At 39.3% G+C, this 228,279-nt stretch overlaps 9 protein-coding genes, 1 long non-coding RNA gene and 1 other non-coding gene across 23 annotated transcripts; 7 read left to right on the forward strand and 4 right to left on the reverse strand.

Moving 5' to 3' along the window:
- Positions 1-1,660: 1,660 nt before the first annotated feature.
- Trnap-cgg lies at positions 1,661-1,732 on the reverse strand. Its single transcript has one exon. It is a non-coding gene; the product is annotated as a tRNA-Pro (tRNA).
- A 200-nt stretch (positions 1,733-1,932) lies between these two features.
- On the forward strand, positions 1,933-14,427 carry LOC119727611 (anoctamin-4-like). Of its 5 annotated transcripts, none has more exons than XM_038199563.1 (22): positions 1,933-2,010; positions 2,754-3,192; positions 3,487-3,559; positions 3,739-3,839; positions 4,077-4,158; positions 4,582-4,614; positions 5,182-5,339; positions 5,751-5,923; positions 6,173-6,343; positions 6,557-6,651; positions 6,899-7,020; positions 8,593-8,682; positions 9,062-9,214; positions 9,435-9,471; positions 9,821-9,930; positions 10,361-10,512; positions 10,682-10,859; positions 11,055-11,184; positions 11,521-11,654; positions 12,124-12,204; positions 12,685-12,971; positions 13,634-14,427. In XM_038199563.1, exons 2-22 carry the CDS (start codon positions 2,764-2,766, stop codon positions 14,004-14,006), a joined length of 3,162 nt encoding a protein of 1,053 aa, XP_038055491.1. In that variant the 5' UTR covers positions 1,933-2,010; positions 2,754-2,763; the 3' UTR covers positions 14,007-14,427. The 5 variants fall into 5 exon arrangements, with proteins under 5 accessions (XP_038055491.1, XP_038055490.1, XP_038055494.1 ...); XM_038199562.1 differs by having other exon boundaries at positions 1,947-2,045; XM_038199566.1 differs by having other exon boundaries at positions 1,947-2,045; positions 12,685-12,742; positions 13,634-13,815.
- A 1,311-nt stretch (positions 14,428-15,738) lies between these two features.
- Positions 15,739-22,597, forward strand: LOC119727614 (alpha-N-acetylgalactosaminidase-like). Its single transcript, XM_038199570.1, has 8 exons — positions 15,739-16,828; positions 17,890-18,052; positions 18,462-18,636; positions 18,852-19,026; positions 19,335-19,429; positions 20,157-20,318; positions 20,763-20,960; positions 21,402-22,597. The coding sequence occupies exons 2-8, from the start codon at positions 17,892-17,894 to the stop codon at positions 21,651-21,653; spliced, it is 1,218 nt and encodes a 405-aa protein (XP_038055498.1). The 5' UTR covers positions 15,739-16,828; positions 17,890-17,891; the 3' UTR covers positions 21,654-22,597.
- On the reverse strand, positions 22,479-32,716 carry LOC119727615 (alpha-N-acetylgalactosaminidase-like). Of its 4 annotated transcripts, none has more exons than XM_038199571.1 (8): positions 32,604-32,716; positions 32,048-32,206; positions 28,917-29,091; positions 28,300-28,474; positions 28,102-28,196; positions 27,562-27,723; positions 26,660-26,857; positions 22,479-23,091 (listed from the first exon to the last, which is right to left on the reverse strand). In XM_038199571.1, exons 2-8 carry the CDS (start codon positions 32,194-32,196, stop codon positions 22,831-22,833), a joined length of 1,215 nt encoding a protein of 404 aa, XP_038055499.1. In that variant the 5' UTR covers positions 32,197-32,206; positions 32,604-32,716; the 3' UTR covers positions 22,479-22,830. The 4 variants fall into 4 exon arrangements, with proteins under 4 accessions (XP_038055499.1, XP_038055502.1, XP_038055500.1 ...); XM_038199574.1 differs by lacking the exon at positions 22,479-23,091 and adding an exon at positions 23,609-24,018; XM_038199572.1 differs by lacking the exon at positions 22,479-23,091 and adding an exon at positions 25,412-25,772.
- Positions 23,961-37,602, forward strand: LOC119727613 (alpha-N-acetylgalactosaminidase-like). Of its 2 annotated transcripts, none has more exons than XM_038199567.1 (8): positions 23,961-24,046; positions 34,324-34,501; positions 34,654-34,828; positions 35,169-35,343; positions 35,578-35,672; positions 35,960-36,121; positions 36,717-36,914; positions 37,334-37,602. In XM_038199567.1, the coding sequence occupies exons 1-8, from the start codon at positions 24,031-24,033 to the stop codon at positions 37,583-37,585; spliced, it is 1,251 nt and encodes a 416-aa protein (XP_038055495.1). In that variant the 5' UTR covers positions 23,961-24,030; the 3' UTR covers positions 37,586-37,602. The 2 variants fall into 2 exon arrangements, with proteins under 2 accessions (XP_038055495.1, XP_038055496.1); XM_038199568.1 differs by lacking the exon at positions 23,961-24,046 and adding an exon at positions 32,923-32,992.
- Positions 37,603-39,014: 1,412 nt separating this feature from the next.
- LOC119727617 (von Willebrand factor A domain-containing protein 3B-like) lies at positions 39,015-70,825 on the forward strand. Its single transcript, XM_038199576.1, has 31 exons — positions 39,015-39,427; positions 39,961-40,197; positions 42,719-42,816; positions 43,144-43,394; positions 43,756-43,915; positions 44,271-44,440; positions 44,992-45,209; positions 45,827-46,029; positions 46,348-46,502; positions 46,958-47,096; positions 47,386-47,616; positions 47,993-48,336; positions 48,797-49,053; positions 49,288-49,401; positions 49,966-50,020; positions 50,505-50,661; positions 51,083-51,252; positions 51,765-52,242; positions 54,038-54,212; positions 54,887-55,014; positions 56,777-56,911; positions 57,227-57,348; positions 57,755-57,890; positions 60,121-60,219; positions 62,371-62,615; positions 63,954-64,102; positions 65,272-65,520; positions 67,086-67,207; positions 67,635-67,893; positions 68,404-68,638; positions 68,949-70,825. The coding sequence occupies exons 1-31, from the start codon at positions 39,379-39,381 to the stop codon at positions 69,214-69,216; spliced, it is 5,808 nt and encodes a 1,935-aa protein (XP_038055504.1). The 5' UTR covers positions 39,015-39,378; the 3' UTR covers positions 69,217-70,825.
- Positions 70,826-76,378: 5,553 nt separating this feature from the next.
- Positions 76,379-86,662, reverse strand: LOC119727620. The gene is made up of 4 exons (XR_005270990.1): positions 86,558-86,662; positions 85,826-85,979; positions 79,767-79,887; positions 76,379-76,493 (listed from the first exon to the last, which is right to left on the reverse strand). It is a non-coding gene; the product is annotated as an uncharacterized LOC119727620 (long non-coding RNA).
- On the forward strand, positions 82,798-123,955 carry LOC119727618 (guanylate cyclase soluble subunit alpha-2-like). Its single transcript, XM_038199577.1, has 9 exons — positions 82,798-84,304; positions 107,001-107,071; positions 107,367-107,485; positions 112,174-112,352; positions 112,709-113,266; positions 118,494-118,979; positions 120,804-120,947; positions 122,296-122,450; positions 123,633-123,955. Exons 1-9 carry the CDS (start codon positions 84,023-84,025, stop codon positions 123,781-123,783), a joined length of 2,145 nt encoding a protein of 714 aa, XP_038055505.1. The 5' UTR covers positions 82,798-84,022; the 3' UTR covers positions 123,784-123,955.
- Positions 123,956-141,918: 17,963 nt separating this feature from the next.
- On the forward strand, positions 141,919-172,963 carry LOC119728178 (guanylate cyclase soluble subunit beta-1-like). The gene is made up of 8 exons (XM_038200267.1): positions 141,919-142,342; positions 143,458-143,531; positions 154,454-154,554; positions 162,309-163,284; positions 163,619-163,844; positions 165,681-165,821; positions 167,890-168,044; positions 172,083-172,963. Exons 1-8 carry the CDS (start codon positions 142,340-142,342, stop codon positions 172,225-172,227), a joined length of 1,821 nt encoding a protein of 606 aa, XP_038056195.1. The 5' UTR covers positions 141,919-142,339; the 3' UTR covers positions 172,228-172,963.
- A 1,819-nt stretch (positions 172,964-174,782) lies between these two features.
- Positions 174,783-184,323, reverse strand: LOC119728179 (L-aminoadipate-semialdehyde dehydrogenase-phosphopantetheinyl transferase-like). Of its 3 annotated transcripts, none has more exons than XM_038200270.1 (6): positions 184,206-184,323; positions 183,708-183,884; positions 183,044-183,278; positions 182,552-182,673; positions 181,731-181,949; positions 174,783-176,568 (listed from the first exon to the last, which is right to left on the reverse strand). In XM_038200270.1, exons 2-6 carry the CDS (start codon positions 183,852-183,854, stop codon positions 176,413-176,415), a joined length of 879 nt encoding a protein of 292 aa, XP_038056198.1. In that variant the 5' UTR covers positions 183,855-183,884; positions 184,206-184,323; the 3' UTR covers positions 174,783-176,412. The 3 variants fall into 3 exon arrangements, with proteins under 3 accessions (XP_038056198.1, XP_038056197.1, XP_038056196.1); XM_038200269.1 differs by having other exon boundaries at positions 184,166-184,323; XM_038200268.1 differs by lacking the exon at positions 184,206-184,323 and adding an exon at positions 184,020-184,103.
- A 4,234-nt stretch (positions 184,324-188,557) lies between these two features.
- LOC119728218 (sodium- and chloride-dependent glycine transporter 1-like) lies at positions 188,558-224,795 on the forward strand. Of its 3 annotated transcripts, none has more exons than XM_038200368.1 (15): positions 188,558-189,115; positions 209,376-209,448; positions 210,401-210,572; positions 210,990-211,121; positions 215,198-215,468; positions 216,303-216,435; positions 218,572-218,706; positions 219,518-219,621; positions 219,839-219,963; positions 220,403-220,515; positions 221,057-221,188; positions 221,508-221,607; positions 221,834-221,940; positions 222,350-222,520; positions 222,974-224,795. In XM_038200368.1, exons 2-15 carry the CDS (start codon positions 209,437-209,439, stop codon positions 223,115-223,117), a joined length of 1,851 nt encoding a protein of 616 aa, XP_038056296.1. In that variant the 5' UTR covers positions 188,558-189,115; positions 209,376-209,436; the 3' UTR covers positions 223,118-224,795. The 3 variants fall into 3 exon arrangements, with proteins under 3 accessions (XP_038056296.1, XP_038056295.1, XP_038056297.1); XM_038200367.1 differs by lacking the exon at positions 188,558-189,115 and adding an exon at positions 205,459-206,000; XM_038200369.1 differs by lacking the exon at positions 188,558-189,115 and adding an exon at positions 208,845-209,026.
- The last annotated feature ends 3,484 nt before the right edge of the window (positions 224,796-228,279 follow it).

The raw sequence follows: 228,279 nt of genomic DNA on the forward strand, positions 1-228,279 counted from the left end.
GCTAGACTGGTTCCCTGACCTTACAATTCCCCAATGTATGTAAACTGCTGTGTTTCTTCTTAAATGGAGTCAGGGAACCAGACTACAGGAAAATGATTGTTTTTCTTGGTTTTTATAGCATTTTCGAACCCAAAACCTCAAAAAGTCAGTGTAACTATATTTGCTATATATTTTCAACCCCCCAATTCCACCCATTTCTGAAAATTACAGCAAAAGCAAATGATGTATATTCCCTTTAAGTACAGAGTGCACCTACGCAAAGTAGGCCTATCTCTGAAAAAAACCGACTGCATTTTGTGTCTTTGAAAAGTGAAAGGCACTTCAAATTGGGTCCCCCCCCCCCAAAGGGGGTGCGTCTAGGATGGTATTAATAAAAAGGCCAAAACAGCAGAAAAGTATGTACGCAAACTTGGGCCGTTAAACAAGTCCGGAGCCCTGGCCGGCCTGCGGTGCTTGTGGCTCGATCACCTGTTGCGTTCCAGACCGCGCATTCCTGCTGGCTGGCCGTGTACTCCCCCTATAATTCTTCCTCACTAATTGACGGGATATATGAATGAGAGCTGGCAGGGTTCATGGTCGAGTGTGACGGTCATATGATTCAACCACTCCTCTTTAGATTCTACTAGACACCCTGTAACACACTTCAAAATGAACTTGGAGGTCAAATAATTATCAGAGTAGGCGACACAAAGGTGCTTTTTAGCTCTAGAAATAAAATATCAGGTCACCTTTTTCGGTAAAATTGCTCTAAGTATGTACGTTATTATCGAATGAAAAGCAAATTGAAATACTTTTATCGTGAGACTTTTTTTTTCAATTCCCAGTTAGAATACCTCATCTTTTGTATTATTACGTCAGGGGATGATCACTACAAAAGTATCAAATTTACTTACACCGATATAGAGGGCGCTGTTCATTGAGCCGTGCAACGATCATTTAAAATTGTATTGTATCGTCATGCAACAATTTCTTCCAAAAGAGGGCGCGCTACACAAACACTGCTCACCGCGCTCCGTCGTCTGGCCATTTGAGATATTAACACAGTTATTGTGAATACGGGAACTCAAGATAAACACATTGTATTGCAATGAAATTTCCTGTAATATTTTGCCATGATATTTGACACGAAACTGTGGAAAATTGACAGGAACCGCTAAAGAATGAATGTAATAATAATAACACGAACACTGCTCACCGCGCTCCGTTGTCTGGCCATTTGAGATGCTAACACAGTTATTGTGAAAACGGGAACTCAAGATAAACACATTGTATTGCATTGAAATTTCCTGTAATATGGTATTTGACACGAAACTGTGGAAAATTGACAGGAACCGCCAAAGAATGAATGTAATATAATGTAAGGAAATTGCAGTGTGTGTGAAGGACAGTCCATATTTTATCGTCATGCAACAATTATTTCTTACTAAAGAGGGCGCGCTACACAAACACTCCGACTATTGCAATGATGTGCAGCTGTACTGTGTGGGCGCGGCCCGGGATTGTCATTTAAAAATGTAAATGAATGTTTATGAATGGTTTGTAACAAATAAAACTTTTGATCTTTCCATCAATTACAAAAATGGAATCCACTGACAGGATAGTTCGTTAATGGATGAATATTCCGAGGGGAAAAAAGTAAAAATGTGAAAAAAATAAACCTGGGCCCGTCCGGGAATTGAACCCGGGACCTCTCGCACCCGAAGCGAGAATCATACCGCTAGACCAACGAGCCGACGCCGAGACTAGTGGTTTTAGTAAATATGAATAATAAACTTAAAATTTGTCACAGTTGGGGTTAATTGGTTACTTATTAAATAATAATTACAACGTTTTTTCTACATTTATGAAAAAAACGTGTTAGTAAAATCTAACTTATTTTTTATTTTATGATAGGCAAGTAAACGAAATTGTCAAAATAAAACAGATCAATTAACCGTCTCCTAGCAACAAGATTTGATGTCAACGTCACATAATGATTACAATAAAAACAGCGCTTCAGATAGTTGCACGGTAAATAAATTGATTTGCTAAATGATTTTCAGCAGGTATGTTATTGTTAATGATGGCATGATAACCTTTTAATTGGCATTTATCTTCCCTGTGCCCTAAATATTGCTTCTCTTGTTTTAACTGGGCTTTTTTCGGGGTAAAGTTGTACTTGTAAACCATGTAAACTGACTGTGGTTCAACATGTTCAATTTAGGCCTAAAACCCTTTTCCTCGACTCGAGTCACCATATGATAATCGGCGCGGCGCAGGTATAGACCGCTTGCATACGCGTTCGATAATCGACGCGCGAAGGCGCGCGACGCCATGTTGTGGGACAAGCGTATATCTATCCATGCACATTTTGTCCCACAACATGGCGTTTGCACCTTCGCGCGTCAATTATCGATCGTGTCTGCAAGCGGTCTATTAAAGTAACTCTTGCAACGCGCGCGCGTTGTCCAATGCAAATTGAATATTACGCAGGTATTAAACGCTTGCATACGCGCATACATTGTCACATACAAATTGAAGCCTAAATGCGTAGAAAAAGGACTGCGTAGCTTTAGGTCTGATGATATGTTTTTTTCCACGCAGTAAAATTGCATGGGTTTCTGTCTTTAAAGTTTAATTCTGACTTTCTTCCATGACATGTAATGATTAGGCCTAATTACTTTATTCCATAGTCATAGACAACACATTTTTAATAACGATTAACAACAACATTCCTACTAGTACTAGTAATACTTACTACATGTTCTCTTCAGGTAACCAACAATGGATGAATCGTATCCAGATTACGATGACACGTACGGTGGTAAACCACTCAAACTTCGCCCACTGCCTTCATTTGACCAGAACGGCACATCGGAACACAAATCCAAGAAGCGGAAGAAGAAACGCAAGGACAAGAAATCACCCTGCAAAGCCAACACAGCGACGCAAACCATCATCCCCAAGAGAATCGACTATATCCTGGTCTACCCCAAGGAGGACCAAAGTGACTTTAAGGATGATGATGACATTGAGGATTTTAAGAAAAGGAATGAACTGAGGCGGAGATTCCATCATGCAGCCAGGGAACAGGAAGGACTGGAGATTCGTGAGAGAGACATGGGAGAGAAGATTTACGTCTTGATTCACTGTCCGTTCAGTAGAATGTGCCATGAGGCTGAGGACGTTAACTTGGAAATGCCTCTTGAAGGGGTGAGAATAATAATAGACTGTCGGATAACAACCTCATGATTGCGAAGTTGGCGGTATCCTTGAAACGGTCTATTGAGGCCGTATTTGGAATGCTTTTGTTTACAAATTGCGAAAGAAGACAAAAACTAGCCCGTCATGAAGACAGCTTTTAGGCTGACTAATTAGAAACTCTCTTTTCTGAGAATACATGTACATGTATGTAGTTTCTTTTGATTGAAGTTTTAGTCTTATTTTGTTGAATGTTTTCTTCCAACATTTCGTTATAAGTACATGTATCTTATTATTTTCCAACAGGCTGCAATTCCCAAGAAGGAACCCAGCGGATGTTTTGACAAACTCAAGGCACTGTTTATAACAGATAATGAAGGTAGGAATGACTGCGACAATCAAATTTCAAAAACCACAAAACACGTTTTGTTACTTAAAGATAATTTTGCTGATTTCACAGATCGAGGATTAAAATTGTAAATTTTATTCTGTAGACAGAGTGTAAACTTTGAGCAAAGAAAATGTAGATATTTACCACTTTCCTCTCTTTCTTTTCAGTTGACTTTATCAGCGCGCCCTTCGTGGTTCAAAAGAGGGCAGTATTCAAAGGAATTGACAAACCAGACACATTCTTCTCGCCAGCGTTACGTTCACTCCTGGTAGGTTTATGCATACATATATATAAAGCAGTCCATATTTTGGTGTTACCTATCTAACAAAGCTGTAACCAGAGATTTTGAAGAAGAGGTGGCTGACAAATGAATTTTGTCAGTTTTGCTGATTTAGTAGTTAAGACATTTGCACCGCTTGGGGGAAATTTGTGTTCTACCCAAGTAAGGTTGAGATTTTGTTCTCAAATTCAATGCTCTTAACCATTTGATTGTCTTTTCGCCTAGGTTCATAACATCTTGATCAACATTGATGTGCGAGAGAAGGGAGACAAAGACAGTGACTTCAGGGACTCAATGAGAAGAAAAGGTAATCAAGATAAACATCTGCAAACTGTCTTGTGTCTTGTACAGAGCAGCAAGAGATGCTACCATGAGTAGTTATCCAAGGAGAGGCCAACCAACCCAGTGATATTTTGTCGGCATTTATTGAAGTTTAAGCATCACCGAGTCCCAATTGCTCGTGGTTCACGAAGTAGCGTTCTAACTCCATCCATTTCACATACGAGTGAAATGAAGCTGCTTGATATCTGCAGTGTGCTAAATTTGAATTACTTACAAAAGGTGGCTTAGAATAATAAAAATATGAAAAGTATAACTACTATAAGGAGTACTTTAGAACAAGATTTGAAAGAGCTGGACGGAATACTAGTTGGGCTTTGGTAAATAAAGTGACGTTTCCATTAAAAAGATATTTTATGAGGCTAACAATTTAAGTGAATACTTTTGACAGCAAGATCACGTTTGAGGCCAGGACTTAGCAGAGGTAGATATGGCATGCACATTTGTCAAAACAAACTCTGTTCTTTACATGTTTTGAAATTGAATTCATAGGATGTTTGTTTTCAGGCATATTTTAAATGATTCCTCTAATGCAAAGCCTAACAGCAAGCTGTGTAAAGATTATAGAATGGTAATTTTATTCATAAAATATTTCTTATTATTTGCATGACTTTGTTCTAATAATGAATACCGTTAAAATGTTCCCCTGTTTTTATCTAGGTGTTCAACCCAATTGACTTGTTCACAGTTTCAACTAAATCATGTTTTCTTGTGTTTGTTCAGATACAACGGTCGTAAAGTACTTATACATGAATTGTTTAAGTTCATGATTTGATAATGTGTTTGTTTTCTGTTAAATTTATTCATTCCAATTTTTGTTTTGGGGGGGTTGACTTTTAAATAGCTGTTTTGCTAACAACATTGTTGATAATTTTGTTCATATAAAAAGTTCAAACAAGCCTGATCTCAAGAACATTTTGAATGAGGTACTGCAACCCCTGTGTCAGTACATTTTTAAATTAAGCTGATATAACGTTTAATCCCATGACAGGTCTGCCATTCATGCTGATGAAGAAGGTTTACACAGACCGCTTCATCATGCATGAGGAGTCTCCTTACGAACTAGAGGAGGATGATGAGACGAGAGAGATACAAAGAACCCTGAGCAGGGAGAGGGGTGACTTTGACCCCACGGCTGACCCCAGAGAGGTCAGTAACTCATTATCATCTCTTGAATATTCATGGTAATAACCATACTTGAGTATTCATGGTAGTCATCTCTTGAAAATTCATAATGAAAGTGATCTCTTGAATATTCATTGGTCACCTCGTCAATACTGACATAAGTCATTGTCATCTTATGAATGTCATAGAAGTAATTATCTTGTGAATATTCATGACCAACTTTATCTCATCACACCATAGACCTTTTCAACCGAAAGTGATAGTGTATGCAAATGAGGGCCGTGAGGCAAGAAGCGTAAGTGGTCCATTGAAAATGGACTTTTCTGTCAATTTGTCCAGGATTTCTCGCTATTTGTTTTCTTGAGCAGATGTCTTTCTTAAAATTAATGACTTGACTGAAAGTGAAATCAAGAATCTTCTCCATTCCACTTGCAGGCATTACACAGGACCTGGTGCCGATCCTGGAAATTTCAACCTCTGTGGAAGATTCGTAACTACTTTGGAGAGAAGATTGCCTTCTACTTTGGCTGGGCTGGTGAGATGGCTAGCCTCCTGTGGCTACCTATGCTACTAGGCATCGCTATCTGGGCGTATGGTTTATATCTCAGGTTAGATATTCTTCCTTCAAGAATTAATTTTTGTTGGAGAATTGTCTTCGGAACGGTATTTCCAATGAAAGAAATAGAGAGTTTATTGTGCAGCGATTGGTTTGAAAATATTTTTTTTGGTGTTAATTTACGTCAAGAAACTTGAATTTCTTAATTGCTGTAGGAATCCAAATATCCAAGTTTTCCTCTTTTAATTTCTCACATCTATGAATGTTTATTTAACAACGATCGTTTGGTTGTACTTTGTAGCGTCAAGGATAACATAGAATTGAACGAAGGTTTAGCTGATCTGGCCCAGCAGCGAGATGACTTGATTGCTGAACTCAGACAGAACATCACCTTGTATAACAGGACTGAAGATAAGTTACTCTACCAGAACCTGACTGCAGAGGCACAAGAGGAAGATTCCTTGTTTAGTGGGTAAGATATCCAACACCAATTCAAAGGCATCACTATGAGACCCTTAAGTCTTGTCATTGTCTTATTTACCCTTGCTCAGTATTTCTTAAATGATTTCAGCTAATACACCTCTTGGCCCCATCCCAGATTGCCTCTTAACCTTTCAACAGTCCAATTTTTCAATAGACCATAATGGACATCAGTTGAATCAATGCTTATTTCTTTTCCACCCAGCATTGCAGATAAATCTCTTGAGATTCTAGAAGTCTTTCAGACGTCCTTTGACTCAGCTGTCACACCGTACTTTGCTCTCGTCATATGTCTTTGGGGTGAGTAGAAATCTTCACTTTGCTCAAAATTCAAAGTTACACACAATTAGTGTCTTGACAATACAAGATCAAGCAATTTTTGAGCAACATTTATTTATAGACACAAGAAGGAATGAAACTTACAAAGATGAAATTTAGAGTCACTCTAAAATATGTCTTCTAAGGATCATAAATGAGGTAAGTGTATAGTTCGAGTAAGTAACTTTGTTCAATCAATTATCCTTGAATTGTGATTTTACTCCATCAGGAACCATTTTTCAAGAGTCCTGGAAGCGGACGCATGCTCGCTTGGCCTATGAATGGGATGTTGACACCTACCATTTTTCCGAGCCAGATCGCCCGGAATTTTACGGAACAAAAGAACGAGAGGTAATAATTAATTTTTATTTTAAAAGTGTTTTAGCAATTTCTGATATGTTGGGTATAACAGTAACTTGCTTGATTTTCAAGTTGAAATTGTAAGCTGCCGCTTTTGTGGCAGGGCTAAATTTATCTTGTATATTTTTCATGTATTTATAGTGTATTAAATAGGGGTAGCTCCCCTTAGAAAAAAAGAAATCATTTTAGTTGTACTTAAGATCCCCCCCCCCCTTTTTGTTGGTAGTGTTTCCCCCTGGTTGTTTACTTTAGCCCACATGTTCCCCCTATATAAGCTGCCACATGGTCCAGCCACACTTTAGTTCAACCATGGCAACCAGCAGACCAACAGAGACAACTTCATAGTTTAGTATATATACCGGTATTTTATGTTCCTCCTGACTGGAGAGCCTGTCCTGTTTGAGCTCTGTCTGTTCGAGTCATTTGGTGAGTTTTCCATTGTCTCAAATGTGTCCTCTTTTTATCATGTATAATTATTTTTAGAACTTTATTTCAGTTTTCTTTTGAAAGTTTGCTAGTTTTTTATAGTTAAAGTAAAAGTTGACTCTGGTCAGTTTAGATCTTTGGCACTTAGTTTCAGTTTTGAAGTTTATACCTTGTCCTTTTTACCTTATTTTTGCTGAAAACATAAGTTTTTGCTTCTTTTATGATGGTTCAATAGTTGGTTGGTTTATCCTACTTTGAGAAAGATTTAGTTTTTCAACAAGTTGCTTCTTGAGTTCTTAGAGAAAAGTTTTTGTTAGTTCTGTTATTTTTATTAACCTTGGTTTTACTTAAGGATAGATTTTTTGGCCTTGTTTTATTACTAAGAAAGGTTGAAAGTTCATTTGCATTCTAGATTTTCATGTTTTTCTTGTACATTTTCTTAGTATTAGATTTAGAGATTTTCTTAAATTCTTCCAATGTGCTTTAGCTTTTCATAGCATTTTCTTTGTTCTCATTTAACTCACATGGCCTTTCATATGGTGCTACTGGCCTTATTTTATGACATATGTTAATCCTTGAGTTAGGGGATTAGCGTCTCCCACTTCCTTAGTACAAGAGAGATGGTTATTGTGCTGAATATTCATTAGATCATTTTCTTATATGTTTTCTCTTTTTGTATTTTCTTGTTTACAGATTTTCTGCCAAAGTGTATTTTCTAAAGGTTCATTCATTCACACTGTGTTGGTTTTTGGTTTGAGTTTTGGTTTTAGGGTTTAAGTTTCTTTATGTTTCTTTAAGTTGTTGGTTTTAGGGGTTAGTCTTTGCTCTTAGTCTTGATTTTCGTGGTCTTGGTTTTAATTATCTGGTCATTTTGAAAGTTCTTGTAAATAAATCCTTTTTGTCCTTTTTGTTCGAAATCTAGAATTTGTGTCCCTTGTCCCTATTAATTCAATCTCCTCGCAACTTTTCCCTTCAAAGATCCCAAGTTTAGTTTAGTTGTAGTAGTGGCCCCAGGTGTGTCGTTTTTCCAGGTTACATTTGCATTCTACAATAGATTACGGTGAACTGATTTAATCACTTTCTTGTCAAGGAGCGAGGCTATGACTTTTGCTAAATGATATTTTGATTTGTCCGCAGGATCCTGTTTCAGACCTCCCAGATTGGTATTACCCATTCTACAAGCAGTTCCTCAAGTTCATGACGTCTTTCGGCATTCTCATCTTCATGGTAAGATACCCCACTCTATGTCTACATAAAAATCACATGGCTCAGATAAAATACATTCCAAATCTTACATTAATGTCCACATTCAGCCATGAATGTTTATCAGGGATTGATGTTAAGCAGTGTTGAAGTTGAGTCCATTGTAAGTCCATCAAAAGTCCAGTCACAATTAAATCACTTGACAAGTCCAGCCACAAGTAACAGTGGATGAACAGTAAGGAAGGGGTGTCTTTGTCAAGATTCATTTGAATAGCTTGTGAGTTGACTTGGGACTGAATGACTTGCGAGGATTTGTTTGGAATTGCGATGGACACAATAACAACACTGATATTAAGAGATTTACCTGATCTTTCTATTATGACTGTCTTATCTTTGTGACTAGGCCCTATTGGTCATAGCCAGCGTTCTTGGTGTCATCATCTATCGTGTCATCATTGGAGCCTTACTCGCAGACGCCTCTTCTCTGCAGAGAGTCTTATTATCCACGGTAGCAGCCACACTCCTTAACTCCATCTCCATCATGATCTTGGGAAGAGTAAGTGATTGTTTTCTCCATGCATCCATACACAATAATTCAAATGTTAAGTAATATATGTACATGTATGTGTTGGGAAAAATTAAAGATTTGATTGATTGATTGATTGATTGATTGACATTGTTTATCTTCATTATTGTTCAATAAACAACTGGGGTATTCTTAGAGTTGATGGTAAATGCTCATTAATTTTTTACCCATTTATTTATTTTTCTTACAGGTGTATGATTACATTGCATACAAGTTGACAGATTGGGGTAAGTCAATGGACATCTGTCTTTGATTTTGATTTCTTTCAAATTGATATGTTTGAGCCACTAAAAATGGGGGGGAAATGGTTTAAAGTTCACACTTCCTGAGTGGAGAGTGTGTTGCTTTAAGATAACTCTTTAAACATTTCCACCTTGAACTTGTTGAATTGAAGTTACGGCTTTAGGAGTGTCAAGTTTTATTCCAAATATTTCTGAAGGGACTTAATGTGACCGCTTAAAATATGCGGGGAACAGCACCGTATTTGAAACTTGCGATTTATTTTCGGAACACAACAGTTTGTGTATCTTGGATACCATAAATTAATGAAGCATTTATTGGTTGATTCGTCACCAGAGAATCATCGGACCCAGAGCCAGTATGACGACGCTCTAATCCTCAAGCTCTTCGCCTTCCAGTTTGTCAACAGCTACGCCTCTCTCTTCTACATTGCATTCTTCAGAGGAGTAAGTAGAAAATTATTCCCTGAAACGTATTTTGTTTTAGTGGCTCCTTGCAGAAAATGTTGTCATTAACACTGTGTCTTGTTGTTTCTAACAGTCTAACCCACAATATTTCTTGCTGTTTGAAACAACATCTCTTTTGCACAATTCTTAGGATTAAACTTAGCTTAGAAAAAAACTTAAACGGATTATTAAAATAAGAAAGTCATGTGATATATCCTCAGCCACTCAACAGTCATTATTTAAATTTTGAGTTGCAGCCACCCTTCCTTGAACGTCTCAGTTTGATTCCTTGAGTCACTCCAATTTTGTTGTTTGTACAAATTTGTAATTTAAGTGTAGTGGTCCAAATGATCATGCATGTATTTGTATTGAGCAATCATACTGCAGGGATGTGTATTGATTGAGATACCTGCTCATTATTTTTTTGCAGTTGACTGCCAAGGATGGTATCTTATACCTTGGTGAGAAATATGAAGACAGCTGTGGCGATGAAAACGTCTGCATGCCGCTGCTATCACTACAGGTCTTTGTCCTGATGATCGTCAAGCCTTTTCCCAAATTCCTGAAAGACGTCATCCTACCGTAAGTCATTTGTGCAATTTTGTTTTGGAAACTGCGTCTTTAGTTGAATAAAAATGAGTGTACAAGCCGTCTTGTGGGCAGTAATGCTAGATTGCCCAGACCTAGTGTAGTATTGGCTTACTGAATTGTTATAACTTATGTGAGTTCATCATTCTTTTGTATCACTCAGTTGGCTCAAGAAACTATTGAAGAAATGCTGCTGTGGAGGCAAGAACAAAGTGGCAGACGTTGAAGCCAGCAAGATGGAGAAAAGTGACTTCATAAGGAAGGAGGGTAGCAAGCCACAGCTGGGCAACTTCACCCTGGGAGAATTCACTGAGAAGACCATCCAATATGGATTCCTCATGGTACGTTGTGTCCTTCAGCAACACACTTTACCACAAATCCTAATGACACTCATGATCGGTATTTGCAGTTATGATTATCCTGGTTTACAAAACTTATTGATTTCATCCTTCGTTAAAAAACTACCTGATAGGTTAATTTGGTTTTGATTTACTTTGGGACCCCTACACTCATATGTTTGTTTATTTCCATTCCAGCTGTTCTCTTGTGCCTTACCCCTGGCTCCACTCATCGCCATCCTTGTATTGTTAGTGGATATCAGAGTGGATGCACGACGCATGTTGTGGATGAACAGACGACCCATTGCCTTCATAGCAGGTGGAATAGGTGAGCTCAGCTAATTGATAACTACCTGCCATCAAGGGAAATCCCCGAAGCTTCATTTGTATAGTTTGTTATCAGTCTTTATGTAGCAGGCACCCAAACAGACATCCAGCTCTATGAAAACGTAATGAGTATCAGCTTGTTGATCTTGTGTCTGTATGAGAGTGTGAGAATACATATGTAGGGTGAAGATGTGAGTTTGCAAAATGATAAAAGTCTGATACTTTTAGTTTTGTCATTCAGGGGTCAGTATTTTCGACTTTGCATTTAAGTAAGAAAAAGCTAGTTAAGGGGTATTGCAGCCAGCTCTAAATCTGATGTTTTTCTCTGCCCTTGTAGGCATGTGGTTCAGCATTCTAGATTTCCTCAACTTTGCCGGCGTTGTGACCAATGCTTTCCTGATTGCCTTCACTGCTCAATGGTCAAAGGACTTCACTACAGCTGACAGACTCTGGGTCGTCATTTGCTTTGAGGTAAGAAAACAAATTCTTATCCATTCATTCAGAGATGCCACTTTTCCAGTTTTAACCTGAATTCAGGTGTGTGTTTTTTTTTAAATGTGACAAATTAAAAGTGCTGGATTTGGTCTGAAACATCCAGAAAACACATTTTTGAAAGGAGGTAAGGATAGTTTCAGGTTTTTATAGTAGTGTTTCAGGCTTTTTATTGATATATTGGTGGCATCTCTGTTCATTTAAACTTTACCTGTAGGTAGTAAAACAGAAATGAGTGAGATGAATTCTCAGGAATGATCACCAAAAAATTGACAAAAAAACCAAAAATTTAGGAATCAAGGTAATAACCCTCAGTTGCATGGATTAAACTTTTTTTGGCATCTGCCAAAAAGCATGTTGCACAAAAGCAAAAATGTGTATAAGTTATTATCTTTTACTGAGTTGATATTCTTTTTTACACTGACTGTATTCTGTGTTTGATTTGCAGCATATTGTGCTATCAGTCAAGTTCTTCATTGCTTACATCATCCCAGACACTCCTTCAGACATCACCCTTGCAAAGAGAAGAGTGAGTATTGTGATGTTGTAACCCAGAAAAAAAAATTAAGACATACCAATGGAAGAAAATGTGTGTTTGTGATTTATTGTAATAAAGCAATTTTTCATTTCGGTGAAGTTTTGCTTTGAATGCTTTATAACTTTTGTGCTTTCCACTTCCAAAAGTAATACATTGGAAATTGTAGTTTGCAATTTGTGGTTGAATCAATCTACTGTATATACAAGATAGCATGTGAAAGATGTGCCTTATAGTTTATTTTAAAACAATAAAAGACGAATCTTACCAAATGTGCAGTTAATTAACTTTCATATTTCTCTTTTTTTCCCCCCCAATTCATCATTTCCCACCCTACTTATCCCCAACTATCATTTTCATCTCCCTAATCCTGTTTATCTTCACCCTTCTAAATATTCACTCAATACCTCTTCATCCTACTCCCTTCCCATTTGTCCCCCTCCCTCTTCTCTACCCCTCCCCTCTGACTCACAGCAACGCTACCAAATTGCTCAGATCATGGACAAGGCAGAGACCCAAGGCCCCATCCAAAGTAAGGAGGGTGCTAACGTGGTCTTGGCACCCGATTTGAAAGCCTTTAACTATTACGATTGTGCTGTGAAAAACACCGACAGCAACCCTGCCCTTAACTCAGTCATTACTGACGATACGTTCTTAACTGCCGAGAGAAAGACAAGCCTAGACGTTGAAGAGAAACTCGGAAAGTTGGATGATGGTGCAGTGGGGCACACCCAAGATCATTCGGACACCTTGGCACCAAAGTACGCAAAGTTCAATTCAAACAAATGTTGTCTACTCGTTATCCTTTATCCTGCATGCTAATCAATCTGTGCCTTCCGGCTAGATAATTTCCTCCATTGCTGCAATACTAATGATTTCCGGCACTTGTGAATTTGCAATATGAAAACGGGCATTTAATTGTTGTCTGCTGGTCTGGTACAAACTTTAAGTTTGTACCAGACAGTAATACTACATGTCTTCATGCTTTTGAGAATCTAAGAGGAAACGTTACATTTAGTTATTTGCGTTCAGTAGGGTAAAGGCTTGCTTTGGTGTTGGTGTGGGGCCATGTTTTGCAGTTGTCTTTCATGCTTTACCTTCACAGTAGTTTACTGGTGTGATATTCTTTCCGTGAATGTGTCCATGAAATAACACAATTTGTTTAAAAATTTGTATCTGATTCGATGTTGAAATGTGAATTCTAATGTTTGTTATGATTTTGATGCAGTTTTTGTGTCATCAAATTACTCTTAGCAGATGCTTGATGTGTTTTTGAGTTTTGTTCTTGGCTTTCTGTTTGCTACTCTTAGAAATAAATGTCAAGATTCTCATTTCTAACAACTGAAGATATATTAAAAATGAATAAGATGTTTTTCAAATACCAGCTTTGCATAATTAACGTCATCATTTCTTGTTTTGACAGATTGAGTTATGGTGAAGATGGGACCACCTATATCGGACAACCAGAGAAATTTCCCAACGAAACCAAGAAGAAGAAAAAGAAGAAACTTAAAAAGCGCAATTCCGATGAATCACCCCCACAACTTGACCCCGCCTACCCCCCAGCAACAGACGATGTTGCATTGCATAATAGTGGGTACCAGCCACCAAATCAGGCACAACTCTATGGTTTAGACGGTTACCAGAATGATCCAGCGTTATATTCTAATAACGATCATGTTCAGTACACACCTCAGGGGCAAATTGCAGATTTAGCTTATCCACCACAAATGCCCAGTCGTGATATGGCATATCCACCCTCTACATATAATACACAGGATAACATATTTTTCTAGGAATGTAGTATCCCAACTTATAATGTTATTGTAAATAATATATCCTCTTTGTTGTAAATTGTTTGAATAGTGTATTTATGTGCCTTATTTTTTATGAAGAAGATACTTCTTTTGTAAGAACAAAATTCTATATTTCTGTCCTTTTTTAATTGTATGTAAGTATTGCTGCATAGATCAGGGTTTTTCTATTTCTATCATTTGTCTATTTCTAATTAAATTTCTTTAGACTTGTGTTGGTCGAGGCTTAAATACTACAAAAAAGACAACAGCAGCAAATGTATTTTAGTTTGTAAGTTGTTGCTTTGATTAAAGGGAAGATACAACATTTTCAAACATCAAAAACAAAATGATCAAATTATCACGAAATACCATACTGAATTGTTAGGGACTGACAGTCCAAATCATCCTTTAAAATCGTGGCTCCTGGTTTGCTGACATTTTCAAGAAAAACTGTATTTTTCCAACGCTGGTCAGCCGACCAGCGTTGGAGAAAACTGGCTTTTTTTCAAAAACTGTCCCTAAATTTTCATATTTAGTTATTCTGACTTTTCTTTGCAACTGATTACACACCTGTGAAGTGGTACAAGCCTGCTCAACTGATTCTCTGAGACTACAATTCCACAAGTGTATTAATTGCTCTGTTTCATTTTAAGTGGGGTCAGGGAACCAGACTACAAGAACATGATAGGTTTCCTTGGTTTTTCCAGCGTCTACAAGCCCAAAACGTGAAACAAGTCAGTTTAACAATATTTTCTATAACATACTAATCCTCCAAATCCATTTATTTCTGAAAATTTACAGCAAAAGCAAATGTTGTACATTCCCTTTAAAACTACTTCATGTGTTTTGATAAACTTCTGAAATATTTTATACCCGTGATCTTAAATAATTAAACCTCTGAATTATTCATTGTAAACTTGTGAATAGACTGAATAAATAAACCTCTGTTTTATTGATTGTTTTTAACTTGTGAATAGACTAGATTTTAAATTTTCCTGTCAAATTTCAAACTTGTACATTTTTCTCTAGTTGCCTTATACATGTAGTGTGCAATATTGTCTTATTTACAAAAATGTATATAAATAGTTCTGAGTGAAGTATCTTTCTGATTGAATTTGAATGAAATTTTTTTGTGCTGTAGCATCATTGGCAGATGCACTTAGGTTTTTGATTAATATTGTTGTGATCATACATGCCTAAAAATTGTTAAAGGGAATATACATCATTTGCTTTTGCTGTAATTTTCAGAAATGGGTGGAATTGGGGGGTTGGAAATATAAAGCAAATATAGTTACACTAACTTTTTGGAGGTTTTGGGTTCGAAAATGCTATAAAAACCAAGAAAAACGATCATTTTCCTGTAGTCTTGTTCCCTGACTCCATATAAGAAGAAACAGAGCAGTTTACATACATTGGGGGAATTGTAAGGTCAGGGAACCAGTCTAGCTGGCTCGTACCCGTTTATAGGTTTGTAATCGATTGCAAACAAGTGCAATGGTCAATTGGGGCCAGTATTTGAAAAAAAAGCCAGTTGTTTCCAACGCTGATCGGCCGATCAGCGTTGGAAATTGATACAAAAATACCACTTTTCTTGAAAATGACAGTATACCAGGTGCCATAATTTTACAGGATGCTTTAGACTGTCATTTACCAACATCCTGTTAAGGTATTTCGCAAAAACTTGATAGTTTTATTTTTCGATGTTTGCAAATGTTGTATATTCCCTTTAAAGACCAGGTTTTTAGAAAAAATGAAATGATAAAAGTCTAAAACACCCGGTTTGAAAAATGAATTTGATGATGCTCCAAGAAAGGTATTTTCCTCAGTACACAGCTGCTGGATATGGAGGCTGATTTCTTCAGGGTTTTTTTTTCTAGGACCAAAAGGGACTCACACTTAAGAACAAAACTGGATCTTTCTTGTGATTTTTTTCCCAGACACTGGGTGCTGTTTTGTAACTTTATTACGTGTGTAATATGTCAAAGGTTGTATTTTACCCTTTTAGGTGCACGTCAGGTGTAAGTATTCACATGTTATTTGTTTTGTATTCGAGTGAATTGAAGGCTACATCATTTGTCAAAACACTTCTTTGTACAGTACTATAATTAGGGCATACAAAGGTAATAAAGTGCCAGCATTTGTCATTTTATTGCAGTACAGAAGGTCAGTCACTGACCTATATATAGACTGTTAAGGCTTTCAAGGTTTGAGATTCTGCTGATTCTTGTAGTACTAGCAAGACAGTCATTTTCGTATCCTACCCCCATGATCATTGTAAAGCAGTATAGTGGTCTCACAGATATAGTTGTGTATAATTTCAGTTTGGAAAGAATAAAAAAAAATCAGCTAAATAGTCGGCACCAATGCCTTTTCAAAAAGTCTGTTTCATTTGAGCTACTCTTTTGTGATTTTTGTTTTTCAGAAATAATTGGGAGATTTCAGTACGACTATAACTTGTCCTCTAGTGCAGTCATGCTTGATGTAAAAGTGCTGTCAAAACAGAATGCCAAAACACCAGAGCTTGCCTTCCCGTTAAAAGTGCTAGAGAATCTGGGTGACGTTCACATTTGAGAGAAATGTAAAAAAAAATCTAAATGGACAATATATTAACTTGAGCAGATCAATACACCTTGAAACGTAATTTTATTTTAGACATGCCAAACGTTGCACATGACTGGTCACGTGACAATACAATTTAGCACATCACTAGACTGGTTCTCCATCCCCCCATTGTCTTTCGGACAATAAAAGTAGGGACGGGAACCAGTCTGTCGCATCACGCGGGACCTCCAGCTACGTAAGCTGCAAGATCAAGGGCAAATGTGAGTCAAAATGATGAATTTATGCAGAGAGTTTTTCTGTTTTTGTAAATATAATGGAATCTGTATTAAAAACGGAATCAGCAGTTTACATGAGTCAGAATTAGACAGTAAAGAATTCATTGGATTTGGGAGTAATGATGTGCCTCAAAATACTGGACTTCCTGTCACACACTCACACACTACACAGTGAGTGACTGTAAAAGTTGTGTTTCCTGATTTCGATATCTAAATCCTAAGTGTTTTTTTTCTCACCGTGATTGTGATTTTTACCCAAGTAGGCTCAGTGGGTTTGGGGTTTTTCATGCTCATTGATATTAATTAATAAATTATAAATATAATCACCCGTCTGCCCGTGTTGTTTTTATTATGTTCGTGAGCTTGTTTGTGAAAGGTCACCACAGTGCATTTTCCTCATTATTTTTTAGTCCGAGTAACTTGGACCTAACTTATCACCATTTTAACATTCGAGGAGATAAGAATGGGTCCAAGTTACTCGGACTACTTACATATTAATTAAATAAGAATTAGGACCTAATAAATTTTACGAGGCTGCACTTTCAAGGAAGGAGGGATTTTCTTTAGGCAGTAGATATTTATTTGACCGTGATTCTGTGAGCCAGTCCCGTATTGTTTTCGGTATTGAATTGTCACGGCACTGAACATGCAGTTTTATGTAAACTGCAGTGTTATGCAGTTTTATGCAAAACTTGCAAATTTTGGTCATGACAAATCTTTGTCTCTTCTCCGTGCTAGCTGGCATTTTAACATCTAGTGTAGGCCTACAAATATACTTAGGCATAAGGGCGCTATACAATCTGCCGGCTTAAGAACAGATAACATGAGGGACCGGTTCATGGCTATGTATACACTTCGTCTTGGGCAAATTCAAGTTGTGTGGGTCTTCTTTAAATTATAGCCACACTGCTGTATCTTTCCAGTTATCAATCATGCAAGACAAGATAAGTTCCTAAAATGCATGCCTATCTATAATGAAATTTTCCTCCAAAAGGAATCCAGGCATTTTGCAATTGTAGTATTAAATGTCACCTTCTTTTGCACAGAAATGACGAAGATGCTGCACTTAATCTTGTTGGTGGCGTTATGTGCGTTAAGTGCACAGGCGTTGAACAATGGCCTGGCAAGGACGCCCCCTATGGGTTGGATGACATGGGAACGATTCCGCTGTAATATCAATTGTGCTCAAGATCCTGATAATTGTATCAGGTAAGAGAATAGGACAAATCAATGTGAATTTATAGCCCTGGTCAGTGTTGGCTTCAGTTGCACATATTTCTGAGAATTTTGAGATTTTTTTGCCCATTTAAAATCATATCATGATTTTTTTTTGTGCTGTATATGTTGCTGTGGCAACAACAAGTTATGTTTAGAACTAACTCAAGCTATTTGTGCTTTAAAAGTTGCTGTAATTATAATTCTATTAAACATGTTCATAATGGACCCAATAGGAGGCTGCTATTTGGAGAATTCGGTAAAATTGGGGTAAACAAAAGAGTTTGTTGGGGAATGGATAAGTTGGCATTGGAGAAACAGTTAAACATACTATCTGTGGCTGGAGCCAGTCAGTGTGAACAAATACAAAATATCATTATGTGTTCCATTTTTTTTGATACAGTGAGAATCTGATGAAAGTAATGGCAGATCACCTGGTATCTGATGGCTACAAGGACGTTGGATATGAGTACGTCAACGTTGATGATTGTTGGCCAGCTAAGGAGCGAGATGCACAGGGGAGATTGCAGGGCGACCCTGAGCGTTTCCCTAGCGGAATTAAAGCTCTGGCTGATTATGTGAGTAAAACAAAGCAACTAATAATGATATTTTGGGATTTGTTTGTTTTTGATGTACTAGGATAAAACTATTTTGCAATAAAATAGTTGGCCAGAAACAGATTTAGTAATTCATTAGACTGGAGTTGGCTTGGTAAGTAAAAACCAAAGGTTTTATGTTTTTCAACAATTTTAATTAAGAAATTTGACATTATGATTTTAATATTGATTTGCAGATACACAGCAAAGGCTTGCGATTTGGAATCTATGAGGACTACGGCACTAAGACCTGTGGTGGATACCCAGGAAGCTTGGGACATCTACAGACTGACGCTCAGACCTTCGCTGATTGGGGAGTCGATATGCTGAAACTGGATGGATGTTACTCAAACGTCACAATGATGAAGAAAGGTGGGCAGAAAGCAGGGGTGGATCAGCTGTGGCTCAAGGGAGGGGAGGGGGGCATGTCTGGGGGGGGGGGGGGGGGGGTTGTGTATGCCGCAAGCATTTGCTTCTACTTTTTTAATGATTTTCCTAAACCCCCCCCCCCCCAACACCCATCCCCCAGATTCGCGACTGGAAATAAGACTCAATATATTCAAGAATTTACACAACCATATTACAGGAACATATTTCAGCATAATGAATTCATGGAATTCCTGTGCTCTGGATGCAGCAATTAATATTTGTCACTTGTCTGTTTTATTTGTTCTGGTTAGGTTATCCACAGATGTCTAACTACCTGAATGCAACAGGGCGGCCCATACTATTCTCATGCAGTTGGCCCGACTATGAACGAGGAGCAAAAATTCCGGTAATTTTCATTTCTTTGCTTATATGAATATTAAGAGAGAATCTCATTATTAAACTGCTGGTGATAATAGCGGTACCGCTATTCCCCACTAAGCGGTTCTGATACTGAGCTCATTATGGATCACTGCACACAAGATGTTTCGTCACAGCATTATTCATGAGACTCCACAAGCCACGAGCTCCACAGCCTGACAAATGACCCAAGTAACTGGGACAATAATCCTCCACCCTCTAGCCAACCACCTCCAGCTAATCCCTCCTGGCTAGACTTGCCTTCGGCTTATTCCTATTGGCCATTGAAATACCAGTTTCTTTGATAAACCGATGATGCGTGAATCCTCCATGGCCAGAGGTCTGGAGGGGGCGCAATAAAAACCACTGGTCTGTAGAAATACGTATTTCTTTCATCTACCCATGGAGTGTTAATGACTTCCCAGCGCAGGGTTTGACCTCATGCATTATTCAGTTATTCAACAAGTTGAAACTTCCATTCACTTGTCAGAGGCAAAGCTCTCATAGCGGTACCGCTCAAGAAAGTAGCAGTACCGCTATTATCACTGACGGTTTAATAATGAGATCCTTCATAATATGTCACATAGGTGGGGTCAAAGGTAAATAAGAGGAGGAGTCTACTTGCTCCTCCCCCTTTTTATTAGCATTTATACTTAAGATAAAATTACTATTGTTTTGTAAAATTGTTTTTTACTTTGTTATTGTTATTTTAAAAGATTAACTACACCATGGTTGCTGAATACTGCAACATTTGGAGGAACTACATTGACATACAAGACTCCTGGGACTATGTTCTTAAAATCATCGATTATTACGCCGAGAATCAAGACGTACTATCCAATGTCTCTGCTCCTGGTAGCTTCAATGACCCGGATATGGTAAGCCAAATAAAAATCTTTTTGAAAATAAAATGGTTAACCCTCCTGCTATCTGAACAGCCACAGCCAGGAAAAAAATCAATCCTCTTTCCCTGCCATGCCTCTTACACAGGCTAGTCACCAACAGTCAGATCATATTTCTAGAAAGCACTGTGACTTGCCAAATTCAATCAACAGACAAAAGCAGACAAGTTGTGGGCACAGCTGGCTTATCAATCACCTACAGTCAAAGCATAGCTGTACCAAGTTACATAAACAGTCACAGCCAGTCAATCCTGCTTTATGTAGGCTGGGAGCTCTTAACTATTGAAAGCAGTCACTTAATTGATTTTGATTGAAATGACAACTTGGCACAGAATGATTGTTTGTATAGGAAATAAGATTATTTGACATTATTAGATGACAAAACTTGTTTTACTTTCATAAATGTCAATTTCTTTACAGTTAATTCTTGGTGACTTTGCATTGAGTTTGTACCAAGCTAAAGCGCAGTTTGCAATGTGGGCTGTTATGGCCGCTCCACTACTCATGTCCAATGACCTTCGAACTATTGACCCGCGTTACCGTGACATCCTACAGAACAAGCAGGTCATTAAGGTCAACCAGGACCCGCTAGGCATCATGGGAAAGCGAATCTTACAGGTGAGATTCATACTGGGTTCAAACTTGAATATAAAGGAAAAGTAATGATGGGTTTCATTGAGACAACAAAAAAACGAACAACTTGAAGAGTAGGAAAGTATTCATGGATTAGATAAAACAACAAGTGTAAGGCCATTTCTGAATCATGTGGCTACGGCTGGTAATAACACACGAGTCTATGAGAAGTGGCTGGAGCCGCTAGCCAGCGGCTTCCATAGGTGCGTACATTATTCCCAGCCATGGCCAAGTGATTCTGGCAAGGCCTAACGTTACTCCTGTTAAAGTCTGATGGCCATGGTGGTTTAACTTTTTACAAGAGTGAAACTAAAATTTCCAGTTCAGCTTTATGGCAAGGGTATTAATAAACAGTGGCTATGAATTGGATAAATGAAAGAATTTTCTTAATTTTTGTGTTGCTTATTTTTGTATTCTTTTGGGCAGTTGGCAAATGGCATTGAGATCTGGCTCCGGCCTCTCGTGAGCCAATCCTATGCCATGGTGATCCTCAGCAGGAATGACCGTCAACCAATCCGATTTAACACCAGCCTGCAAGCTATGGGTCTGTACAGGAGCGATGGATACGACTTGACGGAATTGTGGGAAGGTACACCGCTAGGACGATTCAAACCGTACGATCTATTGCCCTTATCTGTCAACCCAAATTCAGCCGAGATAATAAGGTTAACACCATAAATTGAATGCTGACAGATTTCTAACTGGCTTAAATGGGTTCCGTGCAGTGGCACAGCCCTGTAAGAAACAATAAGCCTAATAATCTACTTTCAAAAGTCTGCAGCTCAAACAGTACATTCAGTTCATATAATATAGAGGCAGAGAAATTAGGTACGAGGGGAATGGGGCAATATGTCCTTGTTGTACTACCGAGTCCTGTTCATATTTCATGCCAATTTTATATCAAAAAACAAGTTTTATGACATGAATGATTGCTAATTTTGTGTGCTGTCAACATCTCTCCAATGAATTGCTGAAGATTTAGCACATTTTCTATTTTGTGTTATGCTGAAATTTAGGTTTTTGATTTTTGGTTTAAAAGGAGGTTTGTAAATATTCTTTGCAATCAATTGTAATGTACAATTTTGTGTTGTTAGAGTTACATGTGTGTCTATATGTGTTCTCCCTTAGTAAACTTGGATAGTTGGTAGGCATATATTTTCTTATATGTTGCATCCTTTGTCTTGGATAGACAAAAAGCAATGCATTGGAATGCAAGCTTAAGAATGGAATATTGAACACGCTGTTCAACATTGAACACTTGTGATTTTTGCATTTATAGCTGTATGTGCCTTTTGTGTGGCAAATTTGAAGTGTATTATCTATTCTTGATAATACTCTGTGAAAAAAATGTCGATAAAATAATATAGGCCATTCTTTTTTATCGTGAAAGTGAAAAGAATTGAATAGAATAGAATATTCGTTTGGATTTATTTCTTGCAGATTTATCTGTTTAAAAATCTGCCTGTATAATGATACATGTTCAAGAAACAATCAGAATATTTGAAGTTTTGATAAATACTTGTAATTTTATTGATTTTCACCTCTTGAAATACTTTTCTAAACACTGGTTTCAACTTTTAATAGTACTTGTACAATTTAATAAAAAAATTATATCATTGTTACGTTATTGTTTTGTTTTTGTGGTATCTTTTAGGAAATTCTGGTTAAAAAAATGCCTACAAATGTGATTGCATAGTTGTTTCTCCAATTAAACTTCACAGTTTTGAGAGCTGTATGAAGGAAAGCACAACATTCAAATCCACTTTTTAAATTATTACTTTTGTCAAATTTGACTACTTAAAGGGACTAAATGTGAGTAGATACCCAAGTTTAATTGCCCTGAATTACCTAGACTTCAGCTACTAAAATACAAATTGTACAGTAGCGCTCCTGTTGCTTTAATGGTATAATTGTACATCTGGTCCGTATTGAAGACGCCAACAAATCGACCATTGTCAAATGCATCTTCAAACTCAAAGCCAGGTTGATAGGTGAAGCCTAGCTGTCGTAGTGAGACAGTGACTGTGCAGGGTTTGGCGGCTGTATTCAGAAACATCAAGGCAAACTCCAACGGACCTGCTAGCGTGCGGACATATATGTCAACGGTGGAGTTGTACTGTAGGAGAATAAAATAAGGTCAGTAGCACCCTCACATGCAGAAAAGGTCTAGGCTCAAACTCTAAGAAGTTTTTAGCCATTGTCCTGAATATAGAATATGAAACAAAAGCTCGCCTTAATTTTGCCTACGTAGGGTTGCGGAAGGATAAATATTTATTTCACTGGAAAATATCGTGATAAAATGTCCTGCAAGATCAGGTGAACTGAAAGGTTTGCAAAAGTTTATTGAATTGTGCAACAATGTCAACATTGACTGGGCACCTCTCAAATCCTGCTTATGTTTGTTCACACATAGAAATTGCTACTCAAGTTGGAAAGATTTCCATATAAGAAGTTCACTAATTTTCCTCTGTATTGACTAACAAGCCCCCAGATAGCAATTTCATGTCATCAAAGTCAATTTGAGCAGTGAGAAAATACAAGCATTTTCTTTGAAAACACTTAGAATTTTTCAGTCCAATCTCATAGGGTTTGTACACAGGGTGTTGAGTGAACTTCGTATATGGAAATCTTTCCCTCAAGTTTAGTGTAACTTTTAAGTACAATAATTTAAGACCCTGTTTTGTGCTCCAGCCTGGTGTCAGATTCTAGTGAATATTAACATTTGTTAATCTTTTTACAATTCCTTTCCCTTACGTGTAAGATAAACCAATGAAGAGGCTATGATATTTTATGAGCTAGTATAAGCATAAAGCATGGTTGCACCCATTGGTGGTGCGGTGAAGTTAACAGGCAGGTAAATGCCGTAGTGACCAAGCTCAGTGTGTGTCAGCACCTCACGTATCTCATACCCCCAGGCTGTGAACCCTAGCTGACTCAACATGAAGGATACAGTCTGCGGTTTAGTGTCCTTGTTCAGAATGACGACGGCCCATTCCTGGTACTGATGAAGCGGCCGGTGCCAAACTTCAACATTGGATCCAAACTGTGAGCAAAGATGACATGGGTACCGGGTGAGTTGCTCGTAATGAAGTAACAGAACCCATAGACAAATCAAACAAATAGAATCCTGGTGTTACAATCCTAGTAGAATGTTTCTCGAAGGTACAACAAAAACTATAAAAGGCTGACCAATAATAAATTTCTGAAGTAATTGTAAGGAAAGCCTGACATTGTAACATAAACAACCTTTTTTGTAACGGTTTGTGGGATATAAAAACTTTTAAGTGCTGTTTTTCATTGCAAATGTATATTGTGCTGTTGCCAACACTTCTTATTCCTGCTTATGCTTATGCATGATTTATATCACAGACTAATATCTTGGATTGAGGAAAACTTCAAGTATCGTTTTTTGACAGAGACTTCGTTTCTATCTTATTTCTTCTTTCGCAAGAATTTGTTCTCCAGTCTCCACAGTAAATTGCCAGAGAACCCATTATTTAAGCAGCGTTATTGAATCCGATTGGAAAGTACGTCATCAATATTCCTGTAGTTGGTACCTGAACCAGGTCCACGGTGCCCAGATAGTAGCGTCGCAGGTACTTCATGGATATTGCACCAAGCTGGTACGTGAAGCCTTGAGAGACAGTTGTGACACAAACAACAAATACCGCTTTAACACAGAAACCATTCATCGCACTTAATCATGATGTTTAATTTTTTGTACAAAAGAGATATTAAGTTTACAAGAGACTGCTTATTATGATAAAATGCTGATGGTTACATTCTCAAAGTTTTAAGCATGAATTCTTTGTTTCTTGACTCAGTTAACATTACAAATACTGTAATTTAAAAATAAAACATTTCCTTCTCTTCCGTATTATAACAGTATAAATCTCACTCGTGAGTTTAGAATATATATGTGTATTTTAATGTTTTCAAAATCAGCTGACAATTATGCAGCCCTTCTATCAATACAATGATATTTCTTGTCCTTTTTTCCTCGGAACTTAATTTATGATCTTTGGCAAATTAAATTATTGGTTTCAATGATGGAAAACAGCTCATTAGCTGAGTATCTTTTTTAAAGCGTGCAGTCATTCTTATTTTAAAGTATTTCCAATATATATTTTAAACCATATTTTCCATTAAAATATTTGTAGTAAGTTTTCATATACATAATATAATGATCATATCAACTGCATATTCGAATTGAAATTGATAAAAATACATAAAGGATAACAACATATTTCTAATATTTCAATTTGGAACAGGTTTAAAATTAGTAATCAAAGCACATATAATATAAAATACAGAATTCAACAAAATCAGACACAAAAATGCTGGACTATGTATCCTTAAAATCAATTCTTACAGGCAGGAAAATACTAAGTAAAATTTGGCAACTGATAAGAATTTGTAAAGAAGACAATTTTTTTATTTTTGATTAAGTGGCAATAATTTTAGGTGGTAATAATTTTAATAATATGCAATGGTAATAATTTCAGCTCACACAATTGGAAGCTCAGAGTGTTGAGCTGTTTATTCACTGGGATATGCATAATACATAAGCACACCAGTAGCAGGCACAGTGTAGTTATACACTGGATAAATCTCGCGATGGCCGATCTCAACGTGAGACAAAATATCTCGTAGCTCATACCCCAAGCCATATGTGAATCCAATCTCTTTCAGAGACATTGAGATTGTCCCCGGCTTTGCTGCACTGTTGTAAAGAACCAATCCCCACTCGTCCCAAAGGTTGAGTGGCCGTAACCAGACTTCAATACCGGGTCCGCGCTATGTGGGGGAGCAAAACAGAAAGGGAAGGGCATCCTCTAGAATTGTAATTTCTAAAACTAGATTTTGATTATACAAACTAGATAAATACTGGTTAGCTTATGATTTACATAAGTAGCATGACCGAACATAAGCAGGAATTTGAAGTGTTTGCAAAATGTTGCACACAGGCATACAAAGGAGATTTTTAGCATGGTATATATGCATGAACTTTAACCTTTATTACAAGTTAAGAGGAGCCGTACATCATAATTTTTAGGGTCAGTTTGTTGGAGGCACTATTATTGCATACTGGCCCATTTGTAACAGTAATCTCTTTCTGCAATATTTGTGGAGTGCATTCAACTTGATTGCTAGATGATTTGTGAATGATTTCAAAACTTCTACTTTCAGAAACGGTTCTTTCCAATTCTTCTTTTTCTTTTGCTTATTCATTGCCATAAGCATAAATCATCAGCACTCCAGTTGCCGGCATGGTGTAGTTATGAGATTCCCCAGGTGTCCAGTATCCTATGAACTTGTGGTTTATCACATCTCTCAACTGGTACCCAAATCCGTAGGTCAGTCCCAGCTGTTCAAGTTTGAGGGAGACCGTGCGAGGTCTAGTATCCTGACTGAGGAATACGATTGCGTATGTCTCCCATGGATTCAGGTGTCTCAGCCAAACGTCCACCTTAGGCCCCAGCTACGCAAAAGAGGACAAAATGTGGACCTAAATGAATCCCTTCAACTTTCTCTTTTGCCTATCTTATTTCTGTATCTTGCTGCTAAGCCAAGTAGATGGGCTTAGCAGTTTCACCCATATCCAAGTTTCATCTTATTATCTGTCATCCTTAAGAATCTTTGGGGTGATTGTGTTAAGAATCCCAACAAGAAATGCAACCTACCGTCAGCACCCTCTTCCCCATCTTCCCTGCTGGGTCCTGGTTGATTCTGATCACCTCCTTATTCTGTAAGATGTCACGGTAGACAGGCTGGATGTTGCGTAGGTCATTAGACATGAGCAGAGGAGCAGCAAAGATGGACCACATGGCCATCTGGGCATTGGCTTGGTTCACATTGATTCCTTGGTCACCGACAACAATCTGAAAATATAGATTCCTCCATTATTAATTTGATATAAATTGTATCAAACATAGCTTTTCAAAGTTGTAACAAGCATAATCAATTCTGTTTTGTTTTTTTTAATATAATGCAAATTTTAATGGTCCTACCCCTCTCAAAGACTAGTTGTCGTATGAAATGGTGGTGGTTGTTCAGGACTAAATCTGACATGTTCTATATTTTAACCCTTATTACCACCAAATTCCTTCAAAACCAAACACCAGTTTTGCCTGACTTTGAAGGGTTCAGTAGCTGCAGGGCCTATACACCAATGATTGACAATGGTTTGCACAAAGTTTAATTTCAAAGGACGCACTATTGGTTTATTGCACATGGTAGGATTTAGGTTTGATTGCTAGGTGTGGAAGTGTGGCCTGCTAGGGGTTAGGGTTACTTTATGACTCTTGAACAGAGGGCCAGGGGTTCCAATTCAGTTGCTGGCCATATGTTGTGTCCTTGGGCAAGCCACTGAACTCAACTTGCTTCTCCCCACCCAGGAGTATGGGTACCGGCATTAGCTGGGGAGTAACCTGCAATGGACTAGCATCACATCCAGGGGGAAAAAGAAATATTCGCAACCATTTTGTGCCAAGAAAACCGGAGATAATTACCAATAGGACTGGCCTGAATTGGCTTGTGACAGACTTTAATTTTGTTGTCCTTGTGTCTGGAGTGGTCCACCTACCATGTCTGGATCATTGAAGTGTCCCGGCCCAGCAGCCGGTACCAGGGTATCCTGAGTCTTGTCGTAATAATCAATAATGCCGGTGATTGAACCCCAGGAGTCATTGATGTCGTCATAGTTACGCCAGATGTTGCAGTTGTCTGCTACCAGCGTGTAATTGATCTGCCAAATCATTAACAGAAACAAAAATCAATTTAACATGCACATTGAGAAAACGACAAAGGAAACTCTAAGAAAACAAATCAAAGCTACAAATTTATATCATTGTTATTCAACACTTATAAGTAAAATATTTTTGCAAGTGACAGCAATGGTTCCATATGTATTCCTTTAGTTTTCTTTGAGTCTCACATTCAAGTCCAAAAAATTTGCAAAGTACTTTGTAACTTTGGCAAGAGGAAAATGTCTGTCCAAAGAAGATTATTGGGACAAGTTGAGGAAGAGGGCCTAGATGAACTTTCCTTAGGTTGGATCACCTACTACATACTATTGTATTTATGTCTTTTTGTTTTAATGAAGTGAAGATGAAGTAGTTCCTACAGGTATTTTAGCTGCTCTCTCATAGTCAGGCCAGCTGCAGGAGAATAGGATGGGTCTACCGGTGGCATTCAGGTACTTGGTCATCTCTGGATAACCTGGTCAAGAAAATCAAAATATCGAATAATGAAATAATACAAATACCTCACAAAAAACAAAAAACAAAGAAGTCTGTTGAATATTATTTACAAGTTTGTTTACCTTTCTTCATAGTAGTGACATTAGAGTTGCATCCATCCAGCTTCAGCATGTCAATGCCCCAATCTGCAAATGTCTGAGCGTCCGTCTGTAGATGTCCCAAGCTGCCTGGGTAACCTGCACAGGTCTTGGTGCCGTAGTCACCATAGATGCCCATCTTCAACCCTCGACTGTGAATCTTTTTACAAATAATAAATGGGATAAACACGGCTTTTGTAGAGTTTTAGAAACACTGAAGCCAAGAAAGGGAAATGCATATCAGAAGTACTGAACAAAACCTTTTGAACGATTGAAGCTTTACATGCTAGCACATTTTTCTGTTGTAGGAAATGATTATGGAAATAAGCAGTAATTATAAACTAGAGGGTTTTATCTATAAATTCAGATTTGTATGCATTAATCAATACAGAAATAGTTGAATTAAATCTAAAAGCAGAAGAAACTTCAGTTACAAAATCGATTCAATTCAATTCAATAGCATTTATCTCCAGAGAAAACTAAAACAAACAATACAAATTATTTTTAAAAAGAATCATCCACTGGGAATAAATATGATATATCATTTAAGCTTGCTCAAAAATGAGAAAAATGTATATGCATTGATCTAACTTAGATCTCACATAATCAGCCAATGACTTGATGCCACTGGGGAATCGGTCTGGATCTGCCTGCAATCTCCCCTGTGCATCACGTTCCTTATCACTCCAACAATCATCCAGATTGACGTACTCATACCCAACATCCTTGTAGCCATCCTCAACCATACGATCAGCCATTTCCTTCACTAGTTTTTCACTGAGAAGTCACAAAAGTTGTAAACATTAATTTAATTAGTTTGTCACAGATTTATTGAAATAAAAAGTTGCGCATAACCCAAAAACAAAAGAAACAATTCACCAAAAAACTTGATCTCTTACTTTATAACAGTTGATTAATTTTCTACTTCTTTGCAGATAAAACTTCTTTCTGATCAAACAAAGCTGTGAAATTAATTTTATTTTAAACCCAGCCATTTGTTTTAGGGAGGGGGTATTTTGGCCACAATATTTTTTTCTGTCTGTTTTTTATTATTCTATAGGGAAAAGGTAACAGAAAACTTTCATTTTTAATTTCACTTTGCTATCCAAGCAAACTTTATGTTCTTAATATTTAACTGATATGCGTAGTATCCGTACATATTAAAAGTTTCTTTCAATTTTTTTTATTTTCTAAATAGGACTTTCGCAACAATATTTGTCGATTGCTGCACTTTGGCATCCTTGTGGTACAAGTGGACACTAAATAAAATTCTTATCTGCTCACCAAGCAGATTCTGGATAACAGTTTTGATCAGCAGGTGCCTAATACTTGGTTGTAATGTCAAAATGGGTGCAAAGTCCACCTCAATAATCCCTACCATCTACAAAATTACAATGTATTTAGACTAAAGTTTGTTGACACTGACAGTAAAATCCATCTAACCACAGCAGGCAAGCCTACGACACACTAGCCTTGACCAAGGCTATCAGCTTGTTCCCATATGAGCTTGTTCCCGCTACCGCACACCGCGCGCGCAGCAACTCAATGTTATACTGTACCGTTAGCCCCAACGACCCTTGCGTGTGCTTTGTGTGCATGTACGTACGCCCCACCCTCACTTCCGCAAACAGCCGTACAGTAAGTCGAGGCAGAAGATAGCCTTGACGCAACCGTGTATGCTGAATATGATAATTAGTACGCGCTATGGTAATTAGTCTTCTCTCATTGGATAACGGCTGACAAAAATATGAATATTTATTAAATTGCATAATACGACCAAAGGTTTATAAACCAGACAGCCTGTGGTAACAATAATTATTGTAAAACACCCCCTTAAAATCTTAGATAATAGTAGAATAATATTTATAAAGTTACACATAGTTTTGGTCGAAAATGAAATGAAAAGGATGAAAAATTAGACCTTCAAAAAACGGCAAACGGTACAAAACCGCACGCCGGCAAAAACGATGTCACCATGCACAGAGGCCACGTTGGGGCCGTCCACTGTAGGCACCGGCCCGGCTGGCGCCATGCAGTGAGACACGCTGCGCTTTCACGTTCAGCGGCCAAAAAAGCGCTCACACTATTGAGAAAATATCTACCGCTGACTTTTGGGGGGGGGGGGTATCTCTCCTTCAGCAAACTTATTCTGTAAGACTGACTTTAACTTGTATGAACAACTTATAAGTTATATGTCGTATGTACGACTATCGACAGGGTACAACATATTTCGACAGGGTACGACTAATATCATCGACAGGGTACGACATATATGTCGACAGGGTATGACATATCAAACATATGACATAATGTCGACAGGTGCCGGTACGACATATATGTCGTGCATAAGTCGAGTCGACAGGGTACGATATATGTCGCATACGACAAAGTCGTATATATACGTACGACTTAATATCTCGTGTGTACTAAATATGAATTGTAACTCGTATGTTCGACTTGTTTGTCGATTATGTCGTACATACAACATATCTTGTGAGAACGACTTGTATTTCGTGCGATTTACATCTACGACTTACATATGTCGTACGTATGTCGTAGGTACGACACACGATTCATACGTACGCGTTAAAATACATGTGTCGTACGTATGAGATGTACATGTATGTTGCACATGGTACGAATTCAGGGAGAGTTTTTTTTTCATCATGTACCTGACAGTTTCGTATATTTCCATCACAAAGTCAATAGCTCGTTTCTTGCACTTAATTCATACGGGTGCTTATAGATACGAGTTAACCTGCATTCGATTAAATGGGTACGATTTGACCTGGGTCCGAGTTGACCTGTTCCCTACATTCGCTGTCAGAATAGCACGGGCAGGTAGCGGCGTGATAATGTACGCTGTTGCACCTACAAAACGTCGGCGGACTGTCTTGAACTGTCCAATTCGCAATACATTGGAAATAATATCATTTTGAACAATTGTTCACTCATATAGCGGCATACGGTTTGTAATAAAACTGGAGAAATGGTTTAAAATGGGACCATGGTTTGAGTGAACATACATGTACGTGGTGTATACAGTAATTTCCGGGTCATGAATATTATATCGCGGGTCAAAGTTTACGGGCTTTGATTGGATATCGTGTAATATATGCGCATCAGAAATTTTCGGCCGATTTCGGTCGAAACTATAAAGAAACACATAAGTATTCGCCACGGTTGCGTCAAGGCTATCTTCCGCCTCGACTTGCTGTACGTACGGCTGTTTGCGGAAGTGTGTGTGGGGCGTACGTACATGCACACAAAGCACACGCAAGGGTCGTTGAGGCTAACGGTATAGTACAACTAGTGATTGTGTCGCGGCGCGCGCGGTGTGCGGTAGCGGGAACAAGTTCGTATGGGAACAAGCTGATAGCCTTGGTCAAGGCTAACGACACACCTACTTTTATCTTTTAGACCATACTGCTTCTAAGGGAAACATCACACTTTCTTACTGTCAGAAAAAAATGTCAAAATAAACTGTTTTCTAGAAGAAAAAAAATATCTATGCATTAGTGATCATCTGAATCGAAATACAGTATTTATATTATGAACCAACACAAGTCCTCTGAAGTTTGTAAAATGTTTTGATTTTATACCCAGTATCATGAGTTAACAACTCATTTTGCATCAGTAAGAGATTTTTCAGATGAGCCCTAACAGAAGAATGCTACTTAGTATATGAAAGCTCTGCAAAGTCTAAAAGGCTGGAGCAAATTAGGACTGATACCTGACACAGTTATTAGGGTCGAGTTTGCAGTTGGTGTTGCAGCGGAATCGCTCCCAGATGAGCCAGCCCATAGGGGGCGTTCTTGCCAGGCCATTGTCCAATGCCTGGGTGCCCACAGCACACAGTACTAGCAGGGTTATGGCCAACATTGTTGAATCTCTGAAGATGAAGGAATGAAACACAAGAATAACGAAAAAGAAAAATGGAAAAAGGAGAGGAGAATCACCAACACATTGAATGCCAAGATCTTGTGTGTTATTCAAAGATCCGAATGAGAATGTTACTTCGATGATGTGAAAATAAAAACAAAACTTACTTTTCTTAAATGTCAAACCTTCATTAATTATTTTATAAGCTGACAAGGAAAAAATAGGGAGAAAACTCGAAAATTCTCTGAAATACTACTTGTCGTAACCCCCCCCCCTCCGCCCCATTAAAAAGTTGAAACTCAATGAAAGCACACCGCGGTACCGTCTTTGTGTGAACAAGCAGCCGTTTTTGCCTGCCAGCTACAAAAAGTTGTATTTTCTTGACAAAAATCGAGATGTGTCCTTACCTTCGTTTGGTTGAGCAGCCCAGTCACCCCGAACTGTGTCAAATGCAAACTGGCGTGGCGATAAAAACATGAGATAAAACATATTTGACATCGTGATAAAGATCGACCAAGGTCCGACGATCTAGCAAAAGTTTGTTGTGTTCATCAGTCGCGCTTAGGGTCACGTGGATAGGAATTTAAATCACATGATCGATCACATGACTTTTGCATTTTGGTTGAAAAGGATGGTTCCCTGACGTTACCAGTGATTAGCGCACACGAAAATATTCCGAAACCTGTCTGTAATTTATTCCAGTAGCACTAGCAGTAGCACAGTAGTAGCGTATCGTCTCGTTAGCAACCACTGCCAAAGTCGGCGAGGAAGCCCACGAATACTCACGAATAACAGAGTGAAAACAAAATTGCAACTTAGTTTGCAAATCTGTTTATTGTATTTTGTTACCATCGTTTTCGCAAAGAAAATATGCGGCAAATGATTTTTTTGTCGAAGTGGCTATCGTTACGGCAGCCGTTGTTTAGCGCCCTCTACGATACTTTTTTGATACGCACGCAGGTATATAATTAATTGTTTCCCCGCGTTCTAGTGAGCAGTGCGACAGCTCAGTAGATAGAGGGTAGGATTTTGTACCGCGAGGTTGCGGGTTCGCATCTCAGTTTTGCACTCGAATTTTTTTCCTTTTCTAACCTGACTGAGGCTTTGGAGGATTTTTTTTTAAAGGGAAATAAAGTCCGAATTTCATAACGTTCAAATTCACTTTTTTCCTTCTAATTTTATATTTTCTTCTCATGTTTTTATAAAAGTTGCAGTTCTACCGTAACGATAGAAAATGGGAAATGCGTTACGGCTGCCGTAACGATAGCCACTGCGGTTTTTTTTTACAAATCAATTGACATGCATTTTTCTTTGAAGACATCATTTCCTTCACAATGTTGACATTTTTTTGACAACAATATTAATTCTTATTTGGGAAAGATTCCCATATCTGGCCATCACTTATTTTCCCTTCAGTGATCGACCTATTAACCATCAAAAAGTGACAATACGTCCTAAAAAGTCAAATTTAGCAGGGAAAATATTGCAGTAAATACTGAGAAAACACTTAAACATTTCCAGACCAGTCTCATACTCATAGGGTCTGTGCACAGGGTGACATGTGATGGCCAGATATGGCAATCTTTCCCTTATTTGCTGCTACTCATTTCATGAGTTTGTTTTGTGGAAAAGAATGGAGTATCCAGACGCCACTTCTTTTGTTGCGTACAAACTAAGTCTATAGAGTCAAGTGCATTTTCAAAGGGAAAGAATTTTGCAACCTGACGCCACATTTTTCCTTCATATGTTAATTGTTATCATCTCAATGAAACCGTCAGTCATTGCAAAAATGACGATAAGACATGAATCTGGGGCTGAGAAACATTTCCAATTTTGTTAAGAAATACTTAGAAATTTTTTTCTTTCCTTTCAAAGTATTTTCTAACAAAATAAGAAATGTTTCTCAGTCCGAGATTCGTGCCTTTTCAACATTTTTGTTATGACTGACCTTCATTGAGATATGATGGAACAGGATGCGACGTTCTTTCCGTTAAATTGTTTTTTAACTTGCATCTGTTGAAGTCATGAGCTTTCGTTTAGTGTACCACATTATAAATATTAGGGGGACAAAATGTATTGTGTCAAATTTATTATGTTTATACTCTATTGACATCTATTTTTACTTAGTGGTCGTTTTCAGAATGTCACTCAAGCTAGCATTGGCTCTGTTTCTTCTTGGAGCATTTTATCCCATCCTTGAGGCTCTGGACAATGGTCTCGCGAGGACACCTCCCATGGGCTGGTTGACATGGGAACGCTTCAGATGTGACACCAACTGCAAAAAGAACCCCAAAAACTGTATCAGGTATTTCATACAAATTTGCGATTCATAGGAATCACGGCTATATTTCTTTTGTTTTTGGTATGAAATTTACCTCATTTTATTGATTTGTCTTGCCTAGCTGGTATCAGTTTTCTTAATAATATGTTTTGGAGGACATTTTGTTTGTGTTATAGTGAGAACTTGATGATGGAAATGGCAGACCGCATGGCAGAGGATGGCTACAAGGATGCTGGGTATGAGTACGTCAATCTGGATGATTGTTGGAGTGCTAAGGAACGTGATGCACAGGAGAGATTGCAGGGGGATCCTGAGCGCTTCCCTAGCGGAATGAAAGCTCTGGGCAATTATGTTAGTGTAAACTATGAAAGTTAGTTAATGCTCGCTGGTTTACTGAAAAGTTGGGTGTTAATGCTCTACTTCTTATTAACACAGCAAGTGCCACAGATATTGTACCCAACAGCCCTCGTGTCAAACATTTCTGTGGATCCCACATTGTTCATCACAGCAGCTTCAATCTTTAATTGAGTTCAGAAAAAGAAAATTTGAAAGTTGTTCTAGAAAAAATTCTTACATTGGTTTTTCCCCAAATATTGCACCTTAGACTTTGTTGGATTGAATACAAAAGCTAAACCTTTGTCATGAATTAGTGTCTTCCGATATGTTAATATTTACCTTGTCTTCCCCTCAGATTCACAGTCGGGGCCTGAAGTTTGGCATCTATGCAGACTACGGCACCAAGACCTGCTCTGGTTTCCCAGGCAGCTGGGGACATTTTGAGCTGGATGCCCAGACGTTTGCTGACTGGGGAGTCGACATGATGAAGCTAGACAGCTGTAGCTCCAATGTAACCACATACAGTAAAGGTAATGCATGCATGCGTCACGGCCCTCTTGCTGTTGAAGGTCCAATTTACTTGCCTACTCAAATCTTGACTTTATTAAAAAGTTATTTTGATCTGAAATTACATGAACACTTTGCTAAATGAAGTTTCGAGCAGCAAACCTCCTGTTCAGGATAATTGACCATTTAGTAGTTTTAGTGGCTTTCCACTTTCTGAGTTATGTTAAAAACATAAATCTTTGCCTGATCACTTGCAGGTTATCCTGAGATGGCACATGCTCTGAATGCTACCGGACGACCCATTTTATTCAACTGTAAATGGCCTTTTGTATTGCCCCACTATGGTATGAAGGTAAGAGCATGCATTATTTGGGAAATGCTTTCCCTCTGTGAAGAGAAGTTTTCCAATCATTTTAGTCACCAAACTGTAATTGTGAAAAATGATATATCCCAAAATGACAATCTTCTGTCACTCTTTCAAATAAAGAACTCGAGTTAATTCTTCAGCGGTATGTTAAGTGTTTCAACAATCAACAATTACCCATTCTTAAGAAAGGTAAGCCATAAAAGTGAATAATGAAAGATTTTGTACTGTGTTCAGAGTGTAATTCATTGGTTTATTTTGCTTTTGCACTGCAGATAAACTACACCTTGATCGCCGAATACTGCAACACCTGGAGAAACTTCTGGGATATTCGTGAGAAGTGGTCCCTTGTCCTGATGATAGTGGACTACTACGCTCTCAATCAAGATGTCTTGATACCAGCCTCTGGTCCTGGTCATTTCAATGACCCAGACATGGTAGGCGCATGATGATTTACCTTGTCAACTGCAAGGACAATTAGTGTGAAACTGTCTTGCTTGCTTTTAACTTTTACTGGGGTTTGAATTCTGCTGTGGGGCTTTTTTATGACTCAGTCACTGCATGTTGTTGTTAAATTATTAATTATTTCTGGTAATGAACCAAGGATTCCTCAAAAGTGCCCTAGGCATTGTAGCTCGCAAGCCTGAAGAAACCTGTAGAGAGAAGACAATGAGAAGAAGTTACAGTTTTAGAGGTTTTAGAGAAAACCCCAGAAGAATATTGTGGGGAAATCCCACGGAATCAGGCAGGAACTGAAAACCCAATCCACATGTTGGCCCAGCGGGATTCATACCCTGCTCAAGATTTGAATATTTAATAACATAAACAAGATGCTGGTATTATCTTTGTTAAATTCTGAAGTCTCTGTGTTCTTCATCAAAACTTGTTCAGTTTTTCAATATTTAAGAAATTCGTGTGGCTAGTTTTATTTTTACTTGTATTGTATTATTTTATTTTATTTTGCCTCTTTCACATTTCCTTTGAAACTTACAGAGTAACGTCTAATTTAATTTTTGGTCATTTCCCCCTCAGCTTGTTGTAGGAGATAATGGCTTGACAGTGGACCAAGCCCAGGCACACTTTGCCATGTGGTCCATCTTGGCAGCACCCCTCCTGATGGCCAACGACCTACGGAATATCTCCATCCCTCGTCGTAATATCCTGCTGAACAAAGAGGTCATTGCTGTCAACCAGGACCCCCTTGGCATTATGGGAAGACTCGTACTTCAGGTAACTGCCGTGATAGTCCTAGTAGAAATCAACTTGGTCTGAATTGTACCTATCATATGATTGGAGGTATTATAACCATTGAGAAACTCCAAGCATAGACATGATAGAGTGTATAGCTATCCTACGTAGGAATTTGAGATTCTGCTGTATTCCAGTAAAAGAAAGCAAGTAACCAAGTTCTTATGGTTAATCGATGCAATTTATCGCATACTGCTTTCAGCACCTAATAGTTACAGGGAGAATAAATTAAATGTTGTTTTCACTTTGTGATTTCTTGAACACCACTCCTAGAAAATTCAGAGCTGTTAAAATATCACGAGGATTTTGTTTATTCAAGGAACAGCTAGCTCCAACCACAACAGAGGACATCGCTGTGTTCATTATTATAAAGTTAATATTTGTTTTCTTTTAATTCACAGTTCAGCGACAGAGTGAATCTATGGGTCAAGCAGCTTTCCAAACCGCAGGAATGGGCCGTTGTGTTCCTCAACCGGTACCCATCACCACAGACGGTGTCCTTGTCCCTCCAACAGCTGGGTCTGAAGTCACTATCTGGTTATAATTTGCGGGATATCATTACACATAGTGATATAGGGTACAGAGATTCATCGAAAAAGTATAAATACACAATACCTGCAACTGGTGCTTTGATGATGCGTATACACCCGTAGTACACATGCAACAATTGGGTGGGTTTTTTTTGTAAGGCAGCTGAAGGCAATATTTCTTCATATTTTCTTGCATAATAAGGGATGAATATGGGCCAAGTTCGGGCAAGGACCATTAGTCGACTAGTGGTTGATTTGTGACGTACCTTACGCCTGCGCACTGATAGCAATGTGCGAACGTCTCTAGTCAAACGCTGGTCAAAATGTCATCGCAAAACTTCTGGATCCTGGCTCTCTGCTAGCGTTATGAATGCGCGCGGCAATTGGTTACCAGCGAAGCAACCAACCCCAGTAGGCTGGTTCCAAATAGTCGACTAGCGTAGTCAACCACCGTTGACTAGACAGAGTTCGGGCAAACGTTAGTTAACCATTGGTCAACTATAGTCCTTGCGCGAACTTGGCCAAGGCTGATTGTTATGAAATGAAAATTTCGATATTTTTGTACAATGTCAGCAAAATGTTATGCAAGTTTGATTTGATAATTTGACTTTGTTTAATTTTTCACGGTACCTATTTCAAACAACCTGGTTTTTTACAATAAATTGTATATGTCTGCAAAGAATTGTACTTCTAGATATTTTTCCACTCTATATACCAAAGATATCCTTTATTCTTTATACTTGAAACCTATATTGGCATTAGCTAGACTTTCAGTATTAACATATTATGAATTGAAAATAACATTATAATATATTTTACTTTCGAATATAAGTTTTTTCCCTTCAAATTATATGCAGTTTTCTCTAGATAATTTAACACTTAATCAGTGGAGATCCTCAAAATAAATGACTTGTTTTTGAGATGTGTGCTGTACATTGACTATTTCTTTTCATTGGAAGTCTTCATCGAACTGCAATTTTATTACTTAAAATGAGAATGGCAAAATACTCGAGCTCGAAACATCTGGAAGAAAATGATACCCACTTAATATGTCGAACAAGTCCCGCCCACAAAAAAATTATTTTGATAATGTTTTTGATGCTGCTGCAGTTTCACTGAATATTCATTCATTCCTCTCTTTCTGCCTTATTATTTCTAAAGTTGGTCTTATCCGTTTCTACTGAACTACTTTCTACACTTTTAAAAGTTGTATGTAATCTGTTAAATATCGATTTGTCAACAAGATCAGTGAAGCGCAGTGAAGCGTGTTCATCCCTTGCCCCCCCCCCCCCCGCGCCGCCCGCTCCATGATCCCCCACTGGAAAATCAACAGCCCCTGTGGTGGGCAATAAAATATCTTATTATTTGCCGTTCTGTTTGTTTATAAATACAATTATTATCTTCAAACTATGTAAACAAATCAAATAATAAATTTATAATATGCAACTAAGCTTATTAGTCATTATAAGATTTTACTTTCGTAAACGCGTTAAAGAATGTTTTTAAAATAGTGAACGAGGATGTAATTTAACCTTTGATTGATTGGCTGAATTTGTGTACCATAGAGCTAGGCAACTGTCTGGCGGCGCATGACAACAGACGTGTCTGAATGGAAGTCTTGTCGCCTGGAAAATTCAACCTTTTCACCGAATATTCTTAGGATTAGCGCACAAAAAAATTATGCTGTTCATTTAGAAGAGATAATTCTGTATCAGACATTTGATAGTTTTGTGCACGTTAACGCAAGATATACGAGTTGAAAGAAAGGAAAATTTGTCGGATCGTGTCTTGTGTTTTCGTCTGCTCACGGCCACCTGCTCATTGATTTGTACAGGTCAACAGGTGTATTGTTGATTGTGTGCAGTTTACATACAAATAGCGAATGGAAGGTTTTGCCGTAATATCCAGTGCTTACCATGTACGAGATTGACTCTGGAAATGTGAGGTCTTCAACAGAGATGGAGAGTAAGTTGACAAATTTTAAAAAAGTTTTCTCTAAAAAAATCTGGGAATTGAATTTGAAATGAATGACAGAAATAATGTGATAAAATTGAATGTGTCATTGTGTGTCATGCCGTGTGTGTGTTTTTTTTTTTACCTTATTGAAAAATGTTTACAGGTGATAATTGAAGTTTTAGAAATTCACATCACAGTTTTACTCCTTTTGTCATGTTATGTCATTTTATTTGTTGTTTATTATGGCAATTCCAAACGTTTTATTTTAAAAATAATTTAAATGTATTTTCTATTAATTTTAATAGATTTGACATGTTTCTCCATCCTGAATTCTTTTTTTTGGGGGGGGGGGGGGGGGTTGCAGACGATAATTCAGTACTTCAGTATATGATGTACTGTACACAATTTATTTTCAACATTTGGTATTACAAACACTATTTTAGAAGCCAAAAATTAAAAAAAGATTATACTATGTCTTTAAATGCAAATATATTTAAGTTTAATTTTATTAAAACTGATATAATTTCCTTTTTTTTTTACAGACCCAAAGTTTGACCTCGGCCCGCGACATAAAAACAACAACAACAATCAACCACCTGACATCAGCAAAGAGGACATAGCGTCTGTCATTAAACTGAAACCACCTGCTAAGAAGACATGGGAGCCAGACGTGAAAGCGTTGATTTCCACCAAGAAATGGCTGAGCACCTACGGACTCAAGAAGAACCGTTTGACTGTAGATCAGATCTTGGCTACTGTTGGATTCAAGCATAGTGATGGTAGGTTCTTGGTTCTTGGTTGGTTCTTCTCCTAAATACTCCGCGTGGGAGTTTTAACAGGAGGTCGAGTGCCATTGTTAACAAATTGTACAAAACCCACCCTCCCTGGCAGAAAGATTTGGAGGTTATCTGAATTCTCCAACCATGCGTTTGAGAAATTGAGCATTAGTTTTCATACATATTGCTGGGGTAGTCAACAGCTAACAATAGAGTTATTTGTGCATGACAAGGCTATTGCACAATAGCAATCCTGTAAAACAGCCTTCAAAAACTTGTCTATATCTATCTCCCAAAATCTGTCTTTGTAATTCTAATGTATCTCATACCCTTAATTTAGACTTACTCTACGTGCTACTTTGTAGTAGACCCTATCACAGATATCATGTCATTTTTACCTTTTGTCATTTCTGTTTGAAATATCTTGGATGTGTCTCATTTTAATAATCTTATTTTTGTTATCGTTCAATATTACCCAACTTTGTTTTTACATTGGACTCTGCGATTCATCTAAACTTGGTGAACTTTGGTCAAAATATGGAGATTAACAGGGTGTTCCATTGTGTGTTTGTGGGCCACCATTATCTTTGTACACCATTATCTTTGTACATTAAACTTTGTGCCGGCACAAAAAGTTGTGTACATGTTGTCATGGAGAAGAAAAACATGAGTGATAAAATAGCATTATTTATTGAAATCTGTTTGATTTTTTTTCTTGAAGGAATTCGGTTGGTAACTAATCTTTTTTATTGCAATTATGCATCTTTCAAAAAAAAAAAGATTAAAAATATCTTAAGTACACATTCAATTAAAAGGCATTTTTCCATAGAAAGATGTTGCAGTACATTCAAACTAAACGTTTTTTCCTGGATTTCTTCCTGCATGTACGATAAGCTATGTTCCACGTGGAATGTTTAATATTTTCTGATTCAATTTGTATTCCATCTGGTATTTTGTACATTATGTACATGTAGTTGCTTTCTTTGCCAGCTTATTGGAGGTGTGTTGGGAGGTCACAGTTCAGATCACATTGTCTGGCGCCCAGCGTGACACTGGTGTGAACTGACGAGACACACCTTTTCATGTACAATATTTTTTTAGTTCAGTCTATTGATACTGTGGCTTTCTGAGATTAAATTTCAAATCCCCAGGTACACTTTTACCAAACCGATTAAGTGTCAAGGCAACAGTGTACAAAACACCCCACCTCATAACATTTGAATAACAACAGATTGACAATACACGCACCTGTCCCTACTTAAAAGCAAACTCCTGTTCAGGATGACTAAAAAATTAAATACTTATCTTGACAAATGGCGGCTTCAGCGTTAAGTGGTGATCGGGCTGTTGGGTCCAAGAGAAACCCATCAGTGCAACTTCAAACAGAGCTTTTGATTATCAACATTAAAAAAAAGTGGTTTTGGTTAAAAGCGTGTGAAGTCTTTACCTGGGGAAGCATGGCCTTCAATTTCTTTTAGCAAACCACACATATGAAAAAAACTGGGGCTATTGCTCGAGGAAGGATGTTGAAAAGGATTACCAATGCAGCTTTTCTACAACCAGAGCACAACATCAAATTAGGTTTTGCCCTTCAGAGCACAACAAAGAATTTCTGCTTCTCTCTCTAACTCAAGCAGAACACCTTATTTCATTTTTTTCAGTAAACACTTGATTTGTCTTCTCAACCAATAGTGAATCATTTTTTTAAATATGGTGTTGTGGCCATTTTTGACAATGTTATATTTTTCAGACATATCATCAGAAATTGTGTGGATATCTTTTTAAAAAAAATTCAAAGTTTTGCTCAAATTTTTATTTAATTTTTTTCAAATTGAAGATGTTTCAGTTCCGAAAAGCACGCTACACTACCAGAGTCTATTATCATGTTGTAATCAGCTTGTTACTAGGTTACTCATTCATAATTTGGACCTTACTCTTTATTGTGCGTCACCCGTGTACGTATTCAATTACACTCATTTCCTGAAGTGCTGTGTATCGTCATTGATTGCTTGTTCATCAATGATTAATGCATAAAGTGTGGGCTGTCTTGTCATTTGAATAAACTAAAATATCACAAAATGAAACTGAAGATCAGGTATCTGATAATAATTTTAAAAGTGGCCATAATGTAATGGGTTTGACACTTGTAAATGAGTGTAATATTTCACAGGCGTGTACTGCATGTTACACAATACATTGTGTGTAATCATATGAAAATCAAAATATTTTCATTATGGAAAGTCAATAATTTTTTGAGCAATGAAAATGTAAATCTTGAATATTAAAAACAGCATATTTTAAATGGGGCAGACTTCTGAAGAAGCATCCTAAATTATAGTTTATATTGAGTGGGAATATTTAGACAAAATGGTTCATGACATTTTTTTTATTATTTCCTAAAACACAATAAAACCAACATTTTTTCATTTGTTCAATTAAAAATTGGTTCGTGTTTTTTATTTCCCGTTTGCAATGAATAAATTAACTTGAAATTGACATTGCAGAATTTGTTTATTCTTCCCAGAATATGACCGAGCACTTAAGAAACCAATCTGCTCAAGGTACGGAGAAGGATTGTTCACCAGATATCCGGCAAGAAATGGAAAAGTCTACAATGTTAATGTGAGCATAGCATGAAAACCTCTATGTGCCTTTACAGTTGTCAAAAATTGATAAACATAAATATTTTAAGATGATGCACAAAGGGTCAACTTGCATTTCAATCATGTGAAATATAAATGTGAAGTTGCCTTGACAACTGAAAATTGACTCCAAGATGCTACATTGCTTCATTCATTATGCAAAGCTCAAGGGCAGTGAAGAGAAAACGAAAACAGACTGAACTTTAAGCAGTTTTACAATTTACTTTAATAAGATAAGTACAATCTTGATCAAAATTGTATTCTCCCCGTCATTAAGCCCCTCCTTCCATTGTTCCCATCCTTTTAGGTCAAGGTTGGTAGGGAGAAAATCAAGCAGCTAGAGAACAGCCTGCTTGCAGCCATTAATCTATACAAGAGACGCATTGAGTGGTTGACGAGTGAAGCACGACGGCTGTTTGGTGTGATTGAAGATCACTGCATCACCATTGTTCTGGATGTCAAGACTAGCTCTCCTATCCAGTTTGATCATTGCCGTAATGCTATCATTAGGGTCCTGCAGGAACAGGTCTCACAGATCGCAAAGTTTAATCTTATCAGGTGAGGGATATTGTCAGTGAAATTAAAAAAACATTACAAAGATGAAAAGTTGATTTTTTAATCCTTATAAATATATTTGAATCCCATAGAGACTTGTTTTAAAATTCCTTTAATTGTTTTATTATGAAGTTAAATTTGTTATTTCTTAACTTGAAATTCAATTCTTATTTTTTGTCATAAGTACATAATACCATCAAGTTTTGTGGTTTTAGAGTGAATTATAAATTGACTACAACGGAGTCTGAACCTTTGTCATCTAGTTTACCACACCAGTTTTCTACCAAGTTATCTGTAACATTTTGGCTTCAGTTGCTCAACTGTCAGAATTTTAATGATTGATGATTTGATTTTTGTTTTGCAGAGCTGCAGAGGACATGGTGATGTTCCAGCCCAATGCTGTCCCCGTATCCAGAGACAGTCTTCAGAATGCTATTGACTGGCTTCATAACTTGGATAGTGTGGCTGCAACAACCAAGACCAGTGGCTGTGAAGGCATCAGAAAAGCCTTTGAAGACAAGAATGTAAGTGTTTATCTTCCGCTTTTTGACTTGTTGAATAACTGACTGCTCTCTAACAGAGTCCTGTTTTGTATGCGTGCAATGACTTTCAGTTTTGATCTAGAGAGAAATTAATAAGTGTTTTGCTAATTCATCTTAAGATTTTCTCCTAATAATTTTGACTATTTTTAATTATATGATAAAGTTGGTGCCCAGCTAACATACCAAAGAAAAGACCTTTTTAGAATGTTTGATTTACTTCTCATCTATTGTACATTGTCTTAATTGCAATGATGAACTACCCGATAATATCTGATGATAATCTGTCATTGAGTATTTCATGAGTAATGTTGAACTCGTTGTGCATCTTTTTCAACAGATTGAGGCTGTATATCTATTCTCGGAGGGTAGTTCAGCCAGTACCAACATGGAGTTGATGTTACAGAAGGTCCGAGATGCCCCTCTACCTGTACACGTCGTGGCTTTCAACAATACGGACTCCATCACCATCAAATATCTCAAAGATGTATCGAGGTTGACTGGGGGAAGGTACGTTTTCATTTTATTTTTTATAAAATAAAACTTCGGTTAAAGCAAGTATAAGGTGCAAGCACTGTGTGTAATTATGGAATTCGGGCGATTCACAATGCAGTGCACCCAAGAGTTTGCCATGGAGACTCCATTTTTCAAGTTTACGGTCGACAAAACATGGCCCATTTGAATGAGTGTCAGCAGACAACTTGAGCTAATTTGTTACAGATTGGGGCATAGCGTTCTGCTGCCTTATAAAAAACACCATATTGATGAAAAGAAAAGAAAAGGGCAAATTGATCCTTGAATCATACGCTTATGAAACTCCTGACCGGAAAAACTAACAATGTCAAATGTTCCGCACTGCGAATTTGTCGACCATCTCCAACAATGCACTGGGAAAAATGAACTCTCTGTGGCAAACTCTTGGTGGTACACTGCATTGTGAATCACCAGAATTGGCAACCACTTCCTTAAAGCATCAATTGCAAGAATGCAAACAAGTCTCATAGTTGTTCCACAGCTCCCTGTAGTCATCTATTAATTATTGATGTTTTTTTCTTGCATAGATTCCACGCCTTTGCCTTCAACAAGCTCGACTCAGACGTGAGCGGTACCAGTGGCTTCTCTCTAGACAACAAGATCTTGATGGGTGGAGTTCCCCCCGGTGCAGGAGCCAGGGAGGATGTAGTAGCGATGTTTGCTGAGCTGGAGGAGGCTAGACATGCTCTGTCTGATGTGCAGGTGTTGCTGGAGAACACGGTGCCGGATGGCAAACCAGAAAGTGGTAATGACAAATTTATTACACTTTTTCTTTAAGAAATTGTAAAAGACTTCGTTTTAGCACCATTCGATGGGTCAGTAAATATTCCTGATACCTTATGTGCAGGAGGAGGATGTATCGTCTGGACTTAATGTCATGGAGCACCAAGCAAAAACAAAATCCTTATCAATTGTGTGCTAAGCACAAATCTTCATAGAGTCTTTAGCATGCAGGATATTCTATTTGGATTTTAAAGCTGCTAGCTCGCCTTTTTGACAATCAAACATTTTTTGTATTTGTAAGAACACTATTTTACCCTTTAGTTCATTTTGTGCCCCAAAATAGCTATGCTTCGTTCATATTAATAATGAATATGTTCTCTCAATTAGTGTAACAAAATCTATGAATGTACTGGTTTGGTCTTGGCTGAATTTGTAGTAATATTAAATTTGAGCACGGGCAGAGCATTCTTCCAAAATTTTGAGTTTCTCCACAGCCTCACAAACTCACAAAAGAGAGTTGTTACATGGTACAACCGTAAACTTACTCATATCAGCCAGCTTTTTTGAAACGGGGAATATATGTTGTTACCAGGAATAGCAAGTGCTCAATTATCCTCTGAAAACATTTCCTAATTGCAGCTCGTCTGGCCATACAGAATGGTGAGGTGCCAGCTACTGGTGAGCGTAGTGAGCAATACATGGGCTCTAAGGAATGGCTGTACAGACATGGTCTGAAGTCTCGTAAGCTGGACCTGTATGATGCATTGGGTCTATGCTCCTTCAAGCATTGCGATGGCATTGTGGATGTCAAGAGACCACCAGATGATGAGTATACAGATGCGGTGAGTTCTGTCGTGTCTTGTTTATGAAGTCCCTAAAGAATATGTTAACAATTGTAAGAACTTTGGTCTAATAAGGAATCCACAGTATGTCCTTCCAGATTCATCATTTTCCTTGTATAACAAATTGATGATGGTAACTTCTGTAATTTAGTTTTCCAAATGAGGTCCAAATTTGTGAATCATGTATTTGCACGTTCACATAAAAAGAAATTATTTTAACAATTTAAAAAGAAGAAATCATATCAGTGAAAACTCAAACCTGCTTTGAATAACTGTGAATGTATTAATTATGTGAATTTATTCATTAATTTTATTCAGGCCTCCAGAAACAAGCTAGTGAATGCCAAGTATTGTGATAAGTTCTGCCATGTGACATGGAAGGATGGTTCTCTCAAGCATGTGCACGTCACGGCAGACATCCATAGGAACTATGAGAGGAAAACACTTGTTGCACTTGAAGACTTCCAAAGAAGGTAAACAAATCTTATTTTCCAGATTTCTCACAATTATTGATTTCTGAACTGTTCATGCATCCTTATTAGCAGTTTGGTTAATCAGACTTCAGCTCAGACTTTGTTTGGAAATAAGGAAAGTTGTATCAGTTTTGTGGGGGAAAAAAAATTGAAAATAATGTTACAGAGACAGAACACTCCAACCTCATTTAGGGGAGCCTGGTCTGAAATTTACCTTGACGTCATTGTTTCGTTGCTTTGAACTAGTCCTGGCGTGGCTAAGTAAATAGTTATCAGAAATTTTGCAGGATGGAATTGGGAATGTAATATTTTATATTTCAATCCTAGCCCACTGAAAGTCAAGCATAAAAATCTCACTGCCCCACCCTAACTTACAGAATTAAATCTGACATCTGAGTGTATTATTGACTGAAAACAACAATAAGTAATCATCCTTGTTTTGGGTTTTTTTTTAGGGTTGACTGGTTGCAGCAGGGTAGCCGTGAGTTGTTTGGGACGATTATTGAGGATGAAGTCTACATCCTGATAGACACGTCTAACTCAATGGAGAACCACCTAGGACTGGTCAAAGAAAAACTCTACAAGCTCATGCAGGTCAGTCAAAGAGACAAACAATCAACGCAAACTTTTGCTCTAGGTACAAAATGTCTTTTTGGCATTATATTTGATACGATTGACATACCACAGCAAATAGCGATAAATGGCAGGCTGTGTGAACTTGTTTCATCAAGGTTCAGCATGAATTCATGTGTTATAAGTGCACAGACAAACTTAGCAACTGCCACAAGAAATTCTAGTGGCCAAACAACACTGTTCATATTTTTCGAATAAACAGTCAAAATGATTACAACATTAAATTGCCTCGTCTTGCTCTTGACATTAGGAACAACTTCGCCACAAGTCTCGTTTCAACCTGGTGAAGTTTGGTAGCCGGAGCATGTCATGGCGGGATCGTATGGTGGAAGTCAATGAGTCCAGCTTACAGAGCGCATGGCAGTGGGTCCGGAACCTGTCCATTAGTGGATCAACAAACACGCTTGCTGCGTTGAAGACTGCGCTGGGTGATGTCAACACACAGGCTGTGTATCTACTGACCGATGGCAGACCTGATCATGTGAGTGTTCAATTTGAAGTTGAAACATTTTGGGGTATTTGGTGAAGAGTATTTATTAATGGCAGTACAGTGCTTCATTAAAAGAAGTAACGCAGAAATATTTGCAAAATGTGTCGGTGCTGGAATCTGTGAAGTTCACATATTTCATTTTTGTGCCATTGACTTTGAGAAATTGTTGATGTTGGTGCAAATAGCTAGTTCGTTTGTTTTCTTCCTAATTATTTTGCACATTCTGTAAAACAATTATATGGCAGCTGTAAAGTTTTACAAATTTGCAGGATAGTGATTAGCAGCAAATCATTGATTATCATTCCATTCTCAGTCAGTGCAAAATAATTGTTCATTATTCCTTTAATGTTTTTTTGCCCGATTACAGCCATCCAAAACCATCCTGGCTCAAGTTCAGCTTCAGAAGGCCATCCCTATCCACACAATCTCCTTTAACTGCAATGACCGCGAAGCCAACGACTTCCTAGCATTGCTGGCTGCTGACTCTGGGGGGCGCTATCACTACTACTCAGACGAGCTCCTTGGCATCTCTCCAGACATTTCAGGCCCGCAGCCCTACGAGAGCGAGGATGTGAGATTGCTGAAGGAGGAGATGAAGAAAGGAAAAGATGACTTGAAGAAACTGGCTGATCTGAGAGCACAGTGTGCCTTGCTGGACTGGGGGAACTCTAGGAGTGACGAGCTGGGATGTGGACGAGATCATGGTATCAGGTCAGTTTGGCGATCTTTCATCTGTAACAAACGTAACTGTAGAATGTTGTGATACAAATAACTTGCCATACGGCTTCTTTAAATCTCTTTTACCAGATATTTTCTGTGGATCTGATTCTGTTTTCTAGCAATATGTGTTCAATTCAACTACACATGGTTGAATGACTTCTTTAGAGTTGATCAGTGGAATAACCACTCTATAACTCTGGATTAATTCTCCCAATTTTAATGGATTTTTCAAATATTTTTTGCCTCAATGGATACTTGGTACCTTGGTTTTGATTCGGCTGTAGTATGTTTTTTTTCCTTCGAATAGATCAAACATTCTACCAAACTGGCCAGGCATCCACTGCAGTTTTAATACCAAAGTTCCTTTCTTGTAACATTTGGAGTCATTTAAAATACATTTGAATTTCTATTAATCCATATTGGCATATTTCCCCGAATCGTCTATTTTCAGGAAGCGGCCATCGTCAGCCACAGGTCTACGCTCGGCCTCCCAGATCCTCAGCCGGGACTCAGCAAGCCCCGCCCCTCCTCACAACTCCCGACCCGCCAGTGCCCATGGTTACCACACAACAATACGCCGCCCAATGTCATCATTGAGTATGAGCTCAACAACCCACGAGAAATGCAAGCCATCAAGGTCTAGAACGGCAACGTATCCCCCTCGACCAAACTCGGCCATTTCCAGGAAGAACAAGCCAAATGTCACCTGTAAGTTCAAAATACTTTTTTGAAATTAATTTTCAAAATGGAGTATTTTTTGTTTATATGCATCACGGCTGAATTTCTTAAATGAGAACCTCCTTCCAATTTGATAAGGTTCACTCATTAATTCATCAATATCTGAACATTTCTCGCCCTTTTTATGAAAGCCTCAGTTTTTCTTCTTGATTACATCACAAGAATGACCCTGGTTTAACAATTTTATTTGTTTACTTTGTTTAGATCACAACAAGACAAGTTGGTTGAGATTACGTGGCAGCCTTGATGGTTGGGTGGTCCCTGAGACTAGAGGTATGCTCCTTAAACAGCAGGACAGGGTCAGCACAGCACTCCAAGGTATGTACAAGCAATTACCAAGATAGAAACGAAGCTCTCTACTGACAGTAGATGGTTCATTGTTATCACCTTGGAAAGCCTCAGTAGGCAGGACACACCGCGTGCGTGTACTGCGTGCGTTCACACGACAACTTTTATTCTGAATCTGCATAATCCTGTAGCGTCTTCACGTGAGCGTCAGGCACCATTAGCAATGCGTTTGAATGTCTCTCCCAGTGGTCTGCCCCAACTCTCCCGTTGTAACCGTTGAGGGGGTAGTTGTGAATGGACTCCATATTTATCTATGGTTAGCAAGAATGGCACTTACTAGAGATGGAAAGCGGTATATTTCTACTCATTCTTAACCAGGACTTATCTTTAAAAAAATCCGAAGTTGAATTGAGCTTGGTAATGTTAGAGTAGAAGATTTTGATGTTCTAGATGTACCACGTTTGATGTTCTGCAGTAATCTACAAAATTGAAGAACTAGGAAACAGTGCAGATCCAGTGTTAGGCATTATGCTGAATCAGTCTCTTGAAGTGTTAGAATAATGTGATAAATGGTGTGATTTCTTTTTCTCACAGGTCTTGCAAATGCACAACAAAAACCTAAAGCACTAAAGAAGAAGAAAGTTGTGGAGTAAGTGCCAAGTTCAGATGATAGTATAGGACAATTGAATGGAAAATCAAACAAATTTAGGCGACCTAATGTTTCAATCCTAAAAGAATCTTTGCCTTTGAGAAAGATTCTGTTAGGATTGAAACGTTAGGCCCTCTATAAGTTTGTTCAATTGGTATATTTCTGTCAGCAAGCAGTTTGCAGCAGTTTTAGTCATTTTCAAAAAATCCAATTTAATTCACGTCATATTGAGAAATTATGTAAAGTGAGTAACTTTATTTCAAAGTCATTAGTTTGTCAGCCATGCTGCTTAGACGACTTATGGGTGTCTGTACATCAGTCTGAGTTTGTTTGAGTTTTCTTTGTGTGTTTACTATAGTTGAGATAATTAGTTATTGTTTCATGAACTGTGTTAACGCATTCGTATTGCAAAATCAAACTCAGAAAATGTCACTGGAATTTCTATTAACGGATTTCACCACCAATGACTTGATTTTTCCAACAGTCCATTGAAGATGTCCTCCAAACGCTGGCTGCAGAAACACGGTCTGAAGGCTCGGAAGCTGACCATCTATGACGCCTTGGGAAAGGCAGCGGTCAAGCAGCGGTCTAAATATGTACCCATCTTGGACAAACACATCATCTCACAAGTCTTCAATGAGGTAAGAGTGGCTTCAGTGATGCAGACCAATTGTACTGAATAAGAAAGAGTCTTTTTGAGGTTGGAACTTGGAGTTGAAGTGAAAAATATGTCTTTATCAACACCTGGGCCCTATATAAATGTGTTGCCTAATAGTTAGCCTAAATATTTCCATACTTTAAGCATCAGGATGTGTGGCTTTACCTGGCAACTGTTTTTACTTGCTAAGAAATTTCTATATGTGCATTGCTGTTTTAATGACCAATTTCATACACAGTAAGTATGGCTTTGGTTGTGTTTAGTGGACTGCAAAATGATCTAACAGTTACAAGACCAAATCACAACCTCCAATGCCATGGAATCAGGCACAGATCACAGTTCCATCTGGTTTTACTTCCACTGCTGTTTCAGTTATAACAAGTAACTTGTTTCTTATTTGCCAGATCCTGCCTCTGGCTCACGTGACAGACAACAAGCAAGAGATCAGCCTGGTCAACCCCTACGGCATCAACCTGAAAGCTTATGATGAGAAACTAGAGAGAGCAATCAGTGGATTCAACAAGAGACTGGATAGGATTGTATGGGAGGCTCTGACACCAGAGGAACAAGACCAGTAAGTGTCTTGACCAACCATCTGATTGATAACAGATTTGGTTTTCACTAAAAGTTGAACTAAGAAATTGACGTGATTGGGGTTTGAACCTACGATCTTCGGAATGCCGTTCCGGTGCTCTACCAACTGAGCTATCGAGCCCTACGTTGGCAGTTTCCCATTTCGTCAATGTCTTTGTTCAAAGGGAGCTAGTCAGAAGCCATAAACCCGTATATGGCATGTAGCCAGGGATCCTACCCAGAGACATGATGATTTACATTTAGAAATGCTGTAAACCTGGATGTAACCACATGAGTGGATTTCTGACAAGACAACTCTTCAATTTACATAAAACCTCCCCTTATGGTTGCCTAATTTAATTCACTTTAGACTTTAGTTTGTCAAACAAAACTGATGATCCATGTTGGGAATAACGGGTGTGCAAAAAATGATTTTCCAATTCTCTGAGAAGTAGCTTAATCATTTAGTACTTAGTATCATAATAGTATACCTTGATTATTTTCTTGTTCCAGGTTTGACTGCGAAGGTCCAATCTCCTTCCTGGACAATCGTAAGGACTGCCTGGATGCTCTGGATCGGCTCGGCTGGCCCCTCCCGGAGAAAGACATCCTCCTCCTTGAAGATGAGATTGAGATGGGCAACAGGTATCTGAGACACAGCCATGCCATCCAGAGAGCTCTCAAGCAGAAGCTGAATGGGTCTCAGTCAGGTGGATCTACGGCAAGAAGTCTTAGAGAGGAGACACCAAGACGGAAGGAAGGTGATAGGAGGAGGCCGCGCAAGACATCAGAGGATGCCATGGATGATGCTTCAGAGGCTGGTACTAGAAGAAGGAAGGCATCAGAGGATACATCTGAGAGAAGCTATCACAGTGATGATGAGGATGAGGAGCATGATGATAGGAGAAGCCGATCGGAGGACAGCAGCGATTCCAGTGATGAGGAGTTGAAGAACGTCCGTGACAGTGACGATTCCTCCAATGATGATGAGGTACATTTCCAATCACGTATGAAGGATCTAGCCATTTGAATCTTAAGATATGTTAATTTTCCATGCATGCGTTCGTATGGTTCATTTGAAAGATGGTAATCCGTTTCCACTTTTTCTAAATTGAAGAGGAAATGTAACTTCTACTTCTTAATTTTCAAAGATTGTAGGACAGAATTGTGCTTGTGATTGCTTTTACTGTCTTAGACAGCTTTGAAATTGATTTTGCAATGAGTTTGTACAAAGCTTTAAAAAAAAATTGGTTTCACATTTTTGTTTGTGTTTTGTTTTGTGGCATTATTGAATTTGCTGATTTATCGCGCAATATCTTTTATTAAAGTGAAGTAAAGTAAGTAAGTAAAGTCTGTCCCGAGCCAATGTGGCTCATCAGGCCGGCGTTTATCTCCGGTTTCAGTAGCATGAAACGACTGAGAATATTTCTACTCCCCCTGGATGGGATGCTAGTCCATCGCAGGTTACTCCCCAGCTAATGCCGGTACCCATTTATACTCCTGGGTGGAGAGGGGCAAGTGGGGGTGAAGTGCCTTGCCCAAGGACACAATATATGACCAGCGGCTGGATTTGAACCCCGGACCCTCTGATCATGAGTCACGAACCCTAACCACTAGGCCACACACTCCCCTTTTATTAAAGTGAACAAGCAGCATTATGTTAAAGAGGCTTTCGTGTTTGAATTCTGAGTGTAGATATTTTTGGTCATAAGACTGTCTTTGATTTTGCAATAAGATTTTTATTAGCAACATGCATTTAATAATTTGGGTAAGATTCTGTTAATATTAACAGTTGCAATTCAGTGTCTAGTTATGCACATTAGTGGAAAAAATAATTCACTTGATATTTTCTTCACAAAATACCTTGATTAAGTGTCTTTCAATTATTATGTAATTTTACTGCTGAAAAAAAATTATATAGTTATATTGAGTATATTTCCCTTTTCTTTTTCTTTTTAAATTGAAATCCAGTTTTTATGAAACTGTATAGATGCAAAATTGCACAAATAGTAACATTTTAGGTTTAGTCATAGTTGTGAAGAAGGACTTAAAGAAGCATTTCTGGAGTATACAAATGTGATTCTGTTTGTTTAAATGTCCATAAATTTTCTCAAGCCTTAAACAAAATTAAAAAGATTACTGAACAGGGTTACAAATAATCTGGTTCTCAAGTTGCACAAATTGTTTTAAAGGCGTATATTGAAGAAATTGTTGACAGAGTTCTCAATTTTTTAAAACAAAATTAAATGATACAGGGCATTTTGTGTAAATATATGTCAAATTTGCCACTCAGCATTACTTTGTAAATGTTTACAATACGGCGATTTTTGTCTTTTATGTGTGTGCTTTCGTACGTCGGTGCTTGTCAAATGCAATAAAAATCTTTAGCAAATAAACAAATTTTGTTCATAGATTGATGAATATTTGAACTTAGAATTAGCCATATTTCTCGTATTGTTCTGTGTGTTTTGTTTGCCACAAGTGGTTGTGGATGGCTCCAATAAAAGATTCCTCTTTGCAAAGTCCCCCAAAGCCAAATATCTTGCCATTGTCTACTAAGCTTTGGCTAACCTTGTTACCAAAACACTGGAGACATTATTTTGAAATGGTGAAATTCCCACTTCAAATGCCAGAAAGACCTCCTGAAAACTCCAGTATTCTGGAAGCTGGGAAGTTTTGTCTTTGTTACGATCCACCCTCAACCACTCTGTAACGTATTTTGTGAAGAGTATCTGTCTTGAATGTGCAATCTCTAAACTCTTTGGTCAACTTGTGAATCGTTACAGATCAGAAAACCCAGAGTGGTTGTGAAGGGTGGACGAGATACAAAGACAAAACCGAAGAAGAAACCCCCAGGAAGAACGGCCACAACAAAGACGATAAAACAAACCTACCCAGCTAGGTTGCCGATAAGGTCAAAGGTTATTGCTAGGAGCAGCGTCAATGGACTGTATTACCCAGGTGAGTTAGTAAATAAGGAAAGGCTGAGAAACAACAAATACAATGTACATGTACAATTAATCAAATGGATAAAAATTGACTCTTTAAGGTTCTTGGAGACCATGAAAATTTATTAACAAATTGGATAATGTACTTTGGGCTGATTTACAAGTTTGCATGTTTCATAAATAAAGTTTAATAATTGTAAAAACATTCAACCAAATTACATGAGTCATTGTATTATCTTTCTAAAGACAGTTGCTGTACACACTAAAACCAAAAGCCTTCTTCGAATGAAGAAGCTTTAGAAAGATCAAGTTTATTTTTTGAGCTACTTAAGGGAAAATGTTTCAGATCACAAGTAACAGGAAACCAGCAAACAACAAATATTAAAATTGGCAAACAGTTTACATACTTTAACTTCAATAACTTTTTTAAGCAAAGAAAATCGACTGAAACAGGATTCTAACCTGCATCTTGGATATTATGAGTGCTGTACAATGTGATTCAGCTATATACATTGTATTGATAGTTTTTCACACTTTTGTCAATTAAATGGTCAAGTAATATTGCCCACTGGCCATTTTTTTCTTCCTGCAACTGTACTGAATATTTACAGTAAGCCAGCCCACCTTTATGAAAATTACTTTTTCAAACGTCCTATCATCGATTATTATCTCTACCAATTTGCCCAGGCATTGTAAGTGGTATCACTGATGCACGGCATGTTGAGATTCGCTTTGCAGCTGATGAGGATAAGGAAGTCATCCCAAGTAGATTTGTCATCGAGACTCAAGGAGCTAGACCATCTCCTATATTGAGGGTAAGGAGGATAGTGTTTCTTTAAAGGCATATAGGAGCATTTGATTTTCATGCATTTTTTTTCTCATTCCAATAATAATACCACTCAAAATCCAAATAAAAAGTTCGAAACCTAACCTGTTTAAGTTTCAGCTCAGTGGATATGACACTTTTCGAGGAAACAGTGAAATACCATGCACAACCTATTGATCACGAAACACAAGGCATCAATAGCACCCTTTATTCCAAAGATCAGTCATTTGGCTGATCGTTGGAAGTCACCTATTGTTCTTAATTTCTTCTAAATGACAGCGAGCCAGACGGAATAGTTTCATGGGGTGTTCATTACCACTGCCATCTTTAATCCACTAAGCTTTTTGATAATAATTTTGTAGGTTAATTTTTGGATAAATGCAAATGATCCTATATGCCTTTAAATGATCAATTCCATCATTCATCTTTTTTTGGGGGGGGGGAAATAAAAAAGACTGCAGTTTACAGTCTCATCATTTAAAGTTTATTATGACTCATTTTTTTTTCCTTTTAATTGTGGAAGTCCTCAGAACTTTGAAGAGAAAATCTTTTTAGGCAACACTAGTCCTGGTTTACCTTTTAATGACAGGTGACTTTATGCCAAACACTTTTGTATTGAATGTGGAGTTTGCCCTCAAACTATTTCTTGTTTACGACAGATATTATTTCTTTGTGCCAGATTTAAAAAAAAGTTGGAAATGTACTTTTGTGACCATCACTCTATATTATTGACAAGAAGACATTGTTGTTGTTAGATTACAAGTTGCAGAAAAGATGTCCTAGGGTACATCGAGGTAGAAGTGCCTTTCCTTATTTGTGACTCGCGATTGCCTCCGGGTTATTGCAATACCTTGATCCAAAAAGTACATGATGAATTATCCAACCCCCCCCCCCCTGTAAAAAAATAATCCCTCACGCCAACTTTGATCAACAAGGGAAGCTCATTGTAGCAGGTTATTTGGGTTAGGGTCTAGTTTCGGTCTCTGCACTGTTGATTATCTACATGTATATTGAAAGTCCTCCGGGCAGTGTGGATCAGGCTTTGTGCTGAGGAATTTCAGTTCGTTTTTTTTTGTGTCTGGGGGAAAAAAGTGCCTGCAGGAAATACGTCTGCGCTACGTTAAAATGTCAATATGTACTTGCGATGGGATTCAAACCCTAGATGTCTGACATTTGTTCAATGGATTGGAAAAATCTCTCCTCTTCCCTTAAACACACAATTCTTGTTGTACTAGTTGTCTCTCCTGGTACTCTTCTGGATGATATTTTTGACCTGGTTGTTGATTTTGGAAAAACAGTTCTCTGAAATTTGATACAATTGAGGGTTTTTTTAAGGTGTGAGTAGTTTTGCTGCAGGCAGGATTGGTGTTGGGATGATAGAGGATTTTTGTTATGGTTCCAGCTGCAAGTAGAGCAACTATTGGAATAGAAGGAGGTTATTAAAAATAGAAATTAAAACATCAAAAAGTTATTTGACAGTTGCTGTCACTTGTTGTTGTTTTCAGTTTTCTTTCGGCATTCAAAAATTTGAGGTACAATTTGTATATTTAAATAAATCCATGTGATTTACACAAGGATGGTACGTTCTTGTTTCAAAATCTGCATTTTGTCTTGACAATACTTTTGCCATTCTTAACAGTTCTAGAGTTCAAATTGTAATTCATAAATTCTCTTCAGTAAATGAACATTGACAGTGCGTGGTTATCCCTGCTCTTGACTTCTCTATTTGTAAATTCTATTTCTCTTTGCAGACCGGTGACTTTGTGATGGTTTGTTGCCTATCAGCTGGGTCTGAAGTCTGGATGCCTGGTATCCTGCAGTTTGGTCCTAGAGATGAAAGCAGACAAGCCAAGCATTACACAGTCATAACATATGACCACAGATCGGTGGGTACCAGCTAACCATTACTGACTAATCAAAATTGGTTGTTGTTCTAATTTCTCCATGTGTTGTCTTAAGCTCTTAATTAGTATGCCCCGCCCCGTCCTGCCCCACCCCGCACTGCCCGCCCCACCCTGCACTGCCCGCCCCACCCCACACTGTTTTTCAATGAAACCTTTTCTTAGAGCCAAGGGATATCAACTGTGTATCTTCTTTCAAAGTGAACCAAAAATTAAGCGACACTTTTAACATTAATTGCAAAGACTGTTTTAGTTTTCCTTTAGTTTTCATGTTGGTTTTATTTTCCTCTATTGTTTCAGATGGATGTTCCTAGGAAAAGTCTAATCAAGATAGCCCAGGCTCGTTACAATTTCATGGTTCGTTACATCTGGTCATTACGCAAGTCTTCTAGGGTGCCCAATGCTGTCTGGTTGGTGTCAGGGTAAGTAGATCATGAAACTGCATGCAGCTCATTAGGGTGATCAGAAACCATTTAGAGAGTTAGCCTACATCCTTGGGACATACATGTCCATTTGAAAAGTCAGTTTAGAGCTACATTCTAACCCAAATCTTCAAAAGAACTTCTTGCACCTATTAATTGAAATGGTTGCTTCTCTTTCTTTATCCTCCTAAACCAGGGACAATTCTGGAAGATTTAGGGGAGTTTTAGGGTAGCTCTCGCCCTCAAATGTTGGTCTGTTCCCTCTATAAGCTTAGATTTCTTTCCTTGAACACATGAATATTAATCACCTTTATTCAAAAGTTTTGAAAATTGGTGTTGAAAATTGTTCCTTTGCACCTTGGCCAAATGTCTTAACTTACTAATGTAATTTTTTTGGTGCACACAGCGATAATGAAGATAACGAGCAGGTAATCCAAGATCTTGAGGATGAGTCTGGTATGCACCTATCACTGCTTCAAAGGACGCCCTCTGTTGAACAAGAAGCTCAAACCGAACAGCCGCAAACGGCCAGTGAAGAAGTGGTAAGTATATAGTTGAACGTTGCCGTAAAGAAATACCGCTATGCCAAAACATGTGGTTGCCAGAAACAGCCAAGTTGGAATGTGCACAGCATGCCATTGATCAGTATTAGACAGTATAGCAAATTATGTCCTATTAACCCTTTAATCACGGTCGCGCCCGATATCGCCCAATGTGTACTCACTATATCCCTCCAAACTGCCCAAGCACTCAATGGTTTTATTAATTCTTCAGTGAATAAAAAAATGTAACACAATGTTATACAGGTAATAATGAGTTAATACTAATAAAAAAATTGACAGACTTTTTTTGTTGTTGCTGTATGTTACATTAAAAAGTATTAAAAATAAAATTAAAATTTCATTAGAGAATACAATAATTTTTTGTGTAGACATTTCGAGCATGGGTTGGCAGGCCTTAGGGCTACAGTGTTAGGGCTAAACTGTCCACCCTTCCTTCCCTCCCCCTCCCACGACCCATTCCTACTCGCATTCTTCAGTCTTGTCTGGTCTTACTTTTCAATTTCCAATTTTTGTTTACTTTTTAATTTTAATATTTGCTTTGTCATTGTACTTTTGTTCATTTGTTGGCCGAATAAATAATAATAATAATAATAATAATAATAATACACAACTCCACCTTTTCCCAATAAACATCCTAAGTGAAGCTGCAGTGCAGTTTGTTCCACTGCATACTACTGTAGATTCTGTTCAGTGCAAAGCCTGCTAATGCATCTGAATGCAATGCGATCCTTCCCTTAAAGGTAGAGTCCATCATTTGTAATTTGTGCATTTTGTTCGTTTGAAGTAACAAAAGAGTTCAAAATCTAATGAAGGATACTGAGCAACTAACCTGATGAAGTTTCAGCTAAGCTTCAGCTGTACATTCTGAGAAAAACAGCATTCTAAGATCTCAATTTCAAATCAAAAGTTGCTGAATCATGTTTTGAATTGTTTTGAATTGCAACTATACGCGACGTCGCGCACTGATCCGACGAATTATAACAACCGCGCGCGCGTGTGCGTCGTTCGAATACTTGTGCGCGCTTCGCTGAATAACAAAACGAACTACTAATTTAAATTTTCCTACGGTGCTTCTTAAGAATCACCGTTGGAAATGCCTTCTTTCGTTGATTACTTCAAAATGACAGCTTCCCAGAAAGAATAATTTCACAGGGAGTTTAGTCTCCTTACTATCTTTCAACCAAGTTAAATTTTCAACAATAATTACGCCAGTTACTTTTCGGATGGCTGCAAATGATGGACTCTACCTTTAAAACCCCTGCTAGTCCCTGGAGTTTTCAACTTTATCCGAAAACAGCATGAGAGAGAAAGTGTCTTGCATCCTTATCATCTTCTTGACTCCAGGGAGTGGCGCCAGATCGGTTACCCCGTCCTGCCTCTTATCTCTTAAGCTCATCCTTTCTTGGAGATTTTTTCCCGCCGATCTTTGCAGATGTGAAAATCAAGCCTTGCATCTTGCATTTCTCGTTTGAAGCAAGAGATCTCCCATTCCTGTATGTGAATACTGATTTTCTTGAAGAATTCTGCTTATGTGGATTTCAAGCGATGGCGGGATCATTGATGGAGTTCTTCTCCATGAAGAAGCTTTCCCCATGAGCACCAGGCTTTGCTGTGGGAGATCGCTAGAAACTAAGCTTACTGCCCGCATTGTAATGCACAAGGAACAGCCCATCACGTTGAATATTCAGTCAATGAAACACTGTTTTCTCTGGTTGCAATTCTAATAAGCCAAATGTACACAATAGTGTATATAGAAAAGACAGCCACAAAGTTAATTTTAAATTTAATTTTAAATTAATTTTAAATGCCAAATTGACAATAGTTCAAGCAAAGCTTTTATGAACCTATATACAGTTGACTCTCATTAGTTCAAACTCTGTTAATACAAATTCTGGTTATAACAAACATAAAGCCTTGGTTCTGACTGTGCATTTATGTGCACAATGAATGGGACTGATGTTCCTCTTAATACAAAATTGTGATATAACAAACCATTTGGCTAGGTCCGAACGAGTATGTATTAACGAGAGTCGACTGTAAATTACATTTAATGGAGTATTAAAAAAATTTTACTGTAATGTCTGAATTTACTCCTGATTTCTGAGCTTATAAGTATCTTTTGATTCAGTATTCATGGATCAAGAACTGTCAGTAAATATATTATCTATAAGAGTGGCTGTACTACCCTTCATCATTTTGTTCTTAACAGCAAGCGGATGACACAGCTCCTGAAGACATCCGAGAGACATTGTCAGAATTACAGCAACAGATGAGACAGCATCACGAGGAGCATATACAAACACAACAGGTAAACATCACATTGTAATTCACTCTGAAGCACAACCTAAAGAGGGCGCTGTTGTCATTATTGTCAGTCATAGGGGCTTTTTTCAATCTTCGGGATCAACTCCAGCTTCAGTTATGTATTTAGCATCATAATCATTAAGAAGATTTTATTATCGAATCAAATGAAAACGAACTTTAGCTTAATCTACTATTATAGGACTTGATGTTATTGAAGCACATTATCTTTCCATTTTGAGCTAGTTTCCAAGTCTTAACCGATCTCAATTATGGCTTTTTTTATTAATCTGCTCTTCGGAAGTAGTCCGTGCAACTATAAAAAGTGCAGAGACGGTGATTTACATTAACGTGAAGGGGTTTTATGACTTCCATTCAGTCATGTATATGCATGGTCTGTGAGTTAATGAAACGAAATGGAACCATAGAATCTTCAATGGGCTGCTTTTATGACGTGTTCTTAATGCACAAGTGATTTTCTCATTTATCAGATGAGTCATAATCAAGTAAGTTTTGCCTGCGTTGCACATATATATCGATAGTGACTCCACCAAATTTCTGAAAAAGTTAAGAAATTCCCTCAAAACATTTTAAACTGTTACTTCTTGATCTGATGTCATTTTTAAAATGTTTTAACAAATGATTGTGGTTAGTATGGAGGTAATCAAGGATTTGTTTGGCAAGGCGGTGAATTGTCTTGGTCCTCCATTTTATCTTGATTTTGGGCCAAATTGAACTGTTTCTTGACTTTCAAGTGTTTTGCAATTGGATTCATAATAGTTGGACTGATTTGTTGGTGTCAAAGTGATGCAGCCATTGCATACCGCTGGGAATATTTGTGTCGTCATCAAATGTAGTCTAATATCCCAGCGTCACAAAAAAAAAATTCTTGAAGAATTGTAATACACACCCTGCATGACCTTATCAAATAATAACAGCTGTGGTCACGCTAAATTACGACATTAATTTCATCCGGAAAATCCACTTCTTAATATAACGATTCCTAGGCATGCCAGACATATTACTCCTTGATTTTTATGCCTTCAAGTACGCCATCCGATCTTGTGAATCGTGCTTTTGGTTTTTTTTTGGTCATGAAACTGGTTTCCTGATCAGGAGTGTTTATCTCTCAGCACCAGGCAAGCTCATGAAGGTGGGAGGTGGTGTTGTTGTCATACAATACCACCCTTGTTTGTACTTGAAGGCACTCCTGAAAAACGTGACCACAGAACAATTTCTCGACATCCTCGGGCGGAGAAAGAAATAAAGAGCAAAATAACAAGAAATCATTAAGAGGGACACCTGAAACTGTGCTTGAGATAATTCAGGACCAGCTCTTCCTCGATGGATTCCTGCCAGACAGAGATTCGCCAATCATAAACACAAATACCAGTATCGGATGTGTTCCCACGTCGCCGCTGCCTGGTGTAAAACCAAACAGAATTGCAGCAAGCGTTAACATTCAAGCCAGGAATCAGTTTTCAGGCATCTTGTATCCCTAGGGAGGCCAAGCAGTGTGGATTACCCCTAGCATCAGATGGCCACTTCAATTGCTCAGTGTTTTCTTAGTAACACGTTACAGGCTTTTGAAGATGACAAAAAAGCCTGAATTGTCTAGGAGAGCTTGACAAATATGTGTAGAGAGAGAACGCTCTCAGCGTCGATCCAATTATAGCCTGTTATGTCAACATTACTTTAAAAATTTAGACATATTTTCAGAAAGATTCTCAGGCCTGCCACCACTGTTTTTTCTTGGTAAATATAGCAGAAAAGTATTGAAATTGTACCATTTCTGTATCACATCATACTCCATATTTGGGGTGTTTTTTTTGGGGGGGGGGATTTTAAACATGTGTCTTACAGTCATCACGTGTCCAAGTCTGACAACACCAGGCAAAAATCTGTCAAATAAAAAAATTAGAAAATCTTTTTAAAACTCTTAACTCTTTTGATTACAAAGTCTAGGCTCTTTTGATTACAGTTTGAGACTTTGTCAATTTCTAGGTTTTTTTGCATTTGAGAAAAGTCCTGCTTAGGTTCAAAATGTTAGGCCCTTTAATTTTGTTGATTTCTACAAAGTTAGTTTGCAGTTTTCTCAGATGCAGCCCCAACTATTGAGTCGAACAGCAATTATCAAATATTGTCGTGTTATTGACAGGGATTGCAAGAGGAACTGAAGGAGAGTTTCAAGCAGCAGAAACTGTTAGACGAACACCAGAATCAATTGCTGCAGAAACATGACGACCTGCTGCACAAACACTCAGAGCTACAGCGGGAATATGACGCTACAGCAAGGCAACACCAGAAACTGCAGAAACGTCACTCTAAACTGAAGGGCAAACACAGTCTACTGAAAGAGGAGCATGGTGTGCTGGAGAGTACGCACAGGGAACTAGACGACAGGTCAGGTCATCATGTTTGAAACTTAGTCTGGTTCAAGGGATATTGAGAGCACAATTGGCCCAATTGTTACAGATTAAAATTGATTCTGTGAAACAATGACTGTGACTTATTTATGCAGAGAGTTTGACAGTGTTAGATCTTATAACTGATGCAGTCACACAATATTTGCCTTTTCTCCACAGAGAGCTAAATAAAAAAAAGCTGTCTAACTTCATTCTTAACTTAAGGAACTGACGCAGGAAAACAAATTAAGGAAACTAATATTTTGATTCTAATGCAATAAAATATTGAACCAGTATATTAAAAATATCGAATTCAACCAGACAATTCAAATAACAAAATTATTTGAGGAAAAAACAGTCCTGTTCCAGACCCGTCCTAACCACTAGCTACACGTCATACGTTACAGACACTCAAACTCCCCCTCCTCTTAACACCTTCCACTCCACATAAAATAATCATGACCCAAACAGATACTACACAGCTACCCCTTGGTCCTTCCCAAGTTAGGTCAATTAACTCTCAATGATGAGCAGTAAAGACCTGATAATGTGTTAATCGTCACATGCAGTCGTGTCTGCCCTGCAAACCAGACGATACAGAGCAGTGAGGGCCTAAGTGTAAGTCTCGGAGGACATCCTGGACTAAACTAGGCCATCGTTGCTTCATGAATCATGAATGATCTCTCCAGGGTCTGAGGTGTTGGGAGGAATAAGGGAAAGATGGGAAGGGCATGTCAAAGACCTTTTTTTTAAATTACATCTAGAGCTGTCAAATAGTTCGGGCTGACATGCATGAGATTTTTCAGACTTTTGTCTGAAATCAGACTTTTTGAATCTGAGATAAAGACATTATTAGTGTAGAAAGAAAAGCATCTTTCAGACCTTTCATCCAATTTTCAGACTTTTTATTAGAATGACAGTCTCACCACTGGGATGATAATATGAAGAAATTGTGTGACTTATTATTTAGTTTAAATATTTGTTCCATAATAAATCATACTTGAGCATTTAATGATTTGTTGATTCGGTGTTCACTTTTACTCAATGTAAGGCAAAATTGCTGAAATGTGCTAGTATGCTGCATGCTTTATCCAATGCTATGCTCTCGGCTTCAAGAGAATTCTGTTTAACTCATCTTTTAAATTTCTTCCTTATTAACCCCTAATCTCATTGTGCATTTGCTTCATCATTAAAAAAAACCCAGACAATACACTTATCAACAATTTTTTGAGCGTATATTTTATTGTGATCCTGCAGTTTTAATGCTTGAATTGATTGAGCCTTTGCCTCACATTGTCAAAGATTGTACTATTTTTTTTCACATTTTCTGATACAGGTTGCATGACATGTCAAATAAGCATGGATCACTGGAGAACGACTACACATCTCTGAAGGAGAAACAGGATGATCTGGAAAAAGAACTCCAAGAAAAGTTGAAGATGCAAGAAGAATGGGAAGAAGAAAGGTCAAGACTTCAGACAGGAGGTGAGAGTTCAGTGCACACATTTGTGTAATTTCTTTTAATTTACAGCATGGATTTTTTTTATTTGTACATTCTAGGCCTTTTTGGAAAACAGCTTTGACAAAGGTTGCATTTCAGAAAATATAAAAGCAGAAATTCCTCAAGTACCCAAAATATAGAAACATTTTTATTATTTTTTTTTTGTACATTCCTGGCCTGTTTGTGAAATACTTGTTTGATAAATACAGCTTTTCAGATGTTATAAAAGAATTCATTACAAATGAAAAGAAATTCCATATGTACCCCCCAAATAAGAGATGTTTTTTCATAACATGGATTTGTATTTGGACATTCCTGGTTTGTTTGTATAATAGTCCTTTGATAAATGCTACATTCCAGACATTTAAATGAATGTAGTAGGAACTATGTATGGGACTGACATGATGGATAGACCGTAATAACTCTGTGATGACTGAAGTGTAATCAGCGGAAAGATCACAGGAATAAGACAGAAATGCCCTGAGTACGCCCCAGCAGACTGTAAACTCATAGTGCAAGAGATTTGCAGGAGATTGATCGCTAAACTATGCCACGGTTTCTATTTGTTCCGTAGCAATTTATCTTGTTTCACTTCCTGACAGTCTATGGGTTTTTAAAGACATACTTAAAGACAGTATGTTTTTTGCATCGATCTTAATATTCATGCATGGTCTGCAAGCCGTGACTTGTTAAATGACTTAAACAGTCATCAATTTGATATACTAAGAACATCAGGCAAAGTGAGAAAGTAGGAATTTGTTCACAAGATGAGTCATTTGTCATCCGTGCACGGAAAATTATTTCCACAGTATATGAGAAAAACTTCCTTGAATATGTTGAACTTTTAGTGTGCACACATGGTGCTTGAAATGCATGCACCATGTGTGCATGCCGTAAATTGCCTTCATGAAACTCCAGCCTAGTTTATTTTCATATTATGTCACGACATTGTTCTTCTTAAGACTGGAAATTGTATTGAATCAGGTAGACATTAAAGTGGAAAATATTAGAAAAGTGTTTTGAACAGTCTTTTTTTCCTATGGTTTTGCACCGATGTAACTAATATTAAGTCGATCCTAAACTAGGTTGTAATGTTTAAATAACGAGTTTCAATTATTCAAATAGGAATATATGATATCTGTGTATTTCACAGGCCAGGAGGGGGATATAGCTCAAGATGGGGAAGACATTGAGGATGAAAATAATGACAACACCAAGGAGGAGGAAGAGCATGAGAAAGACAAGGTTGTAGATGAGGCTATGGATGAGGAGGCAGATGTTGCCACGGCGATTGCAGCAGTCAACGGTGATGATGGAGTAGATGAAGCCGACTACAAGAGACAGATTGACATCCGAGATGAAGTCTTGGCGCAGTCTCCTGAAGATGGCTGGTTCTACCGTGGTAAGTCTCTCATACTTTGATTTTAAACCAAAATTTACAATTATACTCTAGTAAGACTATCTTCCCATTTAATGTCAAAATGTATGAAAAGTTTATCAAAGCAGCATCATTCTTCGAATTTTAAGCCTGTATTGGATTTGCCCAAATAATTTCAACAGAACGCAAGAGTTAACATAGATTTGTTTCTCATGAATGTTTAATCTGAATAAGTGCAATAGAAAAAGTAAATTAAGGTAAACAATACATTTTGTTTCAATAAATAATCTATTGAGTGCTTTATTAAAGACAATTAACAAAGAGGATAAGTAGAAATTTGCAAATTACAAGAAAAACTGAACTATAAACAAACAAACCAAAACACAAACAAGCGTCATTTTACAGCTCCTCTTTAACCAGCGTCCCTTGATCGTGTACAGTACATGAACGTTAGAAATCGGTCACTCACCCTCCTGAGCGATTTGTCCCCAGAATACATAAAGTTTCTGTATCTCTGTGTTCCATGCACATACAACTCACTCTAGCCCCGATGTAATATATTCCCCCTTCATCATTTATTTTTCACCCGTACGGCTCCTGTCTTATTTATAAGGACAATTTTGACACTTGCAAAGGTGGAGCAAAAAGGTGTCGTTGTTCCGTTGGTCACAAACATGCCCAAGTCAATGACCGCTATACCTCCGAGCAGTCCCAGTCTTATTGAAATACCTCAGAGGCGTTTTAGTTCCCCCCAAAAAATGAAAACAACTTAAGTTGTTATTGATGAGGTATTATTCCCCTACCTAAACGAAAATCATTCAAGCATTAGTATATATCGCCCAGTTGGTTCTGTTCACAGCTAAGTTGTGAAATGGAAGCGCATGCCAATTTGAAACTGACGTGACGTCGTCAGGTTCTTGGGTTCTGCTATTAATAGTCGTTCCTTTGCAGGGCAATTATTCATCCCAGTATTTTATTTATTCAAGCCAACAAATCAGTCTCATTAACTATTGATGGTTCTGCTACTCGTTTGTCGCTCGTGTCATTAATAGGCTGCTGCTGTCATGATGTATTCCATGTTCAATGTCTCAATTTGAAAGCAATAATTAATGGTTTTCTTTATGAAAGAAAAGCGAGTATGAACCATGAAAGTCCCTTTATGAAATTATGTTACTTAATACTTGATGGATTGTTCTGTAAATTAATTCTTAAATGTATCTGTTTATAAATTAAACTACCAATAAGAAGGGAGAAAAGACAAAGTTTCATTATATTCCAGCAATTCTTTTTAGTTGGCAAATGTTTGCCAATTAACAGAAACTCAAAAAAATTTAATTAAAAAAAAAAAATTGTAAAAATACAGTTGTGGAATAGCATAACTATAACGTTTGGACCGTTTAAAATACAGTGTATAATTACCGTTTTTTTTATATGAAAACACAATTAAATGTGTGATAAAACATTTTTTATCTGATTGGTGAATCTAAACTTTTATTTGAGCCGTTATAAAGATATTTTGCATTTTGTTTAAGGGTCAATCCAAATATTTGTATGTCATTTGTTTTTTTCTATTTCCTTTTTGTCATTAGGAACTGTGAATTCTAAGAGTGAAGACTCTGAGTTTTACGTTGAAGACAGCAACGGTACCATCCAGAAGGTGTCTACAAAGTACATCTTGACAGACAAGGAGGATGGAAATCGGATGATACAGGTAAGACACTAGATACATCATAATATTAGCCCTAGGCTATCTTTATTGCCTTCCTTTCCTTCTAATGCCATCGACTCCAAAACACTGGACTGTTTTGCCACAAATTTTCAAAAAAAAATTATGGTGGATTTTGACCATTCGCTCTCTTAAGTATTCAAAAAAGTTTTTCAAAAATTTTAAAAATAAAAATAAAAAAGAATACATTTATGAAATAAAGCAAACCAACCCCAAAAGTTTTGTTGAATTAAGGCATTTCTTGCATGGAAGGAGATGTAAATTGTTTTGTTTGTATTGGCACACTGTAAATTGTAAACAAAAACTTGATGAATCAGAAAACCTAAGATTAAAAGGAACATCTTCTTTTCATAAATCTATTTATTAGCATATTTGATTTGATTTGATTTGATTTCTTGTTGTCACCTATCAGCAAGGAGACACAGTAATAGCCTTGCATCCTGGCCATCCTTTCCGCTATGGACCAGCCACCGTCATCAAACTCCTCCAAGATCTCTGGTGTCAGGTGGAGTTCTACGATGAGGAGATTGCTGACGTACCCAGGGAGGAGATGTACTACGTGACCCCAGAGTGTCATGATGAGGTCAAGGAAGCTATCTTGGTTGGAGAGGATCGGTGGGTGGGGCATCCTGCTGTTGCTAGGAGAGATGAGGATGGAGTCTACTACTTAGGTGAGTTGGGGTGTAACCTCGTAGCAAAAGAGAGAGTGGTAAATTCATGATGAAACTAGTCACAAAACATTATTTCTTTTACTCAAGAATAAGGAACACATTAATTAAGGATCATTAAAAATAGTTTTAATCAAAACAAATATTTTACTGCCTTCAAAAACATTTTGTGATCTTGAAAATAAGTTTTGTGCTCAATAAAAAAAATATTTACTATATTTCAAGCACATGAAAAAAATTGTTTTCAGTTCATGAAATGATGTTGACTTCTTGAAGGAAGGAATTGAAAAACTTGGTTTTGGTTGAGATTAATTCCTGAATGTCCATTTAGGGCTCTGTAGGCCAATACGAATGATTGAAGAGTAAATTGCAATCAAGTATTGCAATATTCAATTGGGAATTCTGAGGATTGATTCAAACTAGAGTAACTCTTGAAATAGCCAAAAATTCTATGCTTTATTTGACATTGAGAATTAAACAGATGGTTTTGATTTTCTTGACTTGTTCACACAGCCACCGTCACAGAACGCATCAACCGAGGGCGCTATTTTGTTGTGGAATGGCCAGACGACGCCACAAGTCAGCAACATTGCAAGCACATCTTTGGTGCCTTCTCACGTCGTCAGCGGTTTGCTCTGGGTGACTATGTCTTAGCCATGGCCAGTGCTGTCAAGATGACGTATCTGCCCAGTAAAATCACCGCTACTGATGGCGATAAGTTGGTGGTGGAATTCTGTGACGGAACGAGGTGAGAAAAAAATCACAAAATTCTAAGCTGTTAGTGATTTTTTAATGAGTAGTAAAAATGTTTGCATTATTAATCAAGAGGTTCCCATCTCGCTGGCTAGAAGTACATGAAATTGGACATAGAAATTGACTGGAGAGTGGTTTGAACCAACTACTACAAGTTTGTGAAGTTAAACAGAATGTTTAGAGTGTCTATTAGTCCTTTTCTATGTAGCAGTTTTTTGAATTGACATTGGAGATATTTTGGCAAAAATTATTCTGCTTATTCACAATTGACATACTGAATTTCACCTTTCTTTTTCTCTCTGCAGTTCCAATGACGTTGACGCAATCCAGTGTTTCTGGCTGTCGGAAGGCTACTATGAAAATAGTCGAATCTTCCACATGCGACAAAATGTTGAGGTGCCAGCCATCCAACCTGCACCTCTACAACCAACGCCACCAAGGTCACGACCTGCATCAGCTTCTAGCATCAGCTCAAGGTCAAGCTTAGGGTCAAGGTTCAAAAGGTCGGGCTCACCAACATCTAGCACGTCTAGTCGAAGCAAGTCGGTTGTATCGGCAGCTGACGAGTGGTAGATGCAGTAATTATTGTATTTATTTGAAAGCAATGGTTAGGAGCTTGATATGCATGACAGGTTAATATCAGATTTACCATCAGTTCCATTTTTTTTGTCAAATTCCTTAAAAACTCCTCTGCTCTTTCTCAGAAAGTCCACGATTTGTATTTCATATTCAATTTCAGGGTATTGACCGTGTATTCAGGGTGACTGATGAAATATTTCAATTTATTGCGTTATTTTAAACATAAACAATTGGGAAATTATGATAACAAGTAGTGTCGACAATTTATGTGTAACCAGAAGCCAAATACATGTAATCACACTGTTGAAATATTCAAACTCACTTAAATGCATGAAAACAAAAGTTCTGGACTCTTTTTTTAATCAAAATGATAGTCCCTAAATACTGTAAAACACCTTTGCAATTTCCAAGCGTCTTCTCTTACCACATAATATATTTATTTTGCAGAATATTTCCTTCATGTCACAGTAATAATGATTCACATTAATTGATAACTAATATTTTATGTCAGATGCATTTGCATGTAAAGCCAGGAGATGCTAAGCAATATGTTTGTTTTGCAAAAGCGATAAATCTTTTTAACAGTGTTGCAACTTTCTTTAATTGTTTTGTTTTTATGCTTTCAAAGACTATAACGACCTACGTATTCTTGCGGTTTTAAATCATGCAGTGTGCACAAGCTTAGTCTTGTGCAAAAGTGCTTTGAAATTACTGAGTTTCGCATAAATTTCTGTACAATAATTTAAGAAAAAATGGTGAAAGCATGTGTGTGTCTGTAAAAAAGTATTTTGTAAAGATAGACTTGTACTCTGAGTGGTTTAATTGGGAACATCTGTGCATGTTTGATGGCTGATTTAGATTGATTTAGATTAGATTTAGCTGATGTGATTGATATGTTGTATCGAACCATGGACAGCTTTAGATTCTACGCAATCTGTTTTTGCCGCATTTGGACGGTTACAAACTTGTACACTTATTCAGGGCATGTTTCGAAATTAATGTAAAATGAGGTCGTGGTTGTGGATGTGGTTGGTAACTAAACTGTTTACCACATGTGCCTATAATGTTCCATAGACTGCACATGCATTATCCGTCGTTATTTGACACGAACATGAAACCATTCCGAGGAAACAGAGTAAAACAATGTATAAGTGTTGAAAGTTATTGCATGATAGAAAGCGAAACCTTGGCAATCCTAATAAGAAAACCACTGAGTATGGAGTAATTACGGATGAAATTAAGGTCATTTCAAAGCATTAAATGTCAGTGTATGTGATATTGATGACAGATAAAGCATGGAAAGCCTTGAAATTGGGACACACATTTGCTTTTGGTAACTGGAAGTGTTTGATTTTTGAAATTCAAACTATTTCAAAGAGAGGACTGTACGTAGACGAATGTAAGTGAAGTGTAGATAAATGTTGAGGAAGGTATAAATAATGTAAAAAATGTCTGAGACTTTGCTGTGTAAAGTAGGAAATATAATGCAATAACTGGATAAGTATTAATCCAAGGTGCCTTAATTATTTTCAAATATCCACGTGTGTCAGTTTCTTGTTCAAACTTTAAACTGTGGACTGTAATAAAAATGAGAGAAAACACATTTTTTGCTGATTGTCACAATCTGGTTTATTTTTGTGTAAGTTGTATCAACAACTCTAAAAAGTGGCATGTATATATCCTTGTCGACAAGGGGGGGGGGGGCTTTACTACCTGAATTATTACAAGCAATGGCATTTTGTATAACTAGTGCATATTATTGGCTACAAGTTTTTTGGATGTTCGCCAGGAAAATATGGGGCGCCGGGAGGGATGATCCAATGTCAAATCCATCTGGTCAAAAAAGTGGGTTAAGTATTTTTTTGTGGGGGTGGGGGTGTATTATTTCCCTACCCCTTCCCCAACCCCGGGGTTTATGCCCCAATGCTCTTTAACTTCACCAATTTTGGTTTGATTTTGAGTTTAGTGATACACCAATTGGGGAGTTAAGTTCAATTCTCCTAGCAACAACAAAAATTGTACTCACCACATGGTCGTGCACAATGCGCATGTCCATGGGATACGCCGTATCGGCCGATTTTCTAGCTCCATGCACTGTATATAGGCGTGCACACTGCGCATGATCGGTGGAAACGCCGAAATGGCCGATTTTCTAGCTCGCTATTGCCAATACACGTGTGCACAATCGGCCGTGTACAAAAACAGCCATATACGCGGTTCAAATGGGATTTTTGCTACGGTCCAAAAAGCTGGTCTACGGTTTTTACGTAAGGTTTACGTTTGAGAGCAGGGAACCAGTTACAGTGTGTTTTTTTGGTGCTTGTCGTAGGATCTTTGAGTCAAGTTGCTCGCGAAAAAGGGAGGAAAGATTTTTTTTAGTCGAATAAATTGTAATTAAACAAAATAGAAGAACTACAAGCTGGTGTATAATGTGAAACATGAATTTTCTGATAACTTTGAACACTAATTGGAGTCAGTTTATGGAGACTAAATAATGGATTTGTAGAAATTATAAGTTTTATGGGGAATTTACAATTGACTCGTTTTCCGAACGATAAGTTGAGCACATTTTGGAGTACTGAGTTAAAAATTCGGTCTGGTTATTCTGTTTGTGATATATAACACAAGGCTGTTGATTGTTGTGAGAATTTGTAAAACAATAAAGATATTGTACCCCAAACAATTTTATGCAATTACAGTCGCCCCTAGAGGTACGCGCGTTTCGTTATATCAGTATCTCTAGGGGCGATCTTATGGCAATTACGGTCGCCCCTAGAGGTAAGCGCGTTTAGATAATCATCTTTACCTCTACGGGCGACCGTTATAGATCGCCCCTAGAGGTACATACCTCTACGGGCGACCGTTATAGATCGCCCCTAGAGGTACATATGACCACAGATACCTCTAGGGGCGATCAATAAAGGTCCCTGTGGAGGTATGTACCTCTAGGGGCGAGCAATAACGGTCGCCTCTAGCGGTACGCGCGTTTCTATCTCCATTCTGTACCTCTGGGGGCGATCTTATTGTATTTATGGTCGCCCCCAGAGGTACGCGCGTTTCTATCTCCATTCTGTACCTCTGGGGGCGATCTTATTGTATTTATGGTCGCCCCTAGAGATACGGGCGTTTCTATCTCCATTCTGTACCTCTAGGGGCGATCTTATTGTATTGATGGTCGCCTCTAGCGGTACGCGCGTTTCTATCTCCATTCTGTACCTCTGGAGGCGATCTTATTGTATTTATGGTCGCCCCTAGAGGTACGGGCGTTTCTATCTCCATTCTTTACCTCTGGGGGCGATCTTATTGTATCAGTATGGTCGCCTCTAGCGGTACGCGCGTTTGTATCTCCATTCTGTATCTCTGGAGGCGATCTTATTGTATTTATGGTCGCCTCTAGCGGTACGCGCGTTTCTATCTCCATTCTGTACCTCTGGGGGCGATCTAATTGTATTTATGGTCGCCTCTAGCGAGCGGTACGCGCGCTTCTATCGCCATTCTGTACCTCTGGGGCCGATCTCATTGTATTTATGGTCGCCCCTAGCGGTACGTGCGTTTCTATCGCCATTCTGTACCTCTGGGGGCGATCTTATTGTATTGATGAATACAAAAAAAATGATTTTTTTTTTTTGGGGGGGGGGGGCCAAATTTTGTTTAAAAATGTAGGGCTAACCCCTTGCATTTTTTTTCAATTTTGGCCAAAAAATGAAATTCCTTGAAACTTGCAGGAAAGATGCCCAAGGTAACCCTGAACACATTTCAATTCGATTTGGGAACAGATGTGCCTTTGAAAAGAAATTGTGGCAGAAAATGTAGGGTAAAAACAGTAAACAATTATTTCTTACTATTTCCTCCCCCCAAAAGGACGCTTTTGTCTAAATCTACTAAAATTCGGGCGTTTCAATATTGATTGGTGCTCCACTCGTTTCTAGAGAAATTTCTGCGTTGTTTGGAGAAAAATCAATTTTTAGACAAATTTTGTTAAAAATGTAAGGCTTACCCCTTGCATTATTTTTCAATTTTGGCCAAAAAAATGACCAATTCGATTCGGGAACAGATGTGCCTTTGAAAAGAACTTGTGGCCAAAAATTTAGGGTAAAAACAGTCAACAATTATTTCTTACTTATTTCATCCCCAAAAGGATGATTTTTGTCTAAATCTGCCATAATTCGGGCGTTTGAATATTGATTGGAGCTCCACTCGTCTCTAGAGGAATCGTCATCAGTACCTTTAGGAGCGATCTATTTATGGTCGCCCCTAGAGGTACGCGCGTTTCTTGGTCGCCCCTAGAGGTTCGCGCGTTTCTATCGCCATCAGTATCTCTAGGGGCGAGTTAAAAGCGTTTCTGAATAAGATGACTGTTTTAAAGGCATTTCAGACAAATGCTATTCGGGGAAGTTTTTGATGAGAGGAACTACCCGACACAACGTAAAAAAAAAAAAAATCAACCATTTTGTTTGTTGTTGCAAGGAGTTAGCCTTACATTTTTATGTTTTTTTTTAAGTGATTCATATTTAATGTTAAATTTTTCAAGCACATATATTTTTCAAATTTAGATATTAATTTTTTTTCAAATTTAGATAAGTAGATATTCACATTCCGTGAATAATTAAATAAGGATCAATAACAATCGCACAGAAACTATATGTAACAAGAAAACAATAGTACATGTGTATTTATTATAACGATATTTATCTTTTGATAACTTCGTAAATTCTGTAACTATTTTGTAAATTCTGTAAAATTTATTTCAATGATGCCATTCTGGTATAAACGTGTTTTAAGTACATAAGGAGTACAATAATATGAAGTTTGATATGTACACGGTGATTATTAAATAATAAAGTAGCAAATTCAACGACTTAAGCAAAACGCTTTTGCGCCCTAAAGCTCCTGTCACACTTTCGCGTATCCTAATTCCTTATGAGTTCCTTATCAAAAATTGTCAATACGCAGCCGTACGCTCAAAACGTCGAAATTTTTTGAATACTTTGACTTATGTGCGACGCACATCTAGCGTACAAGTAACGAATTCAGCGCATCCATTGCGTTAAGATGCGTATGAGTTGCGTATGCAGTGCACAACATTATTTTTCGGGCTGCGAATAGGTCAGTATGCAGTGCGCATTCTGAGCGTATTCCGGACTGCACCCGACTTATGCCGACCGCATGCCTGACGCAATACGTCGGCATTCGCTATGAGTTCGTTCAGCGTGCGTTGTATCTGCGCTGCAAGTACGCTATGTATACGTCCAATATAGGCGGCTCATATGCTGACGGGGTGCGTGCCGGGAGGTCAGCGTATTACTGCGTATGAAAAGGCTTATCCCCCACGAACATATAGCGCACTCGTACCGTGCTCGACCGATGCGGGACCGATGCGCTGCGTATTTATAACTTATGACTTGCGTAACAGCGTACGCAGCGTAGTTTTGTGCATGCCCAAAACTATCCGGCGTACTGGGCCGTACCATGCGTATGCCTGCGTACATAAAACTTACACAAAACGATAGAGATGCATATGAGGTGCGTATAGTGCGTACGACTGCGTATGAAAAACATGTCAATGCGCAACTCATAAGGAATTAGGATACGCATAAGTGTGACAGGGCCGACAGACAAACATACAACCAAGGCACCGCCACATGGACATAAGACAAACAAAACACAACGTGAGACAGATAAGACAAGTGTGAGACAAGCCCTAATTACTAGTTCACAAACACATATTCATTTATGAATATGATAAGAGGAACTGACTTTTTTTAAAAGTTTTTCACAAAGACAAAAAGTGAGGGTAAGGATTTGCAAGATTCATCTAAACTATTCCAGTGTGAGATGCCTCGATAAACAACACAATTTTTAGACATTGACGTTCTGTTAAATTGGACGAACAAATATCCCCTAGCTATCGCTACATGTAAATGTATGAATGTTAGGGCCCTGTCACACTTCTGCGTATCCTAATTCTTTATGAGTTGCGCATTGACATTTTTTTCATACGCAATCGTACGCACAATACGCACCTCAAAGGCATCTCTATCGTTTTGTGTAGGTTTTATGTACGCAGATATACGCATGGTACGGCCCAGTACGCAGGATGATTTTGGGCATGCACAAAACTACGCTGCGTACGCTGTTGCGCAGGTCATAAGTTATAAATACGCAGCGCATCGGTCCCGCACATTGATCTCCATATACACAGTATGGAGATCAATGGTCCCGCATCGGTCGAGTGTGTTACGAGTACGCTATGTGTTCGTGACGCACCCCGTCAGCATATGAGCCGCCTGTATTGGACGTATACATAGCGTACTTGCAGCGGAGGAAATGCGGCGGGAATACGCTCGGCATGCGCACTGCATACTGACCTATTCGCAGCCCGAAAAATAATGTTGTGCACTGCATACGGAACTCATACGCATCTCATACGCAATGGATGCGCTGAATTCGTTACTTGTACGCTAGATGTGCGTCGCACATAAGTCAAAGTGATCAAAACATTTCGACGTTAATTGAGCGTACGGCTGCGTATTAAACATTTTTGATAAGGTACTCATAAGGCATTAGGAAACGCAAAGGTGTGACAGGGGCTTTAGGTAATGCAGAATTAAAACAGGGAGGAAGTAATTTATGCATACATTTATACATGAATTTTCCCAGATTAAGGTTGTATAAGTCATTACACTGTAATATATTTTATTTAGCAAATAATGGAGCAGAATAGTAACGGTAGCCAGTTTTCGAAATTACACGAACCGCTCGTTTATGTAAAGTGAGTAATTTGTTAGATTTAGAGGACAAACTGCTCCAAGTCAAGATTGAGTACTTTAAATATGTTAAAACGAATGAATTATACAATGTTAATAACATCTTACTCAGGAGGCCGGTAATATTCTAAACGATTCATTATACAAGTATTCTTGGATATTTTGTCTCCATTGCAGGCCTTGATGATACAAACAAACACTCACATTTGTTCATCAATAAAAACATTAAAATACATGAGTACATGCAAATATATGCACATTCACTCTATAATGATAGCATGTCTTACACGTTACCTGCGATAAAAGGTTTCAAAAAACGACAAAATAAAAATTATAATACTACGAGATTAAAAAGAAAAATAACAGCGTTACTGTTGAAACCCCTCAGCCGGAGTCAAGTTATCATCTGGAAACCATTTATGAGGATGTTTTTATTTAAAAAAAATGGGGGCCTAGGCACCGACTCATCGCGGCCCCCGGTAGTGGCCCGGCTGGGTTCTACTTCTGTGTAAATAAAAAAGGGATTAAAAGAGAAATGATATTCTGTATTAGGGAAAATACAAACACAAAAACACTTGGGATTCTGACGGGTAAGAAAGTAGCTAAGCAGTTCTGATTTGGATGATATTCAGATCCTGGCAACAAAAACTGAACACTCGACCATTTCGGATGACTAAACTGAGTTAAAAGAAAAACTGTCCGTGATATTTTCGATTGCCAGCAAGAAAAGCGTGTTTTTGTTTTATTTTTCAAGTGCTGTCTCCCTAGCGAACCAAAAAAAATATTCAGTTTTTTTATTGAGTCAGCGGACGAAAAGAAATCCGCCTAAGTTTAGTGTGAGAATAATTTATTTATAACTTTCCAGTTATTTATGGTAAGGCAGATTGTTTTGTAAGCTACAGAGTCGCATGCGTAGAATGGATTAAAAGCATTTCGTTACAAAAAAACTTCCAAGTTGTTCAATAATAGCTTTATTTTTTCTAATCAGATACTATAAAATTCACGCACGAAAAATGAATACTCTAGACGATTTTAAGGGTTTTATAAACGTTCGGCTATACTCATCCATTAAGATCATCCTTTGCACTACGGACATGTCGCCCATTTATTGGAGGAAAGTTTGGAAGATTAGCCAAAAAAAGAATCTTGTGGCCATCACGTAGGGCTATGTCCGGTGAATGTTCAAAGCATTTAGCATCGCATGTGCGTATCAGAGCTCCATCACATTTTGTTAAAAATATGTTTTATTTAATTTTTATTTATTTTTTGTTTAGATCATGACGATCATGTTTCTTTACAGATCTCAATGATCTGCAGCCCAACCAAGCGTGTCCTATGTGTAACCCAAGTCGAATGTAATTAATTGAAGTTGTGCGTCATAGGGCCAGCGCGCGTGCACGCATTCCTTGGTATCTTAAGACATTGGCGAAGATAAGGTATGGCTAAGATTAAATTATAGGACAGATGTGGGACTCCTTGCTGTGTAAAACGAAAAGAGCACAGCGATGGTATAATTATATCACTCACGCGCCTTCTACAAATCATCCGTGCGATCCAACCGTAGGCCCTTCCCTCCTTCTCATGCACCTACCCGATTCCGGTGTTTCGACGGGTAACACTTAGTTTTAGAAGTTTCGAACCATCATATTGCTTTTCAATGGCTTAGCAACCGGAAGGGATGGGGTTGGGGGCTAAACCCAGCTCACCAATAGGCAGGTGGATATACGAAAAAGAAAAGGACCGGAAAAGTAATAGAGTAATTTGAAATCAGAAAATCGGAAAGGGTCCGAAAACATGGCTGCGCTAATTACACATACCTAGAGCGCCCACTAGCGTCAAATGATGTTCCTCGCCACGCTTTTCGATTTTTCAATGGCTAGCCGGATAAATCCAATTGTTCCCCCTCCAAAATATCTCGTAATACTTCTCTAGAGCTTTATCTTGACGTTCATATCTAACAATTATTTGTTGTCCTTTTTTTCGCTTTACATTGTAGGGCCTGTTCAACCAGTAAAATTGTATAATTGACTGAAATTATGTCTGCATGCCCAATCGATGCAATAGTTCTTGGATGATATTTATATCTTAACCAGCGAATGTCAGTTCTAATGTTCATTAGCAGGATACTCTGCTCCAATAAAGTTAGTCTCTTTCCAGAAGTAAATGATTACTAATTTGGATCAATGCTGGAACGTGTATTTGATATTGAGGGCGTTTAAATTAATAAAGACCCCATAATAAGGGGAGGTAGTAAGCTAATCCCTTTATCAAAATATAAAGATGTATAAAGGCAGACTGTTGATATGATTAGTATTGGTATAGAGTTATTACTTCTTCAAACAACTTTTGTGCAGATGATAGGAATGAACAGGTGATCTGTTACGGGAGACCCGTAGAAAGGTGCAGTCATTAAACAAGAATCCTGCCGTTAAGAGGCTGTCATCGCCCCGTACATATCACGCAGCTGACACCCTGGTGTTGCATCAACGCCGGGGAAATTAGCAACACTGAGACTTGCCGTGCTGGATGCGCGGGGTACGGCCAAATCTTTTAATTGAAACTTCAGCTTCAGATTCATTCACTTTGCAACAGTAATTTATTGCCTAGATTCCTGATGCAAAAGAGATATTTCTCGCGAGAGTCTCAACCCCCCCCCCCCCCTTCTGGTCGAGATGAGGATGGATGTGATTTAGGTGAGGTTGGTGAAAGGATTGTGCGTCTTCGAAGGAAGTGTTACTTGCAAGTGATGATAGTTGTAATTGGAACGTGTTTTCATCAAAGTATTTGAAATCTTCTAGATATAAATTTATTAAAGGGAAAATACAACATTTGCAAACATCAAAAAATAAAACTACCAAATCATTTTGAAATACCTTGCTGGACTGTTAGTGAATGACAGTGTAAAGCATCCTGTAAAATCATGGCACCTGGTATACTGTCATTTTCAAGAAAAGTGGTATTTTTGTATCAATTTCCAACGCTGATCGGCCGATCAGCGTTGGAAAAAAACTGGCTTTTTTTCAAATACTGGCCCCAGTTGACCATCGCACTTGTTTGCAATCGATTACACACCTATGAACGGGTACAAGCCAGCTAGACTGGTTCACTGACCTTACAATTTCCCAATATATGTAAACTGCTCTGTTTCTTCTTAAATGGAGTCAGGGAACCAGACTACAGGAAAATGATTGTTTTTCTTGGTTTTTATAGCATTTTTTAACCCAAAACCTCAAAAAAGTCAATGTAACTATATTTGCTATATATTTCCAACCCTCCAATTCAATCCATTTCTGAAAATTACAGCAAAAGCAAATGATGTTTTGCTTTTCCCATTTGTCTTGCCATAATTTCGAAAATATTTCGTAGACCAGAAGCACTGAAAACTCAACAGACTCTAGTAAAGGTATCGACTAATTCTGGGTCTAATTATTACTTGATTGGCCCCGCTGGCTTTTATTATTTTATATTAAGACCTCTGAACGAAAGGTAAAACAGAGTGGTTGATAGCAAGAAATGTAAATTAACAAATCTAAAGGGCCTAATGTTTCCTTCTTTAATAGCAGAACCTTTCTGAAAGGCAAAAAAAACCCGTTCATTCAAAGTGCTAGAAGTTTTTTTTTTCATTCGATTCTTGGAGTAGCATACCGTCAATTTCAGTAACTGTGTTACAATTTCCTTAATAACGCCCGACTGAACAATTTTAGCACATATCAGCAAACACAAGTGGAGAGAAAATGTATAAAAGTGCACTTTTCTTTAAGATGCCACTTTACTTACCAGGGTTACCTCTCTGGTCGAGGCACTCGGAGCAGTCTCTACTTCAACTACGTACCTGCTCCCGACGACCAAGTCTAAATTGGATTTCCAGCGAGGAGAAACCGGCAGCCCCAGCTAAGATCTGAACAAATTGACAATAAAGATAAAAGGTTTTAGCGAGAGTAAATCGACACGACAAAATAATAATAACACAAGCCGGACGGTGGAAAAGTTGGACAACAGTCGCGGTGATGGAATTAAGGGAGCTTGCCTGGCTGATCGAGTTGTGGTGTTTGCATAGCGGTGTGTGTAATTATTGGCTTGGCTGCATAAAGAGGTTCCCAGGTTTCACTCCTGAGATGGTCAAATGAATCCAAGTAAGAGGATCCAATAAGACATACTACTAAGGTGTGACTTGACATGCTGGGAGTGTATTCAGAGAAAGTCGAAATGGAAGTCCAGTAGGTAGAAGTGTGTGTTGGCTTAGCAGGAAAAAGTTTGTAATTTGAGGGAGCATACCCGTCTCTTCAATGTAATGTTCATGAAATATTCACAAATGTGCAACTTTGGTGGTAAAAGAGAATAGGACGTGTGCACACGTGTGGTGACTGTGTAAACGAGACTTTAAGAGTTCGTGCACGTTATTTACATTGAACGCTTGATACAGCGTCTCAAAACTCAAATAACATGAGTCCACGGGCTGATCGTGAAACTCAAAAACCACAGACAATGCAAGAGTAGAATTGTAAAGGACACTTCACTTGAAGAATACACAGAAACAACCGCCATTATACATAAACTAAAGTATAGATGAAGTCATTCACTTGTAGTGAACAGGCAAAAGTAAAGGATGGCGGCGCCTCAAAAATGTCTTGAGTTGCATCTGGCCCGAAGCACAGATAATGTCAAGTCGCAAATGGAGGAAAACTTGTCTCAAAACTTGTAGGTTGTGCACGGATAGTTTAGCGCGGTGTCTTTCAAGTAGGCAGGGAAGATTGTGTCTTTGCCAGAGGTAGACGACGTGAGTCGTTGATGACCTAGATTATACCGACCTCTCTGCACGCAACCAGCCAGTCTTTCCATCTGTAATATACCAAACACATCTGATACCGCGTGTTGCTCATAGACTATCAGTACTTTTACTTTGGTTTCTCCTTCACCCGACAGTGACTATTATTTTGTATTATTCCAACACCTTGGTGTCTTGCTATTTTGCGATGGCGAAGAATATGTGGCCAACGTCTTTCAAGATATTTTACCTCAGTTTTAAAATAAAAGAAAACTTGAGATAAATAAAACTATCTTGGTTTCATGAAGAAATCTCGATTACTTTTTCCAAACAATGCTTTACCCCTTTGCCCGAGTTCATGCTGCGCACTGAGTGAATTCTGAAAGCCTGTTTTACTCGCACTTACGACCTCCCACTTACTGGTACGGTGCAAGACTTGTCCAAGATGGCTCTTAAAAGCTACATTTGTTTTCTCGTCACGGAAGAATGTTTTTCTTTTCAGTCCCTGGCTTCAGTAACTCGCCCATCCAAAAGTCCTGGAACACACGCAGAGTGCGGTCCCACTGTTGACACAGAAATCACTTCGGCCACTTTGTCTGGCGACTTCGTAAACGCTACTTAGAAACTCGAAATGTGAATCAATTTTTCTACTTTTTAATTTAGAATATATCTTTCACACTGAAGGTATTTCTTCAACGAGCTTGTGAAAGGTTGTCAGCCTGTGTCTGTTACTAGTGTTAGACAGAATAACCTAGACGGGCAACAGGGCCATCAGTCTGTGAAACGTGGTAACATTGCAATGCCAGTCGTCAATGTGACGAGAGGACCATGCACTATGCAACTCATGAAGAGTTCACTTAGATTATTTGCTATGACAGACCGTAACCTGGAGTAAAACTCGTATCGACCTCAAATAATAAAATCAGTGTACCACGAGATTGTCAAGTTGAGTAATTATTGCCCAGCACGCGAAGCCAATAAAATGAGCATCTTGGATGGGGGTCCTTGAGGTTCATAGCCCGGTCAGATACGGTGGATAGGTTTTATGTTGTGCCCTATTCATTGGACTTTATTAGTAGGGTACTGAATCTTGGATATGTAGGAATCTTTGTTTAAGGGTTAAAACAAACACTTGAGGAAAAATATTCATTTGACACAATCAAGCACGTTTAATGTCTCGTGGTAAATGTAGAATGTAAAACAACGACAATTAAATATACACTAATCTGGAGTGGGCCTATGTAGACAGCAATTGAAGTTGTGAAAACGAAGGCGCCAAAAATCCACTCCAAATGAAACTGTAGTTTCTTCAAATACTCGCAATTAATGTACATATATCAAAATAAAAGGGGAAGTCATTCTAACCATCTGCTCGCTACCAAACAAACAGATCCCAAACCTCGAGATGTGCTTGTTAGAAAGAAAACTCATCTCATTAAATTGCCCAAGTGCACCTAATGGCCCCATTCACCAATGCGATATTACATTTTCCAAAATAATGTTCAACTACTGGCCGCTCGTTATGGAAACATGCCACCAAAAATCTATTGTTCCGAAACTGTTATCAATAACTGGACAAAGGGGTAAAGTGTGGTCACTTTGGCTCTTAACCTTACGCACAGCTGCGACTTTTCTTTTCTTTTTAGAACCAAACTTGTATACTTTGGAGCAAGCGGCGAGTTTATTGTCCAAGCATTTTATTGCCCCAGGGAGCCGCACTATAACACTTTAATTTCCAAGTCAAGTTGTTATTAATGGGCACTGTACGGAACGCTTAGAATCACAGTCATTAAAAGCACTCTGTACTCGCTATAGGTCAATATCGTTGGCACGCAAGCGAGACATTATGGCCTGCTGCATCATTCTGCTTTGGTTCATTAGCTTTGAATAATTGAGTTCCCTTAATTTCAACTTGAAGATGTAATTAGTAAAATGCACAATAACGAAAAAAAATAGGGTTTGCAAAAATGATTATGTATGTGCTTGTGTTTGCGTGCAGGCCATATCACAGTTAAATGACAATAATATGTCACCGATGATAGGTATGGCATGACAGTAATGCATTACCGCCTCCCTTGTTGCGCCAATTTCATCTTCGTCACTCTTCCCGCCTATATTCTGAAGCCCGCCCTCTCTGGCATGGGTGACCAGTTTTGTTTATCCGTACAATATGCGTAGTTCGTATGATGCGGCCTTGGGTTGTGATGCAGCTATGTGTCCACAGCGGGATATATGATGATCCTTGCTTCATGTGCGCTACCAAGGAGAAGAAAGAGAAAATTGCCGTGCGCGCTGAATCCCTCTCGGTGTTTGCATCCCGGACACCATGCTGCTGAACGACATGACGGATAGGCCTCAAGATTGCCTGATCTGACGGTGGAAGGACTGAGCCTACTCACGCTCGCATTTCACTCGGACTACCAGCGCATAATTCTGACCCATATACCCGGCAATCTCCCGGTGCTCATGTGTGGACTCGGTCGGTCTTGTACGTGTTTTATGGAACCGTGTGCGTTACGCAGTCGAGCCAGCCCGACAGCTATATTGGATGCCTCAATCGTAAGACCATATTTATTGCTTATTATGATATGTAATACTCCAAGCAATGCACGTGTATGATACCACTAGAGGTATATATAGCATACTGGGTACATTGACTTGGTATAGGAAGGATATGATGTGATGGTTAGTGTACTACCAATCCGCATCAGTAAGACGTTGAGTCTGTGATGATGGCGCGGACAACGTGCTGTACTTATCTTGCCCGCTAGCGGTGTCCTCCCCGTGTATGGATGAATGGCTTGGACTTCAAAGCTAAGTAGAAAACAACGCGTGAACTCACCCTCACAGTACACCATCGTAGGCGAACTAATGAGGCACACTAAGATTGATAGATTAACAGGAACAAAGTTATACGCTTAACTCAAGCACGTAAGGTCTTTACTATAGCCAGCTTTTCTCACTTATGTGCACAGTGCAACATTTTTCAATCACCCCGTTTGTTATTGCTCTGAATGGAAGTGACATTGGCACTCGTGACTCCTACAATTAAATTAAAGATATCCTTTAATCTTATCAAGATTCCGTGAACCGGGTAGAGGCGAGCAACACAAGCCAAAAATCTCCAGATCACATCCAGGAGAGGACGTTGGTAGAACAGCACCAGACTAAAATCAAGGAGGAGGCAAACGGTACAGCCTTTGCTATCTTGGACTCAGGGAAGTCAACATTTGGTTCTCTAAAAGCTTAAGCCTGTAACTCTGCAAAGATGTGTAGCTTCATGGGAGGTAAGGCCAAGTTGCCAGGGAACGAGAGCAAGGCCAAGTTATCAGGGATGGGAAGTAAGGTCAAATGTTCGGGTCTCTTTGAGACGACCCCGGAGGACCAGCTCCCAGAGGGAATGCATCCCAAAACGTCCCTGTCTCCGGACATGTCTTCGGCTTCCTTCATGTCCATGAGTGAGCTGGATGAGAGAGATGAGCCGGTCAGCAGGAGGAAGATGGATCTGAGGAGCTTGAGCGAGGGAGTGGCAGCACTCATCTTCCCATCGGTAAGTATGTCTTATACAAGTCTCATCAATCCAAAAGTACCCCTTGACCCCTTGAAACTAGAAAAGGATTAGACGAGGTTAGGGGTGGAAGTCTTTCACTTGAAATGGAAAGGGGATTTACCGTTTTGAACAACCTGTCAATGATATTGTTGACACTTTTTAAAGAAGGATTGTAAATATAACCGTGTTTATCCATCTATTACATTGATTGATTTTGTATGTCAAAGTGAATAGTGGCTTTGAAGTTGTTGAACAGGAAGGGGTCAATCTCTGCTCGACCCTTGACCTCGGTTTTGGTCACGTTATATTTTGCCATCTCAGGTAGTATAACATCTTTGAAAGACTGCTTTTTCCTCATCTCGCGACAGTTGAACAATACTCGGAGAATATCTGCATAAATTTGTCACTTTATTGTTGAACAAACTGTAGAAGAAAGTTAGAAGCCCTCCCCTCCGCTCTTGCTTCCTGCTATTACAAATACAAGGTCATGCGTGGTACGGTCACACTTTGTAATTAACAACCCTCACAGCGAGAACGGAATTCAGAAATAACTGAAAATAAATTGTTAAGGCGCCCTGGGACTCGGGAAACATGTAATGTCCGTTGTTAATTATGCCACAGTGTTTCGCATCAATTCGACAAAGTAGAACACGCAGTTCTGGTAAAGAGAGATTTTGTAATTTAGTCTGCAAGCACATATCGATGTGGTCGTAACACGTCATCCAACTGATTGTCCAAATTAAACTTCAGCGGACCAGACACGAAACGACCCGGGCTAAATGACTCCATTTCCCCCCTCGTCAAAACGCAATCGTGTGGCCATGATGGCGGCCTCGCGTTGATTATTAAAAATGTCATCTCACGACCGTCACACCAATACGTGCGCGCCTCTAAATGAACGCATATCAGTCGAGCACTTACACACATGCACCTCTGCACTTTTAGCGGGAAATGAAAAATGATGCTAATCAAGGCATCTGGGGATACCCGCCATGACGGAATGTCAGTTTTGAAGGACATGTGGTATCATTTTACAACGGTGACAGAATTTTTTTTTTATAGAAATGGATATGATTTGACAGCGAGCATGAGCGTGAGTAATGATTGAGCGTGGAAGGCTGTATACCGACATTCACCTTATAAAGACATGGGACCTAGTTTTGAGGTATGGCGCGCCTAACCACATCTAATTCCCCGTGTATTCCGAGTATTCGACCCCACACCATCTCCGTGAAAGACGCTAGAATGATCCACACCGTGGGGCGAGACGAGGAGGAAGGCAGCTAGTGACTCTCCGATCGGGTTTCTTAATCAAATGATCAAGGACGGTGAGATTGTAACGCGTGTTGCAACCCCCTAATCAGTTCCCTAGCCATTCATATCACCTAAAATAACCCCAAGAGTCTAGCAAGATGCTTGCTTCCTCCCTGCCTACCCTCCATCCTCTTGTAAATCTGACTGAAAGATGTGGACAGAAACCTCAGGCCTGATGCTGTATTTACTCTGGGAACAGTTCCTTACCCGTAGACGGCCTATATCGATGGATGTGTATATTTGCTTGGCTTTGAAGCGGATCTAGACGGGTATACTCAGGTCTTGGTATGCATCTCAATAGCGGTGGGCTGAAGAGCTTAAACTACAAGGTAGATGGGGTGACTTCCTAGACCTCAATCTCCTGAATATGAACACACACGCAAAGAGAAAATTATGAATTACTATTTTACTGCAAAAGTTACAGTTAGACATTATAATTCCACACGTCAAGAGTTGTGCTAAAGTAATCAAATGTTATCCTCAGGATGAAAAAAAGAAAAGAAAAAGAGCTGCGCACACTAACAAAGGCCGTCTAGTCGCCTCTGAAAGTGTCCCTACGATGCCATAAAATATTAAGCTAACCTGTTACAAATGGTCTAGACATTAAAGAAAAATGCACTTGCATCAGTTATCATGAATAATAAACAGTCAAACATATTAATCAACCTCAAAAATGAAAACAGATAAAGATACTACATATACAGCCTGACATCCGGTTTTTTTTACACCTTGATCCACTACCGTAGTACCACGAACCTTGTGATCAGGTGCAAATGTAAAGGGTGTCATTATATTATCACCTGCCGTGGTTTTTATTAATATCACTGATACCGGTATTTTTACGGTTTCAGAATGGTGTTAGATACGTCATGATTCGGACGATCTTTTTTTTCTCCCGATAATTCCCGACGATAAGCCAGCAATACCGCAAATACTCACAGGTAATGGTATCGTCCCATCGGGCGTGCATGAGCCGTATTTAGAAGCATCTACCGATGATGTCTTTCAAAGCTGTTGGCAACGATCCATTAGATCCTTTCTAGGTCACTCTAAGAAAATGGAAAGAAAGGAAAAAATGTATTAATTCACAACCCGTATTGGGCTTACCCAACTACATGTTCCACAAGAAGTTTTGTGCTTCATTTGGATATGTTGCTGGTCACAAGAACTATAGTTATACATTTGATATGGATCGTACTTAAGTAATTTTGTAACCATTAAACTGGGTCGAAATCTATCTTATGTTTGCTAAAGCACAATTGCCCAGGTCCCCTGTTTTTGTTCGACCCATTTAGTGTAAATGGTCTCAACCGAGTTGAGATAAATACTTCCTAAAAGGGGAATAACAAGATGCCTTAATAATTATTAAAACAATATAACAATGTTAGGTTTCATTTCCTATTAACTTGCTATTCTATCACTATAGAGTTTTATTAACAAATTACCGATCGGAAATCAAAGATTAAAAAAGGTTTCTGAACTGTGCCGAGTTTTCGCAGGTGGAATTTGACTTTACGATCATCGATGTCAGTTCAAATTATATTTTTACAAACTTGATCAGTTATGTGCAACGGACATCAAGATCGCAATCATTTTACCACGTGCGTAATCAACTCGAGCAGTAGGATGCCCTTTAATATGACAATAGTTAGATATTATGACACAAGATGTACATCAGGCCCGGAAAGGTCTTTCATTATGTGTAGACATATGTTTTTTTGAATTGGCATTAGATTAGCAATTAGAGCAGGAACCTTCAGCTAACAATACTGATGCATTGCCCATATGTTTTATATACAAATTGTTCATAAATACAGTGCTTGATGATCTGCACGCAGTGTGACTTTGAAGGCTTGGACTATCACTGTTCACGACGTGTGCCATTAATTTGCGTTCAGGCTTGATAGTAGAATTCTATTACCAGAAGGAAAGTGGAACAATCAATGAACGAGCGCCAATGTCCTTACAAATCCACTTTCTGGCTGGCTGTGACAGTGGTCATTATACTGCATGTGGTTCAGTATTCAAACCAAGTTTGTATTTTACACCATTGAAGTTTTGAAGTTGATGTTTAATGCATGCCCCATGATATCTGTGTTCCTCCTAATGCAACTCCTCCATCAATAATGTTTGACTTCAATTTCTCTGAAATCATTTAAACTTTACTTTCCACTTTCACTTTTTATCTCCGGCATTCGTCACTTCCTATTCACTGTTAGTATAAGGACCGTCCCAGGGTGCACTGCAAACTCACGCACTCATTCCCAGGGCCCTTGGACAAGTGCCTAACACCAGGTCTTGATGCCCTAGGGACTGCACTCAGTAGAAGATGGCATAGATAAACGACCATGTCCAAGGACTTGATGATGATGCTTACGAGGGTGATGCGGCTATACATAAATGCCAGTCTGAAGTGACTAGGATATGGATGAGGGCTGATTACACAGTCATTAGGCTTCGGTAAGAATCGTGGCGGAGTCGGAAAAAATGAGGCCATTCTCAATCATCCAAAATAAAGTCTTCACACGGTTAAACAAAAAACCAGAAGCAATGCATAAATTGCAAGAGGGACTTTAAGAAATCCGATCTCATCATTGTATTCAACTGTTAATTAGAATGCTTTAAGTCTGTTCGTTTTCTTCATGAATACTAAACGGTTTTTAGGGTAGAACAGGCGAGTTACCCAATCGTTTTTGATCTCTCAACATGGCACATCTGATAGCCTCTCAAACGGATGTATGGACCTGAAATCCTGCTGTAACGCGGTGCGAATTTGTTTGATCTAGGATGTTTGCGTTTACATACTCTTGGTGGCGCCATTGCCATAAATGCACCGCGGACATTGATCAACCAACAAAATGTCGAACATTGGAACGATTCGTTAATTTGCAACAAATATATCTACCCAGAGCTGAACCACAATTCACAAGATGAAATTGTAGGCCTATTAATTTAGAGCATTTCGAGTGAAAGAAATCTTCATTGATGAGTTGTATACCATTTGATTTAAACATATTGAGTTGGCTCACAAATGGTACAATTTGCCCAATAGAAATCCTAATGGACAGAGCGTTTGTAGAATAGGTGTAGAGTTTGACCTACTGAGGTTACATACGCCATTCACCTGGCAATTCCAAGCCAACTCAGTTTTAATCACACAAGGCAGGCCGATAAGACAAGACAATCTCATTTGACGCCAGATTTGGGTCAGAGCTCCTCAGAGATGGCAGATTAAAATACACAGAAATGAAAAACTTCAAGTAACGTTTACGGAAGAGAGAGAAAGCTGATTGGACGCTTGATGTAAACATATGACGTCAGCGGCCCACAATAAGCCAATTATATTCCTTCTTTGATTTCCACCGAGGATTCAACCAATCGATGAGAATTATAATGCCAGCTCAGTTAAAGTTTCATTTCTTATACAGAGGCTGAGGTGCTTGACCTCAGATTGACAAGAGGTAGAGAAAATTCTTCTCAGTCATATCAAGCATATGATACCTCCATGCATGCTCTATTTAAGTTCACAGACCTCACCAAAATACGTAACAGTAATGCTATTATGGGATCGACGCCTAAATTGGGTCAGTGTGCAGCCTGATCGAACAATGATTTCAAATCCTGCCGCGGGGCGCAGTCGCATCATACGCAGAGCTGACCTACATGAAAATTGGAAGTTGGGGCATTTTTTTGTTTTAGTAAGTGGTGCTTCCCGCTCTGTTTGACGTGCGGAGGAATCAGGTCAGGTATTCAAATGTGAGATTTTTGATGAAGAGAAGTGTAAACTAGGTAAGGGCTACACTCAAACCACATCGGGACTTGAATTACAGTAACTGCCTCCATGTTGTGTTATGAATAAGGCAACTTCTATTGTATTTCACATACTGTTGTACAGGAATAACCTGTACTTCAATGAGCACGGAAATTTGACCTATCCAGGACTTGAGCCTATGAAAACAGGATTGTCTTCCTTGCTTTCTGGCTTGCAACGGAGCTATCAACATTTGATAACTTACCATAACACGAGTAGAAGTATTAGGTGAGAAGTAACTTGTATTTTGCTAGAGACTGTACTTCGATACTTGCACTTTCATGAAAACGGGAGGCTAGGGAGCCAACGATCTCCGCCTAAAAGTGCACACCTGGCCAGCTCAAGCGCTCCGATTACAATGTGACATGAATGTTGGCCTGGCGTGTGTTTATTTGCAAGTTTGAAATTCTGTCGGCCCGATAGGGACACTTTCCGCAGCTGCTCCCCGTCACGGGGAACCGCTGGACGGTTCGGAGTTTTTTTTTTCACCCTGAATTTATATAAGTTGTTTCGGGGACAAGACAAGACAGATGGTTCTGTCACATGAACTATTGATTTTTTCGTAAGTTTCAGGAAGTATAGTAAGGCTTGAATAAAGTAAATTAAACTCCACCAAGGCACACCCGATGTGACTTTATTAATCAAAACAAGTTGTTTTGTGTCTTGTTTGCCCCAAGCTTTTTTTGGAGACAGATTTCAGTGTGGTTCGGGTAAAATACTGGTAAGTTATCGAAGATGCTGTCTGTTTCAATTATTATTTTTCTTCTAAACAAGGCAGGATTCACAAATTGACCTTTTCGCAAGTCATGTTTAACCCGTGGAGTTGTCATATCTTTTAAAATTAAACTAATTTCTACCACATATATCATTTTAAAATGGCACCCCGAGACACACAAAAAGCACCATTAAGCAAACACGAACGGATCAGGGCAACACGAGGTTGCTGAACTAGACTTCAACCAGTCGTGTATTTTCATAAAGTGCTGTTTTTAGACAGCGATGTGACGTCATCAATACCCCCAAGATGGACACAATGACCCGCCCAGGGCAGCAGCAATTTGTAAATCATCAAAACAATGAAAGATTTACACAGTGGACGATAACCATCATGGAACCCAGGGCCTTTTACGATGTCACTCTATTCCCTCCCATGCACTCCTGACTATTGCTCCGTGTATTAATTTCTGAGATGGCTCGTTACAATAAACACTTAGAATACACGGGCAAGTTTTGTTCACATACCCTCGTGGAAATGGCGCGAACCGGCTATTTTAATTTCCCGCCCTTTTTTACCGCATGTACTGCTGCATAATATTGGTACAGACGTCATCTTGGGACACAAATTGAAAAAAACTAGGGCAAACATCAAAAATAGAAGGCCGGATAAGGAGACCAAAATAGCCGTATATGCATAATCAAATGCAGTAGGCCTACAACTCTGTTATTGCAAGAATTATTTGGTAAAATTAAATGTCACTGGTTAATAGCAGTGGCAATATTAAATTTTCCAATTTATTTGTACACATTGGCCTAATTTTCACAGGTCAAATAAATCACGTCACACGGTTTTAAAATTTACCCTTTTTATGTTAAAGTAAATAAACAGAGAAATTCAACAAAATTGCGTCAGCAGAATTTATAATAACATACTCTCGCATTCTAAGACCTCCGCGTTTTTGACACTGGTTACGTCAAGTGAATGTGGAAGGCACATACCAAGAGTATCAAAATAAACGATCATCACAAAGAAAGAAAATACCTGAAGGCCTTAAACGGCTCATGCAATGTACTTTTATTTAATGCTATCCGTAGAAATGCACCTTTGTTTCCCAAGTAACCTCGTTTTTTTTTAATTTTTATTTTGCCATTTTGAAGGGTATTTTGGTGCCTTTTTGTTTTTAAGGCTAATGCGAAAAAAACTGTGATGTCATTCCAGGCATGCAGAAACCTCATTGTTACAGCTATTGCAGCACAAAAGTTGCTAAAATTTTGGGTATTTTGCTGTCATAACTTTTTCTTTGGTTATTTGTTCTTGTGCAAGTACATGGTAGTAAGCCAGTGAGCAACTCTTTCTCACAAATGTTTTCAATCAGCAAATTTTGGGTTCACAATGAACAGAAAACCCCTAAACTGAACAGTGTCTTCCTGAAATGACATCACAGCAACAGCGCCCTCAGTTGTCTGAAAAGGCATGTAAATAAAATGTTGAAAAAGCGTGGTTTCAATAAAATTAACCAAAAGTGGATTTCAAATAGTTTTTATACATTTAAGAGGAGTAGAGATTGGCACAAATTCATTGCACAGCCCCTTTAAAGCAAATAACTCAATAAGAAACGCTTTTCCTTTTTTTTTTCTTTCTTCTTCTTCTTTTTTGTTTGTTCGTTTAGTTTTGCCTGCCTACATCTCTCTTCGTTAGAAATGTACCCTTAACCAGATCAATTTTTGGCGTCAGGGGCAGACACATTCCGTGCATAAATACCATCATTAGTCTTCCCCAAAGAGAGCTTTTATAGATTTTTATGTCTCGAGGAATTGTTCAGTTTCTCGTAACCGTCACATTTATTTTTTAATAAAAGGCAAACACACCCTTTAGGTATTTTCAATTTGTCGAGTAGCGACGTGGATTTTCAGTACTTTTTACGCACGGGATGTACAAAAGCAATCGCTATTTGTACCTTGAGGCTAGGCGTACATGACATTTAGAGCAAGCGGGGATGCGTGTATACACACACACATAGGCATCCACGCGCTAGGGCGCGAGAAATGCAACAAAACAACTTTCCCTCGGTGATGGGTTATTACATTTTGATCAACTGTTGGACTGGCAGTAACGCACGTTCCTGATATTAAAGTGATGTTTGCGTTTGTAGGCTGAAAATTATGTCAAGGAGGATGTAGGTACTTTTCAGTGTGTGACGAAATTACTGCATTTAACATGTAGATCATGACTGTGCACCACCATTCTCTTTTACTGCAGCAACCGAATGTATGTGACGTCAGCATTTTTGTGTTCGTGAGCATCTCTAACACTATCATTATCACTATTATCAACACCATTTGAAATCACCGTCACTAATCATCCGTTACTACAATCATCAATTATCATTATAACACGACTCACCACACGTGGTTTTGTCATCGTCATCGTCATCAAAATTATCATTATTGCACACCATTTCACCACCACCATTTCGACAATTCAGGTCATATTATCCCATGCAATGCCACCAGAATACCAATGTCATCATTACCACCCAATACACAGCATAACAGACAACAAGCCACCTCCAATCATCACTTGATTACTTTCAAGACACCCAATCTTGACACCGACCAACCAATCCCTGCGAACATCTCCAAGGACCAGAGCGTGACCTTTGAGTTACCGGGCATTGACCTTACATGACCCCATGAGGATAGACTCCCTACCAGCAGTGTCTAACCTTTACCAATAGTCGCCAATCATCCATGGCATTGTGCTGCCTGCCAGGCCAGCAATTATTATGCATGATTCGATATTCCAAGTACCTCACTTGATAGGCACACTATGACTTCTTACATTATCTTCAATTGTAAACTAATTGATTTTAAGATGGAGAACGTTTTTTCCCAGGAATTACGCTTCCACTCGCTAGGAAAATTTGAACTGATCGACCATGAAATTAGAATTAACATGGCTAATGTGAAATGAATAAAGTGAAGTGTTCAAATTGCTTCAGTTGACGTTTATGCATTCAATGTGGAAAAGCTGATAATTGCTTTATTGATTTTGTCTGTAGGCCGAATGTATTTGTATTTTCAAATGATTCAACAAACTCTCCTGATAGATCAATTATGGACGAGTTTAAATAGAATGTCTTCACTTTTTGCTAAAATGCTAAAATTTTGGAAATACTACTTAAACAAGTTAAACAAAAAACTTAAGACAGCGTTTCTTTGTGCACGTGAATGTGTTGTATTTAATTCCACCGCCTGAAATTGCATTTCATTTTCACATTCACATTGCTATTCTGTCATCCAGGGTTAATTTAAGCCATGGCTCAGACGTTAATCTTCAAAAATATTCCGTAATAAATAAGATCGTGACCTCTCACTCTACAATTTGTGATTGTTTTCCCTATGTGACCCTCACAGAACTGACCTTTGATTGAAGACGAAAATATGTTCCATGTTTTAATTAAATTAGCTGTGTGTAATTGGATCTGTAGCCAATCAATACATCCTGCAAGATTTTTACAAAATAAATGAATAAATTTGGAGGTCTTGGTAACTATAGCCCGTCGATAGTTGAGGTCCTTGACCGGTCTGTAATTGAATGAAAATATTGAACCTCACCGGGATAAACAAACACTATCTCGCCCTATAATACAATTTCTTTACAGTATTTTTTTTTGGAGCCACATATAGTAGTATACTTTTATTATTCTTAAAAATAAAGTTTGTTTTTCCGGCGCGGATTGGGTTTGTTCGTTCAAGGCGCTTGGTTTACTTTGGGTGATAGGGTCAGTTTATTGGATTTATGAGACGGTAAGTGTCCAATGAATATCCGTTCGTTTGAACCCTTTAACAGTAGCAGTATACTGTTTATCTTGTCAATTTACAGACTGAGACCAACGCAGATTTAAGGTTTCTGCGCGCCAGGTCGATATGTTAGTTGAAAGTGTTATTAGTGGCACATTTAAATATGGCACACAGTACACTGGCTTGGGTTGTATGGTGAATTCTTGCAAGTGTTGCAGGAAAGCTGTTGTAATTTGGTTAGGATAGATACAAGTTAAATATTTAAATCGAAGCAAATGTTTCATTGGCCCAAAACATTTAAATGTATAGGAGAATTGACAATTTCTTCAGTACACTAACTTCAGTTACCAAGAATTAACAAGAATTGGTATCATTCGCCACATACCAATTATAGATACTCTAATAGGTATAAGTTGTTTTGATATTTGTGTATTCTCGAGCACGGATCAAACGCTTAAGATCCATCCAGAGGAAATCACTGTCATAGGTCACTCTTTAAGACGGAGGAAAGAAAAACAAATACATCTTCCCATTGACAATCCAAACCCCTATTTGTTATTATTATACGCGGAACCGGGGGTCTGCAGACGTAAGTGAAAATGCTAATGTGCGGTACGGCAAGCGATAAAAGCGGCCTGTTTGCGTCAGAATTTCAAAGTTTCTTTGTGCGCCTCCCATCCCCCTCTGTTCCCGCCAAAAGCAGTCAATATCGAAGACGCGGGAGGCCCCGCCGAGGAAAAGTACTATCGATTTTCGCTTGAGCGCCGGGAAGTATGTCATTGCACAATACGGTGTAGATTTCATCCCACCATCTATATTTAGATACTGGAGGTGTTTCTGCTGGCAAATGTCTCTAAAAGGGGGTTATAGGAGGCCAATCGGGGAGCGGAATCGTCTAAGATGCTGTTTGTTTATCTCGGGACATGATTTGAATGCGAGGTTGTAATCTCAATGGTTTCTGGAATGCACCGTAAAGCGCCCAGTTTTGTTGTCACGACAATGTAAACAGCGCCATATTGATTCTTAGAGGAACGAGCCTAAAATAGAGGAAATTAAAAATGACGGCCGATTGATCACATGACTTTTTAAAGAGCCAAAAGGCATAACTCTAAGGCTGCTCTAAGATCTGAATTCTGAAATATCCGGAAGACAAATTCCCGATCAGGAATGGCGGATCACTGTGTGATCTCTTCCATGCATGATATCACGTTTTACGATGAGTGATTACCAACGACTCATTTTTGGCGGGAATTGTTTTTCGTCTTGGCGGTATATCTCTTTCATCTGACTTCAGCTAATTTGGCTGTCATCTTGTGACACGACTCAGTGATGTGAGTAGTTATGAGAAGAATCATTTACGTGGCTGCGTATATGGCGCTTTCTTCACATTAAAAGCAGTTCTTGTCTGTCATTTGAAGAACTGGCCGAGTACCAACCAAAGTTAGTTTCACTGACCACTGAAGAAAGCCTACAAAATGAAATGGTAATGCATTAGATTCAACATTCAAGAAGTGTTACCTGCGACTGAATGAAAGTGCTTTTATATCCTGCCTTACTGAGTGCATACCGTGTTATGTACGTAAGGCCTTTTAGCAACAAATGCTGTAAAAGCATTTGACTATAGAAAACCCATAAAACTAACTGCGCGGCGAGGCAGCTCATCGGGTTAAACGAATACCAATAATTCAATCAAGACTTCACACAGCTCTGAGAGCGCAATAATCCATTTATCAATCTGTTGATATTTTTGTTTGGATGGGAGAGGGAGTCATCTTACTTTCTTAGAGGATAATCCCGTCTAAGGATGATGAGGCACGACCAGTGGTGATAGAGGGTATGTTCCTTGCTCTATGGTTACACCAAGTCGTATGATGCCTATTCAGTTTGGTGTCCGCTTACGCTGCGCACGGTGTTTGTGCAAAGATACAATTTTGTGCAAATGTACAAGATAAACACTGACAGGGTCTTGCATTTTCTCTAACTGTAATGCATTGTCTACATATAAATCAAGATTTGGATGTACCCTTAGTTGTCATGGTTGACAATAATATTGTTGATTATTCTCGGAAGAGTTCAGCTGCCAAGAAATTTAAAATATTACCAAAAAAGGAAGGGATTGACAATGACACAATGACTAACGGTTAATGAAAAAAGTGTCCAGATTTCATCTTGTTAAAGTGGTATGGGCTAATCCTTTTTTTCTCCGCCCACAAGGACAAATACATAAAAAGCAAGGCAATTTTTTATGTAATTCACTTTAAGTAAATGAGTTTACTCCTGGTCACCCTTTTTTAGTCCAGGTGGAGCAGCGACCGTCGTCCGTCTTGAATCCTCAAACTAATTGAATTAGTCGTCTCGAGTGTCCGGCTTTGTCCCTTAGGGCCGCTGCTTGACCTCCGTGTACGTGTCCGTACAAGTCTCCCGGGCTGATGGTCAAGCGAGTCGTGAGGGGAATGGGAAGCGGGGACTTTGATGCCGCAGTCCGGTGGTCATCATCGTCAGCATCTCGCTGATGGAGTGGCATCGGAGAGGAACACGGCCCAGTGGGAGACTTGAAATAGAACTTCAATGACGTCAAGAATCGGAGTCGTACCACATCTTGTGCACATTTTGGCACAAATTCATCCTCTTAATGGCAACGTGTTGTAACTGTTCAAAGTGCCTAGGGGACGTACCGATTGGCACTTTTCAAACGCTTGGTGGCAGCAAACTTCCTAATTGCTCTTCTAAACAATAGTTGTAATGCTCCGAATGGATGTAATAATGGCAGGACCCGTGGTAACGGAGTTGCCACAAAATGTAAACTCTAAAGGTTCCTTTGTAAAACAGGCTTTGACAAAAATGCTGCTTGAAATTGGCCAATCAAATTGTTTTTCGTTTTTAAAACGAATGAAATATTACTTCTGTTATTTCATAACTCACTACATAATATAAAAGATATCACATCTAGAAAACGTACCAAAATCTCTTTACTCCTCCCTAGAAAGGATCAAGGTGCTCCACTTTCCCATTGGAGATTACATACACCCACTCGTAGCAGAACCTTTTACATCCACTTAATATTAAGAACAATAATGCACTTTATCATTATCTGTTGGCTCAGGTTTTCAATTAAGGGTCCCTCAACGGTTAATCCATACGTACTTGACTCATATTTGTAGAACAAGTTGAGAACGTGACCCGAAATGGGCTCCTTTTATTGCATGTGAATTAGTGCGATCAATCACATTTTGTTCCCTTCTTATTTACGCGCGCGTGCTACGTAGCATGTGGTATAATTCCCGCCAAGAATATCGTGCATGTTTAATGCCAGGTATAGATTTGATTGCTCGAGTGAAGGACGCGACGACCGACGCGGCGTGACCTCAAAAGTCCCTTCAATCGTTTAAGGAGTGGTCGAGACTCGTAAACGGTTCATAGTCGTCGCAATCCACACGGGTATATAGTGTCATCTCTCTTGTAATTGTAATCGAAGTCTTTGATTCTTCGCGGAAAAAAAATCCACCTGACAAATGCTTTTCTGTTCTGAAATAGTCCTAAGTGCAGTCTATACAATCCATCAGAAATGGAAAAAATATCAAATTTATGGTAAAGTACTCTTGGGCCCGAGGCAAGTAGTTGCGAAGCAGGCAGGTCCGGGCATTTACGCCACTGTCGACGGGGAAACCTTATCCACGTGGCCGCTGACCGTTTCAAAAGAGTCCCGTCTTTTAGTACCCCGCGGTAGATCCTGTCTGTATAAACCAACAAACATTCCATGGGAAATCCAAAACTTTCCGATCGAGCACAATCGCGATCAAAATAAAACTTTTTTTGGCCCATCCTGTGCACCAGGGGAGCCGTCTGGGTCCCGTGAGAGGTTTACCAGGGACACTGATGCGCTTCTAGCGGGCCTCCTGTGGGGGCTCCCGCCCATCTACGTCAAGTGTAAACGATACTTTCACCTGCCGTACGCACACTTCTCGGGAAAAAATGCTGGATACAGCAGAAATCGGGGAGTGATCTGGAAGAGTAAACACGGCTAGAAATCTAAGAGCGTCTCACTTTTCACGAGTTAAGGACTCTCCAGCTCGCCTCAAAGAAATATCTTACAATCTTGGCCGTGTAGGAGCAGTCGATGATGACTTTCACGCGCTTTGATTTCCTGTGTATCGCGCGAAGAATCAATTTTACTATAGGCCGTTAATAGTTTGATTTTAAAAGCCGACGGAGTCGGGTTCGTGTAGCCTACTTGAAGAATATAACGATAAAAGAGGCGTCCAAATGGGTTTGTCAAAAAGAGGTTTCGTTTGTCAAAAAGAGGTTTCGTTTGTCAAAAAGAGGTTTCGTTTGTCAAAAAGAGGTTTCGTTTGTACTGCAGTGGCCTCATGGATTCAGTGATATTCGGCAAGAAGACAAATATTAAACTGAGTTTTGATGTGCCAAAACGAACCCCAAAAAGAACCAAGAAAAAATCATAACAAACATAGGCAACTAACTACTTTTATGGAATCTTCCTTTTGAACTCAATGACAATACTTCGTGCGTTATTGATTTTGACCAATGTTTCTGCCAAATAAACATCCTATTCTTGAAGTCCTTGCGTATGAATTCTTCTTTAAATAAATCTTTCCTGGCAGAATATAGAATGTTTCCCCTGACTACTTCGTTCTCTCTCAAGGTACAAGTCCCCGAATAAGGAATTCAGGCCCAAGGCGGGAAGATCACAGGAAATGTGGAATGTGTTACTCATGGGATAGTGCCTACACGAAGCCAGATACACATCTTAGTCGAACAGCCTCATAAAACAAATACCAGAAACAAAAAAAATCCTGTCTCCTTCAATCGAGTTTGTCCGATCGCATCTGCCTATCCGCCAAAAAGGAACTAGATTTCACCAAGAAATAGCCCAGGAACCTTCTCCTCGCAAGGTGTGATGAAGAATCCGATGGGCCACGTTGTCAGGCACTAAGATGCATTAGCTGCAGGGACAGATGGCCAGATAATTGTCAGATTTATCTGTTGTGTGAAGTTGTAATTAGGCAGAAGGGAGAAGAAATCCACCCGAGGTAGTAAGATACACACGCCGTAACGCCGACAGTAAAACAAGTGGATACGAAGAGGGGTAGAATCGTCGTTATCTGACGAGGTCCAAGGTTTCTGCTTCGTTAAGTAACGTTTTCCCAGACGAGTTTAGTGTCTGCTTTGAAATGGACCCGACGGAGGAAATTCAAAGTTAAACCTGCTCCTTGCCGCTTTTGACAAATCAGCCGTAAAACTACCTCAGAGATTGTAACTGTGATTACTACGGAAAAAGTGACACCAAGCATACTTGAAGATCTTAACAGTCTATCAACTGAACTTCGTCAGACTGCTTTTAGATCAAGTCACCGAAAAAGTTTTACCGAGTCTGACTAACAGCACTGGCTATAATTTGAAACTTGAAGGTTAAACCCAGAACACAATGTTTCAATGTTTTTGTTTAACTTTTTCCACAAGTTTTTTTCTCAAATTATTCATACTACTAAGATAAAGTCTGAGTCAAGGGACGGATTCCAAATTAAATCCGTTTTAGGGAAAAGCCAGGTGATGGATTAGGAGATACATTCACTCATCCACCACTGCCCCGGAGACTTTCTCTGATTCACTGGCTAAGTTTCTTAGCTGCGGGTGTCTGACTTCAAATCAAGCAAAGAATCAACAGACTTTTGTTAGAACGTGAGTTTAATGAATAAAGCACAGTTTTCATCGCAGAACACCAAATCTCTCGTTCGCAATGCACGCATGGTGTTTGAAATATACATATTCTCTCGCATAGCGGCACACAAACACACCTTGCGGTTCTGTAAAAGAGTCATTGTACAACCTAAGAAAACAATAATTTAAAGTTTTAAAATGGATGTTTGATGTAGTTCTCACAAATTGTGACGGTGGCTAAAGAGATGGCAGTGTGTTTCCGTGTGTATTAGCCCATGCAGTTTGTACCAACGAAACGTGGTCAATAATTTCTCCACGTTAAATCAGCATAGGAGATATATCCTTGCCCTTGTATCCAGCTATCGCGTACGCACCAAGGTCGATGCCGTCACGCAGGGGTTCGCAGTACTTTGCTTCTGACACATCGTTGGCAGCGCAATGAAACAAAATTACCATTGCTAAATCAGGCACGGCTACGGGATCCCTATATCTAAATGGTATCTCTTCGCTATCGTCACATGCCTGCCGAACTTGACGCATGAAATCGTATTATAACGTGCGGCCTAGCCATGTGGGCGAATATTGTGATAACCGATTTACAGATTGGCGTGTACGAGCAAGCGAAGGGGCTGAGGGTTTATTGGTTTAAAGGTACATCGGAGTCTGATGAAGGAATTACCAAAACGGTAGTGAATTTCCTACCTAGTCTTCAACTGTAACATAATATTGTCGAAACTCAATCTTTTCTTAGTATAAAATGTAACTTGCACCGGATAGCTTAAATGTTGACTATGTGCGCAAATCTACGTGAAAATGTCAAATCATGTTCTAGTGAAATTGCTCGATTCCGAATCGGTCATGTAGTTCCTGGCTTAAAGAATATCTTCTAAGATTTACACTGTCTCCTCTGGAAATATTTGAGCGGGAAATGAGGTCTTAGTCAACCATCGGCGGTCGTAAAGGGTAGGTCATTGCAATTTAAATTGAGACGGCACCGGTTTCGCATTCGGGATATCGTAGCCTATATACTATGAAGTGACAGTTCTAGATTCATAATTTTTAAAATGTCAGGGAACGGACTGGATAGAGTGAGGTGGAAACATCCAAACATCCAAGGCGAAATCTGTATACCAAGACCAGATGTTGGCATCCAGTCGGCACGTTTATTTTCATAGCACCAAAGTCTGAAACTGATATCACCAGCACTTGCCGTTATTAACGAAATGAGTTTTCCGGGTACTTTGTGTTTGTTGGCATGCACCAGATCCTACGCCTTTTACGCAGAATGCTCCTGAAATATAGTCAATCTACTTAAATAAACCATAAACATTATAACACCATTGGCCAAAGCAATCTCACGCAAGCCCAGGCAAAGCATTTTTTGGTCTAGTTTCCAATGAAACGGAGCGTTGCAAAAGTTTATGATTGCTAGAATGTATCCAGACCACTCATAATGTACCAATGCGACATTGAGGTACATTTTTAACAAGATCGTCTGTATTTGCGTCACTTTGTAGCTTCAGAGTGTTTTCAGTGTGTAGGCGACGCATAAACCAGCCCCAAGGAATTAGAGCCAATATATACATAGGTGTTGATACAGACCAAGCAGTTATTACCTGCGAGTCAAAGCGTCTTACTCTTCAAGACCCGTCGGTGAGGTTCTATTTCCTCAGCTGATCATTTATCGAATTTCCCTCAGGACAAGAATTGTCTCTCTTCAACCGTATTTATCAACACAAAAACTTTTCCAGAAAGGGGAGGAAAGGAGTATTCCTTCAAGTTAAATTGAAACTTGGTTAACTTGAGGGTCAGCATTAACTAGGCCGGGTTTATCACATGTCTCATGTTGACGTTGAGGATTTACAACTTGGCATGACACCGACAGAAAGTTTTCTTTGACACCTTAAAATTAGAATCGCGGGCAATGACTTCCCGCCAAAAGACTTGCCATGTGGTTAGATTTCGTCAAGGTAGAGTTAGAGCTTTGGTTGTGCCTCTCTGATTGGCTGATGAGTGCTAATGTTATCCTGTACTGAACGACGAAGATTCAATTAATTTCATTATGACGGAAATTGTTGACTGATTCAGAACACAAACACCGACCCCCTCGACGTTTTGCGCGGGAAAAATAAGAAGACAAAAACAGAAAATTGGCGCCAAGGTGAAGACAGGACCAAAATCCACAAGTCCAATCGCCGATAATGGACTTACACATCCAGAAACGGGAAATCCAGCCGGCCATAACGACTTCTCAAGGATTTGCGATTTCATAATTGAATCGCCCTGTCTCTCTTGCCAAAAATTTAATTACACGAGCTCAGAAGCTTGGTCCTGGACTGCGGACTTCGCTAAGGCGCGGTAGGGTAGAAGAAAGATCCTAACAAGCTGCTTGCCCGGTCGTCGATATCGTGTCAAGGACCCGTTGACGTATTTTGCCGTCCACAGGTTAAAGATAGCCATCTGAAACCGTACTTGAGCAAAGTTTGCCAAGATTCTCAAATACAGTCCCTGTACTGTCTCTGCTCCTTTAAGAGGTTTACAGCAGATTAATTGCGACCTTATTTTGGCCCACACACTATTAGACTCTGGCGCACTAACTGAATTTACTCAGGACACTAGCGGATGATTGGATTAAATCGAAGAACGGCCTCAATAAAAAATGACCATTCTAAACTATCTAGAGACGGAATTGAAATTATAGATACAAATCGAAAACTTGTTCACTGACCTGCAAATTAACTTTTAGTTAAACGATCTAATAGATATAAGGTTAAGTAAAGACATTGACTGGAGGACGCTGAACCATAGAGCAAGGAACTTGCTCTATGGTTGAACCATGCACGCAGTAAGAGTGTCGAGGTACTTTAGAAGCCACACTTTTTGACAAGGTTGGAATGGACAGAACCATGTCAACCAGAAGATGACGCTGACAATTTGAAGTACGACACGACCTTGTCGAAAGAGCTCAAACGAACCCAGACATCTCAGCCTACTTCTCGTTAGTAATAAACCTTCTCACGCAGCGGGTTTAGAGTGATGTTCTGTTTGTTGAGTTGATTAGTAGTCCACCTGTTCGTGATGACTGTGGTCCCATTTGGTTGAACACAAAGCACCTGCGAGTTAATGTAATAATCGGAGGCAGAAAAACTCAGAAAAGCGTGTAGGGAATCTAAGGAGAGGGATGCTCCTCGAAGTTATTGAAAAGAACAGTTTGAACTTCCTATAGAACTCTTCGAGTCAACACTCCTTTGACACATTTTGGCGCCCCCTTCAAGTGCGGTGATGTGCACTTAGGCAACCTTCTTCGTGTATCAAATTTCATTTTGAAGCAGTTGAAACCTTATGACATTCACTTATCTAAAATAGTTATGACTTTAACATTTAATAGGGAAGTTATTTGTTGTTCAGACCTAAACAAATAAATGGAACAGCAGAGAATGCATAGGATAACGTCTTGTTCGAATCACAGACTCGCACAAACATATGGCTGCTATGTTGCTAAAGATATCCCGTGTTTACACTGATCGCAACACCCTCGTTGTGGGCGTGCGCCCCCCCCCCCCCCCCCGCCTGCACGTCCCTTGTGAGTATACGAAGATGCCAGTAGTTCGCGATGGTCGTCTTTATTTCCCCCTTCTCTTGTCTCCGTTCTTTTCTTCGTGGGTGTACCATTTCACTGGAATCATTTCAGAATCGAAAGAGAAATTGCGTTGCCTGGCCGTGCGATCGTATTACACATAAAGGACCGAAGATGGGCAGAGGTTTTTGTTATAGCACGATGGCCAATGTTAGTGTGCAAACCTTATTTGAGAGGTTCGTTGCGTGCGTGTATGATAGCCCCCCCCCTCCTCTTTGTAACAGATCTCGGTCGAGTAAATTTGTAGTTGGCGGGTTTTTATCTGTTGGCCTTCTGTCTCGTGGCTGGTTTATAAATGGCCAACAAAAGACGCCGGTATTTGTATTGTGGGCCAACGAAGAAAAAGAAGACACTTAGAAGAAGAAGATACAACAGTCAGGCCGTCAATTGATGAAATGATATGGGAAAATATTCACTAGAGATGGAAAGTGCCTGGAAAAACGCACTACGATGACAGCTCTTTTCGAAAACATGTTTATAGCTAACCAGAGCGCAAAATATGCTCAGAAAATAATGAACAGTTTGATTTCCTCAAATAACTATCACTCATGTGAAGTCGGGATACAGGAACGAAAATAATGGTAAAATACCAATATTACAACATATTTGAAACTGTTAGCAATAATTGATCTCAGCTTTATGAAGCTATAGAAAATAATTGTATAGCTTCGTGTGAACTCAGAATAGCAAGATTATATATTCGCGATCACGTGATACGGCAGGTGTTTCTGCCACTGTATCCTCTGCTTGCAGAAGCCTGGCTTCATTCTGACAAACGAAAGACCTGGACGTCATTTCCTGGAACATTCAGGGTCCGTAAATGTCTGGCTAGAATCCACAAGACGTGACCTGAGTTGAAATCAAAAAGGGCTATTGAATTAAAGACAGAAATGCAGAAAACAGACGTTGAGTAGGAAAATAAAAGAACATTGCATTTATTGAAACCATGAGGTGCCTTGCAAACTGGATCCCACTTTAATACGCTACTGTCCCGTGCAGCCAACACTAAGCTGATTTTCTCCCCTTGCATATCACTTAATGTGACCTGTAAGTAATGCCCCGTCAAATCAGATTACACCCGCGCAAATTCACAGGTAAGTTTCCAAAGATTCCCCCTAGCTTCAAGGGGAGTAGTGCCCTAGCATTTATCACAGGAGCTATCCCGTTGAACGTAGTGCACGAGGTTTGCTGGCTTGATCGAAACCCCTCCGGGGTCTTACAGGTAAAGATCATGGGGTCGTTCAGGCGAGAAGGGGGTAGAGAGACCTGTTCCCCACGGAGCCAGCTTGACCACTGCTGTTACCACAGTGCAGTTATCGGTCTTCAGTTCAACTGCTATCTTAGGTAGATAGCAGCGTCTTACCACCCGCGTTTGGATGTCGAGAAATGTCTGCAGTTATCTATAATTCACATAATAGTCACACACATTTGAAAACTCATATATTGACCAAGATTTCAAAGACGGTGATAGAAAGTCGATTTCCCACTCTAAATCAAATGATGAAGTCACAAACAACCGATTTCTTCAGGCAATGTAGACACTTACATGACGAGCTGTCTATGTCGGGTCTTTAAAAGCATTCAGTCCATCAAAGTTATGAAGTATCGGGGGTTTTTGGAATGGAAGTTATGAGACATCAAACTTGTACTTCTTTACCAAAATAAACTCCAATATGTTACCGTGAGGAACAACTTCAAGTAATTTAAAAAAAATTCTTAAGAGCTACTATTAAAGTTATAGCATGGATGATATAATACTTTACCCATAAGGCCTTCCACTTTACCCACAAATTACAATAAGGCGCTGACGAGTTAAGCTGTTCAAATAAAATGGCAAGATTGGAGAGATTTATCACTGCCGTAATGTGTACTCGAGGGGGAAATGTGCAGGTTGGATGTCACTCATTGAGGCGTGGTGTTTGACTGTTTCCCGGAGAGGAAATTGATTCCTCATCCTCTGTGGCCGATTACTGACAGCGTGGCAGGCATTTCCAATCAGTCTTGGTCAATTCTGAAATGTAACTCACACATCCTCACTCCTCAAAACCGATCATGCAAAGTAAATTCCACGCTAAACAAAAAGAAGGTACAATGTTTTCTTTTGATACGATCAAAAGAGAAGACATTTCTTTTGAAGTCGTCATCAATTCAGGCTGCCGTAGTCAAGCTACAAAGACATCCAGGAAGCCTTTAGGTGTTAAACTGTGCATTATGTATTGCGTTTCTGCTCTCGTACCGTTTCTTGCCTTTCTGTCGATTCTTTCCCCCTTTTGCGTTCCCCTGGGCTTTCTGCGAGACTACGGTGCACCATCGCATACCATTATCAATGCAACAAATTGACTACATTACGCCCCGTTAATACAAACGCGCAGTAAAATCGTGTTTGTGCAGGAGCTACTGAGCCTCGTGGGGATCTGCTTATGTTTCAGTTTTCGCGTCACTTGCACACAAAAAAAGCGCGGGGAAAAAGGATAGAATTGGTTACCTTTGACGACACGCGTGGAATATGTCACCGTTGGCAATGGTAATATATCTCTATATTCCATTGTAAAATGATGTGGTCCTACAGGTTCCCTTTCGGCTTCAAAGAATTTGTTTAACGCGTGTGACGCCATAGGAAGATTCCTCATCATCGTTGTAATAAAGTCATCATGACTTCTATAGGATCCCCCAAATCAATGCTAGGCTGTTTGTATAATTTGTGGATTGGGTTTTCAGTCCCTACCTGATTCCGTGGGTTTTCCCCAGAATATTCTTCTGGGCTTTTCCTCCCACCTCTAAAACTGTAACTTCTTCTCATTGTCTTCTCTCCACATGTTTCTTCAGGCTTGCGAGCTACAGTGCCTAGGGCGCTTTTGAAGAATCCTTGGTTTCATTACCAGAAATGATTAATAATAATAATAATAACAACTGAGTGCGCTCTTGCTGTGATGTCATTTCAGGAAGACACTGTTCAATTTAGGGGTTTTCTGTTCAAATTGTGAACTCAAAAATGTGTTCATTGAAAACATTTGAGAAAAATTGCTCATTAAGCTTACTGCCATGTGGACAACAACGAATCATCAAAAAAAGAAAATTTACAACAGCAAAATATTCAAAATTATGGCAACTTTTGGTGTTGAAATAGTTGTAACATTTAGGCTTCTGCCAGAAATGTCACACTTTTGCTCCTGAATATGGAACTTCGCATCAGCATAAAAACCAAAAAGGCACCAAAATACCCTTGAAAATGGCAAAACGAAAATAGAAAATAAGGTTAAATGGGACACCAAGGTTCATTCTCAGGCACTGCATTAAAAAAGCTACTTAACATGGGCATGGGCCCTTTAAAGTCTGCTTCAATTATTCTGTTCGAACTTCATGTGATAAGATACCGGCGGCTTATATTAACATTACCGCTTTCCATCTTGAGGCGGCATACATGTATTGAACTTACAAAGGACATGGTAACAAAACCTCGTATTCAGTTTATACCTTAAGCTTAAGTGCTTCGTGGAATCACTCCGTCTTCAAACTAGACAACAGTTTGGTTTTACGCTATGTGCCCGCACATCTCGCAAGTCGGGAGATTCTACAAGCCCCTTATTATCAAACGACAGGTTAAGAAATATGGGCCATACAATGCGAACTGTTCAAATCCCAACTTTTTTACATTGTGCCATATCCTTAGCTGTCCTCGATGTTTCAATGATATTTTAAAATTAATTTTAAAGTCCGGGTTTTTTTCCTCGTTTCAGATGGCTCTAGTACGGCAAACGTTACGGCGAGTTGTATGCACCCATGGAAGAGATAACGTCGACAAATTCATGTAAGTCAACAATTAGACGATAAACTTATGAACTCGCCTTGTCAAGGAATTCCTCTTTGAATGTTTCAATGAATTCCTCAAATGAAATAGGTCAAATCAGCATTCGTCTTCATCTGATGTTAGAAAAATGCAATGTGTTATCATGACTGCATCACTCGGCAAGCAGCTTCACAATTCAAGATGAATCACTGGAAACATTCGCAGCATCTTACAGGAAATGGTCAGGGATCACAATATCTGACTTCAATTACAAAGGGAACATCTTTTTAAGATATTTTTTATTTCTCTGTTACAGAAAGACGTTAGGTTTACACGACTTTCAAGTTGGTGATGATAACGAAGACGAGCCAGACTACGAAGCGTTCGATGAGGCATTCGTATGCCAGATAACACACAGGGCAGCGTCCATGTTAGGTAGGAGTATTTTCCTATGTTCATGTTCATTTTAATGTTCATGTTAATTCTCCCTTTTAATGTTCTATCATCTTTATATTCAACTCACATAGAATAACAACCAAAGGACAACTTAAATACAGACACGCAATGCTCATCGGGAAGGCTGGTACCTTTGAAAACCAATAGCTTACACACAACCAACTTGTACTTCATCTTCAGCCCTCATTTCACTGTGTTCTTTCCTTATTTGTTATTCACAATCCATATAGAAGTGGATTTGCAATTTAAAATTGGTTTTGAACAAAAGGTATATTTCCAGTAGTTAAAAGTAACAGAGAGATCAATAAAAAAATCTGTCCATCTGTAGCTATGAACATTTAGACGTTTCGTCAATTTGGGCAGCAAAGTTGAGAGTGGATTTCAATTCAGTTATTTTCCAACTTCCCTTGATTGCTTTTAGGTTCTCATATTCCTTTCAAGCACAATAAGTCAGGAAAAAACAAGCCACTTATAATTCCCTGCAGTGGATGAACGATGATTGTGATAATAAAGTGATCAATATCATCCAGCATGTGGGTGTCCTTGTCAACGATAGTTAAAGTCATCCCACTCTAAACATCTGCAAAATAGTTCTCCCGTGTATTCAAGATGCCGAGGAGGAGGGAAACATAAGTCGTCGCCGATTTGTTTTTCAAAAACGCCTCGTGTGTTCAGCGCATTCGCCCCGCAGCGCGGCGGGTATTACACCCATCAAAAGACAAACACACCTTAAAGAGTAGCACGCTCTTTTGCAGTTAAAATTCCATTGGACGTCAACGACTCCTCGTAAAAATCTAATCGTTTCTGAATGCCTACCTTTCCACAAAAAAAGCACTCTGAAAAAAAATCATTGGAGATAAATCATCTTGAGTTTCCAATGCCATGGAGGAGTGTGTATTTTGAGGCTGGGAGGGTCAGTAGGGGGCCTTAGTCCACGGTAGGATCTGGCGCCTACGCGGTGCGGGAGGAGGATCGCTTGGAGACCGCCAAGAACGCCCGGAATGTCGCTCAAGATGCCCAGTACTGTGAAGTTACATACACCCCACTGGCAAGGCACGAGCCACAGACAATTTGGTAGGCGTACACTTGAACTTCGCCCCATCTAAAGGCGCTATTAAATAAGACGTAGAACGTCATCTTGGCGGGAGCTCTTTGAAACAATTTGAAACGAGTGGACTTTTTGAGGTCATAATTTGTTTCAAGACTCAAATTTCAGTGAATAACTTTTTTATCGTTACAAGTTGAAAACCTGCTATTTCTGTGAATGTACCATGTAGCCTACAGGTTTTAATGATGTAACAAATATCTCCTAAAGTATATTGCTGCGAAAAAAATATTGACGAGGACACGACGAGCACAATCCCAACGTCTCTAGACAAATCAAGTGTCAAATAACTTAAGACTTAAAACTGAAAACGCAGAAAACAAAAACTGGTCCTTCTGAAAATATTCAGAAAGTTAAACATTTGTCTCGACGAATGCAAAGTTGGAATGATCTTTCACCCTTAAGAAGATCGTCCACTTTGATACATATGTACATGCCTCCAATATTCCAGAGGCTTTTGCCTGGCCAAGTATCCCGCAACCTGATACTGACCCGTACAAGACGAAGGGGTGGATATTAAAATGTGTAGATTTGATTGAACAAAGACTCAATCCCCAATCGTTGCTAAACCCCCGCCAATCCAGCCATTTAAAAAAGAGACAGCAAAGAATCATACTTGTGCATTTCCAGCCTCCAATGACGTCATCGCGGGATAATTTCTCCCTGCGACTCTTTACATTTCAGATCATATCCGCGACTATAAATCCTGAATGTCTATTCTAGAGCCTCTAATATTTGATCTCTGTATCGATTTAGTACAGGGTCTGCGAAAAAAAGGACCTGAATTTGGGGCAGGAAGTAATTGACCTATATTCAGGAGATTTTTCTGAATGGCTGGCCTCATTCTTGCGTTTGGGGTTTTCACAGTGTTACGGAGCTATAATCTTCCTGTTAAACCCATAGCCCGGTATATCCTCACGCAAACACCGCTGCTCATAGAGACCAGTTGGCACTTTGCCCGCCATTAGCGGATTGAACTTTTTCATTCAAGTGAAGACGCCGAAGGGGAACATTTCAATATTAGTGTCAAGCAGTACCGCTTTGGTTCGCAACACTCTGTATGTAGCGTGTGTGCTAAACCGGTATTCAATCGCAGTCTGAAGGCGCCAAACGCCGGTAAAAAGGCGGGAAAACAGAACGTGACTTTGACATCGTGGCGGGGGAAGCTAGTGGCTGCGTGCATGACCGTGCATATGATTCAGACCTCAGAATGCCCATCCTACAGTGAAACTTTATCGTGAAGTGTTAGCTGGATTGGATGCATATTAAATTTGCAAGGTTACATCTAATCTTGTTGTTTATCGCTGCAATCCACCGATACTTTCATCACTGAGTCTTTAAGCAGAACGCTTTTCACGGGAATTACCTCAGTATCTATGGCACTCATCTATGCAATTTTCATACGTTTCATAGGTTTCTGTAGGTTGTTAGAGTATATTTAATCGCAGGGGGGAAAGACACTTATTTGGTCTTTCAGAATGAAAAAAAAAATGACTGAATTTTTTTTTGTTTTAATTAAAATTTCTAAATCCCTACCTTTGGACAACCGAGAATCCACTCATTATATAGTAGGCTATGTCTTCTTCTCTAACAAGTTCTATTCAAACCACAAGAGGGCGCTGCAAATAAACATAACATCAATTGTTAAATTCATTATAAACTTTGTGTCTACCTAGTACCTATGGGGCCCAAAGTAATTATAAACTTTGTATCAAACTGTATGGCCCAAATGCCCTAAAGAACATATCGATGACGGAATACTCTTTAAGGGGGTTTGTCGAAATCTTACTTTTGTCTTCGGCTTCAGATGCATCTTTTATTAAAAGCCCCTCTTCTGAAAAGCCACTCAGCTGTCATTAGGTAGCCTACCGCCCCAAACTCTGAATCAGGTGAAGCAGGTTACAGATAACGATCGCCAATACGACCCTCTATCGCCGTGGTAGCGACAGGTGTAGAGAATGAGAAAGTGGGCTACGATATTAAAAGATTAATTCAATTAGACACTTGGATATGACCTACAGGATTCTACTACCAATCGAAAGCAAAGTTTATTTTATCTTGTAAGGATGAGCGTATATTGTGGATAGTAAGATGCGGGAAAAGTTCACTGATGTCGACGTCCTTCGAGGTTTTGTGTAAATTTGCACTGTATACTTGTGTTGATATACCAAGTGGGTACCAACTTTTTCCTTAAAATGTAAACTCTGCATGGCTGACAATCTTTAAAGGCAAAATACAATATTTGGTTTTGCAGTAATTTTCAGAAATGGATGGATTTTGGGGTTAGTATTTTATAGCAAATATTAACACACTGACCTGTTTAAAGTTTTGTGTTCATAGATGCTGGGTAAACCAAGAAAAAATGTTGTTCTTGAAGTCTGGTTCCCTGACCCTGCTTCAGGCGAAACGGAACAATTTATAAACGTCTGGAAATTGTCAGGTCAGGAAACCAGACTAGTTGGCTTGCACCCGTTCACGGATGTGTAATTGATTGTAAAGCAAATGTGGACTAACTAAATTTGGTAAATTGGCGGCAGTATTTGAAGAAGGAAAAAAGTCACTTTGGCAGACCATCGTTGGAAATTGATGCAAAACTTCCCCTTTTCCAAGTTGGAAAAGACAGCACACCAGGTGCCATGATTCCACAGGATGCTTGAGACTATTATTCACTTACAGTCAAGTAAGGTATTTCATAATAGCTTGGTATAGTTTTGTTTGTTGATGTTTGCAAATGTTGTATATTACCTTTAAGTTACACCAAGCAACACCAGGGTTTTGCGTATTTTGATTTGATGCAAGTTAAATTTCGCTGAACTTACAGAAAACTTCAGCGTTATATTGAAACATTTCCAGAGAAACTACTCATCAGTCAATATTTGCATTCAAAAATGAAGCATGGTAATTCTTTTCCACTCGGGTGAAGGACGGCTATAAATATACGAAGCACCGATTCATGACAAGACACGCACGCATGATAGCCTCATGCATGTTCGCTGCGATTATTAGCGGCGGATAAATGGATCGTTTTGTCATTAACGAGATTTCCAGCAGGTGGTGGAGCCATCACACCATTAAAGATGGCCTGATTCGGCTAATTGCAAAAAATGAAATGAATATGTTATGATGGATTAGTGCGAGTATGTAGGCTCTTTTTGCTCTGTGTATCACATCATCGCAGTGTTTGTCCAACTGTGACTTATCACAATGCTCGATATCATAATCAGAAGGCAGAAGGCAAGAAAATAGGGGATTCATGTAAATATGCAAAGTGTGCGGTGACTTTTGTTAATAAAATTTGAATGTGTTGTTAGCTCTTGTAAAGGTTTCGGATCAAAACTGGAAAATATGAACTAAATCGAATGATATTGTATTAAAAAAAGGCAGAGCTACCACCAAATTACTGCAAGAAATAACAACATGACCGATACAACTAATATCCAGCTGTATCTTCAAATTAAAGTAGAGGGAACACAATATTTAAAAAAGAAACACACAAACGTTAAACTCACACGGGCCGAACTTAAGTAGCTTCATTTTAAGATATTCTGTTTGTGTCTTGTAGGTTTGGAATACTGGAAACTCATGGACAGTTTCGGGGAGGAGTTTTTCTGTCTGTGTTTCGAGCAGTACGGCGCTGTCATAGGGTCCCTCGGGGGTACGATGGCGGATTTCTACGGCAACATTGACGGCTTCTACGAGCACATCTTAGCACAAGGGGTTATCAATGAGGAACATGTAAAGGTAAAAAAATACCTTGAAAGTACACGAGAAAGTTTATTAGCCTTATTGGGTAGTACGATCTTTGCTCATTGTGGTAGCCTATTTTTTTCAATGTTGTAAAGTTCCACAGAATACCACTTTCACATGAAGGAGAACCATGCTCGAGTTTCCACACCAATATTTCGAAATTTAGACGAAATTGTAGAACAACATACCATCAGAAAAAACAAACCTTGTTTTACTGACTTGCGTCCTATTTCGATAAAGTTAGTGCACTTGCGGACATCATTCAAACATTACTACCCTTAATGTCTGAGTATATGTACATTTGTACGACTTAAAACCATTTGATTTTCTTCCCACATTTGGCCTTAAAGGTACACACCCCATCCTACAGATGTTCATTACAATCAGACGGCAAGCTACTCATTCACTTCTACTCCAAGAGTCACAGCTTGGAGTTAAGCATGATGGGACAGATCAGGATGGCATCTATCTTGCTCTTCAATACCTTCGTGGAGGTAGAACTGGTCAAGCAGAGAGGTCACGGCTGCGACCATTGCGTCTATGCCGTCCAACCACTACTTGAAGATCAGAAGAACGGTACCAAGAATCTGCAGAATGGTGCGGTGAATCAAGCCACTTCCCCGGCTCAGCTGGCCTCTAAGATCAGCGTCTCTGTCTTCTGCGCTGCCTTCCCCTTCCATATCATGTTCAACCGAAACCTGACCATCCTCCAGGTCGGAGACACGGTCATGCGGATGTTTTCCTCACGTGCCTCGAGCAATGGACTCAACTTTAACTCGTACTTTAAGGTGCTGTCACCTGACATTCGGCCCGTGACCTTTGACCGGGTCTTGAGACACATCAACAAGTCCTTCGTACTGCAGTCCACGGGGATTGGGACAGCTAAATCAAAAGACGGAACATCTCAGGTAAGATTAATTGACCACTCCCGTTTACAAAGCCACAACTTTTGAGTTTGGAAATAGATGATTAAAAGACAGCAATCTACCGTAAAAGTAAAGCTGTGAACTTTTCAAACGGCACACTGCAGAGCCATATCCCTTGTCAGTAATGCGTCTCACAGACTTCACTCTCAGATAGAATTAGATTGGAACATTGACGATCTTGTCTGTTAGGCCTGACTGTTAGAGGAAGATCTGAGCCTAATAAGGTAATCTTTTATCAGTCGACACCAGATAATTGCGGGCGTTTTTGCCTTCTGAGGGGATTGCAGCACAGCATGCTGACAGAGGACAACCGAACATTCAAGACAACATTCGAGACTGCGAGTATTCGCAGCCAAATAATGTTTGATGTTGTGCTGACGATTACTCGGTGTATCGTTGATAATATGTCCTTTACAGTAATGAAAGGCATAACTTTAATTAAATTACAATTAATAATACATCTTAGACTCATTACAGACAGAAATGATAAAGGTTTCGCACAATTACAAGTGTGTAATGAATCCAAAGCTTTAATTAATTTTACAAGTCGTTTCATGACCGTTTTTATTTTGGAACAATTAAAAATGATAAACCGGTTCCAATATTACACAATTTGGCAATCGTTGTATGATCCCTGCCGTTAATAATACGCCCAGTACTGCTCTAAGATAGAGCTTACACGTCACATATATTTACAATATTGTTCTGATGACTTGTTTGTCTAGAAATGACTTTAACCATAACCCCAAACGCGTATTGTTTCAACTCTTTAGGCTTTGTTAAATTGGGGTGTCAGCCAAATGAACTTAGGTGGGACGCGATGTCAGTCCTGGTTCCCTCGTTGCTGATTACCAAATGGGGCTGAAGAATTACCATTGCCCCGCTGAGCTTGAACTGTGAGGCGTCTGGGTTGATATGGAACGACCAGGAGACAGGTGTGGATGATTGAATTGCAAAGCACGGGCAAAGTAGGCCTTCAAGTTCAGCTGAAGAATGAGCAGATTAGCACACGCTTTACCAGATTGTGCCGTCAAGTCAAGGGTATTATGTGTGACTTGGCTTGGCACTGTGAACCGTGAACGAACTCTGAGTGTACTGATACAGCAAAGGATAGATCTCTAGCTCTATGGTGACAACCAATCAATACAGCGACCCAGTGAACTTGACTAGCTCTTCCCCAGCTCTGGGAAACCCAAACTCAGTGCAAAAAGTGTGCCGAAATCTGTCATAACGAATGCCACAGCCATGCACATCCAATGTTACGTTTGGTAGATATTTACTGACCGATAGTCTTGAATGCCGTACGGTGGTGCTAAGACGGGTTCTCTATTTCTGCAAAAGTTGCCTAAAATGGTTATAAGGATTAAACGAGCTAATTTTAGCAAAAACAGAAACTTGTGAACGTTTCGGCTTAGTCACATGTTCCTGTTTGGAAAGATTACGCCAACCTATCCTTTTTGGTACCAAATTTGTGAGGGTCGTTATATACAGTAATAGTACAAGAAATTCCCAAATTCGCAAGACTTATTATAGCAAACCATGCGATAGATATGTTCTTTGTGCTTTCAAGGTCTTCACAACAACATTGGTTATGCTTCATTTGTGGGATATATACCATTCCAACGGTTAGGTTTTCAAATATCGCAGACGTCAGAGAATTTCATTTAGCGTGGTATATCAGACCGAGACACAGTGTGAAATCAGACAGGAGTCGGCAGGTGCAGTAAGCCGTGTAAACCAATCTGGTCGAAATATAGTGCGCCAAAAGCATCTCCAAATTGTGCATCACGTAACCATACACGCTATCAAGGGGGAAGAGTAACAATCGATAGATGATTAAAGAAACACACCTTGTCTTAGCTACGAAAATATTCTGTTTACTCTATTTTTTTTAGTAAATTATATTTTCAGGGACGGGGGAAGAATTCAGGTATTACCACCCTTCTTTGACATCACAGTTGATTAAGTAATTTAATTAACTTTATTGCTGCTGTTTAAGTGATGCGGCAATTTTACCTGAGATACATAAAAAAGGCAAAAATTTATATTTTAATATTGGCAGGGTATTAATAACGCTTTATTACGTATAACCAGGTCCCCCCTTGTACTTCTAATAAACTCAGGGAGAGAGCATTTATGGTAGCTGGTCCTCAGCTTTGGACCCAGTTACCTAGTCACATTAGATGCCAAGAAACACTGGGGAGTTTAAAACGGGAGGTCAAAACCTTTTTATTTCAGAAGGCTTTTTATGTGTAATTGTGCATGTGGTGATTTTTAATGGTTCATTCGAAATTTAGATGTTAAGCCTGTAAATTTTGATTGTATAATGGTTTTACTCAATAATGGTATAGTATTGTAGTTTTGGTTAAAATAGTACGGTTTTATCCTTCAAGTAATTTTTATTGTAATGCGCATTAGAACATATGTTTATGCAATTCGCGCAATATAACTGTCATTATTATTTATATTATTATTATAATTATTATTAACCACAACCAAAAATAAGCTACACAATGCCTGCCAACAGAGGGGGTTATATTGCTGAGAATTGTCGATTAAAAAAGAAAAGACAACTTTCGAAAAGTGTTCAGAATCCAATCGTATACGACCAATCAGGTTTTCGAGCGTTAAAATCCAGGAATATGTTTGTTTACTACGCAGAATTCCTGGAACAGAGAGATAAAGTAGATCACCTGTTCTAGCTTGCCTACATTTTCATTAAACTCTAAAAGAGACGCTCTCGCATGGCAAATTTATAGCGTTGACAGGGACTGGCGACTGGAAGCTAAGTGGCCATGGACACGGTCACCCAAGCGCAAGTTATACCAAGTGCCTCCTGCCATATCGCGTATTGCCTTGCGTCCATCGCCTCAGGCCTGATATCACAACTCATTACCAAGGCCAAACGATAAACCAACTGTCCTCTCCAGGGATATCACATAGGCTTTACATTATAGATATCCCTGACTCTAACTGGCTGGCTGCAGATTTTGAAAAGCAATTGCTTCCAGTTGACAGAAAGCTAGGTACTAGTTGACGGAATATAGGGACCTATGCGCTGTGCATAGAAGTGCAGTTAAAAAAAAGGCAACCCTAGTTAGCCCTAATGGCGTCAATGTAAATTATAATGTACTAAATCATATAGAAAAAGAATCACCGGTACTACTTAACACAAGCTTAAATATCACTCACTACCTTACTCAATGTGGACCTAAAAACCCAAACCGTTCATCGGCGACCTTAATCTGAATGTAATTCAAATCATTATGATTTTTCCACCGGGTAGAAAGTGGGTTAATGAATCCGAAAGTCTCTGATATGGGACAGAGATGATAGATGCTTGTCGTTCGCTTCGCTGTCTTAACATCACGAGTTCATGATTAGGCATGGGTTGTGCATGTAAGGTTTAGTGTGCGAGAACTCATGTTTATCACGATGCAGTATTTAATGATAGAGTTACCAAAGTGTTCTGCTCGAGGCTTATACCTTTATGTGGGAACTATTTGCATTGAAAACAAAATAACCTTAAGAGTACAGTAATATTATAACATCGCAAGAGATATCATTACAATTGCGATAATAATAAGAAACAGAACACATTTCCTGTGTAAATTCTGTATCACCAACAGGCTTTCAAGGGTATTACAATGATTGCATTCACGGTGCTTCCTGTGTAAACTATTCAGAATAGGGAATAACACGGGGCTGAATTTTTACATTCATCCTTGAGTAGCCTTTGTAGAGAACGTTTGTCAAAAAAAATATAGCGTCCTTGGCAATCACTTACGGTTGCTTCGTTCATTATTGATTCAAACTACACATTTGTCGGATTAAACCCAAAGTAAGACTTCGTTTCATATTATCACTTTGAAATAAAAAAAATAACTTGAAACTTCACAGTCTTAATATCACGATTTTTTTGTATAGATAAACATGGGAAATTGCTTTTGAAAGTGAAATTATGAGAAATTATCCAAGACGGCCCAATTGCAGATATTATCTAATGAAATACACCTTCCTGAAACCATTTTGGTGACGTGCGATAGCTTCCCAATCTGATGGAACTAGGCCAATTGAATTTCTATTTACTCGGCGGAATACCAAAGCACAAGTATTTTCCGCTGTCACGCCAGAAGGCAGGGGGAAAATCAGTATAGATAGCGTGATGTCAGTGGAGTTATATGACATCTGAAGAGTGACTACTTGAATTTGATTTGTCTGTGCAGCCGAAAATATTCGCCGAAGAATTGGAGGAATTTTCTAGTGATGTGCCCAGGTACGCCGTATGCGTAAGGCCAAGAATGAAGTCCTCGGCGGGACTATCAGCATCCGGCTGTCTTCTTGCTTCAATATACAATTCAACTTTGACTTCATAGTCATTCGTCGAGCTTCCATAGCGATGATTCACCAGTTCGCATCTCATCCATGTTAAAGTACAATCCAAAAAAGTTGACAAAACCTTTTACAGGTCATCCCGATCAATGCAACACCAGTGGTATTCAGATGATGCGCTTGCCGATGATCACAGACATTATGCCTTAACAGTTCATAGTGTTTAAAAGAGTAATACAAACAAGGCACACGAGAGTCAGGTTATCAAAAGAATGATCAAAATACTTGAAATCATCGCCTTTCATCCCTTTGTACTTCCCAAGTGTCCAATTTTTTGACTCTGCATTTCAATTCTTGATTCGAAACTTTACACAGATTAATTTGATGATTGTTGATAGTTGAAGGATATTTGTTTTCTTTAAAATAAACGGCACTGCGTTGTTACCGTAAAGACACTCGCAGGCTGATTCCTTAAATGTTTTGAGGAAAACATTCAGAATGTTCTTTAATGTATACTAGGTTTTAATGGCCACGAGGTGTAGCTAGAGAGTACGACGATTTTTCTCTAATTGGTTGACCGATGTCGTGAAACCTGAAAATCCAATCAAGTGAGCTAAAGTTAGGCGCAAACTGCTCTTAAAAGGCGTGTCAGAGCACTCTGACTATCTCCTGAGAGACTATTATCACGGTGCGCGACACGAACTTCAATAACATTACCCTAGAAACTTTTATTGATTTTGGCTAGTTCCTTTTAATATCGTGAGCAAACGGGGCATGGGACGCTCTTTCGGGCAAAGTATAGATCTAGTTCAGGGGACAATGGCAAGGCTGGTAAAAAATAGTAACAGCACTGTTTGCTTGTTGGTTTCATTGACAGGGGACGACGGTGAAAGGCCAGATGATTCATATTCCTGAGAGTGATACCATTTTGTTCCTGGGATCACCCAAGGTGGGCAACCTGGAGGAACTGACAGGCAGGGGATTATACCTGGCCGATATCCCCATCCACGACGCCACTAGAGACCTGATCCTGGTCGGCGAACAGAATAAAGCCCAGGACGGCCTCAAGAAACGAATGGACAAACTGAAAGCACGCATCCTGCAGGCCGGTAACCAACTGGAGGTGGAGAAGAGAAAGAACGTGGACCTGCTGAATCTGATCTTCCCTGCAGACGTAGCTGAGAAACTCTGGGCTGGGGAGGTGCTGGCACCAAGCAACATGGACCACGTGACCATGCTGTTCTCAGACATCGTGGGCTTTACCGCCATCTGCTCGAACTGTACGCCCTTCACTGTCATCGGCATGCTGAATAAACTCTACACGCAATTCGACGACTTCTGTGGAATCCTAGATATCTACAAGGTACAACGGCATACTTCAGTCCAGAATAAATAAATATATCAAATACACCGAAGGCAAAAATAGACAGCTGATCCCATAAGTTACAACAGACTCTAGGAATACTTTCATGTCTTGCGTGTTTGATATATCAGCATTCCTAGCATTTGCCCCTTTAATCCACGAGCAACCTCAGAAACCACTTTGACATTCACGTACTATTAACTTGTTTCTTTTTGGATAAACGTGTAACGATACCTGTTTCCAAACTACTGAATCTGCAAGGCAAAGCTTTTTAGAAAGCACATAAGAAGGCGTGTTTCATGGCATTTTCCATTGTCTAAAGCAGAATGCTTTAAAGATAAAACCTCAACTCTTGAAGGCAAAAGTCACATTCCAAAAGGTAATAGTATGTCAAGCTAATAGTATGTCAAGCATGCATAACCTTAGGACTTGGACCGCATTGTGGAACTAGTTAATTCACCTGCCCCGGTTTTCTCCACACCTGAAGACTGTTCTCACGAAAACAGATAATTATCTAGCGGTTAAATGCTGGGGGGGGGGGGGGTGGTTATCAAAATCAGTAATCCCATAACCGTACATTCCCATGGGCGGACCTTACTGACAAAAATCACACCCCTACAATTCCCAAGAAATGTCGTAGAATGCAGTCACAGAAATGATAATGGCGATAATATTCCGGATGCAATGGTGTCTTCGGTCGCCAAAGAAACAAAAATTCATTTATTGGTTAATATTATCCCTGCCAGGGGGCTGAACCGTAGTTCGATATCAGTGACTCTGGATAGAGCCCAACCTGATAGCGAATCGGACCTGGTATAGTATATCAAGGCACACCTGTATCCATTAAATCGCGCGTCCGATTTGAGGCAGTAGGCGCATAGAAAGCGCAGGAACCTTACGCGGGAAATCCGATGGGGCTAAAGGCTCTGTCATTGATTTTCACTGCACGCTGGAAGGTAACTTGCCACCGAATCGTGTTACCACAGCTGTCTTGCCCCGAGCCGTTATAAAATACGCTGTAAATCCGTTCGCCCGTCTTCAGAAGATGGGTTAGATCTTGATATTCCTGCACAGGCTTCTTCTGGGGCTTTTTTCCTTTCTGAAAGTCGAAGGGATTTTCTTGCTGATATGACACGACTCCCGTCCTTATTGCATCGAGTGAAGTGTCACGACAGTCTTTCATTACACTCCATCTTGGCATTTCTTGGGGATTAGATTTTTCTTCGCGCGTGTTTACAAAAAGATTTCTCGAATGAATTCCGAATTACGGTCCAGAGTATAAGCAAAAACCCTGATTATTTCCATTCAAATTCGGGCTAAATAATAGGTCAAACATTATTTGATTGTTTGTCTAGATCTGGATGTATTATTAAATTTTACTAGTAAAATCGTGATTTTGAGATGTAAGGGTCAATTTTCTATGCAATATAGGTAAACCAAAACCTCAACCTTCAATTTAATTTTAGCAATCAAATTAAAATAGGATTGTTAGTAGTAGATTGTGTAGTTGTTCACCTTAAGAGTATCTTGAAGGACTGAGTTGCCTTTGACTACGGGCCCGTGTCCAGGAAATATAACGTGAAGAAACCACTTGCTGCTAACTCACAACAACTCCAACTTTATTTCGGCGGGTGTATATGAATACTCTACCGCGTATATGTGATTGTGAAAGCAGATGCTGAAAGCAAATTTGTACAAGTAATAGCTTAAAGCGCGTTGATCCCCAAGTTGTCACCAAAAATGCAAAAGCAAATTCAAGGCAGAGAGATAATTCAAGTCAGATCAAACAAAAACGATTTCTCTTCCTCGTAACTTTCCTACCAGGTTGAGACAATCGGAGATGCATACTGTGTGGCCGGTGGCCTTCATCGAACCTCATCTACGCATGCTCAGAGAGTTTCCAAAATGGCGCTGAAAATGATGGAGGCGGCACGGACTGTGATGTCCCATGACGGCAGCCCACTAAAGGTAGGGCCATATTTTGTCAAACATTAAAAGGAATATCTATTTTGTTAATTGTGAAGCACTTATGTTCGAATTAGGGTAAAACGCACATGTTTACCTATTTTACGTTTTCCTGCACCATTACTGCCACAGAAATAAAAAGACACAGAAAACCAGTCACTATAAATGTACTTTCTACTCAGCTCTAGTTAAATCTTATACCAAAAAAATATTTAAGGATGTCAGAGTTGGGCTCGGACTTATGACGTTCTGATAGAGTATGTTTTGCTTAATCGTTTCCTGTATATGTGACAAGACGGTAATACAAAACACACGATAAGAACATTTTACGTATAAATTGTGTACATCTATGCTAGACCCTCAATATCTTTTGCTACTACATATACCTTTATTTACGAGTGCAATCATTTTTTTGTATCCAAAGTCAGCCATTATTTTTCCAATCACCGAGAAAATGCTGACTCTGTAGTTAAACTGCAGAGTTCAGCCCTTCGGAAAAAAACTGCAGTCCTCGTCTGAGCATATGAATGTGATGAATCTGACTGCTCGTTCAGGATCATTACACGCCTGAATCCAGCATGAAATAAAATCTGAGCAGAAAACCGACACGGCATGCGACATTTCGTCTGTGCCCGTGTCTCCTCCAGTGGCAAGTAGCGTGAAGAGTAGCGGAAACATACCGCCCCTGCAGGCGACTTGGCTATTTAATTAGTGTATCATCCACAAGAATTACCCGTCAGATCTTTTCCGGTCTCGCGTCGTGCTTGATATCTCCAGTTGTCCGGTTAGAACAAAGTAAATGACTTATCGTTCGCGTCGAGTGTCTCTTGTTGCCAACTAAATGATGTGGAAATTACCGTGAAATTTGAGAAGCATTAAGTTAGTATGTTGTCGCTGATTACCCCGGGAACATGGAGCGACATGAACATATTTGATTGAATCGACGGAACAGGATTTCTTTCGCTAGCCTGATGCCTGATGTTTCTCAAGGCAGTAAATTGAACCTAAAGGGGAACTTGGCCATTTGGAATTAAAATAAGACATCTGCAGACTGCAGCCTGATGACGTTAGAGAGATTATTCTGCCATTATTCTAAGTAAGCACCGGAGAATATTGGAATATTTAATGGTAATTTACATAACAGGAATGGCTAAAAAAAAATGTCCCACATCACAATGGATAGATACTCTCTATATTCTACTTGGACAAATAAAACATCACAAAATGTTAATTCTCACTGTGGTTTCAATCCAATATTCAATGTTCCCGAAATACCCAATCCAGCAGAATTGACCTTGGTACATGTGACATTGAACTGATTTTGAAGGGATTGTGTTTTGATTGCTTTCAGATGAGGATAGGCCTACACACGGGAGCGATCGTAGCAGGCATCGTGGGCAAACAGATGCCTCGCTACTGTCTCTTCGGTAGTAACGTCACGCTAGCTAACAAGTTCGAGTCTCACAGCGAACCACTAAGAATAAACCTCAGTCCAACAACACATGAGTAAGTATTATCAAACAGGAATCAATCTTATCATTTCAACGCGAACATGCAATCTTCTTCCTTATTTTTTTTTAATTTTATTTATTTAATTTTGAGCAGAAAATGTTCAAGTTACATTTAAACATATCACAAGTGATCTGAACCCTCTGATGTCTTCAGCACGACCGACATGCCAATATACGGGAAACATGACTTTATTTCATTAGCCTACCATGAATTCATTACTTTTATCCGCATCAATAATTCCTAGGTACACATTGTAGAATGTTACTATTGATATAAGTAGAAGTAGGCTACATTATGCTGATTACGAACGTCAGATGGGAGAAATCCTCTCAGCCGAATGATATTCGCAAATCAGGATGGATCTGAAGAACATCAAAATTACCCTAGATTCCAGATTAAGAAGACTTTCCAAGTGGGAAATTATATATATTGTACCAAAAACGGAGGGGGAGGGGGCAGAATATTTTGCAATTACATTTACGCAAACATCCCCCGGAGCCGAGCTTAAGTCACGATTTCTCCTTGTCTGGGTAATGGCGGCAAAATCCTCCGGCCACTATTTTGCAGTCTGCATACGACGAAAATTAACATAAAGGCGACTGATCTAGCTGTGAGAAACAAAACATTGAGATATTTTCCCGCGGCAATAATTTTTTCCCGCGGTTTGGTGATCCTTGCGAGTGTTCTTAATCACGCTGATAATCGCTGAGAGGCATGAAAGGAAACGAAGCAAGCCTGCGCAGCTGACCTTCTTTCACTCTTTGCTGATGACTACGGATTACAAGTGATATTTTGCGCGGAGGAATGTTTTCATTCAAGGAAGTGTACCAACAGCAGTGGGTAAATTGAGGCGCCTATGGCACGTGAAGTAACAGGATTAAGTCACCACAGGCGCTGTATATTATACCGGATGCTTTGAAAACTAATAGTATAGGCCTACTATGGAATGAATGGAAGACATCTTAATGTGATCTAAAAAAAACCCTCTTTTTAATAGTGAACAGTTAACTTACAAATTCTGAAGCTGCCATTATAGTAGCACTGTTTCTTGATGTTCATGTGGTGCTTTTTAATCCACAGCTAACATGGACATGATGTGGTAAATCTACAAAATGCGAAAGAAAAAGGTTTAATGTATAATATACATCTGGTGTTGAATTGCTTCTCTTTTTTCAGACTTCTTGAGAAGTCCGGGAGGTTTTCTTTCACGCCCCGACCACGCGAGGCTCTCCCAGCCGGGTTTCCTGAGAGCATCCCCGGTACATGCTACTTCCTAGACGGCTACGAGCCCGATCCGGACAACGAGGAAGACCAAAAACTCTGGTAGAAATATCAAACACCAGACAACTCCCAGAGATAATCCGGCAAAGGTAGAGGCTATCCGGTTCGTAAATGTGACGTCATTTTAAATTAAACCACGCCCACTACACACAAAGTAGCACTGAAAATCACTGGAACCATTGGAACCGGAAATAGTGCAAAGTGCCGTGTTTATCCAATGGGCGCAAGTAACACGCTCGATCGCGCGTTCTTAAAGTTGAGGTACGCGCGCATTTTGGTAATCCTATTGGTCGAAGGAGCGTTGAGTGCGTGCATAGCACCTTGCATGGGAAAATTGCAATACAAATATACAGTTTCTTTGGGCGGTTAGGCATGGTGTTAACTTTGTCATGGTGTTAAATCAGTCTTGGTTGTTAATGCGCATGCTTTAATACAAAAAATATTAACATGACAGACAAATTTAAACTTAAACTTTGCTCCTTTGCAACGGAATGCGGCAATGCAACAAACTTGACTGATTTAATACAGCAAAGATGTTAATACTATTACTAGGGTGGTATTTCCCCTTGAGTATATACCTTTAATACAGTCATGTAGACTTTACAGTATAAAACTGACCTTACTTTATCTGTAAATAGCTTTTGAATGTCAATAGAGACCTCAAGATGCGGTGGTTATTCATATGATATATATATATGACTTCTTTAAATAAAGTAATCTTGGACTTCATGAATTATTTATGATGCGAACGGACGGACAATATCGAGGACTGGACGGAAATCACGATGCAGGTCATGCACGGAGACTTTTAATGTCAATTCAGGGAGCAAGGCGGCACACCACACATTTTCTGCGTCTGATTTATTAATAAATAAAAATACCATCATACCGGGAATATGACGAGTGAAAACAGGTGCTTATAGGACTGAGTAAAAGCAACTCTGAAAGTAGAAAGTACACTGCCCTGTGATAAACATGTGATAAGGTAAAACAAAGGCCTAAATAACAAACCCAGACTTCTATCTCCAAACATTGGATGTATTGATCAATCACACTATTTATAGCAAGGAATTACCAAAAAAATGCTCCTACTTATAATTGTTTGCATTACCGAATTGGGCAAAAAGGAAAACCATAAGTACACACAAACCTTCCTTAATGGCTGCCATTCATTTATCATCCATGGACAATATTTATAAACCTTAGTCCCTTTTTCCGTGACCCATAATTGTGATGACGCAGAGGAGATAATTCGCTTCCATCCCCAATCCTCATCAATTAGGTCAGTCTGTCAGCGGACAAGTAAACCGCGGTTTGTCTGGATGAAACAGGCAGCATCACGGACAGCCATGCCTTCGCTTTTATTATTTTGGATGCGGTCTGATAACTGATTTTGATTTCATTTTTACATATTTTTCTGACGTCAAGTCATTGCAGCGACTTAAAGTGACGCCCGAGTGATTCATCTTAATAAAAAAAGCCTTCACTCACTGACTTTGGTTTTATGGAGGAAAGATCAAGTTCATTATACACAGCTGGATCTCATCGTTTCCAGGTGAACTGCTACGTTACAACCTTGCCAAGATTCCCATTATGTCAGTAGATTTAATAACGGTTTTTCTTTTGAGGCAATGCAAGCGTATATACCATAAGGCGGTGGATATGAAAAATGTTGGTGAGTTCATGTTCCACAAAGAAAAACGAGAAGTGGACAGACAAATTAAGAGGACTTGTTCTTAAGGAAGACAAACAGATGGTCATAGACGAACGGACAGAGACGAGACTGACGGACAGACTGAGTTCAAACATCAAGGGACAGTCGATTTGGTATCAAAAAAGATACCACTGTTTATCATTAATCTGAAAATTTGTGAGATCATAAAACTGGTATGGTCTTGTTTGAAACCTTAACCAAGACAAGCAGTTGGATATTTGAAGGAAAAAAACATGCGTTGACTTGACCTTGATAACGACTGAGCAAAAGACAGACTTGTTTTGGAAGACATTGATGAACAGGTTAATGCTTGAGGCTAAAACATGGTTAATGAGGAGGAAACCATTGTTTATCTTTAATTTGGGCTGAAATGTGAGTTATTATATTAATTTTGTCATGTTCAATTTTGAGTTTGAATCACGTTTTTGCCCTTAATGCATGGAAAGATTAGCGATCAAAACGGGGGGGGGGGATATTCATATCGTCTCCCTTGCGATCGTCTAGCGGGAAGACGACAAATTTGGCTGGATTAACTGAACGTGCTCGGTATTAGTGAAAAGGTCGGTAAAATCATTTCATAAACAACTTTTTTTTGAAAAACCTTTTTACAAGTTGCCATTGAACATTGATTTGATCGACATTCATAAAAAAAAAGAGAAATCTGTAGTAAATATATTGTACTCGCTTTCATTTCTTCTTTTCTTTTACACTGTTGGCTGAGCTTAATTCATATTTTTTATGAGCTTTGACACCCCGTAAGGGTCACTACTTATATCAGCAGATTCAATTATTCAAGGAAAAAGAAAATAACACATTCAGTTATATTCTAAAGGAATTATACAAAATATTTTGGTTATGCCGTGAATTGGATATAATTACACGTATTGGTATTATTATACGATACTATATGTACAAAGTTCAAAAGGAAAAGGTGGTAGTAGCCACAAATGTTTGTTAGAGTATTGTAGAAGAAAACTGAGAAATATTGTAAAGCGCATTGAACGTTTCATGTTTGTATGATTGGAAAATTTACTATTTGAGGGACCAAATATGTAGAAGACTGACTGACGGAACTAGTGATCTAGATAAATTTGGTAGGTTTCGGGTTTAAAAATTAGTAAACAAGTTTCTTAGTTTATTTATGTTTCATTTTTTTTAATTTTTTTTTTTTAACCTCGCTACCTCCTTGTCTATCCGTTGAATTTCAACTGCGATTTTTGAAAGTACATATCGGAAATACTAACACTGATCTTATTTTTTCAAAGCTTGATAATAATGTTTTTTTTTAGTTGTTTCTTTCTTTATCATTCAAACTATTAGCCGTGACACTATTACGGTAAGAGTGACATGTACATTAGCATTTCAACCATTTTTCTTTGAAATTGAATTGCGCAAATAACGAGACTGATCATACGTTGTTACCTATTTGTATTGCTGGTATGCCTTCGGTTTATCAAGCAATTATTATTAGTCAATGTAGAACATGAATGGTTCGTTCGCTGTTATATAAAACAAAAAAACCTTTTGTCGAGCTGAAAGAGTTGGTACTAGCCAAAGTATTAATTGTATGGATTTAATGTTCCGTTGGCTGATAATAAGTGTACTCAACAAATATATTCAGCTCGGAAATTCCTTAGTTTTACATTTGTATTCAATTAATTGCTGGCACGAGCAGGGCTTACTTTGACTTTCCTGGGTCAAAGTACATGTATAACCTTAATTTGGTAAACAATAACTGACAAAGAATACCACTTGAAGATGATAGCTTTTCTGTTGACAATGTAGGAGGTCTGAATAATATATGGCCTTAATTTGGTTATAACCGAGCTCAGTATTGCTATAATCGAGTCAGGAAACAAGACAAGAGTGGATTGAAAATAAGTTTCGAAGATTTCTAAGAATTTGTACAAATCAAGGCAGCTTTTCGAAAATTCTTTCTCCTGTGGTGTATTAAAACTTTAACATTTCAAATTGCCGCAGGGCATATAGCATTTCATATGCCGGTTGGACAACTACTCAATTAAAATAATGTACAATATATAATGTTAGATATGACATAGAAGTAAGCTATTACGATACTATACTGTATATAGCTAATGTATATTTGTAAAACACTGCGGAATATTTGGTGAAAGGGAATGACAAATACTTTGCAGAGGAGGACGTAGGTAGCCTATATATGGCTCGTGTGTATTGTAATATAATGTTATCAAACACGGGCTTTGAAAGTATGTTTTCCTTTGTATATTACATCTTCGCCTATGCAAAACAGTAACGAATGTTTGATGTGATATAAATGGAGTGGTGTTACATTTAGATTAAGAGCAGCGTTATCGGTTCCACTCGTATCGGTCCTATAGTATTCCAACTTTCAGCCTCATTGAGACGAGACTTAGAACAAGATCATCGAAACATTTGGACACTTTGATTTCAGGTTTCCTACTTATTTTACATTCAGATATAAAGTAAATTGTTAATATTTCTAGTGTGCACGACTCTTGACGCAATTGTGATTTTTCAAGTCTTTGCGGGATAACCTAAACATGATTCGACAACGTGACCTATGTACGTTCAAGAGACGTAACATTGACGCTGAAACTGGGTTAACTTTGTAACTTTATACCAACTGTACACCTCCGTCTTCCCCGTTGCAGAATTTGTGAGTTTTAAGTTGAATCACTAGAAAAGGTATTACATGTAGCGACTACGTTATATTTGTTTGCAGAGCAGTAGTAGACGGCTGTTTTCTGATGTTTTCGCGTTTAAATTTACCATTTGCTGAATAACAGGCGAGAAGATTTCAAAACCTCACGCTCTCAGTAAAATAGGTTCCTAAAGGTTTGATGAAAGATTATCCTCCCGAGTTTCAAAGTAGTTAGTATGTGATAGGTTTTATTTGGGGGCCGGTAAACAGAAAGAAAATAAATCCCGTTGCTTCGATATGTTTTAAAAACATTCCTAGCCACTGATTCTTCGTTCTACGACCGACTTACGAAATTGGAATCCATAAAGCCATTTTGAATCAAGATGTACCTGTTAGAATAATACTAAATGCCAGATAGTCCGTTGTTACACAATGACACTCGTTCATTACGATATTCATTACGATACTCATGTTTATGACTTACTATGGTCATTGCATACTTTGTAACAATCAGGGAAGCCATAAACAGGGTTCGGCAATCGAATATACTCTTGACATATCGTCTAACAAATAGAATTCAATTCACGTATCAGACAGAATATTTTCTGGCCTCTTTGGGCTCTAATATAAACGTGTAGTAATTGTAAGTTATATCCCCTACTATTTGCCCTCCACGGCATCATTACCTTTACGAATACAAGCTCAACGATGGCGATATTTATAAAGGCAAACCATCTGCCTCGTTGTGTAAATAGGCATCAATTAATGAATTTGTTAGATGGCCAAACACCTGAGAGATTTCATTATTACCGAAATTGGAACGTAGCCATTAGACTAGGGATTTCACAAAGTGTGAGTCCCTTTAACAAATGCCTGCGTAGTGTTACACATTTTTGAGGGATTTGAGTTTAAAGGTGACTCCTAACATGATAACGGGACTCGAATTTTAATAAACTTGAATAAATGCAAAGAAGATGGTTGACGTTTCGGGCATATTTACTGAATTTCAATGTTGTCTGTATGTTGTAAGTACGTGTTACCGCCACGAACACAGTGAACAATTTACCATTAATACGCACGTTCCCTGCAAGAACCTTAAAAGCATTTGGTACAGGCACTAAAGTAATGCAAGGTGGCCGATGAAGCAGATATCGAATCGTTTCATACACAAAACTGCACCAAAGGCTTCGATCACAGACCAAGATAAGCAACCTGAAGAGAGTGATCAAAATGATCAACGAACATTCAATAAGTGTACGTGATGTAAGAAGAAAAAGCCAGTTTGGTTCATTACATATCCCGAGGCATATTGAATGTGTTAATTACAGACGTTCATAATTTCACAACAAAGGCATGCGTTTATTCGAATGTTATAACAGTCTAGGAAAATAGTCTATACGACTAGTGCTCGTGCTATAGCAACGGAGATACGTCTACTGAAAGGGAAGGATAAATAATCTTCTAACTCCACAATGAAGCCATTTTGAAATTAAAAAAAAAAATTATACTTTGGATATGTCAAACCTGCTGCCATATGGCAAGGCGATTTGAACAGCTTTTTGATGCTGATCAAGGCAACGAAGTCACAGATAACGAAAGCGAAGATCATTCACGCAAAAAGGAATGGCACAATTATATCACATGAACTACACGCGAAATAAGCATCCTGAAATTCAGTCTCCAGAATGGAAGGACCCATGTGGAACGAACTGGTGATAAGTTAACTGCATATAGTTCTATAATTCGAAAAATCAGAACATCTCGTGCTAAGCTAGGTTATCTGCACATCAAAATGACTGAATAATTCGATTTTTAAAAGGTTGCACAACCCAGGTCGTGTTTAAACTCACTTATACATTAAAGAAATATCGTGTTGATTTTGTTGGCGTAAAACTTCAATTGTTTTTCAACTTTTCGGATTCAAAACTTATTAAGAAGACATTAACTTCCTAATGCGCTACAACCCTTTGTTTCAAATAAAGGGAAAACACTGTCTCCAATATTCGATTGCAATCATTTTTTATTGATTAAGTATAAAACAGGGAGTTTGTTTTTCGCAATACATTTTGTAAATTCATCACGACTATAGAGTGGCTGGGGAATACTGTATCTAAAGCATGTATTGAGTTCCGAATCCTTTGATAATGGTGTTTTCGTATGTATACAGAGAAGATTAAAATCTCAATCTGCCATAGCCGAAAGCACTTCTTTGTCAAGTAAAGTGAGTCACATCGTCTTTATTTACCATTATTTCGATGGGTCATCTCTGATCTATTGTGTTATATTTTTGACTAGCGATTCACTCAGCTAAAGCGATGCAAACAGGGTTTTCGCTAAGACCATTTCGGCGCTTTAGATACAGATTTTTCCAGAAATGATTTTAAAAAGGCAAACAGATAGATTTAAAGAGTTTGATACAGTGAAAACACGATGCTAGTCTTCTAGTTCACATTTAAAAGTACACGGGTGTTGGTACACGCAGATCCTGGTAAGCAGTCTGGACTTAGAAGGAACTGTCCTCAACGGTTCCAAAACATACTTCTGTGGTTTTCGAAGAAAACATGTTCCTATACTCAGCAATTTAGAACGGGACATTTCTGACAACTGTAAGATTGTAATTTTGTTATATAATAAGGCAAGTCTACAAAACAAAACTAGTCTGACGAATAGTGCATTGGAGGACCAAACCTAAAGACCCTGGTCTACATGGATGCACTGCTCAGTCCTTGGCCAAAGTTTACCCATCCTCAACTTCAATTTGACTCGGTGACGTCTTTATGGAATTTGATTCTATAATTGTCGTCACCCACCAATCAAGTTATGACTAGAAATCGACAAGGCTCAATCAGCACGCTTACCTACTTAACCACTAAGTCGCTGCAGCTACTCCACGCGCATCGATTCCCGCCAAATTGGAGTCATTACGACAAAGGATCCGCCACAAAAACCAACAACACAATATAAGCAATTTGTCTTTTCGCACTTAAACTTGCCACGAAATGGACATTGGTGGATGCGTCATAGTCTAGCCAAAGAAATAAACAAGTGCAAGCAGTCGACCCTTCATCGTGGCGTCATTATCTGACAGGTGCAGCGTAATACGAGTGAAACAGGGTCAAATGACAGGCGCGCATGCGTACCAATCAATCGTCCTTAATTCAAATAGTTGATTACCAATTCAAATAATTTTAATCAACCAAACCATGAAATCTATCAAGTACCTGAACCCTCGCAAAACATTAACAGATTGAAGCTTTTTACTTATAAAAGCTTGGACAAAGTAAAAAAAACATCCATCAAACTTACTTCAACTCTTAAGTTTGTTAACGCATGATTTCAACATTGGCATCATATTGAATGTCTATATCAGTTCATCACAATGTATTCCAATGTCAAAATTATTGATTTATGAGAATACCTATGGCAAGTCGGCAGTGAAGGTTATTTTGATTGCACAGACAACGGCGATTTCTATTTAAGGACGCGTCTTTATTTATCTTCAAGGGGTTGAGAGGAGAAGAAGACGTAAGCAAGCAGACGAGGAATCGCCTAATAATCCCAGGCGTTGAAGGACCCTTGACAGCTAATGAGGGCGAACCCTTGAGATCGTCTGAGTGCTCCCGATATTGGTCCCTTCCATTGCAATCAACCACCGGAGTTCCCTGTATTCGGGATTATGAGGATCAAGAGTAGCTTTTGTGGCTGGAATTCCCACATCATGTAGCATTTTAGACGACACATAACCGCATGATAACTATCCGACATGATGGCATTTTACCAATGACGTCATAGGAACCATGCTGGATGTAACCCTATATAATAGACGTGACAAGAGAAAACGTGCTTTTGGACATCAATTCGGACCAATTTGGCCACTTTTCGTTAAATAAACATTGTTTTTGAAAAAATAGTTAAATAGTTATTTTTAAATATATGAGGCATTTATCCTACATAAAACTTTAAAGCTTGAAAAATGCCATTTGTATGCAACGTGACCTTTTAAAAGTGTAATTCCGATGACGAAATCTTTGGGGAACACTTAATTGAACGTTAAGACCATATCACAAATCTTGCAAAATGATAGCAAGATTAATCTTATACACATCGCATTACTCTTGATAAACGCGTATGCATTAAACAAACGAGTAACGATGGTTAGCAAGACATCATTCAATGCCTTGACAAGATCACAATGAAATATAAAATGAATAAAGAAATCCATACTAACAAAATACCATGAAATTCGAGTTGCCTATCCGAGTAATTGAGCTAACAATACACCCTAAGGATTGCCAAAATGTACATTAACACTTAATTAGATTTTTAATTATCCTAGTTATGTTCAAAAGTCTTGGCTACAAGTTTGACGTTATACCAGACCAAACGAGATACCGTTAATCTAATAAGTACCAATTTACCTTACGAAGCAACACGCTTGGGAATCGAACGACCAGCTAAAAGCGCGCTATATGGAGGTCCGTGACCGGCTTGAAAATACATACGAGAACACGTCAAATGTCAGTTCTAATTTGCAAGCTATCGAATGGCGATCGGAGACTTTCTGTGCAAATTTCTCGCTGACATTGTTTAAGGAGTAATATGAGAGGAAGAACTTTTCCAAAAAAATTCGTCCGGTCGTCAAGTTGGCTAACGATAAACAGGCAATATGTGGATCTGCACTGAAAAATTGCCTGGGTTAATTTTACCAAAGAAAGGGTGAAAACTGGAACTACCCAAACTTGGGTTGCTCTATACCAATTGTTTGGGTTAGAATTTCTTCTAAATTCAACCAAAACTTGTGGCCATTCAAGACCAAATTTAATTTGGTCTTGTATGACTACAACTTTTGGTTGAATTTAACATAAATTATAACCCAAACAATTGGTTATAGAACAACCAAAGTTTGGGTAGTTCCAGTTTTCACCCTTTCTTTGGTAAAATTAACCCAGGCAATTTTTCAGTGTGGCTTGTGACGTCATGGACCCAACGACTCAAGTGCACAGCTCGGTAACCGCTATGGAGGCTAACATTTAATAAAGATAAAGTAGCTGGTCACAAATTGATTTGGAAAGATGGTACAGAGATTTAACACCGGAATTTGATTTGGGGTTAAAATTGTAAAAAAAGAGCAGGGACTGATAAGTCACCAAAATGATACATGCATAATATAATCACAACTCAGTGAAACAACCTCTGCAAGAGACAGAGATGACAGTTCAAAGACATTTCCCCTTTGCCCATCATCTATCTTTTGCAGGATATAAAAAGCCTTCAAGACCGTCCTATTTGTTAGCAAACAGCGAGAAAGATTGTTTATCCCGACCGAGTACTAATGTAAGAGGCACTCTGGTCTCAATTTCTCCCCGGTCCGTCTTGGGAAGGCGTACGGCGAGCACCTGGTCGGGACAACACAGCGTCCTGGCCAGCTTGAAATGTGTCATCACAGGGACCCACATCACGGCAGAAATCTTTTATTTATGTCCTCCTGTCTCCAATGGTACCAAACAGCGGTGGCTGCAGCTATCAAGGCTCCTATCAGATAGACCCTTGTGAGGAAAACGAGTCAAGAGGAGAAGATGGGGCCTTTTGATGCTCCCAGGTTGGAATGTGTACGGCGCTAGATCAAAATAATTCTGCCTTTATCTAATATTTCATCGGGGGTAAGGAGTAAGTCTTGTTTGGTGTTGACATACGGAGAGCCACTTCGTGACTGCGTGTTTATGGACCACTGGAATGCCATCAGGGAAACCAACGGAATGTTTCTGGGTTTTTTTCTTTTTTAATAAATGACCGATGCTGCGAAAACTGACACAATGTATAATGCAATTTATTCTTACTCTGTAGCGCGTGCGATGCAGTGTACAATAGGCCCAACGAAATGAAATATAACCGTTATAAAGAATATAATGGTTTCAATGGGTAAAAAAAAAGCGTTTTCAAATGATTCAGAAGAGGAGAACTGGAACAGTTCCAACTCTGCCACATTATTATATCAAAACCCTTTGAGGTACCGATATAAACAACTGCCAAAAAAATGACAAAATGTTGCAGCATGATGCAATTCCGCTCATGTAATTCTTGCTGCCAAGCTCGTGTGTTATAATGAAATTGCGTTTTACAAAATTAAACCTTGTAAGGCAGCACCAAAACCATAAAAACCAACGATCCTTAGCCAGTCACTTGGCCCTTCAAGTTGACTGAAATTATACATCACAATCGATTCGATCTGACAGATCGAGTAGGTCGAATGTGGTTATCCAATTGCAAAGTCAGTTGGTGATATCATCAACTTCTTTTTTTATCCGTCGTGAGTTTAGAGATATGTGTTCTCATTGCAGTCAACCATTTCTAATGATTTTCTATCACCAGTCGATTCCCGAAGCGAAGACGACGTGGTCCCATTCCAGAATCGTCCGTGATTAGTTATCTCATGTTGCGAAAGGTAGGCCAAGGCTGGAACTGAGCGCTACGCGTGCAGGGCCGTACGTGTGTGTATCGGGTAGGTTGGACAAGAATCGGCGTGGTATCGGGCAATGACGCGTGCTGTCGCAGCGTGGAAGCATTCCGCGTGATGTAAGGCCAGTACATCTTGACATTAATAATAACGACGCTATTGCAAACGCATTCAGAATGTTATCAATTGCGATTTAACAATCTGTGGTATAATTTTGAATGCATTTTTCTCTGATCTGGTGGTAGGTCTGCAGACGAATTAATTTCGTTGCAGATGGCTGATCGGTTTGATAACTTACACGTCAGCTCCAGAAGATTTGGTATAACTGCTGTAAAAGTGACGTTTACGACGTGAAATTAATGAACTCGAGCCCAAATCTATAGTAGGCCTGTTTAGTGCTTTGTTAAGGTCCTCTAAAAACTGGACCTTATTAAAGGGAATGTACATCATTGGCTTTTGCTGTAATTTTCAGAAATGAACTATTTTGAGGGGTTAGTATAACAGATCAAATATTGTTACACTGACATGTTTGAAGTTTTGTGCTCGAAAATACTGGAAAAACGAAGAAAAACAGAAATTTCAAGTAGTCTGGTTCCCTGACTCCACTAAAGATAAAATGGATCATTTATAGATGCCGGAAAATTGTAAGATAATGGAACCAGTCTAACTGGCCTGCACCCGTTCATGAACATGTAACCAATAGCAAACAAAATTTGGACTGCAAAAAAAATTGGTAAATTTGGAGCAGTAGTTGAAAAATAGTTAGGTTTTTCCAACGGTGGTCGGCCGACCACCGTTGGAAATTTATACAAAATACCACTTTTCTTGAAAATGACTTCACACATGGTGCCATAATTTTACAGGATGCTTTAGACTGTCATTTACCAACATCCTAGTAAGGTATTTCTTAAAAAAAATGGCAGTTTTGTTTTCCGATGTTTGCAAATGTTGTATATTCCCTTTAAGTCATCATGGGTGATACGAGATTCAATCTATCTCAAAAGTCCTGGTTATGATCTCCATGAAGATCTCCACAAAAAAGTTTCGAAATTGAATGGCCAAATAAAACCTTCTCGGAAGAGGTAGGGTGTGAAAGAGAAATGAGGCCGGCAAGCCTTCAGGCTCTGGCGACTTGGCATCGCGTGAGCGTAATACTCAATGAGCCGAACAATCGCTATACCTTAGTCTGGTTTCAGCCTCATCAGGCTTTCATGCTCTACATGTCTGTTTGGAAGGGTTTCTATAGGAGATCAGCCGATAATGAATGCGACGAGTGATGGAAGGTAGAACGGTTGGCTTGCTTGATGGACGGTTGGGATGAGATAAACACACCTCAGTTGTAACACTATTGGTGCAATAGATACACAAGTATAAGGTGGTGAGAGAAAGAATGAGTGGGAAAGCTATCAAAAAATATCCACTTGATTAACATGATAAACGTATACGGTACGGGTATATGTTAAATAGGCTTCCCGCTTGTACGTGACCAAAAGTTAACAAACTTTTAGTAGCATTCTGACTTTTGCAAGCTTATTTACAGATAGGCTGCACAATAGGTTAGCTTGCAGGATCGGCCTCTGGGAGTCACAAAAACATGGTCGCTAGGATTAATGCCACTATGCGGCTAGAAGTGAACACTTAATCACTGTTCAACTTTGTCAAATTCTTTTATGGTGACAGCATTTTACCCAGGTGACATTTTCGTCCCGTATGTACAAGACCGGCTCTGTCAAGCAGTCACTAGTGAATGACGAATCGGCAAGATTCTCTCTCACAAATACTTTACTCTTTACAGCAAACCACTGAAACGTGCTGCGTTGACCACTCATTCCAAGTTAATCACTCAATGTTTATTTACAGTATCTAAACGAGTTACAGTTTTAAAGCAAAAAGATGACACACTGTAATTTCAGAGGTGAAACCAATCCTGAAATGGACGTATATCGCGATAGTTGTACGCACTTGAGAGGTCGTTGACTTTCAGGTGGCAGCGATCTGCTAAGTGCACTACAAAATTAAACGGTCCTCGTTGATATGTCCACATCAATCTACTTTAAAACTAACAACCTGTCAGTCGTTCGCCATTCTAAATTATAATTCGATTTCCCCACCATCAGACCTCACAAGGTCAAGAAGGTATGAACAAAAATCGACAGAATTAGACGGCAGTCTGACCGACATTCACTGGCACGGAAGGGTCATTGCGACATTAGCAACACAAACACAAGCAGACTGAGCTAAACCAAAATAACCCCCACTCTAGACTGCATGAAACCAAATCGATGGGAACACCGAGTTGCAATCACTATGGAGGTAGTTCCAAGTATCCGGTTTGGAGGACCGTTCGACCCTTGTATTGTCCGGCTGCACCTGGCCGCCGCTAACGGTGAAACAATATTGACTATTACTTTCTCTCCCGCGCGCGGGAAAACAAGTTCAACTTTCAACGCCGCGTTTATTTTGGCGCGCTTTCAATACCTGAGGCTACGTTCATGCCTTGAGGTGCTACAGTGAAATGATTGTCAAGTTTTTGAAGGCATGTTTTTGGATAGTAACAGTATTGTCTGGCAGCTGTAGAGGACCATTGTTGACGCGTTTGCGTGGCTAGTCACCTCCAATGCAAACACGATCAATCATTTGGCAACCAGCAACTTATTTAGTTTCGCAGGGGAAACTTGAGAGAAAAGAGTCCATTTTGTCGTTCGAAGCAGACGGTGAGATGAGCAATTCAGCTCGTCGAAGTGCCCCCAGAAATAGGGCAATACAGGTCGTCTTACCCCGCTTAGTGCCTTGTAATGAATGCTCATCAGTACATGTGTTATAACGTGTCAGATCTACTGATTAAAAACCGTTGGTTGCGAGGCGCCGGTGGAGAAGCGGATCGACTGTCATTTCGTCTACACTTGGATCGAACGCCCTAGCAATCTTTGCTTTTCTTCCCGGAACTGTTAGAAGATTCCTGTGAAGCCCAGTGCATTAAACCACGGACAAAATGCTTGCAGTATCCACTCTAGAAATTCAGAGTGGCAAGTTCATAAACTAATAGAGTTACGTGGTGCCTGGATTGTACCAGGCAACGGTGTACGTGTGTGCGTGAAGGCACTTTAACAATTATCGTCAGACTACTGGTAGAGAGCCCTTTGCAAGTCTAGCACCCAAGGGACACAGCAGCCTGTAGGCGTCCTAAAGCTGTGAAGTCTTTTCCCGTAGGGAAGACCATAAGAGCAAGTGTGTTAAAAGATCGAAAAACTCAAGGGGGACAAATTAATTACGTTGGACAATATTGGGAGGTGTCTAGATTAACACTATAGCTGTAATCAAAACCGAGAGAGACAGGTCCTCCCAATTCACTGGTATATCTATAGCTGTATCTTGAAGAAATTACTCTTTCGAGTGTTTGGCGTGCCATCACATCCCTGATCACGTTGCCAAAGTATCTGTGTTATTTCCACGTGCGAATTGACATTTTAAATTTCCCCTTTTTTTTTTGCTCTCTAGGTTCTGTCTTGGTCTGTATAGAAAGCTACACCCTGAGGGGCATGGCCAGCTATTTGGGATGCTATCCCTGGCTATGTTCGTGTTTTCCACATGCCTGAAACATGTCTCATCTTGACCATGTCAGGTCACACTACGAAAGCAATGCCAGTCGATGCCAAAGAATGAAATGACCCTCATGTCTCTAAGTGAAATCTGCACCTGTTTGTTGATCGTTAATCCGTCTGTACTGGCACATCCTCGCTAAAAACCCAATGACTAGACGTGTCATCTTCGACTGGTCTAATTTTAGTGAGTGTCTTTCAGCATATACCCCATAGACGTTTTTACGAGACTTCTTTCTTTCAAGCAGAAGCAAATCGTATCTATTATAGGATTCATGTTTGCGTGGAAATGTCAGAGGGCTAGATCAGTTAACACAAAAGAATCTGCATCATCTTAAGATGTTCAGTGTCTCCTCGTACAGAAGTCTTGGCTACACTGTGGTGTGATAATGAAAAACCCTTACAAGAACCTAGCCACATCAACTCGGAGAAAAACTTAAAGAGTTCAGAGAGTACCAGAAGTTGTCTGACCGATCTTCGCAATAGGTGATGGATCAATCAATCACTTTCAAATTCAGCTAAAGTCTACACGACTGTGTAAATGGATATCTGCACTCAAGGAATCTTAAACTGGAACTCCCAGGGTTCTGAAATCGCGATGCATAATAATGCAATCACCAGCATATAGGTATCATTATACAGAAAGTTTCCTAGACTTGTGATGAATATTTGAAGATGATGATCCCTCAGGAAATTCAATTCCTTGAGGAGCAGGTGGACACAGTGTCCAATTCTCTCCATAATCAATTGAAGGAACATACTTCTCAAATGCATTATGTAGCCAAAGACACACTTCGGTCGCTTTAATTATTTAACACATAAAGTACCATACCCGACGCTGAAACTTTGATTTATGTTTGTGAAATAAGAATGAGGCCAAGGCCAAGTAGAATTACTTGTTAAGTGTTAAGTGTTCTCCTTTGGGGAGACACTTAGGTGTCATTAGTTATACCTTTGGGAGACATGTGGCATCAGGGAGACATTTGAATGTCTCCCTAATGCCTCAGCCCCTATTGAGAGGCAACATTTTAGAGGCAACATTTTAGTAATAATACTAAAATTCGTGGGGGTGGTATCTGAATTTTGTACCTGAAAATGTGGAAATGTTCAGGGCAGAAAGATTTTCTAGCTCTTTTTGGAGAAAGAAAGTCTCTCTTCCATTTATTAAAAACCATGCAGCAAAAACTATAACTTATTCGCTCTTGACCTACAAGCACTGTTGTGGCTGTACTCAATTACGACTTCTTAAGATGGTTCCCTCTGCAAGTGTGGAATATTCTCCCATCCCGTCTTTTAAAATCCGAATAGAAACCTCCAGCACGTCTATAAATATTTTCCTGCTTGTATGTTTATATACACGCGGAGTCTACTTCACAATACCATCACTGGTGCTTCCTGCATCTCTCGGAACCGACGGGTGTGGATGTGCGCAACGCCTGCGAACCTCTTACAGCGATTGCTATCCAAGATGGTGTTTGATAACTACCTAATGCATTTTGCATCACTGTATCTCAGCCACTCACAAGTATTGTTCACTGTCTGTACACAGGTGCTCCAAATTTAGTGCCAGGTGTTCTGGTATCTGAATTAAAGATGACAAGTTATTATCATTCAATTATTCAATCGAGATAACACTCGGTTGTTTTTGAACCGATATTCCTTTCTCAGTTGTTTTTGGACCGATATTCCTTTCTCAGTTTAGTGCAACAATCTATAGAGATTTCTCAATGAACTCTTCTATTTTTAGTATCGCTGGCAAACACATAAACCATTATATTCTATTGTTAGCAACTTTATGACTTTAATGGAAACATTTCTTTGAAGGTACCGACCGAATTGAAATGAGAAGGACAAAAATAACCGGTGTTTATACAATGAAGGATACGGCCAAATGTCACGCATGAGATAAGACCGTTCAAAACACGGTGAGTAGGAGGGAAAGCGGGTGTGAGGGGACGGTTTAAGCGGGCTCCGTGCGTCTAGATGACTGTGGAGATATTCGGACTTCATACGCTAGCAACCTCCGAAGATTCTCCTACCCCCTCCTCTACAGCGAGATAATATTCCCTAACCCCCCGCCTCCCAATTATGGTGTGCGGAGGTTCTCTTGTGATGAGTTTACCTCTAGGTGAAACGCGCATGCGCAAAGAAGTGTAATTATATAAGACTTGTTTACAATCGAGCATTTGGGATCCAGGTAGCCTGCATGATAAAAGATCTCTATTGGCCATGAAACCATACATAAGCCTGTATCTGCATTCTTCTTTGTTTTCCTCCCTAATGGCTGATTGCAATTTTCTACTAAGCTGAGGGAAGGCCGCATGGATTAACTTTTTGTTGAATGTTACGGAACTTACTTACGGACAACTCACGGAAACCGGCTCACTACAGCAAAGCAACTGAGTTGGTACAACAGTCTCAGCTTGCAATGTTAAAGTGACTAAAATGTCTATGTAAACACTGCAATTGGTACCAGACATGACGATAACATGTCGCCAATGTACTCCATCATCACTGTAGCAAATCCCACTCAGATAGACGACAATGGGACATTTGTATCCAACATCAATCTTACTTTGTTTCCAGTGATAGAATGAACAAATAATTCATAACAGCTCGGCGCCAGCAATATATTTTCTATGCTACATCTCTGTTTCGGAAAAAAATGAAAGGTTTTCATCAATACAATATTTCTTTTCAGTTCGTAAAGGTTACCAGTGCGATGTCAGAAAACGAACGCACAATCTTTTTTGAGCACAGGTTTAAGCACATCGTGACGAATTAAAACCAAAAATACAAGCAAAAACAATAATTCACGCTTCATAACTTTTGTGATTAAGTATAATTTTTATCATTATCATTAATGGTATTTCCATGCGGACTCCACGAATGAATACAGTAAACAATCTAAACTTCACAAATTCTGGCAAATCTTCAAAGTTATCAACGGTTTCAGTGGGAAAGGGAACTTGACAATCATGTCTAACATCCGTTACGTTCCGTGTTGTCACTTTGCTTACTTTTGGGGGTTGAATGAAATATTAAGGCACTCAAAAATTCCAGATATTCCTACCAACTATTGGTCTTTATTGCCAGCCATACACGAGACATCTGCAAATCTCATCCCGCTAGCCAGCGTGAGAATTCTTGGCGTTGACCGTATCCATCTTGTCATCAAATGATGACAGTCGTTTATTATTGCATAAGGAGAGCATCTCAAAAGATGCCGTTACTTAGAGGGGAGAAAATCCATCACTATATGGATTACTCTGTGACTATCGTCATCCATAAAAATAACACCAGTCAACTCGATTATTTCCTTCTATTTATATGCACAAATGCAGACGATTTGGCTAATGTAATGGAATTTTGAGGCTGCGACTTTCCTCTTTTGCATTTTTCTTAATTCTCAGGATAAAAATGCAAGATCCCGTCTTGCGGTGTGGGATAACATTGAGGAAGGAAAACCGATTGTCCTTCCTCCATGAGGGTATGTACTCGGGCACCTACTATCATTAGCACGCTGGGTGTCCGTTAGCTTAATGCCTTGCTGTGATGTGGTGTCACAGTCTCGCCTTGCACTCTCGTAACATTCCACCTTATAGGACCGGCCCGTTTCTCTCCCCGGCGTACGCGTGCATGCACATATACGTACTGTAAAGTACATGGTGAACCAACCAATCCCGCTTCATCGCTTTTTTTTTTAAGCCAGCATTTACTCTCCAAAGGCTACGCATTTTTTTTCTCAGTAGCTACGTTTGCGCGTGAAGGCATGTACAGCTACCTTTACTACTTACCGACAGAGGGAGCCCTTACCCATTTGTAAACATCACCGCCCGCCTGACGCGGAGGCGAGGGTAGTACACGCGCGCAGGAAAAGGCGGCAAATTATTCCACTCCTTACTCGCTGACACGCTTAATTCGGGATCCGTCGCCCTGCCGTCCAAACAAGGAGTTACGGTAAGGAAAACAAGGCGTTTTATCGCCATTTTTGTGGACATCGAGGCATAAATTTGACCATTGCTGTATAGTGAGTTCGAGGTTTTTCGACGGCTACACGGTAAACCCGATGACTGTACCACACACAGTGGAGCAAATTTCATGAGTAAAGTACCAGCCGTTTTTGTCGGTTAAGTCTACACACAGGAACTGGTAGAGACTTGGGACAGCGGTATCACCAAAGCTGACATCATGGTAAGTTTGTATTGAATTCCTTACTTCCATTTTTTGCTATTTTTACACATTGTGCGTCTGGTATAAAACATGACAGGCATGGCGTTTGGAATGGTAAAGTTAAGCAATTAGGGTTAACAACGATTGAGAAACTATTTTCCATGACAAATGCTGAATTTATTGAAAAAAAAAAATTCCACAGACTCTAGACAACATCTGAACCATCGTCATAATTTGGTATGGATATAGGACAAGAGAGTGCACTTCGTGTATTTTCATGAACGCGCACAACTTCAACCTCAAAGCAACGTTTCGAGCACGTGCTGGTGTCATCGATACGCCAGCTTTTCCTGTACTCTTAAAATGCACTTAATACACACCCTGGTGCAGAAAACATTAACACCGATCGGCCAGCACAAAAACCGGCGGTAAATCGACTCTCCTCAGTCCACCTCTTTGAGTTGAGTGTGTGCGTGATCAAAAGCCCGAGCTAAAGGAACACCCAAAGACTTTGTTCATAAGTCCAAGTGAAACAAATTGGTTACGGCAGTTGTGAATCAATGAAGCCCGCGCACTAGATGAGCAACGCGAGACGCGTTCAAGGTACAAGTATTTTTGGAGGATGCCTTAGATTTACACGCCTGCCGTTTTGAATTTCTTCGATATTTCCGTTTCCCCTCGTGAAGTAATTTCGAATTGCGCTCAGTTAAAAAAAAAATGTCCTCCACTTTTACTCGTTATTGACATTTTCTTTTTCGTAATGAAACTGGATATTTCTCAAGTATTGGCAATTGTTGGAGAAACCAATTCCCACAATACATACCACGTATTCCCCAGATTAAAAAAAATGTCTACACTTCACTGGTAATAGCTTACAACTGAGTGTCTAATGTTGATAAAAACTACTGTGTTTACATGATTATATAACACAAACTGCATTATAATACGAAGTTAATATTCCATATGAAATCTTATAGATCAAACACAATTAAATACGACAGATGCTGGCGCAAAACGCTGAAAACCTATAAGGTTTTTCTCTTATCCAGTGATTTACAAGAATGAATAATATTTTTAACAAAATCACAAAACCAAACTTTGAATGCCATGTTTGGTATGTTTTCTTCTTTCCGTAGTACGGCTTCGTCAATCATGCCTTGGAGCTGCTTGTACTCCGCAAGTTCGGCCAGGAACAGTGGGAGGCGATTAAGTAAGTCCCGTCGACCCGTTCATATTGCATCTTCCCCCCGTCATACCAAACCCTAAGCTCCCGGTGCTGCATAGTGCAGTGACATTCGATAACCAAATCCCTCGACCGGCCGCTGGGACTTTATTCATGCTACCTTTATGCTAATTCTATATATTTAGAAGGGGTTAGATTGACACGTAGGGTATAGTTGCTATACCATTACATGCACACTGCATACCTGTAAATTATTCACTAATACGATGGCCAAATTCAGGCTTGAAGAATTTCAAAGATGAGGGGATAGGTTTTTTATGGTTTCGCATTCTTAAAACTATACCAAAATCATTCGTCTATCCTCTGTACAATGTATTGAAACTGTGCAATTACTTGAAGAACAAACAAATGATGGTGATTTGATGGATGTTCCTATAAACTAATTACGCTACAATTCCACAACTGGCTTCATGGCAGCACGGAGCGTGTGAAAACGATGTGCCCATTCCATGCTTGAAAAATGTCACCATTTTCTAAACATCTATAAATATCGGTGGTTCGTATCAAGTCCTATCGTACTAATGAGTCACCAGTAATGACCGTGTGAGGTATATGACAATCGTTCTCATATGTTTCGATCACACTGGGGACTTCTTGTGTTAGCATGTGGATAATACAGACAGTAGAACTGATAAGACCACGGATTGACCCTAACGGCAAAATTATCAGATGTATAATTTGTTTATTTAATAAAGATTCTCCATGCGTGACTAACGTACAAACTGCATCATTAAATGCACCCTATTTCGACCATTTTAGTTTAACCTTTGTCCTGTACAGCTAGAAGCCTTACTTTTCGTGGTATCTGGCAGCTTTTGCGTTTAGGATTGAATATTGACAATCCCCATGAGTTTTGGTAATCGTGTCTATGATCAACAATAATTATTCCACAACACATGCAGTGGGGAGTTTGTGTATGCGCCGTTCCCTGACGTCACTCGCGCTGTTTGAATGCGGAGGGAAGCACCGAACCATGATATGAGATTAAGGGCTCCTTTTGCCGCATCCCGTCTGAAAGTGAGAGGAAAAAATGACAGAGGACAGGAAGGCAGGTTTCTGCTTTATTAGGTCGCTGTGAGCAAGCGAATAACACACGGTCTAATAGCTGATCGCGCTTGTAGATGGCTTGACAACCAGTCGTTTTGGGTGCTTTTAATTGCACGAGGCATGTTGCCTGAAGCAACACAAGATGTATGGGCAGCCTGAGAAAGAGGGCAAATGCCCTCAAGCAAAATGCTGGCACGACTTCTAATTTTAAATTGTCCCTGACGGGGAATATTACCTTCATGTACTTGACGTCGAATATCGAAGACGGAGTTTGAATGAAATGTTATGCTCGGCTTCAACATGGCAATATTAATTTGAAACCAGCCTCAGCAAAGTTCAGTCATGACAATTATGTCTCCGAATTCATAAAAGGTCAGTGATGCATATCACAAGCACTCGGTTAATTCTTACAGAATGCATTTATGTTGATGAGATGTGTCTCCATAGTAGGCTAAGATGACCTGCCAACAAAAGATGGATATCGGAGCCTCTCTGAATGTATGTATGTCAAGCGGCTTGCTGTGTGCACTAGATATAGACTGAACACATTCCCAACAAGCTTCTATTGGGGGTGTGAAAATGTAGTCTTACATCTTCTCTAGTCACACTTCTATCTTTGCACAGCCGTTCTTGGCTGGCGGCCCTGTTCGTGCGATGAAACCCCAAGCCTCTCTCTCTTTCCTCTTTCAATAATTTGCCAATATTGTATTCCCCAGCTCTCTGACCGTTATTTCCCGATAGCGCGCTTACCCTGTTTCTCCGCTCTCCGTATCTTTATAATCTCCTCCTCCCCTCACTCACTTTACCCCTTAGTAATTTTATTTAGCGACCTGGTTCTTCCCAGAACGGGCTCTGAGCTGATTATATGTCGCTAGCATCGCCCTGGCCAGAATAACAACATTATTACAAGCAACGCAGCATGATTTCCGTTACCTTATTTCCAAAACGAGTTCTAACAGCGCAATGTACTTCTCCTCCCAAATTCTAAATGTCAAATTGAAAAACAATCACTACCAATATCCTCCGTGCAGCTCTGTTCCAGGGCTTAGACAAATAATCATCAGTGTTTCCAAGGCATGCACTGTTTTTGCAGAAGCGGGACACTGGGGTTTATCTTCTTCGGATAGAGCATGCTGGAGATTTACTCGTGGAAATTAAACACACGGACTTGTGTTGCCCAGGGCTTTACCGTCACTTAAATGTACCAGTTTCCCGGCGGTTTTTCTTCTCTTCTCTGAATCTCCCTCATCACAGGTGGGAAACAAGGCCGGCTAGGCCTGGGATCCCAATCGGAACTAGGATCACTTTTCTTTTCAATTTATGGCGTGGGACTGTCACGGAACTCAGGGAATTGAAAAGGAGACAGGAATGAATCGAAGTCCCCCAGATCGTATTCCCGCTTTAAAGATGGCCGGTGCGGCAAATCTCGCGTCAACATGAAAGGGATTTGGTAACTTGAGAGGGCAAATAACAGAAATTGGCAGGCGGTGGTTTTTAATATGGCAAATGCAAATTTTAAGATACAGTTTCAATTTTGATCTGATACATGACCTCCACGATTCAAAAACTGCATGACAGTGGCACCTGACGTACCAGTCACCAGACTGCATGAACCTACGTCATAGTTACCCATAGTGCCATTGTGTAGAATGTGAAAGTGGCAAAATCAACATGGCGGATGTCGACTACGAGTAAAAAAAACAATAATCGAACTGTCAAGAAACATTATCCACCTAAGAAGTATAAGGTCGATACACTTGAAACAAATTCTTTACTAAAACATATAAATCATGGACTTAAGCTAGCGTTAACATCACTTCCATTTCAAATTAATTAAGTTGATTCTTTGACACATTAATGTGATTCGTATGTCCATTCAAATCTCGTGCTAGACTCTGACGCTTCCGCTTCAGGCCTGCTTCAGTATTTACATGACAACTGCTTCAGAACGTACATTTTTCTCAATATGAAAAGTCATATAACATGTGAATACTATTCCGAGCGAATAATGTACGAATCTTACAGCAAATATGACTGTTTACTCTCCGACTTCGGCAGGAGGATTTTAGCTGTGTTATTTTGTTAGACATGTCTCTCGTCCCTGGGAGTCTTCTTGTACAAATATGGCCAGTCCTATTCAGCCGGTAGCCAAGTTCACTCCCGACTCCGGATCGTGACGGAGTAACGAGTCCAGTCAGTCCGGGGTTAGGATGCTACAAAAGAGCCCCTCGATGCAATCCCACGAGTTCAACTCGAGGATGTTTGGTTCCGCGGGTGCATCCGCTTGCTTGAAACACTCAAGCATCTTGCCAAGTGATGGGGTAGCGAGGAGGAATGATAAAGAACGAGCATTCGAAGACCCAGGGGGCTCGATGATTATCATCGGAGAAGTTCTGCCGAGCGATGGTCACTCGTAGAGAGAGAGAGAGAGCAGTCACCCAACAGAGTGCAAAATGTCAAACTGGTACAGCACTGTGATAGATTGGCATCTAGTACTGACCGCAAGCAGCGGATGGCTACTGCGTTATGACTCAAGTAAATTGGGGCTACTGTATATGATAACCCCACCGATACTACAAGAAGCAATGTGTCTTAATTGAAGCTGTGCACCTTATGTGCTACACGACTGATATTGTCGGCCACCCTGTCACATGGACTATTATAATCCTGTACCGAACTGAGTAGAAACATATTTTTACCCGAATATTCGTAAAACATTTACCTTGAAAATCGTGTTAAGTGATATGCCGTGCAATACTGACCAATCAGAAACGAGGAAGCTATTACTTTACAGGAGCCTAGATAATATATAAAATTCTACATCCTCCATAACCATAGCTCATAAGTTGAACAACTTCATACTCCACCTTTAACTGTATAAAAAGGTCCCGTTATACATGCACTTCTCGCCAGGATACAAGACAATGTTAATAAAAAGCCGCTTATCACTTTGTTCATAAAAGACCAGTGATTACATAAAGCGCCAGCGGCCAAAAACATCCATTTGATCACATTTTAGAACCAAGGGGCCAAATCAGCATATTCCCCAAATTGCCTATCCAGTTCCTGGACGCTCTATATAGAAATTTAATTTGGAAAATGCATTTGGTAATCATGCAGACCTGGATAGCCGTAGTGTGGACTAGACTGGCTACTAGCAAGTCGACCATTACATATACCATTCAGCGATCCTAAATTAAAACTGCAACGGTCTGTTTTTCCGCAGGCATTTCTCATTATTGCCTTGACATTTACAAATTAGGGTTTTTTATCAAACGAGTTTTCCATTCATAACACGGCCTCATAGAGAAGTAGGGGAAGACAGTAACATGTCCTTTGAAAAGAAATTAGTGATGTCGAGTTATCAGTAAAACAAACTGACAAGCAAGTCAAAAGATCTCTACTATACCTTCTGAGAGAATACTGAGGCAGCAGAAAAAAATACTAATTTGATTTGCATGTTTTTATTATTTGCGAATTCTATGGTTCCTCGCGGTCTTCCCACAGGGTAGCACATGATCAAGTTTTTCTCATAAAAAGAAGGTAAACTCTCGAGTAAGGCATCAGTTGTCACTGCCGGTGCATGAAGACCTTTTAAGGGCGTAAGTCCACGGTCCCCTCTGAGCATTTCACGTGTCTTTGTCGTTAAGACTGACCTACTTTTCCCTCCTCTGCTTTGAACTCCATGTCAGTCTCTTTTATTTTTCTTTTAAAGCAGATGGGAGGCATCAATATCTTAGAGAGGTTCTCTAAAAATAAACGCGTGCCTGTGAGAGATAAGAATTGATTCAATGGAAGGGTTATTATTTCTCTCAGGGTTTTGGCGATAATATTCGCAGAGGTTGATGCCGTCAATGTTGATTTACAATTCAGTATTGTCGGTGATGAGTTCAAGTTTGTCTTCGCTTGAACATTCAGATACTTTAACAAGGATGAAAATAAATCACAGGTTGGGGTAAATACACTCTGTCTACTTAACTTGCAAGAGAATTTGTGGCTTGTGAGCTATGTTGAATGATGACCAATCAATTTAAGGGACGGACAATGTTCTTGTATTCATCATTGATCAGTTTTATGACTCAAACATTTTTCCAATGCTCCCTTGACATTTGACAAGCCATGTACATGCATCATTACATTAATGCTCAGTTTCAATACCTCCCTGTATACACATACCACAATCCAATGATGTAATTATATCAAATTGGAAATGCACTCCTTTCAAATCCATCAACATTCTGGACCACTTGCGACCTTAACCTACATTCATGACCGTAAACCAAAGTTTCTAAATCGGGATTCTAAGGAAGGTCAAACATTACCTTCCTATTTTTTTTGATCTAATCATTGATGCATAGTCATTATGGAGATTGTCTGATCTTCCCAAGTCCTCCATGACAAAACTGCAATCCTTGATATGTTCATGTTTCGTTTAAAATGTTGCCAGCGTGTTTTATCGATCTGGTGCCATCCGTGTCCTCGAATGCCAAGTTCAGCCGTTAATCCAAAGTACGGCGCACGTGCACGTAAGGGCTCCTCTTTCTTACGATCTAGGGATGAGGAGATATCAATCTGTCAGCAGATTATAGTTTAAGGTCAGACAGTTCTGGACAAATTCCAGAGTTTCGGTGTTTACGCTCCGATGTGTCTCAAGCACGCTCTCTTGTTACAAAGAGACAGACTAATCGACGATTTGAGTAGACGACTCTGTCGAGACAGCATTAAAATCAGATCACATTCTTTTCTTTTCATCTTCTCTTGAAAGTGACATCCTAAGAGGGGGAAAACATGTCCGAGTGGTACTTGGCAATGTTTTTATTCTGGAGCCCTGAGGACATCCCATCTTGTTACAGAAACAATCCTTGATTTTCAAGGTAGAACATGTTCAAAACTCATGGAATTTTGGCCTTCAGTTCATGGTCGAATTACATTCTTTTGTAGTCCTACTTGTAATGTAAGGCTTTTAAGATAGGAGGAAAATCTCTAAGAAGCAAGAGAAGAGCTGTGCCGTGACGAGCATCAAAGCGATACCGTGTGTCGGCTTGCATTCATCCATCTCTACGGGTCACCTCTCATTGGTCTCTGATCCGCCATTGGTCTCATATTTCCCCTTCCTGATTGCACAGCATCTCCAAGACATCCATATTGATTCTTGACGAAGATGAGTCGCACAGACCCCGAGCGGGGGTATGAATGCATAGCTAGACTTATTGGTAATACAGACGCTGGATAAGTAGGATAAAAAGATATGGGTTTGGGTATTGATTTCAGAGGCGGTTTCCCAGAAGACGGGACATGAATGAAAGACATAAGGATGCATTAGTAGTCAGGGGTAGTAAAGTAGTACATGTGTACAGAAAAAGTAGGCCATGTTACTGCAGAACCACTTTAATCATGGCTAAAAGCAAAATTCACTCTTCGTCCTGCCTTCATCTGAAGTATTTGCCTCTGCACTACAAATACACGGAAGACTAAATAAATCAAATTCTATTCAATAATGCAAATGCATCTAGGTCTTGCAGGCTGCAATTTATACTCTACAGACTATTTTTAGAAAGCAAAAAAACGCAGTTTTCCCAAGCTATCGTGTTGTCCTCTTCAACTAATCAAAACAAGCCTGGTTGTTGTCTCTAGTGACTCTCCCCGTGTGACCTTGGTCGGTCATCCTTCACCTGACGTTAGGGTCATCGTCGAGTGAGAAGCCAGACCAGCTGTGACGTCTTGCATTTTCATCTTATGAAAAGTTTTGCATCTCATCTACTCATCCGCGACATGCGTGAACTTCTTGAAATGTCAGAGGACATCTCAGCGCAACACAAGACCAGTAGAAGTCAAGATGATAAATGGTGTAGTTGGTAAATTCCTGAAAGATCAAGGCAAAGTGAGACTGAGTATTGGACACAGATGTTGCCTGGCCCATATTATGTCATTCTTAGTCCAGGACGATCAAAACTTATTGTCAACTTTAAATCACGGTTGTATAAAAAGCTCCGACTTGTAATCTTGATGACAATTTTCCTTCGTCAATTTTCTTTTACCGATAATCAACGTTCTAGTTCCTCTCCACTGGCCACTTGGATGTAAAAACGGGCGAAAAAAACTTAATCGGCTTGTTCAGGTTGTAATAGAATGGTTCAGGTTGTATTTCGAAGAGGCGCACTACGTGACTCTGCCGGGTTTTTTTTAGACATGCAGCCAGCAAAAGGGCCCTGTCCCCTGCAATTTCACATCCGGCAGGAATTTGTCAACTTGCAACAGAATGGACCGCCTGCAGCCAAGCGTGCGCATCGGTGGAGTATCACATCCGCACTCCGGAGCCCTCCAGGCACCGCGCCATCCACAGGGGGGACTTGTACCGTACCAGCGACGCGCTAGACCCTCCAGCTTGTCACAGTCTTTCCACGGTGACTGATACTTGTCCGTGAAGGTATCCAAGGGGAAAATGTCTCAGCTTTCATGAATATTGCCCACGGGTGGTTCGGGTGCCTCTTCGGGCTTAGTAAAGTTCGGCGGCACGTCACTTTCATGCAATTGATTGCAGCGATGATCTTCTGACCACTGGAGTGTCTTTAATTCAGAAGGTTTCTTCCTTTGCTGTTTGTGAAGTCTTCAGAATAGACACTTAGGAATCCTTCCAAAAATAGCCAGCCATCAATTTGAACAACTGTAGAAGACAGTGTAAACAATCCACGATCACCAATAACATATTCCACACACTGTAATACAGAATAATTCGAAGTGGTCTTATTACGCGAGACTCTGGAGATGATTCGTCTTTAAGATTTCCCAATCAGAATGATTAAAAATATTAATATCCGGACATAACAAGCTGGGAAGACAATCCATTATCCCTGAAGACAGGTGCATGGCTCCTGCCTCCCGCCTTAATAATCAATTCAAAACTCAGTTGCCTATCCCAATGCTAATAAATAGTTCATTTTAACTTTCATTATAATTATCTGTGTCCTGTTTTTGAACAACGAGTTTTATGAATTTCATCGTTCTACCCATCAGCGACCAGCGTGTCCACTGCAAAACCAATTATGATTCACAAATGTCACACATCGATGATGCCAAATCTCCGCTCATCTCCAAAACAAAGACAGCTGATTCTCCCCCCCCCCCTTCTCGTGATTTGTTTTTCCCGCATTCGTCCAGACACCGAACATGTAAATTAATTTCCCTACTGCTCCCGGACTTAAGCGGCTGGTTGGCGAGTAATAACCCCGTAGAGACCCGTGCATCTCCCCCGATCAGAGAGAGAAAGGCCCGCGTGTGATGCAACTGCTGCTCGCTAATTACGATCAGAATCCTCAGGGCATGCCTCAGGCTCCTACCTTCTTTATCTCATCGTTCTCAGTTGAAGCGCATCAGCTAGTGTCTTTAATCTCCAGTTTTAATTCCCAGCTTTTGGCTTCGCGAAGCATCCGTGACGGGAGCCGTCATCAGAGGGGAAATATATCCATGGGACAATAGGGAGAGCAGCGGCTCAGGACGGGAGTTGAAATTGGTTAAAGGGGCAGTATGGACCTAATAGAAAGACTCGTCTTCATACTTGATATCAAATGTTATTTGAATGAATGACCAGTGCCTCATCGAGTCTCAAGCCAAACTAAGATGGGTAATGAGAAAACTTGAAGTTTTGGACATCGTGATATGGGTCCCCAACATCTTAACTGTCAGCAGTTTGGATCTCAAGAATTCTGATATTTATATTCATTTCAATAATGGCATTTGCTGACACAGCGAATCTAATAGTGTGGTCACAAAAGCTTCACAAGCTATCTTTAACACACCCTCGAGGGAAGATGCTAATTTTCGTGGTCATCAGGCAGGGGAACCTTACCAACTGGACGGGGGATTTAAAGGTGCCGTTTCAGCTTCAAGCTGGCTAATTCAAGCGGTCAGCTGTCTAGCTCTAAACACGACCATGAGTAGGAAATTACTGCACCTGATTCACCCCAGCATCGTGACGAGTCCCAATCGATTAGCGCACCCATCTATCAAACGCACCTGAACTGTAGTCGGTGCATGGGAGCGCAGTCTTCTCGTGACATGTCTATAACTCTCTCCATGACGTCAGAGGTTCCCTATATCAAAGCTGTGGTATTAACCCAGGAGCAAGCCTACTGCATCATCATCGTGAGTGCAGGGATGCTAATCGGCGCTGCCTTAATCACGGCGAGCGTCAATGATGAAACACGGTGTCTTCGACGATATCTAAGATGATATACATGAAACATGATGAGTGGTCTGCAATCACAACCATGCTGCAAATCATGAGGCATGCAGACTGCATCTTTAGGTCTGTGCTGAGACACACAATGTATCATTCATCATCTTCATCCCCAGTCCTCCTCATTTCTCACGCGCAACCCGATAGCCATGGGTTCATCTTATGCTGAAAAGCTTCGGAAACAGTCCGACGGTTTGGGGCCATCTTATTGTACCATCTATACACATACCCTTCTCGGTGATAAAACCATTGCTTGACTTGTTTTGAACTTGAAGGCAGATCAGAATCCTGCGTGGCTTAAAATATCCACCGCAATAACAAGACAAAGTTAACCAATTAAAGTAAAGCAAACGAAGTATAATTTTTTTCCTATAAATATTGACTCAAATCCTCATCCCTTACTTATGCTGTTGACTTATCAACCGAACAGGCATGTGAAAGTGCTAAAATATCCCGGGGTCTTCAAGAAGTCGCAAGGAAAACAAATTCAGCGTGAATAATCCTATCAATCTTGATTCAGTAATGTTTAATTTATGATTGCATTGCCGCTTCAACCGAGCGTATTAGGTTCAACACAGGACCGAAATGCAATAAAGGCCCTCAGTTTACACAAACACTGTCTGCTTTTGCATAAAAGAAAACTCATTTTGGCGCAGGTTCATTTAGAAAATACAGATGAAATCCTACCTCTCTGACATTTCGCAGAGCTACGGCACATGAATTGCAGATTTCAAAGTTGCAAAACTGACAAAAAACCCGCACTGATTGACAGGCTTGTTATCTCAAGTGCCGTATTCTTTTCACAACGCGTCTCTATTTGCACATCTTTGAAACGAGCTCAAGCATAATATTCATGTTATTCCCAAACATTCCAGCAAAGCTGCGATCAAATCACAGCTTGAAAAAAAGGACAAATGCTGGTATTTGGATTGAGGGCCTGTAAAAACGAATGTCATGTGAACCTCGCCAAACAAAATTTACCTTACAAAGACAAAATTAGACACAAGTCAATCACTCTAACACCGACGGGATAGTCTCGGGACTAATTGCCTTGGTATAAAACATTCATACAGTCAAATATGAGTAGTCTATTAGGTTACTGACCTGAGGTCACAAGAGCCAGTATTAGTCGTCAAACATTGTCATATGACGTCACAATTTTTGAATATGCACTCTATATCCAATATTGTCAATCAGTGCATGAGTGGTTTCAATACCAGAGAAAGTAACCGCACGGGTACATTCTCCTTACCGACTTCAAACAAGACAGTGATACATTAGCTTCCAAGCGTGTTATGACGTCGTTTGTATATTATTCTGTATCTGTATCATATGGTCAGCAAAGCATCCCAGGGGAAACATCACACCAGCTTAGAGAGAAAACAACTTAATGAGAAGAAATTACAGGTTTAGAGGTGAGAGGAAAAGCCCAGAAGATATTCTGGGGAAAACCCACGGAATCAGGTAGGGACTGAAAACACAATCCACATATTGACCCAAGGATGCCAGGCGGGATTCGAGCCCGGGTCACAGCGGTGGAAGGCGAGGAAATTATCGCTATATCACCCTTTAATCATTGTCTGTTTGTACTTTATCGTACCCACAGAAAAGAGGCGGTGGTTGAGGTTGACGGGCATTTCCTAACTCGTCTGGTCTACGATGACATGAAGACATATGATCTGGTTACAGCTGCTGTTCATGTCCTTGGTAACGTATCAACTGTTGTTGTCTTAGTAACATGATACAGAGCATGCTCCCATGATTACTTGAAGATTTGGTATCCGCAAGTCTCTTTAGGCAGAAAGCTCATACATAAATTTGGATGCTATGGATGGAGATGGCTCTCAAGATATTTCTGTAGGTTTTCTGAAAGCTTCCATTAATCCAGATGAGCCAAAGTTAACGTCACAACACTGTCCTTTCTATAAACGAATCCTAACTACTTCCTATAAACCCTTCCCCTAAATGTTTATCATTACGTGTCATTCCCCATTCAAAAAAAGAAATTATCATAACGAGTCAAAGCCTGTCACTGACAAAACACATGGGTAATTGTTCCACTCAACGAACTTGAGAAAATGCCATTGATTTCCTGTCATTTGTTGTATTCATATGCATAACTGCTGACTGGTTTTAATGTCAATGACCTGGGCACTTCACGGCTGAATGCTTGGTATAAAAGTGCATTGAATGGTGCACCATAAGAATCTTATATGAATTGTCTAGAGGTATATAGGGAAGACGGCACGCACGTGGAGTGTTGTTACTGTAAACACCACGCGTACATACAGAGTTGAGGACCTCACAGCAATCGATTCATGAGCAACTCATGTTGTTTTTTCATCATTACGAGTCTTCACTTCCATTATTACGCTAGTTCGGACCTTCATTAATAACCGGAGGCAAATCCTTCTCTTTTTTGGTTGATAAGCAAAAAAGCCTAGAAAACAGCTTACCAGCTGAGATTTTGATAACAACTGCCTTTGGCGGGTTCTCATTTTATGAGCAATCCTAATCCATTTGGTATGCTTGGCTTTCTGAACATCTTCAGTTAACAAAAGCCGGAATTTTTGTTTATGTGCAAAGAAAAATAGGTCAAAAACTTGCTTTAACTATTTTCGGCCCCAATTGATTGATGTCGCTGTTCTTTGATTCTCATATCGCGTAATGGAATTGACAGCGCACGACATAAGTGTCGCTTGAATTTGTAATTGAATTGTTTGGTGAATGTAACTTAATTAAGGGACTCGGCATCACACGGAACACGTGTTAGATTCGTCTCTTACTGAAACCTTGCTCTTTTGTTGCACGTTTATTCATCATGCAACGCAGACTGTAGCCATATTTGTCTTGCTCCCTGTATCCAACATTGACATTTAATCTGAGCATCCGAGGAACCACACTTTAATTTAAGGTACCAAATTATAATTTAAGACACCAAAATAAACTGGATGAAATTATTACATGTTTGTTTAGCGCAAAATGCTCAATACAAGTACACACAGCAAACAACGGTTAGCCATTTCAAAGTAAAATAGAAGAAGAAATACTTAGCTAAGAAGCGATTGTATATGATATTACACTTGACGTTTAATTAAAGGGCACATGAAATGTAATTTGTGTTAATGCAATCCTTGAAAATGCACCTTTGTGTCCCTTTAACCTTATTTTCAATTTTCATTTTGCCATTTTCAAGGGTAATTTGGTGCCTTTTAGGTTTTTAGGCTAATGCAAATTTCCATATTCATGTGCAAAAGTGTGATGTCATATCAGGCAGAAACCTCAATGTTGAAATTAGTTTATGCACAAAAAGTTTACAAAATTTTGATATTTCGCTGTCGTAAACTTTCTTTTTATTAGTGATTCGTTGTTGTGTCAGTTCAGGGCAGTAAGCCAATGAGCAAACTTTTCTCACAAATGTTTTCAATGAGCATTATTTTGGGTTCACTATTTCAACAAAAAAAAACACCTAATATGAACAGTGTCTCCCTGAAATGACATCACGACAACATCGCCCTCAGTTGTCCGGAAAAGCATGGACAATTTTAAATGTTTAAAGAAGAGCAGTTTTCAGTAAAAATTTACCAAAAAGGAATATCAATTAGTCTTCATACACTTCAGAGGATTAGAAAGTAGCGCAATATATGTTCCTAAGAAATATGCACTTCATAAGTCCTTTAAGCCCAAGCCATTTGTCATTATCCCTGTGGAAATCATAGCGTAGTCAAATGCGCAAGATGTCTGTAGACAAATGTTCCTCCGCTTGTGCGCACTCCAAGCAGGGTATTGCTAATAAAACCAGATACCTAAACACTATATGGCTGCCATTTCCCGCACCTCAATTAAATTTGTGCTTGCCATCGTGCAAGTCCCAGGCACCTGACACAGGGATCTCTCTCAATCAATCATGTACCTGCTGGTCATCATAGACAGCCAAGGACAACTTAAATCAGCTACCGTCGGCTCCAATCAAGAGGATAGCATATAAGCTGATCAGGGAGAAAACAAATACATGGGAGACAAGATAGGAGTAATATGATCAGGCAATTAGCCATACAGTGTGTCTACGCACTCAACTGACCATGAACATAACAATGTAATTTAGCGGCCATTCTCTCATCAGCGGAGGGAGTAAAATGACGTAGACATCAAACATATGTACTGATTAATTAAAGTGTTTTACTGAGCAAACATCCATACAAATATAATTTCAAATAACCAAACATTGGTAACAAAACAGCTGAATATTACCAAACACACTGGCTAAGCAGAGAAACGAACCGGTAAGCAACCACAACGAAATATCTACTCACCCACTTATTGACAATTAAAATAAAAGCGGGGTGTTTTTTTTTTTTACTAAATATCTTTAATAAATCCTATAACGTTTCAACTGGCTGAGGTTGAAGCAAACAAAAGACACACATTAAAACGGCTTGAGAGAAAAGGGCCCTGACACTTGAAGTGTTGAGTATTCCCTAATGCAAAGTCTCACGAGATTGCTGTACAAACTCCTGCCAAGATAGTTATGGTGGTGAATAAATCATCACTCTGGCTATAAGTAATGACAGGAGAATTAAAAGCACTTTGGTTTAGAGTGAAAAGGTTTCTTTCAACGCTGGTATGCCCTTGAGACACGAGTCGGAAATTATAGCAAACCTCGCTTTGATTGCAAAGTTCCTTGACATTTACACCACTTAAATTCTTACCATTTACTGTGTATCAGTGACGTGTATTTAATTTTTCAATTTTTTTTTTTAGACGTACAGCTTCAATGCACGCTGTGGTACCGAGTTTGTATGGATTATGATAATTTTGGTGAAAATATAAACCATGCCAATTCGTGACTAATCTAATTTTCTAACAGGGGCAACTAAACTTTGCCTAAACAAAACGTTTTAAACATAGTCTTCACTTGTCAAAAGAGAATAAAATGCCACGAGGAGTCATGTTTCCAATCCATTGGCTCACACACCTCCCAATTAAGGCGTTATACCATTAACTTCCGCCGAGCGACTAAAGGACATCTCCCGTTTACTGACAGGTCCCCTCATCTTGGTGTGATCCTCCCCAAGACACTCCGATGAGATAAATGCCAAAGATGGGAGAAGGTTGTAAATAAAGCAAGGTATCTGATGATGGCGAGTTGGGAGAGAACGGGTCGATGGGGAAGTCTTCCCGTGCGTGTTGCCTTCCCGTGCCTGTTAGCCGTGTCACTTCTTATTCTATCCTGTCTCTTTCTCTCTGACACGCTCCGTCCCCCACAGTCATTGCAGAGCCCTTTCTGCATGTACTTCTAAGCTCCAGGCATGACAAAGTACACCAAGTAAACTTGCGCACTACGCACGAAAAAAAATCCATTTTTGACTCGAATCTCGCCTCCCCAGGGCTGTTTTTCTTTGGAGCTATTTCTAGGCCGATTTGCGTATACATTTTATTTGCACTGGAAAGCATAATATTTGCTCCTGGACTTGTAGGTCGGGCGTCAATGCAATTGCTCGCCATTCTTTGTGCACTAAGAAGAGGATAAACATGCAGTATACTGAAATCGCTTTGCTTACGCGACACTGAATGAAAAGACGTTTGAACCAACCATTTTCTTACTTCTTCTTAACCACATAACCGTTCTTACGCCTAATGGTCACACAACTAGAAGTAAATGAATTTGGCAAACAAGCGCTTTGACCGAAATGGTTGTCCATGGTTAAAATAACGGTCCAAAGTCCACTGTCAAAATTATGGTTCGGAAAGAAATAGTTATCCCACGGATAAAGAGAACCGAAGTCCATCTGACGTACCAAACAACCATGATGCAAGCAAAGCTGCTCATGTCGTCACAAGTACTGATTGTTTGAGGAAGAGCAGATAACAGTTTAATCAATCCGTCTATCTTGCATTTTTTTTTATCTCGTACATGAAACAGAAGTAAGTGGCGAATGACGTGAATATCGCGTTGGGGACTTCCGTCGACAAACATGGCGGTCGTATTCCCCCAACTTTAAGTGTCCTTTGCTCTATAGAAGGGTTTAGCTTAGGGGCAAGAAAGACTGGTAAACGTTTTCTGCGTTCATCAGTGTGACCTGTGTTTGAGCAGCTGCAGCCTGCCTCGTAGCCAATTTGTAATTAATATTATTATGGCGGGAACCTAAAAAAGCTCGAGTGCATCCATCTTGTTATTGCCAGTGCCCTTATTTTTATTAGTCCCGTGGAGGTTTTCCGTGAATAAAAAGATTATAAATTGCCATCATGCGTATAATGAGAGACGTTTTAACGGTTGGTCATAAAATATGTGAGGGTATGAAGTTTAAAAGGTATATGTATGTATGTATGTATGTATGTATGTATATGGAAAGACACTGAACAAAACTGTTTTGGGTGCCTTGCAACAAAATCATAAGAATTTGATATATGCAAATAGATTGCATGTACCATTTGAAAATAACAACAATTCATGCATAATTTATGAAAATGCAGCTGATAATCTCTATTTCGTTGATACTATTTAACGCCGTTGGTGCAGAGTTATACCAAGTGGGAGCCTTTTGGAGTAAATCATAACCATTATGGTGAACTGCGTGATTAATCCGCACGGCTGCTACCTTCCAGTGCTCACGGTCTGTGCTTGAGCTACCGTGGAGAACAGTTCGTATGTCAGAAATAAACACATTTTGTCAAACGACAAAAAGCAGGGTCGAACGAACAGAAGCAGGCAAGCTTGATGTGTAAATTGCTAAAGAGACCTTTGGCCGTTCAGCTTTCCAATATCGAATATACGTGGTGTTTGCTTTTTTAAGAGTAGACCTAAATGTGCACTTATTAGGCCTACAGTAGATGCTGGATGTGCAAAACTAATTGAATCAAACGGAACGATAGAAAGTATTGATGTCCAGGTCCCATATTTAACAGTGATGTACATCTTCCGGTCATGGCCAGAGATTTACGGCATTAGCCGGTCGGATGTCGCTTGTCACGATGCGTTCTCCAATCACGCACAGACCATTGTGTTTTCTGTTCTCGACCGGATTTTGCAATCCAAGACTGCCCTGTTAGTCTCCACATCTTCTTGGGGCCAGGGTCACGGATCACAGACTCAGTGTGATCACAATGGTCTGTGCGCGATTGGAGAACGCATCGTGACAAGCGACATCCGACCGGCTAATGCCGTAAATCTCTGGCCGTGACCGGAAAATTATCTCCGCCAAAGGAAACGTCGTGCTTCCTTGTATTGATTCCGGGGATCGGACCACGAGACATTTCTGCCGGTAGATGTTTACTGATGAAGGTACAAATCAAACACTGGTAAGAAAGAATCAACAAAGTGGCCGCGTTCTCTGACAGCCTATTGCGCCCGATAAGTTTGCGCACACCTAGAGATGCCACACTGTAATGGCGTTTTCTATTTACGAGAAACCAAAGTCGTATTGACACAATGTGGGACACAAAATGGCTCCGCAAAACACCAATGCATCGAGTAAACACATAGACCCCGAGTAAATGGGAGCCATGGATGTCTAGGTATCAAAACGCCCACCAGTGTAACATGAACCACCCTTCTCCCCTCTGTGGCACAGCGTCCTCTATTGCTTCAAACTGTATTTTATAAAGCGCGGTTCATCAACCAATCAAACTTCAATCAGACCTCAAATAAAAAGGGAAGAAAACGTATGAAAGATTTACTGGCTTGTCAGAGTCATAAAGTGAGAATTCTCGTGAGAACGAGTCTTTCACGACAACGGGTGAGAGATGACTTTCTCTTGAACTGGTGTCGCACCTGCTGAAGGAAGGAGAGAGAGACAGACAGACAACAATAACGGCACATACTGTTATTGAATAATAACCCACCTCAAAGTGTCTGCATTTATACTGCCAGGGGCTATTTCCGTCCTGGGGAAGTTATGTCTCATTCCATGATAAATTTCGCTCTTGAATATCATTCATCTTGGCAGGTGATATCAGGTCTATCAGGTCTATAAATAGATACCAAATGTACCGCGAGCTTCCGTCAGCTCTTTCTAAAATGTCCCCCTTTTTCGTTTTACCACCTGGTTTTTATATTTCTCAGAATATCTGGCCTTTGGATATGACGTTTCTACGCTCGCGGTCTTTAAGTATTAACAAAAATAATGTTGTTACTTATCTGAAGGAAATCATCATGAGTTGTGACACGATGTAGCTACGGGTTCATATTATCATCTGATAATATGATAATATAGGAAATTAAAGGAAAATAACTAGAGAAAGTCTAAATTGCTAATTTTCGAGAAAAAAGCAGCGTTGATTTTGTTGAGTATTAAAAAACAATCTGTATATAAGGGCACTGACAAATGCGTTCTTCCGCATCCTTCGATCTCCGATAACTGCAAGACGAAGAAAAAGCAAGCTATAGAAATTAACTACAATATGTTTATTTTCTTGATGGCCCTGAATTAATTAAATTGAGTGAGCAAATACTAATAAAATGCCGGTGTCATGCAATACCCAAAGCTGTCAATTTATACTTCAAACATGACATCCATCAGCTCCACGATCGACTGGCATTCAGGAAATTCCTGACAAAGACCATTTCACTGTCATATCGGTGTCTCTGACTTCCCCTCGACGATTCTTGACAGCACGAGAAAGTTTACCGAGGCGAGCGGCCCGCCAGCCAAGCGTTTCTGACCATGTTTGCCCGGCGAGGAATCCCTCGCTAAACTTGGTAAACACCGAAGAAGCAAATGGAACACAGAACCGAATTGTATCTTTTTTATGCCACTCGCAATAAAGACGTTCGCTCACCCACTTAAGACTGCAAACTACGTGACAAGTGACTGTTTTCATTTTCCGGGTGACCCACAAAGGGAAGCGGAAAAACAGGCGAAATAAGCCCCGGAACGTGGCTAAATGGCCGGCATGTGACTGTAATTTCCAGCTCGTGCTTACTCCAGGCCTGTACTCAAACATACCCACGGAAATGTACAAATTTACCGTGTTTGAAAATTAAATTCAGAATTTAATATCTTTCGGTTTGTCTTTGTACAGGGTTTCAAAAAGCCTTGGGCCCTTGGAGGAAATTAGATCTATCCAAACTCGACTATAATGATCATCAATTGATAATATGTATAAATACAACCTTTTTTCGCTATCTGTCTCCTATAGGTTGTAAATGATGTGGGGATATTATAAGAACGAAATAACATTATCTACTTCCACAAGGCTTGGTGTTATAATTATGGAATAACACATACAATACGCAACAAAGAGTTTGTTGCTTTTGCTCACAAGAGACTTCCTTCAAATGAGTTTCGAATGTTTCCACCATTAGGAAGGAAGGAAAAGACAAAAGGCAGAGTCGTCTAAAGGGAATACGTTGTGAACCTCCTTTTTGCTTAAAATAACCTCTTTTTAGCACTAGGGCGTCATTATGGGAACCGATAGTTTTCTTGATTATGTTAATGAAATATTTTGACTTTGTGTGACAGGCATCAGTGCCAACGACTTGTTGGAAGCCTTCGGTCGGATGTTCTTCGAATTCTGCCAGGAATCGGGCTACGACACCATCCTGACGGTCCTGGGCTCCAACACACGTGACTTCCTACAGAACCTGGACGCCCTTCATGATCATCTGGCCTCCATCTATCCCGGTATGAGGGCGCCCTCCTTCCGATGCAGCCAGAGGGAGAGTGACGGCGCCCTTGTGCTGCACTACTACTCCGAGAGACCTGGATTGGAGAGGATCGTAGTGGGCCTAGTCAAGTCTGTATCTGAGAGTCTCCACAATGGCGATGTGGACGTTGAAATCATCAAGACTAAGGGAGATGACTGCGACCACGTCCAGTTTGCTATCATTGAGAAGAGTAGGGAGGAGGATAAGTCTACCGTGCGTCAGGATTACAACACCATGGGAGTCTTCTCGGCAGAACCTAAGATCAGCCCAGCTACCTTCTGTCGCATCTTTCCCTTCCACATTATGTTTGACTCTAACATGATCATCCATCAGTGTGGCAACTCAGTGGTACGTCTGCTTCCCTGCTTGGCTTCAGACCGCTGTGACATCACCACTGTCTTCAATATGGTACGCCCTCACATGGACTTCGCCTTCAAGTCTATTCTGAGTCATCTGAACACCATCTTCGTTCTTCAGACCAAACACGGTCTGGAGGGCATCAGTGAATCCCTCAATCATCACAGACTCAAACTCAAGGGTCAAATGCTATACATCCCGGACTCCAACGAGATCCTCTTCCTCTGCTCGCCCCACGTGGTCAACTTGGACGATCTGCGCACACGCGAGTTGTACCTGAGTGACGTGCCCCTTCACGACGCCACGCGAGATCTCGTCCTGGAGTCCGAGAAGTTCGAGGCGGAATACAAGCTGACACAGAAGCTGGAGATTCTGACGGACAAACTCCAGCAGACATACAGAGATTTGGAGGTTGAGAAGAGCAAGACAGACAGGTGGGTCAGAGTTCAAGTCATCACTGGTTCCCTGTAGTCATGCCATAAATAGGCACAGTACACGTCAACTAATTACCAGTAATGTGCGCAAGGCCCATATGGCTGCTTTGAGGTCAATTAGGTGAAACACACTACACACAATAGGAAATACAAACATTCAGTAGGTCTACTGTACAAACATTCATTAAGTTTGGTTTCCACATTGCAAGAGTATTTACAGTATATCAGTATGATTACCAAATGAACACACTCTAGCGTTTCAATCCCAGAAACTTCTCACAACTTGTATAAACAGTGACCTCGACTTCAATTGCCTTCTCCTGCACGTGTACAGGTTGCTGTATTCGGTTCTCCCGCCAACCGTAGCCCAGGAGTTACGTCACTGTCGGCCGGTACCAGCCAAGAAACACGGGTTGGTGACTATCATGTTCAGCGGTATCACTGGCTTCTCTGACTTCTGCCACCGCAAGTCCGGAGACGCCATGGTGGTTGTCAACCTGCTCAATGTCATCTATACCAAGTTTGACGCCTTGACGGACGTGAATCCCCAGGTGTACAAGGTAATGCCATGGCAATCAATTTCTTCACTATAACCGTTGCGTGCTGAACTTGAATACATACTTTAAAATGTGGTTAATATACTTTCTTACATTTTATATTAGTTTCTGTTTTCGTTTTACTTCTGTTTTTGCTGGATGGTTGAAATGCATTAAGCACTTGCACCCAAAACAGAAGTTCATACACACTACTGCAATCGACTAGGCTATAGCCGGACCGGACAAGTCATTGCCGTCTTAACAATTCAATCATCTTTGGGAGATGAACATTGAACGGACGAGCCACAGTGTCAACAGATACCCGCACATCCCACACGATAAGAATCCGTTTATCTTATTGCAGTCGACGCCAAAGAAGCTATGAATAATCCCACGGATAATGCCTCCAGCAATCCCCGAACACACCAAACCGCATGAAAGATACCATCCATTGACACAATACTCCTATTAGGACTTCTCTGCAGCGTAAGGCCCATCCAGAAACTGCACGGAGGTCATCGTCCGCACAAGTTTAGTCGATTCGTATTGATAACAAACTCTGATATTGCTTTAATCAATGGTTCGTTGCCCTCGCGCCTCCCGCAGATTTTGATATGAAGAAGGGAAGAGACGATGCGCCAAGGATCTTAGCGATGATCGCGCGGTATAGCGGACCCGCGGGAGGCATGTTCTCCCGGTACACCCCCTCTGAGTTCTACGTGAGGACACACGAGCGATACGGCTTATTTTAGAGCCATTCAGCGAGTATGACACCGCGCACCATGCCGTCTAGAGTGTTTTTCTCATCAGGGAGCGGTGCTTGAAGTAAACCATAGCTCGTTATTTGCTGTAATGTAACTCAAGGTTGTTTGTCATATTTTCAATCACGTCTCTGTGTCGATGATTTACAAGCACTCGAGGTTTCATTTTTTCGCGAAGATGTTTAATACCCTGATACGGTGTGAACGTAATTGGAAATATTATCAATGCCAATATTACGAATGCAGCAAAGGAATTGGTTTCTTCATGAAAGTAGCGATTTGTAAACGTATTTTTTTTATCCAGCATAATAATAAATATTCCATTATTTCCAGTCAATGAATAAATAACACAGTTCAAGAGGCAACCAAGAAAGCCTTTGAATCACACATGGACTTACGTAAAACTACTTTCTTAAACCGAGAATCAAGTATAATTTCATGCTTGGGGGAAAGATTTTCCTCCTGAAGATCCATTTCACGCGCACTCACCTCCACGGCTTGATAACTCTCACTTCTGCCTGCCCAATGTTTTATTGATTGGATTCCAAGTGGGAAAATCCATTTCGAAACCGCGGACTTATTCTGTTATTTTCAGCACCCGTGAGTATGATAATACCGGCGCTTGTATGATAAAAATAGCCGGTGGTGCAATTGTGTGACCAGCGCGAAGCAGAAAAAATCAAGAAACAGAACACTGAGTATATTTGTGGACGGTAATCTGCATACGGTGCCTTTGGCCACTATTAGCCTCAACTTACCCTGTGGCCGAATTTAACGGACACCCAATCAAAGGAAAAAGCGCAGTATCTGGGTCAAATTAATTAAAGGTCTAAGTAGTATTCCTTGGGGTTATTCAGTGCTTTTCCTTTCCTTAAAGTGTTCTGCAACAAATAGTAGGTAGAAGACGTATTACGAAATGAAATACTCGCTGTTCCATAATAATTGTTACGATTATTTTAAGGATGCGGCTCATTTACTTTGGTTGGAAGACGTATTTGGTGCGCGTCTACAACTTTGAATATGCATGCATATGCAAATGAGCAATACAGTTTTGCTAATTTTAGAAAATTACATCACTGACTATACATTTGATTGGCAGGTGGAGACGGTGGGTGACAAGTACATGGCTGTGAGTGGTCTCCCCGAGCCATGTGACACGCACGCAAGTTGCATAGCGAGCATGGCTTTGCAGATTATGGAACAGTCGGGGGAAATCACAGTCGATGGCGAACCGATCGTGGTGAGTAGAAATAATCGATACAGGCAAGTATCAAAATAATCGATAAACCTACATTTCACTTTTAACAAATACATCAATGTATTTGTTAGAAGGATACTAAGATAAGAATTTCTAACTTGTTCTTCTTACTTTCACAGTTAGCCTATTATTGATTTAAAAGGGAGAAAGTGATATTCATCTTAAGAATGATTACAGGGGGGGGGGGTTGCCCCGCTCTGATTCATTTTTTTAAATAGAAATATATTAATAATAGTGGGAAAACAACCCCACCCCTGCTCAGACACGCAAAAACATGTACCGGTAATAATGTCCGCCTGTGCACAACATTCGGACAGAGCCAGCTGGGGTACGGGGATAGGGCCTAGTATGTGTACACTATTATGTAATATCGTCGGATTTAAACAGCGCTCCCATTGAAAGTATGGTACGAGCCCCACCCCCCCCCCCCCCCAACCCCCTCCCCTCACCCATCCACCTATTGATTTTACGGAGGCCAAGTGTCCGAAGAAAAGAACCTGTCTACATTTCAGCATTGATTTACTGATGAAACAACCCCCCCCCCCTTCTGCGAAAATTCCTGGATCCGCCCCTGGAAGAGTTAACTTTTCCTTGAATATCTACCAATCTATATGAGCAATTTAACCAACAATTGCAAACCAATTATATATTTTCTGCCCAACAACGAAATCAACATCGTGTTATCGAGAAAATTCAGCCTGCCGTTTAATAAAAAAAAATCATTGGCGGTCGGATTTGGCCTGAGGCATCTAGCCCAGAAACTTGGCAGGTCGGCACAATCAATATTTTATTATGAAGATGCAGCCCCACTGCGTATTTTCTTTCAATACATTGCCAGCGTTACTATATTTATCTTGGAAACTAGAGCGATTCTCATCTCGTGGATATTTTTGGACGAGAAAACAACTTTATGTGATCGATTACGCCTGCGCAAGGCAGTGGTAGGGGAATTCACGAGAACTGTTTTTCTCTGTACAGTTTATTACATCTTCATTTGAGGATTATCAAGTGTATACCTTCTAACGATTCAGTATTGCAAAATAGGACAATGATATTTACTGAACCTAACGTTTATGAAGCAATGCATTCTGATGAGAATTTCGGATTATTTTTTAAAAAGGAAATTGCCAAGTTCATTTCAAACCTTCTGCAATGCCGTCATAGGACGTGTTTTTACCTGTGATATATTCACACTGAATACATCATTCCATTGCAGGTTTATTATTATTATTTTACGTGTAAAGGTACCACTAAGGAGACACGTTATCGTAATTTCGTCGCACGATGGGAGACATCGGTCATTAGGGAGACATTTTCATGTCTCCCTAATGTCACAGCCCCCCTTTAGAGGCACAATTTTATGGTCGCAATTAGGTTATATTTGTTGCTCGTGGTCTAAATAGTAAACATACCAATATTCGTGGGAAAAAGGACAAGGGAATATTGGGTTAGGGCACAGTTAAGTTTGAAAAATTTTGTGCAGAGGTCTATGGGGATGTCTCCCAAAATGTCCAATCCAGGGTTATAATAATTATTATTATTATTATGGTTTATTTATTTGAATTAAAAGCAGCCCACAGGCTGAAAACATTCAAATTTACAACGGGTATTCTAGTTTATTTTAGTTGATTGTATTAAACATACAATCAATACATCTTTAAATTGTAAATTAAAAGGTACAAAGCATGACGGAAGAAATTAATCATTATCATTACAACTAAAAACATGCTAAGACAAGACATTACTGATTAAAACTGAAGTGTAACATTATTTAAAATTATCATTAAAAAAAGAGAGTAGATCACAATATTTAACATATTATTTTAAAATTCTGGCCAGTGATGGGATAGTAGATTTCTTGTATGGCTCGGTGTTACATCTGGGTATGACAAGACCAGACACGGTTGTAGACCTAGACCAAACACACGTAGGCCTACAAAGATTAGAACAACATGACAGCACAAAGTGACACCCCCTCCTGAGGACACGCCCCTTCCTTCAGACCAATCTCATATCTTACTCCGTCACCTTTCAATTACTCTCCCTGCAGATAACCATTGGTATCCACAGTGGTGAGGTCGTGACCGGTGTGATTGGTACCCGCATGCCCCGCTACTGCCTATTCGGTAACACGGTCAACCTGACAAGTCGGACTGAGACCACTGGCAAGACTGGATGTATCAATGTATCTGAATACGCATACAGGTATGGACATACAGTTTTATCTTCGAAACAAGGTTGTTACAACTGATAATGTAGTAACCGATAATGTAACAGAAATTGACCGATAGTGTAGTAAAAATGTACTACACTATCAGTCAAATGTTGTTACATTATCGGTCTTAACCGATAATGTAACAAATATTGACCGATAGTGTAGTAACATTTACTACACTATCGGTCGATTTCTGTTCCATTATCGATAGTGATACAGTATCGGTCAATTTGTGTGACATTATCGGTTGGTGATACATTATCAGTTGGTTACTACATTATCAGTTGTAACAAAGGTTCAGGCGCAAAATCCACACAGGCAGGGATGTGAAAATCTCTCATTTTTTCTCCACCAGCTATCTTAACCGCATCTTACCTCAAATTATCATATTCTACGTACAGAATATTCAATGTCGCATACATCATGATGTATCCTGGCACAACAAGTTGATTACATTACCATTTTACATAAATATGTTCATATTAAAGTCAGGGAATATATCTGTAAACATGTTGTTTGAAATCGCCAGTTATTGTCACTTTTCAAAATGAGTCTTGTAGGCCTATTTGGAAGCATCAAGTGTTGTTTAACAGATATGTATTAAGTGACGACAGGATAACTCACAATCGCAAAACAAAATCGACATAAGAGTGACTAGCGATCAAATCTAGGTTGACCCGTGTACAGTTTGTATTTCTAAGGTCACAATATCGACAGAATAGCGAGGAAAGTGCGGTAACTCCCGCCAAACCTTCCAGATCCTTTGGCAACACAAACCCAACAGGAAAGCACAATATCCCGCTCCGAATCTATGTCAGTTGGAAACCCTGCACCTCCCCAATCTATACACCCTGTCGATACGGTGGTGACGGACTATGCAGACGGTCCGTTGTATAACGGACAGCAGGGCGGCCATAGACTGCCGAGAAACACGCCTGACCACACAACCTTCAACTTGGGGAAGAGAGTGGAGAAAAAAATCACAAATTCTGTCCTGGACAACAGATCAAGTTTCGTTACGTGGATCGATCCGGCATTGAATTTCAACACGAAGCGGGAACAAAAACACAGCCCCTCGACGCTCGTGCCGATAGCCGTGCCTGACAACCCAGAACAGCTATACCAAAGTCTTGTATATACGCCGTTACGATTTCAAGCTTTTGTGGACTCGAGGTGTGCTGTTTGATATCATTTTCGCCCACGGTGCTCGGAGCAAAATATAATTTTATCATTGACGAGGGATCAAGTGTCGCTAGAAGGATTGATTTATTTAAGTTGCACTGTATTCAATGACAGACGAGTGCCATGATGTATTCAACGTGCATGAGAGATGGCTACTGTTGTTGGGCCTTGTACAAATAAAATAAAACTTAAAAGATGACACATGATCTCAGGCATGTTTTTCTAACCGACTTTCCTTGTCTTTTGAATGTTTTTCAGCTTAACTTCTGTTAACGTCATATTTATTGTAGCTTATACACCATATACTTTACCTGTACACATTCAATGTGACAGTCCAATGCCCTGAATTCACTTTCTTAAAACCTTTTTATTCACACAATGTGAAAGGAAGATTTAGCCGAAACCTTCAACCCACTTGCATATAGCCTCCAGCATTTCACACTGCTTTCAGAAATCCGTGTTTTCGTTTTATTTCTACGCGCGGCTTCTTCTGCATGAGTGGAAATTGGCGCCGAACGATTGATAACATTCTACACCGAATTCACACCCACAAGTCTTCTGCCCGACTGCAACAACCCTTCGCTCGTTTGTTTTCCTAGGCATTTTGCAATTTCTGCCAAAGTCTCACATCCTTTAGACCAACATCTTCAGGGATATCTTTAAGGTTGTTTTGAACATGTTTAACTGCGCAAGGAGTGTTTCACGCACGTTTCTGCAAGGGGTATTTCGAGCGAACAGTGCGATCCGCGCGCTTCAAATTTTACGGTGAGGTTGTACCTGTCAAGTCGATGCAATTCCAATCAATATAATGGAGATGCCTACATGAAACAAACGCAACAATAACAGATCCTCTCATATCACTATTGTCTTAGATTTACCCCTGGCCCTAGACGTTACCAAAGTCTCCACATAACATGAATATACGCTGATATTGTAGTAATTCGATCCCATTTAAAATGCAATAACTTACGCAGGGCTCTCAGTGGAAGGGAAGCTCAAACGTTTTGTATTGATCTAGCCATGAATAAATGAATCCCAAATCAAATTTGGGATCTATTAGAACACTTGTAACCATGGGGCTTCTTAGTAATCGTGCATAAATGTGCGGCTGCACGGGCTGCGGGCAAAAGCTTGTTTATGTAGCAAAAAAAAACTGAAGAAAGGTATTTCAATAAACTTTAAGACCGAGCAAAATGAATACCGAAAAGCATCTACGCGCTATATTGTACTGAACTGCAGTGTTTCAGTAGCGCGAAGTTACCAAGTTTCCCCAGGACATTGTCTCTGAGTTCCAAGAATGTGTACTTAAACTCTGAATGCTTAAAGCAACCTAAGGCCTATAAAATGTCTCACAGAATTCTGATGTATACAATACCACAATGCCTTCACGCCATTCTCGTTTCTCTATGCGAGTACCACGCAACGCCACTGCCTCGCTTCAATTATTTACCAAGATAATACATAGCTGACACCGTCTCAAGAGAGTATGCTTTTACCCGGAGCAGAGAAAACAAACATGAGACATGGGTAGGACATTGCCAAACATACCTCTATCCAACAAAACAAGGATCTCAGCAACCGCCAAGGGGATAGAAGGAGTATTAAGTGCCCATAGGAAAGAAAGAAAGTTTGGTTATATTGATTTGAACGACCTCCTCATGTACCTATACTGCCAGCGATTTGCGTACATGGCAATACACATAGAGCGTCTTGCCAATTTCGCCCTAAGTGGGTTACATTATCTATTAAGTTGCGCCAAATGGCAACGATGTTTCCGCCGTGAAAGCCTCTGAAATTCAATTTGAACATTTTATTGTCCACTGAGAGAGTGCACTGTCCTGACTTAGTATTACGGGCTGGTAACGCACCGTATCACTTACATGGCCATACTACAGAAAAAAAACACCTCTCTGGGCCGAAATGGAAAAAAAAAAATTCTTCAATTTTATGTCTACCGCTAAATGGGATTGAACAAGTGCAGGCATGTTGTGATGGGCTGTGTATCATTACAGCAGCACAAAGTAACAATGCTGAGAGTTAACTTTCCAAGGATATTTTGCACTACTATAATGTTCATTATATTTTGCACCACTATAATGTTCATAATCTACTATAATGTTCATAAGTATGAGGACATCATGGTCAGCACATGGTGCCAAAAGTCAATCAACTATCTAGGTATCGTGTTACCAATGACTTGTTATCAATCACAATCTAATGAGACCTACGCATTCCGATCACTGACCTCTATATAAAGACTGGATAGCGGATATGCATACAACATTCACACAGTAGACTTTGCATATTGACCAATTCGCCCCCGGTCTCACGAAGATGGCCGCGTATATACGAACGTTCTACGCGTAAATACGCGCGCGTTGTATCAACAGTTGACGCGCATTTTGGTCACGTACACATATTATGATGTTCTAAAAAGGACACATTTCCGTAGTGATTATTATTTCAAAAACACCGAAAAAGTGATTTGCGGCATTATAAAAGTAACCACGACGTTAGAAAAATTGTAGTAAACCTTGGTCAGTTGGTCAGTGGTGGTGGCCAAAATATAAGTCAAGTGAACCGCGACGTTACAAAAGAAATCATGCTGTCTATAAAGACGGCAACTTGTCCTTTGTAGATCACCAGCCGGTCTCACCAATATGGCGTCAAATTCGTACATTGTGCGGCTCTTTATTAGCTATCCAGTCTTTATATAGAGATCAGTGATTCCGATCCACTACCCAGGGGTATTACATGCGAGATACAAATGCCTGCCCCCCGGGAACGAGGTTATTGACTTGGTTGTTACTTTCGTGTGTGTGTGTGTGTGTGTGCACTTTCTGCAGGTGTTTGATGGAGCCCCAGAACCACGACCCCACTTTCCACTTCGAGTTCCGCGGACCAGTGGTCATGAAGGGCAAGAAGGAACCGATGCAGTGTTGGTTTCTGACTAGGAAGGTGGGCGAGGAGCAGAGCGAAGCAGAGCAATAGTCATCACTCGATTAATTTGCTCTTCGATATATTATAAGCAATTCGACTTTGAGCACGATGAAAAGTTCATTGTTACCCCGACCCAATCATTATGATCAGCACCTGTTCGACTTCTCATTAACAATGAATGGTACAATTAGGAGCCTCAAGCAGTGATGTATTATTTTAAACAGCGTTGTCAGGTGGCTAATGATGACACTCTGGAAGAAGGTTTATCACTACTATTTCCATCGATGTATGGCAACAAGGTTTTTTAATCATAGCCATCGTCACCACATCGACAATTAATGACTTCAAGCAACCTCATCTGATCAGTGTTATCACCATTATGACCATCATTATCACCATAATCACCACCATCACCTTAACAATCATTACCATCTCCACCACTATCCCCTCCATCTCCATCATCATCCTTAACATCATCACCACTATAATCCTATCCAACACCATAATCAAGATCATCACCGCCATCACCTTCACAATAATCACCATCGCCACCATAATGCCCACTATTACTTCCATCAACAACATCAATCTTAACATCATCACCATAAAATATCATAACCAGCACCATAATCAAGATAATCACCGCCATCACCTTCACAATAATCACCATCACCATCATAATCCCCACTTTAACCTCCATCACCACCATCTTCCTTAAAGGGAAGATACAAGATTTGCAAACATCAAAATACGAAATGATCAAATTATCACGAAATATCTTACTGGATTGTTAGGGAACGACAGTCTAAAGCATCCTGTAAAGTTGTGGCTCCTGTTGTGATGACATTTTCAAGAAAAACTGTATTTTTCCAAAGCTGGTCGGCCGACCAGCGTTGGAGAAAACTGGCTTTTTTTCAAAACGTGCTCCTTATTTTTTATATTTAGTTCGTCTGCATTTTCTTTGCAATTGATTACACACCTGTGAAGACAACAAGCCTGCTAGCCTGATTCTCTGATCCTACAATTCCCCAAAGTCTATAAATTGCTCCGTTTCATCTTAAGTGGGGTCAGGGAACCAGACTACAAGAATATAATTGGTTTTCTTGGTTTTTCAAGCATCTATGAACCCAAAACATGAAACAAGTCAGTGTAACAATATTTGCTATAACATACTAATCCTCCAAATCCATTTATTTCTGAAAATTGCAGCAAAAGCAAATGTTGTAAATTCCCTTTAACATCATCACCACCATTATCATAACCAACACCATAATCAAGATTATCACTGCCATCACCTTCACAATAATCACCGCCATCACCTCAATAATCACCGCCGTTACCTTCACAATAATCACCATTGCCATCGCCACCCTCCATCACCGCCAACATCCTGCACACCAATCACTAACTCAATCACCACCACTATCACCACTAACATGTGATAATCAGACTCCTCCTCATCACCCTTCATCCTCCTTATCAATTTCATACTGCTCCTAATTACCATACTAAGATCTGTTGCCTGCTTCCAAAACTCTCTCTTTAACTTCACTCCATACCTTCAGCACTGTTATACCATTATCAACCTCTTCCCAACTGCTGACGATTTTCCTTACCATCCCCCCTCATTTTCGACCATCATCATTGTCACATAAAGGTTGATGTAATAGAAAGTTTTACACTGCCTCAAGTTCATGACTTTCTGAGATTCTTCTCGTTTGAAATACACTCATGGCACAGGTGTTACCAGAACAAAGCTCGTTTGTAGCCTTAGATGCATTCCTTTACCATAGTTTAGATTCCACCTTAGTCACATGCAGTGGCAGGTGCATACAAGAAGGGGCAAATGCAAACAAGTGCTTGAAGATTCAATTATTTACTGCTGCAAGCTCCTCGCGCTATTCCCTTGTTAGTTTGACTTAACAGTATTTCTCAAAGCCAATTGTGATTCCGAAAGTAACTGGAGGACACCAAACTTAATTTGGTCCAGAATCTGGGATGCTACTGCCGCATTCAGTCCACGCTTCCCTCTTTCAGAAAGACGTCAGAGTCCGAAATTAGTCAAAAGGTACTGATGCGGAGGGAATCTCCTTTTCTCCAATCCTATAAGATGAAAACAGGGTCTTGGGAAAGGCATGCTTGTCAAATGTCAATTAAATCAGAACGGCAAATCCAGCCGAAGAGAAGGGTAGGGGATCATAACGTTTCAATCGGAATTATAGGATTTGGAAGGAGTGTCTGTGGAGGGAGATACATCAGCACTGGAGTGGGGGGAGGGGTAGCATGATCTGGGGGGGGGGGGCTCCAGAGTGTAACATGAGGGGGTGGACTGAGAGGAATATGGGTCAGGAATCAGAGCGGGTTGGAATCGGACTAAACTGGATCAAGCATAGTGGTAGATTGAAATGTGATATGAGTTCAACCATGGCGGGTAAGTTGAGGAATAGTACATGCGAAATGCTGTGCTACAACAAAGTATGGTTGAAATCATAAACAGAGTGTAACCAACAACAACTGGTTTGATTCAGATTCTAGACGTTTTGGAGGAGCATAACGCCACAGTTGACCCTACCACTTGGAAACGGATACAATAACACAAAAACGCATAAAAGCAAATGACTTTTATATAATTCAGGACAGGAATATTAATATATTTTCTAAAAAGTCTAATATTGTACAATCTGCATAACAGTGCGTAAGCAAATAAACACATTTGAGTAATGTGATTTAACAACTCGGCAAGCTGCACAGCAGTGTCATCTAATGTAAAAATGTATAAAAGTATTTATTTGTGTAATATATCTCTGTAAATTAAACAAAAATGTAACATTAGAAACAAGATATTTTTCCAATTCAGAATAGCGTTCTTGATTACATGATTAAGTATGACAAATGTAACAAACAAAATTGATGAAAAGTTATGCTTTTGAATTTAGCATGTGATTACCTAGTTATTCATTGACAGTTTTTGTCAAACAAGTTGAAGCAAAACTGTATCAATCTACTTGTATTCTGTAAAAAGTTATAAATGAGTGCAATAGTGAGATATCAAAGCCTATGGTATCACAAAGTATGAGATAATCACGGTTTGTTACCATGATATATTCCTACCTATTGTAATAGTTAACAGCTTGATGTACATGTACTTCGCCAAAAGTTACTATTACGTTTAGATTATTTGATTTACAAATTAAGGTCTTCTGTAGCCCTTCCCCTTTGTAATTTTCCTTTGGTATCCCATTGCAATAAACTTTAAAACGTAATTTGAATTGTGTATGCTTCTTTTGTTCAGTGTTCGTGGTGACAATTCACATTCATCTAGAGCCAATTCTAGAAAAGTCATTATTTCTGAGATATATTCCTGATGGCAATCATAGTGAGTGTCCTCTACTCATGGCCGGCAGTTGACAATCACGAAGAATGTATGGCTTATCTGATCAAACCACACCAGGCTTTGACAAGATGATTCACAGAAGTAAAAACTGACAATATGAATGTGAATTAATAATCATATATTACGGCAGAAGAACAGAAAGGACTCCTCAATGATATAGTTCAGGATATTCATAAGATGGAACTATGAATGCGTCGGTGAAGGGCAAAACCCAACATTGAATCTTTCAAGGTGTTTTCTTTCAAGATGAATTGGGGAAAAAATGGATAACAAAAACTGACAACTACATGTACGTAGTTTCTTGGGCGGAAAAAATAACGAGTGCCCAGTTGGCTAAAAAAATAAATGTCTCAACTATAAAGAACAAAAGTGATTGACTACTTTCTGGTCCATTGGGTTCAATTCCCATGTGATCCTGGTAATGCATTCACTCGTGATGCATTCTTAGATTGAACATGGGGATGCACTACTGGCGCTTATCAAGTCTTGAACTTTGATCAGATCAGATCAGTTCACATCAATCCAACTGTCTCCTGAATGACGAGACTGACGTTTTCCTGGACCTCTCATCAGCCAAAAAAAACCAAGTAGATGATGTAAATGTCACAGGAGACAATCACTGAGTTAGAAGACCTTGGCCCATATACTCTCTGCTCTCTTGGGATTGAAATTTCATTCTAACCGATTAGAACTAGGGAAAACTATGCAATTTGGTCCCTAGGTTTCATCGATTAGATGCGCTCCACTGTGAAATTTCAAATTGAGTCCACGTGCCGTCAAGCAAGGGATTATTGTCCAAGTCTCAGGCATTTCTCTCCGGTAAAGTGTTCCTTCTTAAAGTGTCACTTCTTATCATGACCGCTGGGTCTTTCCTCTTTCTTATCAAAGGCTTCCCAGTACGATGCATCTTCTGGTAATAAGGGCTGTGCGGAGGAAACGAGGTCCGGGAATGTAAGTTCCTTAAAGACGGTAGTTGGCACATGGACATCAGCTGATACCTACGAAGAAGGGGGAAAATTGGATATTTATCAGAGGTGACTAGAGAAAGAGAGAGTAGGGGACAGGGCTGAGGAAAAGCTCCAATTCATGACTCGGCCACATGACAAATGAAATATACTCCACGTCATTTAGTAACTCATTACTCTTAATCAACTATCTTTGCAGCAGTTCAGCTGCATTGATTTGTGTACAGTTTTTTTCTGAAGAAAACTGACTGAAGAGGGAAAATCTCAAGGAGGTTTGAAGAGAGATGGCGTCTGATTCAAGACCAGCACATAACAAATACAGGTCTTTGTGTTACTTGGCCAAATGATAACCGGTGAATGCTTCTTTTAAAAAATATGAGCCGTACATCTGCTGCTAATCCAAAGAAAATAGACCGAAACATTCTTGTTAACTTTCCCATCTTCATGGGATGTATTTCTCCATCTTGTCACTTCTAAAAAGTATGACGTACACACCCATCAGACAGTTTTCCTGTCGAATTTAGATTTCCCCCTGACTCATTATAAATGTCCTATCCTCTTCGACGCTCGTTTAACTACTCTCAATCGATCGTGTCTGCTTTAACAATTACTCTTGATTGTCTCTGATGTATGTTTTGTAAACCAACACTCTGATTATAAGACATCAGCAACCATCCGTGGCACATCAAGCACTGACATGATAATATTGATGGCACCGTAATTGAGAAATCATATATGGACAGGTTTTCTTCATACGCGTCTTAATGTTCGATTACCATTTCCTTGCATGCATGAACATGTGCCTCAACCAATAAATGACACTTGCCAGAGATACAGGAAGCATGCCGAGATCCAGGACAAGACTACAAACATACGGTGAAATTTATGCTTCATTACATGTCAGTATATGGCATCAATCAATTATGCCGGTGGAAAAATCAACGGGGATGTTCTACAAACAAGTGCAGCGTACTGTCTGTTCTTTCAGTGTGGTGCATTTAGAAAACATGGACATGTACGGGTACCTCCAATATTTGCACATGACTGAGAGAAATCAGCAGTCATTAATCAAGTTGTGAAGCTGGAAAATTATCCAACCACTTTCAAGCATTAACATAAAAACCTATTTGAAAACAAAATTTTAAAAGGGCAAAGCAATAGCTCAGTATACGATTATAAACCAAACCTACCGGTATATATTTTCTTTAAATTGTATATCTTTGGTCGTCCTCCAAAGTTGTAAATTATGCAGAGCATGTGGCTTTTCAATCGCATTGAATTGGAAACTGAAGGCACATCAAATGTAAAATGCACATGGTTGGTTTGACATGCGGCATCAATGTTTGATGGTGCAGGTTCTTCACTGACCCCTTTAATGTGGATGGAAATGTATCATGATAAGGCCAAAAAAAAAATAAGTCGGTCTCTGGTCAGCGCGCGCGTCGATCTTTTTTTTTCCAAAATGTTCCGCGGTAGCTCCAACAGCGCCCTCTATTTCCGCACCTCCTCAATTCTTTTTACCAAAGAGCACCAAGGAATGGGAAATTGCACCAAGGCAAATGATCGAAAGCACCAAGGCAAATTATGGAGGACACCAATGTACATGAGGACACCAAAAAAGCAAAATTGTACCCACCTTGTCTGTACAATCCAAGCTTGAAGGGAAAAAAAAAAAAAAAAAAAAAAAAGCCGCGTGGCCGCGTCAATTTCGGAACTTTGGTCTGACCAGAGACCGAATATTTTTTTTTTGGCCTAATACAATATGAGGCTGCACTATGACAACTGCGGGACATGTAAGTATCAAGTAGGTTCTAGTCAGATGTGTAGTTTGCGCATGCATACATGTATGAATGTATTCAGTGTAAATTCTGAAGAAGGAAAATAGAGCAGTGTATGCACAAAGTCAATGGGGAATTTTACTCCTATTGACTTCTGTTTCAACCCTCGGAGAAGCACTCTGCAATCTGCAGTCACCGATAATACTTGTGACGTCCAAACAGTGCAAGATTTACACCTTGATTAAACTTCACATTGCAAGCAATCTACCCATGGGGTTTTGATACTGAGAACATGATGGGTCGATTTACTGAAAACAACCCATTGAGAGATTTCTTGATTTCTCCCGTGGTTTCATCACTGTGGTGTGTGTCACAAAGACTCAAAGAGTATGAGAAAAAAAGGATTCATAGCCATTTCAGAGCACAACTTATGGAAGAAAGAAATGCAAATCAAAATTTGTTCTACGGGTTGTACGATACAAGATGGGGGCAAAAACAAGTAGTATACGTCATTACTTAAAAAAAAAAAAAAAAAAATCTGCAAAATTTCGAGCTTTAGGCCTAAACGTAGCTGTCTAATATTTTACCAAAAGCAGTTAAAGCTTTAAGAAATCAGACGAAACGTGATAAATAAAAAACATCCATATGAGGAGTTTGTAATACTTTCAGCGACCATTTTTTTTAAATCCATTAAACCGCACCTGGTCTGAAAGACACAACTAACCAAGAATTTCATGAGGTCATTCTATTACAGTTACAAGAATATCTTGACAACAATTAGGCCGTACCCTCATTAAATTGTGCCACTCTGAATTCAGGTTATTTTTGACTGATGAAAGGATGTCATTTATTGTCCATTAAATTCCACCTGCCACCCAATTATGCCACATATTAAATATCACGGTGAGGCCAAGTAATTTGACAAGTGGCGCACACTGCACGCAAATTTCTGTAGAAATTAATAACATTTTAAAACCTTGAGGGTAAAAAATGACATGTCTACAAAAATCGACATGGCTAATAGCTCATGACAGCCAGCTGGCGCTTTGGAATAGTAGAGAAGAAAAAAACGCTTTCAAGGCGTTTGGCCAGTATTGCACCATTAACGGCCACATGTTCAATAATTGAAGCTGAACATGAATAGAAGGAAGATGATGACATTCGTTTTGTACATGTAAATATGAAGAGCGATTTTTAATGTCGTTGTGACCTTGATGACGGTAACGTGTGCTTTCAAGTGGAGGCAGACTAATTGAAAAAGCGGGAAAGCTCGGCCACAGACCACTAAATTAATGTGGGATTTTTTGAAGTGCAATCAAAAATGCTTTCAAAATTCAATAATGCTTCCACTTTTTGTACAGGGTTTCATTAAACCCCACGAAACTCATATTGTCTAGTGATTACAAAATAAATGATTAAAGTTATCCTTCAAGGCCTAACTAAATTGCTCTTAAAAGTGAACACAATGACCATGTTTAGCAATGCACGCTGACAGATTTATAGCACAACTGATCTGCATCCTTGGGTTAATATGGACCGTGATCTACCGAAGTGTTCTTAAAATACAATCACATTCAGGGAAGGTATATGGGCATTTCCACACTAATGGGGCACAATGGACTGCAAATTTGGGATTTGAAAGGGGGACGCTGGAGGGTACTGCAAAGCAACATATTAAGTTCAGTTGTTTCCTGTCCAGGTACCCCTGAGGCAGCAATGATCACGTGTAAAACAATACAGAGAAACTTTCCTTGAACTTAACAAATTACAGGGGTCAAATAATCACGCACATATAAGTAACATGCATGGACTGAAATTTTGCTATAAATTGAACGAACACTAATTATCAGTGCATGAATTTTATTTTTAAGTTGAGAAGGCAAAAAACCAAGATGAGAGTCTCAACAGAGCATTCTGGTCAGTTCTGGTTCATTTACTTTATTTCGTTGGAATTTAGTAACACCTAATGTAACAATTGGACAGTGTTTGGTTAAACAAGGAACAGCATGATAGCAAGGGAATGGCTGCCACTTTGCCAACAGTGTTTCAAATTCTATATGTTGGTAGAGTTCAATATTTCAAAATACACTGTACCACAGTAGATACTGATATTAAGAGCCAGTATGACACAGAAACAAGGTTTACGCTCAGTGGGAATTGTGTCAAAACACCAGCTTTTTTCAGTTTGCCAGACCCTAGAGAAATCTTGGCGTGATTTCAACCTCCAAAGCAGAGCGATCATCCACAATTCTAACAAATGCTCTGGAAGGTATCTACTAGCACAAACAATCAATGACGCACATCACTACAGTCCTACAAAATTGTGCAATGAAAGGCATGGTATCAAATGTCTCGTCGCGAACAACTTGCCAAGCTGATCCCTGATAGGGAAAACTTACTGATGAGGTAAAGACTGCCCTCGCGTGACAATGGGCAACAGTTAGAAATAGTCAGCCTAATGAGGGCAGCAGACTCAAATTATGGACAAGTGTAATAATGTTATTATCCTAATGAGGGCGCCAGACTCAATTATGGATAAAGAAAAGTACAATGCCGTGTCTGATTCACTTGGCACGGCCGGTGTGGAAGGTAATTCTGTCCCCCGGTAAAACTGTCCAGGGGGACAGAATAACCTGGATAAAAGTGTCCTCCCCGGCCTGTTAATTCTGTCCCCCTCCAGGTAATTCTGTCCCCCCAGGTTTTTTGTCCCCCTCTTTTAAAACCCAGAAGGCCAGTTCTCTTTATTGTTTTTATGAATTCACTCTACAAGGTATACATTTTGGACTTATAGTCTGCCTTTCATGAATATAAAATTTTATAATTCGGTCTAATTAGATGATTATGTGAACAATGTTTCAATTTAGTGTACGGTGAAATCTATCGCGATTCTACCGCGATAGGTGGGTCAATACGGTGGCGATGCATGGCGATGGCCCTCCTCTCATGGATACAACGCCTACTTGGATTGGTCTGTGTTCCCATCATGATGCGTAACAAAATTTCCTATTGGATGAATTTCCATTGTGGAGGGAGACGCATATGTACACATGTGATAATCAAAGTGCCACATATCTTGCAGCATGTACTGGCGCGACGCGACTCGCTGCTGTTCTACACTGCATGGGGACACATTTACCAGGAAGGTACTTTCACTGTTGGGCAGGGGTACATTTGTACCTGGAGGGGGACAAATCTACCTAGGTAAAAGTGTCTCCCCTGACACATTTACTGGGTCACGAGCCGGTAAATGTGTCCGGGGGGACACATTTACCAGGGGGGACAGAATTACACCAGCAATAACACACAAGTCTATAGGAAGCCACTTGCAGCCACTAGCCAGTGGCTTCCATAGGTGCATATGTTAATTCCGGCATTGCCAAGTGAGTTAGACACGGCCTAACAACAATCATGACTTACCCCATCTGGTCTCTTGAGGGCGACACACGCAAAGTGCAGGTCATCCAACTTGGATTCATGGAAGTACCAAGTGGCGTCCAATTTGCCATTAAGATGGAACTTTGTGTCTGTAGTGACCACTCCCTTCTGTAGCACCTTGGTGTTTGGGTGAAATTCTATGGTCTGCAGGTCGAGGCCCAAACCAATCCCTATCGCCTTAATGTAGCTCTCCTTCAAACACTGGGATAATACAAAATAAAATAGAGGCAAGTTGGCAAACCCCTTTATCGATCTCACAAAGGGGGTGAAAATAAGGGAAGTGTGATTGCAGATAACTATAATAACAATGATTCACATATGTAGGACTTTTTATAACACACGAAACAAGTACCTGCCTGCCTTGCGCTTCGATTATCCAAATTATGGTAAAATGGCTTGCTCGAGGACATAATAATGATATTCTACATTAGGAAGAGACTCACATTAACTTCTCAGCAATGCATGCTAGTGATTGTCCTCTGTAATTCAAGTATCTTCCCCTTTTCCCTCCTTTGGTTTTCCATCAACTGCAATTAGGCCCAAAAAAAAAAGTTCTGCTTCCGGTTTCCCTACCTACCCTATTCTGACAGCCCCTACCCTAATTTTTTTATGGGAAAAATGAGAAGAAAAAAAAACACCCAAAACCATCAATTTCTACCTTTTACCCTTGACTACAGGCCGACGCCTCCATATGATGGTACACACAAAACAAAAAAATTGGCCCAAAAAAAAAACCCTTACTCTATTACTGGTGGAGATGCCATGCCATGATTCAACGTCATAAAAGAAGAATTTGATCTTACCCAGAATCTGTAGAACATCTCCAGCTGTTTCCATTCTGTGTCCTCTGCTCGTATGACCTCCCATTCATGAGGAGTCAACTGCCTCGTCATCAGACGGAAAAACTCAGGAATACTGGGCGTTCCTGAAATTAAAAAAAAATCCAAGAAATTCTGATGAAAAACAGTTGAGGCTTTAAAGAAAAGCATTCCCGAACGGAAATTGCCTTAATGGCAATCAAATCATTAAAACAAGAAGTTTGTACAAGTAGCCCCTCAAGGCCCACTCGAATACACAACTGGTTTGAGTACATGAAAATAAGTCCATCAATACATTATGTGGGGCCCACTACATAATTTACTACGTAAGTTCAAAAGAATCATGATTTCATTTGAGTGTGCCCAAGCCCCATGGTGTCTTATTACAGTTGCTGGGCATACAGTGGCTATCTACCTTTGTCGCCGTGAAAAGGTAGGGGAGGACAAATACTTGTGCAGAGAGTCCATGGGCCTCACCTCTACTCTCAACCTTCATGACGTCCACCCCACAAAGCCACTCAGGTTCAGCGGCCAACACTGTGTAGTCTCCAGCATGCGATGCATTGAAGTTGAAATTGGGGAAGAAATCAGGATCTGCGATGTTCTCATTAGCTAGGTAGGGCTTGCCTCTGTCAGTCCTAACAAGGCTGATCTCTTTCCAGGGGTACGATAAGGACTCCGCAACTACTTTTCGGATGAGCAGTCTTCCTGCCTAGATGAAGACAAAGGATTGGGGAGAAAAGTCAACTATACTTATTGCAAACGAATATGAGTGCAAGAACTTTTGTTGAACCGTATGCAGATAACGACATATTGGCACAGGTTAGAAGATGTCTTCAAGGCATTCAAATGAAGACACTTTTTTAAAATTAACTAGGCCTATGAAATGTCTTTCAACCACTTTTCCAATCACAAAGCACTTAGTTGTCACGAAATTTTCAAAAGTATATTTGAAATGTCCCTCAGCAATCAATCTCCTCCCCCCCATATAGATATTTTATCCTCTCCTATTAATTATGGAGGTTTAAGTTGTTGGAAATAAATAAATCATAAACAGGCCCTATTTGCAAAACGACTGACATGTTGTGTTAATTCGTACTTGGCAAGTGCTGCATTCTTTCCAATCCAAATAATATCTTACCATGGAGGCCTTGCCATCCTTCTTGAAGACAAATTTACCAATCTTGTCCTTTTCTTCTTGCTGTATACACCTAGATGCCAGGGTCCATTCTGCCTGAGTGGGTTTCCATGATCCAAAACGAAAGGCCCAACGTACACTCCCCATCATACACACAGCAAACACTAACACGGTACAACCCTAGAAAGAAAGTAACCAAAACTAGTTCAAATTCAACTGTTCTACAAAAGTACCCTCATTTTATCTACTTTACTTCAGAGATAGATATGATTAGTAGCATACTCGTTCATCATTTACAACAAAATAAACACACACACAATGCATATGACACATATAGGCGCAAAGTTGGCACTCCATGCGTCATTGCATGCACTGTCTGCAGTCTCGTTCTGTTGAAGCAATAATAGCATGGAGGAATAATTAAAAACAAACAACGATTGACATGACACACTAATACTTACCACTACAAAATTTAACAAAGGATGTAATATAGTTTCAAACTTCTGAGCCGGAACTTCAAGAAAAACACGTCATTGGCTTTATCCAAGATCCGGGTCAACTGTCTTGTCGTCTGCTAGCTGCTCGGCTCATGCTCGGTCGTTTTACATTTTGCTTACAAAGGGCGCCACCTATTGACCGATAAAAACACAGCTGACGGCGGTGGAGAAGGGCGCCACCACTACTCAAATCAATACGAGGGGAAACGAGATAAACATTAAATTTTCATTGCAAATAACGCGAGGTTTTAGGGTGCTCAAATCTTGAAGGATCGGCAAATTGTGACAATTCAAGGAATTAATCATGTCATCTTTCTTTCACGATGTGTCGATGTCGCACACACAAATTTGCAATCATTGATAAGTCTTGCTCATGTAACAAATCTTGGAGCTCTAGTTACATTCATATATAGGATGTTTTTGTTCTTTTATATTTAAGGCTTTATTTTAGTACAACAGTTTAGTACAATACATACATTTAATCCGAAGGATCATCAGGTCAATGGCTTTGCGAATTATTCATTCTCAAAAAGGCTGACAGTGGTATCGATCCTTGATTTATCGATTAAGTCGAGGGCGGGAACGGCACACCTGTGTGTAAGTGTGATCTTTTGGCTGCATCACTCACCATTGCAGAAAAGTGTCACAGAACAAACGCTGACATTTACAGGATCAATACATAACCTTTCATGTATTTTTGTCCCCTTCATCTGGCATGTGGTTTCTGAGGATGCACTCTTTTCATTGTTATTGTTTATTACCATGGAGACGAACAGGGCGACAAAGTGCTATACTATAGGTCATGCTAAAACACAATCTTATCGTTTAAACCCAGAACGACACTGAAATTCATTCCTGATATTTGTTCATCAACCTGTACAAACACGGGGCGTGTTTCTCCTCAACATGTTGTCGTCAGTTTGTAGAAATTAAACACTCTGTTTTATTACAGTACTGCCTTTATAATAGAAAGGGGACCATTTCCCCGGTTGTGGAGGGGGGGGGGGGTAACATGATCAATGAAGGGTAAGAGTCACTGCCACTGATCACATCAAGAGCGCCCTCAATGGTTTCAGAATCAAACGCGGATGATCAAGAAAATGATGATGACTGTAGGTGTCTAGAATGTAAATTATGGAATGAGTAACCGTCTTCATGTCGGCCAAACTAGAATTTCATCCAATAAATGTGAAAAGTCAGGTTTGCAAATTCAAATTATTTTTTGTTTTGTTTTACAGAAAACTATTTTGAGCCGAGATGGGAAAATAGTTGTTGACGAAGCAATAGATGAGGTAGAACAATTATTAACACAGTCAATTCCCATTCGACCGTGCAATACGAAAAGCCCCCATGTCAAATCCGCACTCTCATATAATCACATTATTTTCTATTTCATTAAAAAACGGCGACAAGGCAAGCCGCGCTGGCACACACAGCGGGCTTTTCTCTCGCAGCTGAGCCCCGGCGATTCGGTTGATTTCCCCTCGCTAACCCTCATCCGAGCTCCGTAGATACAACCGTCATCTACCCGCCAAGGGCAAACATCGAATACAATCCTTGAAACAAACACAAAAAAGAAGGAACTATTGGGTGTTATAAATTAGACAGCCGGAAGTGACGTCATGGGCTTCTTAGCCGCTTCCTTCGTAACTTCCGTCTATCCTCCGTGATCTACCGCAATCGCTAGCTGGCTAATAATTCTACAATGCCCCAGGGACACGCCGTTATTACGGTTTTGTTCCGTAGGTACGGGTTATGTTTTAGGTTCTAGAAACCGTTTGGTACACTGCAAACAAATGGTCAATTTTGCCCAACTTTTAACCCAACGTTTGTACAATAGTAAACATCCGTCATCTTTCGAGCGAAAAATGCCCAGCGTCCGTTGGGCAAACGCGTTTACCTAAAATCTGAGTAAAATAGCAGACGGAACAGTTGGGTTTTTTTTAATCATTCATTAGTTGGGAAAATGTAAAGAACCAATTGTTGGTAAGCCATTAATCAAAAAATGGTCAAATTTTTGACAAGTTTCGCTTTTTAATATTTTCTTAATTATTGGTTACTAAGAAGAGTCACAGGTTGGGTACTACATGTATATTGCATAGATTTGCTCAATTTTGTTGACTAATGGTTGATGTTTGCGGAATGCCTAAATAAGTGATACATGTACCTTTAAAGCGAGGCGTGTTTTTTTTCTCAATATTTTATTACAAACATCATCATCAAACAGCAAACTTTTGAACACTGTTAAACTTAAAACTTTGAAGCAAAGCGTTAATCACACTACATTAGTTTTGAAGTGATCTTTTTAAAATACGATTTTGAAAGAGATGATTAAAATTGAAACTGCAAATTTTCCCTTGATCAACTGACAATAATACGTTGATCATAATGACTTGGTGTTCAATTAATTCAGAATTAAATATAACTCGACTCCAGACAACATGTTAAAAAAACATTTGTTGATGACTTGGTTTTCAATTACTACATAATTAAATATAACTCAAATCAAGACAGCATGCTGTAAAACATATATGTTGATGGCTTGTTGTTCAATTATTTCAGAATTAAATATAACTCGAGTCCAGACAACATGTTCAAAAAATGTATGATGATGACTTGGTTTTCAATTACTACATAATTAAATCTAACTCAAATCAAGACAGCATGCTCTAAAAAATAATATATATGTTGATGACTTGGTTTTCAATTATAGTTAATTAACTCACGAACAGCATGGTCTAAAAATATATATATGTTGATGACTTGGTGTTTAACTACTTCATAATTAAAAAGGACTCGATTTCCGACAACATGTTCAAAAATTTTATGTTAACTAACGAAGATTGTAATTTCATAGGAACTGGTTTTGTGATTGTATTCATTCTAGTTTATCCTGGGAGGGGGTGTAACCCCCCCCCCCCCTCCCACTTGTAAATCAGCAACTGTACATTCGCCATGGTACAGCTTTCGTGACCTTTCGTATTGCGGATGAATACCAGGCTTGGAGTCAGTCGAGTGTATCAGTTATAGAGAATGGACGATGATATGGTGTACTATAAAGGACACCTATCTGTTATCGTCGTGCGTGTGGGGAGCTCCGTCGACGGTGCCTGTGAGCAGGTCCGTCGTGTTTGTGGAGAGGTCCGTCGTGTTTGTGGAGAGGTCCGTCGTGTTTGTGAGCAGAGCGTCGTGCGTGTGGGGAGCTCCGTCGTGCCTGTGAGAAGGTCCGTCGTGTTTGTGAGTAAAACCGTCGTGCCTGTGAGTAAAGTTTTACTCACAGGCACGACGGTTTTACTCACAAACACGACGGACCTCCCCACACGCACGACGGACCTGCTCACAGGCACGACGGAGCTCCCCACACGCACGACGCACTGCTCACAAACACGACGGAGCGCTCCACACGCACGACGATAACAGATAAGTGTCCTTTATAGAACACCATACGATGAACTTTAGATGCGAGGTAAGAATGGACGACGCCAAATTCTTGCACGAATCTTTACAGTTCCGAGTTACTTTTTTTTCAAAACAACAAAGGTTTATTCAAATGAGTGCCACTGCATCTGACCCCACTCTCCATGTTTTTTGAAAAAGTGTAGACTCGTAAAATTACTCATGCGTACATAGCGAGGTTCATGTCTCACTGCCAAAAGCAAGTCCACTTAGTAAGTCATGTCTGATAGCGACACCTTCAAATCTCCTAGCTCGTCAAGTGATACAGAAATATGTGCTCTGTATTGGAGTATGGCCAAGTTTGATGTATGATCTTAATCAAGATACCCAACAACAACAAAATGATGTGTATATTTTGATTCCCATTATATTGTTTCACTTTTGATTATTTGAGTTATTATCAATTTTGATGTATTTTGTTAAACAACCTCTTACATGGCGATTACAAAATCTTACTCAATTACAGTATGGTATTTGTTCGCAACATTATCGCTTTTTAATTTATATTACCCCATTTCCGCAATTCAATAATCGTAAATTTACAAACATTCCGGAACCCACGCCCACGGTATCCGTCACGGTGGTTCGGTACGAATCTATACTAAACTGTAGAATGATCCACAGTAAACTTTACAGGCTAATGATTTGTGAACAATCTACACTTTTAACAATAGTGTGACGTCACATAAAAGGTTTAATAGAGAGAGAGAAAAATGACAAACTGTTGTTTTCATGACTTTTTTAGGATAACAACCCAAGGACGAAAGGTTAAAATGTGGCCCGGCTTGTTGTCTGGCATGCGCTTTCAGCTTTCAGCTCCACTAAAGCGAACTGAATCCCATTCTTGCCATGTGATCGATCGCTACTAATATCACGCGTGTAGCGGAGATACACAGTTTTCCCCATTGCCATAACCGTGTGGTCTTGATCTACCACTAGACTCAGCTCGTCACACACACACGCTGCCGCTGCGGAGCTAGCATCCTGCGTTTCAATAAAAACGTCAAAAGTGGGGCGTGCATTTTGCCAAGTTCACAATATTACGGTGGGAGACGCGCTTGTACTCGACTGTTCACGACTATACTATACCGAGACATTTCACTTCGCTGCGATCGGTGCGATCATTCAGAGGGACGGAATCAATCGGTTAACCGTTCAAGACTCGAGTATCGTCCCGCGTGGCCGGCTGACTTGTATCACTATCGCCCGGAGTGCAGTCTAACTCATCCAAAAGTCTCCCCCCGCTTCTTTTCGAGTGTTGTGAATAAACACTTCAACTTCACCGTCAATGATCTATTCCTACGTTTGGTGGAGCTGGCAGTGATAGCTTAGGCATTCTTGACTTGTGGAAAGCAGGGCTGGTATAAAGCCCACAGGGTCTCGAGTGCCACCGAATCCACATCGAGCAAACCATTCGCTTCGGATTTAATGTAACAGCTTGATCAGCATCTCAAAAAGGTGAGTGTAATTTTTCAACCGTTATAATTATAGTACTAGTGTCCTTTTATTTTTACAGCAGTAAGGTTACAACGCGACCGGTTTGTACTCATCTTTAATCTTTAATGGCGTTCTAACAAAAGATGGAATTTGTAGAAATCGATATAAAATATCGAGCCCTGCGTTTATAGCTGATGATGGCATGTACGGAAGTTCTTCTTGTTCTTAATACTAGAAAGGAAGTAGAGTTATTTACACAGAAAGGATCTTGTTCCGGGAGGTATCCATTTATTCACTAATTGTGTAACTGTTTTCTCACGGTTTCTCTGTCTTATAATGCACATGACTCTTGAAAAATTGTCGTTACCTGTGTTTTTTTAATGAACCTTTGAGTTGCTGATTCTGAATGTTGCGCCTGTGTTCTATTTTTGAAACCAAACTACTTATACATGTATGATTTAATATTCTTCTGTTGGCATGGCAACCGATCATCTGCTTCTTTGGTATTTCTATTTTACAGCTGAATTGAATATTGCCATTAAAATGTTCATAAATTAAAAACAGAAACATTGAAACTGCGGCTTAGTTTAAAAAAGAAGGCGGCGATGTGGGGAGGGGTAAACTGAAGAGGAGGGGGTATAATAGGGTCTGAGCCGCGTATTATTTGTACTTCTTGAAGGATACGATTGTGAATCTATAATAGAAATCAATGCTGTTTATGTGTACGTAAACATGTTTATCTAATATTGCACTTTTTTCTCAGAATATTTCCATTCTGTTTGGCCTTGAACTTGTCCTGTATTTTTCTTTTCAAAAGGAAACAGTCCGTGGCTAAATCCGAATTGAGGAAATCTAAAATGTTGTTAGTCTTCCAAAGCTTTGATATTTCCGGTTAAAACGTGATTCCCGTACCGCTCCGGTAATTTGCGGCAAAGGCGATGCATGCATGCTCCGTGGGCGTTTTATTAAACAAAGGAACATTTGAATTTGAAGCGATTTTCGAATTGTGAAACGGAACTGGGAAACTAACAAGGATGTACAAAAGGGAAATAACGAAAAGCTTCACAATGGTACAGTAGAAGCCGATCGGGAATAAAAGAATGTTATGATTTGGTAGAGGATTTTAGGCCCACGGCAAAACCTCTGGGAGGTTTAGGAAATAATAACCCGTCTCGGTATGGAGTCCAACTATAATCATTCCTCAGGTCATGAGGTCGGCTAAATTATGGCTTATATATCACCGCAGCAATTTAGTAAATTTGGGCTAAAATCCGGAAATGATTTGGCAGTTGAGTAAAACCACCTGACAATAGAAGGACAACTTTCTTAAGTAAAGGGGGACATTATAAGCATCATGACAACCATGACATTGCGAACTATACATGCACGGCATGTCAGGCGCAGAAAAATAAACGCACCAGCCAGCATTGATTGATGCAACAGGTGAAAAAACAACTTCCAAATATGAAATTAGATCAAGGTTTTGTTTTGTTTTGTGGGTTTTTTTTTTTTTTTGATGGAAGTAAGAAGGAAATCTAAGTTGGAGACTTGACCTTTCACTTGTACTAGGGTTCGTATTTGACCGGGACTCCTCCAGGGACTTTACTGGCATAGATGGGCCCCGAGTCAACCTTGACCACCCGCGGTCGAACGTCAACAGCCTGGTAGGACTCCCGAGTATTTTTGCCTGATTTGATTTATACTCAAGGCTTTTGGTATCAACTCGTGAATTTCATCTGTCTACAGAGTTTCTGGGTTTGTTGCACCCAGTGACGGATCCTACACACCACAACTCGAATAAAATCATGATCCAAATTCACAAGTTATTTATTGCAGCCATAACGAGTTGTTTTCAGTAAAGCACATTTTGTGTGCAACGATGTGTGAAAAGTAATCTTGGAAGTTTGTTATCACGATATTGCTTTGATTATTTTTTACATCTTACATTTTTTTCTGGCAGAAAATGTGAATCTCAGCCCAAGAATAATATCAGCATCGTGTTGTTTATTTCGCTGACATTATGCACAATGCAAAATGAAATTGAATAATAATAGAATTCATGTACAAGTAATTATTTTTTATAGGAATCCACACAATGCTCACTACAGCCTTGGGTGTTTGAAGTTTTCCGTCTAATCTGAATAATGAGAACTCGATATTGTACGCCTGTTGGCTTCAGTTACTATGGAGACCCTTTTAAGACTTGGAACCAAAAATAATGTCCAAAATTTAATAAGTGCTACGCGACTGTCTGTGTTCATGTTTTGTCTTTACAATGATATGATTATCGTTGCGCTGCTTGCCTTGCCCGATACGTAAACAGGAGAGCAAAGTTCCATTACATTGGTGTTCGATCACCATGGCAACGCATTCCTTTTTTACAAAACGGGTTTCATGTGTCGTGGTTTGCGCGTTGTATACTATTTGGCGCCATATTGGTTGCCATACATGAAAAGGAGTGCACTGATCAAAAAGACAAGAAACATAAACAAAACGTTCACGCCAAGAGTTATGTTGTTTTATTTTATTTTTTACTTGGGGGTAATTATTATAATTTTTATTTTTAGGTATTTTTTCTTCAATATATTTTTTGGATGATGAATATTTCTCTAAGATAACAGTAGTCACAAAATTATCCTAACATCAAAACACAGAATACAATATATCAAAACACTTGAAACGGTATTGACAAAAATGTTGAAAAGATCCATCAAAATAGATCCTCTCATTTCTTTCCCACTCTTTAAACAAAATTCCACTGATAAGGTAAATGTCAAAATAATAATTGTATAAATTATTATGATGCTGATAGGCAAGTTATATTCGAAGCAACCTTGGCAATGGTGTGCAAACTCTCCACCCGCGGAGTGCTATGTCACACTTCATGAAAATATATAGGCCCGTATTATCCAACAGCCCAGTCCAGTGGAAAAATCCATTCACGCTGCATTATTTATACCATGTTACCCTCTAAAAGAGACCTATTTTTTCCCTTGCTCAATAAAAAACTTGTGCATAATTAATTTGTGTAGCATAGAACTCTGATGTCAAATAAAATCGAATGCATGAATGGTAAAATTAAATGCACGTGGGAGGCTAGGGTGTCAAACGATAATTGATTTTTTTCTCCTGCTCGTATGAGTTGCACTATTTTGAAGAAATAACATTAGTAACGTGGACTGTAGTTTGTATTCTGCTATTTAAGAATACATGGTTAAGGTTTCTGTATGAAATGTTAATGGTTGCTAATTCCTGAAGCGTTCCAGTACATAATTGACGCAGTATAGGAGTGGAATGACTCAACAATGCACTTTCAGCAAATGTCATATGAATTCAATGTATCGCTCGAGTTGAGCGGGGAACATTTACCTATACCAAATCGTTACCGCTTGAAACAATCGGATTGTTTGGGTTGGGGAACGTGGTTCAACTGGTTTTTTTTTTCACCGCTCAAGTTAAGCTTTCCACTAATTCATTGAATTTATTTCTTCAGACAAATGAAGAAAAAAAGTTTATGAATACAAATTGCAGGCACGTCGATCCACCGTCCCGTTGTAATATGACTGCAAAGGACAAAACAAACTACATGACATTTCTTTGATCATGCGACAGCAAATATAAACGTCAGTAACACGACAATACACGGGAAATGTCAAGTGTACTACATTTAACAACGATGACATTTTTTAAATGTTAAATAATTCAAATTTTCTTTGCAAATCATAATTTTTTTACTCCAAACAGTTTTTATTTGCTTGAGTCCGGGGAAAACTACTTTTGATTTCTTTCTATAGCGTTCCGTTAATTGGCAGAGAGGCATATAATGAAATTACCCAAGGAACGAATGCTTGGTGTGGAAGCTCTATTTTTAAACGGACCGCTTGCATTTTGCGCCGATCTCAAACACAACAAGAATCAACCGTCGGTTCTCCTCGCTTTGTTGGCGTCAGATTAAATTTGGGCGCGAAAAGAAGAGAGAAATTGATCAGGTTATGGTCTGTGTCAGGTGTAATATCGTCAGATGGAGGATGCATCGTTGTACATACTTGCACCCGGGCTGAGCTGGTTTGGAGCAAACCGCATCATTTTGATGTTTACCGTGGTTTATGCAAGTGCCAAGTCGAACCTAATCCAAACATGTCATACGAACATGTCACTTGACAGCAGGCATGCTCTTATGAACAACATCAGTGATATATTTGCAGCTGAAATGAATTAAAGCATTCGTATTTAATTTTCGGAAAGAGCCAAAGGCAGTACTATTAAACGAATGCTTTGTGTGGAGTATATAGAGCAAAATCAAATGAAACTAGAGGTTCGCGTTTGTTGTTACAAACGCAGAGTGGTCGGGCAGGCAATTTCTTCATTAAACACTGTCGAGTTGAGTTATGAATATGTTTATGTAAGAACAAAGGATCACGAAATTAAATCCTTTCCAGTACAATCAATTATTTGGTTTTAAAAAATGCATCTTTAACGGTGTGATAAATTTTAGTAAACATTCTGTGTACACATACAAGTTATTTCTGGCTAACGTCTTCATTTTGAATTCACCTTTGACCTTCCGGTAGACCCGGAAGTAAAGGTCAAGCGAGTTCACGTACACGAAAAGAAATGTTTATCAATTTGATCGCTGTTTACTCTTAGACTATATGAACTTTGTTGCTGACTCGGCAGACATAGGCCTACATAAAACACGGAAGACATGGTCTAGTTTTTTTATGTGTCTGGAGCTGCACATCAAAAAATATGGCAGCTCAAAAATAAAAACCGTATCGGTAGACTTCAGTATGGAGTTTGGAGTTTTATGCAACATACGCTTAACGCCTAAAAATAAATGAATTTTTAATGTTTTTCTTTGTCTTTGCATGGGCTAATAAAAGTCTGCTCCATAACGAAAGAATGGCACGAAAGAGTAATTGTCTGCATTTAAGGTATGAGAGGAAAACTAGCGAGGGACGATTCCCAAAAACTTCTCTCACCAGATATTGAAAGACCAATGTTGGCTCTGATCAAATCCAGAAGGAAAATATTCTGAGAATCCTGGCAAGTTGACTTTTTGAGGGACAAAAATAGGGTAAAAATTACAATTTTGCAAGTTCTAAATACATGTTTTACGCGTGTTCTAAAAAATAGCACAAGGGTGACATTTAAAACATTTTGTTTTTCTCAAGGGCGAGGATGATACTTTGGAATGATATAGTTGATTTTGTGATATAACTTTGCATTTTGGCGGGGTGATTTTTTTAAAATAAGTTAAAAAACAGTTTTTGAAGCCCCCAAACTGGCGAAAAATGCCCAAAACACAAAATGGCCTGTTACCATGGCAACGGGCCAAAAAAAAATTAAGCTCTATTTTGGTTACTTACTCAACAAGTCCTTTCATATTAAAAAATAAAACAAAAGTGCCGAGGACACTTTTACGAAATATTTACGTACAACCACACATGTTTACGAGACGTAGTGTGGACATTCCTTTGTTTTTGTGTAGTTAAGAAAAAACTCATTTTACTCACAATGTGATTTTTCTATAAACACTGCCGTGTTAAGTTATGAATATTTGAACAAAGGATCACGAAATTAAATCCTTTCCAGTACAATCAATTATTTGGTGGTAAAATTCAGTAAATATTCTATGTACACAAGTTATTTCTGGCTTGATGACGTCATTATTCAAAACCGGGAAGTGAATACTGATTTAGTTCTGAGTGGATAAATGTTCATTGTGAAGTTTAAATGACGTATGAAAGTATGACAAATATACGTGTATTTATTCGTAACAACTAACTTCTGGTTTGATGACGTCACAGTATTTGGCAGCAAAAAGTGAACATTGTAATGGATATCGTAACTTGGGCTACGAAGATATACGATGAATCAGATTTTAGAACTTATGGTCGTTTTCAAATTCTCACAGAAGTAACTTCCGGTCTGATGACGTCATGAATTTGAAACCTTGCCAAGTTATTTTTGGTTAATCAAAGAATATCAAGGAGCGATTTGGTAAAATTTGAACGGATGGTTTTTAAATTAGAAAGAGAAAACACTGTATTATGTGCCGCTAGGGGGCGCCCTTTCGAAAGATGACGTCATCACACCTTTTTTTGTCTGGCATTCCTCACTAAACACTATCATAATTTATATGTGTGTAGTAAAATGCTTCCGCTTTTGAATTACATTCGGTTTTCATTGCACTTCCGGTAATACCGGAAGTGAAGGTCAAGCAGTTTTGTGTCCGGGAACAAGAAATGTTCTCACGGCATAGTCTACAACCTCACGAAAAAACGAACACAATACTCTATTTAGTTCCAAAGATATAGCGCAAACTATTTTGTCAAAATTTGCCCTGAAATCGCTTGTAATGTAATCCCTGATGACGTCATGGTGACGTAACAAAATGTATAACATCTTCGTAGCATGGTACAAGTTCACATTAGGTTTCTGGGCCATACCGTAAACCTTTTGGAAGAAATTCTGCTTTGTTTTGATTTCAGGCTAAAGTCTTCATTTTAAATTCACCTAACTTTGACCTTCCGGTAGACCCGGAAGTAAAGGTCAAGCGAGTTTACGTACACGACAAAAAATGTTAATCATTTCATGGTCTATCCGATTACGGAATACAAACATCATTGATTATTTTGTTCAAGAGTTATAGGTGAAAGTAATTGATCACTTTTTCAGCTGAAATCCCTTGTAATTTGACACCCGATGACGTCATCATGACGCCAGAGTAATATGCACCTTTTGGGATGAGGGTCGATATATTGAAAGTTACAAGTTCATATCATGAACCGTTTAGGAGAAAAGCCGCGGAGAAGTATTGTCCGGAAAAAAAAAAAAAAGATTTATCAGAACAAAAACAGAGAGTGGTCGGGTTGTGCCCGACCACTCAACAAGTCATTCATTGAATATTAAGTAATCAACGAAAAGGGGTTCTTTTACTAGTGGCAAAACTATCATGATTAGGTCCAATTTTGAAATAAAGTCGCTTGTAAATAGTATATAACAACTTATAAAAACAAATGGAGGACTTAATTTCAGTCGCTATTACAACAAAATATAAACTTTTAACACCGGTCCACTGACGTGACCTAAACTTGTTGGTGTTGATCTGTCTGAAGGTGTAAAACGCGTGGGTGACTGACAACAACCAAAAAGGCTCTATCGTCGATTCGGAGTCTTCAATAAATACGCCCCCAACGGACACACAATTTCCATCATGTCTTGGTGTTTTGCTGACCCAGATCTTAATTAATTTTCCGATGTACGGCGTCAGTTGCTACAGAAAAAAAATTCTCCACTGCTATGACTTTAAAAATATCTCGTGTGGGCGAAATCACTGAACAATGCAACCACTTTGACAGGATTTATGCGGCAAGAAAAATGGGGTTAAACTGAAAGACTACAGCGAGACCGGAAGGACGCGGGCGAAATAATGTGATCACCAGAACGAGAAGATTTAAAATGTTATTATACAGCTGCATAATAATAGTCCAAATTTAATGGGTGAATTTTCTTGGGGCAAAGCTACACTGTTAACCGTATCGACATTTTATTGATAACCCCATACTATTGTTCAACTAACGAATATTTAGCCTTTCTTGCAACATTTGTCTTATGTTAATTACAAATAGGTCTAAGTATAATGCATGGGAAAAAATTTTCAAGAAGGGTCAAGTTTCAAAATTTAGACCTAAATTCAAACAGTTTTTCTTTCAAATTCGGTGTCCGTGTTTTATAACACCACTCTTACAAAGGACAAGCACATCATCATCATCCTTCGGCTGCGGAGCAGTCGACTACAAGCTTCTTCCAATGCTAGGGCAAGTGTTGCGATTTGGTCTGGTCGCCGCATGCCACCACTATCTCCAAGCAAGCATTGAATGTATAAGTTAGGTATGATGTGCGCTGTCTTCCTGGTCTCTTTTTCCCATGGGATGGTGTATAAAGGGTATACAATAAAGGGTATACAATTCTACAGGTTGATCGTGTGCCCAAGGAACTTGAGCTGCCGAGTTCGTACATGCTCCACAAGAGGGTTTGAGTTGGTCACAGATGGTGGCATTGGCTTGATGCTCAGAAAAATGCGGTAGCAAGATCTGGCAAAAGCATTGATTTTGCTTTCCATGTCTTTGGAGATTCCCCATGTCTCACATCCATAGAGGAGAACTGTGATGCATGTTGTGTTGTGCCAAGCACACAACAGTCCAATTAAATTCGATATTCAATCCACCTTGTGCAACTATTGGTGTCATCAGTGAAAACGGAGTGATATCTTCTCAGCCGTTTCGGAAATGACATATCAAGTGTCTTCGATATTGGCTATAATGCATCAGACCAGTCTTTCGTCAATGCAGTATGTGAAATCACGCTAGACGTCAGGGATCCCCTCTGTCATTATTAGGCTACGACTACAATAGATCTTGAGTTCCACACCTTGTCTGTATATGCAAATATACTCCCACTGAAGATCAAGTTGTATTAGAACTGCATCAGTAAACAGTCGTTGATCATACAAGACTATTGTTTTTTTTGTTTACAGTCAACTGGCTCTACATGTTGCCTGCGTTCGTTTAGCTCACCTGGGTCGACACGGGTCAGCCCCGTGCCGTTCGATTGGCTCTGACGTCATTCTCGGGCCTCACCCGGGTCAGCCACCACCATACCCTCCTCGCTCGTGGAGCAGAGTCACTGGTGGAAGTACGTCACGCATGCGTTGTTCATTCCCTATAAACAGACAGGACAGCGGAAATCACAAGTGGACTTAAAAGTTGACTTTATTAATTTGAAGTCTAAATGTAATCATTTATTGAGTTCATTGCGACTTTCGAGGCTATAATTTCAGCCCAACTTTTTTTAGTTTTGCAATTGCCTAAAAAGTGGTAAAAATGTGTGGACTACAGTAAGGGTACTACCTTTAAATACAAACAAAGAACATGACTTTGTGTCCAGGCTAAACAAATTAAAGTTTTGCGCATGCGTGGTTTTAAGAGATATTGTATATTTTATATTCAGTATACATCTCTTTAAGTCATCACATGAGCGTTTCAAAATATGACATGACGTCACATCTTCCAGTCTGGTTTCAGACCCTAATTTCATCACAACATGATCCAGACGTAAAGCAAACAATCACCGTTTTGTTTCTGATAATCCAGAGTTTTTCGTATGTACAACATTTGCTTTTGCTTCCGAATTTTCAGAAATAAATGGATTTGGAGGATTAGTATGTTATAGAAAATATTGTTAAACTGATTTGTTTCACGTTTTGGGCTTGTAGATGCTAGAAAAACAAAGAAAACCTATCATGTTCTTGTAGTCTGGTTCCCTGACCCAACTTAAGATGAAACGGAGCAATTAATACACTTTGGGGAATTGTTAGGTCAGAGAATCATGCAGTCTAGCGGGCTTGTACCCTTCACAGGTGTGTAATCAATTGCAAAGAATATTCAGAATAACTAAATATGGACAATTAAGAACAGTTTTTGAAAAATAGCCAGTTTTCTCCAACACTGGTCGGCCAACCAGCGTTGGCAAAATACAGTTTTTCTTGAAAATGTCAGCACACCGGGAGCCACGAGTTTAATTGATGCTTTAGAATGCAAGTCTCTAACAATCCAGTGAGGTATTTTGTGATAATTTGATCATTTCGTTTCTTGATGAGTTGCAAATGTTGTATTTTCCCTTTAACAGAAACCAATTAAGGCTACCCTCCTCCTCTTATTAGGAATATCACGGTGGCTGTGCATTGAGAAGCAGAACAAATAACCCTACTTATGATATTTGACACTTGGTTATAGCATGCCTATACAGCGACCCTCAATGTGTATTCTACACTGAGAAGAGAGTGCATTATACTGGAAAAAGTCGATTAACAATGCCGCCTTAACATTAATCATTTTGGATGTGCATGTACTGTGTTTGATTTTCTACTTTATTAGGGTTTATCAACGGCTAGTTCGATATGTCGATCTTGACCCTCTGTTTTATTTATCATTTACATACACAACCGACAAAAAGTGCACTGGAGGTGAAATATTATACGATGCATATTACCATTTTTATATGCGAAGGTCAAATCATCTTTGGAGAACATGGTTGGAATTTTGTATTTAAATTAAATCCGAACTTCAACCAATTAATAAGTGGGTTCCTCCAAATCAGTGACGTCATATCCAGCTGCCTACGTCACTTCCAGTTCGTTTCAAAGAGTTCGCCGCTTCATTCATCCTCGGGCGGAAATCTACATCAGTATTTCCCCCTAGGTCTTGCTGCCTGCTATAAAAAGGCCTTTCCTACCTATTTATTGTCTGATTTGTTTTGTGGCCAACAAGTAATTGTTTCTTGGACGTGGCTGTTACGGACGAGATTGTCAGGTTTGATTTGGGGGTTGAATCGTCACTTTTGATGAAGCCCTTGTCGTGTTTACGGTCAACCCGTAATATCTGATCAGTGGGTGCCTGAGTGAAGGATGATGCTTGCGTAAAAGGTGTGCTCATCCTGCGCAACCCCCGCCCCTCAAAAACCGCAAACAAAGCGGTGGCAATATAGTGGACCAACCAAAGAGAAATATTTCACTTTGGACGGCTTTTTTTTTGGTAATAGCTGGCGTCCATGGTAGATCAATTCTTTGAACCATAACAAACAATATATGGGTGGACGCCATCGTTAATTTTGACCCTATATATACCTAATTTGCGTAAGTTGTTAATCCCTGCCGGGTAATATATTTATTCCCATATTAAGGGTATATTCTTTATTTTAAATTTATTGAAAAGTTTATTTTAGTGATTCTACTAACACACCCTTACTTAAATAACATTTTCTTCAGCATATAAATGACTGAATAAATATGAGGACATAGCAACGATCCAAAATGGCTACTATTATACCCCCAAAATTGCGCGCATTTACCTTGTCTCCATATCATCAAGTAGTCTTGCCAAACCTCAGTATTGATGAGAATCAAACTCATCAGGTTGCTTATTTGCACAGTTGCCCTATTTAAATTTTATAGAAAAATCATGTGAACAATAATACCATAATGATATTTAGCTCAGCAAACAAAGCCGGGAAAACGGGTTGGTTGTCCGTAAACTGGGCTTAAGTTAGGCGAAGGGTCACCTAACGTGGGAGACTTGAATACGTTCAAGGAAATCCCCCCCCCAAAAAAAAAAAAAAATGCTTCCAATAATTATGTCAATGTCAGTTTGTTTTCTTTCCATTAATTTTCTTCTAATAATTTTGGGAATTTCCTTAAAAACTTTTTCAAGTCTCCCACGTTAGGCAACCCTTCACTAATAAGGTCAATTAACAGACACCTCGTTTTCCCGTTTCTGTTTGCTGGGCTAAATATCACAACGTTATCATTGTTCGCATCCTTTTCCAAAAGGTTTTAATATAGGGTAACTGTGCCAGTAAGCAACTTGGTGAATTTGAGGCTCATATACTGCTGTTTGGCAAGACTACTTGGACTATATCTGGAGACAAGGTAAATGCGTGAAACTTTGGGGTATAATAGTAGCCATTTTGGATCGTTACTCATAATAATGTACTCATAATAATAGTCACTTATATGCTTTAGAACATGTTATTGAAATCAGGATGTGTAAGTAGAATCACCAAAATACAATTTTCAAAAATAAAAAAACAAAATATATCCAAATATGTGGAACAAATATATTACACGGCAGGGATTAATGACTTATGCAAATTAGGTATATTTAGGGTCAAAATTAACGAAGGCATCTACCCACATCTTGTTTGTTATGGTTCAAAGAATTGATCTACTATGGACGCCAGCTATTACCCAGAACTCCACATTAACCCCTTGACGCCGGGATCATGCCTCACTTTACCGGCCTACATGCATGACTGCACAGCGGCCTTTGTCCGGTAGCTGAGCTGCACAGCCCACAGGCCGCATAACACGGCGTAACAACATACCAGGACAGATTAGCGAAAAGCGGCCAACATTGTTATTTTTCGATAAATTCAGAATATGAGCAATCCTGATGACATTTTAAATGTGCAATAAAATATGGAAGTCCAGTGGATATGCGAGTATTTCTTTTGGGTGGTACTGACAAAATGGCGGGGAATTGTTCAGCCTTGGCGGAGGTTTGCGCTCTCTGAGTGCTTTCTAGTTATTGCTACAACAGACTAGTACAATACAAAACGTGATCACTGGAACAAAAACTTTTGCTCTAAGCTAACAAGGAATGATTCATGGCTACATTGTACGAACTGTTGAAACTTCTCCGTTTAGGTATGAGAGGAAAACTGGTGAGGTACCATTGCAATTAGTTATGGCGAAAAAAAGAGAAGTGTATGGACCAAAGTAATTCTTGTTATTTCGCCCTGAGGTTACGGTGCGTGTGCCCTTGGGCAAAGCACTGAATTTGTCACTCATTGCTTCTCCCCACCCAGGTGCAAATGGACACATTCGTTTTCATAGAGCTATGGTAGTCACAAAATACGTCATCGTTATCACCGTGACGTCACCTTCGTTCCGTGACGTCACCACACGTGCCAACCAATCATTCCCATTATTATGCGTGGCCATCACCACTACTTTACCATCACATGCCAACACCACCTCAACCCTCGCCTTCAACCTTCGCCTTAAGGCCGATTTATACGCGAATATATGACGTCACAGCAGATATTCTTGCTGATAATTTGCAAAAGGTGACCTCAGTTCCGCCGCTAATGTTCTCGCATTCGTGCAAAGTATCAACCGGCATTATTAGTTTTCATTCAGTTTGGGGAAAAGACCAGCAACTTGACTCATATTATACAAGTTCAAGTTTGGCGCACTCGGATGGAAAAGAAAAGACGTAGAAAACGAATTCCAAGAGTTGTACATGGAGAATCTGCGGTTACAGCGCTAAATTTATCGGTGCGTGTGCATTTTAATCAGCAGTTAAATCTGCGTGCAGACCCGGGCAAAATAAATTGAAAGGAGGGGGGAAAAGTCGCGCTGCTTTGGGGGACCGCTACTCAGAGAAGGGGAAATGATTTCGAAGGAAAGGGTTAATTGATGGATTGGGAGTGCAGTAAGTGCAAGGCTGTTTGAGGATTCATTGGTACATGGATGAATGGATGGATGTGGGGAAACAAGTAGGTGGGTGGATAGATATGCGGGAAAACAGAATTCTGCCATTGTGTTTGATGAGCATCAAGGATACAACTTATCAAAGGGAATTGCGGTTTTGTTGTTATTCTTCTTGGTAGTCTGATCAGCATTTCAGCACTTTAAATCTCCCGTGTGCTGGCTTTAAAATGAGAGTGAACGAGAAATTAAATTTCAGTTTGCAGGAAGGGGAATAAAGAAGAACATTGCTCAAGTGACACCAGCTGGAAGTACAGGTATTTGATGTCTCATTGTCTCAGTATATGAATCTGTTTAACTTATAGTGCCCTCAAAGTATGCCTGTGTAACTTCAAGGCGACACTGAACCTCTTATCAGTCGTTTTATTACGATTATCATCATTATTGTCTCATCCTACTTGCACCTGTTGAACCTGTTGATAACCTGTATTATCTCACATATCACTGTAAAACAATTTTATCCGAGGTTATACATTATGATTCCGACAACATGTATTGCTTTGCAAAGCGCAAAACCAGTTACCTACAGCAGTAGGCGTGGTATATAGGTGGGACCGCCAACCTCCAACGACTTAAGAAAACAAAAACCGCCTCCGTATTGCCTGGCGACACAAGATGTAACGCAGTGATCACAGAATAAATAACATCCTAGCTGTATCTTGAGGATGCAAGTTGACCGCGAGGTGTATTGGAATTAAATTACGACCTCTCCGTATAGAACGCTTAAGGTGCGAAAAGTAAACCAGCGCGCAACATGAAATATTCTAGAAATGGAGAAAAAAGAAGCCTGAAATGTGTATACATATTCCACTAGTATTGTTTCTCGTCACAAGCCGCGCTCGTTTCATGTAGATAAACTCCCTTGACACTTGTTAGCATCTAACATATGCCTCATCGGGTGTTAAATCAAATCTTGATTTACTTTTTGGCCCTTTTTTATGTTGGTTGCTTAAAACCAGCCTGCGGAAAGCGACATATAGTGACGTGGCGGGTAATGAAGTTACTCGCGCCCGCCTTGCTTTCTCATGTTTGTTCTCATTAGTCGCTCTCTTCCCCCGGGGGCGTCGCATCTTCAAACGGCACACGGACCCAGCACGCGCGCACGGTGAGGACCCGGACACTGCTTAATTTTTCACGGGTGTCAGGAATCTCAGAGAGAGAGGAAAAAAAGACGGTTGAAACAGACTTGGGAGGATGGGTTTTCTTTTTATTCATGGAGTGATGATGATGTTGATGTATTATCTTTGTAATTGACTAGCGAAGCGGGGACTGTGTGACCGTTGATAATGCTAACAGTGTGTAAGGTTAATATGATTATCTTGACACCGTAGGGTTTAAGCAAGGCGTCAACAAGTCTAAGAGGCAAGGGATTTTGACATATTCCACAAAACAATTGCAAAATCAAAACCACATTGTGACAACATCGATATTTCCTTGGACAGGGCACACAGCTATGAAATGTTAATATTATACCTTTTTTTAATTTAATGCTAGTTTAGAAAAAAAACACAACATGTTGAAAAGAAATGTTGCCACCTTATATTGACATATCCTTTTCTTACAAGCCATAATATTGAATGTTAACGACCGTATGTTTGTTTCGCTTATTCATGAGACGCATTCCATCATTGATGACGTCATCGTCACCCTCACTCCTTCTACAGTTTCTTGCCCATCACCGTCTCCATGCACTTAATAGAGAAAACACAATCCTTGTTTGCAAGAATGTGTATTTTTCGGGTTTGTGATGAACCCAACACGTCCATTTGCCCAGGTATTCGGTTTGCTGGGCTTGAGTGCACGACGCCTCAAGACAGTACTGTAGCGACCAGCTTCTGTAACTCTATGCTATTACGGCTGTTTGATGAATCTCAAATTATTCTTTCAAAACTCAGTGATGGTCTATTTTCAATTCTTTTTTTTCTATTTAAATTTACATAATACCTCAACTGGACCCTTCGCTCAAAATAATTGAATTTAAAATTGGCATTAGAAACTGCTAAGGAAGCTTTTTCGGTGTGTGTGGGGGGGGGGGGGGGGTAAGCAAAAATGTTGTTAATATTGAGGCAAATGTAAAAATTGTTGTGCTCAAAAACACAGAAAATAATTCATCAAAACGATCAATAGCTGGGAGAACAATGATCCGTGTGATACAAGAACGGTTTGAATTCGGCCCGCGTTGGCTAATTTTCTGGTGAATTGTATACATGATTGTTAAAAAAAAATACAGGACGAGTAAATAATGACTTTCCGTAAAAATAAGTTAATCCGAGGTCAGTGCCTCGATAGCAATACTGCCCTAAAGTGGAAATAATAGCCCAATCCACACCCTCTCGTAACCCTGAGATTTGTCTTTTGTGTGCGTGAAGAAACCAGAGCATCCGATGGGACATTCATGAGGATGATTTATGGCATGGCCATGGGAGCATGATGCTCCTACCTTACATGAAATCAAATCAAGAACCGATGCCTGAGAAGCTGTCTTTCCTCAAGGAGCGGAAAGCTATCAGCTATCACTGGAGGCAAAGCAAACATCTTATTGAATTGTCAAGAAGAAGAGGAGAAAGATTGAATCTTTTATACGAAGAGGATCTCTCATGTCATGCTTTCCGATGCATCAGGAACACCAGGCCAAGTTGCTTGTTATAGCGGGGCTGAACCGCTAAGGGCTTCTTCGTTAACCCGCCTGATATTTGGTGTTATTGCTTCCACCATAACTTCAAAAAGAAAAAAGGTCGACTGAAAACCAGTTTTTGTTACTTAGGGCACGCGTTTATGCCTAGTAAATGTGCCAGTAATACTGTGGGATGAGATGTGGCGATTGATTTATCCTTAAAGTGACTGTCTTGAACATAAACGTCCTCTCAAACACCTTACCCTTACATTCAAGGAGGAACCGAATGTTTGTGACCCGATTAGTGTTACTATTAAATTGTAAATAGATGTCCTTCGAAGATGCTCAAGTGATCGAGATGAAATGAAGAAAATCGATTACTCGACACCATCTTTGCCGTTTACAATGCTTTCCTTCGAAACACTCGACAATCACTTAGCAATTATCGATTCCTTGTTTGACGTATATCGGGACAAATCCCATACAAGTACAATTTATTTATTGTTCCAACATGGAGGAAACCAACCAAAAGCTCTTGTGTCAACTTCGGGAACAAAAGAACTCCTTTGCAGCCATCATTTAAAATTGATGAGGAGACCTGGGAAAAGTTTTGCCGAGAAGTTTTGTCGATGACAATAAATAAGGAGGATTGTATTTAGGTTATACGAAGACATTTGCAAGATGAGCGGGAAAGCGGAGGATGTGCAGTTAGTGGCTGAAGAAGCAGAGAAAGCGATCCATGAGCAAGAGGAAAGATCTGAAAATACAGGCTTGGCTGTTAGAGAGGAGGTAGTTGAAGATCGAGTTGGAAGTTTGAAGGAAAAGAAGGGAGACAGTCCAGCCATGGAAGGAGCAAATAACGAAGCTTTCCAGGAAGTCTGTGATGAGGACCAACCTCCGAGGGATGTAGGGGACGTCAGCATGCAGCCAACGATGGAGGAGCCCGACCAAGCTCGTGGGCAATCCACCCTTAGCGGGTCGGTGGAAAGCCTCCTGGACAAATCGGGTATGATGGAGCACGCGGATCAGCTGGAATCCAACGGGTATGAGAGTATGCAGACCTTGAGTCTTGCTAGCAAGGAGGACCTGATGGCTAGCGGGTTGAAGCGAGGACACGCTAGCCTGATGGTGCATCTTACTGCAGTGAGACAGGAGAGGTTGAAGAAGGAGAAACAAGAGTAAGTGTTGGGCTGCATTGAGGAGATGATCTAACCAGAAAATAACAACATCATTTTCTCGGGCTCTGTTGTTTTCTTCCTGTATCCCTAGACCTCAATTAGCAGCAAAGAACATTCTCAAAGAGTATACTCGGTGTAATGGTTTGTACCACCATGTACACAAGATGGCGAGGAATTTTGCTGAAGGAGGGAAGCCCACAATCTAGCAGACGCCGCAAACAAAGCTGTGAAACACCTATTTTTAAATCCCCCCCCCAAAAAAAAACAGTTTGCAGACACTAGATTCAGATGACCATCTTGACCTTATTGTCCACCCTTGCTTCTCCAAGTTATTTCAAATTCAATTCTGTATAGAATCATGTCAGAAGTTTCAGACAATGTCGATTTATTTGCGTACCTGAACATTATTATCAGGGACTGAATGGAGACGATTTGTTTTACACAAGAACGTGTTATGCAAGAACCAACGGATATAGTGTAGTTAAAGGGAAAGTACAACATTTGCTTTTGCTGCAATTTTCAGAAATAAATGGATTTGGAGGATTAGTACGTTAAAACAAATATTGTTAAAATGACTTGTTTCACGTTTTGGGCTCGTAGATGCTGGAAAAACCAAGAAAACCAATCATGTTCTTGTAGTTCGGTTCCCTGACCCCACTTAAGATGACATGGAGAATTTATAGACTTTGGGGAATTGTAAGGTCAGAGAATCGGTCTAGCAGGCTTGAACCCCTTCACAGTTGTGTAATCAATTGCAAAGAAAACGCGGAATAACTAATTATGAAAAATTAGGAACAGTTAAAAAAAAAAAACAGTTTTCTCCAACGCTGGTCGGCCGACCAGCGTTGGAAAAATGTCATTTTTCTTGAAAATGTCAGCACACCAGGAGCCATGATTTTACAGGATGCTTTAGACTGTCATTCCCTAACAATGCAGTATGGTACTTTGTGATAATTTGATCATTTCGTTTTGTGATGTTTGCAAATATTGTATCTTCCCTTTAACTTTTAAAGATAAGTCATCTTTTGCTTGAGGCAAGTAGATTTATAACGAACGTTTTCCTTATTTTTGCAACTGCAACCGGTAATCGGCGTCTGTCGTCGCTACCCCGGTCATGTGTATGTTTTGGCCAATGTGCTATGTAATTTCCGGTAGTGGTGTTCTGAGTAAAAACAAATCAAGTTTTTTTACCCCAGTTTGGTCATGTGACATGTTGGGGCTGGGCTACTGATACTTTTGACAAAATTTGGTTGAAATCGGTCAAAAAATGTATAGGCGTAATAGACAATGTCAACGTTTGTTACTAACTAACTAACTAACTAACTAACTAACGCGGACTAACGGAGAGGCATGCTGATCTGTTGAGCTGCTACCCCGTATGTAGCATCTGCTTTCGACAGAATAAGGTGTAATATTCGAACTTAATGAAAAAGAGGCAATTAGAATTTAAAAGAGGCAAGTATCAAGGTTTTACAGGAAGCAAATTGGATGCAAAAATAACAACAAGTTTGCAATCATTATATTTCAACCATTTATACGTGCCGATACACTAAAAGAACATGCAAAACAGAATCAATAAACATAATTTACACGAAAGTAGAAAGTGTATCAGTCTGGAGTAGAATCAGCGCATGTCGTTTGCGCTTGCAGAAAAAAAGTCGGTCGGAAATTATCGTGTGCCGTTAAAACACCGAGTATCCTTTTTTTTCAAAATGCGAGTCATATTTTGCATTGATGATCGCCGCGGATACAGTAAAAAAGAATTACAGCATCTTCACTGTGACCCAGTTTTATGTATATTTGAATGATGTTTCCATGGTTAAGAGACCCAAGTCTGCAGGGGAAATGGGCCATTGTGCAAAGCTGGGAGATTTCTGGGGGGAAATCTGGTTTTTGTTTAATTTTTTTATTTCTCCTTTGGCTCTGTGCCAACTTCGCATTTATTGTTGTTACTGCGTTAAAAAGAGAGCGATTTACAATATACACTTCGGTAGAAGACGTCCATTAAATATTTAATAACAATTTGCGTTTGGTAAGTCGTCTGTATTTTTGTAAGTAAGTTCTGAAATGTCACTTTTATAGCAAACATTTTAATTGCTTAATTGTTTAAACACTATTTAATTTTCAATTACCTACAACGAAAGATAAAATTTACCCTTTCGCTTTAAATAATCAAAAATGCAAAACGTGCATGGTGATTCATTTTTCGACATTTATTTCCCCAAAATGTTATGCTTGGCCGCCCATTAATTGGGGCCGTTTGCAAGTTCTGATGATATGAACTGATGCAAAGCCCAAAATTACAAAGTTCAACAATACTAAAAACCAGGTGACGACATTCCATTTGAAATACCGTTTTCACAGATGTAAACCAATGTTTGGTCAGAAATGGATGTTTAACTGCAAATGCGATCTTTTTTTAATAAGCCGACCTATGGGTGAGACCACAGGTGCATTTCTTGGTAATTAGCGAAGCATAGCCACAGGTTGCATGGCTCCCAGGGATGAGCCCAACACTTTAGGAATGAAAGTACAAGGCACCTGCTTCTCTCATCATTGATCCCTCCCCTTAAAGGTGGCGGTTATAAGTAGGACGTCTTGTGTAAATGATCGATCGTCTTCAACATACACTCCAATTGGAAATGTGAGGATACACAGCAAGTCAACAAACTTGTGGGGAAGTTGTGTCGACTTATAGTGCGGCCCGTCTTCTTTGTATCTTGTAAGATACGGACAGGATTGACGTGTGGCCTTTTTTTCCCAGGAAAAAACACCATGGCAATGTTTTTATATAGGTTCAATTAAGTGGCGTTTTTTTAGGGGGGGTGGGGGGTTACTCATCGGTATTACGTGTTCTCTACTCTTTTTAAAGCTTCGTAATTTTTACCCACATACTAGGTGGATCAATGTTTGCAGAAATGTCACATTTGAAATCGGATCTTGGAACAGCCGTACGCGTAGGCTTCAAAACTTTTTACCAATCGATCACGGCCGCACCACGTGACCAACATTATCATACATGATATGTACGTACGCATAGTGCATGCGAAATCCATTCATTTTTAAGTCAGCCATTTAATTTGTGCACGTACAAGTAATCTTGACTATACGCACGTATCGATACAAGTATCTGTTTCGTCTAAAGATCAAGAGAAAGATACCATTCATCGGCAACAACTTGAATAACATGTAGTCTTGGTCCCGAACCCCAAGAACACTTTGGACTTCGTTCGAACTCATTCGTGATCGAAGTCTTTCAATGACTGGAATTAATTTGTCAAAGGCGAAGTGATTGACAGCGACACGTGTTGCCAGTGTATTTTAAAGCTGCACATTTCGCTCGTTAATTTTGAGAATAATGTCTGTTTTCCACAGAGACGGAGGAGCAAACGTCCAGGATATTATTGTGGAGAACGGTGCAGACGAGGCGGAAGAAATGGAAAAGAAGGTAAGGAAATACCATCATTTTGTTAGTAACCTAGCGCCTACACCGTACCTGACGCGACGACAATTCACGGCACAGGCATTAGGCCTAATAGTAATAGACGTTTATTACGGTATTACTATGTGTTCGGATTGATAACTTTTTCCCAGACTAGTTCTGTTGAATGGGAGTTTGCGGTAACACCATGTGAATGATATCTCTTTGTGAGTTGTGTGGTTCAGAGAAGAAACATGTTGGTTTAACTCGACGTTTCACTTTCAGTCAATATGCTCTGTTCGTCATCAGGAGACACCTACTTTGATTCTTTGTAGTTGTGATGACAACACTATTGTATTAAATTATACATGTGTAGAGCACAAGCATATTCGTTTACAGTATACTATAGTGTGTTCGAATACTTAATAAAAAATAAAAGTGTGTTCGGTAACTTTTCCAGACAGAACTGGTACAATTGCCATTGCTCATCAAACGTCCTTGCCCAGTTAGAATACATTAACAACACTACTTTGATTCTTTGGAGTTTCTTTGTAATTATTCTCAAGGACCTTTGACTAATATTTAATAAATGGCACTAAGGCAGTTGATGGGAGCAATACTAGTACAGATGGCTCATTTAATAAATTCAGGGTCCACTTTTACACATGACACAATGCAGTCGTCTCCCTAACGCAGTCGTCCTCCAAGAGTGATTATGAATAGCAAACTACCTACCAAACAAATAGAAAATGGTTTGAAGTCGTTCTCAATGACACTTGAATGGCAAATTACAACGTACCAAGGTAACATGGACAGGAAAATTGTCACACTTTGGACCCTGCACTCATAGAATGACGACCCATAACAAAGAAATGTACTGTAATATAGATACTCCCATGTGTACTACAAGCTCACTCAGGTGGGACTCGAACCCCCAACTTCCTGCTGTTACATTTGTATCTTTGTTTGTAATACACAGCCTAATGGAAATGGCTACGAGGTTATTGCAGCGGACACAGCCACCACGACCCAAGTAGCTGAGAGGGGTAACTGGGGGCGTCAGATGGACTACATCTTGTCCTGTGTGGGGTATGCCGTGGGACTGGGTAACATCTGGAGGTTCCCTTACCTCTGCTACAGACATGGTGGAGGTGAATCGCAACTTCAAGTTTTCCTATTCAATCAAATTTTATTGTTTCCCCTACAAAAAGAGTTTATTACAGGAAAATGAACATTAATTAGAACTTGATGCAGTTCCCAAATAGGCACTCAAAATCCTGACTTTTAAATCCTATACTTGCAAAAAATCTGTGGTCATTTTGTCTCTAATTCCTTATTATTTGCGAGTCATTTTTGGGCCTTATTGGGAATAGGAGATCTGAAGTGTCATTTTCCAAGTTGGAAATGTTAACTGTTGCAATTATATGAATAAAGGGGGGGGGGGTAAATTCAGGGGGTATATTTCCCAATAACAAGAGGCAGATAGCCAGTGAATGCCCTGTATCTTACCAAACCAAAGCTGAATATAAAACTCATTTTTTTTTCAATTCTCTTTCCTTCGGTGTTAGGAGTGTTTCTGATTCCCTACATTATGATGTTGTTTCTGGCTGGCATGCCCCTGTTCTTTCTGGAGACGGCCTTTGGTCAGTATGCCAGTCAGGGGCCGGTCACCATCTGGAGAGCCTGTCCCCTCTTTGCAGGTATGATGACTACTAACCTCCTGGATATTCAAAATGTATTTAATGATATTTAAAAAAGTTATAATGTTGTAGATTGTCAGAAAATTTGCGATGTAGTCTTGTGTAAATAATAACAAAAAGCAATGATTTGTGAGTGATTCCATAAATTTATGGTCCAAAATGCGACATTTTTCCTGTCCCTGCTACTCTGTAATCTGCCATTCAAGCATCATAAAGAACGACTCCAAATGATTTTTAGGTAGTTTGCTATTCAATATGATAATTATAAAACCATAGTTGTAACAGGGACAAGAAAATAAACAGTGGACCTAAATTTATAGCATGATCCTTGTGGAAGCCAAGAATTTTTTGGCCAAAACTAGCTGTTTTGCAAAGCTGTAGGCCTATCCATTTTTCTGCAAAATTGTTCTTGTATCCTACATAATCAATGCAATCTTGGCTGGCAAAATCTTTATGATTTTTTTTTTTGCGAAAATAAAGGTCAAATTAAAAGTGGTTTCCTTTGATGATGTCTTTCATTAGACTCAGTGATAGGCAAAGTAGTGTCTAAGTCATACAGACTGTAGGAAATGAAGTTAATGTTTATCCCGTTGACTTCATGAGTGTCTCTCGGCAAGCTGGGTATCATAGCCAGGGTAGAGTGATTTTAGAACCAAATTTAATTTGGGAGCCGTGCCTTGTCACTAGGAGTCAAACTCTTCCAAGTGTCCTAGTAACACTGAAATTGTTTCCATGGACGTCAATTTCCCTTTCTATTATAACCTCCAATTTCATCCTCTTGAAGTTGGATTTCTCCTCCTGCTTTTTATTTAAGAGGTTAGATTTTGACTCCTTACAGTGCAGTTTCACACTCTGGGTTTATGGGATTAAAAGAGTGATTTATAAAATGAGGCAGTTCAAAATGTGACCAGGGGAGCAGGCTCTTCAAGTTTGAGATGGAAATATACTGCTTTTATTCCTCAGTGGCCGCATGGCAGCAAAGCACAGCCAGCGCTGTAAAACCTTCTTTAAATCACAAGACTTTACAACATGCGTGTGCTCTTGTCCGTGGCTAACACAAGACTGAATCAAGCTAATCTAAACCACAGGATCCCTTCTTAAAATCACAAGACTTTACAACATCTGTGTACTCTTGTTAGTGGCTAACACAAGACTGAATCAAGCTAATCTAAACCACAGGATGTTGGCCAGTGCCTCACATTCATGGACAAACCACCCAGGGATCAGAAATAAACAGAGCTAATTAGGGGTGATAAAACAAAGTAACTAGTGTAGAAAAGCTAGAGTCTATCTAATGAATAATAATGAGCTAGAAACAAAGTCTCCAGTCTAGACCATACGGTCAGGCCTCCTGCCTGGAGTTGATTACTGTACTTTTCCAGAAACTTGGAATGTGTGGCTGACCATGGCTGACCCACCCAGGGCCAAAGGATAGATTTTCTCACAGTGGTCCTTAAAGAGAATGTACAACATGAGCTTTTGCTGCAATTTTCAGAAATAAATGGATTTGGAGGATTAGTATGTTATAGCAAACACTGTTAAACTGACTTGTTTCACCTTTTGGGCTTGTTTATGCTGGAAAAACCAAGAAAACCAATCATGTTCTTGTAGTCTGGTTCCCCGACCCCACTTAAAACGAAACGGAGAAATTGTAAGGTCAAAGAATCACTCTAGTAGGTTTGTACCCCTTCACAGGTGTGTAATCTTTTGCAAAGAAAATGCGGAATAACTAAATATGAAAAAATAGGAGCAGTTTTTGAGAAAAAAAAACAGTTTTTTTCCAACACTGGTCGGCCGACCAGCGTTGGAAAAATACTATTTTTCTTGAAATGTCAGCACACCAGGAGCCATGATTTTACAGGATGCTTTAGACTGTCAATCTCTAACAATTTAGTGAGGTATTTCGTGATAATTTGATCATTTCGTATTTTGATGTTTGCAAATCTTCCCTTTAAATGAACATGTACATAAAACAATGAAGATAATAATAATTTCAATACTTGGAAAATGCGTGAACATGAAAACAATCCAAAACTTGTGAAAAAGCAATCCCACGTACCAACTATTGGGATATAAAACGTTAAGTAGAAATTGGAAAAACCAAAGGGTGCCAAAAAAGATCTGATTAAATATGCTTAAAATATTTCACCCGTTACAAAAAGAACAACATTTAAAAAAAAAAAAAATTTAAAAAAAGGGTAAGCCAAAAGAGTAATTTTACAATTGATGTTCAATAACATAAGAAGTGTGTTGTTGTAAGTGAAATACAGTCCTCTATTGTTGAACGCGTTCGGTCAGATATCATTCAAAATTATGAATTAGGCATTCTGCCCAAATTTCCCACGTGCTGTGAGTACAATAGCGCTGTACAAAATTAAAGATGCAAGATATTTATAGAATACAAATTACTCTCACAAGTTGACTCCATTGTTCACACGTATCTCATAGAGAGGGTGGCCTTTTATCCATTCACAGCGTGCCTCTGGTAGTCAAACAAGAGTATTTTCTTTCCTTTCTTAAAAAATCACCCCTCGCCAACCTTGCTATTGAATTTTTTCATTCCCAAATTTAATTTAATACCATCAAGAGCTTTTATTAACATTTGAATAGTTAAAAAATTCATGATTTATTTTATGCAGGTTTTTATGCAAGCACCAGTTTACATTGTTTGTAAGAAATGCATAAATGCTACATTTTAAACTGATAAATTATTTAAACTGAGTAACTTCACCTATTGAGAAATGATTTGAAAAAAAACCATGATTTGTAATAGATTTTTATTTTTTTTTGTGAAAAAGCATTTGAAGATGTTTAAAAGAGGCATTAATCAAATGCTCCTAAGAAATTTAGGTGCACTTTCTTCAAAAATTTCTGAACATTTTTACCCTACATCTTTAAGCAATTAATTCATACCAGTGTTCTGGTTGAATTCTTCCAATCGTGAATGTAGGAATGCATTCTCCCTTTCCCCAATTAATGATGGGACACACATCTGTCATCTTGTGTTATTTCTCTGGGTTTAATAAAGCAGAAAACTACAATCAGTCCGCTCTTTCTGAAACAGTGAAATGAGGAGTAATTTTGGAGCTCCTTTAGCTGCAGGGGTATTGCCCCGGCTTCCTACCGCATGCTCTACTTGGGAACAGTAATATTGGAAGGATTCTTCATGCTGTCGTTTGCCTCATATAAGTGAGGACGCACTGATTATGAGTTGATCACATTTTCCAAATAATAATGAGGATATAGGGATGATAGTTATCCCACAGCAGTCGATAAATCTCAGGATGAATGAATGTCCTCTTTTAAAAATGATCAGAGTCTTTCAAGCAAACTCTCAAATGTGTTTATAAAACTTGGCATAATGTACAATCTTTAATGATTTTTATTTTTACTCTGTTGACTGTTCGTTTGATTAAAACAGAATTTTGGGGATTGTGGGCATAAAGGAGCACTGGATTTGGCCAAATGCACATTAATCTGAATATTTGTATAAAAGTTCATTTCCTGTATAGTTTGATTATGATGACCTATATCAGGAAGGTCAACAACAGTAAGAAAGGGGCATTGTAAGAGCCCAACAATTTATTGAATGCGACTGTTTCTAACTTGCTGGGTACAAAGTATGAGTCTGTGTTGACACTCATGTGCCGAGTGGTGCCAAGTATTTTGTACTCTTATCAATAATTGGGAGATCTATTGATAAGCGGACTGATTTACAAATTGACATTTTGGCTGGGAATGGTGGAATGACGTTGGCTTTTATGCAAGGTTTCATTCTGATCGTGCTGATGAAACAAACAACACAAGACAAACCTAGTAAAGCTGGTCCAACAGTCCACAAAATTGTATTCAACGGAATGGCTATTCGTTGGATGTCTTTGCATACATCTGTATACAAAATGGGCTAGATTTAGCCAATGCATTGGCATTGGAGGGGAACCCAATATGATAGCACTGCCCATCTCAAAAGTGACATTCAATCAGTCAGTCAATCAGGGAATGGGACCAGCAAATATGCACTTCATTAATGAAATCATAAATTGTAACCAATATTTTGGGTGTCCTACTTACAATAGGTATAGGCTGGGCCATGGTCATCATATCCGCCATGGTGGTCATCTACTACAACATCATCATGGCGTGGACGGCTTTCTTCATCTTCAAGTCTTTCACCCTGGAACTACCCTGGAGTAACTGTGACAATGCGTGGAACTCCGACAACTGTGGGTATGCAGTGCCGCCCAACGGCACCATGCTGAACGGGACGTGGTTGAACCAGACTATGGTGGAGATGATGAATATGAGCATGCCTAACAGATCAGTCACACCAGCTGAGGATTACTGGAAGTAAGGAACACAAACAGTCCCAAAATTACTCCAATAAAAGATTCAGACTCTTCAAAAATCCACGACAGAATATTTAAAGACCCTGACAAACTGTGTTTAAAAAGTAAAATTAAAAAGTCTTGACATTTGAAAATTAACCTTTTCAAATAAAACAGTTACCGTTTAGAGAAAGCCCGCTTTTATACGCTACCATTTAAATTAAAAATATACTTTTTTCCCCCAGCCAAAAATGTCCACTGAGCTCACACTTCCACATTACATAACTGAAGTGGAAACCTAGATATTTTGAAACCAGTGTAAATATTGAGTAATGGTGTTACAAAATTCACAGAATACAGGTGTATGAAAGTGTCAATGACGCACTTTGGGCCTTAAAATAAGATTGTATGAGTTTGTATCCCAGCAGGCTAGGATTTGATTAATTTTATTCCGATTTCTTCATTACCATGAGACCAGCTGGCACATTCAGAACGGCTTTGAAAAGTCAAGGCTAGCCTCATGGCAGCTGTTTATGGAGACCACTAATTGATTAATGGATTCTTAAAAGAAAATGATTTTCAAAATTTCATTAAATTTTCTGAGTGGACAAAAGAGTAGCCTATTGAATTAGAAAAGCTTGATATCCAAGAGAATTCTTCAAGAGATCTCGGAAGGAAATGGTCGCAGAACAAATTGAAAGTTCTGATGATTCATTCTTGATCAAAAATTAAACTGGGAAAACGGACGGGGGAAATAGTGTTCAAGTCAGTCAGAAGCATCTGTCAATATTGCATATATTTGACTTCCAGTCTGGTATCACGACTTCTCAATGAGTTGTATGCATTTCTATTGCAGTAAGATTGTATTGGACAAGAGTGAAGGAATAGATGATTTGGGACCAGTCCGGTGGCAGATGGCACTCTGTCTTCTTCTATCCTGGGTTGTTGTCTTCCTATGCATCTGCAGGGGTGTCAAGTCCTCAGGAAAGGTATTAAAGGCTAGATTTGTACTTTGTCTTTGCATATTGTGCAATACACTTATGATCATTGCAATAACAGAACTTTGGTCCAATCTTCAACGGGACACAAAGGGGGGGGGGGCTATGAACCTGGAGGTGAACTTATGGGTTCTTTCATTGTTTCAAATGTTACACAGTTGGTTTGTTTTTCTTTCTCAAAATTGTCAAGAATGTTGTGGAGTGTGGAGAATAAGGGAATACATTGCTTCTTTCTTTCTTGGGGGGGGGGGGAGGGGGTGGGTGGGGGGGGGGTGAGGGGGCTGTGCCCCTCTTGGACCAATGACACTCCACTGGCTTATTGACCGAGTAAACACCAAAACCTACCAATTTGACATCACTGATAGACTCTGTACACAGAGGTATCGACCAGCAAATACTAAAGCTTGGCACAAATTGTAACGAACTTGTTCTACAAGCTTAAAATGCAAAACCAAATATTTATTCAGGGGCAACTTTTTCCCCGGTATGGACTAAAAATAGATGAGAAGGGCTTTGAAGTAATGCCATTAAGGAGGTTGTGTGTTTGAAAAGGGGCGGCTTGCGCGCCATGTAATCATTAAACCAGTCGGTCACGTTATAATCTGACGCTTCACTCAGATTTATGGCGCTATTACATTACAAAGTTCACTTGACAAAAGACACTTTAACTAAACGATAAATCACCCTTATAAAAAAAACACACACATTCACAGTACAATAGCAATTTCTCTGATGCATTAATACAGCTCCAAACACATTTTTGTTTTCACAAATCCTTGCTGTTTGCAAAAAAACGCTCTATTAAAATTTCTCTGTAGGTGAAAGAGTGATGATCTGTGCACATCAATCTTTCATGTTTCCATGGAATGACATAACAAAATGAATTCCATGACATTGCGCTATTAAAAATCAATTTTAAAACCTTGTTCAAATAAACAATATTTCAATTATCTTGTAGGCACACAGAAATGCCAGTTTTGTTAAAAAGAAAACCCGCTCACAAAAAAATATTCGTTTGATTAAATTTATCACGAAGGTGCTGCTCACTTCGTTGATGAAAATTAAATTACAGCATTTATAATTTTTCTCTCTTCTCACTGACTAAATTACTAGAGTATTTTGTATTATTCATTTATAAAAATAGCTATGTACCTGCACACGAAGTGTTTATCTTACAAAATTTACAGGCCATTTCAAAAACGAGACAAAACAGCCCTGGATTTGTTCTTGTGCCAAAATTTAAAGATATGTATACAGGTATGGCCATGTTCCGGTAAAAAAGACAATATTATATCAAGTAACCATCGGCAAGACAGCCTGATTCTATAAAGTGACTTTCACTGCATGTTGGAGGTGTGAGCATTCAAGCATAGATCAAGATGATTTGTTCTGCGTGCTTGGGTGCTGCGTTTAAGCACTGCAAGAGTAATTTAATCAACGGGCGGTGAGGCTTTACCGGAAACCCAAATTTCATCCTGATGCTGATGAAGAGAGAGCATGTTCATCAAACGAGCGAGATACGATTGCTGTTTACAACCAAGTGTGTCATAGTAGCACTGGAGTTTGCATGTGGAAAACATCTTTAAACATGAATAGGAAATGTACAAAGTAGGACTGCATTTAGAGAGAAAAACCAAATTGGCAGGTCAAATGTAAAAGATGGAAAGGCAAGACGAATTGTAACGAATGGACTGCACTAATGGTTGCAAATGGGTGAGAGAGGTTAGATTGAGAAACTGGGAAGGAGGGAGTAAGATTGATGAAAGAACTATTAAACAAGGCTGGGGATGCTTGCAGAGTACTAAGGAGGCAGTTCAGATTGATAGGAAGAGCGGTGCTAATAGAAAGACAAGACATTCATGTGTACCTTGAGACACTGACTGAGTGGTGTCGCACTTGTTTGCAATGTGGGCTGGAAGCCTGCCAAGGGACATTTACTTGTGTCCCTAAGCAATCCATATTGCCCCAATAAATTATTATTTTCCCAATAAATTATTATTTTCCAAAACTCTGAAATCTTCATTTCATCACTGATGTTTGTAAGGTTTCTCTGTGGTTCAGTGTTTGATACAACTTTGATTCGCAGTATTCCATTATGTGATGTTTATTCTTGCTTCATGATTATAGGTCGTTTACTTCACTGCAACCTTCCCGTACGTCATCCTCGTCTGCTTACTTATCCGTGCTCTGACACTAGAGGGAGCTAGTGAAGGCATCTGGTACTACATGAATGCTGACTGGAAGCTACTCAAGAACTCGAAGGTGAGACTTGAAGTAATCAAGATGATGTTGGGTCTTTCTTTAACATGTTGAGTCAAGATTTGGAGGTTCTTGGGAAGAAGTCTGTCTTTGAATAAAACAGCTCAAGGTTAAGATGGTTTCGAATTTTTTTAGTTTAAAGGGAATGTACATCAATTGGCTTTTGCTGTAATTTTCAGAAATGAACTATTTGAGGGGTTAGTATAATAGATCAAATATTGTTACACTGACATGTTTGAAGTTTTGTGTTCGAAAATGCTGGAGAAACCAAGAAAAACAAATATGTTCAAGCAGTCTGGTTCCCTGACTCCACTAAAGATGAAATGAATCAATTTATTGATGCCCGAAAATTGTAAGGTAAGGAAACCAGTCTAGCTGGCCTGCACCCGTCCATGAACATGTAACCAATAGCAAACAAAATTTGGACTGAAAAAAAGGTAAATTTGGAGCAGTAGTTGAAAAATAGTTAGGTTTTTCCAACGGTGGTCGGCCGACCACCGTAGGAAATTTATACAAAATACCACTTTTTTGAAAATGACTTCACACCAGGTGCCATAATTTTACAGGATGCTTTAGACTTTCATTTACCAACATCCTATTAAGGTATTTCATAAAAATTTGGTAGTTTTGTTTTCCAATGTTTGCGAATGTTGTATATTCCCTTTAACCTGAACGTAATTACACTTTCTAGCCCCGAATCTTCCTTCCTTTTAATTTTGGTTTACAGGATTATATCACCGACTAGTATAAAAATATAAAAAAAACCCAGAAATTTCTATAACTTCTTTGGTGACTTTCTTTTCTCTTTGGAAAGGTTTGGAATGATGCTGCCTCACAAATCTTCTACTCTCTTGGCCCAGCTTGGGGTGGTGTCCTCACATTTTCCAGCTACAACAAGTTCAACCACAACTGCTTCAGGTAAAAAAAAACTTAATCCAACATAACAAATGTTTGCCTTAATATTTTCTTTTCCTAAACGTTGTGCTCCTACAAGCTTCAACCACTTCAGGGAATCTTGAAATGGCCCCTAGTAGTGCAATGAGCAAGCAGTACATGCACAAGAAGATGTAAAACAAGATAAGGAAGTTTGATGAAACTTTAAATTGATGTTCTTTTTTTTTGTTTCAATACCTAGGGATGCAATCATGGTTCCCATCATCAACTGCGGTACCAGCATCTTTGCCGGATTTGTGGTCTTTGCAACGCTGGGCTTCATGTCAGTAAAAACAGGAATGGATATAAAGGACGTGGCTGTCCAAGGTAAAAAATAAAATTCTTCTTTGGTGATACAATTGATATTTTTGCTGTGTTGGCTTGAAAAACTGAATACTGAAAAGATGCACTAAACTTAGTGGTATAGTAGCTCCATTCCCCGTCCATGTTTAATACTCTCTATCATTTAAAGTGTAAGATAACCTCCTGAAGAACCGAACTCTGAATGCAACCATTGACCAATCAAATTACATGTAATTGTTTATTTCATAACTTTTAACCAATCAAATCTTCTGTACTGTAACTCTTGCATTTGGAATTGCATGCCAACATTGGCTCATTTTGGAGTGTGGCAACATTTGGACCAATCGCATTACATATGCTAATAATGTGACAACTTTTCACCAATCATATTACATATGCTAATGAGTGTGTCAACTCTTGACCAATCAGATCACCCTTAACATGTTTGTTTTGCATATTGCAGGTCCAGGTCTTGTATTTGTCACCTACCCTGAGGCCATTGCCCAGATGCCATTGGCTCCTCTCTGGTCCTTCCTCTTCTTCTTCATGCTCTTCCTTGTCGGATTGGACACACAGGTAGGTCATGCTGGCCAATCACACAACAGGAAATGCAGTCACATGTTTTCCACTGGTCAATGGCAGCATAGTTGAAATTGATGGCTGTACCCTTTGTGCAATAGAAGTGTAAGAAAATTATGAACTTTAGGGCATGTTTAAGAAAAGGTTGATGAATCAATTCATATTTTGTGTTTGAAAAGGGTATACAATTAAACACTTTGAAAATTAAATCAGCGGGAAAGCTTTTTTTAATGAGTAAGTATCCTGTATTAAATGTAGTATTTTCTGTTTTACAACTGAACATACACTATTGAGGTTATGCCTTTGGGATGTATATTTCCCAACACCAATCAATATCTCCATTCCATAGTCGTTTTCCTCTTTTTAATTTTTCCTGCCAAAATCTCTGACCTTGATGACAAAATATTCATTATCACCACATTCCGTGGTGTGACAACTATTTCTTCCATTCCCACTTACCATCAGGCCCATGTTGACAGACCCAGCAGTTTAATCACAGCATCCGTGCTGACTGGTTGTTTGTTTTTCCTACTGACAGTTTGGCATGACAGAAACTGTCATCAGTGGCTTCATCGACCAGTTTCCTGACCATCTCAGGAAACGGAAGACCCTGTTTGCTCTTGGCATCTGCTGCTTGTTCTTCCTCTTGGGGTTACCTCTGGTGACAAGGGTAAGAAACAAGAACACTAGACGATGGATTGCACCCCAGATCACATACCAGTAATAAGTAAATGATTATTACCCCTGATCATCAGGCTTATAAAGAATTCTTGAAATAATCTCCCCTCCACTGTGAACGAACCATTTAATTGCTGTCATTTTACTTTTGATTGAAGGTTTTGCATTGGGAGGTGTAAATTTAAATTCAGTGTGTGGCCTGCACTGAGGCTATATGTTCAATGCTTTCCAAGAGTGGAAGAACCAAAAACTTACAAATTTACTATCACAATGGTTTGTAAGACATGTATTAATTTTTTTTTTTTCATCAGGGTGGTATCTACGTGTTTGAGTTGATCAACTGGTATAGTGCTTGGATATCTCTGATGATCGTTGGCATGACAGAATGCATCGCTATAGCCTATTTCTATGGTCAGTATCAGTAACCAGTCATATGATATCCTCACAGTCAATAAGTACGCTCATTAGTGTGCTACTTGCAGTACATTCTATCCTATCTGTGCATGATCTGTTGAGGGCACTATTGCCTGATTCTTGCTGAGAGAACAGAAAAGCCTAAATATAGTGTTTCCAAGTGTGATGCATGAGTGATGTTGCCAAGGTAATCATTAATCTTCTCTGGTTGGCCGACTTACAGGCTTCCGGCGTTTCATCGGTGACATCAAGAAGATGTTGGGTTATGAGACCGTGTTCTGGTGGTGGTACTGCATCTGTTGGCTTTTTGTCACACCGGCGATCATCCTGGTAAGTGTGCAGAACCATTATAAGCAAAAAAGTTGTTTCATAGACACTTCAAATTAAACATTCAACAATTTTTTAACTGTTAACGAAATAATTAAGCTAAGCAGTCCTTTTCCATCTGTAATAGCAACTGCATTTCAAGTAATTGACTTTTTGGATGCCAACGCTAGCTAAACAGTCAAAAGAGGGTACTTGAAGTAAAAACAAGTAACAGGCCTTTTACAAAAGATGTGAAAGATTAAAAAATAAAAAAATGGGAAGATCAAACTTTAAATGTATAATCATATGAGATCTTAAAAAAAAAACCAGACTGAGCACAATGAGGCAGAGGTTTGGTTTGATCAATAATAATGTAAGAATCGCACGTTTCTGCTATTATTTTATTGAATTTATTACTTTCTTTTGTGGACAGTTCATCATTGGATTTGGTATCTACGAGTACCAACCAGTCTACTATGGTACTTACAACTACCCACCATGGAGTGAGGCTCTCGGCTGGGTCATGGCGTTCATCGCTCCTACAATGATTCCTGTCTTCATGGTCGTCAACTTCCTCAAGTCTGAGGGAAGCAACATCATAGAGGTACATGATTTGTTTCAGTTTGTCAGCCAGAAGGGCGTTCAGTTGTAATACGAATGCTGTGCCAAATTTGAGCGATTTTTAAACTTCACAATTTTGTATTCTTAACAAATTGAGTTTTGGGTAATTTTTGTTTTACATGGCTAAAAGTCAGTACAAATGAACTAGTAGCACCGCGTGCCAGTGAGGACGAGTGGAGGTCATAGGCCGCAGAAGGGGGAGGGGGAAGTATCCCTCCCCCCCCCCCTCCAACACTTAAAACTTGTTCATTTCTCCGCCCACCTTTGAATCCCTCTAGAGTGACGAGATACAACCCCCACCCGCCACCCCTTTCAAAAGTGTTTCGCCACCATTTCCGGAGGTCATACCTTGACTGGTTCATGGGGGCCGAGAAATGCTGGTGCACAGAGCCCAGATTGACTCATTCTGATATTGTTTCTCCTTTGTGGTTTGCAGAAGTTCAGCAACGTCATCAAACCAACCAAGGAATGGGACCTGGCCCACGGCACCAGTCCGGAAACCAACCCAGCCCAGATGCCACTGACCCAGTACAAGATGGCTACCACTATGAACGGTACAAAACCAGGACAAGCTGTATAAAAATAAAATGCACATTCTATTTGACCTGAGCAGAACCATAGAGGGCACTATTTCAGTCTTTTATGTGAATATTCCATGACGCCACAGGACATATGGTAACAAGGATCTCTTTATGTTCATATTAAATATCGGTGGATTTTTTTTTGTTTTCTGTTTCAGCTGACCCGAAGGTATAGGATGCTATAGAAACTTTAGTTATTTTTTCAAAGTGTGTTGTACAGGGAACATTTGCCAGTTTGTGAAAACAGCAATGGAATAATATTCATTTTTGTTAAACTTTCTGTAAAAAATGCGTTTAAAGGTGTTTTTAAGGTAATCGTGTATCATGCAAGTTTTATGAGCCCAGTCCAACAGTATTGAAATATAAATATTTTGCCAGTTATTTGTAAAAGCTGTTGTTTTCACTGTACAGTGTTTTATTACTTATACCATAAGTTGTAAGTTTGCCTTACAATGATGCAGGCTTATCCACAATGTAATGGACATTTTGCTTTTAATTTTTTTCAATACAAATTAGTTCTCCATGGAGCAGGTCAGAAACTGGCTCTTTATCGATTCTGCAAACACTGATAAATTACAAGAACAAAACATAGGCAAACTTATTAACACCTTGGCTAGGTTTCTTCAAGTCACTTATCAGAAATTAATGTGTAGCAAGTTTTTCCTGCTAAAGACAACCCATAATAAGTAGTGTAAATGGCTGGTTACATTTGTTTTGAAACCATTTTCAAAGCAGCTGCCGCAAAACCTCTATCTTTCCGCTAGTTGTTTACTCAAGGATATTGATGGCCTGTTTTTAGGCAGTCCTTTTTAAAGGGCAAGGCCATTTACACTTTATAAAGGGTACTTCCATTAAAAATCTTTAAAAATATACTTGTAAGAGAAGCATTCCATCATTGAAAAAACATTTTGTATTGTTCCTTTTCATTTTGGAAGTTTTCTAGGACAAAAAAAAGTTATATTCAATAAAGAAGGGAAAGGACATAGTATTGAATTGTAAAACAAAAACAACACTAGAAAGAAGCAATAGTTTGAAGCTGATGATGTGTGTGTGTATATGTACATACAAGTATTCTATATGTAGATGCAAAAACAGCTTTACAAGAGGAATGAATGAACGAAAGTAATAATGTCATGTTGACAGTTAGACTAGAAATAAACAATCTCTAGAATATGCAAGTAAGAATTTATGTGCAAGAATGATTAAGCAGTAAAGAACACATAAGAATGTTTAATTAAAAACTGAAAATGTATCAAAATAAGGAGTTTTGGGTGAACAAGATCTGATTGTTGACTTTCTCATCAAGGAACGGATTATGAAACTTCAGGAAAGCTTCAGGAAATCTTTCTGTTGCAATTAATGATCACTAAAACTGAAAAATGTGAGCAAAATTTAGTCTTCTACAAAGTCACTTGATCAAATTCCTTTATTTTGAGATATACATGCTCACCGGTATTCCTTAAACCCTGTAAAAAGCCATCCTCTGCCAAAAAATGTAATATTTCTATTATAAGATTAATGGTATGCTGGTGTGGGTGTGTTTGCGTGTGGGTGTGAGCTGCAATTCGGATGCAAGTTAATGTCAACTGAAAGTTAAAACAACAAAAATACTAAAAACTGAAATTAATAACTGCGACCAGATAACACTAGTTGTATATTGTGGCAAGTATTTTTTTTTTAAAGCGTGTTCTGTATTCCATAATGAAATGTGTTACAGAGACACATGATCTTGATATCCGTTACGTCTGAGAACTTGGGACAATGGGATACCTACAATGACAATAACCATGATGTCCTGAGCTGAGGCCAAGTCTTCAGGAGGTTTTCATGTACAAACCATATGGGATGTGTAGAGAAAAGTTGAAGTCCAAACAATAGAAAGGAACATTATAAGGTTCTTCATGAGTACATTGTAAACAGTAGTGGATCCAGAGGGGGGAGGGCCCCCCCCCCTGCCATTTTTTTTTTTTTTAAGTGAGATACGTCTTGTCTTTTCCCATTTCTGCTGCTGTCAACTGGTTATTTAAGCACATATATGTCTCGCTTGTATGCCAGGGTTACGCCTCCATTTGCCCCCCCCCCCCCCCCCCCATGCTGGATCCGCCACTGCATAATAAAACATGACTGTGTGTATATTGAATATTGAAATCTGATCACAGTTGGGCTTGTTTAAAAATTGATGTTGCATGTGTAGAAATTGTAGTTAGTTGAAGGTGACTGGGCATTTTCCCTCCCACAACATTGATCATTTTAAATATCCAAACATAGTGCATCACATTAAAAAAGAAAAGTCTGGCAGGTGTTCATGGTACATTCCTGACTAAAATAAATAATGTTCTTCATTTATTCATTGTATTTCCTGACACACAATGGAAATACATGTGGTGTAGACAAGGAGCGGCACTGTAGAGTGCTGAAGAGAAATACATGGGAAAAATAACTGTTATGTGATAGCTAGAGGTGATGTGATACACCGTGCCCTCTGGAGACATGCACACAATAGGGAACAAAAGATTGTATACGTCTCCACAGGGCAATTTCTATAGATGAATATGTCTCCACAAGGTTTTCACGAAATAGATATATGGATTATACTAAAAAACTAGAAATTAGTTTCCAAGGTATGTTGATCTGTCGCAAATGGTAGAGTTTTAGAAAAGGGATATTAAGTCCGAATTTCAGCCAAGGAAATTAATTCTGGTTAAAATAAGAGCATTTTGAAACTGTACTTTCAAACTTGAAAACTTTAGTACACGAGAACAAAGAAATGTCTCCACAAGGATACAAATTCCAGTAGAGGTGTGTTTGTGTGTGAACTATGTACATTGAGCCAAATGTATCTGCATAAGTTGTATGGAAAAATTGTAAAAAAAAAAAAAAAATTGTATAATACAGTTGAAGCACAAATAATTGACGAAGCAAGATCAAAGCTATAAGAAAGGAGTGTAAGAAACTGTACAATAGACAATATTTGTCAGAAAATTGCAACTGTAAAGATTTATGCATTTCTTGTCCATATTTTATCCCAATGTGTGGCACGAGAATATGTCTATATCATTTGAAAATACACAGAAAAAATGTTATAGGTAGGTAGTAATTAAGAAGAAATATATTAACCAAGTATAGAAAATGTTGGTGTTGCGTCTATTATTTGAGGATGCTTTGTCTTTTGCTTTATATTTATATTCTTGAGAAAATGAAGTTGTCATCATGGCAAGATGAACTATACATACATGTGCAGTCACAAGTACAGCACTTACAAATAAGATTTACCAGAATGAAAACTGATGGAAGTGTGCCCTGAATGGATTTTCTGTTTCCATTAATAAAATTAAAATATCTCAACATTATCCAACCTATCGCGGTAGAATTGCGTCAACGCAGCTTGTGAAATATTGTCCAATTACATGATAGACAAATGGACGTGGAACGCGCAAAATCTGAGACAAGCAAAACTTAACGTACAAATTGCGCAGGGTTGTCTAAGGGGCGTGGCTAACTTGCAAACGGTGATAGCTCAATTATGCATCCCTAGTTGCACCATGTTAATCACATAAAAATACAAGTGAAACAAGACTTTAAAAAATTCTACCACACTTTTATTGATGACAACTAGGGAATGTATCCATTTACAAATATTTGTATACACATAAAATGAAAAGTTAAAACCTAACAAACCATTGTCAAGTCAAATACAATGAACCCACTAGCCCATCTTGGAGAGGCTGGTGCCTTACAAAACTGAGCCTTTTACAATGAACTTCGTTCACAAGGTGCCAGACTGACATGTCTTAGGCATTAAAACAAACCTAAGAAAACATATATTAAAGGTGCTACATGCTGAGTTTCATAACGTTGCCACAAGCCTAACATACAGTTTGCAAAACATAACTGATGTGAAAATAAGTAAATGAACCCCAAGAGGGCGCTATTCTGAGCACAGAGCCATGTGGTTCTTGCGTGGCAAGAATGCCTTTACACCGTGTCAAAAACACTAAAAAACAAAAAACAATTCAAAAAACGGATGTGCTTCAAAATTACAATAATTTCACAATATTCTTACTTACACATGTTATAAGCTTTTAAAATGTTCATACCTTCTTAACCATTTTCACAACGATAAGTAATTTGTCAATCAATTGTAAGTAGTTGAACCTCTTATAATTTCAAGCATTTAATGACATTGATATCCAGTCAATGTAATATACAAGGTAATATATGTTAAGAGAACAAGTATCAGACACAAACCAAACAATTCCTGTAAATTCTGTAACTTTTGAATGAAAAAATTCTGATGAAATATTGAACCAAAAATTAATTATAATACATTTTAACCATACAGTTATTCTACCATATCATAGAGGTAAACAGATACCCTTTCAAGATTTCCAACAAACCACCGGAAAAAAAGTTAAAAGCAGGAAAGACAGTGATGCAACACAACTCCTTGCATCTCTAAAAGATATACAGCAAAGCAAGCAAGCATTTACAGTACAGCGAGCGTAATGTACAACAACGCATGATAAGGGACGGTTACAAGTGCATTTCGACCAATGACACAAGCTTACTCCAAGACACAAATTCTAATTGGTCGAATCCGAGTTGTTCAAACTCAAATTCCTGCAGCAAACAGACGTCTTCATCTTCTGGGTATATTGTGAGCCACAACAATGCACTTTTTCTGATTGTCTTTTTTTATCGATGGCAGGACGGTTTAAAAAAATGATCTCTCAGGAACTCATAAATCATTTCGAATCCTTCAAGAGGATAGTCACAAATTGTTGCGTTAGTCCAACAGCATGACAGTCAACTGTCAAATCCTGGCAAAAGCAACAGGCATTTTTTCCAGCTTTTTTGTAAAGTTTTTAATACTCTTTGAAAAAGCAAAATTAAAAAGTCTTCATTTTGATGTTGGATTTCCAACAACATTGTAAATTTGTAAACTCGTTCGGATCTAGCCAAATTGTTTGTTATATCAGAATTTTGTATTAAGAGGAACATCAGTCCCATTCATTGTGCATATAAATGCACAGTCGGGACCAAGGCTTTATGTTTGTTATAACCATAATTTTGTATTAACAGAGTTTGTACTAACGAGAGTCGACTGTACTTTTCTACTCTTCTGTGAGAGTAATGCTGCTTACATCAAGTCATTCTTGAC

Source organism: Patiria miniata, unplaced genomic scaffold (genome assembly GCF_015706575.1).
Source record: "Patiria miniata isolate m_02_andy unplaced genomic scaffold, ASM1570657v1 HiC_scaffold_20, whole genome shotgun sequence".
Classification (NCBI taxonomy): Eukaryota; Metazoa; Echinodermata; class Asteroidea; order Valvatida; family Asterinidae; genus Patiria; species Patiria miniata.

Coding starts and splice junctions, on each gene's coding strand:
- LOC119727617 (XM_038199576.1), top strand. CDS start 39,379: ATGTACGAGATTGACTCTGGAAATGTGAGGTCTTCAACAGAGATGGAG. Junction 43,916..44,270: donor AAGCCTTTGAAGACAAGAAT/GTAAGTGTTTAT, acceptor CTTTTTCAACAG/ATTGAGGCTGTATATCTATT. Junction 57,891..60,120: donor AAACGGCCAGTGAAGAAGTG/GTAAGTATATAG, acceptor TGTTCTTAACAG/CAAGCGGATGACACAGCTCC.
- LOC119727618 (XM_038199577.1), top strand. CDS start 84,023: ATGTGTAGCTTCATGGGAGGTAAGGCCAAGTTGCCAGGGAACGAGAGC. Junction 107,486..112,173: donor CAGGGCAGCGTCCATGTTAG/GTAGGAGTATTT, acceptor TGTGTCTTGTAG/GTTTGGAATACTGGAAACTC. Junction 122,451..123,632: donor CTCAGTCCAACAACACATGA/GTAAGTATTATC, acceptor CTCTTTTTTCAG/ACTTCTTGAGAAGTCCGGGA.
- LOC119727611 (XM_038199563.1), top strand. CDS start 2,764: ATGGATGAATCGTATCCAGATTACGATGACACGTACGGTGGTAAACCA. Junction 6,652..6,898: donor TCTCGTCATATGTCTTTGGG/GTGAGTAGAAAT, acceptor TTACTCCATCAG/GAACCATTTTTCAAGAGTCC. Junction 10,513..10,681: donor CTGAAAGACGTCATCCTACC/GTAAGTCATTTG, acceptor TGTATCACTCAG/TTGGCTCAAGAAACTATTGA.
- LOC119727615 (XM_038199571.1), bottom strand. CDS start 32,196: ATGTTGGCCATAACCCTGCTAGTACTGTGTGCTGTGGGCACCCAGGCA. Junction 28,197..28,299: donor TGTCACTACTATGAAGAAAG/GTAAACAAACTT, acceptor TTTCTTGACCAG/GTTATCCAGAGATGACCAAG. Junction 26,858..27,561: donor ACTTCAATGATCCAGACATG/GTAGGTGGACCA, acceptor CTATATTTTCAG/ATTGTTGTCGGTGACCAAGG.
- LOC119727614 (XM_038199570.1), top strand. CDS start 17,892: ATGACGAAGATGCTGCACTTAATCTTGTTGGTGGCGTTATGTGCGTTA. Junction 18,637..18,851: donor TTAAAGCTCTGGCTGATTAT/GTGAGTAAAACA, acceptor ATTGATTTGCAG/ATACACAGCAAAGGCTTGCG. Junction 19,430..20,156: donor AACGAGGAGCAAAAATTCCG/GTAATTTTCATT, acceptor TTATTTTAAAAG/ATTAACTACACCATGGTTGC.
- LOC119727613 (XM_038199567.1), top strand. Junction 35,344..35,577: donor TGTAACCACATACAGTAAAG/GTAATGCATGCA, acceptor GATCACTTGCAG/GTTATCCTGAGATGGCACAT. Junction 35,673..35,959: donor TGCCCCACTATGGTATGAAG/GTAAGAGCATGC, acceptor TTTGCACTGCAG/ATAAACTACACCTTGATCGC.
- LOC119728218 (XM_038200367.1), top strand. CDS start 205,504: ATGAGCGGGAAAGCGGAGGATGTGCAGTTAGTGGCTGAAGAAGCAGAG. Junction 210,573..210,989: donor CTGCTACAGACATGGTGGAG/GTGAATCGCAAC, acceptor CTTCGGTGTTAG/GAGTGTTTCTGATTCCCTAC. Junction 219,964..220,402: donor AAAGGACGTGGCTGTCCAAG/GTAAAAAATAAA, acceptor TGCATATTGCAG/GTCCAGGTCTTGTATTTGTC.
- LOC119728178 (XM_038200267.1), top strand. Junction 143,532..154,453: donor GAACAGTGGGAGGCGATTAA/GTAAGTCCCGTC, acceptor TCGTACCCACAG/AAAAGAGGCGGTGGTTGAGG. Junction 163,285..163,618: donor GAGAAGAGCAAGACAGACAG/GTGGGTCAGAGT, acceptor GCACGTGTACAG/GTTGCTGTATTCGGTTCTCC.
- LOC119728179 (XM_038200268.1), bottom strand. CDS start 184,061: ATGGAGTGCCAACTTTGCGCCTATATGTGTCATATGCATTGT. Junction 183,885..184,019: donor ATATGTGTCATATGCATTGT/GTGTGTGTTTAT, acceptor CTTTCTTTCTAG/GGTTGTACCGTGTTAGTGTT. Junction 182,674..183,043: donor CATGAAGGTTGAGAGTAGAG/GTGAGGCCCATG, acceptor TTTTAATTTCAG/GAACGCCCAGTATTCCTGAG.